The following is a 249,155-nucleotide window of genomic DNA, read 5'->3' on the forward strand; positions in this document are numbered from 1 at the left end:
AAAAATGTTGTTGAGTACCTCAGCCTTCTCCTAGTCTGTTGATACGAGGTCACCAGTGGTCAGTGGGGGTACATTCTTTTCAACCTTTCTCTTCTACCTTTCTCTACTGACTGACATACCTGTAGAAGCCCTTCTTGTTAGTCTTCACCTCCCTTGCCAAGTTCAGCTCCTGCTGTGCCTTGGCCTGCCAGACTTCATCCCTACACAACCGGGCAGCGTCCCTACACACATCCCAGGCTACTCGTCCTTGCTTGCACTGCCTGTGCAGTTCCTTCTTCTTCAGTTTGACCAGCAGGTCTTGACTCAGCCATGTTGGTCTCTTCCCTTCCTTGCCCAATTTCCAACATCTGGGGACTGAGTGTTCTTGAGCCTCATGGAAAGCATTCCTAAATATTTGCCAGTTCTGTTTTGCTCCCTTGTCCTGAAGGACCACGTCCCAGGGGGTTCTACTGCATAATTCCTGGAAGAGCTGGAAGTCTGCTTTCCTGAAATGTAGCGTCCTGGCTGACTATACCCCTCACTCGCTCCATATCCCTCAGGATCTTGAACTCCACTGATGTGCGGAGCAGACCCAGGCTGCCTCCAATCCTAATGTCACTGATAAGCTCATTTGTATCAGTGACCATCAGGTCCAGTATTGCATTCCCTTGGGTGGGGGTCTCTATTAGAGGCATGGATTAAGAAATTATCTTCAATGCAATCCAGGTGTCTCCTGGATTGCCTACAGTTTGCCGTGCTAGTTTTCCAGCATATGTCAGGGTTGTTGAAGTCCCTCAGTAGGATGAGAGCTTGCGAGCGTGAAGCCTCCTGTAGCTGGAGGAAGAAGGCTTCATTGATCAGCTCTGCTTGATCAGGTGGCCTGTAGTACACACCACCACCAAGATTCCTCTTGGTTCCTTTGTCTTTTATTCTGACCCACAGCTCTCATGCCTACTCCTCAGTGACAGCTTTCCACATTCTATCCCTCTCCTGACACAGAGGGCAAATCCCTTTCCTGATACAAAGGTCAATTTGATTCATTACTCTCTATATTTTTACCACTTTATTTTTGAAGCAGCTTAGGGAATACTCTAACAGACAGATGAATAGAGGCAGCAAGAAAGTAGAGACAGATTGCAATTTTAGTAAGTGCGTGGAAAAAACACAAACCAACTTTTGTCATTTTAAAGCTGAGCAGGCTGACAAACTAGTGAAGAGGAATAAAGAAGAGTGTGTAGACATAAGCTAACTTCTAGCTAAGAATAACAGTGAAGCTGAGCATATGAACAACAGTTCATCTACACTGTAAATGGATTTGCAGTATTGTTATTTGAGACAGATAACTTTGTCATCTGGTATTATCACTGGCATGAACTTACATTCTTTAGGGAAAACTCCTCCCCAAAATATATCTGTAAGATGTTAGCTTACATACATCTCTGGCATGTTCTGTAATTGTGGCAATTTTCTCTTTTAAGTGTCTCAAAACATCTCCTCAGACCTGTTCCCAGCAAGCAATTCATTGATGGGCGCACCCTGAATCTTCATAGTGTGAAGCTTATTATAGTGATTTACCCTCCAGATAATTTTCCCCTGCATATCATTTGAGTTAGGATTTGCTGTAGGAAAAGGGTTGATAAAATAGCCTTCTGTTGTAAAAAAATAGCTGGGGAAATCCTGGCAATAGAACAGTCTTAAATTCTAGGTTTCAGGATTATCTGCATGTCTGTTATACAAGGGGTTTTGTTCCAGTCTCTGCTGTGTTCATGTTCATAAATGCTTACAACATCCATCTAACCTTGTGCAAGTCCAGCTAAAAAAAGGGAAAAAAATATGAAGTGTGTTAGAATTTTCTTCAAATACAGTACAATCTTATCGTATCTTACCGTATCTCCCCCCATCAGAAATGTCTCTGCTAGATTTATGGTACAATAGGTATGAAATCAGAATCAAACATATGATTTCACACCAAGAATATTGATATTTTTAGATTTATGTTGTAATATGCCATAAACCCAGGTGTGAATTTTGGTTTTCTTATGCCAAAATCCCACCAAAGTAAATCTGAAAGGTTTTATGAAGCAGATATTTCTTAGACACTGAAATTCTGCACTGCTTGATTGTGTAATTGTGCTTGATTGCTTAATTCAGCACTGCTTGGTTGTGATTCTTCTGAGTTGTAGCTCTCATTTCAGGAGTCCAAATTCTTGAGTAGCTGGGATTTCCTGCCAGTTTTGTGCTGTAGGAAGGGGGATGTTAGGCACTTCTGTGTGGCGAGTCTTTTATGGCAGCAATACTTGGTGGAGGGAGTCAGCAGCGTAAACCAGTGCAGCTTGGTTTGTGCTCAAATACAGATTTGCTGTTCAAGAAGACCTGTCATTTTAGCTGTCACTTTAATTTCTTTTGTTTTCCTTCCAAAACATGGGTCTGTAAATTGCAGCTGGGGTGAAAATTCTGACCTGTATTTTCTTGCAGTCCCCGGACTTCAGACATAAGCCTGTATGAAAAAATAGTTTCAAATGTATAACAGCTTTCTGGGGGTTACTCACATATTTTGAAAGTTCTGTTAGGCTGCAACATGTACCAAGATACAGTACATGATGCTATGCCTTCCTCCTGCTCCTGTCTTTTTGCTTAGGACTTGGACGTTGATTCTCGTAAAAGCTAGTCATCAAAGCACTCTGCCTTGGTTAATCGAAGTAAAACTAAAGTTTAGTGCAGTGGGCTTATTTTTCCTGACTGCTAGCCCTACAAGACATATGTGACCTTTCCACTATAATTCCATTTCCAATTTGTAACATTGACTTTTAAGACTTCTGAATGCTTTTTCAAATCTCCATCCAAGATTGACAAGTTTCTGGCCTCGTCTTGCATAAAAATGCTTCAGATTATTCTGTTATAAAAACGTATTTTTAAAATTTTTATTCTTTTTGTTTCCAACCTGATGAGCTACTCTACTTTGGAAAAAAATTCACCTCAGAAATCAACTTTTTTCTGCAGGGAAGAGGAAGTACTCTAGCTCCTGTCAGCTCTAATAATAAATGATGTTTCATTCAGATACTTTGTGTGGTTTCCATTGCCCAGATGCTCATGTCTTGCCCTGGCCACAGTGACTCTGAGCTTCTCCTCTGGATGCTGCTCTGGGAAGGCACACCTCCTGTGTCATATTCACCCACCCAGTGCAGATAGCTTCAATAACCCAGGCTTTTAAAACAGCAGTAGTCTCTGGCTGGCAGTTAATTGCTCCCTTTATAGTCAATTCATTACAGCTTCTACTGCTGAAGACCTTCATAATGTCTACTGCAGGTTATATTGATCTGTATTTTCTAGGTGGTCTTAGGTAGTTAGTATTTCCAAAGTCTTGAAATAAAGGAATTGGCAAAAATGACAGTAATCTTTAAACACATCTTGGGGGAAGAAGAACAACAAAGAGACCAAGCAGAAGGGATGAAAAACACCAAAGAAGCTCAGATTTTAAAATGAACTCAGAGTTTTCTTAATAAGGAGCAAACAAATGAAAGTCTTTTGCATATGAGTCATCACATGCAATTGATGGCTCTTGTAGGACCACATTACTGGATCTGTACAACCATAGAAGTTGTTCTGCAGGTGGCCCATATTCACCAGAGAAAATTGAATGTTTATCAGTTCCACAGGGCTATATTGCTGGTCAGGAGAAAAGGTTGATAATGGCTGTGTTGGTTCAAAATGTCTACTATAAGTAAATGTGATATGACATAAGATGCTTCTTGACATAATTGTTTTTATTTCAACTTGCAACAATATTTGGCACCGCTACCATTTGATCCTGACAAAATTAAAACCTGGGCATTGTTCAAATAGCCTTATCATGGTCACTGGGAATATCAGTTGAGCCTCTAGATTTTGTTCTTTTGACACATGGTTTACAGATGTTTTACTTTAAAAATATAAGAGTTTAGGTATCTCACAGCACCTCTGAAACGATGATTCACATCCTTCTCTGTATGCATTTCTCTGAGAGATAGATGAGGACTTGTCTTTTGAGCTCTTCATGAGAACAATTCAGTAAGGTTACATTGCATGTCCTTCTGCATCCCAGTGCAAGTGATGAAAACTTCTAGTGACAATAGGACATTTGATAAACAAAGGCCGATTGGATTTTATATGAAGACAGATCTGCCTTTTTGTCCTAGCTATGCACAATGTGGTAGCCAGCTTGCCATTTGCAAAGAGCCTGGGGCTAAAGAACCAAAGTCATGCACTTTCTCAAGATGTTGTTTATAAGCAGAGCACAGCAGAAATGAGAATCTTCGGCTGGGACAGTGGCCTTTCCTTTCATGTCTTGCTGATGACTGCTGCTGTGAGCAACAAGGACTTCTGACCCGTAACATGGGCAAGGAAGAGGTCATGGTTCCACCCACAATGAAAGAGAAGCTAGTTATTTTAGCTAGGCAGGTACTACTCTGGTTTTTTTTTATTTACTGCAGGCCCATATTAGAGACAATCACTCATGTATTTCTTCTCTTACTTGACTGGATTTTAACAATTAGCCATAACATTTGTGCAGGTTGGCAGTAACTTTTTCCGGTTTGATTTATTGCCTACCCCTTCTTTAATCACAATCAAGTCTCTATTTCAGTGGAAAATTCCTTTTACATCTCCATTTTCATGCTTGCCTAGAAAAATGTACTATTTTTCAACTAGATGTGATAGGAAAGAGAAATATTCTCTGATTTCTAGTCTTTTCTATTTTCTTACTGGTAAGAAGGTAAAAACCCCAGAAATCTACTTAACCTCTGCAGAATTCATTTGTGTAATATTTAATTAATCTTACCACTTCAGGAATCCCAGTCTTTAGATATGTAAAAGGCCTGAGAAAGGATAAACTTTAATTTATTTTTCATGGAGCATTGCTATGATAAAATAGCAAAAATGGGGCAAAATGAATTCAGGAGGCTATATTTGCTCCTTCGACATTAATGATTGTCATGATTTATACCCAGCCCAGCATAATAGAATGATATCGTGTCAGTTGAAGGAGGCACCCAAGATATGACTTAAAACCATTTTGGTCCTATCTAGGTCTTGATAATTCGGATATCAAAGGTGGTTAGGTTAATTGTCAGTACAAGTGAATCTAATTTATATACTCACTGGTGGATATCCAGAAACTCAGAGGAAAATCCAGATACTAGAGTGTTTGAGTTCTACTTCCGTATGTTTGTTTACATGCTCCTCCTTCCCTTTAGTAAATGCATACTTTCCCTCCAGGGTAGGATATTTCTCCCTTTCCCCAGCTCACATGCTCTTGCTTGCCAGACTGTGTTGCTAAACTACCTCCATTAGCATTGTTGTAAATCACAAGGATAGTGAAGAATAGTTAGTGGCTTTGAAGAGAGACAGTATCCAGTTGGACATATTGCTATTGTCATTCTCTATGAGTATCATCTGGTAACGTCATATACATTTGTGAATTTTAAATATTTTAGACATGAATGTTGCATGAGAACCATCATTCTTTATGATTACATTGAATGGAAAAGTTTCTATTCCCTCCTAAATAAGAATATTTTATCTTGAAATAGCGAGTACTGATGCCTTCTTGAGATAAAAAATGTCAATAAGGGTCTTATTTCTAAGAAGAAAGCTTTCCAAGAGAACAAAATAACAGTCTGTTGGAATAGAATTATTTGGAAGTAAAGCTGATTTAGGCATCTCAAGCAAATTTGTTCCAGGTGGGCATACAATAGAGAAATAAGAGCTTGGAAGATGGAAATGGCCAGTGTCTGTAGCTGAAGCATAGCAGAATAGCACAGTAGCTGTCAATTATGTTTATAATCTGTGATAAAATTATAAAATACATGATTAAAGGTATTCTACTTTGAGTTATTATTGTTTAAATTACTAAGGTCTGGACTACAGTTCAAATCAGCCAGTACTTGGCTAGAAGACCTCTGTGTAGATCCTGCTCCTTCAGAAAATATACATCTTTCTTTATATACATACAGTTAAGTGAACATTCTCCACATCACTTAGTCCTACATTATGGTCTATCAATAGTCTTGGCTATCCTAGAATTAGAGCTGGATAAGGTGTTCCTTTCCTGTCTTGAGCTGCTAGCTCTTTTTTGCATGCTTAATGTATGTGTAAAACTACTGGGTGTTCTGACATGGTAGAATGAGAAAAGATCTATACTCTCCTCTAAAAAAAGTCTAAAACTCAATTAATGGATAGCTGAATTGTTCCACACGTCTGCAGGCATGGGAGTCCATATATGAAGAGGATACTGGGGCTTGTAGTACAGTAACCTACCAATTTTCCTGGTTCCTGCTCCAGAGTGACCCTAGCAGGTGTTGACAGTAAATGCAAGAAGTATAAGGCCTGCTACATGCTGGCTGAAGAAGTACCCTTGTGCCAGTTGGCATCAGAGACACACCAAAGTTCTTTCTGTTTGGATCATATCCTTGTCAACCTCTCTGCAGAAGGTATTTCCTAATCCTAGCAGACAGATAACAGGGGAAATGGATGATCTAGAATTTGAATCCTAGGATATGCAGGATTTTATTTGCTTTTTGGTGCCTTTATGCCATCAAAATGATGAAAAGGAAATGCACCAAGTGTAGAGAAACTGAAGCAGAGTTTGCAACAAAAAACATGGTCTTATATTTAGTTGTATGAATTCACTGTTGGATAAGAATTTAGGAGACCATTGCGCACAAACTCCTAAATGAAGTAAGATCACACATAACTTGTTGAAGGGCCTTTTTCCTGACTGACTCCTCAAAGCTTCATTTGAAGATGTCTTGATATTTGTAATAGGGTAGTAGAGCTGATTAACAGCATATCCATCTGTTGAAAACTCAACTGATTTCCTTTTACGAGGTCCCCAATTGTCTCTAAGCCAGTTTCCCCATCTACAAAATGGTATCCTGTAATCAGGAGTATTTCTAAGCTGAATAATTCTGTCTTTAAAATGCTTAATATTGTATGTTAAAAAAATAATACATGTTCTGTTTAAATACGTTAGGAGGAATGGTAATAGAAATTGTTCAGTCACTTTCAAGGATCAAATGCTGTAACATAGCTTCTACAGCTGGATTTGGAGGGGTAAAAGGGAAGTCCAAACATGACTGCTGCTAAGCTTCAGAGCTTGCTCTTTTTGCCAGTTTCATACTATCAAAGCAGATGCCACTTATCCTTGTCCAACTCCTGCATCTCAGGTGGCCTTGATAGTACTGGCAGACAAAATGATTTGCTGCTACCTGGCTCAGGCACATAGTGTTGACACAGGCATTTTTTCAGAGGTCCTGCACTCCTTTCAGTGTTAGGGTTGAAATTGTTCCAGGACTGAATTTGGATTAAACAGGTATTGGAACATGCTGCTTTCACTGAGAAGGTTTGAAGATATGTAATGAATGTCTTAAGGGCTGGGAGAAGACAGATGTTCATCACAGCTATAAGAAAAACATGCCAATGATTTTTTTGTGTCTGTGCTGGGTGATGTTAGGTTACCTAACTCCATTTTTCCTCATGTGTTCATTCATGTTGCTTTCCAATACTGATGGGTTTTTTAAAAAATGTCGGTTGACTTCAGTTATACCTATAAGCACAACGGGAGTTTTGCTTTAAACATATGAGACTGCTGAAAGTATTCTAAAATATTGTTTCCCAAGTCCCACAAACAGAGTATTCAAAAGTAGCACATGGTTCTGATATAAAATCTCTCTGTGAGTAATCTGCAGGTTACTGTCCCGGCTCTTGGCAGGACTGAGGTGAAAAGCATATGTCTAAATGTAAGAAAACAATTGTGAAGGTTTATATACCAATAGCAGCAAGCTCCATTTTGGGACCTTGGGTTTGGTGCATAACATCCCTTGATGTCAGCCCAAAGTGTCTCTTTCACTTCGGAGAACAAGGCTGGTGTGGTCTAAGCTGATCACTTTTACTCAGAAATGCTTTGGTGTGCTAACAGGCTGCTTTGAGCATTTACTCAGAAAGAAGACACGTTCTTTTTCATCAGCCTCTAGTGCTCACCTTGTTTCTGGGAATGTCCCTTACCCTTTGGCCACGCAGAGGCTGTGGGGAGGCACCTTGCAGTGCTCACCTTCAGGATGGGTAAGCCTGATGTAAATGATTAAATACTTTGGATGACTGAAGCGGCAGTTGCTGCCTGTGTGCTCTCACATTTTCTCATATTGATTTTTGCGGGGTATTTCTTTTTTTATTCCATCCCTGCCCCTTCTCTCTGGTCTGTGAATGCCATGTGTTTTTCACTATTCATCTTGGGTTGGTTTTGAAATGACATAGTCAGTCTCTGATTGAGCACACACTTTCTGCCTGGAGAACAGTTGCAGGTGGAAATGCTCAAGTTAGAGAGGTCTGGAGCATAACCAAACAAATAGCTAGATCAATGCTTGCAAGACATGAAGCACAGTAGACATATGCTTGGTTTAGTCACACATTGCTTATGCTGCTGCTAAACCAGGTCTTAAAAGTCTCTTTCTTTTCCTACTTCTCCAGATGGAGTCTGAACTTTGAAACTGATAAAGGGCAGTTTTAGGCTCGTTTAGTACACAATGTGCTGGCTCAGCAAAGAGTCAATAAATGTATCTCCAAGGATAGTGAATTATTTGGTAATGGAAGTGACGAGGACCAAGCTTCCTTTCCTGCACTCAGGTAATGGCATTGGAGCACCTGTCTGTGTATTATACTGTACTTTATTATGATGAGGAGTGATAGGGTCTGTTTGTACACACATTTTCAGAGCCTCTAATCAAGATATACTAAATAACTACAATAAACATGTCATAGGGAACACTTTTTTTTTTGGTTTGTGATCTGTTTTTTGTTTAAAACCCATTTTCCAACTATGAGATGAGCGGTCTGAATGAGTTCATGGAATAGTCTATTATCATTGTTGTGAGTGCATATTGAATCATTCCATCTGGTTTGCAAGTGAGCAACATCATTACCTCAAATGAGAAGAAGGGAAAAACAGTGAAAAGCATGAAGAGTCTCACTCTCCATGGTTGCAGTGTGCTGTGCTAGGAGTAGGCTGCATTAATGCAGTTGTCTTAAAATCTAACAGAGAAGAACAGGAGTGGAAAATAGGTGACATATGAGAAAAAACAAGGAAGGGAGTTTAACGAGTTGGATCTTTCTCTCTTTTTAATTAGATTCTGTATTTCTGCTTTCAGAGAGAAGACACTCTTCTTTGGCAGAGTTGGACTGAGCAGCTCAGGTGTGGCTGGGTAAATATCTCTGTGTTTAGGTTTCCTCAAGGTTTTCATAGAATCATAGAATAGTTAGGGTTGGAAGGGACCTTGAAGATCATCTAGTTCCAACCCCCCTGCCACGGGCAGGGACATCCCACTAGATCAGGTTACCCAAGGCCCCATCCAACCCAGCCTTAAAAACCTCCAGGGATAGGGCAGCCACAACCTCCCTTGGCAACTTGTTCCAGTGTCTCACCACTCTCATGGTGAAGAAATTCTTCCTAATGTCTAATGTAAATCTGCCCCTCTCCAGTTTATCCCCATTCCCCCTTGTCCTATCACCACAAGCCTTTATGAATAGACCCTCTCCAGTTTTCTTGTAAGCTCCTTTCAGGTACTGGAAGGTTATTAGATGTTCATCCCGTAGCATTATCTTCTCCAGGCTGAACAAGCCCAGCTCTCTCAGCCTGTCTTCATATGGGAGGTTCTCCAGCCCTTGGATCATCTTTGTAACCTCCTCTGAACCCATTCCACAGTTTTGGGGCTTACCAGCTAAGTTGTCTGTTTTCTGAAAGGGGTGGGGTGGAGGATGGAGCTTCCATTGACGAAGGATACAACAGAAGAATTGTACAGAGATTTTTGCACTATATGTTCAACACCAGGCTACGTACACTGGTTAACAAAGCTTCTGTGGTTTACACATGCATAATTTGGAGCCGCTACATAGTACCTTGCATCAACCACTGCAAAATGTTGTGGTCTCATGGCCATTTTCTCTGTCTTCTATAAACAAACTGTCAGTAAGTATTGCCAAGCCATTGGCAACAAGTTGGTTAACTGGCACTCTGTAGATGGAGTTTCAAAAGAAGTTATTTATGGATGGATTTGAAATAAAGAACAGGGTGTTGTCTTACAGATCAATGTTAGCCACTTTATGTGCATAAAGACCTGCTCACAAGAGAAGAGAGCTGTTTAGGGGAAGTTTACTTTCAAACTGGGTGTTAATGGGTTTTTACTGGACAATGTAAGGAGGGAGACCGTTCTGTGTGTCAGTGAGGAAAGATTACATTTTAATCAGCTGTAAAAGAAAAATGAAAATTTGGGCAAAAGGGATATGACAAACATAGTGGTGTGGTCTAACCAACAGATCAGGTTATGACCTGAAGCAAACGGATTTCAAAGGACTTATTCTTCCTTGTGAGAAGAAGAGGAGAAGAGAATTCTTATTACTTCCAGAAGTCACCATGAATCCAGAGACAAAGATCTTTTCCATGCCTCCGGTCTCTTAATGAGGGGTATCATTAAATTACCAGATTGATGTCCAAACTTGTTTCTTGGCAGGCAGCTGCACGTTCTGTGCAGGGAAGCAGTATGGAGAAGAATACACTGCCTACTGCATGCTCATAAACTCCTCTTGAATGAGGAACGTAGCTCAAGCCTTCTAGCCCCAGGCACATCACTAGTGATGATGATAGTTTTAAATGCCATCTTTGGTATCAGGTTTTTATATCCATAGTAAATAACAAACAATTCAAATGTCAAGAATGGTTTCTCATTAGGAAGAGATTTTTTTTTTTCTCTCTCCTTCTCATGGAGTTTTATCAGTCTGGGAGAATCGTTTATGAAAATTCTGAGTTAACATTTGTTACAAAGAGATGAAGATCACTGAGTTCCCTTGGCATCCTTTGTTAGCTGAAAAGGGTGGGGGAAGGAAAATAAGCATGTAGCTTAATAGGAAATCAAAACTGGTTTGTTAACGTGTGTCTGGTCCAGCTTATTCATGACTGTGATACACATGTAAAATATGCTGGTGGTTCTACATAGTCAAAAATGCAGCTTGCCAACACCGTTAAATTACTATTTATTTCCTTTTAATTCCACTAAGTGTGACATTTACATCCAAATACATCCATCATTTTGCTGGACTTTTCATTAGCCCTACTACATCTGTGAAAGGTTATTTAAATTTTCACATGTGGAAATGACTAGCTGCAAAGACTTTAGAACTGAAAAGGGTACTTTTCTGTTTCGACCTGACTTGACTTCTTTCAAAGAAGTCTTTTGTATTTTAAAATAAGTCTTTTTGCAGAATATAGGAAACCATATATAATTTTACCCTTTTAAAACCTGTTTGTCTTCCTTTAGGGGAAAATACAGTATTTTAATCAGAGTTTGCCAAAAGTAAATGCCATCATGAGGCATGAATGATGTCCAGTTTATGTATGATATCAAAAGATGATGCAGACGATATCAAGGAACCTGGTCGAGTATTTGGATTATACGTGCTCACATTGTGTTGAAATAAGAGATCAGTTTTGTGCCATAAAGTCTGAATCAGGCCTACACAAACTGGTGAATTGGTCTACACAAATACGGCAGTTTACTTACGGCAGCTGGATAAGCTTGTGGTAGTGCTGGAGATACACGCTGACAGCTTCACACTCAGCTAAGTTGGAGGGAAAACCTCTTTTTTTTTTCATGGCACAGCTTCCAAAGAGCCCTTTCAAGTAACGGAAATGATGTGATCAGATGCTCTCATAGGAAGTTTTTCATTTGACAGAGGAGCCTATTAAGTAATTATCTTCACTACTGATATACAAGGAGCTAGCATGAATAGCTGTGAAACTGGAAATGTTTATACCCGGATCCTTAAGGAAATGTTGGCATTTCACTCCAATGCTGGGAATCATGTGAGACAGTAATGTACTCATTTTGGAAGTGCTTTCTGATTTAGGTTAATGAAGCATTTGACAATCTTCCTACAGCTACTGGTTCCTGTGCAGTAGGAAGCAATAGGTGAGCTGCAGTGCCAAGAGCTGTTTTATTTCTGAAATCTCTGCAGCCTGAGAGAAGACTCAGCCTGATTGCTTTTTATCAGAGGAGCTTAGACTCCAACTGCCAAATACCAAGACAGAAGAGTGCACCATGAAATGAAAGGTTAACTGCTGAGAACTACTTGTGGTCTGCTAGCCAAAGAATAGGTCAGGAAAGTTAGGCAAAAGTTGTCTGGAGATGCATTGTATCTTGTCACGAGTTGGTCGATTGACAAGCCCTTCAGGTTTGAAACAGAGTGGACACGTTGAAAGATGAGTATGGATTAGCTCTTTTCCTGAGACTTGTTATTTTGGACCTGAAGATCCTCCCTGCCCAAAAGTATGTATTTTTTTCCAACTGTCCACAGGTCTTGCAGAATGACTCTACTCCTCCATGCAGTTTGCCTTACTTATGACCTCAGCGCATCATGAGTAAAAGTATCATTTATAAAACGTAACAACTGCAGTCAAGCAAACAATTCAAGTTACATGTTCAAATCCTTTTTTACAATGTATATATAAGTCTTCCATACCCACCATGCTAATTACATTGCATTGCACCAGGTTAAGAAAAAACGCTTCTCTAGCTAGCCAAGTGCCATCAAATACACGTCAAATTTGTATGGGCCTCTTAATGTATGTTGAAAGCACTACTCAGCTGTGCCTGGAGTGACTAACAGTGTTCAAATGAAACAAGAAAAAAAGGAGAAAAAAACAAGCTGGAAAACTTCCCTTAATTGGTAATGTTTTGACTAGATAATGTAATGTCACTGCATGACTATGAGAAGAAGGTTTAGATCACATTTTCCTGGCTTCTGGTAGTTTCTACCACACTTAGCATTTCAATCTACTAGAAAGATTCTGGTTTTCTTTATTTTATTTTTTTTGGTGTTTTTTTGTCTGTTTTTTTTTGTTTTGTTTTTTTGTTGTTGTTTTTATTGGTGGTGGGTTGTTTTGGTTTTTTTTTTTGTTTTCTCCAGAGAGCAGTTATGGCACAAAAGGGAGAAGCAGGGGAAGGAATCGCTAGATCATGGTAAGGCTTTCTAATAAGCTCAATAGCAGACTCTCCCGTTAATGAGAATAGCATAAAACTGGAGACATTTTTCCTCCATCATCCTTACTGATCTATTGGGGAGACACTAGGAAGGACGAAAAGGGTGGCTTTAACTGTAAGCACTATATCAGAAATGCACGCATATTTTGGGCGTTTCAGCAGTGGGAAAACACTAGTCATAATACTGGAAGTGACAGTAATCCTCACTGCATTTCTAGCTGTCCATTGCAAAATGGTATGTCTGAAGCTTTGTTTTGCTTCTAGGGGCAGCAGAGAATGACTGAAGTTTTGCTTCAACTGTGAATAATGTTTCACCTTCACAGGCAACGTGAATTGTTTCCGCTGGTGAATGAAGTGAGAGAATAAAATTCTCAAAGGACTAAGAAAGTAATTATTTTCTCTAGCACACTGCAACTTAACCTCCCGGTGACAATGTAATTCCACTGCTCACTGGCTGCAGTTAATGAGGTAGAAAGGGCATTCATAAAATAATAACGTTGTTCCAAGAATACCAAATCTTCAAGTCATCCTTGAACTCTACTTTTTATTTCCTCCTCTGCTAGCTATGCCTGCCGATTTGCTTATCAGTCTCTCCAGAATATCAGACCTTTTTGGTGATTCCAGTTCTTACTTGTGTTTTACTCATTTCCCGACATGGCTATTACTGTTAAGGTCAGTCTTCCTACATCCCTGCTTTGAATGTGAGGTCATTCAGAGTGCAGATGTGGATGAAAGTTAATATAACCTTAAGCAAGTACATGTGAGGGTATAAAATATTCTGTGTATTTGAAGAACACATTGTTTCAAGTTTTACTGCATTAATTTTTTTTTTAGTTGCATTGTTAAGCAGTAAATTTGAATTTGCACACCAAAAATAGATTGCCACATTTCATTCCAAGACTGCAAACTTCTGTCTTTTTAGTAAATTTTAGCTTGGTAGACTTTTAGTGAATCAATACCATACAGCTGTGGCAGCACAAAGCTCAGTTCAGTCAGTGTCTGAAAAGGCTTGCAGATGGACAGCTAATTTGGCCTGTCATTCTGTCAAACCACAAGACAGCTCAGATATATTGAGTTGCAACCACAAATGTAAAATGCTGCAGAGAGAACACAACCATTAAACACAAGACTATAGAATCTTAAGATGGTTGTTAGAAGGTCCTTAAAGATGACCTAGCTCCAACCCCACATGTCCCACTAGATCAGGCTGCTCAAGGCCCCATCCAACCTGGCCTTGAATGCCTCCAGGGACAGAGCATCCACAACTTCCCTGAGCAACCTGTTCCAGTGTCTCATCACCCTCATCACGAAGAATATCTCCCTAATGTCAAAACAAAATCTTTTCCCTCACAATTTAAAGGTATTCCCCTTTATCCTATCACTACATGCCCTTCTAAAAAGTCCCTCCCCAGCTTTCTAGTACCACCCCTTCAGGTACTGCAAGGCCACCGTAAGGTCTCCCCGCAGCCTTCTCTCCTCCAGGCTGAACCACCCCAACTCTCAGCCTGTCCTCATAGCAGAGGTGCTCCAGCCTTCTGATCATCTTTACAGCCCTCCTCTGGACCCATTCCAAGAGTTCCACATCCTTCTTATACTGGGGATTCCAAAACTGGATACAGAACTCCAGGGTGGGTCTCACGAGAGTGGAGTAGAGGGGCAGAATCATCTCCCTCACACTGCTGGCCATGCTTCTTTTGATGCAGCCCAGAATACAGTTGGCCTTGTGGGCTGTGAAGTGCTCATTGCTGGCTCATGTTGAGCTTTTCGTCAATCTGCACCCCAAAAGTCCTCCACAGGGCTGCTCTCAACCACATTGTCCCCTGTCCTGTGTTGAAACCACAGACTGCCCTGACCCAGGTGTAGGACCTTGCCCTTGGCCTTGTTGAACCTCCTGAGGTACGCACAGGCCTGCTTCTCTAGCTTGTCCAGGTCTCTCTGAACGACATCCCATCCTGCTGCATCACTCAGCTTGGTGTCACCTGCTAACTTGCTGAGGGTGCATGCATGGTATTTTACACAGAGCAGTAGTCCAGGTTATCAAATCCCACAGCTGTGCCTTCTCAACAGATAGTCAGACATCACTACAGTTATGGTCCCTGTCTTTATTCATACCTTATCTTAACAACAAAAATATTGATAGAGTGTTTGAGCAATTACAAGTTTAAAGAACAAAAGGTGAATGTACCTTATGCTAGGGGACATATTTTTAGAATGCAAGTACAGACATCACAAAATGAAAGGAATTGTTCAGACAGTAAGAACTGAAACATACAAACTGTACTTCCCTGAACATATCTTAGGTACACAATGTTCTTTATTCTTCTAAGGGTGATCTTATTGCTATTGCTAGATTTCTCATTTTTAAGTTTCATTAAATAGGTCTATCAAACAAAAAAAAAGCCTTTTCAACTGCATGGCGTAAAAAAAGTTCCCCTAAAACTCAGATATACAACAGACACCCTTTCAAGTTTGCGGGTGAGGGGGTGTTGTCATGAAGAGACAGGCTATCCAATGTGCAAGAGGAGACTTGATGACACTTCCCCATCTTTTCCTGCCAGAAGTTCTTCCATGTTTTGCTGTTTGGCAGCAGGGTGCAGGGGACACTCTCCAGTTGCTACTGTACAAATAGAATGCTGAAGGCCATCACAACACAGCATGCAGCCACGTAGGGACTCTTTCGTTCACCTGGAGGGAGAAAAAAACCCAAACTGAACAAAAATTTAGGCAAAATTGAACAGATCTAGGCTGCTCCTAGCCTAATAGGGCAATTATCCTATTGCGCATGCAAAGTAATATGCAACCCTTCCAGACTGAGAAATGCTATTTACAACTACAGTTGTCTATTGAGGAAGAACATGCATGGGAATGGGAAACTAAGACGTGGGATAGGATACACTGCTCCATGAAGACAAGAGATGGACGTGTGTGCTTTAGGCAAAGGTCAATACAAAGACTTCTATCTTACTATAAATCCCATTTTCTGAGGTGCGTTTTCTAGAAAAAGATATTTTTTCTTAAAGAATATAATGCTGCTATCTCTTGGTGCCAAAGACAGTCAGGAGGCAGGCACTGGAAAGCTGACCAAGACACCCAGTCTTTTACTGTCTGTGTTTCCAGTTCTGGCTAAGGGCTATTGCTGCTCAAAAGCTGTTCACTGTCAGCAGAGAAGAGATACAGCTTGATGCTGTCTGGCCATGACAGTTGCTGTATGCAGTGTGCATATTCTACAGGAATACATATTCTCATACAGGAGCCAGCTGGGGACTGGCTGGGGAGCTCACAGAAGCCCAGATATTTGCCTTTTTTGGCTTGCCAGAGAGACATATAACATTGTTAGCACGTGGAGAGGGTCTGGTCCACAACTTTTTAGGTTAGTGATAAAAATTTTTAACAGATCACAGAAGAAGCACAGAAACCTCTATTTCAGACTCTTTCAAATTAGTGTTACAGTATTCCAGGGCAGATCATGGATAAAAGCTAAGCTTTCTCTATTAGCAGACACAAATGGTTGCAAAGGCAATTGAGAAAGATCTATTCCTGTCCACTTGGTCCAGAACAAAACTATAGAGGTGTTTTGCCACCAAAGAAGGGATTAAAAAAAAATTAAGCTTAGTTAGGGAACTGTAATACAATCACGGTAATATTAGTAATGTTAATCAGACTGCTAGCTATTTACATGGACACTTCTTCCATTTAATTAGCTAGGCGTTTTTACTCTTCTTACTTAAGAATTACTCTTCGTGCATCCACTGACTTCTCTCTGAAGAAGGCTCCGCTAAACTGGGCAGTAATTCCAGCCTACAAAAGTGTCACGAAGTCTTAACACAGCAATGACTCTTTAAAGTGAGAAGGTTCCTGGTTTTAAGCATTCAGAAGCATAAAGACAGAGTTGGAGCTGTTTGCTTCAAACAAAGTTCAGTTTCCTTTTGCTACACGATGTCTTTTTTCTTACTATAAAACATCTTTTCTGAGATGCAGTTTTCAGAGAAAAATTAAAAGAAAAAAAACTGTCAAGGCTCCCAAATCTAACATTAAGGTGGAATCCTCAGAAAAGGAGTCTCTTTTATCAGCAGGATCTTAAAAAGACAAGCAACTTTGCACAGCAAAGGAAAAATACAATACTTGTAGCAACACCTCCCTTAAGTAGAAGCGCCTGCCAAAGTGACAAGATATTGTAATGATCTGGCATATATTTCATTAAGATTCAAATAACTGAATGAATTAATATCTCTAGATTCACATCTGTTTAAAATAAATTTTTCATGAAGTCTACCTCCTACAGTTTAGAATATTACAATTTTCACATGGGTTATACTTTCCTGCTCTTAACCTTCTTCGAAGAGAAATCACCATGTGGCAGGATTAAGCATCATTTTGCAAAACTTTGTAAATATGTAACCACTTGCTTGTTATTAAAATCTTATGTACATGTAGAAAGGTCATTTAAATACACTGGGCAAGTTAAATGTAAAGGAAGCCAGTAGGCATTTTCATTTTTAAATGCCTTTGTGATTAACACAAATAAAATGATACAAATCATCTTCAAAGCCCATTTCCCATACTGAGGTTATGGCAATGTTATGTAAGGGAATGTTCAGGAGGAAGGTTAAGATGCTGCTTACTCATCTGTCAGTCTAAAAGAAAGTCAAACTGGACAACTCTAGAAATAAGTTGAAAATAAATCGGTGTTTTGTATGCAAAAAAGAAAAGGAAGCAGTTCAGCACGGGGCACAACAATGCATGCATTACCTTGGATGCAGCAAATGCAAATAATGGGAAGGTAAGATGATATTCCAGATGAACTGCAGTTCTTCACTTTATCAAGTGGACAGAGACGTCACAAAACCTCTTGTTTACTCTTTTTAAGTAGTTTTTTATACCGTTTGCTGTGCATGGTTAATGGCAAAAAAATGCTTGCACTTAACTTACTAAAGATAAGATGTTAAAGTAAGGTAAGGTGTTCTCTTTAACCTTGAATAAACCTTAATACAGCTGAAATTCTACAGTTATTTTTGATAGTATAGCTCAAAGTTAATTTCTGACAGCTGCCATCTTGTCTGTATCTTTCAATTACAATACTAAAATTAGTTCTGCTATGTCAATTGTCTAAATAGCACAATATAGGCAATCATTTTAACAGCAAGTTTTCACAAAAAAAATGGCTTTGCATCAATGCTTTTTAACATACTGAAAAATGCATGCCATGTCACTTTCAGATCCTGAGAATGCAAAAATGGGAACCATATATTTTTCCTTTAGGATGAATGACAAGTAGGAAGATCTAGAATGAAAAGTTCAATGTTTCTGCTCCACATTAACAATGCAATTTGAAGACACTGTTTGGATGATGGATTTGTAATTTTTTAAAAATCTTGGATATACCTTAATGCTAAAACCGAACTTCTGTTGCATATTCACGTTAAAATAAATATTGGGGAAAAAATGTCTAAAATCAGATAGGGCTGATCAACCTGCATATAGATGCCACTCGGCACCAACAGCTTTGCATAATTCAAAAGTGCAGAGAAGCTAATAAGGAAAGGAAAGCGACATTTGTGATTAAACAGATCCTTACTGCATAACGAATCCCCTGTTGTTTTACAATTATAAGGTAAATATCTGGCTTTTGTCAGCAGTCCGTTAGAATTTCAAACAGAGAGCAGCTTATAAAGAATCACTGATTCCTTTGTATGTTAATACGTAGTCATCCCTTGTTTATTTCATGGAGTAAAAAAGGCAAAAAAATTTGCAACTATAACAATATATATACGAATTAACATTAGAAAATGCAGGCTTCCATGATGCAATGTAAGACAGTCATAAACCACCCAGCCCTCCTATACTTCAAGGAGGAAAAACCTGCATTTTAAAAGATGATGTATAAGCATGGGTTTAATTGCTACATGGAAATATTATACTAATAAATATTGCATACACTAGAAAAAGCACTGGATTACAGATTTCAAATAAAAAAAAAAAGATTACCAATCCTGGCACATTTCCAGAATATTCCCAATAGTCTGTAAAGATAAAAAAATTCATTAGGCTCTTAGTCTAATAAAATAAGTCAACTGATTTTCTTTCTTCTATGTCAAAGCAATCCAAATAAACAATAGTTTGTCAACTTGACACTATTCTTGACATCAGAAATAACTGGACTCCTGCACAGAGGGTTACAGGCAATGAACTAAACCAGTGGCAACGTTCTTTCTAAGTCTAGCAAGATCTTATGCATGCAAGAAAAACAAACTGGCATTTACTTAGTCAGGGTTCCAAATCTAAAGATTTCATCAGAATTCTATGTTCTAAATTGAAGTACTTGAGACAGAAAATTATGTGAAGAGAAAAAAAAACCTGCACTACAAAAATACTAGAGTAGGAAACACCAACTGGCCTCCATGTCCCTGTACGTGGGAAAACTTTTCTGTTAATATACTGAAGCAAGATTTTAAAGTTTTCCTACAGGCATGAGAGATTATGAACCCGATTACTGCAATAAATTTAACACTTTGTAGTCTCTCTTCTTTACTTCCCTTAGTGATAGTGGATAAAAATGCCTTCTCTAACAGAGCACACTCCTAAATCTAACCTGATATAGATTATTTGCACTGAAGTAAATAACAAAACAATTCTTCACATTTGTTTTTACTCTTTTACCAAGGTTTACCTTGCTCATGGCTCTCTGAGGCTGCTTGCCCACGACGTTAATTCTCACAAGTGCAACAACAAAGGAGAAAAGCAGGATTCAACTATTCAGAGCACATCCAAAGGGATGTACAAGCATGTACGCCACAAGTTCGTGATTTCTCTTGGAAACTAAAATAATCTTATATAGATTTCTCAAGGGAAGCGAGCAGGGACTGCTTTGGAATCTGAGAAGGAAGAGGGTTAGAAATACTGAAGCACCTTGAACTAGAAGCCAGCTTTCAGCCTTTCAAATGTTGGTCCAAACCGTGTTGAAACCTTGTATACAGGAAGGTCTATTTCATAATATGACCAGTGCAATGCAGCAAAAAAATGTGGGTTCAACCACACTGTCTATTTATAATTTACAGACTAAAAAAAATTTCATTTTTCCTCTTTCTCCTGATATGTTTATCAGTAGTAACTTCACCCGCTATTATTTGCGGAGCTGTATCAGCTACCTGCTGTCATGGCAGTTCTCCAACTGCTTTCTGAACCCATATCCATGACGGTTTGATTATTTGTCTTACCTTTTTCTTGGGCTCCAGTAATAGCCTATTTTTTCCTGCTTAAAAGTAGATAGATAGTTTTGGGCCACTTGCTCCTACATACTCCAGAAGTCAGCGTGTCCTGCACCTTTAAAAAGATAACTTCTGCACGACTTCATATTTTATAGCCTCTTTTAATGGTCTTAGTTTACTTCAGCTTCAGTCCCTCTTTCCTTTTAGCAGTCTCCCCTTTATTTCTGAACCAAGTGTCCCGAGACCAATGTACTTCACTCATGCAGGTAAAAAGGCATTCATGTCTAAATCTCATACAGCAAATGAGACAGCCCCATATTACTGGGTGGATGGCTCTTAAGACTCTGAAAATGGGTGCCACTAAAATTAAGATTTAAAGACTGTGCAAAAGACTAACACAAAAACTTCCACAATCCAGCACATCACGTTGCCATCTGTCAAAAAGCTGCCCAGGAACTTAAAGAAATAAAACATCACTGCCCTGCTCGTATACATAGTTGAATAATCTTACCTGGGAAAAAGAATATTAACTTCTTCAAGCCATGTATAAGTCTGTTGAATTTGCCTCACAATCTCAGCAAGGTATTCCTTCGCCTTCCCTGGGTTTTTCCAACTATGTGTAATAATGCTGAAGTACGGAAATATCATTCATTTTTCCTAGCCCTAGGAAACACCCTTCTTGCTGAAAATATGCATTTGCCTTTCTGATGTGGGAGGCACAAAACAGTTAGAATATGGGTTTCACCAGCTACCCTTACTGCAGTTAACAATTTTGAACCTGAAGTCACCACTGACATGAGGACTGACAAGCCTTCAAACAGATGACACTAGTATCTTTTTAAGAGGCTTTTGCTGCTATTGGAACAGATTAGTACCTATCTTTGCCCTCACAGTTTGCTGCAGAGAAAAAGAAAAATGAAATCTGGACCTTTAAATAGCTATAACCACAGCCCCTGGATGAACTAGGGAGGTCACACTGGAAGAAAAGCCTGTGCTCGCCTTCTGCTCTCCCAAATTTTTCCATTACTGCTCACATCAGGTACACAACATGCACCTCTTCAAGTCAAAACCTGTTTTATTATTACAGGAACTATGCTGCCTTGAATGAACCTACTCCAAAATAATTCCTCCTGAAGCAACTAATCAAAGTAATTGCACTGTTCCTTATTTTCCCCTTCATGTTTGTCTTCATCCTTGTTTTGATACAGGTGAAACGTGCCAGACTGGCTGGCATACCTGCTGTTTTGTGGCAGCCACAAGTCAAATGTGCAAAGGATGCTGCATATTCCTGGCTTTCAGTGTTAATGTTAAAAGCAGTTATTATAAAAGAGATGTTGTATTATTTGGAGAAAAAAAAAATGTAAAAAAAAAGGAATCCAGTAAGGCAGGAAAGGGCTACTGGGGCTTTAGACTTCGGCTGCTAGACTGGGAATGCTGAAAAATGCAGCTGCCATGTGTTTACTATGAGAACCCCACTGCCACTACAGGAGGGAGTGTGCCCCTGCAATATTTAAGTCAAAGGAAATCTCTGCTGCACACAAGCTAACATATCCTTTTGGTTAGCAGGGAGGAGAGAATTATGTTGTGGCACACATTGTCTTTAGTTAGCATGAAACAGTAAAAGTTCACTTGCTTTCCCAGCCTTAAACACTATTGCTCAGGACAAAGCACATGGAAACACTCAAGATGTGTCAGGGAAAATGCAGGTTTAAAGCTCTGTTCAGCATGGTAGGAAAAGACACATTTTGGCAGAAGTCAATGGGATGAAATACAGTGTCATGAGGATGGGTTATATCTCTTTGCAACAGCCTCTCAACCAACAGTAATATGTTTATTTATTTACCATCACCAGATTTAAATCTTCACCAAAGTTACCACTCACTTAATGAGAAATACAGTGAATAAGAATCAAAATTTCTCCTTTCTGTCACTTAAATATTTTATTGCTACTTTTTAATGTTATTAGTTTGGAGCAGGAATAATGAGGTAAGATCATCTCTGTGGTCAAATGAAATATCAGTAGAATTTATTTTATCCAGTAAGTCTAGACATTTCCATTTGAGCATGGAATACGTTAGTGGAGAGGGACAGGGGTTTAACAGCATATGAGCCTCATCTAAACATCTACCATTCAGGAAACAAATTTCATTGCTTCCAGGCCAATGTTTTATTCTCCAGTACAAAGTAGTCTACATACGTGTATATATAAGACAAAAATAAAATAGTATGTCCAACATCTATACAAATATAAACGTACAGATCAAACACCCAACTCCTCCACTGTGTCAGCACCCTTTGAAAACATTTTATGAAGAGAGTTCTATTGTACTCCAGACAGATTTGCCTCAAGAATAAACAGAGCAGCTCCAGATTAAAGGAAATAATCCTTGCCAAGAACAGCACTAAAATTTTAATCAGTAAAATAAATATTCTTACTTCTTGCTGTGTATACCTCATTGACTATTATGTTATCTTCCACTAGCAGACACCCAAATTCCCCTCATGCCCTCCCCCCTAGTCCCTCATGAAGTCATCTTTTCCTTCCGTCTTTACTTTTATCAAAACAAATCTCTTATGTCAGTGGCAACCTCAGGGCCTCATATAAAAGGACATAAGCACTCTCATGTTTGAACTACAAATTGAAAAAAAATGCTAGCATTTTTTGGGTATCTTACACTGCTGAAAGAAAACTTGTGTGAAAAAATAGCAATTCCAGAGGTTAGTTACAACAAATGTTTTCAGAAAACAAACACTGAAGGTTCTTAATTACAAGAGTCTACTTAAAACTGGCCATTTTTTCCTGAAAATTAACTGCAGAAGTTACAGAATATACTTAGGGAAAAAAACATTTTATTTAACAGCAATTGATCTAATGGAAAAAGTGGACAAGTCAAACACCCTGCATCCAAAATCCTGTGTGTTTTTTCCAGCTAGAACATGACCAGATAGAATTACTTCCTACTTCTGTAAATATTATCTGCTTTGTTTTAATCTTAGGTGACAGCATTGCTGAAATACTATGGACAGCCTCAGTGGTTTCTTGGTCAAAACTGTCCAACAGTTACTTTAAAACCACAGTATTTAAATTACAGGTCTTCATGTTGCTGATGGCACCCAACATCCAAGTCACATTCTTTGTAGCACAAAGAAAACTGGTAAGCCAAAAGGTGAGTGAGTATTAAAAGCCTAAGTGAGGCATAAATTTGTTTCTGTGGCTGTCCCCATTTCCCACCACCTCAAAAACGGTGCTGTGAAGTAGAATAGAGAAGAACTGTTTTGCAGCACTGCTACTGCTGCAACATTAAGGACATACTGGGAGAACGTGGAAGACAAAGGAGAAAAAGACCACTGGTCACTGAGGAACACGTGTTTTAGGAATAAAAGTGACAGACCAAGTTAGAGTGATGAAAGGACAAAAAAAAAATAGGCAAGACTTTGCAGAAGCTTTCAAAAACTCTTCTACAAATTCCTTCATCTTGGAGAATACAGAACGACTGAAAGAGACCACACAAAAGGACACTGTTGCTTACTTTAAAAAATATTTTAAATTTTGCATACATTACAGATTATTACTAAAGCTGAATTTTAAACTCATACCTCCAAAACACCTTTTCTTACCTACACTAGGAATCCAGAATAAATCATTACAGCAATAGCTCCATGTAGGGCAATATTTTCTGTTTCTCATTTCTGTATTTTTAATAAGCATCTAATTAAAACGCTGCAAATCTAGAAAATAATTGATAAAGCAATAATAGTTGGCTTTGTTATAAAAAAATGCAAGTAAGTACTTGCAAATACCATATTAAATTCTACTATAAGGTAAAAAATGAAGACTTTTGTCTTTAAAGGAGAGAGAATTTTTTCAAATTAGGATTTGTACTATTACTCACTGTTAGAAGATTCTAAAATGTTACAGTTAAAACTAAACAACTTGTGTATTTTTGAAACGATAGGACTACATACCCAGTTTTATTTTTGTCCAGTAAGCTGGGAGCCAAGGATCTGATATAGGCGCAGGTACATATGAGCAGCAATATTACGGTCAGTAGACTCTGAAAGTTGAAGATGGCAGACTGTGGAAGGAAATTAGGAAAGAAAAATTATGTTTTCACAGTACACAGTTTCCCTCACTGCATAAGCTGGAGAAAATAGGTGATCTCCTAGACAACACCCATTAAAAACAAAAATTAAACCTACAATGCCACTGAGCTCTTTTTAACAGTCCACGGCACACAACAGTGGAAGAACAGAGTTTTGTCTTCTCAATCCATCCCAAGCAAGGTAAAGAAACAGCAGGCAAAATGGTAACCTTACAGTTTTGCTCCCAGGCACCTATTCCAAAGTCAGTTTGTGGAAACTCATTAGCACCAGGCTAAAAATTACAGAAAAGAGATGTTCTCTCTCAATAAAGAATATGTGTAACTGTCTTTTGTACCAATAGAGCATGTTAGTAGTGGTGAAGTTAGAGATGAAGAGTATTTGACAAGTAAACCAGTGGCAGCCAGGACAGAGAACAATGAGAATACACAGGAGGACTATTAATAATCCACTTCATGAAGACTATATCCAAAATTCAACAGATTTATAGAAATACATACAATTAAGTCCACCTGAACTATGAAATGACAACCGATGAGTTTTATTTTCAAAACTCCTTTAAAGTTTAAAACATCTTTAGAATAAATATGTTTTTTAAAGTGCTAATTACATGGAAAACGATGGACAAATAGTGGAACTGCCTCTGGATGGAGAAGTAAAGTTGTATTGCTTAATAAAAAAAGAAATCTGCCTAAACACAGTAAGAAGAAACAATTCTTGAGTAACTGCTAAATATCTGACTATTTGCTAAAGTCTACGATATCAGTAACATGCAACAATTGCATCTAACAATCTTTTCTTTTTAACTAAAGTCTGAGTCTTGTGTGGCCAAAATGTTCTTTAAACACTAACCTACAAAACTGCTGATTATAGAATCACAGAATCACTAGGTCGGAAAAGACCTCACGGATCATCAAGTCCAACCATTCCTATCAACCAGTAAACCATGTCCCTGAGCATCTCATCCACTCATCTTTTTAAACACTTCAAGTGATGGCAACTCAACCACCCCCCTGGGCGCCTGTTCCAATGCCCAATGCCCCTTTCTGTGAAATTTTTTTTTGTTATGTCCAGACTGACTCTCCCCTGGTGCAGCTTGAGGCCACTCCCTCTTGTCCTGTCCCCTGCCACTTGGAGAAGAGGAGAGGCCAGCTCCCTCCTCTCCGCAACCTCCTTTCAGGTAGATGTAGAGAGCAATAAGGCCTCCCCTCAGCCTCCTTTTCTCAAGGCTAAACAACCCCAGTTCCCTCAGCTGCTCCTCATAAGACTTGTTCTCCAGCCTCTTCACCAGCTTCATTGCTGGCGACATCATTTCTGATCCAAGCCAAGATGCCATTGGCCTTCTTGGCCACCTGGGCACACTGCTGGCTCATGTTCAGTCACTGTCAACCAACACCCCCAGGTCTTTCTCCTCCAGGCAGCTTTCTAGCCATTCTACCCCTAGCCTGTAGCTGCATAGGGCTGTTTGCCCCAAGTGAAAGACCAGGCATTTGGCCTTGTTAAACCTCATCCCACTGGTCTCAGCCCAGTGGTCCAGCCTGTTCAGATCCCTTTGCAGAGCCTCCCTGCACTTCAGCAAACCGACACTTCCTCCCAGTTTAGCATCACCTGCAAACTTGCTAAGGGTTCATTCAATCCCTTCATCCATGTCACTGATAAAGACATTGAACAGGGCTGGACCCAGCACTGAGGCCTGGGGAACACCACTTGGAACTGGCCTCCAGATGGATTTTGCACCATTTCCCACCACTCTCTGGGCCTGGCCATCCAACCAGCTTTCCACACAGGAGAGTGTGCACCTGTCCAGGCCAGAGTCTGACAGTTTCTCAAGCAGAATGCTATGAGAAACTGTCAAAGGCTTTACTGAAGTCCAAGAAGACCACATCCACGGCCTTTCTCTCATCCAGCAGGCAGGTCACTTTGTCATAGAAGGCGATCAGGTTAGTTTGGCAAGACCTGCCTTTCACAAACCCATGCTGACTGGGCCTGATCACCTGGTTCTCTTGCATGTGCTTCATGATAGCACTCAAGTACACCTGTTCCATGACTCTTCCTGGCACTGAGGTCAGACTGACAGGCCTGTAGGTCCCTGGATCCTCCCTCCGACCCTTCTTGTAGATGGGCACAACATGAGCCAGCCTCCCGTCCAGTGGAACTTCCCCAGTCTTCCAGGACCGCTGGAAGATGATGGAAAGGGGTTTGGCCAGCACATCCGCCAGCTCCCTCAAGACTCTTGGATGGATCCCATCCAGCCCTATAGACTTGTGAATGTCTAATTGGCCAAGCAAGTCTCTAACCACCTCCTCTTGGATCATGGGATCTTTGTTCTGCTCCTCTGACTCCTGGGTGTGTACACACAGCAGACAACTTCCCTTACTATTAGGCATTAAGTACCTCAGCCTTGTCCTCAGTTTTTGTCACAGTTGTTCCCTTATTCACACTGCTTACCTGTAGCGATCTTTTCCATAAGTATAAAATTATGGAAGGAGAGAGAAGGTAATCACTTAAGGACTGCTGTACCTCCATAACCAAGAATAAAATCTGGAAGAAAGGCAGTGGATGCTGATTTCTAGCAAGTGCCACACTGCCATTCCAATAAACTATACATGAGCAACATATTTTTTTTTCCCCAACAGGTTCAATGGATTTTTTTAGTAGCAGTATTTGCCTACTAGTCCTTGTGATTCATAGCTTCAAATAATTAGTCCCAAATCTGAGACTTGGATTCATCTTAAAATGTGAAAACAACCCAGTTGCATGAAGCATGGAACTGAAGGTTTACTGGGTTTTGGTTGTTTTCATTTTTTTTTTTTTTAACTTAGCATATCCCAACTTACGTTCTAAGAAATTTAAAAGCATTATACTAGACAATTGCTTGCTTCAAGCAGCCTTATTTTTCTCTTTCCTCACCTATATTCATTTGCAAATCCTATTTAGTCTGAATTTTTTTTAAAAAAAGGCAAAGCAAATACAATAAATTCACTCTTCGTTCTGGAGTTCTGACAAATTTGAATATAAATATCTCGTAATTTTTCATACTGGTCAGTCCAGAAGGCTGAGTACTGGTAGTTAATTAAGTGTAAATACTTAGTACTTATGAAAGGATATTATGTTGCGGTTTCCTTTTTCAAGCAGAACTTGATGGGATTTAAGAGAACAGAACTCCCATAGAATCATAGAATGGTTTCAGTTGGAAAAGATCTTTAAGATCATTGAGTACAATCGTCAATCCAACCCTGCTAGATCTGTCACTAGATCACATCCCCAAGTATGACATCTGCTTATCTTTTAAACACCTCCAGGGATGGTGACTCAACCATCTCCTGGGCAGACTATTCCAATGATTTACAATCCTTTCAGTAAAAAAATTCCTCCCAATATCCGACCTAAATCTCCCCTGGCACATCTTGAAGCCATTCCACCTTGTCCTGTCACTAGCTACCAGGGAGCCAGCTACCATTTCCATAGTCTAAGTCTTCTGTTGATCTATGCACACTTTCTTCCTATGTCACAAAATTCTAATGTTTTGAAGCTCCTCTAATCAAATTTCTTTGGTTGAGGACAATTATAAAAGAAAATATCAATATTTCAGTTCAGCAATGCACTAACTGCAAATTAAGAGAGAAAATTAAGAAGCTTTACTAGAAGCAAAGCCATTGGAACATTCAAAAGCCTTCTCATATTGAGATCTAAAACTTTGACAGAGGAAGAAAAAAATCATCCTTAGCTCACACAGAGGTCTCCATGAAACATACAAAACAGGATCGGAACACACATGCGACTGCCAGTCCTGAATACATGTATTAGACAGAGCTACATATACAAACTAATCTAAATGTCTTAGGTTAATGGGGTTCAACAGGCCACCTGTGGGTCGGGAGCTACCCACTAAGAAGGAATGGCATAGAGACACTGAAGAAGCAACTAGACAACCCTGCCTCCATAGCCAGTGTGAGGAATTTCAGCATTCTGAAGGCCATGCACTCAAAGGCAGCATCAGCCATTGGAATGGGTGTGCTACTCTCCCCTTTACTTCTGCCTGAAACAGGAACCCTCCTGCATCAGCCATCCTTCTCCAGGAGTAAAACTCCCAAGACATTTCCTTCATTCCTTATGCTCCTTCTGTAACAATAGCCTGAGAAACAAAAAAGAGACAGGGTGAAAAAGTGATTACTAGAGAGAAGGTAGGCAGTGGAGAATGATAAAACTGTAAATGGCAACTACACACAAGAGGTGACACGCAGAAAGTTTCCTGTGATGCGTAAGAACATGGAGACAGGGCATTACATAAGTGGAGCAGTGATCCAACACCCAAAGCCAGCCCTCAGGTCCTCAAGATGAGGCTACCTGCTTTTCTACCAAGCCACAGCACTGGCTAAATGTTTAGTTTAGCATTTTAGCTCACCTAGCTGAGTCACCATTTCTGTTCTACTGCATGATAAATAATGGACAGCTTATCCACAAAGGACGAAACACTGCCCATCATTATCAGTAGATCCTTGCCTTTGTATGAGCCACAAGCTTTTGCCAATTTCAGAAACCATGAAACACTCAATTCCCCTGCAGAGACAACTCCTACAACCTATGAGAGGCAGTCTCTCCTGGCTCCGGCAGGTCTAACATTACTGAGGGGCTGGATCCAGGACCAGCTGCCTCTCAGCAAAGCCAGATACTCCCTATCAATTGATTATCTTGATCAGTCTACTGGGAGACACAGCTGTCCTCGACATCTCAAAGTGCAGTGCCTCCCAGAGCTCAGTTCCCATGAATTCCTGCAAGCTTTCTCCTGCAGCTGCTTCTCAAGGAGGCTGGTGGTATTGGGTAGTTCAACATACCAAAATGGCAGACGGACACACTTGCTTTCTCTTAAGCAGGGACTGTAAACATATACTCATGAAATGTGTGATTAGTCAATCAATAGGGGCAGCACATAATTGTTCTTTGTTGAGCTCTTCATGTGTTTCTCCAGATAGGCAGCACAGGGCATTGCTGTAATTGCAGACACCATTCCACTGAAATGTTCTTTGAATTACACATTTATCTACACAGCCACTTAAAGAGGACAGACAGGAGTATTTTAAACTTCTTTACACCTTTAAACTGGTAACGAAAATTTATTTTTGAAGTGGATGGCTTCACATTTCACACATGAAGTAATTCTTGTGCCCAGCTGAATTCACAAAAAAAGAGTGATTTACATCCAGCTGCTTGAACTGATGTAATGAAAAGCTGCCATAAGAGTCATTACTTGGAATCATTTTAAAAAGCACTGCATTCACATGCCAAGCTATTTGGAAAATGTCATAGTGTAGGTGGTTGCAGTTCAGTTGGTTAAACAGGGTTCCTCTGATCCAAAAGTAATTAATTGGAATTTTTTAAATGTTGCTTGGCTTATCATAGCTTTTGAAAGCCTCACTCCCCTTATTATGAAATTTCAGCACATGGAGAAATGGATTCTATCTTTTAGATTGTGTTCACATGCTGTTGAAAAGAAAAATAACTTCCCCAGACTCAGACTACAAATGAGAAAGAATCAGCACTGGTATTTTATACTTGTTTTACATTGTGTTAGCTATGGCTTTAATCATATATGATGAAACTTTCTACATCTGCATTTGGCATATTTCTGACATGGTGGCAACATCTTAGTAAATACATTCTGTGCTACTTAGGTAATTAAACTTTCCTGCCCTCTTCGCTCTCCTGCGTGCTGTCTCCGGGGAGTTGTGGAGCACTATCATGTCACCGCAGCACTAAGGAGGTACTATATTCAGCAGAACTTGCAAAACCAGTTTTTTTTCCTCAAGTCTTAAGAAATTTAAGACCATGGATTTTTACTTTGAGACCTACACACACAAAGGTTCTTCTAAAACCTTCCCAAAATTAACCTTAAAAAAAAGTCTCTATATTATTTCCCTGATCATATCGTACCTTATTAAAAATAATTCACCATACCATACACCATACAAATAAAGTATGAATGATCTTTCAAGTCTTCTTGTGCTCACATTAGCAATGGTGGTATGTATTAGAAATACTGATGTGAATATAGGGCAGTTAGAAGACAGACATTACAGTTAGAGACATTTGAATGTATTCCTACCGAAGTCCTCATCTGAAGACTGCAGATGTCCGCAGAGGACACTGTGACAAAACAGGACACAACAAGGAAAGAAAGAGTCTCCAGTTGCCCCTGGATGATAGCACCAGTCTGCCACAACACAGGAGCAGGAGATGGTACAACAGCTCCTTTTTCTGGAGGGAGGAGGAAGGCAAGGAGAAGCCTGTGGATGTAGTAGCACTTGATAATTTAAGTGTTTAATACACTTTAGTAGGTGTTGGCTTAGAGTGAAAAATCTCTTATGTGGCTGAGAAAGGGAATCCTGACAGGCAATAGAAATTGTACAGCCCCTATCAACCTGGTTATAGACAATTTAGTTAGCACTAAACTTACTACACTTCAAGAGAATGAAAAAAAAAAAAAAGAGGCAGTTCAGAGTTTTGGTTATCAATAACTCTGGCATTTTATAAAAGTATTTAATTTAATGTGCTGAAAGGAAGGGCACACTAAGACAATTGCATAAATTTTTAGTGATCACTGGGAAATGTGTGTTTTGCATGAGGAGACATATCCATAACAGATGCATCGATTCTAAGCTTTCTGCAATGGAAGTAACAGGTATAGCCAAGATTTCATATAATATTTATCTCTACATAATTATTTGCATCTCTCTTTTCTGATTCAGATACTGTTTTAGGTGCTGTTTTTTGTGAACAGCACCACAGAACTGTGAACCACCTAATGGTGCATCCCTTGGGCTGCACTGTGATAAATTACACTGTAAATTTTGATGCAACTCTATGTGTCACCGAAGGACCCACTGAATTTCCCCTTGCCTTGTATACTCTCATTTAAAAGAAATCACCTGAGATTGCAATCCTAGGCAGGGGGAAAACATGCAGAAGGAAAATACTACTGTCCCTCCCCAGGGTTGGCAGAAAGCTCTCCCAGTTTATCTCAATAGATTTAACACTGAAACTCAAGCTTAATCTTCCCTAGACTTGAAGTATTTACAAAATGATTACTCTATCTCTGATTGCTGTGTGACCACGATTTCATCTGTGTGGTATATGGCCAACATAGCCTTGGCAAATTGTTAAACTTTGCCCCGCAGTTACTATTATAATAACCAATTTATGTGAGCAAGCACAGATAAATTAGTAGAATATTCTAAAGAATTGATAACTGCATTTGTGTAATATGCTGCAGTATACATAGTCTTTCTAAAGTAGTTTTATTTTCTTTTTCCCTCCTCAATATTATGAAATTGATGGATGCCTATGTTGTCTGGAACCAAAGGAACAAATGCTGACATCCATCCATTTAGCTGCCTTCTTCATATTAAAATGCGAGCAAAAGCGTACAGTACAGTTAAACTGTGATTACACAAGAGTTCATGAAAATGTAAAAGCCTACATTAAAATAGGAATGTGGGCTACAAACCCCATCATAGCAAAGTGAAATCAATGGATCTGAAATTTTAATGAAGAGGTCCTTAAAAAGCTGAAAGACGGAACGCTTATTACCTAGGGTTCCCATTAGGTACCACAATTCTTACTTTCGCAGTCTAAATCTAAATTTAGGAATATAATATTGGAAAAAATTGGCTGGTCCAATATGAACAAGACTTTCTGTTTTAAGTTGACTACACAATCACTGCAGTATTTAGTTTCCAAGGATTTTAGGTAAAATTTTTAATGCTTATCCCCGTTTCTGTCCAAAACATTCAAAATTCTGTCTAAAATACACATTTTTTTGTACACATACAACTTAGATTATGTCTCAAACACAGTAACAGTACCAGTATCCTTCCTCCAGACATTTATTGAAGTATGTTGTCTAATTAAAATGGCTAGTACAGCATATAGGATCTAATATGTATGCTCAACAGTCAACTTAAGACTAATATATCTGTTTATATATATAACTGATCCCTTTAAACAATTAGGGAATGAATTAACAGATGGAAACAGCTGTACTGTCCTGCAAAAGCTCTCTTGACTTTAACAGTTTTTTACTGCAAATCAAATCCACAGACTAACACTGAAACGACACCTCAAGGTGACAAAACTGACATTCCATGCTCACTTGAACTTATTCTTTGCCCCAATACTGAGACAACAGTTTCAAAATTGAACTTTTTGAGTAAGCAGCTAGTAAATGCAGCTTTCACTAAAATAAAGTGTCCAGTGGTGAAATTAAAAAAGTTAGACATTAAACTGTCACACTGACTATTTTACAACAACTTTCTTTTTTGTTCAACTTAAAGTTTGGACCATGAGTGGAAAATCCACAATGGATAATCAGCCCATTAACAATTTTACAAGTGTTAAGTTTTCTAAAAGTAGACCTATTACATCCTACTCTTCCTAAATCAGATCAAGAGATTAATCTTGTAACGGCAGTAGTTTCCTCCATTCTGTTATTACAGAAGCAAAACACTGCTGACATATTTTCACATCTTCCCATAAACCAATACAGAAGCACCCATGCTTAAAACTTTCAGCAGTAATTCACAATATGCTTATTCCACAGCAGCATTGCTATTTACAAGCGTGGGTACAGATGGTATGAAATCTATTAAGCACCAATATTACTATAGTAAACAACATAATTCACTGCCCCCACCAAGTCACACTATGTCTGCCATTTCTATTTTTCTCTTTCCTTTTCAGTTTTCTGACAGGAGGAAAGGTATGTGGAGAGTATTTGTGTTTTCTCCTCAATTAGCAGTGTTTGCCTCTACTGCTATAGGCATGCCAGAGCTGCCATGGGGAACAACCACTACCGAGTGCTGGGATGGTGGTCAGTTGTTGCCTGATGGGTGGCAAAGGTGGTTCTAGCATCTTATTGCATTACAACTTCAGCGTAAGACTAAAATCCTCACATTCCCAGTAAAATCAAGATTAGCTGGGTAGCAAAGGCTTTATCACATGAAAAATCTGTTACTGCAGCTGTAACTCCCTGAAATTATAATTGCTTATAAGAAAAAATTAACACCTGGTGGCATTACAATCCTGACATGAGAATAAATGTTCATCATTATTCCAAAATAAATTCAGAATACAAAGACATGTATATCTCTATATATTAATGACACCGCGAGACGGTAAAATTAACTAGGAAATATTTTAACCCGGTCTGTCTTCAGGCCATTATAAGAACGGAAGCTCTTTGCAAATTTGAAACATAATTGATTCCTTCTTGTAACTTTGAAAAAGCCAGACTTAAGACTTTGTACTTGAAGACTCCTGAAAGCTCTTTTGCAGAACAGTGTCTCAGATTCTGCTATGTTTATATCTGAGAGCTTGCTTTGGATCAATATTTACTAATGAATGTTTTTACAAATGGTTATATGAGCTATTCCCCTGCTTTCTATAAACACCATTCTACAACAGCAACAAAGCTTGTGACAGAAATGTTTGTCCTCGTGGAAATTTCCCAAATCAATTTCTCAGCAGTAATGTGGGGCTTGAGGTCAGTTCTAAACACAGAGTGAAGGGAAAGAAGCCATATTTGTGAAATTTTCTGCCATTCTTTATTTTCTTCACCATCAAATTGCACTTACAGACACAAAACATAACTAGTATGTATACCTACATAGCTACTACCGTTTTTGTCCATATACTTATGTTATGCTGCAATTGCATACTTCTGCTACAGCATAAAGTGAAGAACATCCTTCAGCGGGTGAGAAACTCATCATCTCTACTTTTAATGTAAAGTTACTTTAAGCTGCTTCTCTCTATCCACTTATCACATCAGATGTGTGTGCCAAACTTCTCCAAGCCTCACCCCAAGAAAGGTTTTGTTGAGTTGTTGAGTTTTGATGTAGAAATGTCAAAAGTTGACAGCATAAACTGACACAACAACTTGTGAAAGCCAGTAGACACCATGTTTTCTGCTTCTAAGTAAATGAAGCAGCTGTGTCAGTATACTGCATCCCCTCCGGTTTTGGTAATCTTTTAATCCATTGATGAGCATCTACCCCCTTTCAAAACTGTTTTAAGTTAAACTGTCAGTGAACAGGAAACGGATAAACCTAAGTTCTGCTCTCAAGTAGAGGGAAAAACACGTAGAGGCCAGTTTATACATATTCTGTTTGGCAGCAACTCTCTGGTCACCCTGCACAAGCTTTGACTTGCTTAGTAAGGATGTGGTAAGGAGCCTGGGAGACAATGGGATGGAAAATTCCAAGGTATAAAGTCCTTTGGAAACGATGCTCCAAAAATTATTCTGTTACTACTGGCTTGTCACAGTTGCAAACCATTTTCTTTGGAGAAAGAGAACAAATTGGAGGTGTAGGTTTACTCTCTTCCATTTGACAATACATAGACAGCAGCTGTTTCCTATCCTATGGTCAAGTGTGAGCTCAAAAGAAACTGCCATTAACTACTGCTTATAACTGATAATCCCACGAAACAGTTACTTTTTTTCTAAACAGCCATGACACCAGAGGCAGCACTATGGACAATCCAAAATCCTCGATATGCCACAATGTTTTCCCTGAAGAAATTCAAATAACACAAGACTGTAGAATCTTATTTTCCTTATACCTCCTTTGACATAAACCCACAAGCAAAATCTCATTAAAAGATTCTACCTTGATTCAGGTTCCTTGAAGCATAGGGAGTAACCTCTAACAAGCAACACAGGCAGAGAAAAATCTTCTCACAAGATCTCACATGCTTGCCATAATTTTTTTGTTAGATATAAACACTGACATTATATTTAAATGCTAAACAAGCAACATAAATGTCCCACTGATCAAAGTCCTCCTGCCTCTTTTTTTAGAATCTCAAATCCTTTTAGGTACTACGAAGAACAGCAAGGTGCTGTTGTACTTCAATAATATCAGCCTTTCAAGGCTCTGATTGAAGGTGAAGGCTTCACTTCTTTTTTGTCTCATTTTCTGTGTGTGTTTTAGATCTTCTGAGATAATTTAAGCCTCTTATCATGAAAACCCTTTGTTCACGGCTAGAAGCCACAGAGTAGAACAGGTTCATCTAAAAGATCTGCCAAGGAATGCTCAGGTAAGCAACTTACAGCAATTTCCTGCTGGTGACAATATTTGGACCCTAGGAACATTTTTGAACTGAACTGTACGAAGCGTCAAGAAATATTAATCTTTCAATAAGTACACAGAGAGTACAAAAAGATTCGGTGGAAGCTGTACAGGGCACACCACTGGTGATGGATAACCTGTTAAGCCCAGGATGCATGAGGCTTTGAGCAACCTAATCTAGTGGAAGGAGTCCTTACCCATGGCAGAAGATTGAAGCTGGATGACCTTTATGGTCTCTTCCAACCCAAACCACTCTGTGAGTCTTAATTCTTTAAATGTTAAGTACAAAACTTCATGTGTACAGGGAAACCTTTTCTTCTCCTTGCTACTCCTTTTAATTTATAAGATTACGTATCTGCATTGCTTATATCATGACCTTCATCTTAGTTGAGGAAGACCATTTCAAAGTACAGCCCTAACTGTAACCCAAATACAAATCCTTCATTTATATTCTCTGTATGTAGAATAAAAATTAAAAAAAAGAAACTGAAGAAAACATAAATGGTAACGCTAATGAGCTTTTAGGTAAACTCTATGTGCATTGTTCATCAGCAAGTGGACCTGGGCTTCTGATGCTACTCTTGAAAAGTGAGAACAGCAGCCATCACCATACAATGATAAAGGTTGGAAAAGACCTCCAACATCAGCAAGGCCAACCATTAGCCCAATATCACTCTGTATACTAAACTTAATCCTGAAATGTCACGTCTACACATTTTTTTAATACATCTAAGGGTACAGACTTCACTACTTCCCTGGGCAGCCTGCTGCACTGCTTCACCTCCCTGTCAGTGAATATTTTTTTTTTCTAATTTTCAATCTAAACCTCTCAATCTAAACGGCATAATTTGAGGCTGTTTCCTTTCATCCTACCACTTGCTGCTTTGAAAAAGACACAAGCAAAGCGTCAGGTTTCAGCTCACTGCTCAAGACACAATACGCCAAGCAACGCAACCAATAAGTCAGAAGATCAGAGAAGACAGAAACTCTGTCTTTACAGAAAAAGCGCCGCAGGCCAGAGCTAGGGCTGCTGCCCGGCAAAAAAAACCCCGCAGGCTAGGCCGGTGTCGGGGGACACGTCCCAGGCTGGGGCGGGAAAGGGGCCCACACTCCCGCTCGTCGTTACTGCCAAGCCGGCCGGCCGCCCAGGCTTCGCGGCAGGGCTGAGACGGCGCCGTGCTCACCGCCTCGTGGCGGGGCGAGTGCCTCAGCCTCCGAGGAGCTCAAAGGCCCAGATGGGGCACAAGATGCCTCTGGAGCGCCGGCGGGCGCAGAAAGCGCCTGCGAGCGTTGAGCCAGCTGCCGGGGCCGGCCTCGGAGCGGAGCAGGCGCCCCCCGCCCGCCCGCCGCCCCGCGCTTACCATGGCGACCCGCTCGCAGCCACATCACACTTCCGGCAGATGGAGGCGGGGCGGAAGCGCGTTACTGGGAGGGAGGGGGCGGGGACTCCGCCGCGATTGGCGGCTGCCGGCGCTGGAGGCTCCGATTGGCAGGAGGAGACAGAGGGAGGCGGGGCGGAAGGGAGAGCGCAGTTCTGATTGGCTGCCGCGCGGCGCCTGGGAGCGCGGCCTTTTCGGGCGGGCGGAAGCGGCGGGCGGAAGCGCGAGAGGAGGAGAAGGACGAGAAGGTAGGAGTGGGCGCCCCGCCCCCCGCCGTGAGGGGGCGGCCTGGGCGAGGGGCCGCAGCGAGCGGGACTGAACCCGTGTCTGTCCCGGTATCAACCGCCTACCCCTTGGAGCGGCCGAGGAGCCTGGCCTCGCACTCCCGGGCCCGGAATCGCCACGGGGCCGGAGGTGCCAGACCGTTTGGCCCTCGCCTGCTGGCGAAAAGTGTGGGGTTTTTTTTCCCGGTTGTTTTTGGTTTGTAAAGATTTAGTTGTCATTCTTGTGTTCCCCCTCCCACACTCCCGCTTTAGATCAATGCTGCCGGTTGCCACCGGCTTTTTCGCCGTTTGCTTGCAGCGGGCAGGCTGTTCATGAGGCTAGGAGGAGGGGTGGGGGAGCAAGGTCCTGCCTATGAGGGAAAGGCTGTGGCTGTGGTCTTCCTGGACTTCAGTAAAGCCTTTGACACAGTTTCTCATGGCATTCTGATTAGGAAACTGTCAGCCTCTGGACTGGACAGGCGCACACTCTCCTGGGTAGAAAACTGGTTGGCTGGCCGGGCCCAGAGAGTGGTAGGAAATGGAGTTAACTCCAACTGGAGACCAGTTCCAAGTGGGGTTCCCCAGGGCTCAGTGCTGGCCCTGTTCAGTGTCTTTTCAATGACCTGGATGAAGGCATCGAATGCACCCTTATCAAGTTTGCAGGTAACACTAAACTGGGTGGAAGTGTCGATCTGCTGGAGGATAGGGAGGCTCCAAAGGGATCTGAACAGGCTGGACCATTGATGGGCTGAGACCAATGGTGTGAGATGTAACAAAGCCAAATGCCAGGTCCTGCACATGGGGCACAACAACCCTGTGCAGCTACAGACTAGGGGTAGAATGGCTAGAAAGCTGCCTGGAAGAGAAGGACCTGAGGGTTTTGATTAACACTTGACTGAACATGAGCCAGCAGTAGCCAATGGCATCTTGGCTTCTATCAGAAACATCGTGACCAGCAGGGCCAGGGAGGTTGTTCTCCCTCTGTACTTGGCGCTGGTGAGACCGCACCTCAAATCCTGTGTTCAGTTCTTGGCCCCTCACCACAAAAGGGATATTGAGGCTCTGGAGCATGCCCAGAGAAGAGAAACGAAGCTGGTGAGGGGGCTGGAGAGCAGGTCTTACGAGGAGCGGCTGAGAGAGCTGGGGTTGTTTAGCCTGGAGAAGAGGAGGCTGAGGGGAGACCTTATTGCTCTCTACATCTACCTGAAAGGAGGTTGTAGAGAGGAGGGAGCTGGCCTCTTCTCCCAAGTGACAGGGGACAGGACAGGAGGGAATGACCTCAGGCTTTGCCAGGGGGTTCAGGCTGGACATCAGGAAATACTTTTTCACAGAAAGAGTCATCCGGCACTGGCAGAGGCTGCCCAGGGAGGCGGTTGAGTTGCCATCCCTGGAGGTGTTTAAAAGACGGGTGGACGAGGTGCTCAGAGACATGGTTTAGTGGTTGATAGGAATGGTTGGTCTTGATGATCTAAGAGGTTTTTCCAACCTAGTGATTCTATGACTCCATAGCGAAAATCCAGGACAGCTTTGTATGCACTGGCAGCTGAGGAGATGGAGCAAAGCCTGCTCCATGCTTGCCTGCTGAGGTTTTGCTCTGGTCCTGTATTCTCTCCTGCAGAGATTTTCGTCATATTTCCTTTTCTGTAATTACGCTTAACGCTTAAGTGATGCTGAAGATGCTTGGATAAAGGTAGTGCATTTCCCTGTCCTATGTGACTGGCTTTGGAGATGCCTCTGTAGCTGAACTGTGTGACAGCTCCTGCTTTTGGCAGCTGGTTTTAACTATGAAGGGGACAGACCTTTGTTTTGGGTCTTATGAAAAAGGTGTGGCATTTGCTTTTTAAACCAGGAGATTATTAATTTTTTAAGGAATTACATCTGTTCTTATGAGGCACTTAAGTAAAGCAAAGTCAACGTGTGTTCTGACCAGTTCTGTGAAACAACACCATCGTGATTACATTGTATTTACAGTAAGGTGCCAGGTGTTGTTGCCACAAAAAAAATCTCTGTTTTGAAGTTCTATGAACAATCTTTTCCTCTTTTTATAAGTACACTTTATCTTAGAGAACTTGAAAAGCATTAACCCATTGAAAGATGATGGCTTTGTTATGATGTCTTTGTCCATTCTTTATCTTTTCAGTACTGGGATCAAGTGGGTATTGGTGGTCTGTTGAGTGCAGGAGAAGTTCTGCTTTTTCCCTTATGAAGTGGAAACATCTTTTTTCCATCCTTCCAGACGAATCTAGAGTCACATTCTTCCAGAAGTTGCTGTAGGAGGCTGCAGCGTAATGAGAGCATGTGTATAAAACATGCTTGTTTAGTAGAATCCAGGTAGCAGGTACTTGAAGGCAACTGAAACAAGCATATGCTTAAAATGCTATTATTATCTTCTGAAAAGCCACTTCATTTACTTGTAGTAATTTGGGTAATTAAAATGTTGAGTTCTCTGTAAAATTGTAGTTTCAGATTCACAATCATCAAAATTACTTGATTGTTTTTCGTAGAAGCACATGTGGAATTTAAGATGGGTTTTCTTGTATAACTAGTTTTTCTGTCCTTTGACTTTCAGACATATTGATTTCAGACTTGTTCATATTTTTCTTGAGATTGTGTGAGTCTAGTAACTATGGAAGTTCATTAAGTTGCAGATTAATCCATTGATTTAGTAGGTAATAAGCAAGATGGATGGTCATTTTGTCATAACATATTCATGCTTCTTAATCTTATTTTATCAGTGAATTGTGTTCACTGGATCTGTTTCTTTTATTCATATGTTGAGGTTTTAGATGAAAAGTAGAATTCAATTAAAGTGCAGACAGACAGTTCTAAACCCAGTCCTATTATCTAGTATAACCTGATGTTAACATTTTCGATTGGTGTCACATTAAGGTAGATTTTTAAAGCGAAAGAAGTTACAAGTATAACCAACAAACAGTTTGACCTGCAGTAGTTGCCAGAACACTAGATTTTAGAGACAATAATACTCTTGAACTTGTTTGTATGTTTCTAAGATTGCAAAAGAAAACCAGTTTTGCTTTCCTTTTTGGTTTCACTTTTGGTTTCTCAAGGTGCATTAGTTAGTGAAATAGAAAAGTTATTTCCTTAAGGGGTAGAGGCTGCACCTGTCAGTTCTTGGCCACACATAGAACTTCCAGGTGGCCAGCTAGCTTTCTGTAGTTCAGTAGTTTTGTTTGCAAACATGCTTTATAAGATTATTTTTATGTACTGTTACCTGCTTTGATAGTTTCTGGTAAGCTCTCATGTGAAATCTATTGCAGATTTTTGCAAAAATGCTTTTTATTTATAAAAGCAATGTAATTTTCAAGTGGAGTTTCCAACAGCTTCAAGTATTTGAAGAGGAATTTTTATTTGTGCTGCATTAAGTTCATGCTGTACTAAAATGCTTTAAGCTGCATATTTTTCTCCTGTGAGAAGAATGCCATTTGAGTATTAATGATCCTGTGGGAGTCTTAATGGTGTTGTTTAAAAGATAGTGTACCCAGCATGACAATATCTTTTGAGATACAGGTGTGATACACATAGGATATTGCATGAAACAAAATTTCAGGTGGTATGATTAATACTGGTTTTCTGTGGTGTTTGTTTTTTAAAAGGAGGTTTAATGATATTGGCTGTGCTTTGTAGTACATATGTATTAAGAAATGTTTTAGTAGTGTGATTTGGCAGTGAAGAGATTGTTAACTGTTCAGTTAAGTGTTTAATCAGTAAAGCAAACTGAGGAAAATGTGTATTTAGTGAAAGGTAAAAAAGTGGCTTCAGAGATTAAGCTTCTAGGTTAGTCTCAAATGCAGGAATAATTATAAGAAAGCAGCGTCAACTTGCATGTGGAAGGCTAGGCATTTATCTTCTCTTTGGTGTTCTAGCTTTCCTAAGAACTAGGGGGATTGAGGGATAGTTTAAAAATATCAGAGGTGGGTGATGTGATGTAACAGGTGCATCTGTATAAACAAGTTTTTATGTGAACAAATGCATATGTGGAAAAAACCATTTGTGAGTAAGATACAAATCCAGGACTTTTTTTTCCTGATATATGCTAGTTTGAATGATTTGCAAAAGCTGATGATGCTCTTTTTTTTTTTTCTTTTGTGTCGCATCTACTTATATTGTTCCTGGTATCTTCAGCTGCAAGCATGAATACATAAAACCTTATTTGCATAGTTGCTACAGCTACAAATTCATTTAGTTTTCCCACTGGAATAGGTAAGTGGCAGAACATGAGGGATATGCATTATTCAGGCAAACGTTTAGTGAGTTTTAACTGTTTTGTATGCTGGCAATGGTATTAGAAGATGGCATTTTGTTTGCTAATACCATTTTGCAAAAAAAAGCTATCTACATTTTGGTGTGCCTTTTGTTTCCTACCTCCCTCTGCTACCTAGCAAAAGTGCACACTATAGTCACTATAGTGGGATGATTCACAATAGCTGTGAAATGCTTGGAGGCTGCAGCTGTTCTGAGCAAGAATGAGTACTCGAATTTAAGTCTTCACATCAGAGCATCAGAGGTGCTTGTGAGGAGTGCCTTAAACTAGCATTATAACCGTACATTTTGTAGAAACTTATGGTGTCAGGTGACATTTAGTACAGAATGTTCATGTAACAATTCATATAATATATAACATTTGACTGGCTAGAAAGCTGCCCGGAAGAGAAGGACTGGCGGTATTGGTTGACAGCAACTGAACATGAGCCAGCAGTGGCCCAGGTGGCCACGAAGGCCAATAGCATCTTGGTTTGTATCAGAAGCAACATGACCAGCAGGTCCAGGGAGGTTATTCTCCCTCTATTCTCAGCACTGGTGAGACTGCACCTCAAATCCACAAGAAGGATGTTGAGGCTCTGGAGCGTGTCCAGAGAAGAGTGATGAAGCTGGTGAAGGCGCTGGAGAACAAGTCTTAGGAGAAGCAGCTGAGAGAGCTGGGGTTGTTTAGCCTGGAGAAGAGGAGGCTGAGGCGGAGACCTTATTGCTCTCTACAGATACCTGAAAGGAGGTTGTAGAGATGAGGGAGCTGGCCTCTTCTCCCAAGTGATAGGGGACAGGACAGGAGGAATGACCTCAAGCTGCACCAGGGGAGGTTCAAGCTGGACACCAGAAAAAAAAAAATTCACAGGAAGGGTAATTGGACACTGGCAGAGGCTGCCCAGGGAGGTGGTTGAGTCGCCATCCCTGGAGGTATTTATTCCACCCTGGAGGGTGGATGAGGTGCTCAGAGACATGGTTTAGTGGTTGATAGGAATGAGTGGACTCTACGATCCTGGAGGTCTTTTCCAACCTAGTGATTCTGTGTGATTCCTCTACCTTAAAATTTCTGCTTTTCATTGCTGATTTCATGTTTGTCTTAAGTATGATAAGACTCTGTGTGTAGGCTGATGTTTAATAGGAGTTGACTAGACTCTTGAAAGACCGTGAGGAATGAATATGCTGGCTGTTACACTATACTTGCTGCGGGATACACAGATACTGAGTCTATAGTCTGGCATGCCTCTGTCTGTTGGATCGCATGATGGTGGCTGTGTTGTCCAGGTTGTAGAAAGAAAGTACTTGCCTTTTGCTATACATACGCAACATTTTTGACTGCTGTGATATTGAGTGTTTAGAATGATTTGCTATATGAAACTGTGGCATTATAGATGCTTCAGGAGTTATTTTGATGTTAATAGTGAAATAAGCAGACTAACAGCTTCTCAGAGCTACGAGATTATTCTAATGTATATTTTGGAGACATATTTAAGATGTAACTTAGTTTCACTATTACAGCATAGAAAGGCGCATAAAGGGTTTTCAAAATTGCTCCGGCATTTTAATTCATTTATTTTAAGTGTTTAGCTGGGTTAAACTAAATCTATCTAAGTCAACCACTTGCAAAACAAAACTTTTCCATTAAGTATTATTTAAAAAGGGAAAAAAAGAAAACATAAAGTTATATGCAACCGATAGGCTGATGCTAGAGTTATTGCAAAAAAAAAAAAAAAAAGTAGCACCATGGCCTTTCTGCAGAAATAGTGAAGCTGTGAATGATTCAGGTGACCTTAACCCCTCTTCTGACATGCATAGTCTCAGTGTTGCTGCTAGCGTCTTATCTAGGTAGCAGGTTTGCAAGAATGCTGGATAGCTTACAGTGGTCTGTTTTGGAACAAAAAACCCCTTCTATTTTAATATGGATGACATCATTTAAAATGGTTTTCTACACTGCATGTTGGCTTCACTATATCATATCTTACACACACCTGTACGTGTAACGAGCCTTACAGGGTCTCTTCCTGGTTTGTCTCAATGACTATTTCTGATGTCCTTGCTATCTCTCAGTGCCACTTGAAGATGAGACATTCTAATCCCTACCTCTTGTCACCTAGGGCTTAGCAGTAGGTTGAGAATGTTTTTAAGGGATTATAATAGAGCTCAGGAGCCCCAAATAAAAAGCATCACGCATCCTTGAGGAGTAGGTGGAATCGCTAGGAGTTTACAGTGAGATTTTCAAGGTCTGAAAACATTACTTATGTCTTCAAGGTTAACAGGATGCAGCTGTGGTTTTGTCATGGTTCTGTTTGGCAAGAAGTGTATAGTACTTTCTGTTACTGTACAGAAAATGTAAAATATTGTGCATAGACATTTAAGTAATGATCCTGACTAACTTCATTAAATAATAAAGAATTTAGAAAGCTGTTGTAAAATACCATTAAATGGTTCATGAAATGAAAATTTTTGAAACAAAATTAAGGTTTTGCTCTAGTCCTGACCCTGATCTGGCTGCTGACTTGACCTGTGTCCCTTTCCTGGGTTAAGAAACAGCGTCCTTCACTTACTAGTAGGCAACAGGATGTCCTTGTGGATTTTAGTCTTCCCCACAGCCTTTTATCTCCATACATGAGAGGAAAAAAGAAAGGTGGCAAAAGGCTCCTGTGATTTTGAAGATTAGTGGAGTTTAGTAACAGTTAATGTAATAATTGTGCTGTCCATGGTAATGTCTAGATATAAAAGACTTACTGGCTTATGTGCAGTACCAGTTTGACATAAGCAAAGGAGAAATTTAGAAGGCAGTTATCACTACTTGGGTTACCATTGTTTCGTAGTCTAACGCGACTAAATCTGGTCAACATAAAAAACATATCTCATGGGAAAAGGTCCATGTTGAAGCAGTTTTTATTATGTGTGTGCCTAAGCAAAGGCCTCTGTTTTACTGTCTTCTGAGGCATATTAGTAATTTTTCACAGAAACCTTTTGCTTAAATAGTCCAAATTTCCAGAGTTTGGAAAATTCTTGTAATATTTCTGCAACTGATTTGCAGACATCTAGGTGAGTTGTGGGAAGGAGTGTCCTCCAATAGAGCAGAAATTGTAAAATAAACAATAAAGAAGGGAGACTGATCTTAACATGATTTTAAGAGTGCAGAGACTGAGAACTTTTCTGTTCTTGATTTAGACATCAGCCAAATTGCTTGCTGTCTTGGGATGGAAAAATCAATGCAGTTAGAGGAAGAGTGAGGCTATATATCTTATCACAGGCTGCATTTGTTTTTAAAAATGATTCAGATGATTATGAAAGAGATTGGTTGTTTACATGTCTACAAAAGGACCTTAGAGGCCACACTTTTCAGCACAGTAGCTGGACAGGAAAGAGGGAACGTGGGGCTTTTCAAATTCTGTCAGCTGTGTCAAGCTTATGGTAAGAACTTCACAAAAACCTGAGGAGAGATTTGTGTTGATTGAGCCAATGAGGGAAGCTTAGACAGTAGTTGGAGGCAGCAAATGGTATTGTGTGGGCTTATATTAAACTTCTCCAGCTGTGAAAACTTAGCATTAATTTACAGAATACGGCATGCTGTGGCCATAGGGCTAATGGAGATTGGGCAGAAATGTTAATTTTAGTGAAGTCTAAGCATTGCTGTTACAGAGGGTAAGTATTTTTTTGAGATAAGAGGCAAGGAACCAGATGAAGCATTTCTTGTGCATGTGTTGGTAATAAAGCTACTTGACTTACCTTTCATAATCTCCTTAAGGAACTCTTAGAAAGAATTTCCACACTCCCCTCTTCCCCGCTCCTCCCCCCCCCCCCCCATTCTTCTGGGAAGTATATAGATGAAAACTGTGCTTTTTATTTCTTTAATCTTGTCAGTACCAGAGGTGGGTTTTATTAACCTGGACTGACATAAAAATAGATGCTTTTTTCCTCTTCTTTAAACAATGAAACAGAAGAGGAATTTTTTTTAGTATATGTCAGACTTGAAAAAAACAGAGGCTCTGCCTCTAACTTTTTTTATTTTACAAATCAAGAAAATCAACTACAGTCGTCCTCAAAACAGTTCCCTTCTGAGTTGTCACACAGACGCGTGTGATACTGCCAACTTTTAGAGCAATTCCACAGATCATTTTCTGAAAGGCTATTGAGGATCTCCATAAGTTTTCCATTTACATCTTTTACTGACTTAAAATGGGTTCCTTTGAGCACTGACTTGGTCTTTGGGAAGAGGTAGAAATAACAGGAGCCGGGTCTGGCAGATAGGGTGAGTGGTTAAGCACAGTAATGTTATTAGCAAAAACCTGCTTCTGACCAAGGGTAAGGAAGCATCTCTCAACATGTGTGCACTCGTACTGAGTGAATTGATCAAGTTTGAGCCTTGTCTCATTGTGACAGGTTAGAACTTGTTCTGTCACCATCTCTTTGTCTCTCCCTGAGCTGTAGGGTTAGTCTTGATCTGTATTGGACCTTGTATATTAATAATTCAAGGTTTAGGTATGTATTCAATGATGCAAAACAAATCAGTGTACTTACAACGTTGGAAGGGAATAAAATGCAGCATGGAGAAGTGCAATTGTGGAGAAATGCCCCTTCCACACAAAGGGCTGTGAAGTTGTTTTTTGTTTTGTTTTGGGGTTTTGGGGTTTTTTTTGTTGTTTTGATTTTTTTGGTTTTTTTTTTTTTTTTTTATGCTTATTTATCTATATTAATTCAGATTCATTTTATGTGTTCAATGTTTCATTTTAGAAGGTGATGTGTGGTGGTGGTTCTGATTAGCTTCTGCAGTTGGGAACCAGAAAACCCAGCAACATTATGGTGAAGTGTGACCCAGCGTGCAGTGAAATCTAAGCTTAACTAAGACTTATTTCAAAAAGTTTCTCTTTTTTTTTTCTGTTTCAGTTGCCCTCCATTTTGCACACAATTCTCCCTCTCCCCCTCACAGTGTTATTTATACTTTTGTTCTGTAAGTACTGATTTAACTTATCTGAGGAAGCAGTGACTTAGAGTATTGAATCAACACTTTTGAGACCTCAGAACTGATACTCTACATATTTGCCTTATAATTATTCACTCTTTAAGATCTCAAAACTGTGTAACTGATGAATTATCAAAGCACTTTTGTACTATGTTTTCTTAACGAGTACCTAATTGCCCTCTTGATTCAAGTCCCAGCAGCATTTTTCCACTGCTATTCTCCTGCTGTGTCCCTATATTAGTCTGCAAATTTCTTTTCATGCAAGTGCAAGGTAGCATTCTTCAGTAGTTGTGAGGGAAAGCTAATGTTGAAAAACTGGCTGCCGTAAATAGACCCCCTGCTTGGCATCAAGTGTCTTGGGTAAGGGTTTAATTTTCGAGAGTAGGATTTCGGTTTTGGTTTGGTTTTTTTTCGACTAGCCGATAAGAAAAAAAATACCACATGAAAGGATCCGGATAACTGCTTAGAAAAGTAGCAAGCCAGTATTTTTGTGTATGAAACTTTTGTGTATGCAAAAAGTACAGGTGACTCTTGCGGAGCTCCTTATGTCCTCTTTCGTTTCCAAATGTGGTTTGTAGACGTAATGCTGATTGAGCATGAGCTAATAGATATGAAAGTGATTGCTTAGGGTGTATAGTCAGTGTCCACTGCAGCTGTTATCTTTCTGGTGGAACTGTGTGATTTTTTAATCTGTTTTTTAAAAAACCAAAACTGCTTGTTTGCTCAGAGCTTTGTGAGGTTTGTAGGTGTTGTACACTGGGTCCCCTCCTTGCTAATACATTGGCATGTCAATTGTTTTTGCATACAGACTGGACTGGTACTTCTCTCCTGTTTTGGTTTGTGCAATGTGTTTTCACAAAGCCTAAGCTAAGCCAGTGCCTCAGAATTCTGTTTGTTTCTTGCCTCATTTGAAGCTGCTATACCATAGGGCACCAGCATCATATAATCCTGTGAATATGTACGTGTTGTAATACCTGATGCATTGGATCTCATGGCTTGGCATTCAGGGCAGATTAAAGAACCAAAGCTGATCCTGTGCCCACCTGTGGAAACAGTTGAAATCCATGTTCAGTATGGATGGATGAATGTCTCTTTCTGTCATCTTCAAATTCTGATTGCTCAGCCTAATCTATCGAAAAAAGTAATTAGCTTTCAATTGAAAGTGATAAACATAGCTGAATAAAGAGCTGCAAAATTGGAATTTAAATGCATTGAAGGTGAATATTCCAGACATTGAAAATGTCTTGTGATTTATTTTCTGTGATGAAAAAAAATGAATTACAATGTTTAAATTAATAACTTAAAGTAGTGTGATGTCTTTGTTTTCAGGGAGATCAATGTGACCTTTTCCAGTAGATGGAAAGAAAAACATAATAAGACTTTTGTTACGTGAAAATGGGATGATGGAAGAATTTTCTTCAAAGAAAATGTATTAGGAACCTGTTTAGCAAGATAAAGCAATTTGGAATCTAGGCCTATTTTTTATTATTAATTTGACAGGGGCATGAAATTAAAATAATCAATCTATTTGAAAAGTATTGGGTGTAGAGGTCGAGAAGAGCAGGATATATAAGCCTGCCTATTTTTACTTGCTCTTGCCTCACTGAAGTGGCTACATTTGGTGAAGCTTGTTTTTCCAGGGCTTGATTTTTTCAAAGCTCTTCAGAAATCTTACATATAGAATTGCATCCATCTGTATGTAGCTAAAACGTGATTTCTTTTTTCATTTGACCTTGTTTCAGATTTGATATTCTTGCCTACGGAGCTATTGCTGATTGAATATTACTGAATGTATTTGACTTTATTTCAAGTTAAAGAAAAGGCAAGTCTGTTTAGTGGAATCCTTTGCTCAATGATGTTAAGTCAAACATTTATAGAAACATGTCAAATTATAATTGCGGACTAAAGAACAGAAAACAAAGGAAACATGTAGGACAGATTTTTTTTTGTGTGTGTGTGTGTTTAATATCCTGGTAGTATATAACCTTAAAGGCAGTGTTTTGGAAAACAGATGATACCTTAACCAGATGACCATGTTATCAAAATATACATCAAAAAGACATATGTATCTGAGTATTTTTGGATGGGAGAAGGGCAGTTAAAGCATGCTGCTTTTTTCTTTAAAAAAAAAAGGGTCCTCAACTTGCCCATACTCAAACAGATAATATTGAGTTACTGAAAATGACAGAGACATATTTGGAAATGTCACTAAGATGCTAGGGATTACTAAATCTTGATTCTTACTCATTGTATACAGCAGACAAAAAAGTTGCATTTGGCAGAATTTTACAGATTGGTTTCCTCTTATTGGTTTGTTTGGTTTTGGTTTTTTTCCTTATCTGCAAAACATTTATTTTAGTGCTGTTCCTTCAGAGAGATTTTGAGGAAATTGATATATATTTAGGTGGTTTGGGTTTGTTGTTTTTTTTTTTTTTCTTGAGAAATTGAATTATTGTAATAAATAGTCTAAGGTTGCGTTTGCATGGGAAGGCAAAACAGGTGTGGCTCCACACCACTACTGGCTTATGTTGGGCATGGGGAAACCAGGCTGACCTACTGCCAAAATAGGGTTATAAAACATTTGTTGGGGCTTGCGTCTTCTGGAGGCAACAAAAGCAGTGAGTCTGGGTCTCTTAGGCCTGCCTGCTGACTTTGCAAGGCCAGATCTGCCCACTTGATGCTGATGTGGTGGTTGTCTTTGGTCCTTGCTCAGTTCTATATACACATTTTAGTAATTTTAGTACTAAAATTAACTTTTTCATCTGGAAATGTTTCAGTTGTAATGACTTAATTTTTATACAGGTTTGAAACATCACTTAGTGTATCCTGATTTATCTAGGGAAACCTTAGGATGTTTCTGATACTGATTTTGCAAAGAGAGGATTTGACAGCATACACACACGAAACTGTTACCACCAGGAAGAATTCATAGAAGAGAGTGAAAAAGAAAGGTTTCTCCCTTTAAGAAATCTGCCCAGCTACTCCCTTACTTGCCTAGTACATACTAGTATAATTGCCACTTGGGTGTTTATTTTCATATATGAAGACATTATTTTTTAACTTTGTAGTAGCTTAAACTATCTCTTAATGTAGATGCTCATAAGGAAGCTTGGCAGGGCTGGATGCCTGGAGTTGGTAGTGGATTGGGTCTGAGACTTCAAGAGGATGAAAGACACCAGGGTGGGCTTTTGCCTCCAGGCTACAATTAAGATCAAAGTTTGTTAGTAAGATTCCTACTATAAAGGTTGTTGCTGTCTGCTTCCTTCTGTTTCTCCTCATTTTTCAGCTGGTGACTGCAGTAAATAAGTCTAACAAGGGTTATTCCTTATGTAGATTCCAGATCTTTTGTGGCAAATCTTGCACAGGAGTCTGACAAGCTCAAGAGTTGCTTTTTTTTTGGACAATTGCACAAAAAGTCTGTGGACGTTCCCAATGCTGACACAAAACAGCACAAGCAGTGTAAATGCTAGTTCTGTGAATCTTATTACACAGTTGGGTCCATGAGGAAGAAATGTTGATTGCTGCTGTCTGGAAGTCAGTCTCTTGGTCAAATGTTGTCATGCAGGACTGAATTTTTAAAATGGGCCATTGACCTATCTGCACAAAGTTTTAAAGTCATTCAGTCACTTCTTCATGTCCTGTGTCAATTTTTCATTAATTTCCTTTATCTGCAAGACAAAGTTGTGTATTGACAAGATGGTAATCCTTCTGCTTTTAGTACAGACAAAAGTTAAATAAAAGAACAACTGGATAAAGTTTTGGTTGCATATAATATAAAAAAGTGCTAGCCCCTTAAATATCTCTAGGAAGCAAAGTTGCTTCAAAATTTTAATGTGCTTTGGTATTCAGATGTATCTTTAAGTCACAGCTGAAGGTTGTTATTGAATCTTTTCCAGTGTCAAATATTGTGGCTAAGGGAATGGGATGACGTAAGAAGAATGATGTTCTGTTTTCTCCATTTTTGTTGGCCCAATCATCATGCTCCTCCAAAAAGAAAAGAAAAAAGAGGAAGCCCTTAATAGGTTCTTAGATCAACTGAGTCGTAGTTGAAACATTTGTCAGATATTTTAATGCTTTTCCTCTTGAAGTATTTGAGTTAATGGAATTTTAAATTAACAGGAGAGACTATCAATTTGTGTGGAATATATCTCTAGAAATATTCAGAAAGATAGGCTTTGTCTTGTATTCTTCTGTTAGAAAGTGTGGTAATAGCTAGTTTTAATCTTCAAAAGCTATCTGAATTTTTCTTGACTGGTGTAAATCTCCAGTAATCCACTTATAACTACATATGGCATCTCCTGGATGGTACCAGCTCTGTGATTATAGGTTAACTGTTCCATTTCTTCTGATTATTAGATTCTGATTTGTAGTGTGTGTTGTGGCGAAGCCAGTAAGAGAGGGATCAATCTATAGACTGTAATAGCACTGCACTGTATGTGCTGGTCTAATATTCTGAACTCACTGTAGATAGGTCCCTGTTTTTCTCAGCAAGAAAACACTTAAGTTAATTGCTCCATTAGAAGGACATAGTAGCTCTTTTTGATTTGTAAGTAGCCTTCCATGCATAGCTGCTGAGGTTTGGAACACCTGCAGCTGAAGCAATTTGATAAAAAAAGCCGTTAGTCTGCGTGGAAAAAAAATAAATTGCTGAAGTTCAAAATATTATCAATGATGCTGTGTTGGAGCAGCCTAAAAGATTTGGCTTTTGGTCTATGCCTAGTGCTATCCAAAACAGCATATAAAATTCTTTGTAAACCAATTTTAAAAGTGTCTTGTTTATTCAGAAGCAACTGTGTATGCTGTTTGTTCAGGGACTAGACTCCCGTCAATTGCACGCCAGCCAACAGCTATTTCTACTTAAAAAGAAACGTTGCCTAATATAGATCATAGGAGCCAAAGAGCAAAGGGACAAAGTGCTTAAGATGAACAGCTCAATCCTTAACTGTTCGAAGGTCTCAATAAAGCCTCTGATTTACAAATTTGGGGTGGGACGCGACTGTTCCCACCTGCAAGCTTGGCTCTAACATGGTGAGGTGCTGGTATGTGGTGTGACCTCCTGTACCCTCAAGAGAAAAAATACTGGCTTTCTTATGGCCCTAATCCATCAGTTTCTCTGCAGTTTTTCTTTATCATTAAGGGAGGAAGAAATAACTGCTCTCATTTTATTGACGCAGTGAATGGAAAGAGCCTGCACAGACAGCATTGCTGAGTATTGAATGGCATGTGAAGTTATTCCTCTGGCCTAATAAACTTGGAGGTATTTTTAAGACTGCAGTAGTGAGGGTCTGATTTCAGTAATATAGTTTGTTTGATAGGTATAAAAATAGTTTGACTTCATACAGTGATTTTTTTTTTTCTGATGAGCTTCGGCAGTGGCTGGACTGTTAAACAGTGGCAGTACCAAAATTTAGGTGGGTATTCTAAGAATTTTCAGCATTAATACAGTTCTTGCCTGTGTCCCTACCTTTCCACCCAAAGATGTTAACAAGAAACTAACTCTTCAAGTTTCAATTCTTTCTCATACTTTATATTTTTGTCTGTCTTTTGTAATGAAACTATAGGTTGGTGGAGATGGAGATATTGATAAACCTTGAAAAGCAGTACCAGCTTCTACAAGCTTGTGTGACTAGTTCTGTGAAAGTTCATGTCCTGAGCTAGCATGTTTTTCAGACCCATTTGTCAGTACATCTGCAGTTATTTTGTTCTGGCAAAGTGACTGGCCCAAAGTACTTAAAAATGCTGTGACTCTTTATGCATCAGTCTTAATGGATTATTTGAGGCAATAGCCACAACAGGGAAATGGTTTAGTGTTTGTTTAAAAATCTCCTAGTAATATTTCTGGTAGGATACTTTTGAATGTATAAAGGTAAATTCTTAGACAAACACAGCTTTTCAATCCTAAATTCATAGCAGGCACTTTGTGTGATGTTCCTCTTATTGTTTAGAAATGCTATTTGTTAGTCCATGGTGATCTGTATTCTCGTTTAATTAGCCATTAGAAGTAGTTAATATGTTGTTTTATTAACCTTATTGATATTTATAATTAATATTTGCATTATTGACAATGCAGCTATTGTCTAGCTGTTAATGCAGCTTTAGGCTTGAAATTCAAGTGTTATGAACACTTATTTTGCAGCTTTTGAACACTGTGCACGTGTCTGGACAAAGGAAAGGCATTTTCTAGTGTTATTGAGTGCATAGCTGAGCTAAGGTCAGACACACTGCAGTCAACTTGCAGTGTAACCTGTTCCTCCCAGCCTGAAAATGCCAACTCTTTGGGAGGTCAGTGGTGGTTGAATCTGTATCTAGATTTGGCTCTGATTGTCCATGAACAAAAAACGAGCTTCCCTCTGCAGTGGCTCGAAGAGCCCTCTCAAGGGCCCAAATGGAGGCTTATTGTGATTACTTATTGGTCTATTGTAGATGGAAAATTTGGCACACCTTTTAAAGTCTAACCTGTACTAAACATCCCTGGAAAATAAGACATTGTTTATAACAGGACTATCTTACTTCCTAAACAGGTGTCTGGAAAATGGAGAAGATTTTGAACAGAATTCATCCAGTTTCTGATCCGGAAGCAACGTATTTTCTGCAAGTATCATGGGAAAAAGACTTAGGCAGTGGCTTTGGTGTAACACTTACTGATGGTCAGTGTGCGTGGACTGGGACAGGTAATAATGGAAATTTAAAAGAATTTTTAACTCATTACCTTATTATTATTTTTTAAAACACTTTATAAATTGTGACCTATAACTTGCATCAAAAGGTTTTAATGAGCATTTGCTCTCCCCTGCAATGGACAATGGAGATCCATGATCTTCTGGGATATATTCAAAGATTTTTCAAGTTTGGAAGGATTGTGCGTCAAACCTAATAGTAACTTGCTTGTATATGGATGTGCAATGCGTTGTTCTTTATCAAAAATATAATTTCTTGCAGTGATGTTGGGGTCCTGTTTGTGTGTCTTCTCTAGATCTTTGAACAAATGTGCCATGCCATTTGCAAATTACAGTTCAGGAAGCATTTAATTGCAGATGTTTTTTAAATGGTTTGATAAAATCTTAATGTTAAAAGTAGCTGTATTTGGTACTGAGGTGAATTTTTGAGAAGAAGGGAAAAGGGAATATTTTTTTCCTGGGAATAAATTGTCAGAAGAGAAAGAAATAACCTGTAGGATTTTTCCCCGAATCAGAAACCCAAATAAGAGGATTGGTGTCTTAAAATGTGCATGCTTCTCTCATTCATGCTTAGTAAAAGAAGGAAAGATTTGTGTGTTTCTTTCAAATGCTTCATCAAAAGCACTTGTCTCCATGGCAAAAATATTTGAAAGAGGACAGACTGCTATGTTTTACAGCGTGTTGTAGGCAAAACCACTATCCTCACTCTCTTTCTGAATTGTAAGACTAAATTTCTATGTAGTTCCTTCCTTCCTCCTGCCCAGTGGATGCTGTTTCTCTCTGGTTCCTATATAAGCCAAGCTTTCAAATACGCGTGTTATCTTTATATGTATATATGAAAAATAGTGCTTTGTGTTTGTATACATGTATACACAAATTGAGTATGTATGTGCATATATACAGTTCTTGTGTATAAAAAGAAGCATAATCATTCATTAGCATTTTTGAATACAGTTTTTATCATTTTTTCTTTGAAACCTAGGAAAGAAGACTAACTTAAAATATGTCTACATATGTCTATTATTATATTCTACTCTTCCATATTCGTTTGCGCTTTTCAAACAAGCTGTTGATTAGAAGTTCCTGCGAAAGAGAGATACATATATTCCAGTGCTGGATCCCTGTAGTCTGGTATGGAGGGTTTTTATTTTTTGGTATGACATTAGGATAGACAAACTATATATTTTCAAAAAACCAAAAAGGATGTTAACGGTGATAACTACTTAGCTAATTGAGCATGCTAGTTTTTCTGTTTAAAAGCTTTTTTTCTGGTTGTTCTTATGTAATTTTTAAAATCCTCAGCTTAAAATTTGCAAAAAACTGATCCTTTAAATCTGCCATGTTCTAAGTAAAATCAATGTTGCTATAACTGGAAGGGTATTGAAAAAATACTTAAGCAATTTTCATTTTGTTAACTTCCTGCATCTGGCAGACTGGCAGGGGTATTATTTCCCAAAACAGAGCACCAGTGAAAGAAAGATGACCTCACTCTATTAAAAGGAAATAAAGGAACCCACAACTGTTTAGCATGAGCACTGGGTACTCATCTAAAGGAGAAAGCTTCTATTTCTTCTGCAGTCCCGATTGAATTTGTAGTGCTTTTAAAATTTCATTAGGAGTTGAAGATCTTGTGCAGGAGGCTTTTCTACCACACAGATCTGTGTTGTTGATCACTTTTTGAAAGTTATTACATCACGTTTGAGACTGCTTAGATTATAAATTCAAAAGCTAGGAGGAGGGAAAGCAGTGTTCAGAAAATTCTTGCTTTGGGAAATCCCTTTTGGTTTTCTCATGCTGTGGATTATTTTGCTTGGCAAGACCTACCAGGAAATGAATGAGAGTTGCTGATGGAGTTGTCTTGTGGTTTTTGTATATTTTATGTAATGATGAAAAGTGTTGGGAGTCTTAATTAAGGAGAGAGGGGGGAAGAAAAGGTCAAATCTTGGGGGAGAAGAAGCACACAAATATGCAGTATGATTTCATGTATTCACTTGGTTTGGCCTGAAGAACTACAGATACATGAATTTGTACTGTTCCCGTTTCTCTAAAGATCGATCAGTTCTGGTAGTTTTATAAGATAAAGGAACATGCAGCATGACATGACAGGAGAGAAAACACACAGAACTCTATAACAGTAATTTAGTAACTTCGGGTTTTTTTAGCTTATATTCATTAGAAGTTTATTTAGTTTTTCTTAGTGTTGTATTTTTTTTAAGACAAACATTTATTTTTGCAAGTATTTCTATTTATACACCTCTGCCTCATACTGCAAGGGATTACACATTTCTGTCTGTACTGTTTCGAGGGACTGAAGGGGATTGCTTATGAACTAGTGGCCTTTTCTCTCTCATCTGTCTAGAGTCTTGTACAAGGTATAAGCTAGGTAATGAGAAAATGATTGATGGCTTATAATAAAATATAAACGTTTTCATGGTAAATTTTTTACCTACCTTTTCCACTCGATTCTTGCTGTTTGTAGTGGATTGTTAGCTGTGCAAAATAAGCCTTTAACAGCACTGTAGTTTTTTATTCACTGGCTTGTAAGCTTAACCTTTTTCCTGACTAGTTCCACTGTTTCATTCTTTATGAGAACATTAGAAGTACTGCTTTCATGTTTTTTTTTTTAAAAAAAGAAAAAAATCCAAGATATAGCTGGCAGTTGTTTTAGGTCTTGAGCCTTTTGTGTGTTTTAACACTGCTGGTACAATGCTGTATATTGCACCTTGTCCTTTTACTCTATGTTAGGCTAATATAAGTGTGTCGTATTTCTTGTATCTTTAAAAGAAGGGATCAGAGAATACACATTCTTCAGTGTGCTCTCTTAAGGAGAATGTGGGAAACTTCGTGACAGACTTCAGATTGCCATAGACCTGACATTTCACATCTAGGTGTAACAAAAGATTGACTTCATGCTCATATTTCTTCTTTTTTCTTCTATTAGCGTAGCTCGAGCGTAGTTCAGTTCCCTTACATCCCTTTGCTTTCTAGCTTTTGAAGGATATAATGATTTGAATCTGCTTATCAATAAATGCCTTGTGCTAAGGAATGACTAGCGTGATTCTGGCCCACTAATTTATCCTCCTTCTGAAGGCTCACATTTTCCATGGAAGGATGTAGTTTCTCCCTGTTTGTTTCATTGCAGTGACGACATTAGCATGCTGTCTCTTGTCAGCTGCATCTCTTTTTTCACCTGTTTGCCTGTATCTTCTAAACAGAGTAATAGAGTGGGGTAATAGTGACTGACCTGCGTTATCAGATTTTGCAGATGTATGGTAATCACTTAGAGTGATTAGCAATGGTATTTTTTTGTGTGTACAAATGTTGATGTATTTGCGAACAGATGACCTCACTGGTTCTTGTGACCTGTTTATTTACTATAAAAAAAAATATGCACAGAAACGCCAACAAAATGCAGCCAACACCCCTGGTTAAGTCAAGGTCAGTAAAATCTACGCCTTTTCCGTATGGGGAGGTGCGCAGAGAGGAGGACTACAAAAGCTAATACTTAGGAACAACAAGAGCTAGCTGGGAAGTTAATACTGGGGCAGCTGTGGCTTTTGAGTAGGTGGAGTTCAGGATTATGAGAGAAGGGAGCAGAGTAAAAAGCAGGAAAACAAACCTAGATTTCAAGAAAGCAGACTTTGATCTCTTCCAGGATTTTTTTTAAAGGAATCCCATGGCACGTGATTTAGGAGAGAAGTGGGGTCTAGGAGAGAGATTTGATTTTTCAACTGTCACCCTCCTCTAAGCTGAAAAACGGTTCATTTCTCTGGAACAGAAAATCAAGCAAAATTGACAGGAGGCCCTGCATAAAGGGGTAGAACTGGGTAACTGGAGGCTGGCCAGCCAGAGGGTGTTGGAGGAATAATCCTAAAAGCCATTTTAAAAATATTGACATGATACGGTGATGTAGTCAGTATGGATTTACAGAGTGCAAACCATGCCTGACCCATGTGATAATCTTCTCTGATGAAATTATTGGCTTGTTGAAGGAGGGGAGGGCAGTGGATATTGCTTATTTTGCCTTTAGCTAGCAAGATTTTTGACACTATTCAGAGGAACTGAGATGGGCTAGAAAGATAGGATCTTGGGAAATTCAACAAAGGGAAATGCAAAACTGTGTACTTGGGGAGGAATAAGCCCCAGCCTATACTGCTGCCTTGAGTGCCTGGCTGGAAGCGGGTCCCGTGTTGAAAGGGATCCGAGAATCCTAGTGGACAAGGAGTTGAACATGGCCCAGCAATGTGGCCTTGCAGCAGAAGCCAACAGCCTCCTGGGCTGAATTAGAAAGACTGTTGCCAGCAGGTCAGGGAAGGTGATTCTTACCCTCTGCTCAGCCCGGGTGAGATCTGTGATGCAGTGTGCAGTTCTGGGCTCTCCAATATGAGAAAAACATGAACTTAACAGAAGTGAGTCCAGTAACAGCCCATGAAGGTGACTGAAGAGCTTGAGCATCTGTCATGCTAGGAGAAGCTGAGAGAGCTGGGACTGTGCAACCTGGAGGAGAGAAGGCTCAAGGAGAGTTTTTTATTTGTTCATTCGTACTTAATGAGAGGGAGTAAAAATAGTGCAGCCAGTCTCTTCTCAGTGATGTCCAGTGAAAGGACAAGAGGTAATGGGCACGAATTGAAATACAAGAAATTCCCTTAAAACAGGAAAAACTTTTTTACCATGAAAGTGACCAAAACCAGAACAGATTGGCTAAAGAGGACAGGGAGCCTCAGTCCTTGGCAATATTCACACCCCATTCAAATCACAGTTTTGAGCAACCTTTGTAGTTGATCCTTCTTTGATCAGTGGCATTGGACTAGGTAGTCTTCAGAGGTCCAACCTCAACAACTCTGAATCTGTGAGAATAAGCTAAAATTGTGAAAGGTGTAGAATTAGTCCAGAAATCCTGAAATATGTGAGAAATAAATATTCATAGCAAATAATTATTCATTTACATCTTTGCTGTAGTTTTATATGATGGATTGAGTTGATATATACTGCCTTCTTTGCCATCTAAGGTTAACCACTGTGTCAAGAAGAAAAGAGACAATTTGAACAAGCTCATGTTTGATTGAAATGCTGTTCTATTTTTAGCAGTATGATTTCAATGCATGTGCATAGAATCATAGAATAACCAGGTTGGAAGAGACCCACCGGATCATTGAGTCCAACCATTCCTATCAAACACTAAACCATGCCCCTTAGCACCTCATCCACCCGTGCCTTAAAACACCTCCAGGGAAGGTGACTCAACCACCTCCCTGGGCAGCCTGTTCCAGTGCCCAATGACCCTTTCTGTAAAGAATTTTTTCCTAATGTCCAGCCTAAATCTCCCCTGGTGGAGCTTGAGGCCATTCCCTCTTGTCCTGTCCCCTGTCACTTGGGAGAAGAGGCCAGCACCCTCCTCTCCACAGCCTCCTTTCAGGTAGTTGTAGAGAGCAATGACATCTCCCCTCAGCCTCCTCTTCTTCAGGCTAAACAACCTCAGCTCTCTCAGCCGCGCCTTGTAAGACCTGCTCTCCAGCCCCCTCACCAGCTTTGTTTCTCTTCTCTGGACTCGCTCCAGAGCTTCAACATCCTTCTTGTGGTGAGGGGCGCAGAACTGAACACAGCATCCGAGGAGCGGTCTCACCAGTGCCAAGTCCAGAGGGAGAATAACCTCCCTGGACCTGCTGGTCACGCCGTTTCTTATACAAGCCAAGATGCCATTGGCCTTCTTGGCCACCTGGGCACACTGCTGGCTCATATTCAGTCGGCTGTCAACCAACACCCCCAGGTCCCTCTCCTCCAGGCAGCTTTCTAGACAGACTTCTCCCAGTCTGTAGCACTGCATAGGGTTGTTGTGCCTCAAGTGCAGGACCCGGCATTTGGCCTTGTTAAACCTCATGCTATTGGACTCAGCCCAGCGGTCCAGCCTGTTCAGATCCCTTTGCAGAGCCTCCCGACCCTCCAGCAGATCGACACTTCCAACCAGCTTAGTGTCATCCGCAAACTTGCTAAGGGTGCACTCGATGCCTTCATCCAGATCATTGATAAAGACATTTATCAGGTTTATATCTCAATATAAAAATACCTTAACATACATTTGTGTAGAGAAGAGATATGGGGATTTGAAGTGGGGTACCTTTAAAGTTACTTGGAGTTCCGTGAAGGGTGTTGGGTTTTTGGGGTTGGTTTTTGGTGTGTGGTTTTTTGGTTTTGTGGGGGGTTTTTTCAGGCTGTCACAAACTAATACCCTTTTGCATATTGTGCTTTCTCAAATGCTGGTCTAATGCTAAAAGTTCTAAGAGTAAACAAAGGGTAAATGACAATCTAGAACAGTCTTGGTCAGAAGAAACAGAAACACTTCTGTTTATCAAGTGTACCATCCAAAATACTGTATTGGTAGGCTACACATTAATGCCCATATTATGTTTTACACATCCTGTTGTAACTTTGACTTGAAGTCTTTGCTTATATGTGTCTGTGCAAGAAACTCTGGACTCCTCATTGAGGTAATTATTCTGATTAACATTTGATTTCTAAAATACCGAGGAGACAGTATGTAGAATAAAATAAAAAGTAAGGAAAATAACCAGGGGCTGTGATAGTAAGATCTTGTTTCTCATAATGAAAGATGGTGAGTCTTGGTAAGCTGACATTTCGGTTTGAGGGTTAATCAAAAGAAGATTCCTGAAGAAATGGGTGATCAGAAGCAAACAGGAAAGGCTATCATGGTTCTTTTGGCAGTAAATCTTTATTGGCTTGTTCTATACTGGATTTAGCCATTCTTCATCTCCAAAAGAAGGGAACAAAATTTTTTTCTTACAGCTGATGTAAGGCATACTGGAGACTCAGCACCATTTATTGGTCTTTGGATGTGAATGGTAACAAATGGATTCTCAAATAGCTAGGTGTAGCTTCATTTGTAAATTAACAGCTTACTTTGTTTTAAGGTTATAAATTAGAAACTTGGAAAAATGGATCATAATGTGTGAAACAACAGTTACATCTGTTGCCTTATAGGGTTTTGATTAAGCGCTTTCAAAGAGAACTAAGAGAGCACAATAAATCATAGTAAAACATTCCACTCTTTGTTATAAGATTAGTGTTATTCAGAATAACTTTAGGCAAGTAGAATTGTCTACTAGTACCAATAAACCATTTTCAGAAATGAAAAAAGGGACAGAACTTAATTCTTATGAAAATCCCCATATTCCTGCTATATTTCCATGAACAGCATGCTGATATATGCCAAGGAAAGAATAGCATTCTCATATTTGCCTGTTCCTTAGTGTGCGAGTATGTGTCTGTATGTACATACGTATACACGCACATTCACAATCACATGAGTATTTATTTATCACATATTTCTTTCTGATAGTGTCTGAAGCTGAGATTTCTAGGGAGGCTGCTGACATGGAAATGAATAGAGAAAAGTATGTTGAAGAATTGAAGAAAGCGTTGATATCTGGAGAAGAATCAGCTGGCAAATATAACTTTGCCATTTCAAGAGATGATGAAAATATGGACTGTCACTTCTCCTATGAAAGAAATCTGAAAGATGGCTCTGTAAGTATAGTTAAATGTTTACATTTCACTGTTAAACTATGATAAGGACTTTAGAACTTTATTTTATTAGGTTCTTAAAAATCAAAAAGACCTGCGATATGTATTTCAGATTAAATGAATATTGTGAACTCTGACACAGGCCAAACAAGTTTTATGAAAACTTGGTATGAGTAGAATTATTTCTGTGTTACTTCCTTAAATGCTTCTGAATAAGAGTATTACCTTTGTATTTAAGTTTTGGATTACTGTAGAGATAGGACAAGGAGGGGATGATTTTAAGCTGAAAGAGTGAGAATTATATGAGATATTAGGAAGAAATTTTTTACTGTCAGGGTGGTGAGGCCCAGGCCCAGGATGCTCAGAGGAGTCATGGATGCCCCTGGAGGTGGTCAAGGCCAGGTTGGATGAGGCTTTGAGCAACCTGATCCAGGGGAAGGTTCCCTGCCCATGGGAGGGGAGGTTGGAACTGGATGACGTTTAAGGTCCCTTCTGAACCAAACCATTCTGTGTTTCTGTGACTAATGTTTTGCTTTTTTTTAAGGAGGGTACGCTTACATGTTGGAGCTGCAGTTTAACGTTAAGCTGATATGTTCCATAAGCTTAAACTTTCTTTTTAATTCCTAGCTTGGGAAGTATGTTTCCTTTTTGAAATTCCAACCCCCGGTACATTTCTTTTTTTGCCTTTTTTTCTTTTCCTCTCTCTCTGTACTTCCCTAGAAAAATAAAAATATTAAAAATTAAGTAAGATTATTTCCAAATGCTAAAAAATACTTTTAAAATGAGTATTTCAGAAGCTAACAAAATTGTCAGCTGCTTGGAATTGCATTAAATTGCAACTGGGAACGTGGTACCATGTTGGTCTCCTGGCTGCATCAATGAAATAATTTGGGTTTAAAAAGCACTGGTTTAAAATTTCACAGACCCAGTTCAGGTCAGAGTTCTGCAGACAGTTCCACTGAAATTATCGAGGAGAATAAAATGGTGGTGAGAGAATGGAGATGAGATTGCAGATAGAGAAACGTAGGCATGTCTTTGGTCAGATATTGGGTTTTTTTCCCTAGAGGAAAAGTCTAGCATGGAGTTGAGTCCACAACCAGAGTGTCTAGGGGTTGCTTTGTTTTAAAACATTTCTTCTTCAGACCATTGGCACATGCTTTGCTTCTTACTTGGTTAATATTGGTTAATATTGTCTTTCAAGAAACTAGCAGAGGTATCTGACTTGTAACAAAAATACAAACAAAACCAAAGATGCTGCCTTCTCTGAGATGTGTCCTTTGGAAGTGGAAGGTGGAAATACTGTTATATGAGGAGAAACTCACTTTAAAGCGGGGGCCATCCAGATTACCTTATCAGTAGCAGTTCACTTATTTGCTTATTTTTGTATTCTTGGTGTTGTTTTAGTAAGCAGAGGACAGATTCAGTGGAATTGGGTTCCACTTCTTAAGAGTACTTTATTATAGGCCTTTTTCGTCGTGCAAGATAGCAAAATTGTGCTGAAATTTCCTCTTGACTGAGGTGCCAAAAGCCAGGTAGTATAAATCTTCCAACTGGCGTTATCGATGTTTTTGTGTGTTTACCCAAGGCCTTATGTCCTCTGTGGCCTCTTGACGCTTCTTGTGAACCCACAGGTCTGGTTGCTATTCGCAAAGGGTCTAGGTCAAAAGTACTGTATTACAGTAAAAAAGGTTAGGACCAAATTGTACGGAAATAAGAGCAGTAATTTTAACAATCCTGTTTGTCTTGTCTATGTCATACATAATATATTCTAAATATCTGACAGGTGAAATGTGTACTATATTTTTATTAAGGGAAATATATATTAATATATGTGGGCCCTCTTAATATGTTTCTATAAATTAAGGTTTACAAGAAATTTAATTTGTATGAAAACATCTCTTTATCAATTTAGGAAAATAATAATCTAGCTAAAGAAATTGAAAATACAAAGCTTTCTGTTTACTTTAGCTTTGTGTGTCAAAAGAGTGTTTTTAGACAAGATTGCATTTCTTAGGTGAAAATACATCTTTTTTGCTCTTGTACCAACCTAGTGCCTGCAAATAAAATTGTCAAAGACTTTGCAAGAATTACAAGCAACTATTCTGTGTAACAGAATATATTATAAACATTTTGCAAATTCTCTGTGAAAGTATTCATTATTTATATTTTTCAGCATCAGATTAGGAAATCAAACTTCCTAGGCTCTGTAAATCCAGAGGGCCAAGTTTCAGCTGCATGTATGCTTACTGCAGAGCGAGCCTGGAGAAACTACTCTGCAACTTAAACATGACTTAAATTCAGTGTTTATATCTTATCAGTACTTATTTTTCTTACTGGGTCTTACATCTTTTGTTTAGTCATTATGAATATTTGCAATTTCTCTTTCCATATGTCAGGAACCATACATGTACACAGATTACAACCTTCCCAGTCTTGGGAAGAGTGTTGTGGGGCTGGAGGGGGTGTGGAACAATGGTGGCAACGCATACGTGGGGAGAGGGGAGCTTTTGATTAAACTGTACTGTTTTTCTTGTGTTGGATGTGCTACCTGCAGTCAAACTGGGAGATGTAGTTAGTCTTCACGTTTTTGTGTAAAAATGCAGATGTAAAGGAAAAGGAACAATCACTTCCAATTTTGACAGTATAATAATACTCCTTTCTGGTTAGTAATGCTTTTAGCGTAATACATAATATATATCCTTTCAGTATCCTAATGCTTCTTTCAGGTTCCCTACTTCTCTCCTACTCCATTATATTTTTAATCAGCATTGTGAGAAAGTTGATTGAATTATCAGGAATAATTAGAAGATTACTATTCTTGAACCGATGTTTTTATCATTTGCTACACAACCAAAGGATAGGTTACAGATGTGTGCTTGAACACTGAATGTTTTACATAGTCTTAAATAAAGTTGTTAACACTTTCTGGTTAAAAATGCATGCTTGTACACTCAAAATTAATTTAATTTCAATGAATCCTACCTATAGGATGATGTTGATCACCAACAATTAACTATGCCCATCTCACCTAGTAATGTTCAGTGCAGTGCCTTGCTGTAGTTCCCCATTCAGTCTGGATAAACCACTATTTCATATAAAAGGTGAAGAGTAGAATTTTTACAAGATTGACTTTTTTCTTCTGAATACATCGTAGATTCAATTGAGTTATGTCCTGTGCCCTTAATTACTAATGGTGTGTACACAGTCTATTAATAATTGCTGGTTGAAAAGTCTGTGAGGTTTAGGTACATGGTGGGCAACCCCAAGGGAATGATCATGTTAAAAGCACTTTAAAGAATTCACAGAGGTAAATTCTTGCAGGTTGTAAGACAGATTGCTTCTTATCCTGTCTCCTTATTAAGAAAATTTATATTTATTTGTTGATACCATAGGTTAGATGAGTAATCTGAAATAACATTCTTGATGCATTTAATAACTCACAGTAGTTAATAATAGTGTGCAATTTACTAATTATCATTACTTTCATTCACAGAGACAATGTGTCTGTAAAAGCAGAAAAAGAGCAATAAACTAGAACTCATTTTTTTGTGTGTCGCATCCGGGTGGGAGAAGTATAGTGCTACATCTGTGTACTATCTTGGTTTATCTGTTGATCCCTGTTTCTTGCAAATATCTGCACATGTGACACATTCTTTGTATGGGATTAGCATGCTTTGTATATAGACTAGGAAAGTAGTAAAGAATTCTAATTTGTCATAAATAATGGAAACCTTCGTATGGTAGTGCATCAGAAGTTAGTGGTTGAAATTTTAAGCATTCATAAGCGATGTTTACAATGTTACAAATCAGCAATTTTATAATTGACTGATCTGAAGTAAAGTTAGCTGTGTCATTGATGTCACTTGATTTTTTTTCTTGATTAGCGTAATTTTCAGCTTGGTAATTAGCAACGTTGAAGTACTGTATGTATATAATGTAACTTATAGACATGCATTTTCACTGAATGTTTAAATCATAAATACTGTGTTTGCAAAAGTCTTTTTGAGTTTTTGGTTTTGGTTTTTTTTTGTTTTTTAAATTGTGTACTTCTAGTCTTCTGCTAGACAATACCTGTGGGTGATTTTCGAACAGTGAGTAGTAGTAGTCATTTGATGACGATAAAGTGTTTGATATTGAAGTTTTGTTTTCGTAATGGTACTATGCTGTGGTGTAGCTTGTGAAAGATAAGCTTCCCTAAAATATAATGATGTGCTAAAATTGTATTGGGTGGTCTACAGGAGTGCAAATAAAAAATCATGAAGTGACGTTAAACATGGGAAAATGTAGGCATATTATTGGGAAATATTTTCTGACATTGGAATTTGTTTTACTGCTGAAATGTTTGCTAGATGAAGTTGTAGCAGCCCCATTGTGTAAGTGACTTAAAAATGAACTGGACAAAGGACTGGAAAATGCACTGTAAGTGACTGTCTTACATTGTTAGTATAGTTCATTAGATGACTTAATAGATGTTCTCCAGCCCTGAAACCTGTAAATCTCTGGTTGTCTGTTTATGTAAGCTTCATTGGTCTGTGCTACAAGGAAGGCCTTTACTAAGGGTCTTGTATTTACAGACAGATGGACACACATGAGCTGAAGAGCAATAGGGTGGAAAATGTAGCTTTTGCAAGGTGCTTCACGAAAACAAGTTTGTGATCCTTAATTAGGTGTCACAGGTTGGTTGTTCAAAGTTTGTTGTGTCTTTTGTAGTCTAGGTGGAACATGTGACAGTGCTAAGTTTGACAGATGCTTCTCCCTTGTGGCAATAAAAGCTGGCAGTGTAAACATTTCCTTATTGAGGTAAGTTTACAAGCAGGCCCTTGAAGATCAGTTTTTGGTTTTCCTTTCCTAGCTGATAGGGATAATTATGCCTTATTTGCTTATGGGAGTAAATAAGTTTAGCGATTAAAAACTTGTTTCTGTTTCCTCAAAATTACTTCCCCTCTTTTTTTGTACTGCCTTGTTAAGGCTGGAATGACACTTCCTAGCCAGATGTCTGTTTTGAAAGCCAAAGAGACCTGCAACAATTTAGGGAAATGTAAGAATGCAGGCTGCATCTAGATGTGAAATCCCTTTGGTGGTATTTGTATCACTTTCACCATCAGCATAAGTATATATTAGGGGAGTTATTTACAGCGTCTGTGTACCAGTCATTCAGAAGACTATAATCTACAGTCTAATTTACTTGTTATTTAGTTGATGAACAAGTAGGCTCCTTCTCTGAACTGATGTCTACCGCTAAAGCTAGGTGCTTGAAAGTAAATGTCTGCACTTCTTCCAGCACTGTTCTGATTGGGTGAAGTTAAACCTGTATCTCCAAAACCTTTTTTTAAAGTGTTTATAACAATTAATGTATAATAAATCTTACATATACAACATTATATCTTATCTAGTGAATGAGTTTACTTAGGTGCTGATGGTGTTTTTTGAATAGCTGGAAGATTCCCCCAAGTCACAAGTAATTCATATCTGATTTGAAGGAGATGCCTACATGTTTGTTTTGCATTGTCATTGTTGCATGTAATTGTAGAAGTATCAGAATAAGATTCATAATCTAACATAAGCGAAGTCCTTAATGATTTTAATACTTTCTTGCTTATCTTTTTAACATGGTGATCAAAAGTAGTTGAAATGCTGAGATTTGTAAATACTTGGTACAACTATATCTCAGCCTGATGCAACTGAGCCTAAAAATATTACACTTTTATAAGTTCTGGTGTGTTTTATGATTGATTTTGCTTGTGACAGGTGTCGTTGCTGTAGAGTGTTCAGCTCTCTGCTCATAGGAACTGTTTTTAGGGTGGTGAGGGCAAAGCAGACTGTTAAGAGTCACATTAAAATAACAATGGGTTTGTTATACAGTGGGACTTGTGTGTCAAGCCAGCTGCAGTGCAAACTCGGCCACACACACAGAGATCTCAGTGAGGGGCCATTGAGGCTGGGCCGGCTAAACTGCTGCCACCTAAACAAACACTATCACAGAGTCAGTGATTTAGCCCTTGATCTAAGTAGGTGACCACTTGGAAGTAAATCTTTCCAAAGTACTTCAGTGAGTCACTCCACATGTAATAAAATAATGGAAATCCGGCAAGGTTGTTGTTTGGGTTTGTTTCCTATTGGCAATTAAGTTGTTTTAATAGCCTTTGATAAATAACTATTTGAGTGCTTTATTGTTTGAGTTTACTTTTTTACAGTAATGTGCCAGGCTCTCTCTTTTTTTTTTTCCTTGCCTTTTGCATATGTTTGTAAACAGGGAGGATATAAGCTTAAGAAATTCCACCTTAGATACGGTACAGTTGCTAATTAGTCTGGTGGCAGAGATACTGTTATTTGTCTCTTCCATTTCCTGTATCTGCTTTTCCTCGATCTGTTCCGTGAGTTCATAATGGATTTTACTACAAGTTAAAAATAGAAGGAGAAATTAATGCTAACCAAAACTTTTTGCAGCATACTGAACAAGTGAATTAGAATTGGTAGAGCTCTTTATGCTGTCCAAACTGCCTTGGTTCAAGGTTTGAACAGTGGCTTTGCGCCAAATTGCTGAGGATATGTTGTTTGGATAACAAAGGTCACTGGGAGTTCAGATTGTTTCCCAGGCATTTTGACTAACTGCTTAACTGAAAAGACAGAGAGATGATTAATTTTTAGGTCAGTGTAAAAGCAATTACTATTCTATATCATTTATATCTCTATACTTCGGGATTTAAGGTTGTACGCTTGAATGACTGTTTTGGAAGCCCAGTTTAGAAATTGATTACTAATGTGCTTATATAATGAAAATGTATTATCTTCTGTGTAATCTCAGATTTCGAAGTGCTATCTGATTTTTGCCATCTCACTAAATGTGTACCTTTATGGACTTGTTAAATGTAGTGGATCACTTCTGTAGTCTTGAGATAAGAAAAGCCTTTAAAAAAATTCTCCCTTCCCCAGTATTAATCTGTACAATATTTGTCAAAAAACCTAGGGAATTCAGTTGTGCTGTTTTCCTTGTTTAGCTATTTGATTGATTAGCCATTCGATCTCAGCTTCCAGTAAGCAGTGGTTTGGAGAACTTGAGTGAGGGGGTGGGGGTATACATAACAGTAGTATGTACCTTCAAAAATGAGGAATTGTTGCAGAAGGAAGAATCAAACACTAAGTACTCTTCCAGTTTCTGTCTACTTACTAAGATTTGTGGATTTCACTGGAACTATCAAATTGATCAGAAATATTAGTTTAACTTCGGTAAGGCCTTTTGTGAATCAAACTATAAAGGGCTATTTCTTATTTCACAAGTGCAGCGATGGTCTAAATATATTAAAATAGCTATAAGATGTTCTCAAAATAGTAAAATAATATATTTGTTTGATTTATAAAATTGCCATTTGTCCTTTCTCCCTCCAGATGTTATTGTATTGTCTCCCTTCTCTTCCTCTCAATTCTTTCAGATTTTCCCTTTTTTACCTGCTGTGAAATTCAAATCCTTGTAAAGACATAAAGGTTTTCTTTTACTTATACAGCTGAATACAGATGCTTTTATTTTAGGAGGAAAATCTTTAAATCATGACATGTTGTCAAGTCTTGATTTCCCAAGAAAAATATAGAGGACAGTAGATGCTCTGGAAAAATGATTACTGTGTGTGGTTTTAAAAACTTTGCTATAAGATTCTAGTCCTGTTTTCCCTGGAAGGATGAACAATGGTCAGAGGTGGAAGAACAGGAAGAATCTTACCTATGTTTCTCTTCAGAAATGCTTTTGCACCTCTAGAGGAAGCATTCGTCTCTCTGCCTGCAAAGGCACAGGAAGACTCTGAAGCTTAGGGTAATAATGTTTTATTAATTTTGTGTTCACTGAAATAGCCTTTTACATTTACTTATTTAATGGATATATTTTAACCCTCAATGCTTTGAGTAAATATTTCCAGGTAATTTCAACACATATACTAGTTCTACTAGTTATATACCAAAATTGTTTGTAATGTAAAAGAAAAGAACAAATTTGAGATGTGTAGTATTTTTTTAAAAATTGGCATGTACAGAAATATTTGTAACTTAATGCAGAAATAAGTTATCTGTATTACTTGCAGTGAGGAAGGTGTTATACTTGTTATTTTCTTTCTGTGAGTTGCAGTAATGTGAAATCCATATATCTTAGTTTGTTAACTTGTCTTATGAAATCGCTATATATTAGTGACTCACAAAGGAGTTAAAACAGTGTGGTCTTGCTGCCTGTTTTGAGAAACCATTTCTTTAAGCCATCACCACTTCAGCTTTTTGTTTTTCTCAGTGTTACTGAGATTTTGTACTGAAATACATCAAGCAATGTGTTTTTACTCTCATGAGGAAATAATTAGTTGCTGTCTATGACATAGGTTGAAACTGAGAACATTTAACAAGTATGCAAGTACTAGTGCATAGCAAAGGGAAAGATGTTAAAAAGAAGGATATTCAAATATCCACACATTTAACTGTTATGAAAGATAAAAATTTTGCCCTGTATCAATGGAAAGTATTGAACCCACTGCAAGGAGGGTAGCTTACATCATGTTGTCTGTTAAATAATGAAGATTTCTGTAAAGTCAGTCATCTTGGCTATACGTAGCTCTCTAATCATCCCCCTCCCTCCTAACTGTTGTGAATCTGAGGTAGTGGTGTTGTTCATTAATAATGGCAGTTGTCTACAAGACAACAGCAGTTTACTAAAAGGCAGTCTTGAAGTTTGGTGCGTATTGTTAAGCAACTGTCTGTCTCTGTATCTTGTTTTAACTATGATTCCCTTCCACTGGGATGTTACCTATACTGTTACTGTGAGTACGCTGGAAAAAAATCTATGCTTCTTGCTTCTCTGCCTTCAGGAATCTGTCTTATCACAGAATCATAGAATAACCAGATTGGAAGAGACCCACCGGATCATTGAGTCCAACCATTCCTATCAAACACTAGACCATGCCCCTTAGCACCTCGTCCACCCGTGCCTTAAAACACCTCCAGAGAAGGTGACTCAACCACCTCCCTGGGCAGCCTGTTCCAGTGCCCAATGACCCTTTCTGTGAAGAATTTTTTCCTAATGTCCAGCCTAAATCTCCCCTGGTGGAGCTTGAGGCCATTCCCTCTTGTCCTGTCCCCTGTCACTTGGGAGAAGAGGCCAGCACCCTCCTCTCTACAATGTCCTTTCAGGTAGTTGTAGAGAGCAATGAGGTCTCCCCTCAGCCTCCTCTTCTTCAGGCTAAACAACCCCAGCTCTCTCAGCTGCTCCTCGTAAGGCCTGTTCTCCAGCTCCTTCACCAGCTTCGTTGCTCTTCTAAATTATGTTCTTACGTTCACTTCTGTTCCTTCCTGTCTGAGTGTGGGGATGTCCGGAAAACAACTGTAGTGTTTCCAACAGTGGCTCCTATGGTCTATCAACAACAAAAACAATTTAGTACTTAAACACATTTATAGATTTTTCATTTTTATGGATTACCTTTGATGAAAATTTGTATACTTTTGAGATGTGTCTGTAAGTCTTATTTTTCAGGAGCTGCATTAAAATGCTTAGTACTTTATATGCTCTAGTTGGTATACAACAAGCCAGTTATATTTCCGAGAGATTCAGTTGAAAGTTTTGCTAGGTATGAAGCGGGACAGAAACATGTTTTAATTGGCTGTAAATAACTACTTGTGAATACTTAATTATTCAAGACATCAGAGGAATAATCAGCCTGCTAGTATCCTTGTGTCTTAGCTTTAAAAATCTGTGAACTGTTTAATTAAGATATTTTGTTTTCAAGGATCCTTACAGACTATGAGTGAATTATTTGATAAAAGCATGTTTTAATAAGGCCATTATTTGGACATCTCCTAACGGAAGTATTGTGCTGACCAGTAGAAGGGATACGTTATGCATATTAGCTATCTGACATAGTTATAGTTTAAAAATTCTTATTTCAGTGATATAATCTGGGGATTGAAACAGCCATTATGTTGTTTGGTTTGGGTGGTGGATCTCTGTAGGTTCTATGTCACAAACATAAAAATCGGGGATTACCCTACCCAAAATGCCTAACACTAGAGAAGATGACAGATAAACATCCTTGATGTCTGAATTTGTCATGAGGAGAAACAAAAACAACAAACCCACTTCTCTGGTGGGGGGAAGAAATTGCAAAATACTGCTATCTGTAGAGTGAAACTAGACACTGAAGGTCCAGGGAGATATTTGAGTTGAAGATGTTGCTGGTTCACAGCAGACGTGTTGCTGGTTCACAGCAGACGTGTTGCTGATAACTATATTAGCCTAGAGAATAAATGGCAGCACCTGGGGCAGACAGCATCTCTGTTCTTTAGCCATGCTGAGCTTGGGAGACTGGCTAGGAGAGGTGTGAGGTCTTGGAACAGAAATCAGACTGAGTCATCAATTTATAAAGGATAGGTGAATTTAAGTATAAATAACACCATCAGGATTTAATGTACAGGAGATTAAGGAGATCAGGCTAAACAGGAAGCAAATATAAAGCTATCCTTGTGAGGGAGCAGTTTAAAATAAATGCGTGTTCAGAAACAGGAAAAAAAAACCCCTTATCTTATTTCGGTTTTGACTTCTGTTGGACAAGCTAATATCTAAAACTGACACTGTAACAATTTTTTGCTTACCTTTATGACTAACCCTTATTAAGACTTAGAGTTGGGAGATAGTGTTTTCCCAGCTTTTATCCATTGTAATGTAGCTATGTAGTTTATGTCAAGTTTGTCAGACAGTACATATAAAATGTGAATACAGTGATTTCTTTCTAGTGCGCTGTCAGAGCTGCATGTGTTAATCAAATGTTGTTTAGTCATTGCAGCATATTTATGCCATCTGGAAATGCCTGTGCTTCCCTTCCTTAACAACATTCCTTCATCAAGACCCTTACTATGGAAAGACTAGAAAGTGTAGTACACATAATCAGTAGGTTTCCAAAATTAAAAATACACACACAGTTTTCCTAACTGTATCACGTTGGAGTAACAAGCTTCCAGAGGGTACCACATCTCTTGAACTAGTACCTTTATCCATGATCTCTCTCTCTCACTTTTGTGTGTATTATTTGCAGTCCAAGTAATTTAAAGAGCTTCAGGGTAATAATAACAAATCAAGAGTCATCATGGACAATTGTAATCCTATAGGAGTTGCTTGCTGCCTGTTACTTTTTAGGAAAATCCATTTTTCCAGGTCTGTCTAAACAGAAACATCCACAAAACCATTTCACATCTGTGTACTCCTTTCTTCACATTACAAATGCTCAAGATTTTTGTTCCACATGTTTTTGGAACAATTTCTTGATTGTGTTAAAGCTGCACTAGCATTTTGCAGTTAGTAGTAAAAGAACAAGTAGAAAGGGTGAATGTTTGGGATGATGTTAATTTACTTAGTAAGAGCCAGGAACTGAAATGTGCTGGATAGCATTCTGTTACATGCATTCACAGAATATTCAAGAAGCAGGAGTATATATTTGGTCACATGTGTAAAACTGGTCTGATGTTTGTTGCATGGCACATTTACTCAGTTTTGTCTTTTACATTTAGGATGCCTAGTGTGTTTTTGTTGATTTCTAGTGTTTTTTATATGCCAAACAAAGGTGTTCTGTTTTATCAACACCTCTTATATTGATCTGCTGTTACGGGTTGTTAGTATTGGATTTTTTTCTGTGGAAATCGATAGTGGGGCCAAGGAAAATACCTGTTTTCAGGTTCTCTGATAGAGCTGAAGTGTTTGATAAAGCTGTGCTAGTTAATCCCAGTATTCTTAGAGCTAGTTGTGAGAACTGCTCTAGACCCATCTCCCTTCTTAAAACTAAATTTTTTAGAAGCTGATTTTTTTTGTTTAGTTTAGTTATTTTTATTTTTTCCTCTCCAATTGCAATTCTGAGGCTTTAGACTGGTGAAAATCTGGCTGAAAAATCATTAATTGATCCAGACATGTATTCAGGTTACACTGCTCTTTCAGGAGTTTTTGAGTTTCTTTGTTGAAAGAGAAAGTGAAGCTTGAAACTGACTCAGACAAATCTGTCTGCCTGTCAAGGAGGTTTTTGACCTTCATGGGTAGGCTTATGATTTCATGATACTACCACCTTGAAGTAAGCAGGGGTTCTCCGTGTATTTGCACAACTTTCAGAGGCTGACAGGATGAGATACTTATACCACAGCTGACATACTTGGTTTTGATTCATCTCAGAACTTTGTGAAACTGCAAGTGCAATCAAAAGTTTGTCAGTTATCTGTCAGACTGGGATTTCAGTGAACTGAAATCTACTTAACTATAGTTCTGTAAAATTAAATGCTTGTATTTTGTGGTGTATGAATGACTCAACTTAGTAGCTTGTGCATGTAAGGCTTAGTGACAGTTTGATATTGCCAGTCTTGCTCCTGGCTTCTGTGGTATATTTTTCAAAAGAAGTGAACTTTCCCTTTTCCCAGTGCAATACTCTGCACAGGGAGGCAGGGGCAAATTTCTTTATATGGTAGAGTTGTCCTGATATTGGCTATGTCAGTCCTTGGAACATATGCTTCAAATTTGATTGCTTTTCTTCAGCATAAAGTGAGGCCTGAATCCACAATTTCATCTTTAATAATTTTCTAGAAACATTTAGTTTTTCTTGGATGACAGCTTTTTTCCCCTTCGAGTGGTTTCTGAACTATGATGGGAAAGAGCGTGCCACATGAGTTCAAGTGTGGGACTTGGAAGTGTAACTGCTATACACCATTCACTTGGAGTAGTAGTACCTAAAATATAACTCTCTGACCAAGAATATGAAAGGAATTGTAACAAAAATTGCAAAATGGATAGTTGGTATACTTGATCATGGAAAATTATGTAGTTCAATAAATGGCAGCTCTTTTAATTTAAAAAAAAAAGAACAGAAAAGTCCCTGGGTGCCAGGTCACATGCCTTAGGAAAATAACACATAGATACCACAACATATGATCATTTTCCTTTCTCCTACAACTTTAAACTTAATCTGGACTATTACTTTTGAAAGAAATATATTCTGTATGGTAAAGGATTTTTTAATATTTATTTTTAAATTTATGTGGGTTTCTCCATAACTAAGGCATAAAACTGTTAGTGCATCAGTAGTCTGGTGGGTGGCATACAACCTCTGTGCCTTTGTGTTTTTAATAACCTTGAAGGGAAAATGGTTAATAAGAAAAGTTGTCTTTGTTTTGTATGGTCTTTCTTTTTGAAAGCTAGAATGATACAACTTATTGGTATATGAAGGACTGCCCAGGTATGTAATACCAAGCAATATTGAGCTCTCTGTAGACTTAATTCAGGAAGGTTGCATTATACATAGTTAGGGAGGAGGAAATACATATTTTTCTCTAAGGTTAAGATAGCAGCTAAGGAAAAAAAATTATAAGATTCTGAAATTATTTTTTAATTGTTGAGATATGTTATGGGAAATACTTTTATTGAATGGACTGGTAGTACTGATGCAACTAAGGGTCTGAAAATAAGTTTTCTGTTTCATTGATATACAGGAACCCTTATCCTTTATTACTGCTGTAAATTATTAAATTCTAGTAGTATCACTCTGAAATAAAATTTCTTCCTTCCTGGTCAAGAGAAGTCATTTATGATGCCTTGAAGTCAGTTTGGCTTAGTTGCAGGTTAGTTATCTTTGAAATTTAGTAGGATTGCTTCAATAAATGTTAAAAAAAGTAAAAGACAATAGAAGTGTTTTTTCCGTGCCTTGGAATTCAGAAAACTAAATTTGTATTGGAAAACTAACATGTATGTGGTAGGACTCTATAATGGATGCTTGAATCCTTAATAGATGTGTTATTATTCTTTTCAAAGTGCTATGCAACACAAAACGAAGACCCACATTCTTCTTATATTTATTATTAAAACTCTGGGATAGTGTCCAAAACCAGCTTATGGCTGATGAGTAACATAACTTGACTTGCTAACGCCCAAGCTATAGCCATTTGCTACTTTAGAAACTCATCCTATTTTATGTTAACACAACTTAGATTATGCAATGGTCTTATTAGTTGAAATGATCTGGCTTTTCTGCAGAAGCTTCACTGGGAGTTGCACAAGTTGTAAATAGTTTTGAAAAGCTGTTTAACGTTTTAAGCAAATTATATGGTCTTTTTATGAAGGAGCATGCCTTTTAAGAAGTGAAAATATATTTTTACTTTTTAAAACTAGACAGTGAGAGGTTACTTTGGTAAGGCCCCAGTGATGATATTGTGTGTATTCCAGTATATTTCTTATCGGACAGTCTGGCTATGATCTCACAACAGCTGAAAAGTAAGTGTTGAAAAACAGTACTTCTTAATTTGAAGTACTGCAAGCTTTTAATAGATCAAGCATTTCTGTAAACATTTATTAGAAGAGATTGTCTTTTGACAATTGTCTTTTGATTGGCTTTTGAGCCACCCAGTTTTTCTCTCTTCTTCATCAGACTAAAGGTAAGGCAGAATTCTAAGTTCCAAGCAAATGGCACACCTCTTACTTTTAAATTAGAATATAATGTTTTTTGGGCAATGCACTGCATATAGCGTTGTCATTGCTTATTGGACTGATTGAGGGTGCTGCACCAAGAGAATGCTTGGGGTGCTTGTCTCTAGTTGAAAATAACAACTTTATCACAGAATCACTATCAACCCCTAAACCATGCCCCTCAACACTTCATCCACCCATCTTCTAAATACCTCCAAGGATGGTGACTCAACCACCTCCCTGAACAGCCTGTTCTAATAAGAATTTATGACGATGTTTTCAGAAAAAAATTGTTAGAGGCATTGATTAAGTCTGTATGGCTTTGCAGGGCTGTTGGTAACTTAAAACAAAATAAAGATTTGTTTGTGAGTGACTTTATTTACGTCGTGAGTGATGAATATCTTTAATAAGCACTGTTACAACCTTCTTAATTCAGTTAAATTTCTGCAGCAAGAACTTGGTTTAATATTGCAATGTACACAATCTTCCCTTCAGCACAATCCTTAAAGTAAGGATGGGAGGAGAGAAGATTGTTGTCCAGCTAGTCCTCTACATATCACTAAGATATTTTGTTTGTGTGTGCTGGCCTTTCTTCTCTACACCTCTTCCTTATAAGCCTTCATTTAAAATAGAGAAGATAAAGGTGCCAGTAAAACCTGATGCCATAACTAAGACACAGTCAAGCCTAAAGTGTTTCTTTGCAACAATTAAGAATTCCCAAGTGGTGTCTGTAAAGAATGAGCTCTTGGTTTCCACTGAAGTTGGCATTTAAAAAGGGAGATCATTCAGTTACAGATCCCAGCTTGAAGAAAACTAAATATTCATAGCCATGGCCTAAGGAGAGTTGTTGTAGACATAGAATGTGGTTTCCTTCAGTGTTTGTTTTCAAGGATTATCTTTTGGTCAGAGTAGATGCATAGCTATTTCACAGGTCCTAAATTTTCCGTTCATTATCAACTTGACACCTATGGAAGATAGGAGAGATCTTGAGTTTCCATCAGTTTTTTCCCATGGTCATGGAAGCTAATTTTAGAACACTTGGTAGATAAACAATTGAACTGATTATTTCAGGGCATTTTAAATCACTTACCAGTATTCTCTTCCTTTAGATCATGCAATACTGTGATTGATAGAAATGGCAACAGTTGCAGGTAATGGCAAATTAAGACAGTAGATAGTTTATCAGTAGTGCTGTTACTTGTAGGCACTTCAGTTAGGACACTTTTGTCTTACTGAAAGTTACACCAGGAATAACGGTAAAAGAAATGCTAATTTTTTTTTTTTTTTAAATAATTTTTTCTTAGTCTCCTTAAAGTCATAAAACTGATCTAGCTGCATGTTGTCATCCTTGTCTTAAGGGAAACTTTGTGAGCATACTTTATTTGAAAAATATATGAACATACTCTAAAGTCTATGATTTTTGCTGCTTGCTTATTCCAAGCTTAACATGAGAAAGTATACATAAGTGAGAGAGTGATGTGCAGTAAAGTCAGCAGTAGAACAGATAGCCAAGAAAAAGCAACTGAAACTTTTAACTTATTTGTCAAATTTGGTTAATCTGAGTTTGGGTTTCAGAAATACTATTTATTGTTCAGTCTGTTGGCTGGATCCTGATTAAACGAACAATCAAACTCAGCTGAAGTAGCAGCATTTCAGTCGGCACTTCTAAATTTTGATCACTTCAGATATGTGGCGTCCTCATCACTTGACAATTATGTCTCGGTTCAAAACTAATGCAACTCAAAAGTTTCATTTGTTGAAAGGGGAATTGCAAGGTATCAAGGGAGGGCTTGGTTCTCATATTTGTGCTAAATGTTAAAACCAGCCACTAGGTCAGCCAATTTATGTCTCAATAGTTTTGGACTTAAACAGCAATCATTCTTCACAGTGACTCAGCCCAAGCAAATTTCCATCCCTTTTTCCACCCTACTTCCCTGGAGTAGTCATATCCCATTTAGCCGTGTTAGGGATGCTCCTTCTTGGCTCTGTCTGCAGATAGTTTCGACTATCAGAAGGGAAAAGATCTTTGTTCAAGTATAGCTTTTAACTTGAGGATTTCATTCTGAACAGAAAAAAAAGCCAGTTGCTTTCCTTTTAAAAAATTCCCTGTGATAATATTAATATCTGGATTTAGTAAGTAAAATTGTAATTACATTTTTGCACGAACTGCTGTTAGAAAAAAAGTGAATCAAAAAAATTAAGCTCAGACTGGATTCTACCTTTCATTGTCCATTTATATTTTTCATGTCTTCAGCGTTGTTTTCACTTTGTTTTCTATTATCTTGCTTTTTGTGTTCTGTTCCTGAAGTGTTTTATTAGCATAGCTATAAAATTATCAAACTGAAAACCAAAACAGCTGAAATGCCAAGTTGTTGCATGCTACACCTCAGAATTACACGAGCACGTTATAAACATAGAATTTTCATGGGTTCCCTTCACTACCACGATTTGAGCTGCTCATATGGTGTACATCTGTGGTCTTTTGGCAGCATGCTTGCCTGATGCATGGGAGTTTTTTGAGTTTACAGCTAATCTAATGTCTGTCTTCCCTGTGCTTTAGAAGTTATGAAACTCTTGTCCTTTTTATGTCTTCCATTAACTGAGTTATTGAAGTGTTACAAGGAAGGATAGTGATTTTCATAATTCTGTGTGAAGATACTTTCTTTTAATAACAAAACAAATACCTTTGAGTTCTTTTTTTTAGCTGTGTGTTTCCCATATAGATTATGGTGAATCTCCTATACACAAATAAAAAAGCTGATTTATGCTTGAGTGAGTCACTTCATTCATGCTGCATTGCTTTCAGGATAGGTAGTAATAACCATATGGGTGGTTGAATAAATTGCATAGACGTAAATCAACAAGTTTTAGAACATTTAGGTGTTCAAAAGTCTTATTTAAGAAAACATAATTGAATTAGACTTTTCCTGGTTAATTGGAGTTAAAAATATGAAATAATAGATGGGAAAAAGTGAATTTAGGAAAAAAAAATCAGAATAAGAGTAATGTAAGGGAAAGATCTGTAACTTGCAGAATTATGAGGAGAAATGCTGCATTAAATTTTGTGGATTGTACCAGGCTTGTGTTTTTGCTAGGTTTATTGTGTTTCTGTTATTAAATAATGATGAAAAGAATGTTACCATTGCCTCAGAACAGGCCAAGATGTTCCATTATATTTGCTCTTGAAACTTAAAAGCAAAAATATTTGTGTGTCACAATGACAATCCATTAGTTACTAAGGAAGATATTACATACATGAACACATTTAAATTATCATCCTCCTCCAATAATTTCTGTCCAAGAATGCAAAAAGAATTGGCTGAACTGATTTCTGGCTTGCTCAAGTAAGATTTTAATGCTAAATCCTTGGGAAGCTATGGAAGACTTGAAAATGTGCTACTGTTGTGTCAGTGTACAGTGGGTATCCTGTCACACGTGAAATCTGAAGCTGTCTGTGCTGTAGTCAGTGTGGAATTAAAGTGGTAGACAAGTCTGCTAAAATTCTAAGGGATTACAGAATGATAATGTAATTATTGCTGGTAAATATCCTTTATTAAAAAAAAAACAAAGAAACCCCAAAACCCCTAGCAAACCCTGCTTCTCAGAATGTCTTAGGATAGGATTGAATTTCACAGTCCTGTAATAAGTCATTGACAAAGAAAAGAAAGTCAAGATCATTTAAACTGACATAAAAGTGAAGAAAGGATTGTTAAGGAAACCTGTGGATGAGGAATATTGCAGTTGACTTTTTTGAGATAGCATCAGTTTTCTGTACTTCACATGAAAGCTGGTTTTAATTCTTTTGCACAAAACGTCTGACAATTTTAGACTCAATGAAATAAAGATTAGCTATGATTCTTACTTTTGTGCTATTCATCAGGTCTGAAACAAATATTGTGTGTATTTCATTTCTACTACTGTATATAGGAAATCTCCTGGTATGAGCATTGTTAAAGCTTTCGTAAAACAAAGGATATGAAGAGGAATAGGAGACTATGCTAGAAGTAGCAAGTCTGAGAAAGATTTTGGGAACTGTGGGTGCAAAGATCTTAAAAATATCTCCCATTCTGGTGAAAAGATCTATCTTTATTTGTTGTTGTATAAGTAAGAGTAGGGAATTCCATGTTTTATTACATGAAGCACTTAAAACTTATGCTAGCATAATGCATTCTTTTTTAGTGCCTCAGTAGTTTTTAGTATAGTTCTGAAAACTTTCTGCATAGGTTAAGAGGCCACAATGACCTTTACTATGAGGTATGGTAAGTCACAGGAAAGAACTGTGGCTGGAATCTGAATCTAGGTAAGTTTACCTACAGCATATAAAAGTAAACAAATAGTTTATCCTCTAAGACTTGACATAGGATCTTCTTCAAGGCGCACTTCTGAAAAATACTTCCACTCAGAATGAATTTCTAGGCTGTGAACAGTGAATATTTTATTGTCTTCTCATCTACTGTATCCTTTATTGCTCCCTTGAAATTTTGTTTTTCCTTGAAATCTGAAGACAGACCTACAGGTGGTATTCATAATGTATCATTGCTGTGTTTTAATGTGTTTAGAGAATAAAATGTCAATGAATTGACACAATGTTTCTTCAGATCTTGTTATACTTTGTCTTTATCTTACCTGAAATTTAGGAGGATCTTGCTGGCATGCAGGTTCTGCATTTCAGTCCCTCTTTTTATTGTATATTTTTTTTCAGCTTAACCCATTTGCAGTAGTTTAGGCTGCAGATCTGTGGAACTGGTGTGGAATTGGGTGTAAGGGGTGGGGGGTGTGTGTCCCACCCCTAACACTCTTTACAAGTCATAGCTTCAGAGATTGTTCTTTTTTCCCTAACCACTCCAAAATGCAGCATTTAGATTTATTAAATAAAGCAGAATAAAATCAAGAAATGAAAACTACATCAGAAATCAAATATTTTTAAATGTGCTAGGAAGCGATATGGCTTTTCATATATCAGTTGTAAGGCTTATCGTCTGCATAGCGAAGAAATGTGGTATCTCTTAGACTGACATGGAGAACTAGTAGGAGTGTGTAAGTGCATTCCGTGAATGGTGGAAATGGCAGTAGGTTATCACGAAGAAACTAGACACATTCTTGATCTTATAATGGAAGCAAGTTGAATGATGAAAAACCAAAATGCCTGAGCAACTTTAGAATTTAGCAGAAAAAGATGCTATACATAGGAGAAATATTTTATAGTTCCTATAGAGGAGCACTGTTAAAAAAGGAGTTGGGATGACTTTAGTTTTTTCCAAGAAATTTTCCTGTGTTTGACAACATCTTAGAGCGATTTGAGCGAAGGACAAAACTTTAGAAATTGAGAATGGAACTGATGTTTTCTGTCTTGGTACTTGTATTTTGTGGATGCTTTTTGACACTTGGAAAAACAGATTGTTTTCTGCCAATAAGCTATTGGTGGTGACAGACTATTAATCATAGAATCATAGAATCACCAGGTTGGAAGAGACCCACAGGATCATCGAGTCCAACCATTTCTGTCAAACACTAAACCATGCCCCTTAGCACCTCATCCACCCGTGCCTGAAACACCTCCAGGGAAGGTGACTCAACCACCTCCCTGGGCAGCCTCTGCTAGTGCCCAATGACCCCTTCTGTGAAGAATTATTTCCTAATGTCCAGCCTAAATCTCCCCTGGCGGGAGATTAATGAATAATTGGAATATTAATGAATATCTAAACTTTAAAGTGGTTGTAGTTGTGATGGTTTAGAATACAAATGATTTAAGGCTTAGAGGACGAAAAACTTCTGCTAGGTATGTTGTGAACCTTGCAGTATAGCATTTCAGTTATAGGATTCGTTATCTCTGAAGAATTGCAGTTGCAGTGGGTCCAGAGGAGGACCACAAGGAACACCTCCCATAGAAGGACAAACTGAGAGAGTTGGTCTCGTTTGGCTTAGAGAAGAGAAGGCTCCTGGAAGACCTTACAGCAGCCTTCTAGTATGTAAAGGGGGCCTACAGGAAAGCTGGGGAGGGGCTCTTTATCAGGGATTACAGTGACATTGTGAGAGATATGGTTCTAAGATGAAGGAGGGTAAATTTTGATTAGATACAAGGATTAAATTTTTTACTGTGAGGGTGGTGAGGCACTGGAGCAGCGTGCCCAGAGAAGTTGTGGATGCCCCAGTGCCCAGCGGGTGCCTTGAAACTGGATGATCCTTAAGGTCCCTTCCAATCCAAACCATTCTATGATTCTATAAGGTATTTTGTATTTGCATTGATTCAAATAATAGTATTTCCCTGTATATACTTTTGGATTTACAGTAATCTTTTAAAAAGTAAGAAAAAGGCTTGTTTTTTTAATGTAGAAATTTGATGTCACAGAGGACTGCACTGTTGAAATTGTTTTAATTGTTTCACTTCCAGACTATTAGCAGGGATTGCTGTCTAAAACTTACGTATCATTATGGTTTGCTTCTGTGAATTATACTCCATAATACAGATCATGCTATTCATTGCTTTGCTAGAATGGCAGTGAAGTTTATGCCATTGCTCAGGTGATTAAGTGGAAGTGTACAAATACCTTCTCCTCTGTACTAGAGGAAGAATAAATGCATTAAGAAACATATTTACAATTTAATCCTCTAAAGAGCTTAAGAGATAATATTTTAGTATGTTTTTCAAGACAATTCTGAGATTAAAATACTATATTTTATTAAGAAAAACAAATTCAATCATTTAGTTATGCATTGTTGGCAATCCCATGCCTAAAGAGGATTGCAGTGAGAATGCAACTGTGAAACTTTTGAGTTAGTTTGACTATGGTGAGCAGAGACTGCCATGCTTGGCAGTTGGGTAGAAGCATAGTGATGTACTGATATAAAGTATTGGAAGGCAAGTATTAATAGCGTTCACATTAGTCTAAGCTGTATAAGACAAAAATTTAAGGAAAACAACTGTGATGTTCTGTATTGCATAGGTGGCTTCATTGGAATTAATCTAAGATTTCTGGAAAACTACAGTAACTAACATCATTTGCTTTTTGCTTGCCCTTACAGTATTTTGCATGGGAAATAGCATGGTGCATTTATTTAATAAGCAGAACAAGAATAGATGATGTTTTGATCAATTTCAATTAACACTCATCTTTTAAATTTATGGTTTGTTTTTATTGCACAGTAAAAGCTTTTTTTAAAAAAGCACAGCAAGATTAGACTACGTGCCTGCAAGAAATATTATATTGTGTGCTTTTGTAAGAAATAGCTTTCCTAGGCTGTCTGATTTATGTACAGAAATAGTAAATGTTTTGTTGAAGTCTTTAAAAATTGTGCAAAATACAAGGGGACTGTAATTCTGTGTAAGTCAGAGATGCAGGTGAGAAAAGGAAGACATAAAACAGATTACTTCTTCTTGAGATACATATATTAGTAAGAGAAGGTTATCAGCTTCGTCTAGGGAAGACTGAGAGGGTCTGGTTAGGCTGGGCAGTACATCCCTTCATTAAGGCAGAACAGCTGTAGTTTGACATTCTGGCACTCTAAAACTGGGATTGGCTAAAGTTCATTTTGGATTCTTTTGGGTTTTGTTCATTCATAGACCTGATTCCTCTTTGGCCTGAAATCATCAGTACACGTACAGTGTAAAGCTGAAAAAAAGTGCCTTTAATAAATGTACTCTCCATGTAATGTTTAAAACAAACAGGCAGTGAATTGCTGTAGCAACCAGGCAATAAACAAGTGAAAAAATACAATCTCTTTTAAATTCACCGTATGTGGGCAGTTGGTTCATTTAGGATGATTATCTTCTGCAGCGTATAATTGCTGTTTTGTAGCAGCACTATATGTTTGTATAAAATGTCTGATGTTCCTCAATCTGTCTCTTATTCATACAAGTTTATATTTCAACATATATGAGAAAGTTTATGTGAAGGCTTGAGATAATTGCATAAGTAAAAGAAAAAAGACTATGAGGATGGCTCTGATGGTCTTAGAAACCTAACGAAAAATGTAGTCTTGTTTCATTTTGTTTTTTTCCCCTCCAGACATCAATTCAAGTTCATAAACAAAACAAACAAAAGAAATTAAGAAAGTTCTTCAGTCTATGTATATATTTCATAAAAATGCTTGTTGCAGCTGACACGCAGCCTGAGCTGGCAGGCGGGACACAAGCGCCTGGTCCAAGACAGGGTGTTTCCTGTTGGTTACTCACCCACTGGACAATAGTAGTGGAAAAGCTTGCAGCACTGCTCTCTACCAAGTGCCTGAGTTACGAAGGACTTCAGTTTAGCTTTGGTTACAGGACATAAAATACTGGGTGGCTGCTCTTTCTGTGCTTTTAGTATATATAATTTAAGTTGTTTTTTGAAATGTCTTTTAAAAACTTGCATTGGTGTGTTGAAGGAATTATAATGCTTTAATGTGTACTACTTTAGTATTTATAAGACTAGTGTAGAGTGTTTCCAAAGAAAGTTTGTGAAATCCAGGTAGTACATATGATCATTTTCTGTCTATATCCACAGTTAACCTGAAAGGATCTAGTTCCTGCTGATCTGGGTAATGAAAAGGAAACCTTGTATGCTCATTGGGTCATATCCACAGCAGCTCTATTTTTTATAAAGAAAAACACAGCATCACCTGTGACAGCCGTATACTGTAGATGGTCAGATGCTGATGTTTCTTAATAAAGGTGGTAACTTGATACAGAGTGTGCCTTGTTGCCTCTTGAGGCCTTCACTGTAAACATGCGGTTAATTTAGGAGTATCTTGGAGTAATTATAAGGTAAACTTTGCTCCCATAACTAAGCTATTTTCTGTCTTCTGACTTGTGTGTCAGGAGAAGGTGCACAATCTTTTGATCTGCAGGAAAGCAGCTGTTCTAAGTTTTAGTGATACTTAAGAGATTTGTATTCTATCATAATTTGAAAATGTTAATCCAGATTCCAGTTGCTTTAAAGGCCGTCCTCTTAACTATCTCTACTGCAGGCTAGCAGTCTCATTGAATAGAAGTTTTAGTGTGTCTTTGAAAGGATTTTCTTTCAACTTTGCAGCTAAGGCTCATATAAACTTAAGCCTTATTTCTTTCTTGGGTTGACTGCAGCTAAGGCTCATATAAACTTAAGCTTTTTCTTTCTTAGGTTGACTGAGGAGCCACAGAGAAGCTGCTTTCAGTAGGGCTGACATGTAGTGTGACTCGTTAAATCTGACTACTGTAAATATAAGATCCAATACAAACCAGGTGCTAATTCTGAATGAAAAATAAGATGTTATACATTTATACAAATTAAAAACCAAATCACCATATTAAGAGCACAATTTTGTAAGGAGGTATATCAAAGCAGCTGCATATAGCTTTATGCAACAAATACACGTACTCTAATCTCGCTTCAATTATGCAGAGGGTTTCAGAGTAATGCTCACTGAAGATTTATCTACACTTGAACTGCTCTGATGACAGCTCAGTGCAGGTGACTCAGGTGTGCACAGCACTTCAGTTGCACTCCTGCTTATTTCCATGAGACACTAATGTCCACGGGCAGACTCGTGGTTCTTTGTGCTCAGTCAGCTGTAATACTGGAAAGAATATAAATTACTTTTCAGTGCATCTGGGAGGAATCTTCCTCGGAGAGAAGGCTTTGATGGATTAGTGGGCCCTTGAGTGGAGTGATCTGATAACCTCTTTGTGGAAAACGGTCTCATTAGCATATGAGCTATTCCCATTCATCCTTTGACTAGAGGGACAATCCTACTTGAAAAGAAGGTTTAATACATTTGATTGACGTGTACCCAGAGCTTCAGGTCAGCAATAGTTTTACAGCTCAGTCTTGCAGGGAGAACAATCTCAGTAGCTATGAGCAAATGGGAAGATGAGCATTGCAGAATACAGTAACATGCCTGCTGATTGATTAGGAGTCTGGATTTAAATAGGCCAAAACTTCTGCTACAATCTTACTCTCAGAGGATAATTTGAAAAGACTGTTCCTGCCTTGTCAGAGAGGAGTGACCTACGGAGAGTGGCAGAAAAACCTGAGGAAAATAATCTTAGCTGCTTTATAAAACTTACTCTAAAAATCCAGTGATTCACTGGTGCTGCCTGATGCCCTGAGTCACTGCACTGGGTGGCGTACTATAAATGAGTTAATGGGCACTGAAAGAAATTGATTAGTAACTCTTACTTTTTGTTCAACTGTATTAAATGCAAACAGTTATGCAAGCTGATCAGTAATATTAAAGAAAATAATGTACCTTCTTTTTTGACTGATGTTATTTACAAATAGGATTGAAGCTGCTCTTTGTTAACCCTTTTTGTGATGCTTCCCAGGAAACTGGAGTGTGAAGTTAGTAGACTTAGGACTAACTTTGTGATGGTGGTAACTGAATTATTATACATGAAAAATAGGTTCAAAATATTACAGGGAGCATAAGGACAATGTTAAGTTTGTTGGGATTGCATGGGATTCTTGGTGTGGAAAACTGTTACAGAATTAAATGCTGCAGAGAAGGAAACCTGTGAAAAAATAGTGGTCATAGGGCTCAGCTAGGCATTATATTCTACTTCCTGTATGTGTTGATCCACATATAAAGCTTTTAATTATGCTTCTTTTTTTTTAATTGGGTTTTGTGTTTTTTTTTTCAAATAACGCCTTAAAAAGGAGATTGTTTTTTGATAGGTTATTAATGTTGTAGTTTAATGTGAAAAAAGCAAACAGTATTCTCTCCTTCCAGTGGCACTGCTAACTCCTGCCTTCAGGTTCTTTTGCTGAATTACAATGATCTGAAATGTTTAAATTACAAAGGACAGATCCTGAAGAATGGAGAAATACAGGTGGATGATTGAAGGCACGTTTGAATCCAGACTGAGGAGAATGCGAGTTAAGGTAGTGCTGACAAGGAGCAAGACAGAATTTGTTAATATGCCTTCTCAATGATGTCTTGGAATCTCTAAAACAAATTTGTGGCGTTGTAGGGAAACTTGAATGCCTGTGGATCCTGGGCTATCTTTTCATGTAAGAGACTTGTTCAGTTGACTTTAAAGTAAATAATAGTGGTTTCTGTAGCTCTGAAAATATAAGTTCTATAGGTAACAGATTTGTCAGTCAATTGTAAATTGCAAAAACTTTGTTCAGTTTCAAGATTTACGTGAAATAACTGGCACTTTTTTAAATTCAAATGTTAGAAAAGAATAAACAAGCTGAGAACAACATTTGGTTTTTGAATTCAATTCTATTTCTAAATGTATTTTTAAAAAAACAGTGAAATGGCAAGACTTCTTAAGTAATTTGAGTTAAAAAAACTACTTTCAATTTAGAAAATGCTTGTCTATAGTGATAAACTTAAAAAACTCATGAAAGGGAAATAATTTATGGCAAGTTTTGAAGGAAGTGAGAGAAAAAGTGGAATACCTGAAAGAAAAACTGAAGTATAAAGTTGTGCATTTTGTCTAACAGTTTACAGTGAAAGTGGTTCGTAGCAAATGAGGCACAATGAAGGCTATGCTTGCAGAAAGATATCCATGGGTTTTTATGCTTCCTGAGATCTAAAAAACAGATAAAAGGTAAGAGCTTTCCTGCAGTTTTAACTGTTGCAAGATAATTATGCTTGTTCAAATTGTATTGGAATTCATCCGTTGCTGCGATGACTGTGTGTGTGGTATTATCTGTTTTCTTTTTGCTGAAGACAGAGTTGGCAGCTTGGAATGTGGAAGGAAAAGGTTTTGGAGTAGGCATGACACTGAAACTGAAGTATTTCAACAGCCAGACTACATGCATTTGTAATAATCTGACATTTATTTCTGCTCAGTCATCTTTCTAGTTAACTTCCTAATAGCTGAAATGGCATGTTACGAAACACAATAATGCCCAGTAAAGTGTGATCAGATAGCATTGTGGTCATACATTCAGAAAAGAAGATCTATAGTAGTGAGAAGCTAGAATGCTCACAGACTAGGTAAGAACCCCCAGGTAGTGGTACTGGCTTTCAAAGCATTGACAAACAGAGATACCAAAAGCTACCAGAATCTTAAAAGAAAACAAAATTCAAAATGTATTTTTGTTTAAATTTGCATTTTGACTTCTGTTTGCATAGGATGCGCTGTAACCTGATTTCCAGTGCTAATCTTTCTCAAGAAGTTCATCATATTACTAATTATTCTTACATACTAATAAAATATAGGCAGCTTCGTTGTTTTCCATTTAGTACTTCAGTCACTGTCTTATTCTTTTTCTGGATAATGTGCAAGTAAGAAAGGAAGACACTCTATGTATTTTTATTTTTGTTTCAAAAGAATTTGTCATATTACAGTCTAGCAACAATGAAAAGCTTAAACTGGAGTGGAGAACTACATTGACATAATTAGATATCATGTGTCTTTAGTAATGCATAACTGCTGTTAAAATTCTGTTTAACTGAAGGATCTTAGGTCAAAATACAAAACTTCATAAGTAATTTCTCTACATGTGAAGATACACAGTAAAGATACAAAGGAAAGGCAGGAACAGAAACTATTATGTAGGTACAGTGAATGCAGTATTTTAATAAATACAGTAAAATTTTAATAAATACAGTAAAATACAGTATTTTAATAATTTTAAAAGTAATGTGCATACAAACATTAAAATTGCCCCCAATATAGGATTAGCTTGCATTTTATTGGTATATTTTGAGTCCAATGCAGAAGCAGATGTTTGTTTATATTCCCTGTAGATGGAAAACAATAATAAAGGTAAAATTAGAAGCTTAACGCAGGTAATACATCCTGTATTTAAAAGGTGCTGTAAACATATGTGAAAGTTTAAAAAGGCAACTGTATGTATTTGCTGATACTAAAACTTTAAGATGTGTATGAATTAGAGTAGTGCTTGAATAATATTCCTATTCAAACACATTGGCACATTAACCCGAAACATTCACTGTCACTGGAGAACATAAATCTTTCTTTTCTACCATTTTGCTGTATGCAATTAAAACAAACAGTTTTATTTCCTGAAAGCCCTTGTGAAACAGCCATTATGAATCAGACATTGAGGGTTTCACGCTACAGCGTGAAAGCCTATGAACAATGTATATTTTTTGTACATATTGAACATTTTCTGTAAGACCTCATAAATAAATCCAGGAAATGTCTATCCCTTGAGTACTACCTTCATTAAATCTGGAGCAGCTGTTGTTGAACTTGCACCCAAACATATAATGGAGTCCTTGACACCAAAATTCTTCCATGACTGGCATATTAGTATAAGTCATTGTAAATATGTGTTTATTCTGAAATAGGGCTGATTTTATTACAACTACAAGCTGGTTGGTGATATGGAAAATGGATCTCTAAACACATGTGCTCTGGCATATGATTAATAGTAATCAAAATTGCATTAATATTTAGGTGGGTTTTTTTCTTGTGGATTGAGTGTTCTACAAGGTGACAGAGTGGCAGATGAGCTTGTAATAATGTAAGCATTTCACAGAAGTTATGTTATACCTTTTCTGAAATCACAGTGATGCCATATGTAAAATTATGAATACCGCAAAATTATAATCCTCTTAGATTCTTATGAGCTGAGCAGGGGGCCAGATAGCATTAGTAGGCTTAGTACTTGGTCAAACAGTATCTAGGAAACTCCTCTGTACCCCACAAAATGGTATTGGTGATAAGATGTAGAATTCCACCACATGAACACAATGCCCTCACATGAATTCCCACTGGTGTCCATACCAGTGCAAGAGGAGGATGTTCTGCAGCTTGGAATCTGAGTGGCAGCGTGCACCACAGGGGCCCTCTCTGGGAAGGTGCATCAGTTATGGTTGGTGCAGAGCTTGTAGAGGCCTTAATTTTCTGTGGAGTGGACACTGTGGTTCCCTGGTACATCAGGCTGAGATCCAGCCGCCCTGCCTGTGCCTTTGCCTACTTGCCCTGCCTGTGCAAACTGCCCACACAAACTGCCTTGGCATGCCCTTCTGAAGTACCATGCACCTATTTGCCTGCTCCTGGTGCTGATACTCCTTAGGGAGCGCCAACAGAGGCTTCTGGGAATGCCCCCTCTACTTCAGCCGCCCATGTGCAAGCTGCCGCTTCTGGGAGTCAGGAGCTGCCCACTCCTAGCTCCCTCTAGAGCTTCCCTTGCTCCAGGATCTGCCTGCCTGCCTTGATCTAGTGCTTGGTGCAGAACTTATCATCCCTGCTGCCAATTTTCTTCAGCTGAGTGTTGCTGCTGGATTTGCCCTGTTTAAATTTCCTGCAGTTGCTTCCAGGAACAGCCTCCATATCAGCCACCCGTATGTAAGCTGTCAATTCCAGGAGTCAGTATAATATAGACACATTTTCCTCAGCTATTCTAGATGGATGACATTACATAAAGTAAGTATGGAATTGGTAAGCTTTCTGTTGTATACAGAAATTCCAATGACCATAAGGAATTCTGTATTAATGCTATCATGTGTGATGCAAAACGTTTTTTATTCTGGAGTCTTTTGGAGTGAACCTGACTTAAGACAGATTCTTCTCCATCTCTTGGAGTGGCACATAGTACACAATGCTAACCATAGTAATGTTTACCAAACCAAAGGATAGAATCACAGAATCATAGAATAACCAGGTTGGAAGAGACCCACCGGATCATCGAGTCCAACCATTCCTATCAAACACTAAAACATTCCCCTCAGCACCTCGTCCACCCGTGCCTTAAACACCTCCAGGGAAGGTGACTCAACCACCTCCCTGGGCAGCCTGTTCCAGTGCCCAATGACCCTTTCTGTAAAGAATTGTTTCCTAACGTCTAGCCTAAACCTCCCCTGGCGGAGCTTGAGGCCATTCCCTCTTGTCCTGTCCCCTGTCACTTGGGAGAAGAGGCCAGCACCCTCCTCTCTACAACCTCCTTTCAGGTAGTTGTAGAGAGCGATGAGGTCTCCCCTCTGCCTCCACTTCTCCAGGCTAAACAACCCCAGCTCTCTCAGCTGCTCCTCATAAGACCTGCTCTCCAGCCCCCTCACCAGCTTCTTTGCTCTTCTCTGGACTCGCTCCAGAGCCTCAACATCATTTTTGTGGTGAGGGGCCCAGAACTGAACACAGTGTTATAGGAGTGGTCTCACCAGTGCCGAGTACAGAAGGAGAATAACCTCCCTGGACCTGCTGGTCACACCGTTTCTGATCCAAGCCAAGATGCCATTGGCTTTCTTGGCCACCTGGGCACACTGCTGGCTCATGTTCAGTCAGCTGTCAACCAACCCCCCGAGGTCCCTCTCCTCCAGGCAGCTTTCTAGACAGACATCTCCTAGTCTGTAGCACTGCATAGGGTTGTTGTGCCCCAAGTGCAGGGCCCAGCACTTGGCCTTGTTAAACCTCATGCCATTGGACTCTGCTCAGCAGTCCAGATCCCTTTGCAGAGCCTCCCGACCCTCCAGCAGATCGACACTTCCAGCCAGCTTAGTGTCGTCCGCAAACTTGCTAAGGGTGCACTCGATGCCTTCATCCAGGTCATTGATAAAGACATTGAACAGGGCTGGACCCAGCACTGAGCCCTGGGGAACCCCACTTGTCACTGGCCTCCAGCTGGATTTCACTCCATTTCCCAGCACTCTCTGGGCCCGGCCATCCAACCAGTTTTCCACCCAGGAGAGTGTGCGCCTGTCCAGGCCAGAGGCTGACAGTTTCCAAAGCAGAATGCTGTGAGAAACTGTGTCAAAGGCTTTACTGAAGTCCAGGAAGACCACATCCACAGCCTTTCCCTCATCCAGCAGCCGAGTCACTTTGTCATAGAAGGCGATCAGGTTAGTCTGGCAAGACCTGCCTTTTGTGAACCCATGTTGACTGGGCCTGATCACCCGGTTCTCTTGCATGTGCTTCATGATAGCACTCAAGATCACCTGCTCCATGACTTTCCCTGGCACTGAGGTCAGACTGACAGGCCTGTAGATTCCTGGGTCCTCCCTGCGACCCTTCTTGTAGATGGGCACAACATCAGCCAGCCTCCAGTCCAGTGGGACTTCCCCAGTCTTCCAGGACTGTTGGAAGATGATGGAAAGGGGTTTGGCCAGCTCATCCGCCAGCTCCTTCAATACCCTTGGATGGATCCCATCCAGCCCCGTAGACTTGTGGGTGTCTAGTCGGGCTAGCAAGGCTCTGACCACCTCCTCTTGGATCATGGGAGCCTCATTTTGCTCCTCTAGCTCCTGGGTTTGTACACAGATGGAGTGACTTTCTTTACAATTAAAGACTGAGGCAAAGAAGGCATTAAGTACCTCAGCCTTTTCCTTATCCCCTGTCACTGTTGTTCCTTTTGCGTCCAGTAATCTGCGATGATAACAGTCTTGGGATATTCTCAGATATTGAAGCAAGGAGTGTAGAATGAGTCTTGTTATTAGTAGAAAATCGGTTTTGGGTGGCCTAAAAGTTGTCATTGCCTATCAGCATCACAAACTATTCATATATCTTCTCTATGAAATCTGCAATGATAGTGGTAATGCTGAGAGTAACTTCTGGTTCACAGCGATGGGAAGCTTTATTTTTCTTCTTCGCATGAAGTAAGGCTTCGGGTTTTCTGGATCCTGGGAGGTGTCAGCCCAAACCCTTCCTTTGTCAAAATGTCCTGCAGTAAGTAGTTTCTGTTACTGACCCCAAAAGGGGAAAAAATAGCACAGGAGCCAGTGTTTAAACTTTCAAAAAGATCTGTTCTTCATCTCTGGCTGTGAGTAGGAAAGTGGGTGTGCTTAAAAATCAAATTGTACAAGTTTGAGTTTCACCATGCTAATTTGTCACAGCAGCTGCTATCTTTCATTAAGTAACAGGAATACTGTTACTTGAGTGAGCATTGCATCTTGGCACACATTCCTTTGTCTGCTGCAGGACGAATGGCAGTGGACCACAGAGACTGCTGGCTCCTTGGTTGTGTGAAGAAATGAAATGGATGAAGAGCTTGCTCTTGGAGTATAAGCTTTGAATGAACTGGAGGCGTCACCCTTCCTACTATCTGCGAACATTATAAAGTGATGACCCAGCATTCAAAATGGGAACTGCTGCTGCTGAGTGAGCATGAACTGCAAGGAGAGCTATAGCTCTAATCTGGTCCCAGTTTTTCACTCTAAGAATCTATCACGTGACTTCACAATATATTGTCCATGGGCAGTCACCCTGTCTGTTCAGAGCAGCGTTAAGGACTGGTAAGATTCCACGTTTCAGCCTTCCAGATGTTACTGGACCCAAGAGTCCTTTCCAGAACCACAGTGTTAAATAGTATTAATCCAATGTAAGGAAAATTAATTTAGTGGTATCATATTTTTCTTTGGATCCATGGAGTCTGTCTCAAAGAAGCATGAGGGCTTAAGCTGCCTGCACCAAGCCCAGGTTTTCTCCAAATCTATCAGCCGTTTACTCTTCCTATATGCCTGTGGCTTGGTTTTCACAGCTCTGTAGAGCTTTTCCCTACAGTCCTTATGATAATGGCTTTTCCAGAGCTGGGAGAAGTTGTTTCCTCTGCTGCTGCAAACACTACAGCTTCTGACCTTGTATATCAGAAAGTGACTGCTTTCTGGACAAGATGACCGTTACAGTTAAACGTTGATTTGTGTTATTATTTTTAACTTAGAGCTCGTTTAAATAATGTTATATTTAAATATTACTCCTAATTTATCAAGGAGAAAAGTGAGAGTAGTCATCCTGTTTGGATTTTACTTTTCAATTACTATTTTTTAACATAAAATACAGTGGAAAGAAGAAGAAAGTGAAGCAAAGACTCACATTACTGGTTTATAAAATAAAGAATCATGCTGTGTTAGAGAACTTATCTAATTTTTATAAATAAATTCATCCTTAGCTGCAATTAATGGACTTAAGGAGGCAAGCACTGGCTTTTCTGACCTCTTGCACAATGGGGTCCTCCCAGGGGGTTTTGAAATACAGTATTTGTTTTCATAGTAGCTATGATTTCTTCTAGTTTTGACGTGAATTATCTTGTGGTTCTTCTGCAAAAAGCTCTTTTCTCTTGGGAGGTGTATAACAAAAATGTTTTGTTCTCTATTGATGAGACTGGCCTCATAATGTAGGGAAAAGAGAATAATGTCCCCAAAGCCAGTTTTGCAATAGCATAACTTTAGGTGCAGTTCTGTGATGTTCATAGAATATTATGTTGAAGTACTAGTCTGTGAAACTTAAGTTAAGATGTTAGTTAATTCCTCAAGCCTTATTTAGGTCAAAACAGCAGGTTTGTTTCCTATCTTGAAGATAGTTGTTGTATTCTGTAATCTGTACAGGTTTTATTCATTTGGTAGTGCAACTTTTCTTGGAAGTAGCTGTGTAAGTCTTGTTCTCATGACACTAGTTCTAACCACTAGGATATTTTGGGGTAACTATCTTAGGGTAGGTTTTTATTTTGGGGTTCAGGGTAACCTGAAGCTTCAGGGTGAAGAAAGAGAAATTGTAGTTGCAGTGAGTTATAACTACTTAAATCTGTACACAGTACATAATTCAGTACGTGCTGATGTTGGTTCTGGAGAGAGAAAGTACTCTCAGATTCTGTTCAGATTTGTCTTGGTAGCACTTATTCTCCTGTTGTGGATGGTATCATTTGAAGTTGAACGTGGGTCTACATATTAGGTGCAGACACAAGCATGCTCACTCTGACGTGATAGAACCTTAAAAAAATTATGAAGAGATGGACAATTTTGCTACCGTAAATAAAAGATTATTTTCTGTTGCAGAGTTATTACAATTTTTTTTATGCAAGTAGATTCAGAAGAGTTCTTCTAAATAATATTGTGCAATTTAGGATCTTTTTGCAAGTTTACAGATGTTTTGCTGTTCCGTAGAGAAGTGCTGCAATAGCTTCATTTGCTTTCTGGAGAAAATTTGCAGTGTGCTATCCTTTCCTTGTCCCTTTATGAAGTTTTCCAAATCTTGGACTTCAGTAAAGCCACTGACACAGTTTCTCATAGCATTCTGCTTAGGAAAATGTCAGCCTCTGGACTGGACAGGTAAACACTCTCCTTGATGGAAAACGAGTTGGATGGCCAGGCCCAGAGAGTGGTGGGAAATGGAGTTAACTCCAGCTGGAGGCCAGTGACAAGTGGTGTCCCCAGGGCTCAGTGCTGGGTCCTGCCCTGTTCAGTGTCTTTATCAATGACCTGGATGAAGGCATTGAGTGCACCCTAAGTAAGTTTGTGGATGACACTAAGCTGGCTGGAAGTGTCGATCTGCTGGAGGGTAGGGAGGCTCTGCAAAGGGATCTGGACAGGCTGGACCGCTGGGCTGAGTCCAATGGCATGAGGTTTAACAAGGCCAAATGCCGGGTCCTGCACTTGGGGCACAACAACCCTGTGCAGCTGCAGAGTAGAAGAAGTCTGGCTGGAAAGCTGCCTGGAGGAGAAGGACCTGGGGGTGTTGGTTGACAGCGACTGAACCTGAGCCAGCAGTGTGCCCAGGTGGCTAAGAAAGCCAATAGCACCTTGGCTTGTATCAGAAACGGTGTGACCAGCAGGTCCAGGGAGGTTATTCTGCCCTGTACTCGGCACTGGTGAGACCGCTCCTCGAATCCTGTGTTCAGTTCTGGGCCCCTCACCACAAGAAGGATGTTGAGGCTCTGGAGCGAGTCCAGAGAAGAGCAAAGAAGCTGGTGAAGGGGCTGCAGAACAAGTCTTAGGAGGAACGGCTGAGGGAACTGCGGTTGTTTAGCCTGGAGAAGAGGAGGCTGAGGGGAGACTTTACTGCTCTGTATAACTACCTGAAAGGAGGTTATAGAGAGGATGGTGCTGTCCTCTTATCCCAAGTGACAGGGGACAGGACAAGAGGGAATGGCCTCAAGCTGTGCCAGGGGAGGTTTAGGCTGGATATCAGAAAAAACTTTTTCACGGAAAGGGTCATTGGACGCTGGAACTGGCTGCCTACGGAGGTCGTTGATTCACCATACCTGGAGGTGTTTAAGGGACAGGTGGATGAGGTGATCAGGGGCATGGTTTAGCGTTTGATAGGAAAGATTGGACTCGATAATCCTCGGTGTCTTTTCTAAACTAGTGATTCGGTGAAATATAAGTGCTCAGATATGTTAGATAAAATCTTGCTGGCAAGAGTGTGAAAACTTGGAGAGGCAGTGTTCATTTTGTGCTTTGGTGCAATTTCTGGCAATCTTTTTAATACCATTTCTCTGTTTTCAAATAATTATTTTGTAGTTCTGTATGGAGGCATTTGCTGTTTTGGATTAGTCCACTTACTGTCTTGGGAGAACCTAAGCTTGTTGGAAGTTAGGATTAGCTGGTGATGCCTGGAGAATTGCATTTGTTTTTAGATTCATATTTAGATTGTGCAGACTAAGTATTTCAAATTTATTAAAGGTCAGACAGTGAGGCTACCTTCATTTGCTGTGGGAGACTGCTTTGCAGGTGGATTTTATCACGCAATGGATCTTTGTGACTGTAAGAATTTTTTTCCTTGGAAATTTCATCTCCACGTTCATTTAGCATGGTCTCATGTTAGTGTTCAACATATTTGAGTCGTTAAACTTCAGTAGATAAAACCCTAATAAAATAAGAATGAACATGCTACATTTGCAAGTCTTAATGTGCTCTGACAAATATTTAATGTTGTAACAGAAATGTAGGTAACAGTTACTTATATTCTTTTGATTTTCTTATCAAGCAACATTTGCTCTAATTACCACCGCCACTTTCAGCTGGCTTAAAGTTAGGGAAAAGAAATTACTCAGCAATGTTGAGCATCCTTGCTCTAAGTTTTGTTTATTTTATAGATCTTTTAAATCTTGGTCTGCCAAAAACTCTGGCAAGCTCTGAGGTTTATCTGAGTGGTATTGATTGCTTACTACAGGGCAGTAGTCTTGCAAAACATGGAATAATATTCTTGACTTTGCAGGTCAGGAGCAGGATATTGACACCCATCCACCCCTCTGCCTTTATTTTTAATGAGTTCTACTTCAAGGTTTGTCAATGAAGAGCTGTACCAGTCTGCTGTGTTGCTGCTCTGGTTCATCTCTCTCTTGTGTTTGTGTGGTCTGGTGTAATCACTTCACATAATTTGCTTTGCAGTCTGGACTATTTAATGCTACTAGTCATTCCAGTTCAGCTCACGTAGAGCTTGAAAGCAGTACCTTACAGCTCAGAATAAATAGTCACATCTTATGTGTTTAAGATAGCTGTCCCGGAATGTGATGTGATCTCTTTTCTGAAGTTGTTTCATGTATGTCTTTGTGTTTTGTGTACATAACACTGAATGGGCTTAAAGGAGCAGTTTCGTAGATCTTAATGTGTATATGCCTAATAAAATTATAGTGTTATTGTAGTGGTGAGTAATTTTAGTGATCATTTTGGTAGTTTCAAAAATAGTGGTGGATCTTTTCTCAGCTATTTTCTCAGCTAGGAATAGATTTAGGCCTTATTTATGACAACAGGTTTTTGCAGATCTTTAGCTGACCATGAAGTGAACCAGGCTGCTGAGAACCTCAGTGAAGTTAAATTTGGCAATGTGGAGATAATTACTGACTTGGGAAGAGTTCAGATTGTGTAGTACTTGCTTCATCCTAGTCAAAAAAGAACTTCCATGAACATATTGGGTCTTGTCTAACTTGAGACAGTTCATTGTCTCACTGAGCAGTGTCCTTTTTACAGGGGAATACTGATAGAAAATTAAATTAAAATTTAAGCTTTTTACTACTTTCTCGGTGTGCAGGCATCTAGACTGGGCATTTGACAATGTAGGGTGATCTTTGAGTTATTCCGTCACAGCCTTCTGGGCAGGACACAGATCACAAAGCCACAAAAACCAGAACCCTGCCCTGAAAAATGGTTGAGTTCTCATTAGTAGTGCTGTTCTTCACAGTGATGTCTCTATAGATCTCATTTTACTCGTATGTTAACATAACAGTTTTTAATGCCAATAACTGACAGTTAACATGTAATAGAAATACTAAGATTTAAGGCAAAATTGCCTATCTCTCTTTGGCTACCTCTTGCATTTGCTGCTGTATATGTTCTTTTCTGATTCATTGCTAACTGAAATATATATGTTTATTGAGTTTTGCCTTGTTTTCCACCTGAGTCTATGTCCTGACTTTTGTTGTGTTCTTGATTGATTATGTTAAATATCACTGGTCCAATTGCAATTTCTTCAAGGTACTTTGCTGCTAGCTTTCTACTCTTCTGGAATAGGATAATGTGGATGTTTCAAAATGACAGCAACCAACCAAGAAAAAACCCACAATGCAAACATAAAACCCAAACAAACAAAAACCTCCCAAAGTACCATCTCCCCCACCTTCCAAATTTCTGATTCATAGGAAAGTTTTAGTTCTTCTACCATTACTATAGTAGACTTGGTGATTCCAGAAAATCCATGGATTCTACCATTTGTATTGTCTTGCTGACTTGTAAAAGTAAAGAAAATAAAGTCTTGAAGTATAACAGACTTGAGAAATGTTGTTCCCCTTTTCTGAAATGGTGATAAAGATGAAATGAAATTCTTTGATTCTTTCCCCCATTGAGCTATTTCTGTGGTGATCAGAGCATTCTGCTGTTGGCCACTGCAATATCTGACAAGCAGCTGCGGCTGTCCAGAGGGAGCCCATCCATGCCGCTGTGCTTGAAGTCATAGACCTTGTACTTTCTAATTACACAATTATATAAATGAGCTTTCCGCATTTTTGCTGGGTCCCTGAAAATTTTTGCCTCTTTTGTGTTGCGCAAGTAATGTGGGTCCAGGAAATGTGTCTTTATGGTGCTTCACCTGGGCTCGTAATCTCTTCAGCAGCTGCAATGTATCCAGCCAGCTGGCTAGGCAGTCACCAGAGGGAAAAACGTGCCATCAGATTGAAGTGTACATGAATCCCAAGAACACAGAAAACTGTAGAGTGGAAAGAGTAGGTGGTTTGCCTTGTTCCACAGCACTATTGGTTGAAACCTTAGTAATTGGCTTGATTGCTTTTATTACTCTACTTCATTTGTAATGGTATGTAACCATGCTAGGGATGATGTATCAGTCCAGGCATAAAATTTATTCGTCTGGTCTTTTGCTATGAGTATAATGAATTAACCTATTTCACAGACTCATCTGAAAAATAGAAACAACTTTCCAAAGTAAGTAGTATGCGAAACTTGTGCAGGGTGGATTCAGGAATTCAGATCCTCATGTATTGCAATGCTGTAGTTTGCACAGGCTGTATGTTAACATAGTTGTACAATACCGTTCCTTGAAGCAGTCAGTTGTACTCTATAGAATTCTGATTGTGAGAGAGAAATGCCTTCCTCCCTTCTTCCAGAATTGTTTTCACTTCAGAAAACATTAATTCATTAAATACTTTGTACTGACAGCTTTTGAAAATAGCATTATGTGGAAAAAGTAACTGATTTGTTTGTGTTGCTGGCAACCACTTCATTTTAACATTTCTATCTGTTAACCATATTTCTTTTGCAGGTGAAACTTACAAGATTTCAGGAAAATATTTTCTAATTCAATCAAATCCAATTTTTGATCTCAGTAAAAACTTCCTACATGAAAAGACTCATATTGTAATTGCGTCTATTTTAAGCATTAGGTTGTTTGTAGATAAATATTTTTCTGTCTATGTATATGTATTCATCTATACATAGATTTGCTGGATTTGAATTTTCAGAAAAACATTAATCTTTATTATAATTTAATATGAGTTTCTTGAATGCAAAATTCTTGATGTATTTTATGATCATAATAATCCATATGGAAAAATTATTTGCTACAGTTGAGTTTGTAATCCTCATGGATGGTTTTGATTTATCAACTTAGTAATTACCTTGAATTAATCAATGTATGAAATGACATTTAATCAGTCAGAAATAGCCTGTGATCAGTCATTGCTCTGAAATAGTTTTTACTTATGGAATACACAATGCCATGTTTTAATTATTCTTACATGGTAAAATCTGTAACATGAATTTTTTAGCAGTAGTGCCTAGTGTTAAATCTTCCTCTATCTTAATGAGTTTATGTAGTGTCAGACTTGAAAATGAGAGCTTTAATTTCATGCCCAGAGCATAAACAGACCTTAAAAAGATTATACTAAGTTCCTGTTTATTCTAACTGTAAGGAAAACTCTGAGAATTAAACTATCCTTTTGTGTGTGTGTGTGTGTGTACACTGATTTGTTCATTTAAGGAGCTTGGGAGCAAAGCAATATATATGTAGTAAAGAGTTGAATGCTAGCCCCCTGAAATGTATAGCGATACTGTAGATCTGCCTTGAAGGCTGAAAACATACCGTGAGCTCTACTTAGCCTGGACAATATGAAATACAATATTTTCCCAAGTATTTCCTATATGTAAGCGTTAAGTATTGAACTACTACTGGCCTAGAGCAGTAACAAAGGATGATTTTTAATAACAGTGTCTTTGTTCTTTACTTTCCCAAGTCATTTGCAGCTGCTTTCATATCCTCCTATTTAGATTATTATATACTTCTGTTTAGAAATGTATATCCAAAGAAAATTGGGTAGAAGGCTAAGAATTTTGTTCTGGGAGTTGTAGTTCTAAATGGAGTCACATAACAATTCCTACAGGCATTTTGAGGAAAAATGGCCCGAAGGATAACACATGTCCCATCTCTTGGGTTGAAGATGTGCTGTTGCTGCTGCTGAACCTGTAAATGGTTAAACTTGAACTATCTTCCTTGTGCTGTAACTTCATGGGAGTGTTGGATTTACTTGGTGCTTGAATACAGGCAAATACTCCGTAATTTTTTCAAGTAATCCTTTGATTTCAAAGGGTTTTTTTTAATGCTTACATAAAATAAGAATAATCTGAAGTTGTCACAGTTCAGCTCCACCTGGCTAAATCTCAGCAGCTTGAACCGTGCAGTAGATCTTCCAAAATTTCTTTCCTCCCCCATAACCCCACAGGGAGAGGGAAGAGGGAAATGAGAGGAAAAAGACTTATGGGTTGAAAACTAGAACTACAACTTTAATGAAATGATGATGATAGTAATAATAATGTAATAAAATACATACAAATCTATGAGATCATGCCCCTACCCCTCAATGACTCTATGTCAACACAAATGCTGCAGAGCTGACACAAGGGAATGGGTCCATAGCCAGGAGGGAACTGGATTTAGGAACTGCATTCAGGAATTGCACTGGTCTGGGATTAGGTGCAATGAGACAAATGAAGTCCTCACTGGATGTCGGCCATTGCAGAAGAGAGTGAGACCCTCATGATCTCTTGATATTATATGGAGTATGACATACGTGGGATGGAATACTCTTGGTCAGTTTAGGGTCACCTGCCCTATTCATGTCTCTGCACAGGTGCATCCTTCCACCAGCTTGAGGATGGCCTTGGTTAAGTATAATTATTGGCCTTTTTGCATAGTGATGCCCTGTGTTACTGCTTTTAGAGAAGAAGACTGTCTCAAAAGCATGCAGTTAGCTTTCAGAAAAATGATGTTACTTACAGCAACTGAGTTAATCACAAAACTGACTCTAATTTAGCTCAAACCACAACAGAAGGCAGTTACAATAATGTAAATTCTTGCATAAAGGCAGAAGAGGTGTTCACTGACGAGTGAACTTCTATGTGTAGGTTCTCACTCTGTGCATATCTGTGGTGTAATTTAAGTCTTACAGAGGGTGGGGGAATTCTCTTGCTGGTGATGAAATTGAACAGTACGAAAAGGGATATAAGTTTAGACAGATATAACTCAATAAAGTTTATTTCACATGCATTACATTTCTGAATCTCTGCCAGTGCTTCTTTCTTTCTACATAAAATAGGAGTTAGGCTTTTTGTTTGTTTCTTTTAAACTCTCAGATAGAAAGAAACATGCAATTCGTATCTTGAAAATATATTTTTTATGTCCTTCTATGCAGTTAACACTGTTTAGAATTTTACCTTTACTTGGGATTTGTCATATTCAGTACATATATCTTGTCATGCACTGAGTATTTCTGTGTTTGTGAATGGAGCATAGTGTTTGCAGATGTGCATCACATAGCTCACATTGGTGAATTCAGTCCTACAGAGGAAAAGCTTCAGTCTCTTGTTTTCATGAATGAGATAAAATAACTCCATTGAATGAAGTTTTTATTAAGTAGTCAGATTTTCTGTTCTTAAAGGTTCTGGCAAGTGGCTGTCAACAGTCTTAAAGGATGTTGTAAACGAAGGGTAAAATGCCACCCTGAAAACAGTCAGTGATTGTTTTAAATGAATCCCACGTTATTAATTGTTTTTAGTACTTAGTTGGGAATGCTTTTATATTTTGCCTTAGTCTAGGCATTATCTCATGCTTATTCATGTGGTTTTACATTTACTTTCCAAGGAAAAAAAAAAATGATGTGCAATCATCGAGGTCTTAACTGTCAGAGTACAGCTTATTCAGGGGAAGTCAGACTTAAATTACTCCAAAATGTTGGTATGTTAGTTCCAAGGGTGTATTCAAGAAGCACTTTATAGTTTCCATTACTTCTCAAACCTAAAGGTCAATGTTTGAAGGGAAGTAGCTCCCAAGACAAGTTATCTTCATATCTGACAGTTATTACTCCAGACATTTCAGTTATGTTTTATTGAAGTTTTTAAAGAAAGTTGCAGTCTGGATTTCAGATGTAGGAATGCAATCAGTTGGAAGGTGGTTTTAAAATACTCCAATTGTGCAGCAGCTAACACATAATGCAGAGATGTTTCTTTTAATCTTGGTAGTATTACTCATTCATATTTTGTTAACTTGGAGCTTTTACTGACAATAATATCACAAGCACTCCTGCAAGCCTTGCTTTTATTTTGGAGATTTTTGCTAGAAGGACATTTATCTGGATCTACCTTTCATAACGTTTGTAGAAACTTCTCTGGTGGTTATCAAAATAGTTTTATAATCTTTTTTTCAGTGTTACATGCTACGTATATTTTGTGATTAACTTCAGAAAAAGAGCTCTGTGCTCCTACTTTAAAGGCTTTCCTTAAATAAGCTTTCTTCTGGAATAACTTCTGAGATATAAACTTGAATATAAATGCAGAGTATTTGACAAAAAATGCCAGCAGATTAAATTAAAAATCCTTGGCAAGTATCCTTTTATACTTTTGGAAGACTCAAGCCTCAAGCACAAGCAAGTTGGTATGTGATAAGTTTGTGTGTCAGTTCATTTATGGTAATGACCCATGTTCTTTTCTTAGCCTGTAGGAAATACATTCTGATTTAAGCTCTCTTATTACGCTTTCCCTCTGAAATCTAAATTAGCATAGTTGTGATCTGTTCATGTACTTAAGCCCTGAGACCCGAATCCAGATGTTACATCTAAAGTCTATTGTATTATTGCTGCACTATGTTACATGAAAAACAAAGCAGAAAACAAATACAGATCTCCAAGACAAGCTCATTTCCTAATTCATTTAAGGTAGTTTTTAAAATAATAAAATGTGGAAGTGTTTTACCCTGCTTCGTAAGGAAACAAAGTTTAAGTGATCTTACTGTGTGCTTCTGGTGACTGCCAGTCCTCATCCTCCTTCCCCTCAATAATCTTAGAACCTACTGGCCAATTTCAAACAGATTTGACAGGAGTAAAGGTCTCAAAGATATCAGGTTCCTACTAGTTACATGGAAATAGGTGGCTGGATGGAGAAGAGAGACACTATTCATATGTCTGCTTTGGAAAAAAAAGTGGAATGAGATCAACTGTATTATTAGACACTAGCAAATCCTCATGGAAAAGAGAAGTTATGAATGCCCTAAGTAAGGCAAAAGCTTTGACTGGATTTCTCACCTTTTTAGACATCAGGGGATCCAGCACAAGAATCATAACCATAGGAAACCAGGCTTCAATAGTTCCATTTCTCACAGAACTTCTGGCTACACAGTGATATAGGAAAGTATCTGATTATTCCTGGAGCCTTTGAATTAATGAGGAAATGATGAAAAAAAGATCTTTTAAGCATATCCTGCTTCAGTTATCTTTGTAAACCTCGCTTCAGAGGTAGGTGGATAGAAGAGAGCTGAATGGGTAGTATTGCCTGAAGAGTAGAAGGGAATGATAAAAGAGGAGAACCATGAAAGAAGATAAAGCACATGGGTGTGTGCATAAAATGCAAACCTGCCAGTTTTTGCATGCTGAAGTCGTAATTTCATCCAAAATCCAATAAAGAGCTAAAATTGTTAGTTATGTAGTCATGATTCTGTTATCACTGCTTGTGGAACTATAATGTGTAGTTACCTGTCATTTATTTATTTATTATTATTAAGTAACTAGTGCACCTGATCTTTCTGGAGCTTTGCCTTTGGTCTTTTTACTCCAATGTCTTAGAGTTTTTTTAGTGACGTAGAACGTTGTATCTGATTGCTATCAGGAAAGAATTGGAAAAAACACATAGTATTGCAGGTGCTGAATATTACCTCTGCAGTTTTTATTATTTAGCATATTTATAATTTTGAGGGATTCCGTTACATAGTGGTCAAGAAAATTGAGGGGAAAGTAAGTGGAAGTTTTCTGTAGCTTAGTACCATGAGAGACGAACATGCTTTCATGAAAATGCCCTGTAACTTTCCTCAGTTAATCCCTTTTTTTAAAAAAAATTATCTCATTTTTTATACAATATGATTTGGTTATTGTTGGGGTATGTGGAATTAAGGTTGGAGGAGGAAGTGTACTCTAATGAGCAACAGTTTTTAGAAAAAGTTTAGGAAGTTTGTTACAGACCACTTTAGGGTGGTGAATCATAGCTAGGATAGATATTGACCAGATCGTGTCACAGCTGTCAAGATTTAGTAGCTAAAGAACATTTCAGCATAAGTGGGATTAAGCTTCACAGAAGTAGCTGATCATACAGATAGTGAAACACGATGTTTTTGAAGAGGGTAGATATTAAACAAGGAAGTTTTCCAAAGGCTTTAAGAAAGACATATAGATATAAAGCCATTCATGAAAGAAGTTAGATCCTTGCTCCATTCAGTTCCCACATAAATACTCATACCTATTTATATGGCTGATTTTTTTAATACCTCTCTTTTTTAAAAAAAAGAAAAGGTGGTGTCAGTTTAGGCCATATCTGATGTGCTTCCTATTTTAATTTACCATTTTTTTTATTTCACAACTATTTGAAGAACCAGGCCACCTGAAATGCAGATGATAATCCCCATGTCCTGGCAATTCTTAGGAGGTAAATGTGAAAAGGTGAAAGAAAGAAATGAAACTTGCAAATACAGAAATACTGATGAGCTGCAAATGTAATAAGTTCTACATTTATTTTCTGTCTGTTTGTATGGTCTGCTTATATTCAGAATCACTAGGTTGGCATCCACAGTCAAGAAATGCAAATTGAAATGGGGAGGAAGCTATTTTTGATATGAGGAATAGAGAGTCACAGAATCATGGACTGACAGGGTTGGAAGGGACCTTAAAACCATCTAGTTCTAACCCTCCTGCCATGGGCAGGGACATCCCACTAGATCAGGCTGCTCAAGGCCCCATCCAACCTGGCCTTGAACACCTCCAGGGATGAGGCATCTACAACTCCCTTTGGCAACCTCTGCCAGTGCCTCACTACTCTCATAGTGAAGAAATCCCTCCTTACATAAAGCCTAAATCTGCCTCTCTCTGGTTTATACCTATTCCCCCTCATCCTACCACCAAAAGGCTTTGCGTAGTCCCTCTTCAGCTTTCTTGTAGCCCTTTTAGGTACTGGAAGGTCGCTATAAGATCTCCTCAGAGCCTTCTTCTCTCTAGGCTGAACAAGCCCAATTCTCTCAGCCTGTCCTCATATGGGAGGTGCTCCAGCCCTCAGATCATCTTTGTAGCCCTTCTCTGGACCTATTCCAACAGCTCCATATCCTTCTTATGTTGAGGATTCCAGAACTGGATACAGTACTACAGGTGGGGTCTCACAAGAGGGGAACAGAGGGCCAGAATCACCTCTGTCAACTTGCTGGCCACGCTTCTTTTGACACAGCCCAGGATACGGTTGGCCTTCTGGGCTGTGAGCATACCTTGCTAGCTCATGTTGACCTTCTCATCAGCCAGCACCCCCAGGTCCTTCTCTGCAGAGCAGCTCTCAATCACATCATCAGCCAGCATGTACTGAAATCGGGAATTGCCCTGACCCAGGTGTAGGGCCTTGCACTTGGCCTTGTTGAACCTCATGAGGTTCTCAGAGGCCCACTTCTCCAGCCTGTCCAGATCCCTCTGGATGACATCCTATCCTTCAGGTGTGAAGTAGAACCTAATGCATGTATCGCCAAAACTGTGACATTGAGCTTTAGTTCAACAGAATAAATACTGACAGAGAAAAATAATTATCTAAAAATAGCTAAGTCTGAACACTAGAGGGAGGGAAGAGTGTTATAAGCTATGGAACAGTGTCTATCCGAGAGCAAATGGAGACAAGGTGGGCATGTGTTGAAGAAGCAAATTGAGAAACACGTCCCAGCTTTCCAGCTAGACTAATGAGATTAAAAAGTTCTTCAAAGAACTTCAGTTCCTTTATGAGAGGGTTTATACGACATTGTTCCTGTGATTGCAAGCGGTTAGCCCTACTGAGGTCTCAGGAAAATTATACTCAAATTTTAGTACAATATTGAAGTCTTCAGAGAAGTTGTCCTCCTCTTTCCCCTGAACAAACCAGTGGGATTTTACATTGAGACATTCTTGCTGGAATAATGTAAAATATGGAGAATTGAAATGCTGTGCTCCCAAGGACCTTAATGAGTTTCAGGGAAATCTAAGTAAGAATAAGTAATTTAGACTAATCAGCAGAGTTGGCTTTTGATATTATTGTTTCTGTACTATACCAACACATCCAAGTGCATTGGAGCAGATGCTCTGCATCTGAGGGTGGTTAGAGAGCTGGCCTTGATGAAACTACTCCCTACCAAATCTGAAAACTCACAGAGCTCAGGAGAGGTCTCAAAAAACTGAAGAATGGCAAACTTTCCACTAGTCTTCAAAAAATGCTGTACCAGAGCTCAGGGGAACAACAATTTGGTCAGACTCACTTTGATTTCTGGGAAAGTCATGGACAAACTCCTCTCAGAGCATATTTCTCTGCACGTGAAAGAGAAGGCAGGGATTTGGAGCTGTTGGTGTGTATTTACCAAATGTAAATCATACCAGACCATGCAGACTGTGTCTGCTTTTACTATACATTCTGCGGTAAAACAACTGGATTTCTACCTGAACGGATCATGAAGGATGCCATTCATCTCGACTATGGCAAGGCTTTCAGCTCTGTCTCCTGCAGTTGGGCTGTTAGGGCTTGGATGGGTGAAGAATGAGTTATGTATAAAATTGGTTGGGACTTAGAAGACCTGTCCTGTTTCACATTGGTAACAGTAATTTGAAAGGGGTGCCTCTGCACCAGTAAATTTAAATTTCCTGGAGATGTGCACAGGCACAGATGCCAACTAGTGTGATCCAGTCTATGTCCATGCTGTTAAGCCCTCTCAGCTCCAGTGCCGACTGCCTCTTGGGAATGGTTCCTGGGCTGCTCCATCTGCTCCTGAAATGTGCCTGCGAAGTGTTTGGTGAAGTGGTCACTGGCCATTCTAGTACTTAGATGTGTATAGTACTGGTATATTCTGCAAATGTTCCCAATTTCAGCTTACTTTACTGAACACATGTAGCTTCCTTGCCCTGCAGTCATTTAGGGGGCCACAGTGCCACAAGTGTATGGGTTTGAGCATATGAGAAACTGTGAAGTACTCTCCAAAACGTTTGGGAAGCCCTGCCATACAAAATAGTGAAACCAGATGGAATGTCATCGGTTGATGTAGAGTTAATATGATGGCAATTGATGTTGAAGTAGTAAACATCTGAGAAAAAATAAAAGTCACTATGTCAGCTATTTTGCTCTAGAATAGGTGTAGTGACTTCGTCAAGAAGGAAGATACCTTTTTTGAGGATGAAGTAATGCTTTTCTCATAAATAACATTTCAGGTTTCTCATAAATAACATTTCAGACAAGAAATCGTCAAGATTTCTTGGCTTCCATGGTACTTTGTAGTTTTTCAAGCTTCCTCGAGTTTGCTGTTACAAAAGAAACTTCTGCTTTCATGTTGTCATCACTGTATTGTGCAAGTCTAGTGTACGCGTTTATTACCACACCCAGGGATGTCATGGTTACTGTTGAACCGTTTCCCTGGAGATGAGAGTGGCAAAGCTTTAAAAAATCAAGACGACTCACTGATTGACTTAAGAAATAAAAGTGGTATAATGCTTTCCAGATTCAAGCTTGTAACAATACTTTCTTTGTATAGGCAACTAAGTGTCAGCATCGTGCTTTTGTAGGTCCTATTCTTTAACCCTGTACATGAATAGTCAGTAACATTTTCCTCTTTCAAATTCATAGGTATTTTCATAATATAAAATTATTTTTATCAGAGTATTGGCTCTATCTTAGTTCAGAGTCTGTGCATGTTTGGAGTTGAAGAACTGATATTTATCCAGCCAATTCTAGAAATCACAGTTTGTCCCTCTTGCAAGAGTTCCCACTGTCAGCTGAGAAAAGAAAGCTGCTGTATCTTATGCTAACTATTGTAATGCAAGCATCTAAGTGGCATCTTACTTTTGAATTAATGTAATACTCAGTTTTGTCCTGTATGTTACAGGTAATCTCTCCCTGTGTGGTAAAGAATTTGCTTTCAGCACCAGCTACAGGCAAGGTCGTCAGGAGCTGGCTTCAGGATAGCTTAGCTGATAGTTTTTAAAATCTTGTCCTAGCAAGATTGTCTAGGTATAAATTTGTGCAAGTGTTGAAAAATAAATGAGTAAAGCATTTATTTTGATTTGGCTCTTGAAGTGATTGAGATGGCTTTTTGAGTATTGAAAACACATGGGTCTAGACTGTGGGATTTTTATTAGTAAAAAACACCTCAATTGCTCCTCCATCTTTCCTAGTTCGCAAAGACTTATTTGAGCTGGTAATAATACTTAGCATGGGAAGCCCAAGCTTTAGTAAGTTTAAGCTCTATTGCAGAAACATCCCTTCCAGTGTAGCTCCTTTCTAGCATAGGAGAGGTGCTGATAGATGCTCAGGATAGGGCAATGAGAAAAAGATCTGTTGTTCCATGGTCTGCAGGGCTTTTCTGCTTCAACACAGGGGACACATCTGCTATTACAAACTGCAGATCTCTGTAAGACAAGAGAGAAACTACACAGCTGCTCCATGCCGGTGGGCTGCTGCAGGATTTCTCCTCTCCCCACCTCCCACCCCTCCAATTCTTCATTAATATTTCTCTGATGGAAGAACATTTGCTTCGACAGAACCTTGCAGGAGGCAGCATCTGTCTTCAAGGACGTAGATGTTATAACTATGCTAACCCAGCTGTATGTTAACCAAGTTTGAAATACTGGGATTAGAAGCAGAGCCTAAGGATCTCTGAGCTGTACTCCAAAGGTGTAGGAAAAGTGGAAGATCAGTGAGGTGAGCTGGAGACAATTCTGTAACAGATTGTAGGTTGACTTGTACAATTAAACTATCAATTAGTTCACACTCTAGGAATAGTTTAAATTCAAAATCAGACCTAAGTATCTGTAAATGTACTCTATAAAAATTATTAAATCATTTTCAAAATAGAGAAGGAAAAGGCAATGTATTACAGATTAGAATTTAATTATAGAATGTAAATAGAAGGGAGAGAGCACTACTTTATACATGCTATAGCCTTCTAGGAGAAGAAAAGACACAATCTGTCTGTCTAAATATTTTTTTTCTAGCTTGTGCAATTATGGAATTTCTTTAATGTGTTTTGGTTAACAACTACTGCTGTAAAGGGTTGTCAGGATACTGAAGTACAGAGGGAAATCATGGCCAGCAATGCAGATGCAAAGAAGTTCTCGTATCAATGGTCTTTTTCTTACAGAATAGTATGTCAGAATGAGGACTTGTTCATGGGAAGTAGCTCACTGTTAGTATCTAGCTTCAGATTCTGCTCAGAAGGGAGAGCATGCAGGCATCGTTGTGTAAATGGCTTTTCCAGTGCATAACATTTGCTGCTAATTTCCTTAAGATGTCATAACTCTCATTTCTAGTGGAATGCAGTAATGCAAAGATTATATGGTATATCTATTTTTAAATGCAAAATTAAAATCTACCATCTCTATATAAGAAAGTGATTTTCATGCAGTTTTAGAATTTTCTATGAAAAAAATGTGTTGGCTCCTATTTTAATGACTTTTCTTTGCTATGGAAGCATCTCCGTGTAGACATCAGAAACAAGTAGAAAAATTACTTGAGAAGGCTTTCAGTTTATTTCTGAAATATTTTCTGTCTTATGGTCACTTCTTCATCTGTAGAAGACGCATAGTGGATAGGGTGAGATGTGATGGGAAAATGACAGTATTGTCATAAGCTTCTAATTTTTGTTTTTATTTCTAAGCTTGAAAGTATGGTCTAATGGGTAAGTGCTGAGTGTGATTTCTGATTATGGGAACTTCTTTCTAAGTGTTTCTTTATTCAGCCTCCTGTGTCTGTAAAAATAACAATTACAAAAAAAATCCCAATAAACAATAAAACGGATATTGAAGGGGAGCAGTGTATCAGTCACAGCCAGGCTGTTGTCCACTGGGACCTCTAGCAGATCTGCTCCTTCTCTGTATAAATGAAGTGTTTAGTGCTTCAGTGTTTTGCATAATGTTTTCTTGAATGACCTGAAGGAGGAAGCAGAAAGCACATTAATTGCATCTGCAGATGTTACAAAGCTGGAGAGCTACTGCAGCTGAAGAATAGCAAGAAATATAAGTTGATCCGGACACCAGCTATGTGCAGGTATTTAGAAAATGAGGCTCACCTTGGAAGCCAAATTATAGGCATGTTATATGTAAAATAAGTTTAGTGAAATGTTAATGTTTAGCTTTCACTTATGCAATAAGCAAGATTTATTTTTCCTGATATCCCACCCAGTTAACTGTTTCTTATGGTGTCTTGATCTTTGACCACTTTTATTGAACCATCCTGCAATTGTTTCCAAATTTGCTACCATGGTTTTGGCGATGATGAACAAATAACTGGACTACTTCTTGGTTTAATTGCAAGTAAAAGCTAAGCAATACGTGGAAAAACTGATACCTCCCTTTTTATGACTCTGCCCCACTCAAAACATTCAATTTTAAAAGAATTTGCCTTATTTGTGCTATTTCATGCATCTACTTAACTCTTTTACTGGTTTGCTTTCAAACTGGAATACCAGCAGGACTGCTTTTTTATGTCTTATCAGTCTCTCAGCACTGGGCTTTTTCCAGGGGTGAATGCCAATCAATTGTAATTTGCTCAGGTAACAAAATTACTATTGTAACATTTCTGTTGGTTAACTACAGTGTAATAGGTCATTGTAACAGATAATTTCCCATAGAAACATGAAAGGCTTTTTTGGTACGCTCTGTAGCATATTCTGTGTGAAGGAGGCAAAACAAAACTGCATACCAAATATCATGTTAATTTTGGCTTAAATGTCCTGTGTTTTTCTGCACTGATATGCTGGAGGTAGCTGCAGCGTAACCTAGACAATTTGCTCCTACGACTATGCTGAGTTAACATTACATGACTGGGGTGGGGAGAAGATACAGAAGAATGGTTATTTTGCATAAGCTGTATGATTTGAAAGGTTTTTCATTTTGTGGGTTTTTTCAGTGAAGTAGCACCTGCCTAATAAATTTAAACCACCTGGTAATGATGCTTACTTTTTGTGGGGCTCCTAGAAATGGTCCACATTATGTAAGACAGAGAAAGGACTAAAATGAATTTTAATATCAAGAAAGTATGTAGTAATTGTTAGCAGAACAGCCATCTTAAACTTCCAGAGGACAGACTTTGGACTGTTCAGAAGGCTGGTTGATGAAATCCCATTGGAAATAGTCCTTAGGGGCAAGAGAGCCCAAGAGGGCTGGGTGCTCTTCAAGAAGGAAGTCCTGGCAGCACAGGAGCAAGCTGTCCCCATGTGCCGAAAAATGAGCCAGTGGAGAAAACAAACATCAGGAGGGCTAAAGCCTAACTAGAGCTCAGACTGGCCAATTCCTTGAAAGATAGTAAAAAAATCTTGCTACAAATACATCAGTAGTAAAAGAAGGACCAGTGAGAATATTCAGTCATTATTGGATGAAAAGGGAACAAATGTAACAAAGGATGAGGACAAGGCTGAGATACTTAATGCCTTCTTTGCTTCAGTCTTTAATAATAAAGAAAGTTGTTCCCTGTGTGTACACACTCAGGAGCTAGAGGAGCAGAACAAAGCTCCTGTGATCCAAGAGGAGGTGGTTAGAGACTTGCTTCGCCAATTAGATGCTCACAGGTCTCTAAGGCTGGATGGGATCCACTCGAGAGTATTGAGGGAGCTAGGGGACGCACTTGTCAAAACCCTTTCCATCACCTACCAGCAGTCCTGACTGACTGGGTAAGCTCCACTTGACTGGAGGCTGGCTGATCGGAATCACACAGAATCACTAGGTTGGAAAAGACCTCCATGATCATGGAGTCCAATGGTGTTACACCCATTTACAAGAAGGATTGGGAGAAGGATCTAGGAGTCTCCAAGCCTGTCTCTCTGACCTCAGTGCCAGGGAAGGTCATGGAACAGGTGATCTTCAGTGCTATCATACAGCATATGCAAGAGAACTGGGTGATCAGGCACAGTCAACACGGGTTCATGAAAGGCAGGTCCTGTCAAACTAACCTGATTGCCTTCTAGGACAAGGTGACCTGCTTAGTGTATGAGGGAAAGGCTGTGGATGTAGTCTTCTTGGACTTCAGTAAAGCCTTCGACACGGTTTCTTGTAGCATTCTGCTTAGGAAACTGAGGACCCAGAGAGTGATGGTAAATGGAGTTAACTCCAGCTGGAGGCCAGTTACACGTGGTGTCCCCCAGGGCTCAGTGCTGGGTCCAGCCCTGTTCAGTGTCTTTATCAATGACCTGGGTGAAGGCATTGAGTGTACCCTTAGCAAGTTTGAGGATGACACTGAGCTGGGAGGAAGTGTCGATCTGCTGAAGGGTAGGGAGGCTCCAAAGGGATCTGAACAGGCTGGACCGCTGGGCTGAGACCAATGGCATGAGGTTTAACAAGTCCCAATGCTGGATCCTGCACTTAGGGCACAACAACCCTGTGCAGCTACAGACTAGGTCCTTCTCCTGACTGGAGGAGAAGGACCTGGGGGTGTTGGTTGACAGCGACTGAACATGAGCCAGCAGTGTGCCCAGGTGGCCAAGAAAGCCAATAGCACCTTGGCTTGTATCAGAAATGGTGTGACCTGCAGGTCCAGGGAGGTTATTCTGCCCCTGTACTTGGCACTGGTGAGACCGCTCCTCGAATCCTGTGTTCAGTTCTAGGCCCCTCACCACAAGAAGGACGTTGAGGCTCTGGAGCGAGTCCAGAGAAGAGCGAAGAAGCTGGTGAAGTCTTATGAGGAGCGGCTGAGGAAACTGGGGTTGTTTAGCCTTGAGGAGGCTGAGGGGAGACTTTACTGCTCTGTATAACTACCTGAAAGGAGGTTGTAGAGAGGATGGTGCTGGCCTCTTCTCCCAAGTGACAGGGGACAGTACAAGAGGGAGTGGCCTCAAGCTCCACCAGGTGAGGTTCAGACTGGATATCAGAATAAAATTTTTCACGGAAAGGGTCATTGGGCACTGGAACAGGCTGCCCAGAGAGGTGGTTGGTTCCGCATCCCTGGAGGTATTTAAAAGACAGGTGGATGAGATGCTCAGAGACATGGTTTAGTGTTTGATAGGAATGATTGGACTTGATGATCCAAGAGGTCTTTTCCAACCTGGTGATTTTATGATTGTGTGAATTGACTTGTTTAAAGACTGAATTAAAGACAAAATTAAAGATTAACTGCTATTGTGCTGGACTTTGAAAGAATACCTAAAAAGGTGGTAAACCAAATCCATTGCTTTCTTCTAGCAGTGAGGCAGATATGTTCAGCACCTCCTCTTTGCTTGTACATATTAGCAGTGGCTCATCAGGCTGGCATGCATTTCCTGCTCTGCTCTTTGCAGTGTGACCTCTGCCCCTCTCCATTTTGAGAGTTGCTTAAAAACGATACCATGCAAAAAAACTTGGTTTGACTTTTTCCAGTGAATCAGATTTTATAAGAAGTACATTGTTTTTTCTTACAGAGTTTCAGAATTCCTTTCATGGCAAAGATCCATGAAGATGGAGATGTATTTTGCGATTTCAAAACTCCAGGTTGCAGTAGCAGTTTCAGTTTCTATAAGATGTTTAAATGAAAGGCTGAACTGATATTTGTTTATAATTACAATTGCTTTTGAAATGTCTGCTGCGTGTTTGGCATGATTTTGATTATGAGTGGAACCAGGTTTTCAGCTGAAATCTATTGTTATTTGCTTTAACCTTTTTTAGGATTATTCGTATTTTATTCTTTTGTGTTCAATCAACTATAATTTGGAGAATGCTTATTTGTCATGATTAAACTTGTTTGCCTGTGTCTTATCTCAGATGATTATATTAAAAGCATGACAAAAATATGTACTCTTCTTGCTATTTCCTCCACAGTGTAAGATTGTGTTGCTACTTATCTGTGCTACTGTGCTTCTCTATCTCTGCAGCTAGTGTTCAAGTGTGACATGAATTCTTTATCCGTATGGTATGGTGGTGGCTTGCAAGTGATGAAAAACAGTTCCTTTACACAAATGTCCATCTTTGTTAGTGCTGTCAAACAGCAAGTGTGATATCCAGGGAGTATACATCACTCTGTGGTTTACTGATAATGTAATCTCATTTCCAAAAATAAATTGAATGCATCTTTTTCATCTATAGCCATCAGTTTTACATAGGCTAAATGAAAACAATGTGTTAGAGACAATAAATGGGGCTTTGGAAGAAAGATCAGTGGCTAATTGGAATTAAACCTTTGGGTTTGCCACATTTTCTGATAAATTAACCTTCCTGAAGAAGCTCACGATAGCATCACTTGTTGTCGCAGACTTGTACAGATAAAATATAGTTTAAGGACTCTTTTTTCTTTTTTCAAATAATACCTTTAAAGTCTTTATGAGCGATTTGGGCAGAGCCTTTCTCAGTGATATTTTATGTATAGTAGTAATAAGCTTCACATTATAAAAAGTGTTAACAAACATTACACAATGTTTTCACAAATATGTGTTATTTAGTTATTTTCTGTGCCCTTCCAAGTAAAATGAACTAAAGTGAGCCGAAAAATGAATGAAGTGACATGTTTGATTTTAATAGGCAAGGTGCCATGACACAGACTCAACTATTCCCTAGCAGGAAATCTTTTGTTAAAGATTTTTTTGTTGCCTTGTGTTCAAGTTCAGAAGATGGGTAATAGTTCTGTTCTTGGGGAAATCTTACAACAGTTACGTCAGTCCTTTTAATAACTGGAAGATCTGAGAGAGGACCCCTTCTTCTTCCATGTGCCCTTCAACAACTGGATGTTTTGGCAGGCATTTCCAGTCAAAGTCAAGTAATTTTGATGATTCTTCTATGAAAGATTTGCTTTTACTATAGTTTAAGCTGACTGAAGTCTCTGTCATATCATCCCACCAACTTTGCTTTTCTGTGGATTTGCTCCCTAACTAGTTTTTGGCCAAGCCAGGCAATAGTGGTGCTTCTGCATGTGGAGAGGTGTCAGAAAAGCCAGTATGGCTTCTCCAGGCACTGTCAGCTATGAAACTGCATCTTAAAGTAGTTCAGATTTGTCATCATCTATCCACTCCAGAGCACCAAAGTCAGATCCTTCATTTCTGGTTTGCTTCTCGTAAGGTAATGCATGCGACCTGTTCAAGCAGCCTTAATATCCTTCCTTAATTGCCTCAAACAGTTGTGTTGCATATTTTTGTATCTTCATCCAGTGTTGCAAAGTTATACTGTTGCTGATACTGTTCTGTATGTATGACTGAGGTATTCCTCCTGTAACACTGTAGAAACAGCAGTTTTCTCTTGTTTCTGCTAGACCAGGCAGAACAAATTTGTTCAGACCTCTTGTATATCCTGCGTAACACCCCCACTGCTGAAGAAATACAGCGGTTCATTACAGATGCCATCCTTAAATCTCATTGAATTAGTGAGGCTACCTATTTAATTGAAGGACTCCTTTTATTAATAAGAGCTTGCTGTCTCAGGCCTGAAGGGGAAAACTAGCAAACTAGTTTTCATCCTGCAGGAGCATACAGTCATAATAGGGAGGCATTTCTAGTGCTGATATAAATAATAGGTGTATTTGTTTTATCAGTGATGTTTATGTGGTTGTATTGCTGCTGTGGATACCAGGCTAGGCATCAAGTTCCTTCAGCTGCTTCGTAGGGCAGATGGCAAGAGCATGTTAGCAATACCATTAGGTTTTCAGTTCCTGTGGTTCTGCATTACACCAAAGACACCTTTTATATAAAACCACTGGTTGCACCTTTATTCTACTGACGTCTTCTGATCTGTACCAAAGCAGGTTGTTGCTGTATCATATTATACATGCTGTGTGGTATCTCTTTTCCTGCCTATTAGAAAGTGTGTCAGTGGTTATATCCTGTGCCTATTGAATGACAGGTGATCATTAAGACCTATTAGCAGCATCAATAATTGATTCATAGATTATTCCATGTATAACATGGTTCTTTTTGGACAAATTTATTGTATTGCTTTGAAGTGGAGGACTGTAGGTATTTCTTATATTTATTAAATATGTATTCAAGTCTATTGAAGGGGAGGTTTTGTGATCTTTCTAGTACAGATGAAGTAACTCATTCTTTCCTTGTGTCCTAGTTTAGACTTGGATCTCTGAAGCTACAGAAAGTTTCAAGTCCAGCAGAGGTGGTTAAGGAGCTGATTGGTTACTGCCTGGACTGCCTAGGAAAACTACAGGTGAAAAATGAGCATCTGGAAAAAGAAAATGAAAGGCTTTTCAGTGGCTGGAGCAATGTGGAGAAGCGGTGAGTTTAGAAGTGCATTCACAGGTGATTCTTGAGAAACTCACCAATACTGTCAGTACAGACTTTACTGGTGAACAATTTTGTAGTCATATACTAAAAGAAGCACACAAATTTTTCTTCTTTTGACAAGTGTTTTTGAGTTGTGGGTCTCCTTTGTATGTCAAAGGAACTGGTATTATAAACTTTGCAATTAAAACTGGTTTTAATTTTATGATGCAGAATAAAATCCAGCAAAACTTCTTTTATCTAGAATCCTCTCCACTTTCTTCAGGAAGCCTTTTCCTTTCCATTATTACCTGCAATTTTTAGTGCCAGTAGTTTAAATTATTTACATTTTTCAGTGGGAAATAAGTTGCCATTGCCTTAATCTGTTTGTCTTGTCAAAACAGCCGGAATTGGAAAATAAATGTTTTGTTATAGGGAAAAGTACCATTATTTTGTTGAAGATTTTTATAATTGCCATTGCATTTACAGTCAGAATTCTCTGCCACTGCACTCGGTAGTGAAGTAATCTATGCTTATTGCAGTTAGCATACAACAACTTAGCACATGGAAGCAGACATTTAATTTGTTTTTCTATAGCTTTATCTGAATAAATACGTTTTGGAAGACTGGTGAATGAATGTTGTTAATTGGTGTTAATTTACCTTGAAAAAAAGAGCTAACTTTTGGGAGGAGTTAGTTTTGTTTCCCACTCATTAAAATGAGTAACAGTTTCTCCTGACAATCTCCCTGACAAGCATATAGCCTTCCTAAGTAGTGTTTTACTGCTTAACAGTTTATTGAACAATAACGTATTGTATAACCAGTGTGCTGCACCCTGTAATATGCATTAGTGCCGATGTCAATTTCCATGGTGGAGAGGTGCTCTTAAAGAGTAATGCCAAAGGAAAAGTCACAGTTGCCTAACAGTCTTTGCTCTCAGAAGCAGCGTATTCAGCCTTGGGAGATGATGAGTTTCTTTCATAGGTTTACATTTTAAATAACAAAAAAAAGATTTTTCAAAATAAATACTGGCATTTGTATGGTCACCAGACTTTGGACATGTCTGCTAAATGGAGAAGAAAAATAATTTTCATCCAAATGATGTTGTTTTTTCTTTTTTTTGCCACACCCCAATGTACCCTGCTGTCTCTCTTCACTCTTTTGGCTCCAAATGCTAGGCCTAGATTGTTGTGAGTTTCATAGAGCTGAACAAAAGCTTTGCCTGTCTTTGTTCAGAGGGCAGGATTTAAGGCTTCACATTCTGTATCACACTGTTGAGTGGTAAACCATCAAATACAAAGCATGTGATGTGGAGAATTGTGTTCCTTCTTTGCCTGTAGCTAAGGCACATGAGCTCCAAAGTTTCAATTTCCGCAGTTTCCCTTGCTTAATATCTCTTTCTTCAGGACCTCATTTGAGTTAAAACATAGCATACAAACTTCCAAGAGTTGGGTTTGTTCAGTTTAAGTATAGGACACTGGATGGAATTGCTCAATCATTTCTTTCCCATTTCCCTGCCCTAATTTTCTTGCCCATTGTGAAGATTTTGTGAGCTTAGCTCAGCAGCTTTGTCCCATAGCTCTCTGGGGTCTCTTGAAGTATAAGCTCATTCTGCTCTCTGGTCTTAAAATGGCAAACAGATTGCCTTCTGGAGGCCAAATTTGCCTAGTGTGCAATCCCTGGGTGGAATACCAGCTCTGCTCTGCTGCTGACAATTGCCTCAAAGTACCTGAGATCTGCTTGGCTGTAAAGAGCTTTAGAGGCAGCCCTATGACAGGAATGACTCCTGCCACTTCCATCTGCAGTTCAGGTCTGAGTGAAGGCAAAAATTGGGAACAGGGCAAAAATCCCTTTGAAGAGAAATCCCTGCATGATTAAATTATTAAATTACTTACACGCTCTAGTCTAAGTTATGCAGTGTCTGAGGTGTTCAGAGTGTTTCTTATTGAAACTGTAACTCCATTTTCACTGTCTTGCTTATTGTGATGAACTATATGTAGGATTTTACCTGTCTGAATGTTCGCCTGCTTTTAGGCAATGACCCATGTGTAGGTGACAACAGTAGGAGAGTTATTGACTAGCTAGACTGTTTGGCATTTGATCTAAATACATAAAATAAAAATTACTAGGATATTATCTGGCAAGATCCAAATAGGAAAGCTATGGAAATTTTCAAAAGGATTATTCTGAAAATGCTGCAAGTAGATGCCTCAGAGGGAGTGTGTGTGTACACCTCAGACGTAGCTTAGTTAAAATATCAGAGCAGAATAACTTTTGGTTTTATTTCATATAGATAATTGATACAGTAAGTGTAAAGTAATATTAATGTGTAGCAAAATAACTCTTCGGCCGACAAAACACAAGTTGAATTTCTTGTTTGGATATGGTATCTATTTTACATCAAATGTCTAAAATAAGTGTAGACAAGCCAAAATCAGAATAGCTGTTAATTTGTATTGTGGTTAACTATGATGACAGCATATTTAGGCTATAAGCAGCTTATAAAGAGGCAGACTAGGTAACTTGGTGCTTAAAACTGACTTACCAGCATTAGCTAATCAAGATTCAAAACCATTGCAAGTGTTGGGGGAAGGGTGAATCTGAAATGTAACAAAACAGTGCTTTAAGAGCAGTAATTATTTTAGAGTACTGAGGACAAGGATAAGTAGCAGAGATGTTGCATTTTTTTTTCTTTCTGGAATTGGAGTGTGGAAAATGTAAAAATGCCATTAAGTTTAATAGTTCATATTAACCTCTGTGAAGCATGTGTGATTGCTCTAGGCAGCACTTAAGAACTAGGCAGTTACTTATTTTCTGAATTACTAGTCCTAACCATACCTAGCATTAGCTGCTTTTAGTAAGTTATGCAAGCTTTTGATGCCTATCAACTTGGGTGTGTCTAGCACATTAAAAGCATTGCACTTACATAACAGAGAGATCTAAGAATACAGATATTTGAAACACATGCAAATAAGACTTGCACCACTCTAGCCATTAACTTTCATTTATTTTCCTGTGCTTGAAAATTGTCTTTGAGATGAGCAGCTTCTCTCTTTGGCCTAGGGAGATGGCATTCTAGTGAGACAAATCATATAAAGGCACAAGCATGTGACGAATTGCAATTAAAGTTTGTATTTATTGCTGGTGAGGTACTGGAATGAAACGCAGCCAGCTTTGCTTAGTGGTCACGTAATTCAGGTAATGCATGCCTGAGTGAATCCTAAAGGCTTGCAGAGTTACAGCCAGAACCACCAACACCCTTTACATTCTGCATAATTAATGGTCCTTGTTCCCAAGCGGCAGAGGACTGTTGCTTCTTACTATTCAGTTTTTCAGTATCATCATATACCATAGTAATATATTTTTAAAGGTTCATAGCTTGAAAATGTATTATTACTATAATACAATTTTACACTAATTGAATGTTATGCCAAATTAATGATATATCTGTGTCTGGAAAATGTATTTCTATGTGGATTACTTTAAAAAAAAAAACAGGATAAAAACCCAAAAAAAGTGTTCACATAAATGAAAACAGTCATATAAGATTAACTGGTGGCATACTAATTGATTTTGCCTACAGGGAATAGTTAATATTCTAATCTCACAGTCAGTATGTTTATTTGGAGATACTAATATTTTGCTCCAAGGGCTAAAGAAATTGGCTAGTTTTGCAGTAGGTTCCTGTGCAGTGGTTAAGGTCCAGCCAGCATCAGCTTTACTTTATTGACAGTTTACAGTTAAGTGGACTTTCACCAGAACATGTCTTATATGACACCTTTTTGGCCAGGTTGGTAAAATGTAACTGCTTAAATGAACCTCAGCTGTTCTGACAGTAACCAGTGCATTGGGAAAATAAAGACAGAGTAGTAATCACTTTCTTTAGTTAGTATTATTTGAGAAAATGAATTTTTCTCTAGGATTTTATGGAGACAGGATTACCATATTTTACATAAAATTCTTGTTTTGCGTTTTTATATATACAGACATAATTATTTTGAGGCATGTAAATGGCAAGTTACCTAACAGCTGTAATTTTTTTTTTAAAAAAAATCTATTTATTAATGGCTGAATTCTACTTGGTATGTAGGAGTCAATTCCTTTTCTTACCTTTCTTACTCCATGAGGTGGGCAAGGCTCTTCTGGACCCTCTACTGGGGTTTAGGATTCTTTGTGAATTATCTGTTTGTTCCCCACTAAACCGTTAACTTCCCTTTTATAGGTAGAAAGTCTCCTGGTAGTTGATTAGTGCTTATGATCTTTCACTTAGGAATTATTGAACTGATCTATATGGTAATGATGTTCTTCTATTTGCATTTAAATTAGATGAATTATTTATCAACTATCGAGCATATCCCTAAAGCATTGCACAGTAGTCTTAATACTTTGTGAGATTATTTTATGCTATCTTTCTTCTTATATAGTATATGTTTTTGATCTATGAACAAAACAATCAATATTTCTACAGGAAGTCTTTTGAAATGTATTACTTTATAAATAACTATTTTAAAAATCTTTTATGCACTTGGATTTAATAACAAAGGAAGCCTTTTGGAATTTTTTACCAATCTTGTGTAGGTTGATGGAAAAACTATTTTTTATAGGTTATAGCTGCTTGCTATAATACTGGATACCATTATCAGTAAGATTATCAGGATGCTTATTTGCTTGTTATAAATACAGCTATGAAAATGTTGTTGGTTCAGCCCATGAACTAAAAAGTTGTGACATTCAAGAAGTAAATACAGGATTGCATTTGCTAAGAGTAACTTCATTTGTTGTGCTCGTGTTTGCTTTCCTTATGAGTATACCTCCACATTCTTAATTGTGTATTTCCTTTGTCCTTCATTTTGTTGACACTGACCTACCTGCAGGTATATGGCACGTTGCACCTGTAAAAAACAGAAGAATATTTTACTCTGAAGATATTAGCCTTTTGAACATTTTTGTGTGCATTGTAAATGTGTAGTCCTCTATCAAGTAATTGTGATTGGATTGGTGGGGGAGAGGTGTGTAAAAATGTGCCTAGTGGTGTCTGCAAGTGTACCAAGATCTCATCTCTGCATCTGTGTAATTCAAAATGGATTCTGCAGCACTGGAATTTTTAGCATTATATTTGTCTGAATGCTTGTAAGGGATTACATTTGCCATCTGCTGTTGCCAGGAACTGCTTTTTGCACCTTGCACAGTCCCTAGAACAGAATATGCAAGGCTGTTGATGCAAAATGGACAGGCAAAGCTATGTATCATCCACAACTGGCAAGTGGTTCCTGGCAAGGAAAGTGTTCTGGAGCTGATGCAGTTGTGCAAAGTACTTAGTGGTCAACTCAGCCTATGATGAAGTGGAGTTGCGTATTTCTTGGTTTGTTTTGTTTTATTTTTTTTCCTCCTGTTCAAGTATGTTTCAAGTCAGTGTGTGGTCCAGATTTGGAACCTGTCAAGCTTAATCATATCTAATTGTAATCTCATTATGTGTATCCTAGGTATGACCACTATAGTGAATTCAGCATTGAAACTGAAGAACACTTGCCTATCTAAATTGTGGTTGTCTCGAATGCTTGTGTACAAGAACATAGTGAAAAAATCATGAAGTGAAAATTTTCCCCTTGGAAACTTCACCCTTTTGGTAGCAAACTTCATTGCACTTTTTTAATGAAACAAAATGATTTTTCTGGCTGGTTTCAGACATGGGATTCTAGACTATTCAGTCAACATGGGTTCACAAAAGGCAGGTCTTGCCAGACTAACCTGATCGCCTTCTATGACAAAGTGACTCGGCTGCTGGATGAGGTCTTCCTGGACTTCAGCAAAGCCTTTGACAAGGTTTCTCACAGCGTCCTGCTTGAGAAACTGTCAGCCTCTGGGCTGGACAGGCGCACACTCTCCTGGGTGGAAAACTGGTTGGATGGCCGGGCCCAGAGAGTGGTGGTAAATGGTGTGAAATCCAGCTGGAGGCCAGTGACAAGTGGGGTTCCCCAGGGCTCAGTGCTGGGTCCAGCCCTGTTCAATGTCTTCATCAATGATCTGGATGAAGGCATTGAGTGCACCCTTAGCAAGTTTGCGGACGACACTAAGCTGGGTGGAAGTGTCGATCTGCTGGAGGGTAGGGAGGCTCTGCAAAGGGATCTGAACAGGCTGGACCGCTGGGCAGAGTTCAATGGCATGAGGTTTAACAAGGCCAAATGCCGGGTCCTGCACTTGGGGCACAACAACCCTATGCAGTGCTACAGACTAGGAGAAGTCTGTCTAGAAAGCTGCCTGGAGGAGAGGGACCTGGGTGTGTTGGTTGACAGCCGACTGAATATGAGCCAGCAGTGTGCCCAGGTGGCCAAGAAGGCCAATGGCATCTTGGCTTGTATCAGAAATGGCGTGACCAGCAGGTCCAGGGAGGTTATCCTCCCTCTGTACTCGGCACTGGTGAGACCGCTCCTCGAATCCTGTGTTCAGTTCTGGGCCCCTCACCATAAGAAGGATGTTGAGGCTCTGGAACGAGTCCAGAGAAGAGCAACAAAGCTGGTGAAAGGGCTGGAGAACAGGCCTTATGAGGAGCGGCTGAGAGAGCTGGGGTTATTTAGCCTGGAGAAGAGGAGGCAGAGGGGTGACCTCATTGCTCTCTACAACTACCTGAAAGGACGTTGTAGAGAGGAGGGTGCTGGCCTCTTCTCCCAAGTGACAGGGGACAGGACAAGAGGGAATGGCCTCAAGCTCCGCCAGGGGAGGTTTAGGCTAGACGTTAGGAAAAAATTCTTTACAGAAAGGGTCATTGGGCACTGGAACAGGCTGCCCAGGGAGGTGGTTGGGTCACCTTCCCTGGAGGTGTTTAAGGCACGGGTGGACGAGGTGCTGAGGGATATGGTTTAGTGTTTGATAGGAACGGTTGGACTTGATGATCCGGTGGGTCTCTTCCAACCTGGTTATTCTGTGATTCTGTGACTAGTAACACATGCATGGCATAGGGATTCCTGTAACAGGAAGACTGGCCTCACTGCAAAATTTTCTTCCATGAAACAGAATTTGAAGAAGAAATAGTGTAACAATTAATTTTTCATTGTAGGCTGGAAAAATGTGTGGAAGCTAAAGAAGAACTAGAGGCAGATCTTTATAACCGGTTTATTTTGGTGCTGAATGAAAAGAAGGCAAAGATAAGAAACTTACAGAAATTGTTGAACAAAGCTGAAGAATCTGCATCAGATTCCAAATGTACAAGGTATTTCTTAATTTTCCTGAGTTACTTGGTATCATACCTGGTGCATAGTTTAGTTTAGTTTGTATTTCTTCATCTCTAACAGTGAGATCTTCCTGGCTATGTGCTTGATTATCTAAAGCAGTAGTGTTAGTCATGAAAACAGAGGATTCTTTGTGGTGTTGCTGCAAATAGCAGAATGTTGCTTTGGAAGCTGTAGCCAAGAACTAAATATTCCATGATAGTCTTTCTGTTAGGTAGCAGTTGATTTTCCAATCAGATTGTCTTTACCATTTCTGTAGGTGATACTTAAATATCCATTCTCCTTGAATTGTTTGTTTCCTTTAGTCCTTTGGCAAACAAAAATATCTAAACCTGAACTTTTTTATATACTTATTATTTCAAAAATATCCATCAGGATGTATCAATCTACTGCTACAGCACAACTTGATTTATTTGCTATTTTTATCCCGTTTTTTTATTTCTTAACTTACCTTTTGTTGTCTGTCCTTGCAGATGAATATGCTAAGCTGTTTGCTGTGGGGAATCTGTGTTGACATGCATCAGTTTGCATTACCTAATAACTGAAATTCTTTGCAGAAATAATAGATGGCAAAGATGTGGGGGTTTTTTCCTCCCTTTTTTTCTTTCCCCACCCTAGGGATAATATAGCTACCACTCAGATGGCTACAGGGAGAGAAAATGACTATGAAGGAAGCACTGATGAGGAAAGTGAAAACTTAACAGGAGCCTCATTACAATCAGGTAAGACAGAATGTATTGTCTTTGCGGAATATCATGAACAGGCCAATCACTTTATGTGAATAAACCTTAATGAAGACAAAATACTACCTGACAAATTGCTCTGTGACAAGTCAACCTCCAAGCCTTAAAATTATCTCTCTTGAAGCTGATAATACTGGCATTTTCAAATTAGAGAGGGGAAGTTTAAAAGTGTGTTACACAAGTGAAGTTACTGTCATTTCTTCCAAAAGGACAAATTATATGCTTTGTAGAACTAATGAAAGTCGAAGCGTATCTGAACCATCAACAACTCCATTTTAAATTCTAGGAATCATGATGTGTATGCAGTGATTTCTAAAATGTAAAATGTACTTCCTGACAGTTTCAATAGTATTTAAAAAGGGAAAATAAAAAAGGATTAGCAGCTATAAAAAGAGCTGTGTGCATAAATGGAATAGTCTTCTTGGACTTCAGTAAAGCCTTTGACAAAGTTTCTCACAGCATTCTGCTTAGGAAACTGTCAGCCTCTGGACTGGAGAGGCGCACACTCTCCTGAGTGGAAAACTGGTTGGAAAGCCGGACCCAAAGAGTGGTGGTAAATGGTGTTAAATCCAGCTGGAGGCCAGTGACAAGTGGTGTCCCCAGGGCTCAGTGCTGGGTCCAGCCCTGTTCGATGTCTTTATCGGTGACCTGGGTGAAGGCATTGAGTGCACCCTTAGCAAGTTTGCAGATGACACTAAGCTGGGTGGAAATGTCAATCTGCTGAAGGGTCGAGAGGCTCCAAAGGGATCTGAACAGGCTGAAGTGCTGGACTGAGACCAGTGGCATGAGGTTTAACAAGGCCAAATGCCGGGTCCTGCACTTAGAATCATAGAATCATAGAATAACCAGGTTGGAAGAGACCCACCGGATCATCGAGTCCAATCATTCCTATCAAACACTAAACCATGCCCCTTAGCACCTTGTCCACCCGTGCCTTAAACACCTCCAGGGAAGGTGACTCAACCACCTCCCTGGGCAGCCTGTTCCAGTGCCCAATCACCCTTTCTGTGAAGAATTTTTTCCTAATGTCCAGCCTAAACCTCCCCTGGTGGAGCTGGAGGCTATTCCCTCTTGTCCTGTCCCCCGTCACTTGGGAGAAGAGGCCAGCACCCTCCTCTCTGCAGCCTCCTTTCAGGTAGTTGTAGAGAGCAATGAGGTCACCCCTCAGCCTCCTCTTCTCCTGGCTAAACAACCCCAGCTCTCTCAGCCGCTCCTCATAAGGTCTGCTCTCCAGCCCCCTCACCAGCTTTGTTGCTCTTCTCTGGAATCGCTCCAGAGCCTCAACATCCTTCTTGTGCTGAGGGGCCCAGAACTGAACACAGGATTCGAGGAGTGGTCTCACCAGTGCCAAGTCCAGAGGGAGAATAACCTCCCTGGACCTGCTGGTCACACCGTTTCTGATCCAAGCCAAGATGCCATTGGCCTTCTTGGCCACCTGGGCCACTGCTGGCTCATGTTCAGTCGGCTGTCAACCAACCCCCCCAGGTCCCTCTCCTCCAGGCAGCTTTCTAGACAGACATCTCCTAGTCTGTAGCACTGCATAGGGTTGTTGTGCCCCAAGTGCAGGACCCGGCATCTGGCCTTGTTAAACCTCATGCCATTGGACTCTGCCCAGCGGTCCAGCCTGTTCAGATCCCTTTGCAGAGCCTCCCTACCCTCCAGCAGATCGACACTTCCACCCAGCTTAGTGTCGTCCGCAAACTTGCTAAGGGTGCACTCGATGCCTTCATCCAGGTCATTGATGAAGACATTGAACAGGGCTGGACCCAGCACTGAGCCCTGGGGAACCCCACTTGTCACTGGCCTCCAGCTGGATTTCACACCATTTCCTACCACTCTCTGGGCCCGGCCATCCAACCAGTTTTCCACCCAGGAGAGTGTGCGCCTGTCCAGGCCAGAGGCTGACAGTTTCCAAAGCAGAATGCTGTGAGAAACTGTGTCAAAGGCTTTACTGAAGTCCAGGAAGACCACATCCACAGCCTTTCCCTCATCCAGCAGGGGCACAACAACCCTGTGCAGCTACAGACTAGGGGAAGAGTGGCTAGAAAGCTGCCCGGAGGAGAAGGACCTGGGGGTGTTGGTTGACAGTGACTGAACATGATCCAGCAGTGGCTCAGGTGGCCAAGAAGGCCAATGGCATCCTGGCTTGTACCAGAAGTAGCGTGACCTGCAGGTCCAGGAAGGTTATTCTCCCTCTGTACTCGGCACTGGTGAGACCGCACCTCGAATCCTGTGTTCATTTCTCGGGCCTTTGCTACAAGAAGGATGTTGAGGCTCTGAGACGAGTTCAGAGAAGAGCAACAAGGCTGGTGAAGGGGCAGTGGAACAAGGCTTAGGAGGAGTGGCTGAGAGATCTGGGGTTGTTTAGCCTTGAGAAGAGGCTGAGGGGAGACCTTATTACTTTCTACAACTACCTGAAAGGAGATTGTGGAGAGGAGGGAGCTGGCCTTTTCTCCCAAGTGACAGGTGATAGGACAACAGGGAATAGCCTCAAGCTGTGCCAGGGGAGGTTCAGGCTGGACATCAGAAAAAACATTTCCACAGAAGCGTTCATCCGGCACTGGCAGAGGCTTCCCAGGTCGGTGGTTGAGTCACCATCGCTGGAGGTGTTTAGAAAACAGGTGGATAAAGTGCTCAGGGATATGGTTTAGTGGCAGGTAGGAATGGTTTGGCTTGAAGATTTGGCTAGTGATTCTGTGATTGTGTGAAAAAGTTATTTATAGAATAATTAATTTTAATTTATCAGTGAAATTTTGGCCTCATGAAGATGCTCATTAACCTCAATTTGATTTATTTTTCCAGGACTGGAGATTTTTATAAAGTGTATGAAATGCAACAATTGCCTGTTCTAAAATTCAGGATATTTAACTGTTAATTGTAAGAAATTTTGGCACATTTTGGCAAGCTATAAGAATATGCGGAACAAACACTCTCAAAATTTTAAAATGCCATTGATGCTTGTCATATAGTGATACATATAAACTTCCCTTCAAGTCAAAGTTTGCTATGGGTTCTCTCACTGGAGTTTCTATTTCCACCATAGGTAAATATAACCAAGACAACAGCTTGTTACAACAGTTTACGGTACATACTGGGAACTGAAACTGTTCAAGACCCTGATACCAGTGGTATTCAGCTTTGTAACTTATATAAGAAGATTCATTGTGGAATCTGTGATGTAGTGTAACATAAATTGAGCTTCAGATAGAAGGAGAAAGTTGCAATCAAAGAAAGAAATAATTTTATATTACATGTGCTCTTTGGTTCAGAAATCTTTGCTTTTAAGTGATACTTGATCTGTTCAGATAATGTGGGTATAAATACTCTACTGTGTGGAAGGTGCTGATTCTTTTCTAGAGTTAGTAGGACTTAATTAGCTCAGTTAGAGTTTTAATATAGACGTATTTATTTTAAAATCAAAGCAGCCCCCAGTGCCCTTCAAAGGGAATCATGAGGAACTGGACTGATTAATGTTACAGGAAAAAAATAGGAACTGTATTTTTGAATTGTAGACAAAAATGTGCTTTCTGTTGACTTTGAGGGATACAACATTCAGGATTTTGAGTTCTTGCAGATGCGAAATTTGCAAATAATACAAAGAGTGTAAACTTAATCCTTTGGATAATACACTCAGGTTTTTCAAGGTAGTGGCATTCTTGAACCTGCACAATGAATATCACTTAGGTGAATTGATAGTCTTCCTGTGTACAAGGCTTGCTCTTTCCACGAACAATAAAAAAGCGCAGATATGAGCTGAATATCTTTGTGTGGTCTAGGATTTTCCCACTCAAAAAGAGGTCTGAGACAGGCTGTGTCTCTCTGAAGAAGATGGTGATTCAGAGATGAGTGGGTAATGAAGTTCATAGCTACATCAAGCATCAAGGACTGTAAAGCATAAAAGATAATACAAATAATATTTAGGTTTTTTCTGTTTATCTTAGCTTTCCTAGTTCCCTTGATTTTTTGCTCTTAATCCAACAGTATTTTTGGTTTTCCTCTTGGATTAGGAGTGTCATTGTATGGGTTGCATATGGCAATGAGAATTAAAAGATCTTTAATACTGTTTTAATAGGTGCTGGTGAAAGCTAGAGATGATCATCATTTAAGAACTACTTTGAAAGGGAGTAAAGGCAGATGTGTATGTGCACACATGCACATAAGTGTGTGTTTGTATATGTGCATATCCAAAATGTATAAAGCAGGAAGCTAATGCTGTTTGTCATAAATGGAAAGTAGGAACTGCAGGAGATGGCTGAAGAAAGCCATATGATACAAAGATAGAGAACCTCAAGTCAGGAGGTGGAAGGCTACCAACCAGTTTTCAAGTTAGTTGAGAACACACATGCAGCTGTTTACTGGCCTACTAGTGCAATGATAAAAAAATAACTAGGAATTGAAAAAGCAGTTGTCTTCAGGAAGTGCTTCTGGTTTGTGTTTAGAGAAGAAAACTAAATGTAGCTGCGTCATAACATAGTTCTAGTCTATCAACGAATAGGGACATGAAACAACAGCTGTGAAATCTAGACATTCTAAAATCAGCCATTCAGGATGAGTAGATATGTAATGTTTAAAAAGCTAGCTGAGGATTTTTCTTAACAAAAAATTTTTTTTTCCTAGAATTTTCAGGGCACTGAGGGCATTCCAGGGGTTTTGAGGAAAAAAGCCGCTAATATTTAGCAAGAGAAAAAGTAAATGAAAGCATGTTCAGTTATGGGTGAATAAGTCTGGTGTTGATCTGATGCAAATATTCAAACAAGACTCAATGAAGAAAAATAGTAAGAAAAAGAGAATGAACAGTTCATTACAATTTTTGTAAAGGTGCAGAAACTGGAGGCTGAAAACTAGGTACTCATGTCTTCTGTGGTGAGATTACCAGCTGGTTGATCAAGGTAAAATTAGTAAAGTAATAGACTTAGTTCTATAAGATATCATGCTGTAGCACATTTCATTCAAGAAATTAGAAAATGGAAGCATAACACATGATAAATGCATTCTCGAATGAGACAGTATATCTATTTCAAAATATAAATGGAAAGTTAGCAGTCTTTGTGGGTTTTGGAGTTGAAGATAATTTATGTAAACCAATTTTCATTTTGTGATACACCAACTATAAACAAAACATATGCATTCTAATGCTATGTAATGTCATGTCATGTTTTCCAGTCCTTTGGCAGCTACACTTCACTTAAGAAAACCAACAATGTCTTAAGCATTGATTTGTCTAGCTCTTTATGACACACTAAAGCTTGGTACCTCCAGGGATTGCCATCATGTTTCCCACTTGGCCTCATCTAACAAAGTCAAGAGCTGCTTGAACAACATTTGTAATCTGCTCCATATCACACTCATTCTGGGAGGGTGGCACTGTCCTGCCTGGCCTTGCAGAAACCAGCTTGGGCTTAGCTACTTTAGTTCAGATGGTTTCTGCTTGACCTCTCATCGGTTTGTGACTTTGCAGTTTCAAACAGTTCTCCAACTCACTTGATAGGGAACTAGTGTGAGGCTACTTTGGAAATTAAAGAACATATAGACCGTTCTCTGGAGAAGATATTTTAAATTAAGAAAAATAGAAATTAAATGAAAGATGGCATTGAGTGTCAAAATAAACAGATATGCAAAGTTATGGCAAATGAGACTGTATGATTTTGAACTGAGATATAATTTGGCTCCTTGGTGCAATGCTGTGTCAAGTTTGGACATCCAAATTAGAAGAAAAATGTAAATGTTAGCAAGTCGGGGGGAATAATGTTATGACAATTATGAAGAGATTAGCAAGTGATTTAAATGAAATGCTGAGAAGAATCTTAAACAGTCATTGTTTTCATGGTCTATAAGAAACTACATTGCAAAATGATGTCATTGTAGATGGACTTCCCGTTCAGCAGATATAGTGTTCAATGAACTTAATAAGCTGGAACTCAACATTTGGCAAAGACAGAAGTGGGACTTAATCCTGGCAGAATAATTAATCCTGACAGAATAATTAACTGTTGGAAAAGTCTTGAGAGGGTTATGATGGGTTCTGTCTGTCACTGCCAGCGCTGAAATCACAATGGCATGCTTTTAATAAAAAGACAAGATCTTGTTCATAGGAGCATGACCTTAAAATAGGTACACAATCTGTGTTATGTTTGGCATTGCAAATGGCTGTTACAATGACAGCTTTTCTTCTGTAACAGTAGGTGAGTCGCTAAAGAAAACCATTTCTTATGCCATCTTAGTTTACTCATGCATGAATACTCAGCAAGGCTACCACGCAGGTTTTTAACCTCTGCACAGCAGATGCTTACATTTATTTTGTTCAGCTTCAGGTAAATTTTGTGTAGAAGCCCTTTCCCTACAACAGCAGTTAAACTGTAACCTAAGAAGTTTACCTAAAAATTTAGAGGTTTGGCACCTACAGTACCATTTGTAGATGTGATTTATGGTTTGCTTTTTGACAGCAGTTTCAACTTCATAGCATAAAGCCAAAATCAACTGAACCATGGTAGCTTTTATCTCTAATCTACACACTGATATACTTAATGATTTATATTGTAAAAGAACAAATTAAAGTTGAATTAGTATATTAGACATATTGGTTAGGACTATGAATGTGAGACTGAAAAAGGCACACAACTCCCACATTCACTTTGGTTTAATAAATTCTTATGCAACAGCTATATATGATGTGCCAGGACCTTGTAAATGCCTGTGAGCTCTTGTTTAAGACAGTTTCCATGCTGGAAAGTGGATCGGAAGAAAATCCTCCTACTATTAAGTGGTTCTTTATGAGTGAGGGGGTATGAGTGTTTCTTGGAAGCAAGGGGATGTTGCTTTTGGTTTGTTTTGATATTTGCTTTACTGCAAGGTTGGTATGATTCTAGCTGAGCCATGAAAACTAAGTATAGTTGTTATTTCACTACAGATACTTCAATGAAGTTCCAGCAACTTTGCAGGCACTTCAGACCACTGATGTGCTGTCTCATTGTTTCTCCCCTCCCTCATACATTGCTCCTAGTCTTGCGGTTCAACTCTTTAATCAAATATCTGATCTCTTCATTAACTTATCTGGCATATAGCGTTTTTAGGGTCATCATTTTTGCTAGGGACCTCTAGGTCTTGTGTCAGTAGAAAGGATGAAACACACAGAGATGAGAAGCACCTGGAGCAGGCTTGGAAAGGTGGCTTAGAGACATTGGTTAGAATAAGACTGTAATTCCCTTCAACAGCTCCTGATGGCAACAGAACTTGTATGGGTTTTTTGTTGTTTTTCTTTTGTTTTTCTTTGTTTACTGGCAGCTTGCTTTCTCTCTATTCTATTTTCACTTGGCTATGAATGCCTTAGTCATACTTCATATTGAAATTGGTGGAAGTTACTACTCCTTGAGGTAAGGAAGTATCTCACACACTGGCCTGTTGGATTAAATTAAATTTAATGTTTTTTGTAGAAATATTCCATGTTGAGTGAATCTTCAGTGCTCATACTTTTCTACAAGACTGATAAGGAGGACAGGCTGAAAATTGGGTCTGATAAACTCATTCTAATGCCCAAAGTAAATAAGAGGAAGCACTTTGCTGTTTTCCACTGTTTTACTTTACAAGTGTTCTCATCTCCTACATTCAAGTTCCTGCCTTGCGGATTATATGTTGTGTCTTTAGGAAGCTATGGCCCTTTAAATTTAATGAGTTCTCTTGTGTAGTCAGAACCACTGGTGGCTAGATGCTGCTGGGTAATGAGCTTTGATCAAAGATATTTTAAAAAATGTCTATTATTATTTGACTGTGCGTGCAGTTAAGGTTCCAGCTGTGAAGGTTTTTCTTTTAAAGCCTATTTTAAGGAGTTTTAGGACTTGACCATTTTACTTTACTTCAGGGTTAAATTTTAATTTTATTTTTTTTTTGTCAAGCTGTAATTGGAAACAGTTCATCCCAAGCAATAATCTTATCTCCCTTTCCCTTAAAGCTGTAGATACCTTGTTCCTGAAAATTGATATTGGTCTTTTTTTGTTTTTCACTGTAATCTGGTAGGCTTATGCCTATAAAATATCTGCAGTTGCTAAACTGCTTTTCCTCTGTCTTTTATCATGTGCACTGGTGAGACCGCACCTCAAATCCTGTCTTCAGTTCTGGGCCACTCACTGCAATAAGGGTGTTGAGGCTCTTGAGTGTGTCCAGAGAAGAGCAATGAAGCTGGTGAAGAGGCTGGAGAACAAGTCTTACAAGGAGTGGCTGAGGGAGCTGGAGTTGTTTAGCCTGGAGAAGAGGAAGCTGAGGGGAGACCTTATTGCTCTCTACAACTACCTGAAAGGACGTTGTAGAGAGGAGGGTGCTGGCCTCTTCTCCCAAGTGACAGGGGACAGGACAAGAGGGAATGGCTTCAAGCTCCACCAGGGGAAGTTTAGGCTGGACATCCGAAAAAACTTTTTCACAGAAAGGGTCATTGGGCACTGGCAGAGGCTGCCCAAGGAGGTGATTGAGTCACCTTCCCTGGAGGCATAAAAAAGATGGGTGGATGAGGTGCTGAGAGGCATGGTTTAGTGATTGATAGGAATGGTTGGACTCGATCCAGTGGGTCTCTTCCAACCTAGTGATTCTGTGATTCTGTTCCATGGTCAAAATGCGTGAATATCAATGTTTCATGTCCCTTTGAAAATCATGTTATGAATATTGCACTGACGGGTTAATAAGGTATTACATTATATTAAAATATCACTATGAAAACTAACAAAACTGCTTATACCTCTGCATACACATCTTTATCATACATGCTTCAGTATGGAACCTGACATAGCTGAATATGGTCGCCTCTAAGTGGGTGACTAGTTATTCATTGAAGTGGTATAATATTGGTGATAATAATCGTAGTGGATTTATACTTTGGTAAGACTGTTGCAAGTTACTAAATTTGGATATGGATCAAAAAAAGTAGAGCACCCAGTGACCACATTGCAAATCAGGTGCAAAAGCATTGACTAAGATGAAATTAAAAACTGTTTGTTGGTGTATTATCCACCTATTGCTACATGTTACATATGAAGGAGCTGCATTGCCTTGGTGAGCTGTAAACTTCTTTAAAGTATCATTAAAGATCTGCTTAAATAATCAAATTAACTGCCTTTATCAGATTTAAGTAAAATTGTAAGGCTCAGATTCTAGAATAGTTTCCAGTCCAAGCGGGAATTCCAGTCATAATGCACTTCCATGATTACTGGTGCGGTTTTTTCTCTCCATGTAAAACCAAAGCTAGTTTATACAATTCAGCAATGTACATTTCAAACAGATCGAATTGTTTTGATTTTTTTTTTTTGAGTTAATATATCCATACAAAGAAGAACAAATAAAGTTTCAGTCATTAAAAAAAAATCTAACCAAAATCCTTTAATGAATTGATAAATTCTGTCTTCCATGAATAAACTAAGGAAGTGAACTATCTTTATGTTTGTACACAGCTTGTTGAAGGTCTTATGTTCCTTCTTTTCAAAATGTGTTGTAATTTGCTATGTATTCAGAGTACTAAGTAGGATTAGGCAGAGATAACAAATTCTTGTATTTATGTGGAGTACCAGCATATTTTGATTGAATCATAGAATCATAGAATCACCAGGTTGGAAGAGACCCACCGGATCATTGAGTCCAACCATTCCTATCAAACGCTAAACCATGCCCCTTAGCATCTCCAGGAAAATGTACGCCTTCTCTTGTAGCTCATATTTCTCACCAATTGGATGTATACCCAATAGGCTGTAATTAGAGCACAGCTGGACATAAACTCTGTAAGTCAAGGCACATTTGCACTGAGCACACACATGCTGATGCTTATTTCCTTTGCAAGGTGCTGGAACTTGACTATCTATGAGACCGTACTAATTCAGTGAGGTCTTTTCCTCGTTTTTTTTCTTCATGACCTTGAGAAGACCTATTTTGACACCTGTTGCTTGAGAATGTAGTTCATCAGTTGTGAAACTATAGCATTTAGTGGTGCTGGAATGGTGTTTTATCCTCTTTCAAGAAATAGTTACAAAGAACAAGTGCTTATCAGCTATACAGGAAACATCTTTCTTTTTTTAACTATTTTTTTTAACTTATGTCTTCCTCTCTCCTCTTCTATCCTACATCTTCTACTGGATATTTTCTTTATTTGTGTCCATCTCAAGTAATAGGTGCTGTCATAAAATCACTTTACTATTTGTGATAGCTGTAATTGATACACAAATACCACAGAAATCATTTGGCATGAAGTCACATTTCTTGGAAAGCAGAGGGCTTTTTTTTAAGCCATTTACTGGAAAGCTGAGAAGTTCCTTTTCATCTGTGGGGTGAAGGGCTGTCCTTCAGAACTCTTTCCCTCAATTGGCATAACATTACTTTCATCATATACACGTCTTGTGTAGAATATTAGACATTTGTGAAACTTATAAGGGAAAAAATAGCTTTAAAATAATTCAGAGATAACAGGCAAATGATATCTACAATTATTGCTCCAGTTTTAGAGTTCATTTCACTATATTCTGCTTGTTTCTAAGGATTAACCTAAACTTTTTGCTTTGTCCACCTGAGGAACCTGAGCACATGTAAGCCTATGGGACCTGATGAGATGCATCGCAGAGTTCTGAGGGAATTGGCTGATGTGGTTGCCAAGCTGTTCTCCATAATGTTTGAAAACTCATGGCAATCAGGAGAAGTCTCTTGTGACTGGAAGAAGGGTAAAGTTGTGCCCATTTTTAAAAAGGGTAGAAAAGACGACCCTGGAAACTACCAACCTGTCATCCTCATCTCTGTGCCTGGGAAGATCATGGAACAGATCCCTGTAGAAGCTATGATAAAGCACATGGAGGGCATGGAGGTGATGAATGGCAGCCAGCACGGCTTCACCAGGGGCAAACCCTGTATGACCAACTTAGTGGCTTTCTATGATGGGGTAACCACAGCAGTGGACACGGGTAAACCGACGGATGTGATCTATCTAGACTTCCGTAAAGCCTCTGACACAGTCCCCCACAACATCCTTCTTTCTAAATTGGAGAGATATGGTTTTGATGGCTGGGTGGTATGGTGGATAAGATGGATGGTGGATGGTTGGAGGGTCGTATTCAGAGAATAGTGCTCAATGGCTCGAAGTCCAGATGGAGATCTGTGACAAGTGGTGTCCTCCAGGGGTCCATACTGGGACCAGTGCTGTTTGATATCTTCATCAATGATATAGACAGCGAAATTGAATGCACCCACAGCAAGTTCACAGATGACACCAAGCTGAGTAGTGCGGTTTCCTCACCAGGAGGATGGGATGTCATCCAGAGGGACCTGGACAGGCTGGAGAAGTGGGGCTGTGAGAACCTCATGAGGTTCAACGAGGCCAAGTGCAAGGTCCTACACCTGGGTCAGGCAATCCCCAATTTCAGTACAGGATGGGGGATGATGTTAATGAGAGTGCCTCTGCAGAGAAGGACTTGGGGGTGCTGGTCGATGAGAAGGTCAACATGGGCCGGCAATGTGCGCTTGCAGCCCAGAAGGTGAACTGTGTCCTGGGCTGCACCAAAAGAAGCGTGACCAGCAGGTTGATAGAGGTGATTCTGCCCCTCTATTCCTCTCTTGTGAGACACCACCTGGAGTGTTGTTTCCAGTTCTGGAATTCTCAGCATAAGAAGAATACGGAGCTGTTGAAACGGGTCCAGAGGAGGCTACAAAGGTGATCAGAGCGCTGGAGCACCTCCCATACAAGGACAGGCAGAGAGAGTTGGGGATTTTCAGCCTGGGGAAGAGAAGCCTCCGAAGGAGACCTTACAGCAACCCACCAGTACCTGAAAGGGGCTACAAGAAAGCTGGGGAGGTACTATTCACAAAGGCTTGTAGTGATAGGATGAGGGGGAACAGGTGTAAACTGGAAAGAAGCAGATTTAGACTAGACATAAGGAAGAATTTCTTCAATATGAGAGTGGTGAGGCACTGGCACAGGTTGCCCAGAGAAGTTGTGGCTGCCCAATCCCTGGAGGTGTTCAAGGCCAGGCTGCGTGGGGCCATGGGCAGCCTGATCTAGTGGGAGGTGTCCTTGCCCATGGCAGGGGAGTTGGAACTGGATGATCTTCAAGGTCCCTTCTAACACAAACTCTTCTATGAGTTTGTGATTCTGTGATCCCCTACATACAACAGACTAAATGATTTTGTAAAAAAAGCTACCAGTTACAGATCCCGTGTTGAAGGAAACCAAACATTAAGTTGCTCTCTGAAAGACAGCTTAATCACATGCAATCTGAAAGAAGAGAGATGTATTCAAAACTGGTACTGTCAGCAGCATCTTATTGGTTTTTTTCTTACTGTATTAATTAAAAAAACAATATATAAAGCCACATCAAAAGTATTGTAAACTTGACTTCTGCTTTTTTTTTTGATTGGGTGGAGATCAGAACCCAACATATTTGAAACAGAGAGAGAATGTACTTCCTCATCCTTACAAATGCCTCATTCTATTTACATGATTGTGTATATGTTTGATTTTTTTTTTTACAGTGGTATGACACATGTAACATGAAAACTGCTAGCCCTCTTTAAAGAGCAAAATAGCAGTTCATGAGGTTCAGAGCTTTGCATGTATATAGGAAGACAGGTGCAAAACCCACTCTTTAGTATTTTGGAATATATGTTTTACACCAGGATCACTTTTACTGTAGTTATATTAAATCTTTATCTGAAAGCTATTTGTTCAGACAAAATGATTGTAAAGATCTGTGCCTCCTGAATATGTCTCACCTGTCTTAGAAGTTAATGATTTATCTTTTCTTTATAAAGGGTAGATTTAAATAAAATCATAACAAGGGATAAATTAATCTTTCCACACTTTTCATCCTCAGTCCACAAGTCTGTATGTAGTGACAGGGGTTTTTATATTCCTGTGAGATAGCGGTTAGTAAATGTGATATTGATCACCTGAGACTAATCTCCATACTGAAATCACAGGGCCCTCTTTTGTATTCTTCACTAATTTAAGCCTAGTAATTCAGCTTTCCCAAGAAGGTGTTTCTTACCTTGTAGCTTATAAAATTATTAATTGCTCATTTCTAACTCATTAACAGCTCTGTCAACATATAGAAAGACACTTTATCACTCTTAATACAAACAAATTTTGGATGTTCAGTGAGCTGCTCAATACCCATTGTTCTAAAAGTTTGTGCATGAATTTGGATATCTAATTATAAATTAGAATGGGTGCCCAGTTTTAACTGACCTGTTTTAAGGAATGTGGTTTTAAAATATAGGACTTGGGCCTTTGTGTAGATTTCAGTTGTGTGAAAAATTAACATAATTAAAATGAAGAAAGGTACATCAGCACGTTTGCATGTACCAGTCATTATTTTGGAATATATTAAGAATAAAACCTGCCAGTTAGTCCATAATGGTATTTCTGGACCCTCTTCACCAAATAACTGCCTCAATAGTTTGAAGAACATAACCAAAACAAATTAATCTGCAGTATTGATGTCCATGGCAGAAATCAGTTTACTATGTTGATTTCAAGTGCCTCACGTTTTACTGCCAGGGCATTTCTTTGTTTAGTTTGAGAGGAGTTTCTGCAGAGCACGCTGTTGTGTTCGGTTTTGGCTAACTTCAGAAAATGATACAACATGCTTGGGAGAACAGTATATGCAAGTGGAGGAGGAGGAACTGGGTGAAAAATGTGTAATACAGAAAAACAGGAAGAGACTGAAGTTAATGCAAATCTCTGATTAACACCAGAATTTTAAATCGGTGTAACTTTTCTTCCTTGGATCTGAAGTCTGTTGATTACTGGAGAAAACCCCTGATACTGCATAAATTCGCTTACATATGCTTTTGACAGTAAAATACTGTTTTGTATTCATGACCACCAGCTTTTTGCAAATGGAAGAGCATTTTACATAATTTTTATTCCTGCCACCATATTAATTTGTTTTTCTCATTCTCCTCTCACCATGCACCTTTTTTTGCCTACAGCCTTCTTGCTGCTTCATGGCAGAAATTAATTTTTGTCTCTGTAAAGAACTTGTTTGTTTCAAATGAAGAAATAAACTGAACTTGTAGGAGAACACTGCTGAGCAGTGCTGTGTCTGCCAAGCTCGACTCTGCTGCAGCAGTTGAGACTTGGGATCTTCCAGGTCTGTTTACCTGGTTGAGTGATTGTTTTTGCTTATACAGTGCCATCCCTGAATTTCTATAGACTGATCCTGCTACAGCAACTGTCTCCAATTTGGTAAAAACAGTGCTCATTTAGAATCAGCCATTCCATAAGCTGTTGTCTCAATGAGGAAATAATAGCTCTTTAGTATATAACCATGAGTTAAATTCTCACAAGGATAGTCATTACTTAGGTTCCTGGGAGAGAAGGGTCAGGTCAGGAGTATGTGATTGCCAGAAATTTCCTTAAGGCCTGTCCTGGGAAACATATGAGTCAGGCAATCTGAAGAATTTGGAGTAGGGGCTGTGAAACATTGTGTGAGACAAAGGGGTTAACCTGTTTGTAACCTCCAGGGGTTCTTGCATAAGGGTGATGTTGGCATTCCAGGCACTTACTTGAAGTTATTTTACTTTACTTCTACCATTTCCATGTTTTGTGAAGGCAACTCATTTGCTGAAGATACTGAAGTAATTTAAAATTAAATATACAACATCTTAAATGCAAGATAAAGCTGTTATCCCCTACTTAAAAATAGTTTACTTCATTGCACCTCAACAAATATTAACTTCTTCAGTTACATATAAAACTTGGTCTGGCTTAGAAACAGTATCATTAACTGTAAGTTTTAGTAATAGCTCATCACTTCTGCTGGAATCACTGAAACATTTTATATGCAATCTTTAAATTCGGACAAGACTTTCAGAATTTTGATGAAGGTGCAGGCTTCAGTGCTCTGTCTTTTTTCTTTAAGAGGTGAGGAGAGAAAGCACTTCATAAAAACACTTAGTCACTTCCCTGAAGTTGCCCTGTGACCCAGGAGGCAGGGAAGGAATATGTTGAATATCTCACAGCAAAATAGAGAAGATTTGGCATATGTTTCTGAGAAGTGAGACACTGACTTCTTGCATTGTTGATCAGTGTATGTTAATGGGAATGTAAATTAAGCAGATAGCAAAATGTATGGCTTTGTATTTGAAACTGTTTATAGAATTACATGACAGAAAATCTAACTGCTAGATTGTGTGCAGTATGGAGGAAATACTGTTTTTTCCAAAGCTGTTGCATTTTTTGAACCACTGTCCGTCCTTTGTTAATTGAGATACTTTTTTCTTAGCTTCTAGTAATTTCTGTTTTCTAAATGTGAAAAGTTTGCAGGATTTTTTGTTTGGTTTGCTAGAAACAATGTATTGATATGGGGAAGAAAAATGGATGTACGATATAAACAGACTACATGGTAGTAAAAGATTTTCTTGGCCAACAGGTTTTTTAAAAATTCCTTGAAGTCCACAAAGCAGTGTTGCGTATATTCTCCAGTGCTCGTAGTTTTTACCTGACTGCTTTTCTTGGTGTATAGTTGCAACACAGCGTATAACAGTTCATTTTATATTTAGTCCTAGTGCTGAACAAAGCTTAGTAACAAGGGGTTTCATTTGACAATAAACACTTGCCTCTCCATTTGCTGTGAAGCATTGCTTCTATTAGTTGGTTAGCATCAGCTTTCTTCTCTATGCGAAGATGAATCCTCATCCACAGCTTATTCAAACACTACTCCTTGGTTCAAATCAGCATTGAGAGTATGCAGTTCATTACTTGTTCCTTGGCAAAGGTCTGTGAGTTACTCACAGTTTGCTTTAACCAAGACTTATTGTCAGCTTCTCAGTTCACTTTCTTCACTTGACAGCAGCAATTATGAGTCAGAATTCCCACTGCTTACTTGTTTTAAACCATGTACCAAGGTGTGCATAATAAACCTGCCTACAAAACACTGCTGCCTGTTTGTGTGGATGCTCCATGAGAAACAAGCCTTTATGCAGGAGATTAAAAACATGTTGATACTTGTCTTCCAGCTGAAGGTGCCTGTAAATTATATCTGTTTTAATTTTGGTTGTGGTCAGCAAAAAAGTCAACTCAAATATTGTCGCCTACTTTGATTAAAAAAAAAAAATCCAACTGGCATAGCTCAGCCCTATTCTTTGAAAGAAATTTGTACTGTTAACAGGTAAATTATTGTGGGGATACAGCACCCAACTGTGCTGTCAACTTTAGGACTCTGATTGAATTATTAGAGCCAGATGCTCAGGTAACTGAGTGGTGATGTACTACTGACTTATATCAGTTAAGACTCCTATCTTGTGTGTATTAGACTAGCACGCAAGGACTATGTGGTGGATTTTCAGGAATGTTACTGAAGTAGTCAGTGGCTAACTGCAAAGCATTGCAAGTTCACAGGCAGGAGAGGTCAAAGAGATGCAACAAATGCCTCTCAAGCAGAGCAGGAAATGCACTTTCTTGCACTCCATGCAAAAAAGTAAAAAAATTTGGGGGTAAATAGAAGAGAAGGGAGAAAAAAGTATGAGTGATCAATTTTTCAGAAAATTACACAGGAGTACAATTGACTTTGCTGCTGATCTAGTTGAATGCCTTTGGCTGTTGATTAATGTCATGTGAAGGATGGTGGTAAGTTAGGCAAAATCTGCCTAATTAGCTTTTTTGTAATTATGGCTGTTGAAACACAATCACTTTGTGTTTCATAGAGTTGCTTAGAGAGTGTGTGCAATAGAGTTGCTTATTGAACCTGCGTAGAAAGCTGAACTGACACTTTGTGACAGAACAGCTTTGCATCTCACATTGAATTATAGAGAAGATGAGAAACTTGGGAATTTTTGGATAGCTGGATTATTAGATTAAATTAATTTTCCATGACTATACTGTGATGTCGTTAATTTTTGTATGCTCTGCCCTATTTGTATTTTACTTTGTTGAACAGATTTATGTTTCTCCATGTTTAAAACTGTATCATTAACCAATCAGCTTTGGACATGCGTTCTTCCAAGTGTTTGTGATTTGGAGAATATTAACAAATGACTAAACAACCGCAATTTGCCATCAAGATCTGGAAGAAAATTGAAGTACACATCCTCTCTGAGTGTCAATGAGGGATAAGCTCCTATTGTACCCTTCGCTTTTGCAGATGAAGCTTCTTATATGAGCATGTTTTATCTTTTCATTAGTGGGCAACAGAGAGCTGTTATCTTTCTGGAGTTTCTATTTTATATTTCTAAGAAGCAGCTGAGGCTTATAGTTTTTAAGAATATTTTAAAAGTGCTTCTTGATGCGAAGAACTTGATAAAGATTTTTGGCACTTGTGACATGAATACAGTTGTCTTTTCCCTGGATTTCCCACCTGCCTGCATCTAAACTGATTTTTTTTTTTAGAAAGAAATTAAAGATGTTGCAAAGCTAACCATTACAATGAGCAGCTGACCCTAGTTATTGTGGGCTGATGACACTGACCACATCAGACGAAGGGGAAAATCAGATCTCTGTCATGAGTCCTATCATGTCAGGAGTCTCTTGCCTGTGAAAGGGGGCAGGGATTAGCAGAGTCTCACTGAAGAAATTTTAAGGATTTTGAGTGCTTTCAAGCTATCCTTAAGGTATTTGGACCATAAGATGGATGTCAGTCATTTTGAACAGGTTGCCCAGGGAAGCTGTGGATGCCTCCTCCTTTGAAGTGTTCAAGGCCAGGTTAGGTGGTGCTTCAAGCAGCCTGATTTAGTGGGAGATGTCCCAGCCCATGGCAAGGGGTTGGAACTAGATGATCTTTAAGGTCCCTTCCAACCCAGACCATTCTATGATTCTGTGATTTTCGCAAAGCATCAGTGAGGTCAAAACAGTGATTAGCCTTTTGTTTGCATGCTTGTGTGAGTGAATTGTATTACTTTCTAGGTTGTTGGATTGTTTACTGATTTATTCTATACTCAGTTACAACAATTGATTCAGTAATTAAATTTTGATAATCTAGGAAAATAGTAGGCAGAAAATACAGAAAGTTACTTTGTGAACAAGCATCATTCCCACTGCTTCATAAGAGAAGGAGAGTCACAGAATCACAGAATCACAGAATAACCAGGTTTGAAGAGACCCACCAGATCATCGAGTCCAACCATTCCTATCAAACACTAAACCATATCCCTCAGCACCTCATCCACCCCTGCCTTAAACACCTCCAGGGAAGGTGACTCAACCACCTAGGAATTTTTTCCTAATGTCTAGCCTAAACCTCACCTGGTGGAGCTTGAGGCCATTCCCTCTTGTCCTGTCCCCTGTCACTTGGAAGAAGAGGCCAGCACCCTCCTCTCTACAACCTCCTTTCAGGTAGTTATAGAGAGCAATGAAGTCACCCCTCAGCCTCCTCTTCTCCAGACTAAACAACCCCAGCTCTCTTAGCCGCTCCTCATAAGGCCTGTTCTCCAGCCCCCTCACCAGCTTTGTTGCTCTTCTCTGGACTCGTTCCAGAGCCTCAACATCCTTCTTGTGGTGAGGGGCCCAGAACTGAACACAGGATTCGAGGAGCGGTCTCACCAGTGCCGAGTGCAAGTTTGCGGACGACACTAAGCTGGGTGGAAGTGTCGATCTGCTGGAGGGTAGGGAGGCTCTGCAAAGGGATCTGAACAGGCTGGACCGCTGGGCTGAGTCCAATGGCATGAGGTTTAACAAGGCCAAATGCTGGGTCCTGCACTTGGGGCACAACAACCCTATGCAGTGCTACAGACTAGGAGAAGTCTGTCTAGAAAGCTGCCCGGAGGAGAGGGACCTGGGGGTGTTGGTTGACAGCCGACTGAATATGAGCCAGCAGTGTGCCCAGGTGGCCAAGAAGGCCAATGGCATCTTGGCTTGTATCAGAAACGGCGTAACCAGCAGGTCCAGGGAGGTTATCCTCCCTCTGTACTCGGCACTGGTGAGACCGCTCCTCGAATACTGTGTTCAGTTCTGGGCCCCTCACCATAAGAAGGATGTTGAGGCTCTGGAGCGAGTCCAGAGAAGAGCAACAAAGCTGGTGAGGGGGCTGGAGAACAGGCCTTATGAGGAGCGGCTGAGAGAGCTGGGGTTGTTTAGCCTGGAGAAGAGGAGGCTGAGGGGAGACCTCATTGCTCTCTACATCTGCCTGAAAGGACGTTGTAGAGAGGAGGGTGCTGGCCTCTTCTCCCAAGTGACAGGGGACAGGACAAGAGGGAATGGCCTCAAGCTCCGCCAGGGGAGGTTTAGGCTAGACGTTAGGAAAAAATTCTTTACAGAAAGGGTCATTGGGCACTGGAACAGGCTGCCCAGGGAGGTGGTTGAGTCACCTTCCCTGGAGGTGTTTAAGGCACGGGTGGACGAGCTGCTGAGGGATATGGTTTAGTGTTTGATAGGAACGGTTGGACTCGGTGATCCGGTGGGTCTCTTCCAACCTGGTTATTCTGTGATTCTGTGATTCTGTGAGTACAGAGGGAGGATAACCTCCCTGGACCTGCTGGTCACGCCGTTTCTGATCCAAGCCAAGATGCCATTGGCCTTCCTGGCCACCTGGGCACACTGCTGGCTCATGTTCAGTCAGCTGTCAAACAACCCCCCCAGGTCCCTCTCCTCCAGGCAGCTTTCTAGACAGACTTCTCCTAGTCTGTAGCACTGCATAGGGTTGTTGTGCCCCAAGTGCAGGACCCGGCATTTGGCCTTGTTAAACCTCATGCCATTGGACTCTGCCCAGCGGTCCAGCCTGTTCAGATCCCTTTGCAGAGCCTCCCTACCCTCCAGCAGATCGACACTTCCAGCCAGCTTAGTGTCGTCTGCAAACTTGTTAAGGGTGCACTCGATGCCTTCATCCAGATCATTGATGAAGACATTGAACAGGGCTGGACCCAGCACTGAGCCCTGGGGAACCCCACTTGTCACTGGCCTCCAGCTGGATTTCACACCCTTTCCCACCACTCTCTGGGCCCAGCCATCCAACCAGTTTTCCACCCAGGAGAGTGTGCGCCTGTCCAGGCCAGAGGCTGACAGTTTCTCAAGCAGAATGCTGTGAGAAACCTTGTCAAAGGCTTTACTGAAGTCCAGGAAGACCACATCCACAGCCTTTCCCTCATCCAGCAGCCGAGTCACTTTGTCATAGAAGGCGATCAGGTTAGTCTGGCAAGACCTGCCTTTTGTGAACCCATGTTGACTGGGCCTGATCACCTGGTTCTCTTGCATGTGCTTCATGATAGCACTCAAGATCACCTGCTCCATGACTTTCCCTGGCACTGAGGTCAGACTGACAGGCCTGGAGTTTCCTGGGTCCTCCCTGCGGCCCTTTTTGTAGATGGGCACAACATCAGCCATCCTCCAGTCCAGTGGGACTTCCCCAGTCTTCCAGGACTGTTGGAAGATGATGGAAAGGGGTTTGGCCAGCACATCCGCCAGCTCCTTCAGTACCCTAGGGTGAATCCCGTCCGGCCCCATAGACTTGTGACTGTCCAGTTGGGCTGGCAAGGCTCTGACCACCTCCTCTTGGATCACGGGAGCCTCGTTATGCTCCTCTAGCTCCTGGGTTTGTACACAGAACGAACGACCCTCCTTACAACTAAAGACTGACACAAAGAAGGCATTAAGTACCTCAGCCTTTTCCTCATCCCCTGTTACTGTTGTCCCTTCTGTGTCCAATAGGGACTGTATGGTCTCCCTAGTCCGCCTTTTATTATTTATATATTTGTAGAAAGATTTTTTGTTATCTTTCACTGACTTGGCCAATCCAATTTCTAGCTGAGCCTTAGCCCTTCTGATTTTTTCCCCACACAATCTCACTTCCCTCCTGTAGTCCACCCAAGAGGCCTGTCCCCTCTTCCAGAGCCCATAAACATTTCTTTTCTTCTTGATATCCCTCAAGATCTTTCTATTCCACCAAGCTGGCTTTCTCCCCTGCCGGCTTTTTTTCCAGACCACGGGGATGGCTTTCTCCTGAGCTGCTAGGACCACCCTTTTGAAGAGCTCCCAGCCCTCCTGGGCTCCCTTGCCCTTGAGTACTGTCTCCCATGAGACTTCACCAACCAGCCTTCTGAAGAGATCAAAGTCTGCCCTCTGGAAATTTAATTTAAGTCTTTTAATTTAATTTAAGTCTTGTCTACCTCAGGCTGGACCTTTGAGGAGGTAGCCATTGAGCCCTGGAGAATTAAGGAGATTTTAGATAAGCTAATCTATAGCTTCCCTGCTTATCCCCCAAGACAGAATAACTGAGGATAGAAGAAATGCATTCTTCCTTTCGTAGGTACTGTATCGTCCCTCAGTGTATGCTTGGCTTTTGAGGTTTAGTTGATGTTTGGAGGATTGAAGCTACTTTTATATGCAGAGAAAGACCAACTCTCTGAATGTTCCTCTGTTGTGTGAATTGGCAGAGACATCGAAGAGTTTTTCTTAGAATTTTCTTAGCATAGGCACTTTCAGGATATGGCTAAAATACATTACTTTAAATAGTTTCCTAGAGCAACAGCCCTCTAGGGTTGTGTCTCTGGCCTCCTAAGGAGAATTTTCTCAGCATGAAAAATGCAAACTTGCCTTAAAATAACTTGGAAGTAAATTCCCCTTGGGCAGGAGACTGTCAGCAAGTCTGTTCAGCTGGGAGGAAAGGAGAGGGCACAGGGAGACCGCACTACGTGGGGGAGGTGTGCTTTAGCAAGTCAAGGGGAGAACCCACAGTTATTGTCTTCTGGTGGAAGACAAGGTAATTGATTTGTGGTATAAATCACGGATTTTGCAGTTCTTCTATGAGCTTGAAGGAAGGAACCGTGCCTGTTTCACTCTGTGCTACTCCTCTTTCCGCAGCAAGGAGCAGTAGAAGTAAAAGACCGATCAAGATACATTTTAATTTTACTATTTTTACAAAATGAGATGGCAGACAGGAAGAAGTAGCACCGCTTTTGGGTGAATGTAACCTTATTATGGCTTGCTAAAGTACTGTAGTACAGGCAAGAAGTGAAATCACAATTGTCAGCAGGAGACACTGGTTCAGTCAGTCTTGACTCTTATCTTAGTGGCAGTGTATTAACCCTGACCTGTGCTATATATCTGTATCCTGTCTCTGAGACAGGAAACTAGAAAGCAAAACAAAACCCAAACCCTTTCTTCAAGCAGTCTGGTGTCTCAGAGTTGAACTGCCCATGTATCCCAATTACTTAGGCTGGATCTATGCTGCTGCCATTCAGAAATCACTGACGTTTTAATTCACGACCACATCTCAGAACAAATCATCCCCCATCATCTCACTTGCACATGGATCTGAGGAACTCTAAAGTCCTTATTTAGGAAAAAGCAGCACTTTGAACTAATGAGCTTCCGTGGTGATTTATGGTAGGAAAGATTTCTGCTAAAGGAGGGGTGGTTTTAATTTCCTTATTCTTGACTATCCAAGCTCAACACGGTTCTTAGTTTGTATTAGTAAAAGTAGTTTTAGAGAAAATAAGAGGTATTTTCATAGTAAAAACTGAGAGTAAATAATGAAGGTATGTAGTATTTCCCTTTTTGTACCACTGAAACAAGAGGCTCCAAAATGGCAGTCTTGACGCGCAACCATGCTCCAGGGAGCAGCTATCTGCATGGGCTGGGAGCCTATTGTAGCATCTGGGAATGTCCTCCTTAAACTGGTCTGGCCACACAGCTCTGTTTGACTTTTCCAAGAGTGGGAGAAATTTATTGTATCAAATGGTATTTAATATTCTGGGATAGTTATGTTGTGTTAACAAGTTAGCACTGAATGTTTTACAGGATAGTCATGGTGATGTTGTTTTTCCTTCCTGATTCAGAGCTTGTGGGAAAAGAAAAGAGGAATTGACTGTAAGACCTTTTCTGTAACTCTTCTTAAAAAGTGCAAAATAATTATTTACAGCTTTTTCTAGAGAAAAAAAATTATCAACAAAGATTCCAGGTGTTTCTCAGGTAATGATATTATACAGCTGTCTTTTCAGGAAATACAGTTTAAAATTACTGTGGTCATGCACAGCATGCAATTAGTCTTTTGCTTTGTTTTGTGTACCAGCAAGCTATCCCAGAATAATACTCTGAATTCTCAATTGGTGTAATTCATTACAATTTCATTAACTTCCAGAGAGGCTACTCTGGTTTACTTTGGCTCTGTTTCTGGCTAAAGTGTTCAGTTCTGAATATGTAATAAAAGTATTACTCATCTTAACAGCTGTTATTCACATTAGTATTTTGTGCCCAGTCCTGGGTGTTTTAATGTGTTTTTTGTTGATCAACAAAGAGGGTGTTGTGCACAACAGGGTACGCATGGGCAAAGATTAGATATATCTTTCACTCCTTTTGAACTTCATTCTGACAGTTTTACGCTTCTGCACAGTATTCTCCTCCACGAGTAGTCCAATCAGAGCTGGTCTTCCTGGGAGGCATGTTGCCAAAATAACAGTCAGTACCAGCGACCATGAGACTGAGGGCAGTACTGTGAAGACTCCCCTGCTCAAACTTGAGCAGACAAGGAAAGAAAACAGTTTTTTTAAATGTCTGATTTGGAACTCTGTTTTTAATTATTTTTTAAGTCAGCTATACCAGCATAATTATGATTAATCCATTCCAATAATTTATTGTGATGGTTAGAAACAACATTAGTTAAAGGCAAAAATTATAATATTAAATATTATCAACATTATATAATAATTAAGCTGCCAAATATGGTACCATTTAGGAGAGCTAGAGTACTTGTAAGATGTAGCTTGTAATGTGAGAAAATATGATAGTAAGATTCTCTGTTGTACATGTCTTTTTTCTAATGAAGAGTCAAACTTCATGTTCTACATTTTCTGCTTCTAGGAGCTTGTTATGACTTTCTGTCATCCCACGCATCCACCACTTAACCTAGTGGCCTTATTCAGATTTCACTGTTAGTGAAGTTGTTCTCTAAGTCTTTGTAACCTAAAAGTTGGGGTTTTTTATCTTGATTCTTCAGAAAATGTCATTATGAAGTTATGCGTGCTTTCTAACATCCTTGGTAAATTTTGCTGAAAGTAACCCATTAACATTTTTTCTTTGATGACTTCATGGTTTTATAGTATATAATCACTAGAATTTAGTATATGGTCTATATCACAGTGATCATCCCTTCATATTTTCTCTGCAGTACGGTGCCAGAGCTAAAGCTCTGTTCACTCTAATTCAGTCTGTTAAATTGTTTCTTGGTTCTAGCACAGTGGGGGTTTTTTTTCCTATTTCCTTAAAAGTGCAGGAGCATTTTTTGGAACTGTTAGTTAAGAAAAGGTTTTTAATATTCCATTGCCATTTGCTGAGTTTATTTTTGTATGGTTTTGCAGTTCTCTCTTAAGATCAATGTTACCATACTGCCTTTTCCCTATCTCTTTTATTTCACAGATGATTGAAGTTACTTTTTCTTGCAGGTGGAATAGAATAGATGAAATAATTAATATCCCTGCATTTCTTTGCATTTGCACTGAATGATTTGCATGTGTATTTCTGTTTTTTCCCTGTGTAAAGGTGGTATATTTGGACCCCATCCTTCACTGAACTGGAATGTTATTCTGATAAACTTGGCGTCTGTAGCTTAGGCTTGAAATGTGTTGTGGTGGGGAAAAGATTGTGTAATTACACCCTGTATGTTTAAATCCCATTTTCTCTAGACTCTCTTTAGGTACTGGAAGACTGTAGTACACTGTAGTACACAGTGCAATGAAATATAAAATACATCAAATATAGAAAAATATTTTCTTCTTACATATAGATATTTCGAGCTTGTATAAAATATTAAGCAACCATAAATTATCCCTATATATAGTTATCCCTATTTTTATTTTTATAATCACTGCATGTTGGTGGAGGGATAGAGGAATTGCATGAAGCTTTGACTGTCCAAGCTGTGTGCTACCTTCAAGTCATTTCTCAGGCTGCTGCACACTGCAAAATACTGCTCTGAATAGCAGAATTGGTTAGTAGTAAGAATTTTTTTTCACAACAAAATAGTATATTTCCTAAGCTTGAAGATGTGCTGTATTGTGTTATCAAGTGGGTTAGGTAATCAAAACCTTATCATTCCATTTTAATAAAGAATTAGCATGGTGCCTTTTGGCCCTGGTGACTTGTAGGGACATTGCCCAGTGAAGGACAGATAGAACATTAGCACAGCTCAGGGTGTGATCCTGTTTTTTCTTACTGAGGAGTAGAGATTTTTCCATATGGAAAGACTCTCCAGAGTTAGTGGATCCCAGGGGAACAAAGCCAGTTCTGTATAACCATTCTGGCTGTGACTCCTACCATTACACCGTGCAATTACTTCACCTTGCATGCTGGCTGTGCATCTCCATTGTCTGATTAACCTGGGGCCAGGCTATTTGCCATTCATTTTCACTGTTATCCTTCAAAATTTCCCTGAATAGCTTCCATCTTGTCAATAACAATGCGTTTCATAGATGGTTTCATGATGCAGCGTAAAGCTTCTGAGGTTGAGCTCCTTTCTAACTACATCTTCAGCTGTAGTCTGTTAATGGTGACCATTGCACATGTGTATTGCCCAGCCAGATCAGGAGAACCCTGCAGATGTCCAGGGTCCCAATGAAGAAAAACAGACCAGGTCAGAATGTAAACACAGGTCTTGAGTCTTATTATAAGTTTTCTAATCCATTCACAATGAATAATAAATTATGAATAGAAGTTAAAATTATGCTATCTGTGTGTCTTGCAGACTGCATTGTAAGTGTTTTAAAGCATCAAAATAGAATTTGTTATAGATTAAACGAACCTTGTGATTTTGATTGAGACATTAACTGGTAATTTTTTATTCATCGTATAATAATGTCTTGTACATGATGAGATTCTATGTTCCTTGCTCAGTAGATGTTATAATAAATATTAATGTATTGCTTCTCTCAAAGTACTTACTGAGGTCTTTAAATTTTTTAAAATATATTTTCAGAATCTCTTAGAGTAACCAAAATTACCTGTAGCGTTTTCCACAGCAAAATTATCCTGTGATGTTGATTGAAATTGTGCCAGTGCATCTGCCATAAAACCGTTTATGTCACGTCTGACTGAGACATGTGCACCTTCTATGTTCATCATTTCTGCATCCATTATAAAAACCCTAATGGCAGCTGTATATAAAGACATGCTGTAATGACATCTTAAATGGTGTCTTTAAATTCACAGCATGAAAAGCCTTTTAGTATTACTATATAAAAAACCAAGTAGCTAACAGCAATTTGTGGATCATATTCATAGTATGCCTTTTATTTAGTGTAGGTTTTATATTAATTTAAATAGAAATAAATGTGTCAAGAAAGCTAATGGTCTAAGTAGAACTTTGTTTCTGGTGAATGACATTTGAGATTTCAGGTCAGCTTGCTTTCATAGCAAATATAAGAAAATGTGTGGCAGAGTTTGGAAGTGTATCAACTGGTTATACAAGATTTAACAATACACAATAGTAATATAAGATCTAAAGCATAATTTACATAAAGAGTATATACATACAAAAAGCACAATACAAATATTCTAAAAATCCCTTCTGCAGGAAATTTGTTCATCAAGGGTATGAGTTTGTCACGAAAAAATCTTTCAAAAGGAAGGAGTTTGGGCTTTTTTATATTTCTACTAGGAACCTTGTGTGGTCACTTTCTGGGCAATGACCTCACAGAATCACAGAATCACAGAATAACCAGGTTGGAAGAGACCCACCGGATCACCGAGTCCAACCGTTCCTATCAAACACTAAACCATATCCCTCAGCAGCTCGTCCACCCGTGCCTTAAACACCTCCAGGGAAGGTGACTCAACCACCTCCCTGGGCAGCCTGTTCCAGTGCCCAATGACCCTTTCTGTAAAGAATTTTTTCCTAACGTCTAGCCTAAACCTCCCCTGGCGGAGCTTGAGGCCATTCCCTCTTGTCCTGTCCCCTGTCACTTGGGAGAAGAGGCCAGCACCCTCCTCTCTACAACGTCCTTTCAGGTAGTTGTAGAGAGCAATGAGGTCTCCCCTCAGCCTCCTCTTCTCCAGACTAAACAACCCCAGCTCTCTCAGCCGCTCCTCATAAGGCCTCCTTTTATCATTCACCAGAATACGCTCAGTTTGTCTCAAATTGTCCTAAAGGCAGAATGAGGAATAGATGGGAAAAAAGGCAGCACTAAATCTTATGGGCTTCTCCCAAAACTTTTGGTAATCATTGAAGCCCAGAGGGTGCTGGAGCAAAGCATAAGGTTTTTCTGAAGGTGTCTGCTGGAGTCACATGAAACTTCCCAGTTTTTCACTTCAGTATTCAAGACATTAAATAATTTGGGCAGTGGTTTATTCTTTTAAAGGTTTACTTTAAATACAAATGAATCACAGTTGTCATCCATGAGTGTCTATTTTCTTAGTTGCACAATTTACGATATTGACATGACGTTTGATCTTGTCAGCAGTACTGTTTGTATTGTATTAACTAGACTTTATTCTTTCACCTGTTTTTTTATCAACATTGGTTGCAAGATTATAATAGTACTTCATTATCTTTTGGATGCTGAAGAATAATATTGGCCATCAGAGTATCTCACTGTGCCAGGCTGATTGGTGGCTGAGCTTTGCTTGATAAAACTGATCCTTTCCTCATGCCTACCAACCCCAAGACTCACCATTTCCTCCGCAGAGAATTAGTCTCTATGCCTTCTCCATCTTCCTTAGTCTAAGCGCACATGCCTATACTATTCATCCCAACAGTTCCAGGTCAAGGAGAGCAATGCATATGTTTGGTTTTTGCTGAAATTGCCATAATGTGTCTACAGGAGTAATGATACCGCTTCATTACAGAGGTGCCTCCAACATTTGGACATGATTCGTGTCGTCCTTTTGATTACTTGGTGTCAAAGTCAAGTCGACATTACTTATGGTTTACACATAAGGAACCAAAGTATCCGTATTCCTCAAAGTCTGTGGTAGGATTAGGAACAGATCCCATGTCTTCCTGATTGCAGTACAAAACACCAGCATATTGACTTGCTTTGGTCCTTAGAATATTGTTTGTAGTATGGGAATTCCAGAAGACTATGTGATTGGGAAAAAAATGTTTGCACTTAACTTATGCTTCTGTGTTCCAGAAGATTTTATCCATGCTTAGGTACCCAAGCCTTACCCAAGTATCAGCAAGTAAAAAATACATCCTAGGAGCATGATGAAATTAAATCATTCTGCACTAACTGTGAAACAGCCACTAGTAATAGTGACTTTTAGTTACCACAGCTGTAGACAGAATTAAAATTGGGGAACTAGAGGTAAAAAGCATTACTATCTTTCTGAGTAAGCAGCTACCCTTGACTGCTTCCAGTGTGGTTGTTGTTAGTGCTGCAGAAACGCTGCAGGAGATGCTCCATTTAATTTTTACTCCCTTAGTGGTTCCCCAGCATTTTTCCTTCGAGGATGAAGTTTTGAATGATTAGGCTCTATCCAATTATTAATTATGTATGTTCACGTCTAAGAATGGTTTTAATGTAGCTGGTTTGTGTTCCAAGATTAAAATTATGTGTCTTTATGAAGGGATGTAGTGCTTACATACTAATTTTTACAGTAAATTATTTTAAAGCAGGAAATTTGTCTTTTTGTTTCTCAAAGTAACATTTATGTTACTATAAAATACATAAGTATCAAAATATCTTCTGATCTGAATGTAGTATTTGTTTAAACATTGTTGTGCTTCCTTACTAATATGTACTGAAATATGGGCAGGCAAGTTCCTGTTTAAACAGATTTTTGTTTTATATTTTTCCACCTGAAATGTTTGCTCAGCCTAAAGTAGAAATACTTGTACCCCCCCCAAAGTGGAATTTATCATACAGTTGAAAATCTTAAGACAGCTTAGAGGATACCACACAATAAAGTTATTGGTAGAGGTTAGTAATTTATTCACCATGAAATGCCATCATTATGAAAACATACATTTTCCAGAACTGTTGCAGTCCGTGGCTTCCCTTGAGTTGTATTGATTTCCTAAAAAAAATGTTTAATGGAGAAAGAAATCTTTCTCATGGCATAAAAGTCTAAGCTCCAGCTATTTCAAAGCATTATGATCAACTTCAGGGCCCTTTTATGGCCCAAATGCAGCTACCACTTGTTTTTTAAGACTACCTTCAGTACAGAGGGGCAAATCTTTCTAGCCTCATGATCCCAGCAGGGTTCATAGTGAATAAAATATGTGTGTCAAGATGATGACCTTTTAAACCAGCTGGCCTTTATGTACCTTTCCAGGAGACAGTGTAGATAATCTAAATACTGTTCAAGCACAAGGGCAACCCTGAGCTTTATCCAAAGTAATAAAAAATAAATAAAAGAATGCAAAAGGCTTTATTTTTTACAGTTCTTTTCAGTCACTGTTATGTATCTCACCATCTAAGACATATTGATTTTGAGTGAAGAATTTAGCACAGGCATAGCTATAGTTCTTACAAATGCATGCCTGAGCAGTTTGAGAATTACTACTAGTGTTAATTCAGAACCCTTGTATCAGAGTGGTCATAAATAGCTATGCTACTTCATCCTCACATGGTAATAGCATTATCATAGAATCATAGAATCATAGAATCATAGAATGATTTGGATTGCTTAGGTTCCTTAAGTGGTCATGAGCCTGATCCCCCTTACAGTGGCTATACTTCTTTAGTCTCCTTCTTGTGTGCATTATGAATGCATTATGCATTCTTGTGTGCACATTCTTCAGGACTGTCTTTCAAATGTCACGTTTCACATCCACACAGCCACGGCTTAGGCATAATAATAACAACTGTGTGACATATGAACCTTAGAGGTGATACCTGGAAGGCCACTACTGTCAGTATCAAGGCTCGGATCAGCTGGGCGGGCTTGGCAAGTTAAGCTGTAGACACCAGAAAACTTTACTAGAGCAAGTTATGCTAGCTGGAATTCCAGGCAGGAGATGTGTGTTTTATGTGCCTGGTGTGAAATGAGTTCCGCCAGCTCGCTTTAAATTGAAAGATCAAAGGGCAGAAATTTTTTCCAATGCTGTTTTTTCATTCATATTTTTAATTCTTCCATCTGGCTGATTTGTTTTTTTGTTTACTTGACCTATGTGCTGTTTAACGTCTCCTGGGGACCCAGTTCAGAAGCCTTCTACCACCACCCTGGGTGGTACAGATGATCCAAACAGGGCATCAGGGGAGTCCAGAGGATTACTCCAGCAAACTGTCACACCCAGGATAGTGAGCTCATCTAAACCTTGTCAGACAACAACTTCTTAAATCCTCTTGCCTGAACTTTATTGTGCTGTTGTGCTAGATGACAGTGCATCTAACCATGGTACACAAAAAATACCCTTATGGGGCAGCATTGGTACAGAATTTCAGAAAGATTCAAGGGTCAGAGATGGAAAACAATTCCTAGAACTGTACCATAAAATCGTAGATTCATAGACTGGTTTGAGTTGGAAAGGAACTTAAAGATCATATAGTTCCAAAGCCCCTACCATGGGACATCTCACTAGATCAGGCTGCCCAAGGCCCCATCCAACCTGGCCTTGAACACTTCCAGGGGCAGCGCAGCCACAGCTTCCCTGGGCAACCTGTGCCAGGGCCTCACCACCCTCATTGTTAAGAATTTCCTCATTATGTCTAGTCTAAATCTTTCCCTGTACAACTTAAAGCCATTCTCCCTCATCCTATCACTACATGCCCTTGTAAAACTCCCTCCTTTCTTGTAGGCGTCCTTCATGCACTGGAATATGTATGTAATAGATCTGGACTTTGAATGGATCATTGGAAAGTTAGAGCGTGATATTGCTGAGCAGCCTAATTAGTCACCAAACAGCCTTTGCCTAGTCAAAAACACCTGAGTTGCCAACATTGCCATGACTTATCTTAAGCACCCATAAAAAAATAAAGCAACTTTAATTGTTATCAGATTTCAGATACCAAAATTGCAGTCTCTTCACTTACACTGTTTCAACAGGGAGCCTCTACCTGACCAATGTCAGGAAAGATTCCATCACATTTTAAAGCTTTCTTTGTTGCGTTGTAAGGCAGGTACTAATTTTGTAGGGGCTGGAGTCACTAGAAATATATGGTGTACAGCTGTATAGTGTGAGGATTTTTAAAGTTACTGAATAAATCATAACCTTTAACAATGTTTACAAACTGTGACTTTCTTAAAACTATGACATTACTGGAGTATTTTTAGCCACACACATTATTATGGATTATTGGAAATTTATATCTCATCTGATGGAGTACATAGGGTTCACTGAAATACCCTGTATCAAAGTATTTTTGAAGGAGGGGTTTCTGTTACAGATGAGGGTTTTGATTATTAAAATTAATGAGATTCTTCAAAGTCTATGCAGATATTTGAAAAAAGGCATTCTTTTTCCCTCTCTGATATATGAAAAGAGACCTTTTCATGCTTCCTGACCAGACTTGTTATTTGCTTGAACAAATTTATCCTGATTTTTTTTTGCCATCTCGTTTCAAGACAAGATGAACTGGTAACATATGAGCACCTCAGTTGTCTCCAATAAGTAAACATTTTTTCTATGTATCAACCAGATTTTTATTATAAATTCAGAAGTTTCTCTGACAGTTTAAAATAAGCTTTTTTAGTTAAAGAAGAGTATTCTATTTTAAAAGCTTTTGAAAAGGTCAGGAAAAGAACATGCTTTGCCAATAGAGAAGTCTACGTGCTAAGACTTAGGAAGCCTTGTCGATGGTAATACTGTCTGAGAGGGTGAAATGTAAACTGGACTTAAACATTTTGCTGGAGTTGTTTTAAAATGTGATTTCATGAACAACTCCCATGGAAATATTCTTTATAAAAATAAATATTAATAGCTAATTGAAAGAGGATTTATAGAACTGCAGTGTCAACTGCCTTTAAGACCCAGGAGATTACAGTAAAGTAAACCCGAATTTATACAAAGAATGAAATATAAAGTACAAGTGAACAAAGATACTGGAGAATTGTTCTTAGTCTTCTGAAATTAAATGTCATGTTCCTGTTACATGCACTGAAGTGTATGTGTGAACTGTAAATAGTGATGTTTAATTTTGGATCTCTGATTGATCTAAATGGATCTATTTCTTATGAAAAATGCCTGATTATGGCTAGAATATGCATATACAGGATAACTTTAGCATAGGTAAAAGTGGTGTTTCCTAAATTGCCTGTCAAGAATGCCTTCATTCTCCTTTGTGGGAATTGCCAATATTAGTGAGACACGTTCATTTCCATACCCATTCTTTTAGGAGACTCTCTGCAGAGAATGTCAAAGAGATGCTAATTATTATCAGGTCTGGTAATCCTTTAGGAATTAGACTGAGACTAAGAAACAACATAATTACTGAAGTTACACTGTAGTCAAAGATTAAAGTGATGAGTTCTTCTCCCTATGGTGTTTTTTTTTTCCTTACTGGCTTGGGGAGCAGCTGTCACAGGCAGTCCTGGCAGTCTTTGGGTGATTGTTTTGTAACCACTTTGTCCTTTTTCAGTGTAGTTTATCTGCCACCAATGCTGTGCAAGGGCAAAAGCAGGAAAGCCAGTAATTATGCTTGCAGCCTGGTTGATTCCCAAATAAACTGTCTTAGAGAAAATGGCAAGATCCTTGAGCAAAGGACTGATTTTAATTTAAACCTTTTGAACTTGAAGGTTCAGTTGAGTAACTCTGTGGAGCAACACCTGCTGCCTGGAGTTAAGCAGAGTTTAACAAGGAAATTCTGTTCTGTTAACAGGGTGCTCTAAAAGGAATTTAGGGGACCTGTGATAACATCAATATCTGAAAATCTGAACAAATTTTCCTAAGTCCTCATACTATATATGGTATATATACTATATATACTATAAAAATCTTTAGTATATGACATATATGAGTTCTAACCTAAAGGATAGTTGGCTTTAAAGAAACAAACAAATAAAACAAATAAAACAAGCCACTGGTGATCTCCCGTTATCTATGAGCAGTACTGTTCATAAGATTACATCCTAGACTGATATCACGAGAGATATTGTCAGCTTCATTGCAGAGGTTTACTTGAGTCATTTAGGTCAATATTTTTTACTCTAGTTGGCTGAAGGAACTGGGGTTGTTTAGCCTAGAGAAGAGAAGGCTGAGGGGAGACCTTATTGCTCTCTACAACTATCTGGAAGGAGGTTGTAGAGAGGAGGGTGCTGGCCTCTTCTCCCAAGTGACAGGGGACAGGACAAGAGGGTATGGCCTCAGGCTCTGGCAGGGGAGGTTCAGACCTCCTTCACAGAAAGGGTCGTTGGGCACTGGAACAGGCTGCCCAGGGAGGTGATTGAGTCACCTTCCCTGGAAGTGTTTAAAAGACGGGTGGATGAGGTGCTGAGGGGCATGGCTTAGTGGTTGATAGGAATGGTTGGACTCGATCCCGTGGGTCTTTTCCAACCTAGTGATTCTGTGATTCTATGATTATCCTGAGATATTTACTAGAAACCTGAAACCCATTCTTGGCCTGAAGCTAGCACAAATGCAGTATGCTGCCAAGGCGAACATGTATCTTCTGTATTTCTCACTTAAGCACCAGTGGGACTGTTGCAAGACACCAAGAGGATTTATGTCTAAACAGTAAACAATATTAATCATGAGGTTCACGAGCACCATTGCATATTACACAAGTTAAAGCACAGAGACATTATTTATTTGTCATCAGCATTATGTAGGTTTTATATATGTAGCTGACCTCTGGATCTGCTTTTTGGCAAAAGCAGAGACTCTAGGAAGAGGACAGTAACGAGGGATAAGAGCTATGATAGTAAAATTATTCAAGTTTGATGGGTTCTTGACAGTTGTCTATCTTATGTGCATTAATTAATGTTGGAATATACAAAATAGTATTAGTGTAAATGTTAGGTGTACTACCTTGAACATCCTGTCAGTAAATAATATCTAACACTCATGAATATATTTTCAACATTTAGCTCTGGAAAAGCATGCATAGACAGTTAAAGTTTAATGTGGAGAATGAAGCTGTAATCAAACCCTTTTCAGCTTTATTGTGGGCACTGTATCATGTCTGGACTGGAGTTGGAAACGTGTTAATTAGCTGGTGCCATGGAAATATGTGAGCCAATACTTATTGTCACCCTGCAAAGATCTGTAAGTCTGTAATGTAATGTAGCATGCGCTGGTAAAAGCTAAGAGGTTTTAATATTTAAGCATATGCTTCATTGTAAGCAGTGGTTACACTGTGCTAAGGAGTCTCATTTACATATTTATTTAACAATAGTCTTGGTCAGAAACATGGGTTTTTTTCGTGAAACAGTGAAAATATTATTTGTGGGTTGCATATTTTCTTCCTGTTTCATTTTCAGTAGATGTGGATAACAACTGTGAAAGAAATGAAGAAATAGGACCCATTGTTTACTTTCTGTGAAAACCTTCAGTATTGAATCTCAAATTATGATGTCTTTCATCCATGTGAAGATTAAACCTTCCTAAAGCACACAGAAAGTAATAATTAGGGAAGTTACCATAATAGCATCAGCCACCATATTTAATATATTTCGTTTGAAATGTGTGCTGTTCACACATTATCATTATCTTGAAAATTCAAAGTAATTAAAGATTTTAAAGCAGGCATGCCAAATAAAAGTGTGCTGCAGGATGTTGTTAGCTGGAATAAAAATCACTACGTATCTTCTGAATGCATGAATCATAGAATCATAGAATAACCAGGTTGGAAGAGACCAACCGGATCATCGAGTCCAACCATTCCTATCAAACACTAAACCATGCCCCTTAGCACCTCGTCCACCTGTGCCTTAAACACCTCCAGGGAAGGTGACTCAACCACCTCCCTGGGCAGCCTGTTCCAGTGCCCAATGACCCTTTCTGTAAAGAATTTTTTCCTAATGCCCAACCTAAACCTCCCCTGGCGGAGCTTGAGGCCATTCCCTCTTGTCCTGTCCCCTGTCACTTGGGAGAAGAGGCCAGCACCCTCCTCTCTACAACCTCCTTTCAGGTAGTTATAGAGAGCAATGAGGTCACCCCTCAGCCTCCTCTTCTCCAGGCTAAACAACCCCAGCTCTCTCAGCCGTTCCTCATAAGACCTGTTCTCCAGCCCCCTCACCAGCTTTGTTGCTCTTCTCTGGACTCGCTCCAGAGCCTCAACATCCTTCTTGTGGTGAGGGGCCCAGAACTGAACACAGGATTCGAGGAGTGGTCTCACCAGTGCCAAGTCCAGAGGGAGAATAACCTCCCTGGACCTGCTGGTCATGCCGTTTCTGATACAAGCCAAGATGGCATTGGCCTTCTTGGCCACCTGGGCACACTGCTGGCTCATATTCAGTCAGCTGTCAACCAACACACCCAGGTCCCTCTCCTCCAGGCAGCTTTCTAGACAGACTTCTCCTAGTCTGTAGCACTGCATAGGGTTGTTGTGCCCCAAGTGCAGGACCCGGCATTTGGCCTTGTTAAACCTCATGCCATTGGACTCAGCCCAGCAGTCCAGCCTGTCCAGATCCCTTTGCAGAGCCTCCCTACCCTCCAGCAGATCGACACTTCCAGCCAGCTTAGTGTCGTCTGCAAACTTGCTAAGGGTGCACTCGATGCCTTCATCCAGGTCATTGATGAAGACATTGAACAGGGCTGGACCCAGCACTGAGCCCTGGGGAACCCCACTTGTCACTGGCCTCCAGCTGGATTTCACACCATTTCCCAGCACTCTCTGGGCCCGGCCATCCAACCAGTTTTCCACCCAGGAGAGTGTGCGCCTGTCCAGGCCAGAGGCTGACAGTTTCTCAAGCAGAACGCTGTGAGAAACCTTGTCAAAGGCTTTACTGAAGTCCAGGAAGACCACATCCACAGCCTTTCCCTCATCCAGCAGCCGAGTCACTTTGTCATAGAAGGCGATCAGGTTAGTTTGGCAAGACCTGCCTTTTGTGAACTGGAATAGCAAGGGAAGGGAGGGCTTTAGCTTGAGGAAGGATCCAGTTGTCTTAACATTTGAGCTTCGAGTAGTTAACTGTCAAAGCAGAGAGGGGATTGTTTTTTAAGACTACACATCTTTTTATGAATTTATATGATAATATAAATGCAAACCAGGCGTGAAATTGTAGTTTATGCAGTAATGCTGGAAATTACAATTATAGGTGAATAAACCTGGACAGAGTCTACTTTACCTACCTTCAGCAGAGGAGTCTGGGGAAACCTAGATGGGTTGTCCAGTTTCAGGTGTGAGGAGTTAGGAATTCTCCCTGTTTTCCTTCCAAACTGAAGCTACTCTTTGTGACTTCGAGAGGTTTAGTTTGAAATAGGGGTGGCTGTTTCATGGGCTGAACAGTAAGCTTATGTTACCACTTTTTATACATGGGTTTGCTCCTTATGGATGATTTCTTGCCTTACTGAACAGACATCAAGCTGTTAGTCTTTCTGGCCACTGTCTTCTGGGAGTCTCCTGCAGAACCTGTAAGGAATTATTGCCCGGAGGTCTGTAGCAGCAGAATGACAAGTACATAACAAAATACAGTGCTCGATCACAGCAATAAGCTTCTCTCAGGGGTTTATCCTAATGAATATTGAAAATTATTTAATTCTTTTTTGTTCCGGGTGTGCATTGCTGTCCATACTGCAGTCCAAGACTCTGAACAAAGACACAGAATAAGCAGGACACTCAAGGTCCTTTTCCTGTGCCATGTGGACATTTTCCTCAATTATTCTGGAGGTGTCAATGACTAACTTCAAGTGGGTGATGCTGAGCTCTACAGGCTACCCCTCTAGTTACTGTAGAGTCTACAAAGAGGAGTAAAGAGACCATCAGTAGTTTTCTGTTTTATAACTGCCCATCTTTCTCTCCGCTGACAACACAGTGATGTCGAGGGAAGCTTGTCTTTCTAGTTTAAATATGACCTTTTTTGAATTTCCCTTTATCTCATCTGTTTGTTTTGACACCAGCTGTTGTCAAATCTGAGCCCATTGTAGCAGTATAGAGATTTTAATAAAAAGAAACAAAAATTCTTCTAAGAATTGTCTTGTTATACTTGATATTCAGATTCTTTTCAACTTTTTAGCAAGTCTTTTTCATTTTGGCAGCACCAGAACGAAAGGATTCCTTCCTGAGTAGCCCAGATGTCATTGATACTGGGCCAAGAAGAAAGCGAAGACAAAGGACAGCAAAGCCTGCTGGGACAGGAGCTAAGATGCCTACTTATGAGACAGAACTGCCAGTCAAGGAAAAGTAAGTAAGCAGTTTTCAAATGTATTGAAATATTTTTACGTCTACAAATGGCAGAGGGTTTGTGGTTTGAGGGTTTTTTTTTTGTTTTCTTGTGCAGTTTCATATTTCAGACAGAATACTTTTGCATTGCATTTGGTGCAGTCATCTATGGAGATTTAACCCAGCTTTGGGTAAATGTGAGTGATTAAATTGCCAGGCCTAATGACTTATTTATTTTAATATAACTTTAACATGATAATTGTAAATTCTTTTCTTCAATTGGTGTGGGTAACTTTGAGCAAGTAGATTGAGGCCTACAAAAATGTTGTTCTGTAAGTTACTTTATAACCCTGAAGGCAAAGAAAGTTGCATTTATAAGACATGTCAAATGAAGATGGAGAGCTTCAGCTAAGTTGGGTCCCAGAAAGCAGTAGCACTGTAAGCATCTTTTCCAGTGAGTTTGGTCAAACACAGGAATAGCTTGCCCAGCTCTCTGCAGTTGTGGAGTCCTCAACTATGGATATACTCAAAACCTGATGGGGCATGGTCCTGGACAACTTGCTGTGGTTAAGGAGGAAGGGCTAGACAATCTCTAGAAATCCTTTACAATGTCACCATTCTGTGATTCTGTCGTTGTAATTTAGGGGAAACTGATTCACGATACCATTTTTAATAGACCAGAATAGATTTTTGAAAATAAGACCAGTGGGGAGGAAAAAAAAAATTACGCTCCTAAGCACAAGGGGGTTAGCATTTATAGCACTTAATAAAATTCTTTTTCTTCCTATTTTATTTTTGAATTTTGGAAATATTTTCACTTGATCTGGGAAGTGCTTAGTTATTTAGTTATAGTTTTTATTATATAAATCAGAAAGAGAGTTATCTTATTTTGACATAGAAGATCATGAATTGTTGCTTGTTAGGAATGTGTAAACTTACAATCCTGTTTTGTTAGTAAAACAAAAATACTTCTTTTTAGAACAGTCTAGGAAAATGTCAGATTCTGCTCTTCTGTTCTTTTAAAGTCTAGTGTGTTACAATAAATGATGCCCTTTCTTCACTGTATGTAGTCATTTTAATTTTGAGACTCTGGTTGTGTTTGCCTGAAATACAATTTTATTCTTTGTAGTATTGATTGTGGAAGGAAAACCTGCAGAGGCAAATGATTGCAAAGGAGAATGTAGAGAGAGGCCTTAGGCTGAATAGTCCTCAGTGTATGAATATCTGAGCCTTTTGTGCAGAGGAACGACTGAAATGATATTAATATTTTTTGTTTAGTCCTTTAAATAAGGCAAGTTCTAGAAAAAAATGGTGTAACATATTTTTCATTCTTTGCAAAGCATTTAAAATATGTTTACAGAATCAAGTCAGGCTGAATCTGAAAAGTGGCTCTTCTTGACTATAACATAGTCATATTTTAAGGCTTACCATATAGAAAATCCATTCTATCAGTCTCTATCCCCATTTTTATTTTTTCATTAAAATTGTAAACAACAGGTTTGCACTACAGATCACAACATTTCTTGGCTTGTGACATCCAGTGTTGTGAAGATGGATCTGACAATGAAAAATCCATGTCTCTCTATGATCCCATGTTGATTTCATAAATTGGATATGATATTGCTCAATACTGGAATATGGTTTTCATCCTTTTTTATAGTTAAAAATATACTGGCAGTGCTAATTCTTTGATTGGGCAAGAAGATTTACCTGGAACATGACAAAAGCCAAACTACAATAATTTTCATTTTGCTTATTCTTTTTCTTAGTGTCCTTGCTTAGTTCTTGCCTTTTGAACTTAATCCTAAGTCTTTTGCCATCTGCAAATGGAGCTTCCAGTCAACTTGTTTGACTAATATTTTTCACTTTTCCTCAGTCTATCAGAAGCTGGGAGGAGTATAAGTAGTATCGTAATCCAATTCACAAATACAGATTTTTTCTTTTAAAGCCTCTTCAGTAATTTGTACTGACAAAAGGCTAGATGCAGCATGGTGCAAAGAGCATTATCTTAAGCTGATGGTACATTAGGATCCTGCCCAAAACGTTTTTCAGTATTGTATTACTTAGCAAAAAATTACTAATTCAAGGAAACCACTCACCCCAGCCTACTGGGGCAGGGGTGAGTGGTGGAGGCGGGGAGCAAGGAGGAAGTTAACCTCTAAATTCCTTCACCTTTGGAAATGCTCCATCACAAATAGAGATGTACAGCCCTGGAAAGCATATCATGGTTTTCTGTTTGGCAGGAAGATCAAATGACAGATTATGATCACATTTGCAAATGCACAGATGAACCCTTATTTCTGAGCTCTCCTGCACAGACCTGCAGAAAGATTTTATTCTTTTCTTGTTATGTAAATACTTCAAGGTGGTATCACATAAAGTCATATCCCACAGTTGCTTTAGCACACTAAAGTTTATTTTAAATTATTTTTCATTTTTAGTTTTCACTGACATCATCAGTGCTTGTTTCATGTTTGCGAGGCAATGAAAGGGCAATTAGAAACCCTCAAAAGCATAATGCTGTCTTTATATTGTTGCGTCATAAGTCAGTTGATACAAAATCCTAAATCAGGAGAAATACCTCTTTTACTGAAGGAAAGCATCCAAGTTTTTGTTTACTTCTTGGCTTTTAGATTGTTTTTTGAAAGTAGAATGTTTTTCAACACAGTCATTGTTTTCACATAATAGGAACTATATCTTATCTTGCACATATTTCTCCTAAGATTTTTAAATATGATAAGAAAATACCATTTATGCTTGAAGTTAAGAACATCTAAAGTAAATACTGAGTCATGAAAAATGCAAGGATTCTATTTCCACAAATATTTTAGGTTTATGGATGTTGAGGCTAGTTATGTAGCAATTCTCTAGTCCTTTGGTATGAAAATATAGTCTTAGATATAACCAAGAGTACTGAGAAGAATGCAAATAAAAAGTCTGTTTAACATATAAATTAGAGCAAAACAGTACTGCCTTTCTCATGCTTTGTGTGTGGGTGCAGGGGCAGGAAAATGAGTTGAATTGTAGTTATCTACATAGACATCTAATATTTACTGTGGCGATTTATTCAAGGACTAAATCTGTATTTTTAATGAAACTTACAAATGTGCTTTGGATAATATTAAGCTTAGTGAAAGTACTATAGACATGAGATCATCAAAGAACTGAACTAGGATTTGTGGAACAAGGTTTGCTAGATGAACTATTTCATTATTTGCTCTCATCTGAGATAAAAATGTTCTCTAGGATAAAGTAGAAATTCAGAATAATTAGTTAGTCAGTGAACTGTCAAGATTCATGTTTATCCAGCTCTCCAGCAGGATGTTTTTCAAATCTTAGATATCCAATGAAAGGAAAAATTCTTTAGGCAGACAGATGTTGATAGCAGTCAAACTATGGTTCACTATTTACACATTTTTAAAATGTGACAAAGGATGGTTCTTACAGTTCAAAACATAATCGAATCAGGAAATAGAGTAAAATTATTCTGACTCCACTTAACTGTGATGTTATTGGTGAAGCTTTAACTGTTACTTAATATCTGGCAATTTCCTAAGGTGCAAAGCAGAGATAATATTTAAGTCAAGTTAAGATGGAGATTTTACATTTCGCAATTTGCATTTCATACTTGGAGGAGAAAAATTAATAAAAGCAATCTCTGTTCACAGTTAGAAATTATACTTATTAATGCATTTCCAAATCTCTCAAGGGATGGCATATGAATAACACTTTTAGCTATGTAGAATATGCATTCAATATAGAGGCTTAAGTGTATGGCCTGTCAGCTTGAATCCTGTAAATAATTGGATGTTTCTATAAAAATTTCGTTTTCAAAGTATTGGAACCTATTTGAGATAAGCTAGTACCTACTGAAATGACAGATTTTTTTAATATAATTTTATAAATTAAGCATAGCCATTGAATACATATTATTTTGTGTAACTTGTACAATCTGTAGTCATAAAATACAGTGGAACCTAACCATTGCTGGAGTCTGTATAGTTAAAACAAACCCAAACCAAACCAATACAAAACAAAACAATAGTTTTAATACAAAACTATTTGTTTCCACAAGTGAAAAACCCTCTACTTTGGTTTATCAAAATTGCTTTTGTTTGAAGTGCTAAGAAAAGCAAACCATATTTTTCTGTCTCTGTTATTCCTTACTAATAAAGGATCTATTTTTATGGTCCTTGTTCATACATACGTTTCCTAGAAGGAGGTCTTTACTGAGTAAGACTCAAAATTTCCTTTCACTTAATCTGAACGTTTCAAAATGTAATCCGTTCTGGCTGCTGCATAGTGTTTATAATTTCTTTGCATTGAATGTATACACACTGTGGAGGATATATATCATTTTAGAAATGGTTTGGGGGGAAGCATCCTGAATACAGGACGAAACTTATTATGAATGCAAATATGCAGTATTCACCTGATAACAACTGTAGAGACAACCAAAAAGTGTTATTACAGAGAAAATGCTATGTAATTCTGAGAAGCAAGTATTAAGAAAGACTTTTAATTCAGTTGACTGAGAAACAACAGATATTATTTGAATATCAGTTGAAATTTGACTTCTTCTGGCTTGATACTTATTACTTGCTTGATAGAACTGAGTGACTGTCAGAATCAGGCCTGAATTTATATTTAAGGAAAGAGATGCTTTCTGTTAACTTCAGTATGTTTGGTTTTGCTGAAACGTTGAGATGCAGTCATAGCCCCATTGAATTTGATAGGATCTTTGCCACCAGTTATTTAAGTCTTTCTTTTTTACATATGAATGCTGCTTTTTTATATAGCTCAAAGTGTTCAACATCTATCTAGGAGTCCTATGAATCATATGTATGAAGTAAAAAAACATATTTGTATTGCTGACTGGGTATTTGGAAGTGCCAGGAGTTGCCAGGGAGAGTTTTGTGCCACCTGCATTGCTATCAACTGCTCCATCAGAAGAGGCCAAAGAGAATTTTTACTTTATGTAAAAGTAAAGTAAAATGTAAAGTAAAAATGCCATTTTTACTTTAAATAGAATTACTATGGTCCAAATACTTGGTGTTAGTTCTTGACTTAAGAGTCTGATTAAAGTTAGTCACGCATTTAATTGTGTGTAGAATCAGCTGCATAGTTTTTGCTTGTTAATGATAAATGGAGGAGGTTTGTATTTCCATACTCTCATGTTTTTCTGTATCTTCAAACGTTTTTTACAGTCTATTATCTATATCATTTAGAGGGGAAAAAAAAAGGAATTAGCATTATATTCCTATACTGAAATAAGCTCGGTTTGTCTTTATTTTGATAACCATCCACCCTTTAAAAGCACTCAGAGCCTGTAGTGTGCCAGGAATCCCTGATCATTTTCCTGCTTTTGTCTAATTTATCACCTGTGGTTCACATTTTTAAAGTCTTAACACAAAGTTTACTCTAAATGTGGTTTGCCACCACCAGTGATTCAAGTAGCAAAAACCTATATTTGTCCTAGAATTTGTCATTCTCAGGGGGTTACACGTAGAAATCAGTATTACACAATGAGTAATTCTTTCTCGTAAAGGTTTGACCAAATGAAATTAAGATTCCACTGAAAATTATAGTATAACCTTTCATGGTCCAAAGGGAGTATAAAGTTTACACCACAGTTACCCCCTGTAAAAAAAAAAAAAAAAGATATATTTGAGAGTTTATGTTGACATGTCACTTTTTATTCATTAAGTGTATTTATTTAGTACAATTGGAGAGAACTTGCAGAGCCTTGCATGGTGTGAAAGAGCACTATGGTCACTGTTATTTCAATGAGTCAATGTAGTGTCTGCGTACAGGAGTAATAAGCTCATTCCTGCCTTAATAAATTTATGGAATGCAATTTTTAGGAAGTTTTTGATGATTAACTCATTCAAGCTGAAATGTAAACAGTTTAAAAAATCTCATAAAAGCAGATAGTAAAGATCATTTGAGGCTTTAATGTGAGAATCAAACAAAAACGTCTTTTCAATAGCTGAATTAAGTCCTTTTTGTCTTTCATTCATGTGCAGCATTTTCTTACATTTTGGATCGTTGCTTTTTCTGTACCTTTTTGCTATGATATTGGCAGTAGCCATTGGTTGCTAGTCATACCAGACAGACAATTTCAACTCACCTGTGCAAATATTAAAGTTTGCAATGTAATTTTGTGTGGACTGATGGAAGCTTTGATAAGTGATACTTATCTTCTGAAAAGTCACCTGTGAATATTTAAGGTTGCATAAGGGTGAATTAGAAAGAGGGGCTGTGTTTAACATCTGTGTCACGTGACTTGCGGCTGTACAAAAATGGGATGTCATCAGAAATAAAAAGAAGTCTTTGATTACAATGCATAGCAATATTTACATAAACAAGGTGCAAAAAATCTGAGGTAATTCCACATGCAGCTGGAATGAATAAGGCAGAAATAAATACAACACAGTGCAGTTACTTTTCTCTTGTTGGTGCCCTGGCTTTCTGTGCAGGGACTGTCTTTGTTTTAACTGTGTGGTACGTAATTAGGCTTCCACTGACCATGTGGAAAAGGATGATTTATTTCAATGGAAAGTGCAAGGAGTTGGTATCTGCAATCACCATTTCTCCTGACTCCCCAGGGAAAGATGGGAAAATATGAAGACTGAACCCCGGGGCAGGGAAAAGTGAACATTATCTCCTGACTTCTGAGGCTGCAATTTCTCATGAGCAAAGTCACTCAACTCTCTAGTTTGTGGCACATCTCACCAATTTTTGTCACTAATAATAGTCTAATAATTGACTGCTGATGGAGAAGTTATTACTCAGAAAGACTGACAGGACTAGCCTGTGTTTTCTCAGGGCATGTTCTTTAGAGCAGGATTTTATTGCTGTGACAAATCTGGTGAGATATATGTCTAGAATGATTAATCTATAATTATCTCGGTGAAACCATTAGCTGGGAGATAATAAGAGGATAGCTTATAAAATGGAAACAACATCTTCTTCCTTTACCTTTCTGGTTAATCTTTCATGAATTTTTTTCCTTTTTTATATTTAAATTATGTTTCAACTAAATTTTGTATTTTAAGCCTCTCTTAGGTAGGTTATGTGTTAATACAGTTTAATTTATTGCACTATGCATTAGTCTTGTTAAATACTGTGATCCTGGTTGAGGTATTTCAGTGTGGGAGGCAAAAGAATTGTTCTTCAGGAGTAAATTACAGTAAGAAGGAGGAAGATTGTGTGTGGTTGAGCTAACTGAGAATGCTGGAATATTTGCTGGTGTTTGATATAAACCAAGCTACAATATTTTCAGTCTTCTAGGGGGAAGGGTGGAATGTAAGAAAGGGAGATAACATATAAAACAACAAAGAAGGCAATATTTAAAATTCCTTGTACATGTTTGTGATTAATTTGTAGCAGTAAATGTGTGCTCTCTTTATGAACACTTCTGTAAAGGGCTCTCAACGATGATGTCAATTAAACTTACATTTCCTATAAGATCTCTTCAGGCAGAATTATTTTCACATATAATAGGAAGAAGCAGGAATTGTAGATGCCAAAGATTTTGATTATGGTGTTATATTAAGACTAGACTGATGGAAAGTCTAAGTAACTGTGCTTGCCAGCTCTGTCTTGATGTCAAAGATAGACAGCATGGAAGAGAATGAGATGAAAGCTTGGCTATAGTAATGAGAAAGCTGCCTCAGATATCTCTCTCTATGGTTCATTAGACTGATCATGAAGTCTGTCTTGTTTACTGGATTAAGTTAGAATATTCCGTAGGTCACAACTGTCTGTGAAGACCAGTAATCCCTTAAGTCATTATGGACCCCAGGAAACATTCTGGAGAAAACCCCATACACCAAAATACACTAAAACTCAGGATTTGGGAAATGATTTCATGAACACGTGTGAATGCTTCTATACCATTGAGGTGATGCTCAGCTTCTGCTCAGTTCAGTGCACTTTGCAAAAGACAGATTTACAGCATGAAGCTATTAATATTTTATTTTTATTTGTATTTCTCCTTTTTCTGTTCTTAACTTTTTGCCAATGAATCATCCTTTCTTCCTTCGATTCCCCAAAAATGTCCCATCTCAGCAAAGTAGGGCTAAAATCTTAACATTTTGAATTAACAACACTTTTCAATTTCTTTGTGCTAATATGAGTTGTTAATCCTCTGTATAAAACCCACAGAATTAAATCAGTAGGACCTATTTTTCTAATAATTACTTTAATTCTCAAACAGTGATGTCTGTGTCTAGATTGGCTGTATGTTTTCACCTGCTTAATTTCACTGATTACTGCTAACTGTGAAGAGATATATCCAGCCATTAAGAAACGTTCTAGCAGGCTTAGCTGACCTGCTAGATCTCCTGTATATAGTGTATAATACAGAGTGCATAAAGTAACATTTTCTGTAGTTTTCTTTCCATCTCCTTTTTATGTCTTTTATGACAGGTTCATTAGATTTACTGTTTCATCGTTCCCAAGGATGCTGTTGAAACTGAATGAGACACAGATATCAGGACATTTTCTGTTCCAGAATGCTTGAAATATAGTACAAAAATGTAGAAGAAATAACGGGAAAAGTACTTGTGCTGAGTCTTATTTTAATCCTATACTGTCCACCTCACAAAGCAAGTTCATCTTTCAAAATTACTTGGAGAAGGAGCAAGAAAAGATCCAAAGAGTAGTATAGAAAAGGGTGAGAGATGGCACTGGGCACATTACTGAGCAGACAGATGAGAGGCAATATGCTGAGAAACTCTGCTTTGTGCATTTGTTTTCCTGTTTATCACATATACGTTTCCACAAAGTGTATATTAAGTACTTGAGGTCCATGACAATGGATTTTCAATAACGTTTAGAACATCCCCAAATCTGATGTGTATGGATAAATATTCATAAATCCATACACCGTGACTAATACATATGGTATGAGCAAATGCAGTTTCATGGTTAGTTGAGAGAACTCATCTGTGTCTGTCAGCTTGTATCAGAATTCAGCATGAAATTAACGAGTATCCTTTTTAATAAGTTCTGTCATCTGTGGAAGTGCATATAGCAGATTCTTACGCATCAGTCTAAAAACCTGTAGAATAAGAGAAAGAGTTGGATAAATGTACTGTTATGTGTCTCTTAAAATTATTTAACCACCAATCTCCTTGAATGCAAATAGAAACAAGAACTTATTAGAAGCTGCAGGAGGTACAGAATTAGATTAATGCAATACTTGTTTATGTAGAATATTGCTGGAAGACTTCCATGATTACTTAATAACACTTTAGAAAATCCCTTGCCTTTTTCAATTATCAAGCCATTCATAATATTTTTCATGTAGCTATTGCATCATTCAAGCTTCTACATATGAACAGTAATTTGAAAATTAATTACATGCTCATATTTTCTGCAAATTTTTAACTGTATAGCAACACTTATAAGTGAACTTTGTATAGAAATGAAGGAAAATGGCCTATGTTCAAAAACGATTGGCAAAAGTCAATGTTGTAATGCACATTAAATAGCAGAAGTGGGATAAAATAACAGTCACTTTTCAAAATTGTCTCAGTGATTCAAAAGACAAGTACTAAGGTGAATTCAAATCTGACAACAGTCTAGCCATTGGCATTAATATTTCTTCCATTACATTTAGAGTGAACATGGTAATAATGACTAGAATTGAGGAAGAGTATGTAAACATGAGGAAGTGCATGAAAACACTAATATTTGATGAGGGTGAATTTCCCTCTAGATTTCATTCTAGAAATAGATGAGATTTCTAATGTGGTTCTTTAAAAGTTGATAATTATTCAAGAGTATAGAAAGAGATTATAGAAGACATCTGTTCAACACAGGTCATGCTTCACACAAGAAGTTATCAAGTCCAAAGAATGAACAATGTCTGGAAGAACAATGTTTGGAAAAAAAGCATTCTATCAGAGAGTCATTCTGTCTAACTTTCAAAAAATACAGTTACTTAGATTAAACTTGATTCTACTTTATCTTAAATCTAAATATTCCATTATTTGTAATAGTAACTACTTCTTGTATTACCATTCTTGATACCAGAAAGACAAGTTGACATCAAAATAAGAGACCCATCTGTAAAATTAAAAAATGATACCTCTAGCATTGTGTTTCTCTAGAAAAGATAAAGTAAAGAAGATACTTATCTTGAGAAAATAATTTGTGAAAAGGCTGTTGAAAAAGGTGGTAATTGTAGAAGAAGGTTGAATGAAAGCTGGTTTAAGTTTTAGAACATCTATTTCAGAGAGAGTGCTTCACTGAATTTAGCAAAAGTTTGGAAAAAATATGCATCTTTATGTCTATATTGAGAAGTTAGCCATGTAATATTTAAAATTATCAGGTTCTGAATTATTATTTGGCCACGGAAATAAAACTGTTATGTAAACTTAATTCACATTGTGATCTGCCCCACTCCCCAGATCCCTGTGCAACACTTTCAAATATTGTCAGAAGGGTTATTTTTTGCTTAGAGAGGAACACAGTACATTATTCATCACTGCAGTGTTCTGGGGCAACTCACTAAACCTTGAAGTACACAAGTGTAAAACTGGAGTAAAATGATGATGAATCATGTCATTGAGTTTCTAGTGGTGATGTGAACCAGTCAGAATATTATTGCTTTTGTCTCTCCGGAGTTGCTCTCTGGATAACTATTAAACTACCTGACCAAAACTCTGCTTTTATTAAGGTCTCCTGAAAAATCATATATTTTTATAAAGAAAGTCCTCAGGCCTTTAGACTAAAATACACAACTGAATAATAATAAAACCTGTCTACAAACTGTATGCCCACTGGATTTGTTGCTGATCACAAAAGCAGAATTATATTTCTGCTCAGGTGCTGTATCACTGTCAAACTGTACTGGAACATCAGATTAGGAAAAAATCTCTCTGGATGTAAATACTCCCCATTTGTTATCTACCTATGTAGCTACAGCAATGCCTGAAGATGTTCAATGAGAAAAAACATCAGATTACACCCAGCTGTACTGAGTAAATCTAAAGTGGTAGAATTTGAAAAGCTATTTCAGTTCAAAGTAAAAACAAATTTGAGAACACAAACAGACGATCTCCAAATAAAAATAAAATATCATCAGGACATGAGCTTCCTATTGACTCTTTAAAGGATTCAAAATACCTTGTGAGCTCCAGATTCAAAGTTTAAAAAGAGCCAAAAGCATCAACATTTTATCAGTGTTACTCAGAACAATCCCCCAGCTAGTATAAGCAATACTTCCAAACCAGTATCCCCCAAACAGTGATAATGGTGTGTGAGAGAGCCAAGAGAACAAACACCAGCAGACAGGAGCAAAACAGTCTTTCAACAGTCTATATCAAGTTTGTGAAACTTGCCATCAGGATATGTGTTAGCGAATCATAGATTCATAGAATCATAAAGTTTGGAAAAGACCTCCAACAACATCCAGTCCAACTGTCAGTCCATCACCACCATGCCTACTGAACCATGTCCCCAAGTGCCGCGTCTATATGTTTTTTGAACACCTCCAGGGAAGGAGAATCCACCACTTTTCTGGGCAACCTCTTCCAGTTCTTGGCCATTTCTCAAAGCTGGGAGAAACAATAGTTTGTTGGGCCAGTATGCCACTGAGGAGCTATGTCCTGTTTGCCCCTTTGTGAGTAAGTGATGGCTGATGAGTCTAAACATGGATAATACTGATCTGGCTGCACTTTGCTTCAAGAGTTCCCCCACTAACCAAAGAAACAGCATGCTCACAGATCTCATGATACGCCTATGGTCACATCATATTGATTTTGTGCAGTTAACACCTTTGGTTTCATGGGAGCTGGAAGCATGGGGAGGTAATTGACATGATTATTTTGCAATAGGAGAGTGAGGAAATGAGAAACACAGTGTTACGCAACTGAATCTTTATCTGCTCTTTTGTGTAAGACTGCTCAGTCTTCTATTTACCTTCCTGCTATTCAGCCTAACATTTAAGAGGTGTATACCAATGGCCTTCTGCATGCCTCATATGTGTCTATGCCTTTTGTGATTTAAATAATACCAAATCAACCATCACATCTTGGAACATAAGTATGAATGCTTGTCACACTTGGGGCAGAATGTTGCCAGAGACCACAATCCTAAGTTCACAGTATCTCTAACAAAATTTTTTGCAAGGTTGAGATGTTTCTGATGCTGTTATAACCTTTACTTAGGCTAGATTTACAAAAAAGTCAATGTTTCACGTTGCCCTAAGACAGTATTAGCCAGATACTCTTTTTTTTATTTACAGTTTCTCGTATACCACTTCCAGTTCTGCACTGACTTCTATGCCCTGACGTGTTCTTGTTTTGCCAAGCTAAAAAGTTGCAACTTATTTCTTCATTAAATCTAAACTTTCTGTTGCTGAGGTCCCTTTGCAAAGCCAAGTCTTATGTAGATACGTCATTTTAGATATGTCATTGGTCTGTACATCTTATAATGACAGCATTTGAATAATCAGAATTTTTACAGCTAACAATATAAAGAGGACTGCAAAATGACCTGCCTTTTTAGAGTACTGAAGGTGCTTTTCAAATGCTTTGAAAGTTAGCCCAACTTTCAAAACACTGACAATATCCTTTAAGAACAAAGTTGACCCCCATGCTGCTTGCGAAGAGTTTTCCAAATGCTATTTGATCTTCAAGATAGATCACCTGAAAGATATATTTCTATTCTGCAGAGAAATATGTGAAAAGAAAATGCTAATTTGAGGGACATATGTATTAGCGAAGTTCAGTATCAGTTTTCATAGATGGTAAACAAGCTTGAGTGTTGTTAGCCAGGTAATCTTGATGCAAGCCTTTCAAATGACTTTAATCTTCTTGATTCTAAGCTGGCTTTTCATAGTTTTGTTTCACGTCTTCATTTTTTACTAGATATTCCTGTCTTGAGTAATATTTAAGCATAGTATATAGTTGTCAAGCATGCATCTGATTTTTATTTAAATACTGTTACCTTAGCATTAAGAAGGTGAATCTCAGTTAGGACTTCCCAGTCATCAGTGTGATTGTCATACCTAAAATTGCTGTCCTTAGCAGGGCACAGACATTCCAAATGTAATTGAGTTCTCTGCTTTTAAATATACTCCTTGGCTGAGTCATGTTGACAGGTGCTTTTCATCTTGAAAACTTTCCAGTTGTTAGACTTAGTCAATTAGACATGGAATTCAGAAAATGAACTGAAGTGGAGCCTAACACTGTCTGCATAAATGTGCACCTGTGTGTAGGTTAACTTGCCGTCACCTGACATGTCTCCAAATATTATTCATCCATTGTATGTTCTTACAAAAGTAAGTTGTCTCCTGTAACACAGTCTCTATTGTCTGCTAGAGCAAAATGTGACTGCCTGACAAAGAGAAGTCAGATTGCTTTTCTGGGCAATTTCACATAAACATTTAGATGTACAAGACGGAAACACAAATATAGGATGCGTAGCTGCAAGACTTTTCCTGAGACAGCTCATAACTTTGTCAGTAGCATCTTCTAGTAGCTTTTGGAATCTGTTCCATTCATGTTGTCTAACTCAGACAGTTACCTTACCTCAGTTTTAAGTCTGGCCCAAGGTAAGGCAGGTCCTATTTGAAAGACATATCAACCTACATTTCTTATAGGATTAATTGAAAAAAGTAGATACCTTGGAAGAATTGTGAAGAATAATCTGATTCTTCTAGTTTAGATTCAGGACTATCTCCATTAGCTGCCACTTAGACCGTTGGGGAACTCTAGGGAACCAACAGGAAAAATTAGGTTCTTCCATGTGAATATTTGAAAGCTGCTGGATCTGGACCATCTCCTGGAAAACAGATCTAGTTTGGTCTCTCAGTCTATTATCCAGAGTCTCACTAGGCAAGTATCCTTATGTAGACTTTGGAGAAAAGGGGGACACTACTGTTGTGATGTCAGGCTTAAAATTAATTTCATTTTACTTCATCTAAGTTTCTGGGCTTTTCTAGATGATTCTGTTGGTAGTCCTGAAGCTTGCCTGCAAATTCTAGCTTCCATCAGAGCTCAGTGCGAGGGCGCTGTGGGACACACATGTGCAGCTAATGGAACTTTCAGGCTGTCTAAGGAGCTGCTTTATCATTTCAGATGCTTGTGAAGTTCAGCATTCCTAGAACATATGTAGACCAAATTGCTGTTGTAGTCATTAAGTAGGCTTTTGGTAGACTAAGGTTTTCCAGAGATTTCAAAAAATGTGTATCTTAATTTACAGATTATTGATTCAAATCATGTTGGTAGTGTGAAATCACATCTGAACTAAGAACTTCAGAATGAATATTCAAGATGATTTATAAGATGATTTGATGACAGGATCTGTAGTCTTGGAAGCCTGATACGCTTTATATTTAGACTTTCTAATACAGCAGAAATTAGAGGCCATAACCAGGGTCCTCAGTGTTTTATAAGTTCTTACAGATGTTATTAACATGTCAGTTCTTCAGTAGTGTTGTCATAGATCTGCTGGCAGAGAAGAATTTGCATGCCTCAGAGAAGAAGATGGATTATTGGATTTTGTGGGGCTTTTTTTTTTCAAGAGACTATTTTACACTATGCAAAAATTAATTTTTCGTTAGCCAGGGAAGGAATCTGTGTTGCAGGATAAGATATTACTGGGTTATAATTGAAAAACTGAAGTTTTATTATAAATGCAGGAGCAAGACGTCTCCCTGGACTTCCATCTTTTTCTTCTCAGAAACAGATATTATGCTGTTTCATTCCGCTTTCTTAGTTTATATTCTTTTCAATATAGTACTACTTTTATTTTCTCACTTTTCTGCATCTTTCAGCAAAATGAATTCTCCAGTCACTAACCAAGCTGACTGATAAATTATAATAAAATTTATATTAACTTGAAAGGGAACTAATGGAGTAATCTGTGTTAAAGTGTACGATAACAATTCCATATATATTCTGTATATGAAGCTTACGTAAGAACTTATAGATAATACCAACTCTGAAGCTACTGGTTTTATTATAATATTTCTTGATTTCATTAGAATTTTACTCTAGGTTTTAGTGTACATAGATTAAATGAAATGGTACTTCAGCTTCAGGCAATTATTTAAGAAAAAATATAATATGTTAACAATGTGTACCTAATTAATTGGATAAATGGGACAACCTCCTAGATAAATGTTGACTGACAGATCGTAAAGCTCTCTTGTGTTTAATTATAAATTAACTGACATCACAAAGATGGCACAGATGTGTGTGACAAGGCCTTAAGCAGCAGGCTTCAGTTTAATTAAAAAGCACTACTGAAGAAAACATAGCTAGGCATAAGCAGTGCATGGATATAAATAGGGGACAGAAAAATTATTGGTCTTTTTAAAGACTGCATTAAGCAAACTGCTAGGAGTCTAGAGGTGTAGAGCTTGATGTTTTCCTCCTCCTTTCCCAAAGCTCAAGTTCTGTCTTGTTGGCTGGACCTGACTGTCTCTCTAAGCATACCTACTTCTGTCATACCTTGTGCATTTGGGAGATGGCTATTGAAGTTCTGCCACAGTAGACTTTGGCTACTGGGAGATTTCCAAAGTTACAAGTTATGGCAAAATTTGAATAGTATCCATCTTGTGCAATTTCATTCTTGCTAATGCTGTGAAAACAGTGGAAAACCTAGTCCAGCTTCCTTCTCCCAGGAAAACTCCTTCTTGCTCTTGCCTGTTTCAGGCAGGTGGCTATCCTATATAGTGTCCCACAGAGTACTTGTGTATCTCTTTACTGCAGGCAGATTGCTGAGCTTTCTCTGGCTGAAGAAGACAAACAGATGAGGTCTCAGATGAGCTATGGCTTATCTATCTTCCTGCTTACCAGATCAACTCATGATTGGATGATTTAAGGAGGTAGTGACAAATGTAGCAAAATAATGTAGTCCATCTGTCTCTTTCACTTTTGCCAGTCAAATCCTCCATTCCTCCAATTGCAGAAGCATTTTTTGTGTGTGACAAATAACTAGGATGTACAATACATGGTTGTCCTGTGATAGAGAGTCTGGTTGAGAGTGTGCAATTTTCATTGCATCCCTTTACTCTCATGCCTAGACTTCAAAGCTAGATGTATCTGCTACAGCTGTTTTGAATTCTGAGTTAAATTTATTTTTTAACAGTGAACCACATCACTGGAATATTCATGCATTTTCTTTTTGGCTCATAACCTACCAATTAACAGTACATTCTTTGAAATACACACTTCTTCTTGCTTTTCTATTTTAATGTTTCTTATCTCTTCTTCCTTGTACCTCTAGCCATCTGAGTACACCCACTGCTTTTCCCTGAAGCTAATGCAAGAATCTAAAATTCAAATTACTGTCAGACATGGATTGCTGTTGAAACAAGCCATCTAAATGTTCTCAAACACCTTGATGAGTTATGCATTCAGATGGTGTTAGATCAATGAAATCTATCATGTGTTTTTATTTATTGCCTCTTTTCTATCAATGGAATTTTCTTTTATATAACCACCAAATCCCGCTTGCTATAGTGTTTCAGGTATTTTACAAACTTACCTCGGAAATACAAAGAACAGAGTATTAAATATTGCATGCATGACATGTGGTCCGTAGACTTATTAATCAACACAGAAGGTTAACTGTTTGCAGTTCACAATTCTCTCTTTATATTCATAAAACACAAATGTTTTCTTTGAACGCACCAGAAATATCTTAGACCAATTTTATTGTACCATGTATTCTACTACACTAAGTATTCATGATATTAAATGATGCAAAACTGTTAGACAGGTGATATAGCACCATTGTAGGTGTAATTAGAAAGTAACTGAAGATTTCTTATACATCCATTTACATTACATCCATTTCTTATACATCCATTTAGAGTAATGAAAAAAAATTACATGCAGCTCATTGTCTGAAAAATAAAATACTTAATAGAGTACTAAGTGTAACAGAGGAAGTGTATGGAGAGGGCATGTCTTGGATTAGGGAAAAATTCTATCAAACACGCAATCAGTACAGTGAGTTTAATTGGATTATTATAGAGACTCATTAAATCTGAAATAAATATTTTTCCTTTAATGTATAGGCTGAGCCTCCTCACTTAGTCTCGTCAGTTCTAAAAGCCATTTGGAAATGGACTCATTTTTAGCCTTTGAGTGGTTTGTTCATACACTCATAAGTCAGGTGCATACCAAGCTTCTGCAGTGGGCTTACCTCCTACCATACTTTTGTAGTGCCTCTGGTTTCCTCCTGTTTTAATCACACTGTGTCATTGCATGTATGCCTTTCAAAGATTTTTATTTAGAAAGAAGGTGACCATAAAAATATTTAGTCTAGAGGTCTGAATCCTCTGTTATTTCAGAATGCAACTCCTATGTTGTTCAGCGCTGTAACTACATGGAACTGGAGTAAACTACTAGGTTTTGACTTTTGTGGACTGAAATTTAAATTTCATAGGAATTAGTTTCATAGGTGATTTTGTTGTTTGAGAAAAGATGCAGCCAAAAGTAAAAAGTCACAGTTCTTAGGTAACCTGCAGGGCTTTGGGAAGTTACATCTTTTTTAGATGTAAGCAACATTTCATCTGTGTTTCTTTTACATAGCATGAAGTTTTTTGTTTGGGAAACAAAAAGGCATTTTGCCCTCCAACGTGGAAAAATGATGATGGAAAATATAATTACTGTTCTCTCTTCCTGTGGTCACACAATCCATTAGGGCTTTGATCAAAAGATAACACTCCTGGTGTAAATAGGAATAGTTTCAGTGACATCAAGAACAGGATGCTGGAATGTGATACTTGAAGCTGGTGCATGGTGAAGAAATACCCATCCTTGTGATGTTCCCCTGAAACCACGAGTTTTAGTTGCACTGGGCATAAAAATTTGCATTGTCACTTTCGGTTAGAGAAAGCATAACAATACAAAAAGAAATACTCAAAAATGCTGATGACAGGCAGACAATACTTCCAATACAGCTGTGGGGAAATGATGAATCCTCAGCTATGGATTATCTTTGAATTTGTACTTGCTGGTAATCCATTATAATTGCCATTAAAAGAGCATTGTGAGCAATCTACTGTTCTCAGAAGAATTTGATAAGAATCTTAATGAATTAAAAATGCACTGTGTTTATCTGTGGAGGAAAAAGCTTTCATCTTCATTCACTTAGGTCCCTGTGCCTTCCTATGGAGAATGATCACCTACTGAATTGACCAGAATAATGTGCTGAAAATTGCTTAATAGGAGGAGAAGCAATTTATCACTAATCTGTTTCAAGCTTGTCAGAGATGATCTCTCATTTTGAGCTGTAGCTATTGAACCTCAAAGGGATGGTGAGTGAAAATGGGCAGGTGAAATTATTCAGCGTAAAAACTACTTGCCAGAAGCTGCATTCCTAGGAGTGAGATTTTGGATAGTATGAATACTGTTTAAGCATCTAATTCCCCTTAATTAACAGTGGAAGGAAGATGTCTAATTATCCGTGACTGGCGAGTTAAAAAACCTCTTCCGTCACCTTCCTAAGAAAGTGTCAGAAAAGGAAGTTTGAATTTCAACAGAGTGAATATAATGAGGTCAGGCAGCTGCAGAGCACTCATCATTCTTTAGAATGTTCCCAGAGTGGAACATTTCCCATCCACAGACATGCATTGTATCCCCTTTGTCTCTCTGGGGTTTGCAAGTGGAAGGCTTAGTCACGCCGGTAATAACAGTTCGTGCAATCTAGACCTTGCTATAAGTTTGACTCTGCAGAAAAATTATTGCAAAATAAGCTATTCATTTCATAAGTGAATCTAAAGAGCAATGGTATTGCACAAGGACCTGGATGACACTCTTATAACATGACTGTCCCTTTTTGGCCTCCAGCTTTACAGAGCCCTGGAGGAGACAAAGCTGAACTCTGTGAAAGCTGTCTTTTAGTTCAAGAGTCTGTACCTGAGGAACTGTTTTACCATTGCTCTTTCTTGGTATTTAGAAGAGTCCTGACATTTTCAAGATCTTTGAAAAAATGTAATTTTATCAAACAGACATCATGCTCTATAATCTTACTGATAGTGTTCATTTCTGGGAGATAGTTCAGCCTGATCAACTTAAAAATAAATGTCTCTGAAGCTCAGAAACCTGAGCATTGCACTTGTTTGGAGCCAAATGCACTAAAGTAATCTGATTAAAAATTTGCTGTATTTCAGCACCTTGGTAATGTTGGTAAAATTATCTGGTTTGTGCATACACTGGGACTATGTTTGGCATTAAGCTATCTGATCTGTATTTTTTAATATATTTATAGCTTAACCCACAAGATTGCAGCACAAGCTAAAAGTAAGTAATGTTATAGGGCAGGATTTGCACTGCTGCTCAGTCTGTACACAGCACAGCTGGAGAAACGATGCAAGTGTTCCTGCCCTGTCTCTGCTAGTTAAGCACTTTTAGTGCACCTGATTGCTTCTCTTTCATTTTACTATTCCTCTCTTCAGCTGGGGCAAAATGTGCAGGATGCAAATTTTCTATACGTTTGTTTCACTGAGATACCAGAATTCTAGTCAGGTCCAGGGATGTGTGAGCTTGGTCACACCCTTAAGACTGGCTTTTTTATTGGTGTCTGAATTCTTATGGACACAGGCAGATATTTACTGGGATACTTCTATGTTCGTTGGCTCACAGACTTCCAGGGAAGCAGTTTGCTGTGTTCAGTCATCATCTAAGAAAACAAATAAGCCTATAATGTCTACAAGGCAGTGAACATCTTGAATAATAAATTTTGGTACCAACTATCATTGTAGGTTTTCTTCATTTCTGTAGGCTTCGTCTTGGACAGAAATAAATTCTTACATGCTCTGAGAAATGTGTTTGTGGTTGTTTTCAACCATTACATACACATTCTTTAATGGTGTCTGTTATTTGAAATAGAATCTGTTTTCAATGTTGAGAAAGCCTTTAAAAGGCAGAATAGAGGAAACTTAGAGGAAAAAATCAGCATACATTATCTATTATTCACAGATCATCTGGAACATCTTTACTCTCTCCAGAGGGAGTCAGGATTTTTTTTTCAAAATAATTTTGCTGTTTTAAGAATTCTTTTATGCCATAAAAACCTTGAAAAGGTGCTTGATCCTATTCTGCCTGCAAGCAAATTATTAAACTTACTGCTCTGCATAGAAAGAGGGCTTGATACTTTTATACTTACATGGCTTTGGTAGGGCACACTCTGGTAAGCGGATTGTATGAGGGGGATGCAGGGAGAACAAGACAAAAGGAGGAGGTACATTTCCATCTTATTCCCTGTTTTTAGAGACGAAGACAAAAATCTAATATATTAAGGTCTACAGGGCAGTAAGGAACCATTCTTTCTTTACTCTAGTCAAGTACTAGCTGCAAGAAGGCTGCTGGAAATGTAGTTTTTCCCAAACTGCTTTGCGTTGAGAGCATGGAATGCAGGTATCCAAACCCTGTAATATAAGTCTTCCATGTTGAAAGATGTTTTGGTTTAGCTTTTTCGATCTATTGGCTCAAATATTAAAGCTAATAATAATTAAAGTCAGATTTCCAAATGTAGTAAATTTTAGCCTTGTAGGAAGGACCAACCAAGTAATAACAACTGGAAAACTTCAGTGAGCTGGGTAGTGCTCTGTAATCCTCTTCCTGTTTACTAACCGTATAATCTGACACTGGGAGCTGTCTGCTGCTTTTCTTCTCTACAGTGCAGCAGTGAGCTATAAAACCAATTCAGTGGAAGCCCTTAAGGTCTAGTGGGCAATAACTCAAACAAAAGGTAGTTTTCTTTCAGCACAACCAACCCAACATTTCTTTGATTAGGCAGCTGAAAGTCCAAGTAAATAAAGGAAGAAGATCATCATTTGCTCTTGCTTTGGGAGCAATTAATAGCCCTTTGATAACACACCATTTCCTTTTTTTCCCAGCTTTTACATTGCCCTTCCTTTCCATTTGCTGGGTAAGCACCCTCGGTAGAGCTTCATCTGAAGTTGTGGGCAGTAGAAATCCGTATGTCTTTTATCTTTTCCAGGTGGTTAGTTTGTGGAGGATTTTTGTCTCTTTGGGAGACAAAAACTACCTTTTTGAAAAGAAAAATATAAAATTTTTTCTCACATTACTTTTGCTTTCTTCTGTAACTAACACGTTAGGCTAAGACTTCTTGATGGAAAAATTAGTAATTTAATTTTGTAATATTGTACATTTATTTTTATCTAATTCAAGATTTAGAAAGTTCCTGTGTATCTTACTAGTATAAGAAAAACACAAGCTGGGGGAGAGGGAAGAGAAAGTTCAAAGTTGAAACATTTCTGAAACCAGAAAATATTCCGGAAAGTGTTTTTTTTTTCTTTCCTAATTAATGACTAACTATTTTTTTTCTTAAAACCACAATCTATGCCATGCATCAAAGAATTTTATTGTTACAGGTGCCATAAAATTAGATATACTGTTGTTCGGCTTAATAACGATGATGATACTACTGTAGCAGTAAAACCAGTACTTGGCACTCATGCATAATTCAGTTTGTAAGTTTCACACTGCAGGTCTGCATTTGTTTACTGTCTTACCTTCTTGTCACCTCTAGATACTCATTCCATTTTTTTTCCCCTTGAAACTGTTACTGGGTTTTTTTCAATACTTCAGATAACTCTACAACTGACAAGTTGAAATCTTTGTCTCTAACAAAAAATTATTTCCATACAGTTTGGATTGACTTGTTTGGTTTAGACTTCGCACAAGGACTCTTTTCCTCTCATGTCAGTGGTGTAGAGTTTAAAGCTTTTAATCTATTTAGTTGCTTTCCTGACGGTTTTCGTAGATGGATAGCTCTCAATTTGTAATTTCATATTGGATATATTTATAATTTGTAGAGTCCTTCTTTTGTACGTGTCCTCAAGAAGAGAAACATGGAGCAGCCATATACTAAGTCCTTTTCAGGTTTGTGTATATGTTTAACAATATTGGATGCAGTGGCTCAAAACAACTTGCTGATTGGTAAGAAGGAACTGCAAGTAAACAAAGTTTTGCAGAAGCAAATTAAAGTAGCCTGTGTTCCTGCCAAAATCCAGAAATTATTAACAGCAAACAAGCCCATGGGCTGCAACTGGCCACTTTGTAGTAGTGTTCCAGTTCTCCTGTCTTGACCTTGTAAAAGTGTGAATGTCTGATTGTTTTTTATTTCCTTTGAGCTGTGCACCATGGGTGGAACGTAGTTTCACCGCCCCTCTGCAGTTCTTTCCTTACTTGGAAACTTTAAGTCACAGAAGCAATCTTATTTTTAAAATTAAGGAAGATCCACGCTGGAATTACAAAGCTTCACACCCAGTGCTTGACATGATCTGTTGAAATCAGTTTAAGGATCCAGCTGATGATTCTTGCTGAACTGCAGAGTGCTCATGACGTGTGAGGTGATAGATCTGGTGTATCCAGGCTAAAGTGTAGTCCACATCTGGGTCAAAGGCTATGGTCAGCTTTGGAGGTGCTTCATGCCCACTGTTCATGCATGTGGTTGGCCAGGTAGTCTTTTGAAAAGGTCCGTGTAATGTGCGAGCATCCACATAGTTGCTCCTTTCTTGCCCTTTCATCCTTTTTCTATTTGTACGGCTTTGTGTGTTTATGGCAAAGACTGTTTAATGTTCCACAAATTTACTGCCATCAGATGACTAATGTTACAGCACTGCTGAGACCAGATCACCCACTATGAGGGTAAGACCGAAGGTGGCTCTGAATTCCCCCTGTGCCAGCATAACATCTCTTTGAGTCATTATTTGACTCATCTTTCACCCCCTCAGAAATGCCAGACCTACAGCACAAGAGATAAAGAATTCCTTGTTCATTTCTTTTCTTTTTTTGTATTTACTTATCAGGCATAAAAATATCGGTCCCATAAAAATAATAATTATAAAAAGATTTATTTCTTCTCTTAGTCTGTACAGAAGGTCCCTTCTGCTACCGCCCTCACCTTATCTCAGCACTTAAAAAGACCACTGAATCTTTCTGTTTGGAGAGGTTAGACACAGTGACTCCCAGTCTGCCTGCTTCTTCAGCTATGAGAGAACACAAACTTGTGCTGATAGTCTTTATCAACTTCTAAAAGCCTCTCCAAGCAGCTTGCTCTTCCACCCCTCCACCCCATGTGTGCATTTTGCTGTTTCCTGGATTAAGTCTCAGCCAGCAGCTTTTAACTGAAGCTCTGTTTCCCAAATGCTGTATTTCATCAACTTATTGCAGTGACAGTGATTTTGTCTAGTGTTTTTAATATTTCTTCTGTGAAACAAGGCTCAATTCTTGTCTCTATTCCTGAAAAGTAACATCTGATACCTTTAGGGAATTAAATGGCTCTCTTAATCAATTAGAAGAAACATTTTTTAACTGCTACCACGAAAAATGGGTCTTTAAAAGGATTGAATGCTTTAGGGAAATGCTGTAGCTGAAGGCATGTATTTGAATACCTGATAATATTAGGTTACTGCTAGATGTTATAAATAACGTTTGTTTCACTGTCCCAAGGTGTTATGCCAGCAGTGATAGGATTTCAGTTTCTGTGAGGAAAATTAGTGGTGGTGTTGTTTTTTTTTAAGTCACTATTTATGAAATGGCTTGCCTGCAAAGGGGCATTTTTGAAGGAAAAGCAGAGTTTTATATCACGGGTCACATCTCAGACCTTAAGCTCCTGACAGAGCTGAGAGCTTTTTCCTTTTCACTCTCAACACAAATGTTAACCTCATTTTCAGAATTTGAACAGTTGAAACACTGGACGCTGTCCATCCATCTCCACCATTTATGTCTGTTTCTTTTTCATATTACAGCTCTAGCTGGCAGAGGTGATTGTTGAACAAATAATTGATTTCAAAACTTTAAAGCTCAAAACATAACAAGGAAACAGAAGAGTTTTGAAAAGGAATTGAATGTGTATGTTAGTAAGGACCTTGATTGTGCCATTATGATACTGGTTTGATACTGTTCAGGAAAGACAGGTATTGTAAGGACTATTTTTCTGTTCATCTGTTTCAGAATTTGTGATACAACTGTAGTACCCTGAGATATAACATATCTTAGCAGCCATGCACGGAAAAGCCATATGCTTACCCTGAGGTATTTTTATTTTTTATAGTGGTACCAGTAAAGTCTCTGCAAAACCTCCCTAGAGGTTATTAGTACTTTTCCTTTAATTCCTAGCTGGCTAATTCCTCAGAGCCACGCTCTGTATTCAAACCTTAAAAAGAACATGTTTTCCTAGTCCATGAAATAATAAAAAATGCCCAAGATTTTTGTTTGTTTTCTGTTTGTATCAACCTAAGAGCAAGAAGTGAGAGCAAGTGATATCTTTGTAGCTGAAACCTGAACCTGTTCAGTTATTGTTGTCTGAAAGTCTACAAGAAGGTCAAGAGAAGAATATATAATATTTGAAAAGAGTAATTTTTTTACTACCTTTTCTTTATGCCATATTCCACATGCTTCTCAAGATATGAAGAGCTCTGTTTTAGGTAGGGAGAGGGAATGGGATAGGAAAAGCCAGATGAAAGGGGTTCAAATTTACCTATCTGGAAATCAGTAGGTGTCAGTTAGACCAATCTAAGAATATCAGAAAACCAATGACACTTTTACTAATCTGGTGGATCTATTAGATGATAGGCTTTCTTCACATTCACTGTATATTTAATAGTTAATAAGGCTGTCTGTAATGCTTAAGTTACAGCATGCACCCAAACCAAAAAATCTGCATTTATAATCAAGATAGTTGACCTCTAAGAATTTTGTTTATTTAAACTGCTTTGTGAAAATTAAATAAACTTAAGTAAGAAAGGTAAGTGTTGATTAAAATTAAATAATATTCACTATTAAATTACTTTGTCAAACTGATCTTACATTAAATTCTACATTGTCCACTGCTGAGGTTGCCAAGAAGTGTGTGAAACAGCAGTTGGTCACCATGATTTATGGACACCCAGCACATTGGTCTGGAGTTGGAGTGACCAAGTCTTGTGAGGAACACCACAAAGAATCTTATATCTAGCTGAGAAGAATTTAGTATTGCAATTGCAAATCTGATTGTTTTTTGTGCGAGTGTGGTTTTGGTTCAGTAGGCAAGAAATCTTTATATCAAAGATTTTCTGTTCTGTTCTCTTCATGATAAGAAGGGACTTTTTGTGGCTCTAGCTATGCTACTTGGTCAGGTGTGATATTATGTAAATTAGCATTAGGGAATGTACTTTCATCAATATTAGGAACCATATCAGCTTCCGTAGTTCTTTTTGTGTCATCAATGACACCTGTTTTTCTCATGGGCTTTATTTAATTGAAACCTCTGCAAAAGTAGATTTTTCTCACTTTTATAATAAAAATATTTTGTATGAGTCAATAAGAATTTAAAACAGCTTTGTATCATACTAACAATGCCGTTACATGTAAACTATTAAAGAGTAGTATGACAGTGATGATTAATACTGGCATTTTATATTTGTACAAAAAATGAAAAGTAGTATGGAGTACCGTAGAAGGTTAAATGCAAGTGTTAACAATGTAGGTAATTTGATTTTTAGTTGTAACGTTGGTAGCACAAGACACTGTGATTATTTTTTAAAAAAAAAACCAAACCTAAATATCTTTCTTTTTTTCTGCTTCCTCATTGGATGCTTTACCTTATGTAAATTGCTGAAGTTGAGGAATATGATCATTTGTATCAGCTGAATCCCATGAACTGTATCTTCCAAATAAACTTTAAAAAACAGCTAGAGCAATGATACAAGCAGATAATACATTTTCCTGGCCATTTTAACTTTATTTCCAACAGTTCCAGTGACTCATGGCAAATGGAGACCTAAGTACTTCACATTATTATATACCTGGTAGCAAATTGATTTTCTGCTACTGGACTCAACACTGTAGATATATCCATTTGTTCCATTTCCTTTTCTGCTGGACTTTTTAATTTCTTTGATCGTTGCCCTACAAAGCTTTGTTAATTTTTAATTTCTTTGCTCTGTGAGTCCCTTGGAAAAAAAAAATCAATATCTGTTCTTTAACTTGGCTTCTTAGTGGTATTGTTCTCACTGAAATAGCTCACGTGCATGTTGAATTCAAGGCAGTGCACAGTTTTTAGAGATTATCCCAATCTTTACTATAAAGGGAAAATGCAACTTAAATTCCAAGTCTGCAGTATGCTGAGATTTTGGAAGCTTTGGATAAGCAAGTACATAAAATTTGACTGATAATAGAAATTTTTGTGGTTTATCATAAGTATTTAAATATAATGAAATGAGAAACATTATGTATTATAGAGGACTAAAGTGGGAATAAACTAATCCAGATACTTTATAATCTTCACTGGCTTAAGTTAATGTCGCTTGCTGTCTGCAGATGTCTTTGAGCATCATTTTCATCCATCCATGTCCAAAATGTGTATTTCAATATGTACAAAGACTGTCCATATCCACGGGCATAAAAATACTGTTTAATAAGAAATTGCCAAGTTTTTTTCCTTTTCAGTTTCTCTTACTGTTGTGCTTAAGTTTACGTTTTATAGAGTAGAAATTTTCAACCATACTTTCTATGGTCACTAAGCCTGTTATTTAGTAGAGGTAACTTTGGGATTGTAATGAGTGACAGCTTATAAAATTCTGAAGCATTGGAGACCTCTGTATATGATTGACATGAAAAGCATTGAATTGCTTGATTTAAAGAACGTTTGTAGAGACTCAAGGCATAAGGCTATGCATTTTTAAACTGCCTTTTCTAATACGCTGTGTAAAATATTCATGTATTTTGATTTTGCTTTGCAAGAGGGTTGTCTGGAGTCCTTTAAATAACTAATGGAAAGGATTAAAGAGATATAAAGTGTAGCATATTTCCGGGGCAAGGGGCAAGGCAGGGGGGACATGGGAGAAGCAAAAAAAAAGAGAAAGAAAAGAAACTCCTATGTGTAAGGTGCTTTGCTCATTATTTTGAAGTGGTAATTGTTTTCTTATATGAATGTTACAACTTCTTTCTCTTTTTGTGTTTTACTTGTTTGCTTTTCCTACAAATGATTAAGAATAGAGAAACTTTATTCATTTACTATCCTCTGTGGGATACAGTGAGTCATTTGGTTAAACATGTATTTTATACAATGTGAGTACTTCACTCACTTGTTTGGTGAAGCGTAACATGTTGGTGGGCGTAATGTGTGCTTGGATGTTACGTAGGTAGCTCTTGCACTCTTAGTGGCACAATGTTGGTTTATCAGGTGGAAGAAAGACAGTGTTTGTATGGGAAGCAATTAAGCTGCCTCTTAGCACCCACCATACCCATGGCTATTATAACAACATATTCCTCCTCCATCACTTTTAGAAAACTGCCTGAGTGGTTCTTTGTTGTATTCTCGTCTCTGTTTAAAGTGTGTTTCTGCTCTGCCTCTAGTTTCTCAAACAGCACTGAATGTAATGGAAGATGTGCTGCTACTGTAAATCTGTGTCATGAAGAGTCGTATCCCGACACCTTAAAGCTTCACTGTACCTAAACAAACTCATCTTATGAAGTTTGTTCTCCACTGAAGTGTCAAAAGAAGCAATTCTCATGACAGAGTATGACAAAGATCTTCTGAATCTTCTGAAATCTTCTGAAAACTTGGAGATGAAAAATTGAGAGATGAGAGAATTGTTATTGTTCTTGTGCTGTTGTTTAAACTGAGTTCATGGTAGGTGCTAAGCATTTGAAAATAAATTCTACATATTCTCTCACCTACCCATCTGAAGTCTGTGCTGCAAGAGACTGTAAAGCTATTTTTTCATTAAGTTTGCAGTATAATTTGGTGAGATTATCCCCCTTTACACTGTATGGGTAAATATGGTGGCTTTAAAAGTGTGTTAATTTGAAAGAAGAGCATAATAGAAGTTGAATAAGTAACAGATCTATATTAAAGAGTGTGTGAATGGTAAACATAATTGGTAAACAATAACAACAATAAATTGTTGTTAAAAAAGATTTTTACTCTTAAACATGCAAAGCTGAGATTTCTGAGGCAAGCCAATCCATTTTAAACTAACATTGGATTTGCCCCTCTTAGTTCATAAAATCTATCTCTAATGCTAGGGAAGACTACAAAAGTGATGTAAACATCAGACTGGTTTTGTATTCATTGTGCAGCACCATCTAAGCACCCAGTCTACATTCTTCAGTCTCAGCTGGTCTCCTGGGATACTCTGCTTTAGCAGTGTCCTCAGACTTTGATGGGACTCCTGAGTGCAATAAGTCTTACACCTGGGAGTAGACATTTGCAAGATTCAGTTTTGAATGAAGATGGGTACATAGAGGTATAGACTGCAACACAGGAAGGAGAATGATGAAAGAAATTAAAAAGTCCTTTTGAAATTGTATTTTATCATTATAACTCAATTTACACCTGTAAGTGTTAAATAGTAGTGTAAGGGATAGGTTTCCTTATGTATAGGAAAGGCTGGTTTGGAGTTTGCTGGGGTTTTACTTCATGTAATGCAGACAATTATGCCTTTTGGAATTTGAATCCTGTGTTTTGTGACCTGTCATACCGAGTCACCTTACAGAAAGATAATATCTTAAGATAATAAGTGTAGATTTTTCAATTTTTCGTATTCTTGAAATAAAAAATATGCAATCTATTACCTTAATATTAATACTACTTTCCCAATAATTGTGAGCAAATTTGGAAATATCTTTCTACAGGATTTCCAATTGTCAGAAACCAAAATATAAGAAAATGTGGCATTCTCTTTTGCTGGAAACTCTCACTTCTGTGTTGTAGTTGTTAAATAGTTACAGATAATGCTGTGAGGGAAGGCAGTGCATGGTGGAGAGAAAAAGAAGTTCTGTAACTACCACAAGTTCATCTTCCTCCTTGGTGACTTCTTTCCATGCTGACCACAAAAGTGGTGCAACTAAAGCTGCTTTGTTTACTGTGAAATTAAACAAATGAAAACAACTACACAGAGCCAAAGGTGGGAGAAAAATTGAAGTTTCAGTGACGTCTTCAGAGAACAGATGGATTAATCCCAGAAGCACTTAAGTGTTACAGTTCAGAGAAAATAGACGCTGGACTTCTTTGTGAGCTGGACAACTTTAAGTTGTAAACAAAGCAAAATTTCAAAGTGTGGTGAACTTAATCCTTAAGGACAAAAATGGTGAGAAAAGAAGCACAATGTCATTGTTGATAAAAAGAAGGGCATCGTAGCACTGCAGAACTAGAGAAGAGAGCCCCTTTGGAAAAAAATACTTCGAATTTTTTAATCTGAATTCATGTAAATACACTAACATTGTGTAAATCAACAAGAAAATTATGTCAATGGTGCGAAGACCTTTTTGTCACTGGGGCATGCACAGCTGAGCTAGGGCAATTACATATCCATGGCAAACTATTCATAACAAAAAAGAAATCCACCTCAAGGTAGGTACTCATCTGTCCTTCTGCATTTCATGCAATTTCCTGTTTTCACAATCAAGCATCTTAATATCACTGTGGTCAGGTATGGAAAACTCAACTCTTTATTCAATGCCAGTAAACTGTAAATTTTGAAATTTTGAAATCACTGCCAAGTCCAAAGACTTTTAAAGAATTTACGTTATTAATGCAATCTGGTTACATGCAAGGATGAAGATCTCTTTGCTCATCAAATGAAAGCATAAAACCAATACGTTTTGAAAATTCTCAGTAATTGCCAGACATGAGAAATTTGAAATGTCTTTTGAATAATAATGGTTGAGTTATACAGTAGGGTAAGTCTTTTCATTGCAGTGCAGGTTACTACATATAAATGTTTTGACTTTTTGCATGTGTATTGAATATTCCTAGTACCCTTTTATAACTTTCAAGTTTAATATGTATAAATATATAATCATTTCATTGTACGTTACTTTGGCCTAAATTGGAGTAAATAACGTTCTACATTATGTGAGCCAACCTCACTTAAACTTGATTTTCCCAACCACTCACTCCCATATGTACAGTTTATTGAAAAGATTGGTGGAACAATACCTATGTAAGATAAATTGATGACATGATTCAGGATGAAATTAAGATGTCGGTCCTTCCTATTTGCATGAAAATTACTCAGCCACGCAAGCCATAACATTAATGAAATATGAGACTGTGACTAATAGTGTCATTCTAATTTATTGTGCTTCCCTTTGTCCCAGCTGTCTGATTTTATACTCTGTCAAGCCAGAGCCAGCCATAGTGGTCTTGTTCTGCAATGGCTATGCTTTGCTGTAGAACCTAATGCAGTGTCAGAAACGATACTTTTCTGTATGGTCATGGTTCAAATCTAAGTCAACCAACCATATGCATATATCAAAACCTATGCTGTTTTGCGTTACTTCATGAGCACAGAGAATAATGGGATCTGTTCTTCATTGCTTTCTGACTGCACTAGCGTGTCATTTTGACATCATCTAAGGAATATAGTGATGCAATCACATCTGGTATAAAGCATGTGCTGTCCAAAAGAAACAAAAATCATCAAGTAAAAATGTATTGAAATGCCCCGTTAGGATTTTTTTTTAATGGTACCTACATAGTAATAAGATGTCATTTCTCCCTGTAATCTGACTGCTTTTCTTACTGTGGTTTTTTTGAGGGAAAAACTTTATACCTGCTTGAATTTAAAAATAATCACTGGATGAGTTTGTTTTGCAGTCTTACCATCAATGTATTTATTTGTATTTGTCATACATTTAAAAAATTCTTTAGTACTGACTACCAAATCTTGTTAGGTTGTTTCTCTCTTAATCTGGGCAACGTTTTACTGTCCTGATTGCTTTGGAAGCACATAATGGACTGGTACAAATAAAAGAAAACTAACATTGTTGTATGTCTCATACTGAAAAATCACTGAAAAATCTTTTGTAATACAAGAGAGGGAAATCAGATAGTTTAGAGGCACAACCCATGAGTAGAAATGTTCTTTTTATAATTTGTTGTGATTTTGCAAAGATGGCAACATAGGATAGTTACATTACTATACTGGAACTGCTTTAGGAAAGATCAATATGTGAACACTACAACTGCAAGGAAAATTCTGTTTTTTAAAAATAAAAAGAAATTGATTTATTTTATGGCAGTGGTTTCAAATGATAGCTCTTGGGCAACCCTGTAGGAATAAAATGCTGCGGTGTTTGATGAGAAAGTCTAGTATTGAATCAGACTGATAAAATATTTTTCTTTATGTTTTCAGAAGTCTTACTACATAGATACAATGAATAAAAGTTTGGCACTTCTAACACCTTGAGAGTCCTGAAAGATACAATTGTTTTTTGTTATAGGAACTCTGTTCTGTCTGTCTTGTTTGCTGTTTGACAATGTATGCGAACAGAGAACTGAACACAGAAGTAGCAAAGTATAATTCTCTGGTTTTCTGAGGCTCAGGCTACTGAATAGGTATCATTGTATCCATGTCCCTTGAGAAAAAAAAGCACTGCAAGAAATTTTTGGACCATTTTTTTGGTGTGCAGCCTCCTACTGACAGCTGCAGAGAGAAACGTCTTCTGGCTTTTTTATATCTTCCTCTTGCTGTGTGCTTTTCCTATCCACTACCCCATAAATATCGTCCTGTAACTGGCACAGATGATACACTTGACGTGCCTTGCTCAGCACCTTATCAGAAATGAGACACAAAATTTTAATCTGCAGGATTTAAAGCAGCTGGATGCTAGGTCTGAATACCAGTCATGTTCCTTAATTTGAAAACTTTATGGTCCCTCTTGTTCTTAAGTCAAATGCCTGATGTTTCATGACCAGTTCATCCTTGTTTATGGTAGTGCCAAAGTTTGTTGATTGTCATCAATAGTTTTTATTTGTTGTTTCACAAGTTTAGGTGAAATTCACCATGTTGGGCATTAATATTGAATGGTATGGCATTTCTCAGGCCAGGACAAAATCTTCTCTTTTGCTAAACTTATCCTGATAGATGCTTCCTTCATAAGGAGGGAACAAAAGAAATGTATATTCTGTGTTCCTGCTTGTGCTGCATGTTACCGTTTAAGTTACTTATTTGGGATAGGGCACAATGAAACTAAAATGCTGTTTTCTTGTTTTAAGTAGGCTGAGGGGGATTTATAATTTCCCACTTCAAAAAAAATATGTCTACTGTAAATTGTGCAAGAGGTGCTGACATCAGGGTGGTCTGGAATTGTGATTACATGAATTACTGCATTTGCGATTTGAAAACAGAATAAGTTAGCAACAAAGACCCTAACTGTACTGGTACTTCTAAACTATATAAGCTGACTTACAGAGCCCAATGAAAAACATCTTCTTTGTCTGAAACAGCAAAGGTTGGAGAAAAAATCACTGATCATTTTTTACAGTACATCTATCACATTGCAAGTTAGTATTTTTTTCATCCCAGGGATTTTTAACCTTGGTTCTTGGAGGGAGCAATACTATAATTTTTTTATTATTTTTTTTAAGGGGAAGCATTAACTTGCTTATGTGAGGATGTTTAAGTGTTGTACAATATGACTTTAAATTTTTCCTGCAGTTAAAGCCTAATCCAAACCACTGAAGCACATTATCAATTTTATGCTTAACTGATGCATTTTTTCAACAGGCCTATTCATCTACTTAAAATTAAGCACAAGCTTAAGTGCATTGTTGAATCAGGGCCAGAGTTGTTATGACGAAGCAAAAAACCCACAAAAAGTGTCTAACAGATAATATTCATATTTCTCAGATTAAAATGTTCATTTCAAGAAGAGGAAGAGCTTAAATACTAGTTAGCTTTCAGCACAGGTGAAAAAGGCAGCTGCCTTGGACGTTGCAGTTGAAAGCTATGGATCACTTGCTTTTCCTAGAAGATGAGATTGATTATTCCATCAGTATTTGCAGCTTGACCAGGCGATTCCCTGCACATCCTACTGAGCTGGGAGGTCACACTACCAGAAGCAGCAGCTACTACTGTGGATGATGAAGCTGCCTGAGACAAAGAGGTCTTTGGTTCCTGACAGCCTTGTCCCGAGGGTACTTAACAGCCCCGAGTAAACTGAAAAATCATTGAAAAAAGCAACAGACCTTACTCACAGCTCCTGCCCACCTCCAATTCCACATGCAATCTCCCCAAAGATTGTGTTTTTCTCAAGAGAAATCTAAAAGTTAAAACTTCCATCTAAACCTTTTCCTAGAATATTTTTCTGAGAACCTGGCTTGGTGCGATTTCATTATTGGTTTTACAAGTCACATGGATTAAAATTGCTGGTTTTATAACTTGTTTGCTGCTGCATTCAGGTAGTGACACCTGTAGTAGTGAGAGCACTGTCATGTTTCTTAGCCACTTCCATCGGATAGATTTGTGGTGTAGGATGTGGTTGCTTCAGAGCAGAGATCAAGTGTCCAGTTAAGGAGGAGAAGTGTGTGATCTGGGCCATCCCATGAGCTGTCAGACTCATGTCCAGGCTCACTGCAGCTCCTACAAGCTTCAAAGGGCGCCTTGGGCTGGAGATTAAACTTGCTCTTGTTGTTAATTATTCAGCTTTTGTGCAACAATGTGTGGAGTAAAATATTGATCAATGTGCGGTATTGATAGGACTTGAGTGCTATCAGGTACAACCTTGAACAAACACTAGATTAGGAGGAGTGGGGATTCCGTGTGAAACACAGAGGTAATGCTGAAAATTGAGCACTTTTACAGACGGACAGTCTGGGAAAGGAGGACTGTCCTTAAGTGAATAGATAGTTGCATTTCTCCTTCAGGTTAGCTGGTGTCTTGCAATTTTGTCCCTGAATTGAGTAAAGCATCTACACGGGGTCCCAGCACTTCCATTGGAATCCTTTAGCTTTAAAGTAAAGTAGGTGTTAAAGTGCTTTGTAACAACGAGGAGTCTTAGCGAGGAGGGGGAAGAGGCCATTGTGTTGTAAACAGTATAGCTGCTATGGAAACCGTGGTGAGTTGCAGAAAAATGGAAGGAGGAGAGGAAAGAAAGTACACATAATTTATTTCTTAATATTTAAATCGTAACTGTGATTAGTGTCCTTGCTTCCTGTGTTTGTTTAAATAGCAGGGAAGGCAAATATAATTGTTTTGAAACTGCCAGGATATTCCTGTGTTATGTTGCATGTCTCGTCTGTGAGGTAAAGGTGCCTACGTATACAGTTATCTACGGAAAACAGTTGACTTCATGCTCATGTATCCTAAGCTATTTTGCAGGTTGACAAAGTTCTCATACAGAAAATGTATGTTGTCTAGCGATTTGTTAACTTTTCACTTCTTGGCCCATGTTTAACTGTAAAACCACAGTCCTGTTAATTACAAAGAATCTGTGTCTGTGTTTTCTTTACTTTGCCTTATAGGGGAAAAAATTAAAGGTTAGGGAGGGGAGTTTAGTTTTACTTTTCTTTTTTTTGTTTCATATAAAATGTTAGTGACCTGTGGCAATTTCCAAAGTATTTCAATATGTTCTCTAATGTTTAAATTGAACTTTACATCATTTGTTATAGTGACACCTGCTGCCCTTGTAATGGTTATGTGTATGTGAGTACATAGAAGCCACTTTTCAAAAATTTATAACTCCACTGTAAAAATTTTATTCTGTTCTGAAACTTGGCAAACAGAATTTTTGACTAGGAACAAATTATTCTTTAAAAAATGTGGTGGGGAGAAGTTGGTCATTTATATGTGCTTACTGTGCAGTAATAGCGAACTGATTTTACTGCCATATTTATCTGCTTATGCCTCTGTAACTTGGAATACAAGCAGAATGAAATAGCACGTTTGTTCTCTTTTTATGTCTTTAAGTGGCAATTCCAGCTTCTGCCTAGGTTGCTGGTGTAAATGGATCGGATTTTCTTTTCCTAGCTCCTCTGAATATTTTACTTTGTCACAGACACCCACCAGACAATTTGATTAAAAATTGCTCAGCTGTTTTCAAACAAGGAGCACAGCTGGTTTGCAGCCAGAGAACAGGCATTCCTGGACAAAATCTTGGAAAATTCATTTCAGTCTGTCCCAGTTTCTTGGTCTTTTAAACCTGCTGTTTGTGGAAAAAAAAAACAATAGGTACTTTTCTTTCACGTTAAGGTTGGCTTTTTTAATAAATAATTCCTGCAGTACAGAAAGTAGGAGGTAGACATTACCTGGGAAGATATTCACTGCTGAGAGATATATTTGGTTTATGTAGCATTATCACTTTTTTTAAAGGCTGTGAGTGAGCCAGCATGTGAGCTGAGAATGCTTAATCACCTCAAACTTCTCATTTACAGAAATCCATTGCAAACCAGTTATTGGCAATCCTTATCATTTTTGTAGTTTTCTTTCACTATGAATAGTATAAGTAAAAGTTGTCGGTACTTCTTTTTAAATGTAATCATGACAATATAGGATTTTTTTCCCCCAAAGCTGCATTGTTGTAGTTTGTATACTTTGTGCCAGGAAACAAAATCTGGATGAATTTTAACACACTAAAATGCATGGAGGGTAATATTCAACTAAAAGTATTTTATTAATGTGTAGAAAATAAAGGGGGTTGAACTTGTAGGATCAAGTTAACAGTGAAGCTACAACAAAATATACTGTGCTCCACTGTCTGTGTCTAGTAAAGTATGCCCTTTTCCTTTGCATTTGGTTGGTTCACTTTAAGTTTCCCTTGTGTCTGAGTAGAATGTCACAACTTCATAATGATGTTACATGAATTACTTAAGCACGTTGTAACTGCCAGGGTGACACTTCTGCTACTTGCTGACCTGCATTTTGTCATGATGCTGAGGAGACTGGTGTTAACAATTGCAAATAATAATAATACTGTTAGAGACACTGAAAATCCTCCTTTACTCTGACTGGTCTTAGGAAGTGAGTTGTGTTTGAGTCGGGAAGTGAACTGTGTTGGGGATCGCCTGCAGGCTGATATCAAAGGTCTGCTCTGTTGAGTGGATCCTGGGGAACTGGTTCTGTGGCTGTATCTTTGGGACAGTAGGTGACTGCACAGATCTCTGGAGGGCAAAGCTTATCTTAAACCTCCTTCTCATTCCTGAACATGACTGATGCACTGTAGATGTACAGCTTCATCTTCACAGTAATTCAGTAACTAGCAATAGCATGACTTTGGTGACTGTTTATCCAGAGTCTAGACATTTTACTTGAGTTTAGGTCTCCTTTCTGTGTTTTATAAGGAAGGCTAACACACCTTTTTCAGTCTTGTGGTAGCATGACGGGTGCATTGACTGTGTGCTTTCTGCCTAAATAATCTCCAAAATAAGCAATCTGCTGGCAGTTTATCCGAAAGTAACGAATCTAACAAATATAACACAGGTATATCAGCCTCCACCTGTGGAAAGGAATAGTGGAAACATGCTGATCCCTCACTAACTTGGCATCACTATGTATAGTCCAGCAAGTATAAAATGTCACCCAAACCCAATAGATTGTTAGAGAGAATGGCTTTCTTATAGTCTTCAAGAAGATTAAGTGCTGTTTTTTCTTCTTTGGTCTGAACTTTGGAGAGGAACATTAGTCCGGAAAGAGAGGGAATATCATAAAATGCCTTGTAACATGACTCATAGTAAATAAGTTTGTTGGAAAAAAACCACAGATGAAAGTGAAGATATGCCGTCCACCTACCTTTGAAGTAAGGCTTGCAGAAAATTTATCACAGAGATTTCTGTGTCAAAAGTTGGTAGACATAAAAAAAACCCCTAAACTAAATGGTAAGCCAATGCTGGAGGGTGCTAACTGTGCAAATCCCAACAAAACAAAACATATAAACAAAATTTAACCTTCAAATTGCCTAATAATTCTGTTGACTTCTATGGTAAGTAATTTAATGGACTGGGATGAAGAATGCAGGATTTTGGAAGAACAAATCTCACCAACCTATTTAATGCCTGCTTTAACAAATTATCTGGGTCAGTTTCCTTTCTTTGTCTCCCCAGCAGTCGTTGGCCTCTTGGGCTTGTGCTTTGTGTTATAAAGCCACACACTATGAACTGTGAGTCTGTGAGGTGAAAATGAATGTTTTCCAATATCATCTGCAATAATAATGGTTTGCAGCTTTCTTAATTAACTGTGGTTTAAAGGTGCTAAAGTATACAGAAATATTTTGCATTTCTCTGCGCAACAGAGCTCTTTGAATGATACACATTAAACTCATATATGAAATGCTAGGTAGCAAAGGTACAGGGTTTTTTTGTTTGATTCTTTGAATAATTAATACCTAAGCTTCCAAAACTTAACAGACATCACTTCATTCAGTATTGAACAATTCCCTGCACCAGCCTTTGCTAGGCAATCAATAATTCAGTAAGACAGTGTTTATACAGGGCAAATTGGTGTAAAATATATATGCAAAACTGCAAACTGGACTAAGTTTCCTTTTACATTAAATACATAAACAACAGAGTGGTCTGAGCTACATTTTATGCATTTAACACATACAATGTATGCCCTAGCTCTTATGTCTACATAGCCTACATATAAGTGTTTTCCATTAATGTATTCAGTTAGTAATGCTTTATAGGAAATTGTCCTATGACAAAGGGCTATGCATAAGGTGTGTTGATGTGAAGATTATGTGACAGTGGTAAAGGAGCATATTTCCCAATATAGATAAGGATACTTTGTATTTATATACTGTTTTCCATTCTAAAAGCAGTTTAAAAACATTAATTAGTGCAAGCCTGTTGAGGGAAAAATAATCTGAGATACATATTCCTATGAGTGAGAGAAACCTTGGAAAGCAGTAATGCCAAGTGACACTTAAAAGTAGTAGCTGTCAGCAAATTACACATGAATTTAGAATACTGATTTGACAGCAATAAAGACCAATTCCATTTTAGTCTCGTATGCAAAGGTCTTCTGTCACTTGGGATGCTAAAGTCTCATTAGCAGAAATATATTGACAGCTAGAGAGATGGAGAGAAGAACAAGATACACAGGAAAGGTATTTGGAGCCTGGATTTATAAGAAATGGTTTTAGGTCAAATACATACAGGCTGGCTAAAGGACAGCAGTGGACATATTTGATAACACTTGAAGGGTGTCAACGTGAAGCTGAGAATGTAATATGAGAAATGAGATTAAGAAAGATGACTTGAAATGAAAAAGAATTTTTAGACAATATGTATTAGCAGTTACGTTATGAGCTTACAAAATAATATATCCAGAGAAAAATGAAGCAGCATCTGTTGCTTGATTTAAAACTGCACTGCAAAAATGTTACTAATAAAGAAGAGTTCTTTTGTAGCACAATATATTATAGATTAGTTGTTATGGATTAAAATCCCCTTTTTTGCTCCATAGGTTAAATCAAATCCTTATTTTCTGGATGAGTGTTTTTCTTTCAGCTTAAACAAACTCCACAGAGCTCGTTTCTCTTCATATTTCTTTGTAAGGAGTTGCAAGTAAATAAAGAACCTTCCACTAATGCTGTATTCTGGAAAACCAATAAATTAAGTAGCTTGTGCATGCAAAAAAGCCAGTACAGCTCTAGATTTTTTTTAAAGAGGTAGATGACAACACTGAAGGCTAGCAAATTTCTTTTTTCGTTGCCAGGGTATTCTGCCTCCTTATCATGCACTTTGGTTACTTAGAAATTATTTATATGGATAAGAGGTGTGTTTTCCTCATTTTCTCTTTCTGTGCTTGTTGCCATCACACTTTCAAGTTTTGATATCAGATGAGCTGAACGTGGTACAAGTTGAGACTTTGGTAAGGGTATCAAGGCAACTAGTTCAAATGATAGTTATTTTGCTGAGTGGCCCCCATCAGCATTAAGGAGTAGTTTCTAATGAAATGAGTTACTGTGATTGAAAAACTCATCTTGAGGCTGTTTAGAAGTATTTTCTGTGTGTGGTTCATATGCAGAGGGTATGGATAAGTGCCTTCTGTACAGTCTGATCTTGAGGTTCTCAAGTGATGGTAGTGTATTGGCTGTGTCATAGGGAAAGTATACAGTATTCTGAAGCACGGAAAACATTACAGTACCTAAACCTCATAGTTTAGACACTTAAACCCAAAGTTTTGTTAGCTTTTAGTGAGTCCAAAAGTGTTAAAGGATCAAGTAGGTAAGCAAAACACATGAATAGGTTCGTAAACCTATTTAAGATACGCAGTATGAAAGAACATATCTGAGTTTTTCTCTGTGTCTTTTTCCATCAGGGCAGGTGGAAGTAGGGCTTTTCAACTAGTTGGACTATAATAAAGAGAATAGTCATGCCTATCTCTTAGCAGCAGCACATGGAAAGGTCATGCTGTGGGGCAGGCTGGGAGAGTTGGGGTTGTTCAGAAGAGAAACCTTACAGCAGCCTTCCAGGACTTCAAGGGAGCCTATAGGAAAGAAGAGGAGGGGTTCTTTATCGGGGGTGCAAGAACAGGACAAGGGGTAATGGTGTTCAGCTGAAATTCATCAGTTAAATCCAATTGTGTTCCTTATTTGTCAGGACTGAGTAGAAGTGCACTCCACGTTTGGGGGAGTTTCACCTCTTTGAATCTTACTGCAGGTTCCTACTACAAGGAGCATGGTTTTCAATAGGTTTGTGATTGCCGAGTTAAGACTAGCAGAATCACATTCCATTGAAAGTCTTTTCTGTTTTCTTCAATGGCAAGATCCTAGTGTGTAGAATTACAGGAAAAAGATTGAAGCCTCTGGAGCCTCAGGCAGCTTGAAGCAAGAAGGCTAATAAGTTTGGCACCTATTAATGTGAGAGACCCCACTGACAACACTCAAGACTAATAAACTTCTCACCACTTAAGAATAATAAACTTCTTAAGAAGAGAAGATCAATTTTTTTTTTCTGCCCACTACAGCAAAAAAAAAAAAAAAAATCCAACACCAGAACCCAGCCATATTGCTGCTCTGTTCTGGTCCTCTTCAGGTCTTTTTTCACATCTTCGCCCCACCTATGGGTTAGAGACACTGCTCTGTGAGGTGCTTGAAGGCAAAGCCTTGTCAGAATTCACAGGGGATGTCGTTTGCAGTTATAGTCTAGATTTGACTAAATTTCTTCCAGAGATTTAACTTCACTGGAAAGTGACCAAGGATTCTTTCCTTTCTGAAGCTCCTTCTTTGAAGGCTGTGGCTGGTGGCAGCAAAATAATATGTAAATTATCCATATAAACCTCACTTTTGCCAACATGAGTGCAAGTTTGTGCTCTGTCTGCTTTGTGTGATTTTAGAAATGTATCAACATTTTGCAGAGTGTAAAATAACAATGAAAGCCAAGAAATGTTTGCATTGCTGCATATGCATTATGCTATATGGATCCCCTTTTTTGCTCTGTAGGTTAAATTAAGTCCTTATCTTCTGAGTGAATGGTTTTCTTTCAGCTTAAAATGTTATTGCTTCTCTAATGCCTGTGGCTAAATGCACATGAAGTTTAATGTTAGGTTTGATGTAACAGTGAATTCTTTACACTGCTTTGGTAATCCCTAACAGACTCTAGAGCAGTTTTCATTCACTCAGTTGTAAAATTCATTGAAAATCTCTTTTGTTGTCTAGAAAAGTTATGCTATATGGTTGATTTCCAAACTTTAACTTCTCTTACTTTTTGTAATACTCTTAAGAAAATGCTTTGTCTTATTACTTGGCTAATTTCCTTGAAATGTTGAATTGCAGAATGAGGTTTTGTTTAAACAGCTCCAGACCGTGCAAGTATTGTGTTAATGTGGATGACTTTAAGAGGAGTAAACTGTGTTTCAGTAAAAATACAGCAATAAAATTTGCAACCTACGATTCTTCTTTGATCATTTAGATTCTTTGGGATTTGATTCCCAGCACTGCAAATTGGGTCAGTAATTAATAGTTCATTGTGCTGCCATATAATTCATCGGGTTTTGCAAAACCACAGCAAAGGCATGACTGCCTCCTGGCTAGGGTGAAAGGATCCATTAGGCAACAGGAACTTTGGGTCACTGAACTGCTTCTTCATGCTAGGCTCTCACACTTTTTGCAGAGTCCAAAGTCAGAGGAGTTTGTAGTCCTGGCTCAGCTGTTTGTGCACCAACAGTAAGGGACTGTAAAGAAGAGAAGAGTATTAAAGGGGAGGGCTGTATAAAATGAGGTATGTGGACCAAAACCAGAAGGAATAGGGAAGGGGGTTTCTTCATTCACAGGAACCCTTACAAAATCAGCCAATTGATTGTTTCATGTCAGGTGCAGAAAAATCAATGCTAGTGCAGACTGACAGCATTGGATTTCAACTGTGCATGGAGATCATGGGTGGAAAGGAGATGAAGCTGCTTAGTCCTTGGACCTATGATAAAGGCAGGCACATACCTGAGGGACATTTCTGGCCTTTACTGCCTGCCATGTTTGTAATTCACTCCCGTGAGTAGGAGATCCTAATTATTCTGTGAAATGCATCTATAAAAAATCAAGCCATAGGAAATGGAACCAGTATGATGCCTTTATGAAAGATTAACACCAACTAATCAGATGGAATTTAAAATGTAATCTATCTTTATTTTGATCGTAATCACTTTATCAACAATCTGTGTTCCTTACAATGTCATTAGTAAAATGAGACACTGTTTACTAGTCTGAGAAAATAGTTATGTCTTTGAAACGAGTTTTTGGTATGTGAAATCTGCTACAGTTACATTAAAGTATTATTCTGTAGAGCTGTAAACCAAGAGATAGTTTATGGTTCAAATCAAATCTGGTAAATCCCAACCTGGAATTACTCACCATTGGTATAAGTGAATGTCATTTTCCAAAATCAATTTTGTCATTTTGGATTATTTTCCATGCAGTATATGTCACAAGTGTTTATCTTGACAGAAACCAAGATACACCCTTCACTATTCTAAAATTAACCATTTGAGTTGAAAAATAGTGTGTAAGGATGAATTGCTATGATAAACATATGCAAAGTTATTTTTACACTTCTTTTGTTGGTGTAACTGTAGTTGTGCTGTGAATTTCCATTAAAAGCAAAACCATGGTTGACCAGATCGGAGGACTTGCTCCAATTAATGTTCATTTAGTGTTCCTTTAACATACCAGGATATAGATAGAGGCATGTTTGATCATTTGGCTTTATGAGATTCTTCTAGTAAGTTTCCAGAAACACAGAAATTCAATCCTAAGTGATTAATGTACTGAAGCAATTAGCTTTAAGTAAAAGATTGCCTCAAAAAAGTCTTTTTATGCACCTCGCAGTTAGTGGTTTAATATTTACCTCTAGACTGTCTTTAGTGTATTCACCCAGAAATACAAGTTCAGTTGTGAGGTATAAACTGAAAAAGCTGTGAATAAAGATTGCCCTGTCACAGCAGCAAACAGCAAACTCATCCATTCCCTTCTCCAACAAGAATCCTCAAAGGCAAATTTAAGTTGATATTTACTATCTGTATTTTTTGTCTGGCAAACATATAAAATAGATGTCTGTCTTTCCTTTGTATGTTAGACAGTTTCCACTATACAGTGATATATCTGGTATATTTTGAAGTGAAATATTAATGAGTGGTGGAGAAGGCACTTTTAAAAGCTAGGGTGCAAAGTATAATCTGCATTTCACTTTTTGAAAATGGCAAATTAAAAGCTATAAATGTTCATTTTAATATAGATGGTTGGTTACTGTTACAGATGGACCTCAAACCCACTGATGCACACACCTGAGCTGCGCAAAAGGTGAGGGGGGTTGATATTGGGTATTGGTAACAACTTCTGCGCTACACTGAGCAAGATGCACATGCTTCATCAAATGAAGTCCTATGTGGTGTTTTTTTGGTCTGTCCCCTGCAGATCATACCACATCTGGCCCAGGTGCAATATGTTGCAATATTCATTTATACTGGATGTAAGACTTATGCTAAACAGTGCCACAAACCATTCTAGTTTGTAAGCTTTTTTTAATGTTGCTTCCCAAAACTTAGAGATTTAAATTTGAGGGAGACCTAATGACTTTCTGACAACGTATGTGGCTTATGCTGTGAAAGTCATATTTAAAAAAAAGCAGAGTACCTCTGGTGACAGGAACATTGCACAACGTGTTTCAGGAAGGCCAGTAAATGTTGCTAGCAATGTTATCTGTCACGAATAGGAAAAATGTGGTATGTGGGCGAGCATAATTAGGTCATTGGTTTATGAACCAAAAGCCCTGGTTTCCCGACATTAAATATTCATGGTTATATCTTTGATTTGGCTGAAAAATTTAGCCAGATAATTCCCAACTGACTATACATACAAATAGCTTCAGAAACTTAGATTATTCCAAGAATGGTTGGCAAGAACATAACCTCATGTAATATCCTCAATAGCCTCCCAATTTCAGATACCATGAGACTGTCAGCTTTAAATAAACTCATGGTGCTACAGAGCTCTCAGAAACGCTGTCATGTAGGGGACAAGTTCATTCAGGGGCTCTCTAGATCACAGTTATTTCCGTGGACTTCTCATAGAGGTAGGATATTGCAAGACACAATGACTGCTGTCCATAGGCTCAAAGAGATATCTAGTAAAATGATTTCAAGATGTGTTGGAAGAATCTGTTTCTGAATCTCCTGTTTAAGTTTGGGTTTGTTTTCCCATGAATGTCAGGTTTGGAAGCTGGCCTCACAAAATAGTTGTTAATGCAGCATGTACTACTTGTCATTGTGTTAGACTGGGACTCTTCTCTGTGATTTTTCCCAGTAGTCTTTTCAACAGACATCTTGACGCATTTTTGTGCTAGGGTTGCCATGCTCCTTGCTGGGTGCATTTGTTCCCAGGATTGGGGTTTTGATTTTTTCTTTTTTTCCTTTTTTTCGGAAGCTTCTCTTACTTTCCTGCAGCACAAAGAAGCACTATTAACACATTAACTTAACAAACCCTTTAGTCATTGTGGAACTTGCTTCTTCATTCAGGGAGTCCACATATGGAATGGGTAGCAATACATTGGAGGTTCTGCTAAAATGTGGTGTATGTAACCTTTGAAAACTGTTCCTGTCATCAAAAACTGCCTATTCTGTAGCTGGCCCAGATCCGGCTTCTCCCAATTTGGACCCATACTGGGTTAATGCCAGCCAGCTACTGTGTTCCTGTTCCTGTCAGAAGCAGCACTTGAATTTTGCCATTTGGACTGCTGGACAATGCGAGTGGAAGTAATGAATGAAATGCATGGAGAGGCTTGGTGGGAAAATAGGTGGGTTTGGCACTCATTTGGGACAAGCTGTATAAGCCACTGCAGGTTGGACACACATGTGCAGTGTGACTATTCTAAACCTTTGCCAATAACAACTTGCTATTACTATACAGTGTGACATTTGATCGCCTCTCTCCAGCAGCAACCTTCAGTCTGCCAACGGCAGCCTTTCTATAAATGTGATTTTTGTCCAAGCTTGTATTGCTTTAACTGGTCTTCAGGAGACCCATATGTTTCTTTCCCTCACCTAAGTTTGTAATGCTTCACTTTTTAATCTTTATATATTTTAATATTGAAGTGGGGATATTGCTGGTGCAGGTAAAAATGCATGAAGTCCATTGAGCAGCCAAGTGACATTTTGTGGTGATGCAGAGAAGTGCACGTCTGCTAGTGGGCCTTGGAGTGCCAGGTGGAAGACATCTCATGAGTCTCCTAAAGGGCTTCTGTGCCTCTGTGGCTGCTCTTACCTTCATTAGATTATGGACTGGAGAGAGAGGGAACCCCTGAAGTCTGTTCACACAATGATGCAATACTACACAGGATAATTTTCTGGTTTTAGGGTTTTTTATAAGGCATTTTAGCATTGCAGTAGCTCATGAGTTTCTAGCCTTATGGAGACCAGTCGACTCCAGTGTGGCAGGACTGTATTTGTAAGGGAATTTAAATCACCTAAGTTTTTTCTTCAAAAGAGAAATGTCTTTGAATTTGTTATTCACTTTATTGATTTAATTCTAGCTGTCCATCTCATATTGATCTGGGCTGTTCACCAGAGACAGTTTCTCTAGAGTTTTTGTCTTTTCAGTCAATGATTAAAAGAAAAAAAATGCACACCTCTGAATTAAGCATTGTCTGTAAGAAGCACTTTCTAAGAATGACAAGTTTTATCACACTTTTGTTGTCTATTTTATGATTGCTGACACCTAGTAAGCACACAGGAGTGCTGAGAATGAATGACTCGATATGATAAACTAGTACTTTCCTTTCTCTGCTACTGCCCCCAAGGCTTCCTTCCTTTTTCGATCCAAACTTCAAAAGAATTATCCTGAGTGTTCATATTATCTCATTTTTCATCCCAATCTGCTCTGTAAAAGCAGGATGCCTTGTTTTTCCCCCTCTCATTTCTCTCATTTCTAAAAGCAATAATACAGAAATCTTAAAAGAGGCATATCCTTTCAAGATTTTCTGTTTAAAGGCTTGAGAAGAACTGCATCATTTTGATAAACCCTCAGTCCAGTTCCAAGCCTTTGCTCATTTTTATAATGCTGATAACAACTCTAAGATGCTTAAAGGAAGGGAAATAACATTTTACTATACTAATTCTGCCTGAAAGCAAGAATGTTTCTTTCTGCCTCGGTTTTATTGCAGCTTTAGTAATGAAGTAAGAGTTTTATTGTTTGTATCTTGTCTACCAACTCTTTCTTCTTTCTGTTGAGCACTTCCTGTTATGAAGAGTCAATTACGTGTGCCTATCTGTTCATTAAAGTGTTGTGCAGAAAAGAACAGAAGTAGTTTAGTTCAGAACAGCCTCCCTTCCTGTAGGTATAGGCATCATATCTGTGAGCAGCAAAGGATACTACGCTGATCAGTTGCTTTTATATTTACTGCATTCTACCTCTTGTGCCTGTGGACAACTTTGTTTTAATTCATTCCCTAAACAGTCTGCTAGGCTGTAGATCAGCCTGTTACTTTTTTGTTGTTGGGATTTTTTTGGCTAACAGAGGAAAGTAGTTTTCATTAAAAAAAAAATAAAAACACAGCAGTTTTCACTGGCCAAAGTCATTAATACTAGTTATCAAAGTCTCAGCGTTCTTCATATACCATGCTGATTTATTTATAGTTTGGCCACATCTTGTCTTTACTGGAGGCAAGCAGATGTAAGATAGATGGTGTAGATGGCACTTTAGCACTCCTAGATCCAGAACTGGGGTTTCTTTCTGCAGTCATTTCTGTCCAGGTTATGCATCTCTGCCAGATCTCCATCACATTATCTAGGTCCCTTATGTGGCCCTGTGCTGTACTCGCAAAGCCTGGCTCCACAGTGAAAGAGAAAATCTTATTTCTCTCAGTATAGAATTAAAACAAATGAAAGTGGAGTATTTTTTCCCCTGAAATTAAGTCCATGCAGCATCTACTTGCTGGCTGCTCTGCAAGCAGTTCAGCTCCAGTTCAGGTTCACTATTGACCAAGTATTGTTTCATCAAATGTTTGAGACAAACAGGTAATCTGTCTTGTCTTCAGTGCGAGATCTGCCTCCTAGTGCATCCAGTCATTGTTCAGGATGATTTTCACTACCACAAGGAGCCTCAGTTGGGGAGCTGATGATTGTGTTGATGTTTAGAGTCTAAGGAGGATCTGGACAATGCTGTTAGTCATATGATTTAGTTTTAGGTAGCTCTGTGAGGAGCAGGGATTTGGACTTGATGATACCTGTGAGTCCAGTCCAGCTTCAAATATTTTAAGTTTCCATGATTCTGTAGACCCAGTGGCACTTTCCTGTCAGTGCTGTGGAGCTAACTCCACTGTGTTAGAGGTAACACATATTAGGTACCATATTGTCAGTGTCAGTATCCATGCCATACTTGACTTTCATACAGATGGAACATAGAATGCATTTTGTTTTGGCTGTTCAGTGTTTTTTGTAATTACAATGAGTGTGCGAATTTGAAGTGTGCATGTAGGACATGAGCATCAGTGCTAGTTTTGCAAGCAGCTGTAGGAAGAACTTTAGGCAGAATATGTCCTGCTGATAAATGGCAGTATTCAGGCTAAACTTAATGACTCATTATTATTTTATATTGTTTCATTGTTTCCTCCACAATGGAACATGTCTCTAGCCTAGAAAAACAGAAACAATTGATAAAATTCAAATGAACATGCTTCCTAGACCTCTGAAATTTCTCACACCCCACCTCGTCAGCGGCCTCAAGGCCCTTGTCATGTTTTTTCACTAATAATATCCAGCAGTGCAAGACAGCTCCCTTCCTGAAGAATTGCTCTGACATGACATATAATTTTATTGGTGCTTTATATAGTGTTTCAGCATTCTGCAGTTAAATGGTTTGTTTCCTTGGTCTCATTGCATTCTCAATAGAAAATGGCTTGCAGTCTTTTTCTTCTAGAATACAGAAAGCACAGACTCTAAAGAATTACATTAAGCTTGAAACTTGACAGTTTGACAGTACCAAGCCCTCGCCATAATTGCTTTCATTGGTTCCCACCAGATTTAGAATGAGCTTTTGTTACTGTTGCATGAATATCTTATTACAATTAGCAGTACTGAGTATGAAAAGGTAGAATGAATTCCTCTTCTCACAGCAGCTGGCGGAAAGCTGGTGATAAATTATTTTAAAAGTTTTGTTGGTTATTAAACAGCCACAGAGTTAAACAGCCTTCTCAATTTGCTGCTTTGTTCTAGATATCTGTCTTGTATAATTATTTGTTCAGAGATCAATATAGATTAATTTATCGTTTCATTAATGTTTCTTTGAAATGTTTTTATAGTTTAAAAAATGTGAACAGAATCCATATGTCAGCACCTATTAATTTCTATATTGATTCTGCTGTACCCTTTACTTTGAGACAGATATTTTCAATGTATGCTATGTACCTGACAGAACAATGCAGAATGAATTACATACAAAGAGAACACACAAATATCACCACTGAATCCTAAACAGTGAGTAGGATGTGCTTTGAGTTTGTTTCCTCGCTTCTGGTTTGTGTCAAAACCTAATAGCACACACAGCCAGGACAGTCTTGGTTGGTTGGTTTTTGTTCTGTCATTGATTTTAAAAGATAAATATCCTTAAGTTGGCCATATACTTTGGACTACTGTCTCACTTGTAAATCCAGACACGTCTGGGGGAAAAAAAGTGAATAGGTTAAAAATACAGTCCAGTGACCTCCTGCTAAGTCCTGGGAGGCTGATGTCGGTGTGTTGTGTACAAAGAACCTATACAAAGCAAAATAAAGCCAGTGGGGAAACTCCCTTGTTTTATGACTAGACCTATAATCTTTAACAGGCAAGTGTATATATATGTATGTACAATGCAGTCAATTGTTATGCTACATTTTGTTAGTAATAAAACTCTTTGGAAGATTCACTGGGGGATTAGGAGGGCTGTGTGCCAGCGATGTCATGGAAGGAATTGCATCTCACTCTGCACTGTGCTGGAACAAGTGAAAGCAGGAACTCATCACCCCTGAGATGAGTCCTCAGAGCTAAAGAGCTTTAGTAATTCCATGTGCAGGCATTTAAAAATTGCTAATGACTTAGTCTAACTCTGCTCTGAAAGAAGATGAATTTATTAAAAGGAGAGCTAAAGTGAGCTGGCGCAGAAAATCCAGGCTTCAAACTGAATTGTGAAAAAACCTTTGTTTTTTTGCTAATGATACCGGAAGTGCTTTCTGTCTCCCAGATTTGTTGGGAACTAAACAAACATTTTCATTTATTTTAGTGCTAAAAAAAAAGAAGCTTTTAAAACTACTAGGTCTTTTAAATTGTTTGCATCTATTTGTACTATCTCAACTACTCGTTCTGTTCACAAGAATTTATGCCAGGGATAAGGCAGTTATGTGCTATACTTCAGCTCTTTCACCCTCTCTCCCTCTCTGTTTTGCAAAGATAGCTGTTTCAGACAGAACCAAGACTCAAAATGTTAAAACTGTTACAAATGTAATTAACAGAAGACAGTGACTTCTCTGTGATGTTAAACTATAAACCTACTATCAAGTCTTATTTTTTCTTTGAAAACAGATATTTTTGAAAACAGATATTTCTTTGAAAAAGATAAAATAGAGACATCCATCGAGGAGGTGTACTTGAAAAATGTGTGTAACTCTTTTCCTCTTTCCCAGTACTATAGGGTGAATGAAACCAGACAAGTTTCCAATAAACGGACCTGTTACCAATAACCCAAGATGCAGGTGTAAATTACATTTTCAGTGATTCATCTGTATGGCACACTGGGTTGTTTTACACAGGCAGCATCTGTTTCACATGTACACCATGATTATTCTACTCTGATTGACACTCGTCTTCTGTTAATGAAGTCCCAGTTGCCCACCCGCATTGTGCTCCCTTTTCTCTAAATGCATTTGTAAGATAAAAAAATCATTTGAAGCATGTGCTGAAACTCAGAAAAAGGCTAACTATCTAAATTTGTTAGTGGTGCAGCACCAGCACCATTATCAAGGCTCTCTGTGGATTAAAATTTTATAAAGTTTGAGTTTGAATGCTGGTTTGAGCCACACCAGTACAAGAAAACTTTGGTGGATGTACTTCGGATTTATACTAATATATAAAACTGAAGATAAAATCTGACTTAGGCTGTGGAACTGAAATGGTTTTGTAAATGAAGTCATCGTACGTTAGTATCTAATTGGTTTTGTTATGTTTCCCCGCCTTTTCATTGCATTCTGTGGTTTTTGCTTTTTTTCCTATTCCTATGTATTACCTGTGGAAATCCTTCAAGATTTTGGGAATATTTGAATGGGCCTGGGATAGGGTGGTAGGGCCACTTTTTAAAAGAGATATGTACTGAATGTTACTGAATACACAGAAATAAACCCTGTCCTGGGAAGTCTCTGTAAATGCCTGGGAACTGAAAAAGCACATTGTGCTCTTCAGAGGGCATCTGCTCTTGGCTGCTGTTGTAGCACGGATTCTGGGCAACATTGGGTTGACCCAAGGACAACTGTTCCCACATTGTAGATGTCTGGTAAGGTATCTTTCTCATTACCCGTTCTAGAATGGCTGAATTGCGTATTTCTTCATTGTAGGAAGGCACTGAATTCAGCCCAATGCAGGTCACGGTGACTAAAATTACTGAATGTTTTTCAGTTGTGAGTTGTGTGAATTAAAACTTGCAGGTGTCTATGTCTAGTGCCAAGTAAGACGCGTGCTGAGTGGACTTGGAGTCTGAAGCATAAGGTGATCTCTCCAAATGAGGATGGTGAGCACAGGTTCATAGCAGCCCAAAGGATCTTGGCTGTATGACACCAGTATTGCGCGTTCTCGTGGTTGCATTTATGTGTCTGGTAGTCTTGGTGAGCCTGATAGTCCAGCCTTCATTGCTTAAAGTCTATCCAAGACCCTCCTCTTAGTTTCCTGATTGACTAAGTTCCTCTGAAAGCCTGGAGCCTGAGAAGAAACATCTGCACATATATTCATGGAAAGGTAGCAATCGGTAGTTTCCATTTAAAATACAGGGCTGGCTACTGTCTTTCAGCTTGCTGTGCTTGTTAACTCGTGTCTTATAACTCCTGTCTATTGGTGGTCTCAGTTCCTTTCTCAGAACCAAAGTGGGTGGCCTGCTAATGCAGACACAAGTCTTGAGCAGATATCATTCTGGGCTCCTCTCCCGTTCACCTTTGAGGACAGATCTGAATAAACCCCAGTGCAGTCATAGGCCAGCTGGGGTTTAGCACAAGTTAAGTCTCTGATCTTCCCTACCATAACACTGAGGGATGTCTGTGTATGCATGAGTAAGCTGAAACTGTCTCTTTATCCTGGTACAACATGTATGCAAACTGCTCTGCCAGAAAAGGAAATCACTGAAATTTAAGGGCTAAGGAATCTTTTGTGAATTTGACCATTTATGGAAATAGAAATTAGAGAGGCCCATTAGGAAGAAAACCCCATGTTATATAAGAAACCATGTGAAAAAGTACACAGGGCCAGGCCTGTCCTTTTGGTTAGTGAGTGTTTAGTTGGTTTTAGAGGTAGTACAACCTTTCTTAAAAATCTTGATAGTCTAGACTTTTTGCACAGAAGTAAAAACCATGTACTTGTTTTACCCAAAAAGTAATGACTGGGCTATTTGGTGTATTCTTAAATGCTCCTGATAAAGTACTTATTGCAGATATTGCTGCTTAAGCAGACCCTGAGAGTGCGACTGGATGAGTTAGGGATTTGGCGGAGGAAAAATTACTTTAGAAACCTGCTATATAGACTGTCTTATAGCAATTGCATCACAAGCTGCAAAAGATTCCTGCTTCATATAATGATAGAAAATATATTTTGAAAGTGATTGAATTCTTTACTGTACTGAATAGACATCGTGATAGATGCACTCTCTAAGGGGAATATTGTTAAAGCATCTTAACCACATGTCCAAAGTAAATATAAGTACTGCCAGCAAGTTAACAAGTTCAGGAGTCAGCACCAGGCTCTTTGGCCCACATTCATTTGCTTTATGCGTATTAAAGTAAAAAGTATGGTTGGCATTAGGTGTTCAAAGCTGTTATCTGTTCTCTGTGCTGGGTGAAGAGATGTATCAATGAAAATGTGTAATGAAAATGCAGAAGAGAAAAGCTTCAATTTTAGCCAGAAAACAGTGGCTGTTGCAGTGTCCAGCTCTGTTCTGTCTCGGCCAACTGTAGTCACTTTTTCACTCTTTTTTTGTGGGTTGTTTTTTTTTTGTTTGTTTGGAGGTTTTTTGGAGGTTTTTTCAGTACTGCTGTTTGAACGTGTTTCAGCTCTCACAGGTGTCACTTTAGGCAGAGATTTGATCTTAAATATCAAAGGCTTGATCTTATTTCAGAAAAGTATGAATTAATTCAGCTCTGTGGAGAGGGGGCAGAAGGAACGTAGAAGGTGAATGGGACTTAATAGACAGCAGAAAGGAAAGCACAATACTTGGTGCTAAAACAATCTTATATTCAGTAGAGACCTATTAGAGAACTACTGCGGGGGGAGAAAAAGCTTATTATACTTTATCTGCTCTACCTTAACTTGTAAGTTGAAACCTTCTCCCAGTTAATTCGATTCACTGCTCACTGTTCTATTAAGAACTTGCTGCTGCAAAGTGCACTTTGTTATGAGAAAATATGTACATAAGTCATATCCCTGTACTGATCCAAAGTGGTTTTCCGCAGTGAGCCGGTTAAAGTGAATGATACAAAACATGCTGAGCAGATCTGTGGAAAATAGATAACCTGGGCAGTAATAGTTTTCTGCAGGTGCCCAGGTATACATGTGCAAATTGTTCAGCAGGAGGAAAGAATTTTATTTATTCAGTCACAGGAGTTTTTAAAAGATCATTTTTAGAATCACACATGTATTCTTCTACAACTTACTGAGATTTTGTAAAGATGTCAGAGTACCCTGGTCTGGTATTAGGAAGGAGCTTTTCATCATATTAATGCTAGACTAACTTTTCTTTAAGAATAGTTTTAATTCTATTAATTTATGAAGTTGTGGGTTTCATTCTCTAGCAGTAAATGCAAAAGATGGACCCAGGAGAGCTGCAAGCTAAGACCATATTTTAGGAGGCTTTATAAGCTCATGCTAAATTTTAAGCAAGTGCTTAGCTCTTGTTGAAGTCAAAATGGTTAGGATTTAAACAGCCAGTCAGTACCTCAGTACAGTAAAGGACTGGAAAGACATGGAACAACTGAAGAACAATCTAGGTTTTAGGGTTGCTGGATATTCCTCCAGTTAAATGCTATTAATTTTGTGCTTTGATACAATGTGATTTTACAGTTGTAGCTGCCATCTGCAGGCTTCATATTTTCTGATGGAAAACTTGACCCTTCACAATCCACTGCTTTCTGATGACTGCAACAGCCGACTAGATCCCTTCTGTTGCAGACAACAGACAGAGGAGCACAAGGACACACATTTCCTACACAAGAAATTGGTTCAGAGTTTTTTATTTGCTCCCTTAGGTCTCCAGCTACTGTTTACTGATCACGCTGAGGGAATAAGAAAGGGCTAGGGAGAGAAAGCAGCTCCAGGGTTTGACAGCCTGGAAAAGGTTTATGACACAATTTAGCCACTGCTAGTGTTATATAAATGTATATGTGATAAATAGTGCTTAACAACTATGAGAAATGGCTGCTAGCATTTGCCAATAGATTTGCAGTGTACTGAATTTGTGGACCTTGACAAAATTCCTAAACAAAGTTTTCCTTTACTTTATACTCTTTTAGTTATGATGAAGATTTGTGGCTTTTTTCCTAGTGAAGGCAGTGGAGTTAGTATGTTTCTCAAAGTGAATGTGGTCTAGTTTATTTATGCAAGAAGGAGTTTAAGTGGAAATGAGCCGCAGAAATGTGTGCCACTTGTCTAAAACAAATATGGTTTACGCTTTTCCTTACAAGTGACATGTATTATTACATTTTTAAGTAGAGCTTTGTTAGTAAATATCCACAAGTGCATTTCTTCAGATGAAAAGATCCAAGACTATATTAATATTACAAAACTGCAATTTATTTTTTTTTAAATAAGGACCTGCACCTATGCCCACTGAAGTTAATTGGAAATTTGCAACTGAATGGATATAAGCCCTTAAAAAAGTACTGTCAGCATTGTTCATTTACATGGTGTGTTGTCTATGCAGCTGGCTTGGACATTACATGTGGTTTTTCTAAGGGCCTTTAGACCATCTGTTTTATAGGATTAAATAAATAGAGCAGATTATTAACAATGTTTAGAACTGATCTAGACCAGTCATTGGAAGTTATATCAATATTAAAAGTTGTACCAATAAGAGATCTATGAGTTTCTTCTCAGTGTAGCAGATTTCTTTGCGAGTTTGTTCTTGCTGCAATCACTATATCAAGTTCTGTGATGTTTAAGGCATTCCAAGTTCACTTTTCTCCCTGTGAAGTTTTCCAGGGATATGTAAAGTAAGAAAAAAAATGTATAAGCATAAATTGAAATTATCCCCATTTGATAGTTTCTAGTTCTAGAGAACAAAGAGTGGTGCTTGCAAGAGCTTAAGACAGTGTTTAGCAATTGTCTTGGTTTTTGAAGTTTTGCTTTAAGTTTTGTTTATTGAGGGAATTCCAGATTTATCTTACTGTGCAGTGGTTGTGATGAATGCAGGTGCAGTTGCAGCTTGGCTTTCAGCCGAAGATGGAAGCTTGTTAAGGAATATTGATTCTCTGTCTGAACATAAGTTTGTGGTTGCTGCATTGAAAATATTCTTTATTAACTAGGTAATTGAACAAGATTATTAGTAACAGTAACAGTAACAGTAATAGTATTAACTGTCTGGTGACCTTAACTGAGACCACACTGTTTGCGTAATACACTGAGCATAGGAAAATGCCACACATGGAAGGTTTTCCAGGAGGGAGGGAGACAGTATCCCTTAAGCCAGAAATCATTCTTTTCAGCTATTTCTTGAGTATTCTACTCTAACCTCTGTGAATTTGTGTTCGGGTCAGGTACAGCTTGGGCTCTGCTGATCCCTGACACCACTCCTCTCTTCAGATGATTGAAACTGGCAGAAAAATTTTCAGTTTCTTCGCTAACATAACCTGGAAAACTGTCCATCAGCTCTAATTTCAAATTAAGAAATTGATTGTATCTAGCAAGTTCGTCGTGACTTGCTGGTGTTTACATTTTGCAAGATCTATTAGATACATATTTGTTTGGTTTCCTGTTATTTCTAGGAATAAATGCCAGAGTAGAGTATATCTGGAAGTTGAATACTCATAACATTGCCAAAAATATAAGCCAAATTATTGAATTTCATTTTTCCTTTTAAATTGATTTGAAAAGGAAAATAGCTTTATAATTTACATTGTATTACAGTCATTGTAGCATTTCTGTGAAGAGGAATATCATTGCATTTTTAATCACATGTACTTTGAATTTAGTCTCTTTACATTTTTGATATTCAACTTTAAAGATGTCTGTCTGCACATAGAGTTCTCAATGCCTGTGTTCATGTAAGAGGCTTTTGTTCTTCTTCCATTACAGCATTTCCTTTTCTTTTCATGGTTGAACTTTCTTCATTTTGGCCAGTAGTCAGAGGCAGTCAACATGATGTCTCCCAGGAGCTGACACCATGAGGTATTGGTTATTCAAGGCCAGGGTTTTACATATAGCCATAGGCTTTACTCATAATCTTTCCTTAAATAATGAGGGCTGATGAGTACATGTCTTCTGAGGACATTCTGTGATGATGATGTTTATACAGACATGAGAGCAGATTGCTGGTAAATCAAAGAATCCAAGTTTTTCTTGTGGGGTGGACTGAAAGTATGATCTCTGGAGCACAAATGTTGCTCTGAGATTTTGCCTTCTCAGTCTCGCAATGCATATGCTCATTAATGTTTGAGATGCCTCACTTTTGTTTCCATGTTAATGCTGTAATGACTATCAATTCTCTGTTTATGAGCTGCTGCTGCCACCTATTCTTATGATACCACAGAAAATATGTATCAGGTTATATTGCCTGTTAATATGGTAATGGTATCAAACATTCATTTTTTTTAAGATTAATGACAAAAATGAACTGTTAAACCGAGATAAAGATACACACACTGAAAAATTCAGCCTTTTTCTGAAACACAGCTACACAACCTCTTGAGAGCTGAGTTCTCTCTTAGTAAAATGGCAGCTTTTGGTTGGAATGGATTATTTTAATTACTAAAAAAAAATCAGGAAAATAATTTAATGGTCCCAGGACACAAATATGCCTCCTACATTGCTTAAATTGCTTTATAGTTATGTTAACTCACAAGGGTATTTATCTTTTCAAATCCTACGAGAGTTGCTTGAGAACATGAACTTAAGTAAAACCGTAACCACAATGTGCTGGGCTGGCCATACAAGCATAGATAAGTGCAAGAACCTTTCATCTTGCCAGCAACAAGTACCTCAAAATGAGCAATTACACTGATATTACAGCTTCTGACCTAATATTCCTTCAGCACAGCTACAACTTGTTTGATGTTTTTGCTACTAGGAAACTCTTCTTCATGGTGTCATTTGTAGCAGTCACATAGTAGATTATTTTCTATTTCATACTGCTTCACAAACATTGTCTCATGAAACTGGCCATTTGTTGCAGCAGGAACAGTGTTGTGCAGATCTTCTCTGGGGTCTGTGTGAACTCAGGAATAATTAATCACAGAAAACAAATTGGAGTGATCCACATGTACTCCTGCAAAAGAAGGTGGTGTGTTTTCTGCCAAGCTATACAAAGCCATCACCCTGCATGACTTTGAGTTTCTGTGCTATTAAGTACTGAAGTGTTGCGTGTCTACTGTTCTTATGGCTCTTACTCAGCTGTGCAAAGAAGTATCAAGTAATATAACCACTTTCTTCCAAATCTTAGGCCAGAATCTCAGCTGGTGTAAGTCAGCAGAGCTCCACTGACATTATTAGTGCTACAGTGATTCACACCAGCTGTGGATCTGGTCTTCTGTCTCAATTTATGAAGGACTTGAACTAAATGTCAAGAAATATGAAATGATCTCTTATAGTCAGCAGTTCTCCAGATGTGTTAATGGAGTTTAAGTTTACCAAAAGGAAAGACTTCAAAAAGTGAGCCAACAGAAGAATGCCTTACTTACAGGCTTTTTGGCAAGAGAGGACTCTACAACTCACTGCAATTTAAAGAAATTAATTCAATTATGCATCGGGAAGTGGTAATTCAGCTTTAGTAAGAACTAAAGATTCCAAATAATTGCACAGCACAAAGCAAGCTGTTGGTGTTCCATGAATAACTGTCATGCAAATAGGAATCATCAAGTCTTAAAACCAAAATTAAGTTGCTTTTAATCCTCGTATGGGAGTCTGTTGCTTCCATTTTGCAAGTATAGTTGGGTTTATTCACAGGCACGGTATTACAGCTTTTGGAGATTAAATGAGGACCATGTTGTTACAACAACACAGAAGCTTATTACTTCTAACTATGTAATGTTAAAACTCAGCAGTGATTTGGCTTATAGATGTGATCTCATGTATAGTGTTGAAAACAGTTTATTTTAGCCAATCAGGATAAAATTATTGTTGACGTTGGTTATGCACTGCCAGGCTTACTTTTCAAAATTGAAAAATGCTAGAATAGATGAAACCTTAAGGTCAACAAATGTGGGGTCTCAGAAGTCTTTTAATATACCTAGTTTTACGTGACTCTATGGCATGTGAGCAAATGCTCTAAAAAGAAATTACAGGAACTGAAATAGCCTGTGGTGGTACAGACTTCTTCACAGCCTAATTTGTTTGCTGATGAGACCGTTCAGAATTAATTTAAAAAGTCAGTTTATGGCTCCACAAATCTGTGATTTATGTATGTTCTTACTGGAGATTTAATGCTTTTGATAGACCTAGAAAGGTAAAAGAACAACACACCTTCAGTAAGTAAACTTGAGCATCACACTGTGTTGGGCTATGCTACCGATATTTAAAATAAAATTGGTGCACAAGTAATCTGATTGCTAGCAACCAGAACAGCATACAATGATCTAAGCCTGCTAACCGGAGATCACTGGCTAAGGGTCTGATTCTGTCAGGTTTGTTTCACAGTTAGTTCAAGTGACTTCTGATAAGATACACATCTGTCTATTTGTCACTGCACACCAAAAGGAGCCTGGACACAATTTATTCAGACCTAAAGGAAAGCAGTTTGAAAGAGTTCACAGAGAGAGCTAGTTAGACTTAATTATCATAATCTTAAAATACCAGTATATTGAACTTACAGTGGTTTGTAGAACTACAGTGATGGATAGAGAAGTGAGGAAGCCCTTCTGAATACTGGAGAACTCTTAGAAACAGATGGCATCCAAGATTCAGCATTTACTGGGCTTTTGCTGCTTCCCTAGAGCATGAGGTGGGAGGTGAAACCTCTGTATGAAAATCATTCCCCAGATTCCACACCAGGCAACATCATAGTGAGAGCTCTGAACCTCCAAGGACTTGACAAACTTGAGGTGTGAGAGGTTATGAATCACACTGTATGTGGAGTCTTAGGAAGCTCATTGCATATTGAAGATTGCAGTGTTATGAGAATTTCTGATCCCTAGTTATTTCTAGGTAGACATTCTAGATGACTTGGTTCTGAATCTGTTTGAAACCAAATTTAAAAAGAATACAATTTGCTGGATTTCACTATCTATAGTATCTCTACAACATGGAGCGGTTGAAGGCAAATGGTTCAATTAATATGAAAATTAAGATTGCTTTTGCATGCCTAGTTGCACTAGGCCCTTGTATGGCATTGAGAGTAACACTTTTGATCACTTCTGTCTAGTTCTTCCTATTCTGGTGGCTGATGTGTTTGCCTTGGTAATAAACGAATTTTTCAACTTCTGTCATGATTACACCAGTGGAATATACCTGGGCATGAAGCCATCAACCCTTATGAAACTTCTGCCAGTGCAAAGTCCTACAATAAAAGCACTTTGGGTCTGCTCCCTGTTTCCTGCACCAAATCTGTACAGCACACTGAGCCAACATCAAGAGATTGCATCTTATTTTCAAAGCAGCTCATGATATTGACCTGGAATGTCTTGCACCGAATATGCCTATATCTGTGATTGATATTTCTCCTCACAAAGCTTCCAGCTGTAATATCTGTGCAGGATTCGAAGATTTTTTGTGGACTCAGCCTATACATATAAGATTAATTCTTCTAAAGATCAGAAGCTCTTGCATATGCCACTGTTTTTGGAAACAAAAGATACCTTGCTTTCCCAGGCGTAAGTGCTGAACTGTCTTTAACAGAATGGTGTCTTAGAGAGAGAGGAGAAACAGTGAACATGGTTTCCTGGCAAATACCAGAAGCTCAATTAGCCAAGAGGTATTTAAATGGTCTGTTTTAATGAGGACCGTCAGAGGAATCCTATATAGGACTGATTAATCCAGAGTAGTGTGTTATTCAACATAATGGATGTCTGATTCAGGCTTGAAGTTTTCATGTAGAACTCTGTGTCCACCTGAGGGCAAATCTGTACCTCGGCATGTATGTGTCAGAGAATAGCGCATGCTGCTCTATGCATATGTTTATAGCAAATTTAGGCATAACATCCATACAGAGGAAGGCCAGAGATTTGAAAGTCCCCACATACCTGCATTCATTTATTATGGAAGGATTTTCTTCATTTGCCTTTTTCTTCTGCATTTTTGTTTGCAGAAAGGCTTGCACTTCAGGGCATGGACCTTTGACTCAGCTCAGTGTGATTCTTTATCCGCCTCCATGTGAAACTGATGGGTGACAGTCCATGCATAGCTCCAGGGAAAAAATAGAGAGTGGTTAAAAGAGCATCCTGTGCAGGAGCAGAAGAGCAGATTCTCTGCATGACTTTTTTATTTGTTCTGCTCTTCCCAGCTCTCCATGTGGAAATTATGGGTGAAATAGTCATTCTTCAGGTCCTAAAAATTGTAACAAAATAGCTGAAACCTTGACATTTATAAGCTGAATTTTGTCTTTTTGCCATTGCCATCTCAGCAAGTAATTAGGTCTTACAAAAAGCATTTTTCTCTTACATATAACCTTAACAAAAAGCTCAAAATACACTATTAAATGGTTACCTAAGTAGTGTATATACTGGAATTGTTTATAGCTGTATCTAAATTTGTTTCAAATCTCTTTGCTCTATATTTCCAGACCTGATCTGGCCTCACAGAAGACATTGGGCAAGCATTGGCAGGATGTGATGTCTCTTGAAACACTGGAAAACACTTGTGAGCCGGAGGACCTCTTTGATGACATCTAGCTATGTGTTGGCTGAGAAACTGAGAGACTGGTGCTTCTAATAGAGATAAGCTGTAAAACTAAAAGGCTTTGTTATAGACACTGAGCTGAAATCTTTACTCTGAGGTGGTGTTTGATGACATGTTGCTATAATCCTCTTGCACTGTACTTGTCTCCCTTCTTCACTATGAAGTTGTAGACCCTTGGCCTGCTAGGCTTGATTTGTGATAGCCTTGAAATCAGGTTAGCCTGTAGATCTTCTGTCATTTGTGTATGGGGAAGAAGAGCACCATCACAGCATTTTTACATCTTAGCAATCTCTGGCTGCTGATTGTATCCAGGACTAACTGATTTCCAGATGTCCCTAGAAAATAAGTCAGATATAAAGATTGTCTACCACTGTACTTTCTTAATATACTGTCCCTCTCTTGAGACGATTAGCTTAGATGTGGTCTGGCTAAATCATCTTCAACTCTGATTGAGATACAGGTCCATAAACCGTGAGTTTATAATAATGTCTTCTGATGTGAAGCATCCAAAGAAATGTCTTATTACTTGAAGGTTTTCTGAGTTGTTATGCTTTATAAGGTATTCTTGCTTTGGGGAGCAAAGTGCTTATAAAAAGAATACTGACTCTATTTTAACCTTCTATAGAAATCTATAGCCTTTAAAACTGTCGTTTTTGATACTTCATGATTTTTCTTGAAGTGATTTATAAATAAATAAAGCACACCCTAAAAATATATCAGTTTTGGTTTTATTTGCTTACACTGTCTATAAATAAAGGTACTAGTTAGCAAAGTGTGTTAATGTGTGACCTGTTCCTACCCAGAGATGATGCATTGGTTTAGATTTAAGGCTTCATCAAAGAAAAAGTTAGCAACACATATTTCACTTCAACAGTCAAAATCAAGTGTACAAAACTAAGCATGGATGTCAGGTTTCTGCTTTGCAATTTTAAAAGCCTGAATCAATTTTCGTTTGAAACATAGGGAGCCAGCTCTTCTGTCCGAGAAAGGATGCAATCCAACAAGGGTTTTAAATGCGAGTAATGTGAGTAATCCCATTGAAGTCAGCAGGACTATGCAACATAACCCTGCTTCTGTGCTCTGTGGCTGCAATGGTCCTTGGAAGCTACTTGGTATTTTTGAAGTAGTGGCTTATTTTGGCCCCGATTCTGCCAAAATTCAATCCTATATTTAACTAAAAGCATCCATGTCAGCATCTGCAGGATGAGGACCTTATTTAAGAACCTACATGAGGATCTGGGAATATTATATTTAAGCAGTCCTTTCTGAAAAACATGGTCACAGCATTTTAAGTTCACAAAGGCCTTTGGGACAATGTTATAAATCACACAGTAAAAACATGAATGGCTGAAATATTTTGCTTACTACAAAGGCTTTGTGACTGAGAAATGACAGGACCACAAAAGACCTATTCATACACCATTCACAGACATTGCATGATTTAAAATCTTCCAGTGCTGATCTGACAATGCTTTCAGCAAAAGCTTATATAGTTTCAGTTTTCATGTGAAAGTGTTCCATGACTTAACCCGAAATACAACTGTTTGGTTTAATTTTGCCTGAAGCAGAAAATGAAGGTAAATGGAGCTGAACATCCCACAAAAGTCTGCTTTCAAGAAACTGTTGGATTCTAATAGGAAAATGTCATTATATAAATAGGAAATGTTACACACAGTTGGCAAATGTAATAAAGTCTGTCCAAATATTTATTATTTTCTCCTTTTGTGAGGTTTATAGAATCAAGACAGGAGTTAAGCTGAAAATTACACACCTTGGACTGTGTGAGCACAGGTGTGTCATCTAGATAAAGCAGTTGTGGTACAGAGACATTTTCCAGTCAGCTGAGACTGTATACATAGGGATAACTCCTCTCTCCTCGAAGCCTGCTTACAGTATGTCAGTCTCCACAGCCATGTGAGAGTTATTAGTGAAATACTCCTTTCTGCTTTTCTACTGATAAGGTTCCATTTTCCCGTTGACTGTGAAGAGGAAAGACCCACCAAAATAAGCACAAATCATTTATGACTGTAGAGGTTTATTGCAAAAGCTGCAGAAAATCTGTGATGCATATTTATCCATGAGAAGTGGGAACATCAACTTTATCCTCAGATTCATTCATCTTAATGCATTGAAATAGACCCAATGGCCTTCATTGACCAAGCCAAGAAAAATCTGTTTCAAACTAACCTTTGATGTTTGGGTAATAACGCCTCATTACATATTTTTTTTAAAAAAACTATGAAAATAATATGATACTTAGTGCTGCTTAGTTAAGTCTCTGAGAAAAGCTGGGATCTTCGCTATCCCTCCATGATGACTGAGTCCCTGCTGCAAGGGCTTTCCAGAGCTTACAGAGTAGAAATGAGTCAATGGACACTGCTACTATTCCTGTATCAAATGTAACATTCATCTATTTCGTAATGACACATGTCCTAGTTTATGTTCATGCTGTGATCCACCATAATCCTTGGCTTCTCCTGTGCAGAGTTATTGGGTAGCCAGTTGTTTTTCCATTCTCTGTTTGTGCAGCTGACTATCCCCATATCGGTTTAGTAACTGGCATTTAACCATACTGACTTGCATCCCATTTTTGTAGCTGATTTCTCTAGTTTGTCAACATGACTTAGAATGCGTATTCTTCCTCAGTTTGGTACTATGGGTGAATGTATTAAGTTTGTTCTTCATTGCTGACACCGAGAACATTAATGAAAACACTGAACAGTTCTAGATGCAAGCCTCAATCCATTCATCCTTCTATTTTGTAGAGCTACTAACTTATACTTACTTTGCCAGCATGTTTTTCTAACTCGTCTTTTGGAAGACCATGTTTTCCAGGCATGCCTGTAAAACCATCACATGAAATAGCCTGACGTGAAATGTCAGTCAATTGCTTCTCCCCTCTCCAAAATATTTTAGTGGTGATAGAATAGATAAACATGCCCACAAATGGTTTTTCAAGACAGGAAATTAACCAAAGTTAGAAAACGCAGATCAAATTTCAAAGGTTAATATTAATTAATTAAGTAATACCTCACTTTTCTATTACTCCGCAAATGATTTCCCAGGTAAACTTCCTTCAGATTAAACAGTATGTTTGGGGAAGATACAACATGTAGTTATTTTACAGGAAGAAAATGATGCGGCCTTGCATTAAAGACTTAGACTCATCTGGAGTTTTATACCTTTAATGTAACTACTTAAACAGAATACATCTTTTTGTGAATAACCATTTTTCATTTGAGGTTAGGGTTTACCCAGCAAATCTTTCAGTTCAAAAAGATTTACAATATTCTTTTCAAGAGAGAAAAAAATCATTCTGAACCAAAAACCCCTTCTTTTCATGAGGAAGTGCTCTATAAAGTACTGCCTTTGGGATGAAAATATTATTTTCAGTTTGAGATAAAGTTTTGGCAATCTAGATCACTTTTTTAACTACCTCTCACTGTAATTCCCTGAAGTAAGCACTTGTGTGTATATACTTGTGTGTGAATTAGATATGTTGTTCTTTCTTGCTTTGTACCTGTAATATATAAATGATTGTGTCCATAAACATGATTCCTTGAAAATTTTTCGTATAGTCTAGGTCACTTTGATTTCTGCAGTTTCATCTAGCAGCCTGGAGGTATTTGAGGAAAGAAAAATCCTTTACACATGGGAATTCAGATGCTGCTAAATTTTAAAGGTAAAGCTGCTTTTTTCTGGCTCACCATCTGCTCCCACCATTTACGGGAAAAATAAAATGTGGAAACAGTGAAGTAAGAATGCTAGGAAAATAAGGCGATAAAATTATGTCCAGACTGCTTAGAGACTGAAGAGAATGTATTTCAATTTCTTTTGAGCTATACTAATTTAGAAAAATGTCTGAGAGCTTGTTATCGTACTGAAAGAGGAACAGATAGGGGAGGGTTTCCATCTCCTGGAAACCCTCTTCTATTTCCTCTTGTCTCCAGTAATGCATCAATCCTCTCATCAGGGGCTAGTACCACTTTTCTGATAAATGTTGTTCTGCCGTAATTTAATTCCTTTCACAAAGCCTCATCAAATCTTTTCCCTACATTTCCTTTTGGCAGTATGTCATCCTCCATCTCATTTCTTTTCCATATAATGTTGGTCGAAATCTGAATTATCATCCTTCTGTGACCATTAACTGATTTCACTGCTATTATAATTACACTCCAAAATCAATTCATAAAATCTGTCAATATTAATCTGCTAGTGTTAGGAAAGTGAAACACTGTGTATTTTTAAAATTAACACTACTAAGAAAGAAAATACCAAGCTGAAGGAAGATTGTGTCTTGAGGTCCTTAGGAATGAATCTTGGGACCAATCTCATTCAGCATTTTCATCAGTGTCGTTGGCACAAAAAAGTAGGAACTTAAATGAAACCTGTTGATGATGTATATCTAGGAAGCCTTATGAGAAATAGCTGTTTCTTTTTTGAAGTATAAGCAGCTGCAACCTTTAAACAGTGCATGAATAAGGTATGCAGGATTAGAAATTTGAGTCATGGAGATTTGTGTGTCTGTACAGAGATGGGAAAAAGAACAGAGGAAAATGTAGTAAAGCAGTGAAAAACCAAGGACATGGCTGGGAAAAGCTCTGGGAGTCCAGCCTGAGGAAGACAGAACATGAGAGATGCCCATAAGGATAGAACAAGACAGTGAGCAAACTTTTGGCCTAAATATTGACAGGAGAAGGGGATGAGGACTTAGCAGAGACACCTGACCCTATTTAATTTATTCTGTTTGGGCAACAGGATTGCAGAAGATGCCTGGCGTTGTCTAATCTTGAATTGCCTGTGATTCCCACTGGTCAGAGGGGATAACAATAACCAGAAATAGATTTATTTTTTTCCCAAGAATTCTCAGGCCTTGTCAAATGGCTACAGCAGCCTTAATAATGTCTGATGTGAGTTGTTTCTTAATGCTCCAGAAAAAAGGATGACCATACTATTTTCAGGTTAATTCTTGTGAAGGAAGGATAGCTCTGGTTTGATTTGTTTGTTTGTTTGTTTGTTTATGGCTCTACTTCTCCTGTGTGGAAATATCTAACTGAACAAGATTACACCATCATACCTGCATTATCATAGTCACAGGACCGTTAAGGTTGGAAGGGGATACTGAATGTCATATAGAGAAGTGTCACTCATAGCAAGTTGCTCATGCTGTGACCAGTCTGTTGTTATTTAGTAAGCAGTGGATAAATTTCATCTGCATCTTCCAAAAGGCTTTAATATAAATAGCAGTTCTGAATGTAAATCCCTCTGCTGCGTTTTTATGAATCTTTTTGCACTCACCTGGCAGCGCCACTGATGAGTGCTGCAGTCCCATTCTACTGCAAATGTCTCTCTGTTGTCAATTCTTATATGTACCTCAGATGCTGGAATAGTTTTCTTCTGTGTACTGGCTTTATGCCTCTTCTGAGACTTAAACCAGTCAGTCCTAGCTGGAATAGTCTTCACAATTACGAAACAAAGTTTGGTATGAAGCGGAAAACTACTGTCCTTATTATGCTTTGTTTGTGAAAGTCCAACACAGGGCCATCTTTTATTTGAGACGAAGAGGAATATCTGATGGGAAAATTTAGGTCCAGAGGTAGATATCCAATGTAGTACTTTCTGAAGGGCATGAAGGTACATATTTAATTTTCTGGTTTTATGCAGCTACTGTTGTTATAGTAGTCATCATGTAGCAGTCATCAATACAGCATGCAGTCCCTACGTTGCTCTGAATAAATTAAACAATATCATATTGTCCTTCTTTTCCTGCTTAATTAAATAGGACTTCAAAGTCCTACCTCTCATTTCTAGGGTATGGTTCTGATTCATACTTGTTATATGTGAGCCCTGGATTTAATCAAAGCATCTACCGCAATTTTCTCATGTAGCCTTTTATCATCTTTTTTTTTTTTTCTGGGCTGTTACAAGATCCTTTTTTACTTCCATGGTAGTTGAAAGATAATTTTAAAAATCAATTGTAATTTTAACCCAAAGCCAGAGTTCTAAGTGTAAAAAGCTCAAGATAGTTGCACACTGTCCTCCAGACTCACCTCTAGACTTCTTGGGCCACATAAAACGTAAAAAAGGCACTAAAATATATTTCAGGACTACTCACAAGCTCAGTATGGACCACTGATTCCAGAGGGAAATTAAAATCCAAAACCACTTAAATTGAACACTATTCTGATTGTCAAGCGAGAAAGAAAGGAAACCAAGACAAAGATTTGCTAACACTCTGTCAGTGCTTGGCTGTTATTAATGCTTTGAAATGCAAAGGGAAAACCTCTGTCATAAATGACAAAAACTGGCAATGGAAAAACCCTTCCCTATTATGTCACCTCATCCCTCTTTTGCCAGACTTAACAGGGGAAGAACTGCAAGACTGTGCCCAGAGGCTCTGGTTGGAGAGATGAGGCAAGGGTGGAGCTTGAGAAGGGAGAGAGCACAGTTGCTCCTGGGGTGCTGGAGCTGCTCATCCACCCCATGCTGTAGTCCTCCTGGCCAAGGTGGCTTTGCCTGCTGCAGTGAGGCCAGGAAGGCTGAGTGCAAGTGATCAGCCTAGTATAGTATCCCAAATGGTGGGAAGTTGCTGCACGTAAAAGATGCAAGTGAGTTGAAAACTGTCTGGGCTGGATTAAAATGTATGGGTTGAGACGTTCAACCTAAGACAGTTACCCCAGCTCCTTTGGCAGCAAGGAAAAGCTGGATATCTTCAGTTTACCCATCTTGGAAAGAGTTGATTTGCTCTTGGGTAATATCCTTCTCTTTGTCCGTGAGTATTGAGGGAACATAGATGGCAAACATTGAAGCCTGCAGCTGCTTGAAACTGGATAGATGACCACGGGTGACCAACATTGTTGTGGTTTCTGCACTCCTGAGAGCAATGAAGTGTTTCAGAGTACCCAACATAGAGGGTCATCAGGCCCTTTCAAGGTGATGGGCAAAAGAATTCACGGTGTATGATGATGTTGTCTGTAGGCAGTCTGAATGTGGTCCCTTGTGTTCCACCTGGGCACAGCTGATGTCTGGACACCAAGCTCTGCCCCTGCAGCACTCCTGTTGCCTTTGCTGCTGCTTTTTCCTCATGTATTGTGCAGGTTGCAAGTAAAATCACCTCAAAAAGGAAGCAGGCTTTTAGGTTTTTATTTACAAGTACACTGTAAGACCTTTTATGACGCAAAGTATTAAGGGGCAGAGAATCAAAGAAATACATACATTCAATAGTAATTAAAAAATTCTGGGTAATCCAGAGACCTGTCTTATGAGTTTCCTACATAATCCAGGTAAATTTATTTTATACTTTTAACTTCTTGTTATATTAGAAAAGCAAATACTAGCAATACTCTCTAGTACCATTTCCACACAGTGAGCACATGGTTAATTTTCCTTCATAAGGAGGGAAGAAATTAAACTTTATCCTTTCTGGTAATCTGCTGGAGAGACTGCTGGCAGCCCTGGTGTGCACTGTGTTCTAGATAACATTTGCTCCCTTCCTCATAGCTTCTGTCTTGCAGCCACATCCACAAAACCTGTCCTGAGCCTAAAGGGCCTTTATGATCATGTTCAGACTGAAATGCTGCCGGAAGGTAGCCTTCTCAGCACAAAGAGAACTACTCTAGCATTTAGGGTTTAGCAAAGCAGAGTCAATTAAATGTGGTGCCGTCCAGCTTTCTCCACTGCACTTGGAGGCATCATGCAGAGCCTCCTGCGGAGATGCTGGCACGCGCAAGGCAGATGGGGCTGGCAGGCAGGTAGTGCAAACTCCTTCTGTGAGGGGAGTGGTCATAGCAGGAAGGATTCTGCATTTGTACAGGCTGTTGTAAGTTTACTTTGGAAAATCAAAACCCCATTAGACATTGTCTGCTGGGAACTTTTACCAGACATGTCAAAGCAAAGTTTACTCCACCCTCTTTTCAGCAGCAGTGGTGGAAGCCAAGTGCAAATGTTGTATTAGGTGTGGATGTAGCGAGTGCAGCAGTATGACCTGTCCTCAGGAATGGATACGTACAGCTCAGTGTTCAGATGCTTGACTTGTAGTAGAACCCTGATATTAAATAACCAAGGTTCAAAACTGAAGGAAATAGCATCTGCCACATCTATATTTCTGCAATGATGTCCCTACGAATTCTGGTTAATTATTCTCTGCAGATGGCACAAGAGCTAAGAAGTAATCATCAAATAATAGGAGGTGACTGAGAATGAATGAGCCATTTACCCCTAGTTGTCTGTGAAGGTGTTCACATGAGAGTGGAGAAAGCTCAGAAATGCAGAGCACCAGTCTTCTTCTCAGATCAGACCATCGTCATCCCATAGCCAGGACATTGTAGTACAGTGATTTCAAATGCTATGAATCTTTCCAACTTGTGATTTAGAGGCATGTGTTCCTGCACATCATTTTTTCAGCAAGACAGCCTGTCTTAGGTCAACTTTCATTCAGTGGTCATGTTCCAGGCTTGCCTTGCTAACCACACTTCTTCCAAAGTCTGTGAGAAAGGAATAGCTGAGAGTTCATTTTTGAGCAACTTCTTGTCCTCCCCTCATTAACCACACGGTGTGGTGTCAGTGTGGCTGCTAGAGACAAAAGACTGTGTCCTGCTTCTTATGTCCGTGAGTATTTTAGTTTTATGACTGCATCCTTCCCACAACAGAGGCATAGCCAAAGAGATGGGAAATGAAATCAGCTGTCTAGAAGCTGTACTAATAAATATCTATAAAAATAAGATTGGATTCACAAGGACAAAAAAGCAGTTGAGACATTTAACCTAAACATCTATAATAAACTATTCAGACCTGATTTATAGCTAGAAATATTTTATGCTGCAAAGGCACAGAGGAAGTGAAATAATTTCTGCCTAACATTTGGCCTCTTGCAGCCTGTCTAATTCCTCCTCATGCAAGCTTTGGGAAGATGTGACAAACCTCATCATGACAAATCCCAGGAATGTTGTGTCTTCCCTTTGACTTCAGCTGAACTGAGCAGCCAAACTGGATGATAATTTATTTCAGCTGCTCAATAATGAGCTGCAGTAAACCCAGAATAAGCTGTTGTTTTGCATTTTTTTTTAATCTTGATTTTTCTTTCAGTTTTGTATGGTGGAACAAGCTAGCAATTTTCTGATTTTGCTGCCTTCTTTCTCCAACTGGAACTGCTGTGAAGACCTTTCTTATTGCTATCACCGATTTCAACCAATGGTTCATCTGCCCTCAGGTGAGCTTTTTGCATCCTTAAAAAGGTGCATTTGCTTAATTAAGCTTAATCGGAGGCGTGTATGCGCATATGATTGGGATTCAGGACACCAGAGGAAGTAGGATCAGTCAAAAGAAAGACTCAAACAGGACTAGAGACATTTCTTTTTAAATGGAATGGTTTGCCGAGATCCAGGATGGAGATTCGGGTACCATTCCCTGCTGATTAGAGCTGTTCCCTGTCAAAAAACTAATGGCCAGATTTTCTTTCATGACACCAGGGCATACAGGACCTATTAGTAAGATCCACAGGAGAAGTGATATTGTGTCAAGTTCTTCCTAAAGAGCAGGGATCCAAGCTGTGAAACCTACAGGCTTGCTAGATGCAAATATTCTGCAGAGGAGACATCTTTCAAGTTAAAGTCCCCAAATTGGGCAGAGAAGACCAAAATTTTATGCATGAAAACCACTGGCAGTTCTCAAAACAATAGGATGTGGGAGGGTGACCCTATTTGGTTTCATCACTCCCGTTCAAGGCTATAAAATGAGAAATGAAACTTAACTAGCACAAGACAAAATGCAAGCCAAAAAAAGAGAAAAATGTAGCCTCTGATTTCACAAAAGATATACGTAGGTTTCACAATAAGGTCTTCATATCCTTTCACTCAGCATGTAAGTGATTTTGAGAGAAGTAAAATAATCAGGCTAAAGTGGAGGCAGGCACATTCTGGGCAGCTTTTGCTGCTTAATAGTGATTTCTGTTTCCTAGCTCAGGGGAAAATGTTCAAATTGATGTTCACATCTCGGTCAGACTGATCTAAGGTTCTTTGTTCTCTTGTTGCTTGCGATTGAAACATACTCTCCCTCCTTCTCACCGGGACTGTGTTGCTAAATAGATGTTACTCCACATCCAGCCCTGTGATTACAATTTGAATAGAAAACTGTCACAAAATAAAATCCTTTTGAGCGCCTCAAAAATGTCTCAATAAATTCTAGTGACAGTGGTGCTTTTTCTTTATTTGCCTGGCTAGATTTTTACTTTAGCTCTTTTGTGATGAATTGCTTTCCATTGTAGCATGTAATTACTTGACAGTGTTTTGCTAAGGGGCTTTGGGAGTCCAGTCCTCACCTCACTGCGGTCAACTCCAAACCTTATGCAGACTTAAGGGAAATAAAGATGTGACCCGCATGCTTTTCAAGGTTCATAAAAATGGTACTGCCTGGCTAAGATGACAGACTAGAAGCAAAACAGACAGTGCATAGGGGCACCTTACACTCAGGAGGGCACTGATGGAAAGGATGGTGTATTAAAAGGAATCTCCCTTAGCTATGCTTTGGATGAATGGGGTAGTCCTTGATTGAGTTTTTGAAAAACAGGAGGTTGATTTTTTCATTTACAGGATAGGAGAGCCTAGGCTGCAGGTTGTGGGGCCACTGGTGGCCCGATTCCTAAAGACGGGTGCATTTTAAGAGGTCCTCCATTTATTTCTACCCACTCCGCTTAAGGATGATCTGACTTATCCAGATATGCCAAATCCAGGGCTTCTGAATTAACCTTTTATGAGTTTAACTGAGTATAGCTGCCCTGAATATAGGACTTCCTAAAGACCTGCAAGCCTGTGCAACTGAAAGATACCTTTCCTGTAAAATCTTTGATGATTTGTTTTGTGATCTTTCAAAATCCTAAGCAGAAATCCTGGGTCACATTTCAGTATCCTTCAGTGTTTCTCAACCACAGAGAGTATGCAAGGGGACTCTGGCCTGGACAGGCACACACTCTCCTGGGTGGAAAACTGGTTGGATGGCCGGGCCCAGAGAGTGGTGGGAAATGGAGTTAACTCCAGCTGGAGGCCAGTGACAAGTGGGGTTCCCCAGGGCTCAGTGCTGGGTCCAGCCCTGTTCAATGTCTTTATCAATGACCTGGATGAAGGCATCGAGTGCACCCTTAGCAAGTTTGCGGACGACACTAAGCTGGGTGGAAGTGTTGATCTGCTGGAGGGTAGGGAGGCTCTGCAAAGGGATCTGGACAGGCTGGATCGCTGGGCAGAGTCCAGTGGCATGAGGTTTAACAAGGCCAAATGCCGGGTCCTGCACTTGGGGCACAACAACCCTGTGCAGCTACAGACTAGGAGAAGTCTGGCTAGAAAGCTGCCTGGAGGAGAGGGACCTGGGAGTTTTGGTTGACAGCCGACTGAATATGAGCCAGCAGTGGCCCAGGTGGCCAAGAAGGCCAATGGCATCTTGGCTTTGATCAGAAACGGCGTGACCAGCAGGTCCAGGGAGGTTATCCTCCCTCTGTACTCGGCACTGGTGAGACCGCTCCTCGAATCCTGTGTTCAGTTCTGGGCCCCTCACCACAAGAAGGATGTTGAGGCTCTGCAGTGTGTCCAGAGAAGAGCAACAAAGCTGATGAAAGGACTGGAGAACAGGCCTTATGAGGAACGGCTGAGAGATCTGGGGTTGTTTAGCCTAGAGAAGAGGAGGCTGAGGGGAGACCTTATTGCTCTGTACAACTACCTGAAAGGAGGTTGTAGGGAGGAGGGAGCTGGCCTCTTCTCCCAAGTGACAGGGGACAGGACAAGAGGGAATGGCTTCAAGCTCCACCAGGGGAAGTTTAGGCTGGACATCAGAAAAAACTTTTTCACAGAAAGGGTCGTTTGGCACTGGCAGAGGCTGCCCAGGGAGGTGGTTGATTCACCTTCCCTGGAGGTCTTTAAGGCACGGGTGGATGAGGTGCTAAGGGGCATGGGTTAGTGGTTGATAGGACTCAATGATCCGGTGGGTCTTTTCCAACCTAATGATCCTGTGATTCTGTGACTATAGCATAAACAAAAAGGGTTTAGAAGCTAGCATGAGACAGTGGAGAATGCTAGAGGGAGGGAGTTATAAGGCTTCAAACATAGCTAAAGAAGAACTGACAAACAAACTGAACAAACTAAAACAAATAAAAGGAAGCAGGCCTCTGTGCAACCCCTGGAGATCATTGCCAAAAGACAGGGTGGGTGCTTGAAGCCAACACAGCTCCAACAGGAAATGGGTCAAATGTTCTAGTAAAGAGTCACCAAAGGTTGCCCAGGAGGTCCCCTGGGCTGACAGCATCTGGAGGCTGAGAGAGTACTGGGGGAGAAGCATCATATGGATTACACTGTTCCTACATGTCTCTAGGCAAATGTTTCTCACCACTGCTGTGGACAGATGCTGAACTGAGTAGATCTATGGTCTAAGCTGGAAGTGTCTGTCCTTATGAGCATAGCTTATTAATAGGTTACTGTACACCTTGCCAAGGAAAAAAAGCAGTTGCAAGAGCAAATAGGGAATTCCTACACACACTGGTGTTGTAATGAAGCTGGGGAAATGTTGGCTTACAACCAATAAGTAGATTTAAGAAGAAGGCACATTGTTATTTCCTCAGTGCTCCTCACTCCCCATCTCCTATCTGCATAGCCCTGCTCCACATATATGGCAGCACCAAATGTGATTGTTAGGTCCTTACATCTGAGGTAAGAGTTGAGTCTGCTCTGCACTAAATTGTCTTCACTTCAGCCTCCAGAAGTTAACGTTTTGCTATGGTATTTGGTACAAAGAAGTGAGTTGTCAGAAAAAATGCTAATCGGGTATTTAAATGAGACACTCTCAGGACACTATATAATCACTTTTTAAATAGGTGCTTATGTTTGCAGCCACTGCCACAGAAAAGCCTTTGCTATACAAGTCAAAAGCTGACCACCTGTTGGCACAGGCAGGTATCAAGCCATAAAGGGGAGATGTTAGGCACAGGTACAACCGTGGAGCATCCTTAGGCTTCTTGTTGGCAGTCAGTGGCAGAAAAATACAGTTTCTGTTCCAAGAGCAGGAGTTACAGCCTTACCACTGGAAAAGATCTAATTTGCCTGGCAGCCTGTTGTCTATACTTGTGGTTTCTTGCAAAACAACTTGATGTCCTCTTACTTTTCTACACATTTGCATAGTGTTGCCCTGTGCAATAAACATTTCTTGTGTTTCATCCTGAAATAAAGATTTTGCTGGTTAATTATAGCATTTGGTTTCTGTGGCCAAGTGCTTTTGGATTGAAATGCATTGTTCTTGAGATACTGTTATTATTGATCATAAACAGATAATAACAGACCTGGTCCCAGGGAATTAGCCGTGATTGCTGCTTGTTCCCTCCTCTCCCTGACAGCCACACTGCTCAATCTGTTGGGAAGATCATTTCAATGCAATTGCTTTGTTAGCTGTCTCCACATACCAAACCCAGCAGCTTAGGGAGGAAGATTGGTCATGGTGCCTCATTTTCCTGTTCATATCTTGCAAGAGTTCATTAAAATTATGAACATGTTGTGAAATGAAAATAAATATCATTCAGGCTTATCCGGTGTAAAACTAGCTTAGTCATGCCAAGATAGTGGCTGTCTACATCTGTTAATTATATCCTGACAGGCCTCAGCTTGAGACTTTTAAGACATCACAGGATTTTCTGAGATATCTTGATACAAACTTTTTTCCCTAAAGTGCAGGAAAAAGGGCCAGGTTTTTTTGGTTTGGTTTTTTTTTTTTTTCTGAACTATATCTCTTTGTTATAACTCTCCATTTGTCTGGTACACAGGATTTGTCTTCAGAAAATCCATTGGCCATGTGCTCTCATACCACCTTCATTGCTGCACAGGACAGTGTACACCATCCAGTGCCAGTATCTGTCATGCTGGGTGCCAAATCTCTCCAAAGACTAATTCCTTTGACAGCTGTTTTACACCAAACAGCTTTTGTTAGGAAAATCTCTTCTCTTGTTCTCCCTGAGTGGTCTTAGCTTCAGGAGCAGCCACCATCAATTGGTGCTCTGAGGATGCTGGAGGCTCTCTTGCCATTTCCTCCTCCAAAATGTCTCCTTTTTATTGGTGGATCAGCTGGAAGTCCACAGCTAAGATCTCATCTTCACACAGTCAGCAGGGGAAGACATAAAGGCAGATCTGTTTCTTGTTGGAATCCCACCCTGCAGGATATGCATATTTCATATTAGTTTTAATATTGCATGTTTCTTTCTTAGGTCTCTTGAGCCATCCTGCTCCTGTGTGATTGATTTATTCAATGTTCTGATGATGGTGCTACCAGTGGTGGGGTACTGCTGATACTCCTGAAGAAAGCATTTACTTCTCTATTAGACAAATAACTGATTCTATACAAAACAAAGTGCTAACTATTGTAACTTAGAAGGGAATCTTCATTACAGAAACTCTGGAAAACAATGTTATCATTTACTGCTTAATACATTTTTTTTTCTGTTTTGAATTTAAAAATGCTGTAGAGTCCAACAAGTAAGTGTTAAACCTTCTATGAGAAACACATATGGAAGAGAAGAGAGTTGCTAAGTACAAACCAATGCTGGATACCTAAAGCCCAGAGAGAGAACAGATGTTTTACCACCTGCATGGTCATTTCTACCAGAAAATAATTCAAATTTGGATGCTGTGCACTGGATCAGTTTTTGTTTCTTTCTTAAAGCTGACTTCCCTTCCCCTTAAATTTAAAATGTAAGCAGAGAACAAAAAAGACACTAGTATTATAGCCTAGGCTTGCACAGTGCTTACAGGAATATGTTAAAATGAAGTTTCTCTCTCTAGGGGTTAATAATGTATGGGTAGTGTAGGGTTGTTATGAAAAGAGCATAGTTACAGTGAGAGCATATGGCCAAATAAAAGAAGGAATCTAGCTTTTTGGAGATGCTGTTCTCATAGAAAGGGAAAGAAAAAAGCTGACTAAAGCATAGACATTTTGTTAGCTGCATCTAAGCTGCTTGCTTTCCTTCCAAAATATAAGGATATTTTTTGAAGACATGTAGTATGCTTCAGCAGTGATTTTTGGAGAATACTGTATTTCAGCCATAGCGTGAGAGACCGGAGTAACGTACAGACACTGTAACACAAAATCACTGAGCACAAAAGGCATGAGGAACAGCTTATACTAGGATGAAATACAGTGATTGTGCCTTGTATAGGGGATAGGAGGTGATGAGATAATTCCTGAGGGACTCTCCTTAATGGATCAGAGTTCAAGAGAGTAGCAGGAAAGCCAGCCACAAAGTGACTGAATAAAGGGGCAAGTTAAATTAATCTGGACACTATTTGTAGGTGTGGAACTTGGTCGATCTGAGGTAACAAAGAGGATTAATTTTAATTATCACAGAATCATATAATGGCTTGGGTTCGAAGAGACTTCTGAAGATCACCTAAATCCAACATCTTTCACTAGATTAAGTTGTTCAGAGCCCCATCCAGCCTGACCTTGAATGTTTCCTGAGATAGGGTATCTACAGCTTGCCTTTGACCCTAAAGATGCAGCATTGGTTCTGTCTACCACCCGTGCAGTAGCTCTGGGATTTGTATCACAGTGATTCTGCTGAAGACAACAGGAGTTTTGCCTCCTTTTGTGCAGAACAAATTTTTCTAAGCACCGCCTGTAACATAATGATAACTTATACTCTGCCATGAGCGGCTCAGTGACTAGACACAACAGTGCAGAATACTTTCATTCCTAAACAACTAGAAGAGAGTTTACTTTACTGACAGATAAACAAGAGGAGACAGCTGTAAAAAGAATTCCACTGACTGCTGACCTGAAAACATGCAATTTCCCATAAAATAAGCACAAACTAAATAAAGTGTATATATAGATTCTGCAAAAATAATTCGTACAGAACCAAGCCAATTAACTTCAGAGGGTGATATGAACAGAATATGTGAAAAAGCATAAGGCATGGCTTTCTACTCTTTATCCACCATACATTTTGATATTACTAGGTAGACGTCTTTACTCTCTCACATTAGACCAAAGCAGGTGACTTGGCTGCTTCTGACCGTACATGGATTAAAGATTAATTCTGACTCTGGCTTCACAAAAAAATCCAGATCAACACTGAGTAGGAAGCTCCTATTCTAATGGCTTCAATAGTCTAAAGAAAAACGTTATTAACATAGCACTGGAAATATCTTTCATTTTGCTGGCTTTTTTAGGTTTGGGGAAGGATTTTTTTGCTTGGTTTTGATCAAGCTTAGCATATACCTAGACAAGTGTGTGTGTGTGAGGGGCTGGGGTATACATGAGTACCATCTTATTTAATTCTCTTCTTCTCTTTCAAATACCAGAAATAACTGCTGCAATTAATATATGAAAAACTTAGTCACTTATAAACAGAGGAATTTAGAGCAATCTGAAAACTGATCTGTAACCTTCCAGGAAATAAAAATACACTTTTTTTTTTTTGACGTCTCCAATCACCTTCTCCACAACAGGTACCTGAATTTAAATCCAGTTGCACTTCTTAGTTAGGATAATAGGCTGATAAATCAGTGATACCTTGGGGATTACATTGGCATCTCAAAATACAAAAACTTTGTTTACTTGAATTTATCCAAATACTGTTGAAATTTCTCAAGAACTCCAGTACCTGAGGTGTCTGGGAAAGCTGACCAACCTCTGTACATGCTGTCTTGAGGTCAACTGCATTAACGTCCTCACATTCTACGAAGTCCTCACATTCTACAAAGTCTAGACCCAAACCTGAGCATCCCCTAATCTTTCGAGAACGTTATCCTTGGTATATAACTCCTGTCCAAAACACATTCATCTTCTAAAATAACAAAACCATTCTTTTTTCTCATGGTAAATTTCTCTCTTACCTGTATGCTATAATGGATGACAACTACTCAATCACTGCAAGTCACCTAATGTGTACTCTTTCCTGCCAAGTTCAGACAAACCAGCCCTAGACAATGCACAAAAAGTCCTAAAGAAAATCTTAGGAGTGAAATACTACCAACAAGCTCTCATAAATAAGTATTTTCCCATGAAGATTGAAGGAAATTAATGGAGGTCCTTGGGCTGGAGAAAGTGCCTGGAGAAACCATATACAAGCCACAGCGTATCAAGGATATGCCAAACCAGATTTGGTTAGAGATGGATCTAATGAATGTGTAAGAGGAGCGACCACCTTGAGATACGTTATTAAGCAACCTGCAAAAGTGAGCTTTTAGTGGCTGCAAGGAGGCAGCACTTGCAGCTCAGCTTCGGCAATAACACAGCCTTGGAGAGCAGCTCAAAGCATGGACAAATCTTGGTCATGTCAGCTAAAGGTGCTGCATAGACAGACTTTGTCTCTGTGATCACAAGATAATCTGAACCCAGGATGCTGCAGAGCATCAGCACCCTCTCACTTTCTGTTGGGCAACACACCCGCAGTGCTCTCAGCCAGCATCAGCCTCTTCTCTTGATGTCACGGCCATGAGCTTATGGCACAGTAATTTGGTTAGGGGTGGTGGACCTCTGCACCTTGGTTTGGCCTGGGGTTTGATGTCCGAGTTGCTTGTGGATAAGCTGCTGGCATGTCATGGTTAGCAGCATGGTATTTTAAGGCAAATGAGTTGCCTCTGCTTCCAAGTTCCCACTGTATACCTTTTCAATGCCATAGCACATCTCTATAAATGCAATAAACTTGAAAATAGTAAGTACAGAAGAGTTAAACATTGCTTGGAGAAAATACTGTCAAACAGGGAAATTGGTTGGTTTTTTTTCAATTCCAGCTGATGGACTAGTTATTAATGGGAAATTACCACCTTTCAAAGTTGTACTTACTATGGTTGCCATGTGACACTTCTGTCTAGTGGATTAGTTTGTTAGAACTGACTGAAAACTTTTCCTGTGAAGCATACAAATGTAGTGATATCATAGCGTTTTAGAATTATAAATTTGGTTTTTGCCAAGTTGTTTTTCCTATAAAAATTCTCAGAAAGTCCAGGAAAAACTGGAAACAGATTGCTTCAGATTGTTTTGGGGATTTCCACACAGGCTACATTTTTGTTCCTACTTTTCTTTAAGTTAAATGCCTAAAAACAAAGCAAAATTCTTTTTTAAGGATAAGAAAATACTTCTTAATCTCAAAGAAATTTCTTTGTTGATTGAAAGTGAAATGCTTTGGATCAGCCTGAAATAAAGGTCATCTTTTCTGCTTGACCTTTATTTTGCTTGTTTTCAACTAGAAGTTAGAAATTAAAAAAAAAAATAATAAATCTATTCTCTCTTCAGCTCTGGTTATAGGCGAGAAGTGCCAATAGAGCTTCTGGGACTTATCCAAATGAAGCAATAAGGAGAGTTTGACCTTTCCCCATCCTCCCCAGGCAGCCTGACTCTTCTGCCCTTGGGGCCTTCTGAATGTATTTAGTAAAGGTGAAGGAAAGAAACTGCCTCTCAGGTGAGGTCATCTTTGATGGAGAATTGCTTTTAAAGTTACATCTTTTGCCATCAGCATTGATATGTTTTTTCATGCTAAACTTACATTGGTTTTATACTTGAAACAGTTTTTTTCAAATATTCTGATGTATAACTGGCATTGACTAACACCAGCTAGTGGATACTCCATGCTTATTACATAAGTTAAAGTCTGACCTGTTTGGGCAAATTCTCAGTGGCAAACCACTAGGATTTTGTTACTTGACTTCTATCTAGTGGATGGCTGCCAATTTGTCTTAGCGGGGATCCCCTTGGGACACCTTCTTTTTATACCAGTTGGACTTCATGTAATTCAGCAGAGGTATGAAACTTTTGCTTACACTAACCATAACTTTTCCATTGGAGAAACAATACAGATAACATATCAGTATGAACATTTAAAAAAAAAGGTGTTTTCTGATGCAATCGTATTATCCAGAGGCATTGTTGTTATCTTGTTAGTTGGTTTGTTTTCTTTCTTTATCATGCAGAACATACAAGTAAAAACTGGTGGACAAATACTAGATTTGCTTTCAATATATGAAACTAATGGATCCTACAAATATTGGCCAACAGCTACATTCTGGGATTTGTTTAGAATGCAAGAGGCAAGTGTGAGCTGAGAAATTAAGACCTATAAATCTATCCTCTGCACATTGTGAATTTATTTAAGTGATATGGTGTTATGTTAGTTGAAGTGATCACAGAAGAGTGCTAATAGCTAGTGATTAGTTGCTTAGGCATATTTATTTAAGAAATATAACAGATTGGAAATGTTCTGGTAAGACTAGATACTCCATCGTCTTTAAAGTAGAATATTTCCTGCAATTTATGACTTCTTTTGTCATAATTCAGGCTTTAAAGCCATCTATCACAACTGAATTGCTGTTGGCTGGGCTGTAGGCAGCAACATTTCTAGTGACAATAAAAAGAAAGTGGAAATTTATGATTGCTGGACTTCCTCTTCAAATAGGTTTGAAAAGAGAACACTGACATTCTCATTTCTAATGTCCCCATGCTGCTGACATTTTCAACTTCAAAATTTTTTTTTTACAACCAAAAGTGCTATCATATTATATAATAAAAGCATTTGCTTTACATTTTCATGATAAGTGAGTGGAAAATGATAAGTATTACAAAGACAGCAATAACATTTCTATGAGCCATATGTATTAAACTCTTCATATTTTTTATTGCACTGACTTTCTACATAAGTATCACAAATGTGATACTTGAACATAAGTTGTGTGTGAGGCTAATTATAAAAACACAGCATAAAAAGAAAGAGAAAAGAAACTACACCCACTGTGTTCTGATGGCCCCAAACGGGAACATTAAAAGCTGTTTGAGCTCATCAGGACCAGGACTATTTCTCTCATGTCTTTTGTAGGAACCTTCTACATTCATATTTCTGCACAACGGTGCCTCACCTCTGGGTAGAGAACTGCTTATGGAATAAGCTGCTAAACGGAGAGAGAAAGGCAAAAGATGAACTGGAATTTTTAAATCAAAGTGGGGTTGATCCCATTTCTAGATACACATGGCTGCTAACAAACTATAGTATTTTCTGTGCATCACGGTATAGTCTGATGGTCAAACAGGAAAAAAAAGGCAACTGCTCCTCAGCTGCCAAAAACTTTTCATGTTGAATTAATTTTCTGGAGGTGAGAGACTAGCTCAATCTCATTACCAAAAGATCTTGACTTCTTTGCCACAATATGCAATGGCAATGGTTTCTCAGCAAGGTGTCCGTTGCACTGTTTGGGTGTGACAACAAATAAAAGTGAAATCACACGTGATGTAAAGAGTGGTGAATTCTGTTTATATATGCTCAGGTACAACTGAAGTGATCTGAATTTGATCTGCTGATCCCATCTTTCTCCTCACCAATTTTCTCTCCAAATTACTATACATTCTTGTAGTTCATACAATCCCCCATATGCTACATGTACCTTGTAACATCAGTTCTTCCATCTGCCTTGCTTTCCAAAGACATACTCAATCGCTGCTTAGTGCTTGCCCATTGTCAGTTTCCAGCATTGTCTTTACTTTCAGAATAGCTGACTCGTAAACATTACATGTAAGATGTGAAAGTTTTAAGTTACTGCTTAAGGGTGGAAGAAATACAGTATTGCGGCTCTACAGCAGTTGTGTATTGAGTGACAGTCTCCCAAATTATTTAGTATCTCTCACTAGACACAAAGCTCCCTCAAGCTCCAAATACATCTATTTGAAAAGTGATAATATAGTGATATTCTACGACAAACTGAGAGGAATGAAAGAACAAATGTGGTTTCGAATTCTTTATGTTAGAGTGGTAGGTTGTGTTTTATATGTTCTTTGTATGTTCTTACAAAGATATTGAATATTTATAGCTTAGCATTTTGTCCATGGAGATAGGTCACCTACTTCTTATTAGTATAGGGGAAGACTTTTGGGAATGAATGCTAAGATTTATTGGATGATGCCTCATGCCAAACTAGAAATAGCTACAATATTAAAATATCTACTCTTTTTAGTTCTTCTGGCTGCTAATAGAGCATCTGTTGCTCTAAAAAAGAGCTGACTGTATGACTTTTATTCTGAATAGGTGATTGTGTAAGTACTTTTCTGTAAGAGCTTTCGTTTTCTATCTGGAACTCAATAATGGAATTGCTCTGTATGTGGGAGCACTTTTTCAAATTAGGAATATGAAAAACATTCTTGTGTGACTTGCTGCATGGCAGTAGAAATGTTAATATATGGGTAACATGTAGACAGAAGGTCTCTAATATCAAATTCTTCTGAGGGACATGTGATCCAATGTGAAACTAAAGCTCCTTTATGTTACACACCAGCAGGAGCTGTGGTACCGGTACATTTAAGTCACAGCTTCTTGATTCAGATCTTTCATTTATTAGGCCAGTCCTTACATGAACACTATAGCTGGGCATTTCATAGCATTCTGTGGAACCTACTTATATCTTTCCTCTGAGCAGATTATAGATACATAGCCAAGTCTCTCAGAGTGGAAATCTCAGTCTAAAATTGTGATAATTTTCCTGAATCAGCCATCAACATTGGCTGTGCCCATGAAACAGCTACAACTGCACTTCTATTAGTTTTCTTCTATAATCCTTCATTCCAAACCTCTTCACCTGTATACGTAAAAGTATATTTGTATGAGTACTTATGTCTAACTCTAAAGATACAAAATTATCAGGATTATCAAGAAATTATTACATTGGGCTGTATTCCTCTGTTAGACTGTGTTCCTGTTTTTCCTGTCCTAGGGACAGGCTTAGAAAACAAGAAAGCTTAAGTTCAGTTTCTGACCATTCTGTAGAGGCACCATTCAAAGACACCTCCTGCTCTTTCTGACAAGCTATTGCACACATGCTATTAACAAACTGATTTGTGGATGGTTAGAGTGAATGCCCAGGTGGCCTCCGGACTCCAAAAGGAGTGATTGCTCTCTCTCTCTCTGCCTTTAGGCAAAAAGAACCACTCACTTAGATTAATGGTACCTTATCTTGCCTTTCTTCAAAGCTTGCCTAAGTCAAATCATGGCTCAGCTTTCAGCTTCCAAATTCAGAGTTGTGAACTAAGCCCCTGAACTGAATGTTAATGTATTTTTTTCCAAGAGTAATAGGTACGTAATAACAAAACCCAGGGAATGCTATTAGTCCTCTTGATAGGTGAAGTGTGCGGTGTACGTATGTGTGGGCATGAGTGCGTGAACTCACACAAACAGGACATCCTACCTTATTCTGTTAAAATAATTGTGTTATTATGTGAAAAGCTTAATGCAGTCTTCTGGGGGCTTAAATGCCTGGCCCTGGAAACATGCATTTCCGAAAGACAGCATTTTTCTGTTTAAATGCTTTTAGTTTTCCTTTTATAGACATATAGCATGGTAAAAATATTCCTTTTGTTTGACCTTTTTACTGAACATGTTGGAACATAAAGCTCTTCAAAGTCAATGAAGAATTCTTAGGAAATTCAAAGGACTTGGGATTAGGAGCAAGATATATATTGTAAAAATGCACAAGAAAGAAAGATTCATCCAATATTTTCTTCTTATAAAAAATTGTGCTAGTCTAATAATTTAATACAATAATTACTAATACAATTGCGATAAAAATAATAAAAATGTAATAAAAATATATGGATAAATTCTATATGGTTAAATATACATAACCCACAAGCAAAAATTGCAAATTAAATCTTAAGATTTCCTTTAATTCCTCAGGGAATCAGAAAAAAATCAGAGGTAAGGCTGCAATGGCTCTTTAACAGTAGTTGTAGAAGTAACCTATGAACCATATTCTCTTGGCTTATTATTCCCTCTTTGTAGATTATTTTCTGCTACAGAGACCCAATATCTGTTCTGTTTATACCTAAATGTTTCCCTTGAAGTCTTGGATAGTCAAACATTTCTTGAAGTGTTAGAAGTTAAAATGTTGTCTTTAAGATATAATGATCCCTTCTGTTTCAACAGATATTTCATACTTGTGATTTTTCTTACTCTATAGCTGACACCTGTAACCATGGCTCCAGCCCTTTCCTGTGCCATCAGGTCCAGAATATGGACTATGAAGTAATGAATATTAGTGAAAAAAAATAGTTTGGTTTTTTTTTTAAAAAAAAAACAACCCCACAACATTCTTTTTCTGTCTTTTTTTCCGTTCTTCTGCCAAGACAGAAAGTTCCTTATCAGACAGAGCTGTGTGCTGTACCATCAACAGTTGCACAGTACCCATGGTCATCTTCATCTGCTGCAAATGTGAGATACACGTCGAGGATTGCCTCCACTGCATACTCCCAAGAAATCCCTTGTTCTATTTCAGGGCAAAGGGCCATAAATCACTTTGTTAATCCAAGCTGAAGAGTGTGCTGTTAGTCAGGTACCAGCTACGTTTTGAGAAACTGAAGACTGTAAATGAATACTGAAGACCTATAGCACGTAAAAAATAGCTATTTTTCCCCACCGATTTAAATATTTGCTGTAGCTTTGCTGCACAAGCAATTAACTCTTATGCAAAAATTATGTAGAGACTTTCATGTAAGGTATTTCTATCCATGTTGTGCATGTTACTTTCAGTCTTAAAAGTCAATAAGTATCTTTGTGTCTTTTTGACATTTTACTACCTTATATCTTGGGGCATGTTTGAGCTAGCTCCTTGATTTATCTTTACCATTTATTAGCTATAAAAGAATGAAACAAACTCTAACAATCTGAAGAATTCCTCAATTTTGCTGCTTTAGAGAAGAGTTTTATTTCCTTATCTTTTTTAATTGAAGTGGAATTAACTGCATTCTCACGTCAAAAGAAAAGGTTCTGCAGAAAGTTTTAGTGCAGACCAATGAAAGTAAAAATATTTTCTTCCTCTGTTTGCCCCATTCAGCCATCTTCTCGTTAGTTTCACAGTTGCTAAATTTAATTAAGAGGAACAAGGATTGTCAAGAAGATATGTGCAGTGGGGTATTAGCACCCATGATTCTGTCTCCCTTGTGCTGATGGAAGCGATTAAGATTTCAGAAACAGAATTAGTGCTGCTGAATACTCCTTGGACAAAATCAGCAACTCAGCAGCGCTGGGAATTTGAAGAACGATCCTGTGAAAATAGATGTTGACAAGACCTCAGATCCTGTTCTCCATCAGCACCCTGAGATACTGTAAGCATTGGTGTGTGGGAACTCAAACACAAACCAAGAGTCAGGATTTTCTCAGCTTTTAAGTTAAAATAGAAGGAGTGTTTGCTTAAGAAAAGGAGAGGCCTTGGAAGGAAGCGGACATGTTATACATTTAAGAAAGACATGTATGAACAGAAGACGATGGGCAAACTTTGCAATTAGAAGTGAAGCTTATGGAAAATATTCTCCAGTTGCTGCTGACAGGTACAACAGTAGATTTACCAAGGTCTAATGTGACTCTAGGGCCTCTAATGCCCCCAGAGCATCTCTCTACAGGGGCTCCTGATGCAGTTCAATCCATACAGCTTTCTCACATTCTACGAGTCCCGCTTGCCTGTCCAGGGATGAATCACAGTCAATACAGCATCTGCAACAATGAATAAATTCTGGTCTTCAGACATAGATCACTTTCAAGGGATTTCATGAGCATTAAAACCCTAGGCTTCCGCCCTGTGTTCACAAACTGAAGCATGCTTTTTCTTGTCAGCTTTGAAATACTATATGCATAAAAATATTTTTACCTTTTATCCATACAGTATTTTGTACCGAGCAGTTGTTCTTCTCCCCTCTCCCCATCTAGCACACCTTGGTTGCACATACAGCAACTGTTACAGTGTGTGGCTGCAGGAACATAATTAGTATTTGTTAATAAGGCACTGAATCTGTAGTAGAGTGGTGCACTGAAAGTCTTCAGTGTGGTGCTGAAAGAAGCAGAATGGACTGGAATATATTAGTAAGTTTTAAAATGCATTAATCCTAAGGGATACCCACAAGCAGTAACAATCCAGCCCTCCGTCAATCAGAGTGAAACAGAGCGAAATGATTGCAATAGGGCAAGGAGCAGAGAGTGATCAGCAGAGGTTACAGTAAGTGAAGAGTTTCACTGTAAGCCACTCAGACTCTTATAGCACAAAAGCAAAGTAACAATGAAATGAGCAATTCTGAGAAAAAGCATTGTTCAATCCTTTGTGTGCATTAATCCTAGGAGAGCTTATAAAGCCATTCCACAAATACAAATTCATGTGTTCTTATTCAGTTTTTTTTAAAAAATACAGACATTTCTATTAAACTAAACATCTCAAGGTACTCCACAAAAAACCGCACATACAGACCAATTCAAGTCTTGACCCTTATGTAACAAGACTCCCACTAAACACAGAGGTAAGTGGCTGAGCACAAAAAAAGCATGCAAGATTTGGTAAAATTGAGGCCTCTGAGTTCACAAAAAAACACAGGGCTAACAAATACAGATGGATAAAAAGTGAAAGAGGCAATGGGAGCATCCAGGTATGACTAGATATCTGGTTGCATCACAGATGATAGAGTATAAACACGTCTGTGCACACATTTTAAAAAAACATATAATTCCCTTGTACCCTCTTCCCATTTGCATCCCACATGCTTCCGCTAAGCCACTCAGGACTGTGTAAAAGAGTTCACTGTTCACCGGCACCAGGGAGACAGAGGCAGCTTCTGAGCTTGGAAAAAGCCACATTTTACTTATCTCTCCTCCTCTCTTCACACCCAGATGCTTTGCAAAACAAACAAAGTACATATCTACATAACATAGCCAAAACTACGTATCAGACTACTTTCTCTGAAAGCCCCACTGTCTGGAGCTGTAAGATTCAGCAAACCTTGGCTGGGCTGTCCATGAGCCTGCTGCTTGATTTATGTATTCAGATGGAAACTATATGAAGCTCTTAGTTATGCCTGGTTTTCTGCCAAAATCAGTTTGACCTAAACTAGGCTTTATGGAAACTTAAAGCACAAGGTGAAATGTCACTGTAAAACCTTGTTTTATTTTTTCCTTTTTTTTTTTTTTTCCAGAAGGTGTGCATTTTCTTGGGTCAAACTCTGAAGTCTTCACTTATTTTAAACTTTCTCTGTGGGTGCTGTGAAAGGAGTAGCTGGAAGGATGAAAATGGCTTTCCTGTGTTGTCTTCTTTTATGGAGTATTGGTTGAGTCTGATACCAAGGCAACGAAGAAAGAATGAACACTGAATTGGGACTGAAAGTTGTCTGTTTCAATAACAAGTACTATCTCTAGAGGAAAGGATCCAACTTTATACACATGTAGGAGGCTGACAAGTATCCACAAAACAAAGGCAGAGGCAAAGAAATCATTGTGATCTCCAAGCATCTGAAAAAAAGAGAGATAAGAAGCCAAGCTAGGGGATATTCACCAATGGTAGGGGCTTAAAAAAAATGATTAGAAAAATGTTCATCAGCTTCCATCCCCTTTAGCCGATTAAGAACAGTGGGCAATGTTCATTAACAGCGCCAGACGTTCTGATTAATTACTGTAATTTGTAGGAAGGGAAGTGCCACCTAGTGGCACGGACTCAGCCACTGCTCCTGCTGCGATCAGCCCCAGTACGTGCTGCAATGCCAGAGCCCCCCACAAATTTGCTAAATGCTCTAGACTAATATGTACTATTAATCCTTTATCAAGTGCCAGTGGGACTCATGGCACCAGGCAAACACAAGGGGCCTCCTTCTTTAATTTAGATGGGACAACGGGGCTCAGAGACTCAAGATGGATATCCCCAGTGCAGATGCATTCCTTTTAATTCTGTTTGGTTTACCAAATAGGAATTCCTTTAGGAAACCTCAACAAAGAAATGGATTAATGAGAACCCTAGCAGAGAGTGTTTACTGTATAAGCAATTCCAAGCCTAAGTAAAGCAAGGGGCAAAGTCTGATCAGCGTTCAGTACCAAACTCAAATACACTTCTGACAGAAGTGGGTGAAAAATGCACCAGCTGCAGGTCAGCAAGAAATGCTAACAACCCTCAAATACTGGGCTGCCTATTTTTATTAAAAAACAAACAGAGAGCAAAACAAACACATTTTCCCTGCTGTCTTTTGTGGAGTTAGTTTTGACACTCGTCTTCCTTCAGCTGTCTTGTACCCTGGTTTCTTACATTTTCATGGCATCTGGCTGCACCTCAACCTCCTTTATCTCTACCTGGTAGCCTGCAAGAGAGAATGGTCCTGAGACCAGGCCACATTGTCCCTCAGAGTTCTTTCACCTTGCTTTTGCCATGTCTAGTCTCTGTCTCTGCTGTCCCAATGGCTCCTCAAATTCCCCGGTACAAAAATTTGCTTTTATGCATATAAGCCCCTAGCTATTTACAGTTCTTCTCTGTTCTTGGACTGACCTGCGTCTGCAATGCTAAAGACTTGGTCATATTTGGCATGCAGCAGCTATGTCCAAAGGACCAGCCAGCTTCTGCTTCATTATGAGTTATTGCTTCCATGCTGTGGGATTTCCTCTAACTTACACATTCTGTATCACTTGGCTTTCCTGATGGTCCCTGTGCAACAGTTGATGGGAACTAGCCATAAGGCAGTCTACAGGAAGAAAACTTCCCCCAAAACTCTGATCTGTCCTACCATCCCATGACCAGCATGGCCCCTGAGGCGGCAAACACCATCTTTGAATGGTTTGCTGTTTGATCTGCTGCACACAAAAAGAGTGTGATATCTTGCAATATTAGTAACAGTCAAGACACACAAGCTGTGAAAATGGGTATGGTACTGGGTAGAATTACTATTGTTTTCAGCAGGAATACTTAAAACCACAGCTTCCCTAATCCCTTGTGCATGTGAACCAGAGGAAGAAAAAGAAATGAGAAAGAAGATAATCGAACAGCTCCTTCTTAAGTGTCTTTTCTTGGAATATTCTGTGCAATGATGTAGCTGAGGACAAAGAGAAGAAAAAGATATACATCCCCTCCAATCTCCACAGACATGGACCACCTCCTGTCCTTCCAGGTAACGTACCGGACAGGTAGGTTTGTGTATATACCACAGTATGCCTCATTTCTTGCCTGACAGGACCATTACTGCTGGCAGGACCAGTGAGAAGGACCAGCAGCAATTACAAGGCAACTGTGTGGCAGCACATTTCAGCAAGTCTCAGGGGAGTTCTTGCTCCCAGCATTAGAGACCCTTATCTGCTACAGAGCACATCACCGACCCCGTTTGCAAACTCGAAAGAGACAGCACAAGTTGCTATCGAAGTGCTTTGGGCATGGAAATGTCAACTGCTGGGGCTATTGTGCTAAAGGCATGTGCTCAGCCAGGTGTCCTGTTCAAAATAGAAAAGAGGACCCCTCTGTCACACTCCTGCACCAGGCAAACAATAGTGGTAGGGTCCACTGGCATTAGTATGAAAAAAATCTCAAAAACCGTATGGACTTTTTCCTCATTTTATATTAAAAATGGCATTTTTTTAGCTCCTATAGCCAATGTTATAAACACTGAAGCTGTTCCCATCCTCCCTTTTCCTAGGAGACCACTCACCATGACAGAGGAAACCTTTTGCTGAACATCTGGATCCCAGAAACACTTCTTTTTACCCTTCCTTCCCCAGCTAAAGGATAATAATGGCATGTATATTCAGGAGGTGGCCATTGTTAACAGAGTCACAAAAAATAGTGAGCAATCCTTGGTTGTAACTGAGCTCTGCCACTTCTTGCTCACATCAGAGACCTGGGAACAGTCGCAAAAGGGTTGTGGAGCTTGAGGCTGCTTGGACAGAGTGCCCTGATTTGATTTGAAGAGGCATTTTAGCAGCAATGTCTGATGCCTGGCTTTCAGGGTTTGCCTATGGAGGCATCTTTGTTTGCTGTACCTGCCTGCGGCAGCTGTTGCTGTAGGCATGACCTGCAGAGCATGGTGCTGGTGCTCACGGTGCACTGCATGAATGGATTCTAACTTATTGAC

General features: G+C 38.7%; 2 protein-coding genes across 4 annotated transcripts; one reads left to right on the plus strand and one right to left on the minus strand.

Moving 5' to 3' along the window:
• Positions 1 to 15,130: 15,130 nt before the first annotated feature.
• Positions 15,131 to 36,925, minus strand: TMEM167A (transmembrane protein 167A). Its single transcript, XM_069880346.1, has 4 exons — positions 36,837 to 36,925; positions 24,215 to 24,324; positions 19,029 to 19,063; positions 15,131 to 15,728 (listed from the first exon to the last, which is right to left on the minus strand). The coding sequence occupies exons 1-4, from the start codon at positions 36,837 to 36,839 to the stop codon at positions 15,658 to 15,660; spliced, it is 219 nt and encodes a 72-aa protein (XP_069736447.1). The 5' UTR covers positions 36,840 to 36,925; the 3' UTR covers positions 15,131 to 15,657.
• A 15,538-nt stretch (positions 36,926 to 52,463) lies between these two features.
• XRCC4 (X-ray repair cross complementing 4) lies at positions 52,464 to 222,153 on the plus strand. Of its 3 annotated transcripts, XM_069880345.1 has the most exons (9): positions 52,464 to 52,560; positions 52,871 to 53,020; positions 60,381 to 60,568; positions 115,637 to 115,803; positions 122,843 to 122,995; positions 123,633 to 123,736; positions 160,714 to 160,858; positions 204,981 to 205,089; positions 220,189 to 220,281. In XM_069880345.1, exons 2-8 carry the CDS (start codon positions 52,882 to 52,884, stop codon positions 205,087 to 205,089), a joined length of 1,005 nt encoding a protein of 334 aa, XP_069736446.1. In that variant the 5' UTR covers positions 52,464 to 52,560; positions 52,871 to 52,881; the 3' UTR covers positions 220,189 to 220,281. The 3 variants fall into 3 exon arrangements, with proteins under 3 accessions (XP_069736446.1, XP_069736443.1, XP_069736444.1); XM_069880342.1 differs by lacking the exon at positions 204,981 to 205,089 and having other exon boundaries at positions 52,465 to 52,560; positions 220,189 to 222,152; XM_069880343.1 differs by lacking the exon at positions 204,981 to 205,089 and having other exon boundaries at positions 52,505 to 52,631; positions 220,189 to 222,153.
• The last annotated feature ends 27,002 nt before the right edge of the window (positions 222,154 to 249,155 follow it).

Source organism: Phaenicophaeus curvirostris, chromosome Z (assembly GCF_032191515.1).
Source record: "Phaenicophaeus curvirostris isolate KB17595 chromosome Z, BPBGC_Pcur_1.0, whole genome shotgun sequence".
In the NCBI taxonomy this organism is placed as follows: domain Eukaryota; kingdom Metazoa; phylum Chordata; class Aves; order Cuculiformes; family Cuculidae; genus Phaenicophaeus; species Phaenicophaeus curvirostris.

Coding starts and splice junctions, on each gene's coding strand:
- TMEM167A (XM_069880346.1), bottom strand. Junction 19,064..24,214: donor CTGGACAAAAATAAAACTGG/GTATGTAGTCCT, acceptor TTATCTTTACAG/ACTATTGGGAATATTCTGGA. Junction 15,729..19,028: donor CTGGAAATGTGCCAGGATTG/GTAATCTTTTTT, acceptor TTCTCCCTCCAG/GTGAACGAAAGAGTCCCTAC.
- XRCC4 (XM_069880345.1), top strand. CDS start 52,882: ATGGAGAAGATTTTGAACAGAATTCATCCAGTTTCTGATCCGGAAGCA. Junction 53,021..60,380: donor GTGTGCGTGGACTGGGACAG/GTAATAATGGAA, acceptor TCTTTCTGATAG/TGTCTGAAGCTGAGATTTCT. Junction 123,737..160,713: donor AGGAGCCTCATTACAATCAG/GTAAGACAGAAT, acceptor TCATTTTGGCAG/CACCAGAACGAAAGGATTCC.